This window comes from Gordionus sp. m RMFG-2023, chromosome 1, assembly GCF_954871325.1.
Source record: "Gordionus sp. m RMFG-2023 chromosome 1, tfGorSpeb1-WG-v2, whole genome shotgun sequence".
Classification (NCBI taxonomy): domain Eukaryota; kingdom Metazoa; phylum Nematomorpha; class Gordioida; order Chordodea; family Parachordodidae; genus Gordionus; species Gordionus sp. m RMFG-2023.
The window spans coordinates 58480889-58769246 of record NC_088775.1 but is presented as its reverse complement, the minus strand read 5'-3'; the positions used below and the strand labels follow the sequence as shown (position 1 = coordinate 58769246).

General features: G+C 27.1%; 4 protein-coding genes and 3 long non-coding RNA genes across 13 annotated transcripts; 3 read left to right on the top strand and 4 right to left on the bottom strand.

The window, feature by feature from the left end:
• Positions 1-6913: 6913 nt before the first annotated feature.
• On the bottom strand, positions 6914-7645 carry LOC135927961 (uncharacterized). Its single transcript, XM_065464251.1, has one exon. It carries the CDS (start codon positions 7643-7645, stop codon positions 6914-6916), a length of 732 nt encoding a protein of 243 aa, XP_065320323.1.
• Positions 7646-12647: 5002 nt separating this feature from the next.
• Positions 12648-38732, top strand: LOC135922480 (uncharacterized). The gene is made up of 3 exons (XR_010570923.1): positions 12648-12690; positions 33780-33941; positions 38654-38732. It is a non-coding gene; the product is annotated as an uncharacterized LOC135922480 (long non-coding RNA).
• Positions 14106-14589, bottom strand: LOC135923252 (uncharacterized). Its single transcript, XR_010571170.1, has 3 exons — positions 14461-14589; positions 14210-14416; positions 14106-14174 (listed from the first exon to the last, which is right to left on the bottom strand). It is a non-coding gene; the product is annotated as an uncharacterized LOC135923252 (long non-coding RNA).
• Positions 38733-58447: 19715 nt separating the features above from the next.
• LOC135927951 (CCHC-type zinc finger nucleic acid binding protein-like) lies at positions 58448-58780 on the top strand. Its single transcript, XM_065464241.1, has one exon. It carries the CDS (start codon positions 58448-58450, stop codon positions 58778-58780), a length of 333 nt encoding a protein of 110 aa, XP_065320313.1.
• A 10335-nt stretch (positions 58781-69115) lies between these two features.
• LOC135922153 (ADP-ribosylation factor-like protein 3) lies at positions 69116-153072 on the top strand. 3 transcript variants are annotated; one of them, XM_065456581.1, is made up of 7 exons: positions 69116-69145; positions 69188-69331; positions 69375-69491; positions 69530-69580; positions 100206-100391; positions 114341-114468; positions 120763-121023. In XM_065456581.1, exons 1-7 carry the CDS (start codon positions 69143-69145, stop codon positions 120791-120793), a joined length of 660 nt encoding a protein of 219 aa, XP_065312653.1. In that variant the 5' UTR covers positions 69116-69142; the 3' UTR covers positions 120794-121023. The 3 variants fall into 3 exon arrangements, with proteins under 3 accessions (XP_065312653.1, XP_065312654.1, XP_065312655.1); XM_065456582.1 differs by lacking the exons at positions 114341-114468; positions 120763-121023 and adding an exon at positions 152829-153072; XM_065456583.1 differs by lacking the exon at positions 114341-114468 and having other exon boundaries at positions 120763-121000.
• Positions 85474-85784, bottom strand: LOC135922154 (uncharacterized). The gene is made up of 4 exons (XR_010570758.1): positions 85735-85784; positions 85646-85687; positions 85565-85591; positions 85474-85504 (listed from the first exon to the last, which is right to left on the bottom strand). It is a non-coding gene; the product is annotated as an uncharacterized LOC135922154 (long non-coding RNA).
• On the bottom strand, positions 147589-238340 carry LOC135922152 (synaptic vesicular amine transporter-like). Of its 5 annotated transcripts, XM_065456575.1 has the most exons (14): positions 238082-238340; positions 236989-237343; positions 204768-204826; positions 182267-182350; positions 171985-172167; positions 165191-165292; positions 161060-161155; positions 160917-160995; positions 160782-160833; positions 160653-160716; positions 160279-160398; positions 152304-152349; positions 150514-150604; positions 147589-147796 (listed from the first exon to the last, which is right to left on the bottom strand). In XM_065456575.1, exons 1-14 carry the CDS (start codon positions 238209-238211, stop codon positions 147731-147733), a joined length of 1527 nt encoding a protein of 508 aa, XP_065312647.1. In that variant the 5' UTR covers positions 238212-238340; the 3' UTR covers positions 147589-147730. The 5 variants fall into 5 exon arrangements, with proteins under 5 accessions (XP_065312647.1, XP_065312649.1, XP_065312651.1 ...); XM_065456577.1 differs by lacking the exon at positions 204768-204826 and having other exon boundaries at positions 236987-237343; XM_065456579.1 differs by lacking the exon at positions 165191-165292.
• Positions 238341-288358: the final 50018 nt, after the last annotated feature.

Sequence of the window (288358 nt, the reverse complement as noted above, 5' to 3'; positions counted from 1 at the left end):
AGTTCAAAAATAACGATTATGACAATTGTCACCTACCTATGATACATGCTCACTGAATTTTTAATTTAACATGTTTAGAATATATATTTTTAGCTATTTCCTTTAAAAAAATTTGAAAAAGTTCAAAAATAGCGATTATGACAATTGTCACCTATCTATGATACATCCTCACTGAATTTTTAATTTAACATGTTTAGAATATATATTTTTAGCTATTTCCTTTAAAAAAATTGAAAAAAGTTCAAAAATAACGATTATGACAATTGTCACCTATCTATGATACATCCTCATTGAATTTTTAATTTAACATGTTTTGAATATATAATTTTAGCTATTTCCTTCAAAAAAATTGAAAAAGTTCAAAAATAACGATTATGACAATTGTCACCTATCTATGATACATCCTCACTGAATTTTTAATTTAACATGTTTAGAATATATATTTTTAGCTATTTCCTTTAAAAAAACTCAAAAAGGCTCAAAAATGGCGATTATGACAATTGTCACTTATCTATGGTACATCTTCACTGAAATTTTGATTTAACATGTCTACAATATATATTTTTATCTATTTCATTTAAAAAAGTTCAAAAATAACCATCATAACAAATGGCTCTTTTCTATGGTGCATTTTCACTTAAAAATTTAAAAAAATAACTATGATGAATAGTTAATCCAGAGTATTATAATTTAAAGAAGCTTTAAGTAACTTTCCCGCCTATAATATTAATATATACTAAATGTTATTTGACTTTTGGTCAAAAAAAATGATCTAGATATTAGGTTAAGGGTGAAAAAAAGCAACCCTAACTTTAAGTCGACTTTAAAAAAAAAGATCCATATTTTGGGTCGGATTGAATAAAACGACCCGATGTTTGAGTCTGAGTCAGAAAAACGACCCAAACTTTGAGTTGGAGTCGAAAAATACGACCCAAACTTCAAGTTTGAGTCGAAAAATACGACCCAAACTTCAAGTTTGAGTCGAAAAATATGACCCAAACTTCAAGTTTGAGTCGTAAAAAACGACCCATATTTTAGGTCGAAGTCGAAAAAAACGACCCAAATTTTTAGTCGGAGTCGTAAAAAACGACCCATATTTTGGGTCGAAGTCGAAAAAAACGACCCAAATTTTTAGTCGGAGTCGTAAAAAACGACCCATATTTTAGGTCGAGGTCGTTTTTTTCGGCTTGGACTTGGGTCGGAGTCGAAAAAACGACCCATATTTTGGGTCGAAGTCGTTTTTTTCGGCTTGAACTCGGGTCGAAGTCGTAAAAAACGACCAAAACTTTGAGTTAGAGTCGAAAAAAACGACCCAAAATTTGGGTGAGCTCTGTTCGAGCCGACTCGGCTAAGCCGATTAACAGCACTAATAATGATATGTATAGAATAATTTTATTGTTCAAAATATTATAATACTTATAAATTGAAGGTAATTATATATAAAAATTGAAACTTAATTTTGGCTAATTTAATAAACATTTTGGACATAAAAAAAATATGATTTTAAGAAGAGATTAAAATTTCTTAGCATAAATCCTAAATACCAATGTTAAACAGCCATCAAATTGCCTTTTCAAGATTTTGAAATTTTATTATTAATTGCCATAATTGACATGTATGATTTAGCAAACCCCGCTAGAATTGATAAATCATGATTGAAATAATATCTAGATTTGATAAATATTCATAAAACTTACCCAAATTATAGAAGAATGTTTAAACTTTGTAATAAAATTTAATTTAAATATAAATGATTATATATGTCGTATTGGGATATGGAATCTCGTGGGATTCGGAATCGCAACGTGGGGATTCGAGATCTTGAATCCCCACGTTTTTTTTGGAATCTTTTTTTTAAATTAAAAAAAATATTTTGGGGATTCGGAATATTTTTATTATATTTTTTATTAAATATTTTAGCTTTATATAAAAATTTTAATATTTGGAGAATTTCTTAAGAATTTAATAAAATCTTTCTTTTCTTTCTTTCTTATTACTTTAAGTGATCTTTCTTTTCTTTCTTTCATTACTTTCCTAAAAATTTTTATTTTAATATTTGGAGAATTTCTTATGAATTTAATAATCATCTGTATACATTTTAATACAATATTTCAATTTAATGAATAAAATTGACTCGTTTATTACTATATTTCGATATTTTTATTTTGTATAAATTTATATATTTCAATTTATTTCGAATTAACCCTTCCCAACAAAGGTTAAAAAATCACTTAAACTTTAAAGATGGGGTCTATTTTACCCCTAATAAATACAAAATTTAAGATTTTATGCTAATTTTCCTAAAATTGCTTAGATTTTAAGACTATATTTCAATTTAATGAATAAAATTGACTCATTTAATACTATATTTCGATATAATAAAAATATGCTACATTATTTTAAAAAATTATCACCAAATAATACTATATTAATTTAAAATAACATTAAAAAAAACATAAAAAAAATAACAAAATAAATAATATACCCGACTTAAGTAATAACCCATATTTTAATTTTTCTTTCTTTCTTATTACTTTCCTAAAATTTTTTAAAAAAATATTCACGAAAACAACAAAAAAAAATTGAAAAAACGAAAAAAACAACACCAATTTTTTTTTAAATCTAGCTATTTTTTTTATATAATAAAAATAAACTTAAACTCTATTCATTTTTTTTCATCGTTTTTAAAAATTATTAAATTATATTTTTTTTAAATATTCCGAATCTCCCTAATGGGCTAAGCAAATCTAATTAAAAATAAACTTAGTACTCTATTCATAAACTAAATAATATAATTTTCAAAAAGGATATAATTAAAAGGCTAAAATAAGGGATTCAAATTAAAGCAATAATGAATTAAAAGGGATAAGATTGACATTTTTGTTTTTGTAAGTTTATATAAAATCAATCACTTGACAAACCATGATATTTTTTAAAATTCTATATTTTGAAAAATTCGCTAAGTCTATTTTTATAACACTTATTTTTTATGGATAAAAATAACCCGGTCTTCCGTATTAGATTGAAACAATCTAAGTTTTATATGATCAGATTAGCTTCTGCTTACAGTTATTCCACACATAGCCCTTACAAAAACAAATTTCCAAACTTTTTAAATCGTCTAAAATTTATTAAAAACAAATAGGATGTACATCATAAACTAGGTTTTGAAGATGATTTTTGAATACTTTTTATCAGGGTTGGCAATTCGGTCAATTGACCGGTCAAATTCAGTCAATTGACCGGAGGAGTATTTGACCTGGTCAAATACGGTCAAATACTCTAAAATATTTTAAGTGATAAAATTAATTTCAAAAGTATAAACGGCATGTTTAATAGTTAATTATGTGGAAAGCAGTAATTTCTATAAGAAACAATCAATTCCCACCTAAAGTTAGTGGAATAAACTTTGCCCACCTTGCCCATTAAGACTAATAATTACTAGTTATACTTTTTCTTTAGAAAGAAATATGTCGATTTGGGATATTCTTAGGAAAACAGAAATCGATTGAAGATTTCGACATCGGGAAAGATGGAGAGGATTTAATACCTTTGTCTAGATATTTTTTTGGGAAAATGTTTACACCCACCCTCTCATGATTTAAACCACCAGAAGACATAGATTATAGTTAAAATTGAAGGAAAATGAAAGAAAAATGTTAACAACTCTACCTATTATTGATTATTTTCGCTTTAAAATGTTAACTCTAAAGTTTGACTAAAAAAAGGCCGTTTAAATCTGTACTTTCTCACTCTTAAACATTTTTAAAAGATTAATTAGTGCTGTTAAATAGTCGAGTTCTCCTGACTTCGACTCAGAGTCGAAGTCGCAATAATCGTCTCAAAACTTGAGTCGAGTTTTGGGTCGATTAGTCGACTCATTTTTACAACTCAAGTTCTGAACTTGAGTCATGAACTCAAGTCGCCTCGAGTTATGAACTTGAGTCGTGAAAATAATTTTATTAAGTTAAATTTTAGTTTAAAAGTTTTGGATAATAATTCTTAGCTGCTTCAAAGCTATGCTTAACTTGAGTCGTGAACTCAAGTCGCGACTCGAGTTTTGAACTTGAGTCGTGAACTAAAATTTAAGTTATTTAGTTTATGAATAGAGTACTAAGTTTATTTTTAATTAGATTTGCTTAGCCCATTAGGGAGATTCGGAATATTTAAAAAAATATAATTTAATAATTTTTAAAAACGATAAAAAAAAATGAATAGAGTTTAAGTTTATTTTTATTATATAAAAAAAATAGCTAGATTTAAAAAAAAATTGGTGTTGTTTTTTTCGTTTTTTCAATTTTTTTTTGTTGTTTTTGTGAATATTTTTTTTAAAAAATTTTAGGAAAGTAATAAGAAAGAAAGAAAAATTAAAATATGGGTTATTGCTTAAGTCGGGTATATTATTTTTTTTGTTATTTTTTTTATGTTTTTTTTAATGTTATTTTAAATTAATATAGTATTATTTGGTGATAATTTTTTAAAATAATGTAGCATATTTTTATTATATCGAAATATAGTATTAAATGAGTCAATTTTATTCATTAAATTGAAATATAGTCTTAAAATCTAAGCAATTTTAGGAAAATTAGCATAAAATCTTAAATTTTGTATTTATTAGGGGTAAAATAGACCCCATCTTTAAAGTTTAAGTGATATTTTAACCTTTGTTGGGAAGGGTTAATTCGAAATAAATTGAAATATATAAATTTATACAAAATAAAAATATCGAAATATAGTAATAAACGAGTCAATTTTATTCATTAAATTGAAATATTGTATTAAAATGTATACAGATGATTATTAAATTCATAAGAAATTCTCCAAATATTAAAATAAAATTTTTTAGGAAAGTAATGAAAGAAAGAAAAGAAAGATCACTTAAAGTAATAAGAACGAAAGAAAAGAAAGATTTTATTAAATTCTTAAGAAATTCTCCCAATATTAAAATTTTTATATAAAGCTTAATATTTAATAAAAAATATAATAAAAATATTCCGAATCCCCATGAAAGATTCCAAAAAAAAACGTGGGGATTCAAGATCTCGAATCCCCACGTTGGGATTACGAATCCCACGAGATTCCATATCCCAATACGACATATATTTTAATAAAAATTAAAATTCTGTCATGTAAAAATCTTTTGAAAATTTCATCAAAATTTTATTTCTTAAATAAAATTTTTAGTAATTAATTATATCAAAATATATTTTGTCCATAGATAAAACTATATTAGGATAAAATTTTAACCTACTGGTGTATTTAATTATAAAATGAGATTAAGTGGTTTGCCAAGCCCCGGGGTATACCTAACCCCAGTCTCCCCTACTCTAATTTTAATGAAAAATTAAAGAATTGTGAAAATTTGACAAGAAAAAAATATGAAATTCTTAAAACTTTTGAGTAATGAAACTTTGAATTATTATTACATCAAAAAATTTCCACCCATATCCACATGATCGCATATTTATTATATTTAAATAAAAAAAATAAATAAAAAATAATATTAAAAATTTCCCCGAGTTTCTTTAATATATTTTTTATAAATGCTTAAAATTAGTGCTATAAACGTTACTACAAAAAAAGAAACGCGTTATACTCGCTACGTCTGAAAAAGAAACGCGTTAGCGTTACTCGTTACCTTTTTTAAAAAGGAACGCGCGTTACTCACTATTCAAAAAAGTAACGGGGTTATACGTTACTTAAAAAATAAAATATTATATACAAAAAAAATATTTATTTTTTTCCTACAATTAAATTATACAAAAATAATATATTATTCATAAGAAAACATCTTTTTAAACAATTTTATATTTATTTTTAGCAACAATTGATTTTTAAAATCTTGATTAGATAAACAAGTGCGCTAAGTGCTCAACACGCTTTCTCCATGCTAAACACACGTTCAATTGGCGCAGAGGATGAGAGAGTTAAAAATTTTAATTTGGGGAATTTATTAAAAATATTTAAAGAATTCTCTTTATTTTGAAAAGAGTTTAATAGATCATTACAAAGATCTTCATTCATTTCCTCATCAAAAAAATCTTTATCAGAAAATATTTTGTGTGTGTTGGATAAAGGAATTAAGTCTTCTTTCTTTGTTAAGATCTTTTCTCAAACTGGAAATAAGTTCTAACATTCTTTTTTTGTTGACCTCTAATTATAGCCATGGCCAATCCAGTTTAATAGCGGTTGAATTATTGCTAATCTTATCTTATCTTATCTAGCACGTATGGACCTGCCCAAAATGAGCGAACGTGAATTACTATAGAGGCCCTATCCTCCATAATAATTATGCCGATTTTTTTCCTCAAGGATACCAACAAACCTTGTAACCCAGATATAATTATTAAGAGGAGTGGAACTCACCCAATCCAATAATAATAATAATAGCATAGTGAATAAGATTATGAGCATATTTAAAAGGAAAAAAATAGTAGTACTGTATCATCCAATACAAATTATTAGTCATTAGTTAATTATCTAACATTATTTTTTTATAGTTAGTCTTAATTTTTATTATTATTATGATTATTAAATTTATTTAGTTTATTTACAATTTGTTCCCAATTATTTAGTTAGAAAATATAATTATATTTAATTTTTATAATTATTTAGTTTAAAATATCTATCTATTTAATCTATTTGACCTTAAATCTCATAATGTAATGTAATCTATTAGAAATTATCTTACAATGTGCACTAATTTAATCTGCCTTCATTTACTATAGCCCTATTCAATTACTTCAACTCTTAGATATATATCAAAGCAATATAAGAAATTGTATTTTTTAGTAATAACATAACTTTACTTACTCAACTTTCATTGTTATATCAAAGTAATATATGGAATTATATATTTAAATAATAAACCAAATTTAATTTAATTTAATCATCATCTTTACTTGTTACATTCTCAGCAGTTATTCGTCAAGTGTTCGTAAATAAGTCTTAAAACGATTTTGTAAGTTTTCCTATCTAACGAAGCACGTTTTATGAATTCCCAAGATAGATCTATGTCCGATAATGATCGAATTATTCTACCAAACCAACTATTTTTGTAGGATAGGAAAGGTTTGAGAGATAATTCTTCTAAAGGGGTAATAAAAAGGGCTTGATATACTAGGTTGTTTGGGGCTTGTCTGAGAATGTGCCCTAATATTTCGATTTTCCTATATTCACATAGTCTATATATAGGGAGAATGTCACATCTGGACCAAAGATTATGATTTGAAGTATTATACGGGTAGAAAGTTTTGGTAATATATCGAAGACATTTGTTAATGAACGCTTGCATCTTTTTACTTTCTTGTTTGGTATCTTTCCAAGTTTCTATACCATAGATTAGGGAGGGGAATATTAAGGTTTTAAATAATCGAATCTTTAACGGAATTGATAATTGATTCGAACTCCATATTTTCATAAAGGATCTATATTTCTGTCTGCCTTTATTTATTTTAGCTATTAGGTCTAGCTTTGTATTTCCTTTTCTATCTAGTATCACTCCTAGATATTTTAATTGTTGAACTTCTGCTATTTTTTCCCCTTGTATCGTTAGATTTATGTTTGTAGGGGAGAATATTGATGTCATCAACTTTGTTTTATCAATATTTATTTTTAAACCAAAAAGGTCAGCAACTTGGGTCATCATGTCCACTAGTAATTAGAGGTGTGATATAGAATCTCCTATAATACAAATATCATCGGCAAAAGCAAGAATATTAAATTTCACGATGGGAATCTGAGCTAAACATTGTTTAGTCACTCTTTTTATGATATAGTTTGTAATAAAATTAAAAAGAAGAGGAGAAAGGACACATCCCTGTTTCAAACCTATCTTAACTGGTATTTTTGTTGATTTATGACCCGCATGGATAATTTGTATCGAGTAATCGTTATAGATATTTTTTAATATTTTTACCAATGAAGTTGGAGTATTAACTTCTTCTAATGCTATCCATAACCTATCATGATTAATCGTATCAAAAGCTTTCTTAAAATCAAGAGCAATAATTATTAATTGCCTTTTCCGTATTATAGATTTCTCCATTTGTATCTTTAAGTTGAGAATAGCTTCAAGAGCATTATGTCCCTTTCTAAATGAAACTATTGAATCCACATAATCTCGTTCTATAAAAGATTTGAGTCGATTTAGGATTAAGTTAGTGAAAATCTTATAAACTATAGAATTTAGTGAGATTCCTCTCCAATCCTCTAGAGTTTTAGGGTACTTAGTTTTTGGAAAATTAATTAGTATAGCTGATAGCCAATCACTAGGGCATATCCCTTCCTTCCATACTCTCGATATGATAGGGAATAGTATATCGGCGGATAATATAGGGTCCGTTTTTAAATATTCACTACGAATATTATCTTGACCACACGCCTTGTGATTTTTTAGTTTCTTTATTATATTTATTATTTCACTCTTAACAGGATCTATGATTCTATCTGTATTTTGGAATAAGGTAGAGGGGGAAGAATGTGTAGATAAAGATGTAGTATTATGGGTATTATCTTGAGGGAGAAATAATTGTGGGGACCAGAGGTACGAAGTGGATGGACCATGATGAATGGAAGACTCACTTTGGTTTGGTAAATGTAATAATTTAGATGGCAAGAGATCATAAGAAGAGGAGTTTTGAGGGCATAGATCCGAAGGCCATTTAGTAGGGTTCTGCTGAGGAGGCCAGGAGTTTGAGGAAGATGCATTTTGGACAATGGGAGATTCTAAATTTGAGTTGTATGTAGAATTAGATAAAAGATTTGAGATATAAGAATTTTGAGCGGGAAGGAATTGGGGAAGTCCACGGTTTAGCGGATTTGGAGGCCAGAAACTTGAGGTAGATGGACATTGATCAATGGGAGATATTACTATTTGGTTATTTGATGTAGAGGAGGGTTCGTTGCAATTATGCAATTTTATCATTTTCAACTGGAGGCAATGCAGGTGGTGGAAAGTTCATATTTACAATTAAGGAACGATTGAATACTAGACGCGTTCCCATAAAAAGATCCATGCATATGATCAAAAGAGCAATTGTATGAAAAGTTTCTCAACTTTCATTGAATTTCTTCCTCATTAAGCATATTTTTTTAAAATTCAAATTTAATGAATGGGTTCGTTGTTATTAAATATTTTAGAGTAATGTGAAACCCATATTTCCATTTGTATCTCTGGATCTGTGATTTCTTTTGCGTTGTGACTAAGTTTAAAAAATTGCTCTTTTTTGAAGGAAGTGAAGGATTTCAATAATTTAAAAGCTTTATATGAATCATTTGCACTGAACGAATTACTTATCTCAGTGGCACGATCCTCAAGGAATTTCCTCTTATCTCTTCTGAGTTTATGACTAATATCGTTTAGGATATACATGGCTCTGTTTCTCCTATAATGACCACTCCCCACTAGATTTGAAATAAGATTTTTTGATTCTATTGAGATCCAGTCCGGATAATTCATCTTGGCTGGTAAGGAATTTGATGCCGCATTGTTGAAAATGTCACGGGTATTTTCCCATAGTGTGTCCGAGGATAAGTTGTTAGTATGATTGATAAATTTATGAGAATTATTTCTGATTTGTTCTATATATTCAGTTTTGATATTGTGATCATTTAAAGCCTCGATATCTAATTTGGGACGTTTCGAAAGTGACTTTCCGTTTCTTTTCTTCCTCATATGCCATATCTTCGGGTCTATTACCATAGAGCAATCTATAATTTTATGGTCAGAGTTAAATAAAACCTGATAATGAACTTTAATATTTTTTATCCAGCTCATAGTCGACCTATTACAAATAAAATAGTCTATTTGAGACCAAGTATTGTATGTTGGGCTAAAATATGTGTATATCTCTCTTTTATCCGAATGTTCGAAGAAAGTATTAGCTATACGAAGATCTAACTTATGACAGAGTTTTAATAGTAGTTTTCCTCCAATATCGGATTTAATATTTAGTGTTCCTGAACCAAGGGAAATATGATTCTTTATATCGATTTTTCCTACTTTCGCATTAAAATCCTCAGCAATTAGTAAGTTTTCGCGTTTCGGAAATTTATTTAGATATTCGTCAAGAAAAATGAAGAATAGTTGTTTTTCAGTATAGTTCACTGGTATATAGATATTTACAATATTTAAGGTTTTACATCTCGTATTTACTTTTATGCTACATACCCTACTATTTACGCCGTCGAATTTTGAGATGTAGCCCGATAGATTCTTTTTGATCAATATACATACTCCACACCAGTTTTTTTCAGTTTCGCCCGAATTAAAGAGTAGGTAACCTTTGCAATTAATTTTACAAGTATCAATCCAATGTGTTTCTTGTATACAAGCAATGTCGACCGCTAGGGTGTCTAATATTATTCTTAGTTGGCAAATTTATTATTATTTAGGGATCTAGCATTTAGGGATATAATTCTTAGAGAACCAGAAAAATTGTTCATTGTAATGTTAGTAATTAAAAAATTAGAGCAATGATTTATATTACTAGATTAAAAATTTATTTAACGATTTATAAAACAAGATATCGGACAATATATGTTATCAAAATTACACTATATAAAATAAAGTTTTTCTGACAATTTATTTAACGATTTATAAAACTCGATTTCGACAAAAAAAATTTTTTTTTTAGACAACTTATCACTATTTATCAAGGCAATTTTTTTTTTGATAGCTTATTACTACAATTATATAGATTTTTTATCAAGATTTCTCTATAAAAAAATGGAATTTGAATTATCATAACAATTTCCGACAGCTACAACGATATAATATTTCCAAGAATTTTCCCTATTTCGTCTATTAATATCAGTTTTAGATATTAGTATTACAACGATATAATATCAAATTTGAGACAGGTTTCAACAGCACTAAAAGTGAGTAATAATAGAATTAAAATCATAAATCATACGAGAGAAAAAACTTGTAAATATAATAGATTTTTTATCAAGATTTCACTATAGAGAAAAAAAAAATTTTAATTATCAAATAATTTCCGACAGCTACAACAATGTAATATTTCCAAGATTTTTCCCTATTTCTTCTATTAATGTCAGTTTTAGATATTAATATTTCACGATATAATATCAAATTTGAGACAAGTTTCAACAGCACTAAAAGAGAGTAATAATAGAAGAAAATCATAAATCATACGAGAGAAAAAAACTTGTAAATCTGTTGTATATATAAGAATTGATAAAAGTAATTAATCTTTTGAGAAAAGTTTCGAGAATTTTAACGAAATACTAGGAATATTAAATTTAAAAGTTATAATAGTATATAAATTAACAGAAGGTAAAATTAAAGAAAATAATAATATATATAAAATAAATAAAATAAAAAAATAAATAAAGAATAAAATATAAAAATCTAGGAATAATTGTAATTTAAAAGTTTGACGTTACTTAATAATATATAAATTAATAGTATTTAAATTAATCGAAGATAAAATTAAAGAAAATAATAATATATATAAAATAAATAGAATAAGAATAAAATTATTTCCGATTTATTTTGTTAAAATATAAAATATACATAAAATAAAACTAACATTTGATTTATTTTGTTAAAAGAAAAGAAAAAAACAAATGTTGTTTAAAAAGTTTGAGATTATCAAAGCGTTTAATAAATCATCTTATTATTCAAAGAGATAACATAGTGATTACCTTATCATCGTATTATCCAAAGATTTAACATAGTGATTACCTTAAATAGTGATTACCTAAAAAATTACTTAGTGTGAATTTTTGTAAAAAACAATGTTATTTAAAAAATTTAAATAAAGATTATCAAAGTGTTTTTTGTTAAAAGAAAACAAATGTTATTTAATAAGTTTAAAATAGAGATTATCAAAGTGTTTAATATGATCATCGTATTATCTAAAGAGTTAACATAGTGATTACCTTAAACAGTTATTACCCAAAAATTATTTAGTATGAATTTATTACCAGTATACAATGAAAAAGCAATAAAGTTATATATTACTTCAATTTATGTTTAATTTATTTCTCGCTTTATAATATCTAGATTACTCTCTTATTATATGTTTAATTTGTTTCTCACTTTATAATATCTAGTTTACTCTCTTATTATGTTTATTATTATTTAATAAATCTTGTTCTTATCGGTTATTTACCAGATAACAAAATAGAATGCAATTTATTACTTTATTTATATGTAAGAAATAAATAAAATATTACTAAATTAGTATAAATTATCTACTATTATATATCTATTTAATTAGCATAAGAGTTTAACTTATATCTTTTTTGTTAGAATTTTTATCCTTCAATATGCTAGGTTTGAATTTTAAAATCTTCAATAAGCCAAGTATCTAACACGTAACATCATATAATATAATATAATGTGAAATTCCCAGTATAAATTTGTAAAATATATTAATATTTTATTTATATATAAGAAATAAATAAAAAATTGTTTGTACTAATTTATTGTTCAAACTCTACCTAGTATAATTTATCTACTGTTTAGCTAGTTATATATCTATTTAATTAACACAAGGAATTAATTTATATCTTGATTTTTATGAATTTTAATTCATCAATAAGCCAAGTTTGAATTATATCAATTCTAAGCCAAGTACCTAACACTTAATTCTCTTATAATGTAATAATTTCCAGTATAAATTTTAAAATACAGTACCTAACACTTAATTCTCTTATAATGTAATAATTTCCAGTATAAATTTTAAAAATACACTAATTATTCCACCTACATATTATGATATAAATAGTAGCGTAATAATTTCCAGTATAAATTTTAAAATATACTAATTATTTCACCTACTATGTAATTAGAATTATTTTAATTTATTTTAAAAATTAATATGTTTGAGCTATTAGAATTAATTAGTGCAATTTTTGAAATCAAATTACTTAAGCTCTTAAAATAATTATAAGAAAGTATTTATGTTAAGTATTTATGTTATGTTTAGCTATTAGAATTATTTAGTTAATTTTTGAAATCCAATTAGTTAGGTTCTTAAAAAATTATAAGAGAGTATTTATGTTTAAGCTACTTGAGTTATTAGTGTAATTGGGGAGTTATCAAATTGCTAGACTCTTAAAATAATTTTATGAAAGTATTATTTAATAGTTAAACCAAATTGTATGTGGATAATACAGCAAATAGGAATAATGTCATAGAAGTAGAGTATATATAATAATATTAATGTAATAATAAGACTTATCTTTTTCCTTATCTTGAAATGGAATTTATTGAAAGATATATCATGAATCATAATCAGGTATTAATATCTGTAGTGGAATTCCCATAAAATAGTCTGAATCCAATATGTATGAAAAATTCCATATTATATATTCTTCAATCAGATTTTTGTTGGATTGATCTGATGCTGTTGTGGCCATAATTGGATATGTGAAATCAAAATCAAGATCTCTTTTAATGCAATTTTATCATTATTATTGCTAATAGTATATATTCATTATAGATGTGTTTGAATCTATTGAAAATAAAAGATAATCAAAATATAAATTGTAAGCAATATTTGAACTATAAACATATCTATGCCTTCCAGGATTGAATCAATAAGCGGCTTACAAAACTTGAAATTATTAAAGCCATTTTTTTAAGTTTTAATATTATAATAGTTATGGTGGGAGTGAGATATTCCAAATACATTTTTTTCCCTCTCTAAAATTAAAAGAGCCGTAGCAATCGGATCCATAACCTATAAAAACATATATATACATATCATATTTCTTAATTAGCACTAACCATACAATATTCATACATGAACAACTTGTCGTTATCTGAAAATCCCTATAATTCAGATTTATCACATGATTCGTCAAATTTTCAATTCTCCTTAATAAGACTATCTATTAATTACACGGAGTTATAAAAAGTGTTCCATCTTGTTATAACCTGTTTAATCAGATATATTTCGCTGCACAGTTCGAAGATTTCCCATGTTTATTCCACAATAGCTTACACTTTGAAAATGCAATTTTCGAAGTAGTTTTAAAATGGAATCGTTACTGTCAACACTTGTAATGAGATTTAAAGTGAGTGCTGAACACGAATGATTCTTAGTACAATACTATCATTAGTATTTTGATTTTCAAATAGATCAAATAATTTTAGAGGTACTATTTCATCATCCGATTCTTCTCCTTGTTTATATACTCTAATAAATTTTTAATAAATTATAATTTTTTTTACTTGAAATCTTTTATATAATTTCTAGCATTGTCGGTAATACATTTGATCACTTTATTTTGTATCTTATATGTGGTAAAAATTTCAAAGATTATTTTTGTTAGATAATCAAATGTGTTTTTGGTTTAACTATTACAAGCTAATCAGGCTGAAACCCCTCAAGAGTATCTGGGTGTAACCAGTGTACCGTCATTCCTAAATAAGAACCTTCTTAAAGGACAATATTATCAATCTAAAAAATATATTTTATATACCGATGATAAGCTGACCAAGAATCCACAGTTGTACAGACAATTTTTGGGATACACAATAAATCCACTAATTACTTTGCCATGTTGTCATATGCTTTGTTAATTTTTAATACTAGAGTAGGCCTAGACGTCGCATTTTTAGTTGGCTGCAATTTTTTGATAATATTAATAAATGCAGTGCTTTCTACAATTGAAAATGGTTGTAATTCTTCAATTACAAAATTAAAAATAATTCATCAACAGCTGATTGTGCTATTTTTATCTTTGCTGTAGATGGATTCTACATCTCAATGAGTGAGTTGATTGGCTTCAATTTTATTTATTACTATTCAAATGTTCAATATTTTCTTTTATTTGTAAGGAACGTACAGTCAATAATTTTTAATTAAAATATTATTAATTCCTCAATTTTTTTTTTAAAATAACTTAACTTTTTCAATAATTGAAGATAAATCTTTTAAAAATTTAATTGCATTTTTTAATCCTTCACTAAGCTTATTGTCAAGGAAAACATTAAAAATTGAAATTATGATTGCCAAAGATAATTTTTCAATATATTATCTTTTTCAGAATTATCATAAAAAGGAATCAGGAAAAATATCTAGTTCATTTCTCTAAAACAATATTGCTTCATAGTTTTATTCCATACTCAATCTAATATTTTGTTAATCTTGGGTTTTAATGTTGGTTCCCAACCCTATACTATAGTATAATTTTATTGCATATTTAAATTCATGATTAATCTTTTCAAAATATTTTGAGAGAATACTTCTTTTAATGGTTATTTTATCATACCCATGATTTAATATTCTATTATTAAAGTAATGTTTAAAATAATAATATATTAGTTCATCTTTTTACCTACATATGCTTTTTTAAGTTTGATGGATAGAGATCACAAATATCCGGGATCATCACAGGGTTTAAAGGGATCCCTTAAAGAATTTAATTTTTTAAACGTTTGAACCATCATAAAGAAAAATCTTAATTTAAAACGCGTTTTATCGCGTTTTGCTTTATTTTTTTTTAAATTTTATTGTTATTTATTTATTTTCAAAGTTTTTTAGGGGGCTTATGAAAGTAGATATCTAAAACAAAATATCGATATGGGTATCAAATAAAAGCTAATTTAAATATCTTTTGACGGAAAGCGTTCAATATATTGGTCTTGTTGGGTAGGAGGGTGGGTGATAAAAAATAAAAGATATTGATATGGGTATCAAATAAAAGATAATTAAAAATTTTTTTTATTGTAATAATAATAATCATTCAAAGTGGGCGGGTCTAGGACTTGGAGGGGTCAGAAATATTTTTCATCATAAAATATCGATATGGGTATCAAATAATAGCTAATTTAACTATCTTTTTTTTTGAAAGTATTCATTCTTGGTTTTGGGCATGACTTGGTCTAAGGGGTGGATAGAGGGGGAGGGTAAATTATTTATTTTGATATGGGCATCAAATAAAAGGTAATTAAAATATTTTTTATTGTAATAATAATAATCACTTATAGCGGGAGGGTATAGGTCATGGGGGGTCAGGTATTGTTATCAACAAAAATATTGATATGGGTATCAAATAAAAGCTAATTTAAATATCTTTTGATGGAAAGTATTTATTCTTGGTCTTGAGTGGTAGGACTTGGTCTAGATGGCAAATAGAAGAGGGGAGGAAGTAAAAATATTTTTTTGATATAGATATCAAATAAAAGGTAATTAAAATATTTTTTTATTGTAGTAATAATAATCACACAAATTGGGTGGATCTAGGCCCTGGAGGGATCAGGAATATTTTTCAACATAAAATATCGATATTAGTACCAAATAAAAGTTAATTTAAATATCTTTTGACTGAAAGTATTCATTCTTGGTTTTGATGTGTAGGACATGGCCGGGGAGGGGGGGGGGTGGGGGGGGGTTTAAAATATTTTTTTCTTGATATGGGTATCAAATAAAAGGTAATTAAATTATTTTTTATTGTAATAATAATTATCACTCTAAGTGGGTAGATCTACGTCATGAGAGGTCAGGAATATTTTTTAAACACAAAATAACGATATGGGTATCAAATAAAAGGTAATTGAAATCTTTTGAGTAATAATAACTATCACTCTAAGTGGGCGGGTTTAGATCATGGGGGGGGCAGTATTTTTATAAACACAAAATAACGATATGGGCATCAAATAAGAGGTTTAAAATATCTTTTGATTGTAATAATAATTATCACTCAAAGTGGGCGGGTCTAGGCCCTTGGGGTCAGGAATATTTTTATCAACATAAAATATAGATATGGGTATCAAATAAAATTGAATTTAAATATCTTTTGATTGTAATAATTATACTATAAGTAAGCATTTTATACCAAGCTCATCATATAATGTCAATGAATTGATAATTTATTTTTATTCTGATGAAAGTAATTAAATTAATGAATACTTTACTAACTCTAGCTTACTAATTTAACTCTTCATTTTTATATATTTTTTAAACCAGATTTCACCATAGTTTCTAATCCGGCATGCACAAATACCTTATAACGCTTTATAACCATAATAGTTCTTAATGAACCTGAGGGTATAATGATTGCTCAAAAAATAAAAATGGGAAATTCCTATGAATCATTTTACAATATTAAATATATTCTTTCGGAGAGAAAGAAATATAAAATAGGCAACACAATGCAATGGCAAGATAAAAATACCACAAACTCAATAGGCATTAGAATAGAAAATATTTTAGCTAGATTGCCTTCGTTTATTGTCTATTTAATTGATAGGAATAAGAGAGACAATACAAAAATAAAATTAAAAAAATAAAATTATTCATTGGGGATCACTTATTGATCCTAATAAATAAAAATGTAGATCAAATCTATGCCTCTAAATATTGAAGCCAACATTATCCAAATGGGAGTCGAGAAACTATGGGTTGGAACTAATTTGGGAAAAATTGATTCCCCATTTTTAAAAATGAACGTTCACAAATCAATAAAGTTAAACAATTTAACCATTCCTAATAAGACCATCTCCATAATGGCAGCATCAAGAAGTGCATCTTCTATTGTAAATCAATTTACAATTGCCAAAAAAAGTTGCAACAATAAGAGATGCCAATGTTTTAAAAATGGCATGATTATATGGCTTGAAAAAATATATAATAGGGATGATTTGATTGTAAAGAAGTGTAATAATTTAAACTGGGATAATTATAAAATTTGTGAATCGATTGTTTCAAATATAGCCTCCAGAAATTTTGAGATTTTACATATTAGATTAAGTTGAAAGAAAATAATTTTAACATAAGGTTACAATAAATTTTTAAAAGGCATTTACTATATTGAAGCCTAAATATGTTTTATTTAACTTTTATTTGATACCCGTATTGATGTTTTTTGATAATAATAAATTCATGACATCTTAACACGCCCACTTAACGTGATAAAATTGATATATTCAAAAGATTTTTTAATTCTTTTTAGTTGATACCCATATCAATTTTCATAAACTCCCCCACCCCCATTCCCCGTTAAGTCCAACCTTTTAAGATAAGAGTAAATACTTTAAGTCATACGATATTTAAATATTTTGTGTTCATAAAAATATTCCTGAACACATAAGACCTAGATCCACCCACTTAGAGTGATAATTATCATTACAGTCAAAAGATATTCAAATTAGCTTTTATTTGATACCCATATCTATATTTTGTGTTGATAAAAATATTCCTGACTGCCGAGACCTAGATGAGCCCATTAATGGTGAAATGTTGACCTCTAGTTAAAAAGATCTTTTGATTAACTATCGATTGATACCCTATATTCAACATATATACTTTCATAAGCCCCCATAGAATTTTTAAAAAATAAAGCTAAACGCGCGTAAAACGTGTTTTAAATTAAGATTCTTCTTTATCATGGTTCAAACGTGATAATACCGTATAGTTCTTTATCCTTTAAAAAATTAAATTCTTAAAGGGATCACTTTGAAACCCGTGATGATCCCGGATAGTTCTGATCCCTTTAAAAATTACGACACATATATTAAAATAATCATAATAATTTAATAAGTCAAATACAAAAATCTAAAATAAATTATCATGATACTTATAATTATATTATATAAAATATCTATTTAAATAGGAATTTGGAGATTTTGAAGGTATTATACTTTTTGGACACATTTTACATTTGGTCAAGATAAAATTAGTTTATTGAATATTGTATTATGTAATGTTTATTATATTTGAGCCATGGAAATGTTAATTCATCTGATTCTTTTAGAATTAGATGATGATAATGTAATAAGAAGATCGATGCTTACGCTAACTATAAAATATAAATAATAATCAAATTAATAAACTATACTATAGGACAGAAATAGTGGGTGATTAAAAAAAAATCAAATAAAAAAATAACTCTTTTTCTTAAAAATTTTAGAAATATTAAATTCTTATTTTTTAAAATAAAAGGAACGTCTTCATCATTTTTTACAAAAAAAAAGCAATGTTCACGGACGCGTTCAATTTGGACGCGTTCGTTTACAACATTAGTTATTTTCATACCTATATTTTAATGTCTAAAATCAAATTTATAAGATAAATTGTTTAAATTAAAAATGTAATAGGTTGAAATTTAAAAATATAATTATTTAAATCTAAATATTATAGGATATATCTCAAAGGGGGGGAAACAGAGAAACCTCCTTAGGGAATTTGGCTGATCTCGTAATTTAAGCCAAAAACTCCCCCCCCCCCCTCCCACCATCTTTCCTTAAAAATGAATACAATGTATCACTATAAACAAGAATCTGAAAGAAAAATTAGTAAAAGTTAATAGTTTTTTAAAATAACGACGATCCAATCCAAATTTTTAGAAAAAAAAGAAGTGAAAAACTAAAATTATTTATAAAAATATAACATAGCTAAAGGTAAACAATAAGTAGACTGACTTAAAGACTACTAATAAATTTATAATGGAAAAACCCATCTAGAGTACCACCCACCCCTCTCAACAAAAACTATTAAATATTAAATAAAATAAAATAATTATTAAATATTATTTTATGAAAAACACAGTTAAAAAAATTAAGGAGAGGATATGATGGGAAAGAACATCTATGGGAGCTCAGGAAAGAGACTACCGTTGAAGCTTACATAGTCGTAATAGCGTCACTGGAAAAGGCGGGGGCTCGAGCCTCCTGAAAAATTTAAAGGGCCCCCTCAAAATTTGGAATTTTTTTTATACTACTAAAAAAAGAGGCAAGTTAGCTTAAAAAAGGTCATTATAGATATTGTTAGCTAAAAAAATAGGTAATTTTTAAAATAATTTTAATTTTTTTTTGAGTTCTCTAAATCTGTAAAAGCTAGTAACTCCCCTGCAGGAGCTTGGCCAGGAATATTTTCAGGGAGAGGGGAGGGGGCGAATATTTTTTATATTGAAAATAAAATTTTTTGGAGCATCAAATTTTTTTTATTAAAACTAATTACCATATGAATATTATAACCAATCCTATTTTAAATAATAACAATTTCGGACACATAAAAACATATTAGAAAAAAAACAAAATAGTGTTTAAAAAATTTATAGCTAAATTTAGGTAATATGTAAATAACAATAAATACTGGATTAAAATATGATTATTTAAAATGTTAAATAAAATATAGTTCATAAGTAAAAATTTAATAGTCTTTGTGATTGCTCCAATTTTTGAATAATTTGTTTTGTGCTTGGCGTTAAATTTTGATAAATAAGGCTAAACCATTTAACCTATTTTCTGATATGGTACTCCTAATTTAGGTTTTTACTCTCCGTAAAGGATCTTTCATTTGTACTTATCCTTAGTTTCAAAATATATAGTATTTTAATATAATTTAAAAAAAACTCCAAAATATATTTTAAACTTGAAATGCTTTGCGTTTCTCGGAATATTATCTAGTTGACTCTTGTATCAAAAAGATTTATAGGCAATAAAATTTGTAAATTAGATAGGATCATTTGATGAACCACAAATCTTTCATGAATTTGAGTCAAGAATGTGTCCAAAAATAAACTAAAATGTTATTTTATAATAGTCATTAATTGATTCCACATTCATATTGGATAGATTCGCTTGTCTTGGTGCAAGCCGATGCTTGCGGATCTCAAAATCATATAGTTTGGCTTCCTCCTTAACAATCACAATTATTTCATGAAATTCATGATCAATATTATTTCTTAATTTAAGAAGTTACAATATAATTATATTGGCGATTCTAATTATCTTCATCCAAATCTACATTATTCTTTTGAAAGATATTGCACAAAATTTTGTGCAATTAAATAATTGATTTATACTTTTCAATGCAAAAAAGAAAATTGGTCATCTTATTGAATCGGATAAAGTCTCTGCTTCAGATAAAATATTTGGTTCAAACCATTCCGATATTTCTCCAAGAGCACTCAAAATAGGCTTTTCTAGATCAAAAAATGAGATATGCTTGATGTCGAAAACTTCATATGGTTGGGCATGTTTGCAGTTTCTTTCTTCTTGTAGCACAAGAGGTCTCAAAAATAATTATATTAAGCAAATTTTTTCTTTTTTTTCAACATCTCGCGCACTCTAAAAATTTTGCCTAATCATAATTATTAGTAGAAATAAACTAAATAGAATTATACTTAAGCTATTTCTTATACACGGCAGAAAACAGGAATAAGATATGGCTAAGTTAAGTGAATCTTGGGGGGGGGGGATTTTTCCTCTCCCTGCTGGTTATGCGCCAGCGCCTTTGCATAATTGGCTTTGAGGATGGTATGGAGAGACTCGATCTTATCATCGATTTGCTGTAATAGGGAAAATCCCTATGGGAAAAAAACTAGACTGAAAAAACAGAAAAAACTTAACGGGAAAATACTGAAGGAAATAAAACCGCAAAAAAATAAACTTCAGGAAAATATTTTTAGGAAAAAAATCTTTAATTAAAAAACTGTGGGGGAAAAAATATGATATTATTAAAAAGAAATAATTGAATAGTATCTTTTAAATAATATAACATTTTTGAGAATTTCTTGAAAAATTTAAATTAAAATTTTTACATCTGATTAAATATATGCAAAAAAGTCAGAGACCAGGAAACGTTTTGAGTACAAAACTTTGAATATTTTATGAATCGAAACGGAATCGGAACCTTTCTGGAGGTCCAGAACGTTACTAAAATATATTAAAATTTTAATAAGGAAATGGATAAATTTCAATTTGATTATTATTATACTTAGTTTTATAAATAATTATTTAAAAATTTATATTAATTTATTTGTTGATTAATAGATTTATCATATTAATAACGGTTAAACTAAGAGAAATTTTTTTTAGAAAGTTATGAATTACCTATTGCTTTGTAATAATATTAAAAGTTTTCTATGGATTCTAAAAAATGTCCTGAACCCTGGTTTGGCTTAGAATTCTGAAAATTAAAAAATATTAAGGTAAATTTATCAAATTAAATGTTGAATTATAAATAAAATAAAAAAAGCTATTAATAAAAAAAAATTTATTGTCAACTTATTTTTAAAAAGTTATCTCATTAGATATAATAAAATAACGGCTTAACTAAACTATAAATGTCTAGGTAAACTATGAATGTCTAGGTAAACTGCAAATGCCAGGGTAAACTGCAGAGGCTTAGGTAATATTTTTTGATATATTCTCTATTAATTGGAATAAGATCCATTTTCTTATGATATAAATAACTTAAAAATTAAATTATTAGATATATTTAATTATAAATGAATATACATTAATAGTTGTATTTCCTTTTTATCTCATAATAAATAGTCTAAGTCCTTTAATATAATTATATTAAAATATATCATAATTACATTTTAAATTTAAATAATATTAAATCCGCGTGTTGGCATATTATTTAAAAATTTTTTTATAAAATAATAATCCAACTTGCGGAAATAATATTATTGAAATATAAAATGATTGTAATTATTTTTAATATAATTATATTGAAGGATTCAAACTATTTCGATATAAAAGGAAATACAACTATTAATGTATATTCCTTTATAATTGAATTTATCAAATAATTTAATTTTTATAAGTTATTTATATCATAAGAAAATGAATATCACTCTAATTAATAGAGTATATATCAAAAATTTTTACCTGAGTATTTGCAGTTTACCTAGGCCAGAGTTGTCGGCGCTCCTGGAACACCGCTATATTTTTTCAAAAACACCTGTAGAGCCCTCCTTTTTAAAAATGAGGAGCGGGAGCTAGCTCCTTTTAGGGCTGGAGTGGAGGAGCGCCGCTCCACCGCTCCTTTAAATTTAAGGTATAAATTAAATTATTTTTTAAATATTAATAATGTTTGTAAATTAAAATTCAATAAAAATGAAATTTTATTTTATTTAAATTTATCCATTAATAAATGTTGAGCCAAGTTTCATATTGGTTTTTCATCTAATCATTTTAAATATTAAAAATCAAGTTTTTCATTGTTATATTGAAAATTTTTTGGAAAATCTTGTAAGTCATATTAATATTCATTTTATAGATATATAATAAAAAATAGTTTTAGATATTATGGAGAGATCATATAAGAAGAAATTAAAAAAATATTTTAAACTTCTAAAAAATGTTGATCCATGTGATCCAACAAATTTAAGGGCAAAATGCCTTTTGTGGTTAAGTAAAAGTGCTTCATTTTCAAAGCGAGCAGCTTCAATCTAAAAAAGCATTTAAAAGTATAAAATCTTTCTTTTAAATACAAAATGATAACTAGATTTTTTTATTTTGGAATAATTTTTTTTAAAATGGTTATAATTATATTTTGGCAATTCATTATAGTTGAGCCTGGGTTGTTAGATATGATGCTTTTTAAAATATATTTTAATATTTATTTTAATTTTCTCATTACTTGTTCAACCTCCTTTTTTATACCTGAATTAAAAAATATCTTTATAAAATACAATACCCTGCTTCCCTCTAGTGCTCCTGTAGAGCGCTTATTAGTCTGGTCATAGGGGAGAAGCATGGATTTTTTTTAGATTCTAATTTAGAAAATTTATTACTTTTATAGGCTAATAAAAGATTATAAATATTTTGATAGATCATTTAATATAAATAAAATCTTTTGATAAAAAATATGATTTTGTTTCTCGTACCTTCTAAAAAAATGAAAATCAAAGGAGTGGTTATGGAGTGGCGCTCCATTACTTGGAGCGGGAGCTAGCTCCTTTTAAAAATGTAGTAGCGGGAGCGGGAGCTAGCTCCTTTTGAGAAGGTAGGAGTGGGAGCTAGCTACTTTTAAAAAGGAGCGTTAACAACTCTGACCTAGGCATTTGCAGTTTTGTCAAACAAACCCCTTGCAATTATTTTTTTTAATAATACAGATTTTTCTTCCACAGTTTTTTATTTTAAACTTTTTTTCCCTAAAGACTTTTTCTGCAATTTATTTTTGTATAGTTTTTATTTTCTTCATTTTTTCCCTTGTTTTTCTGCGTTTTTTCGGCCATGTTTTTTCCCCACAAGCTTTCTTTCCAGGATTCTCAATTTGTATACAGTTAAAATAATATTATCTCCCCTCTAATAAAGTGAATCGGTTTCCTTTATAGATTCGTGGTTCCCTGGTTCGAAGAAGATTTTGCCCCGAGATGTTAAAATGTAACTTCACAACTCCGTCGTGAATTTGGTTATCCGTGAAACAGGGCTTAACCACGTTATCGATCTCAGATTGCTAATGGGTTTTGATTGAAATTTCAAAACTAATTTGTCAAAAAAATATTTTTATGCTTTGCTTGGTATTTCTCTAGGATTAATTTTCACATCGACCTACAGTGATTGCTAATGGAGTATGCTGTTGAATTTGACTTGAGAATAAATATTTTAAAATTTCTTTTAAATCTTTCAGATTCTTCATTCTACTTATGGTGATAGCTTAATATTTAGTATTCCAAAGTAGAAAGTTACATGTGACTTTACCTTTTTTAGAACTTTAAGTGTAACTAATTACATTTTGAAATTGGTAAATTTTATTTAAAAAAGAGCAATAAGTTTTTATTTGATTTAAAAAATATATATTTTCAATATTTATGTATAAAAGACGTGATATTTTAAGCTTCTTTAAACTAAGCAAACATTATATAGGAGCGCTTGATGCAAGTGAGACATTATATTTAATGCAGTAAATTTAAATTTAATCATATAATACATAATACTGAATGAGATATATATAAATATTTAACATATTTTAAACGTAATTAGATATTTTTGTCATTCCATTCAAAAAATGTATTAGTTAGTTACTAGTTACATTTTTTCAAAGTATAAATAGTTACAGTTATTTTACAAAAATTTAACCTAATTAGAACTACCTAAACTTTGATATTTATTTTGAAATTAAATAATTTCTGTAATGCAAATTAGAGGCCATGCAAAATGACTTAGGACCGTGTAACTTGTACAGAATATTTGCACATTTCTCAAATTTTTTAAGCCGAATCTGGCAAATTTATTTATATTTTATACTCAAAAATCTTTTCGGGCCGGGCCGTGACGACCTATAATTCGTATGCCTTCAGGATAAATTAGACGAGCCTTGCAAGTTGCTTCGAGCTTAGAATACATTTTTTTTTTAATTTTTACAGGCAGGAGAGTTTATAAAATAGAAGGGACAGGCCTGGACTAAAATTTTAAAAAAAATTAGACCGGGTTTAAAAAATATTTATAAATTCTAAAAATTAAAATGAATTCTCATGTTTTATTAAATTAAATGCTGAATAAAAATTCTCTGGGATTCGGATAGTGTACTAAGTGATTTTTTTATTTTAATTAACTTTATAAAAAATATTTTTAATTTTTTTATTAATAATTTCAAGCAGAGCCTAAACATAAAATTTCGTTGTGGCTAGGCTCAGTGAAAAATTGTATATATAGGGACCTCTCCAACTTAAAACTCGATCAAACATTTTTTCTTATTTGGTCAGAGCTGGACTCGCTCCTAGGCCATAAATTATTTTGTTTTCCTAATGATTTTATAAATATTCTTTACAAGAAAAACACCATTTTTATTATTTTTACTTTAGTGCTTATAACTTTTCAGCTTTCATTGAATCGTACCCTCAATCCATAAATTTTCTTAAATTTTAAAGTCGAATAAGATTTATTCATAAAATAATAGTTGGGGTCTGACTTAGATATTAGACCAAAATAGTCAAATCGGTCATCGAACCGCACTTAATATATAAATCTGATACAGGGCTTTAACTCTTATCCAAGTCATCAGAAAATATCTTTATTTTTGATAAACATTGGGGCAAAAATTGCTACAAAACTTGAGGATCTAGGTGCTCACATAGAATATGAATTTAAGTCTACAGATATCGGGGTTTAAAAAAATAGAGGCACCACATATAGAATTAATATTAGTAGTGTTGTTAATTAGTTGGTTGTGTAAAACCCAGACCAGGGGTTTGGATTCAAAAATCAATTAAACAGCTCTGTCGAACCCCAAGCATAGACCCGGGGTTTAAACCCAGGGTCCAGACCTATGGTTCAGACCCATGGTTTAGGCCATAGCTTCAGATAAGCGAAAACTAAGAAAAAATAAATCTCATTTATTAATCTTAAATCTTATATTATTTTATTCTACATTAATTTCATTTTCTAACCATTTAAATATTTGTTTAAATTGTGGTGCTTTTGATTGGAGTCAATTTGATCTAGCCATTTTCTCTTCCAGACTATGTTAAATTCACATATATAATTATTAATTTAATATAGTTAACCCTCTTCAAAACTTTTGTGGGATTTATAGGATATCTACTACAACTTTACAAAATTTCTTAGTTATATTATTGACAATTATCTCTTGAACACGTTATTTTATAAACTTTGCCATAATTATCCTCAACAATCAGCACGCTTTTTTAATATTTTTAAAGTTGTTTATTAATTATTATTTTTTTAGGTACTCATATAGAAATTTAAAAAAAAAATTCTTTTTAAATTAAATTTGACTTTCAACTATAATTAAGATAAAATTTCCTTTTTTTATATATTTTTTGAAGTTAAGTTTATTAATGATTATTTTTCAGTGTTGTGATGATTTAATGAAACATGTTGACGATTAAATTAAAAATAAAACCCATTCAGATAAAAATATTTTGTTTACAAAAATAATTAAAATAACACATTTACTTTTAAAAATTTTAAGTAAATGTTGAGAAAAACATTATTATTTTTTAAAAAATTATAATTATTTTTTAAAAAATTATAATTATTTTTTAATTTTATGTCAATTTTAATTTTAAACTTCTTCAAACCAAGCCGGCAAAAAATCGGCTAGACCAAGTTTTCTAGCTAAAAACTAATACTGGCTTTTCGGGGTTATTCTTAAAAAGATAGAGGCTCAAATTTGGAAGAAATTAATATAAATTAAAAGGTCTTAATGTTAAAGTATTCTTCAGCAAGCGCTTGATGATTGAGCCGAGTTAGTCTCTATGTAGCCATTACCCAATTATAGCAATTACACAAACTATATAAAAAGTGTAAATTAAGTTGTAGAAGGCAGGACACGTATCTAGAACTAGGATGGTATAGCTGGAAATAATCGCTCTGCTAACCACATAATAACTCATTTTAATTCTATTTTTTAGGTATCCTAAGCCCTAGGTAGCCCCGTTTAAAATATTTTTTAACCCTAAGCTGTTTCTTGCAGGGTTTTACTATCTAACCCCAGAAAATTCCATTGCATTTTACTGTTTCTATACTATTAGTAAATAATTTTTATTTGAACTATTTGGAATAACATTAATCATCTGAACCCCGAGTATAAATCCCAGGTCTGAACCCCGGGTTTGAACCACGAGTTTGAACCCCAAATCTAAACCACGGGTCTGAACTGCGGGGCTGGATCCCGGGTCTGTGCTCCGGGTTCGTGCTCAGAGCAGGCCAGAGTACCAAATTGGGTCGTAAATTTCACACCAAGCAAATTAACAACTCTAAACATTAGATTTTGTACCTTAACCAAATCATTTGGCTCTACATTTTCAAGAAAAAGACTTTAACTTCAGGATAGATTTGAGGAAAATCTAGCAGGCACCCATTTGAAATTTAGCTACCCGCAGTAGAAATTTCATTTTCAAAAATGTAATCGAATTGCTGCTAATAAGTGCTATATTTATACAATCTCGTTTAGATCTTAGATATACCTAAATGGAAATAACAACGTGGTAGACACTTTAATTTTATTACATATTAAAATTTGATTCGTTTCATACACGACCTTTTAAATGCAATTGATAAGGCTGTGTTCTAGGTCGGCTTAATTTGGATACTTAATTGCTACTTAATATAGGCTAAAAAGTATTTGATCAAGGACACCCTATTTTAGTTTACTTAAGTATTTGGTGGCATTGCTATTTTTCTTATTTGATTCTTGTTTTTTTTTGGATATGTCTTTTTTATTTTTTGTTTTTTCTTTCATTTTTTTGTTTGTTTTTTTTAAATTTTTTTTAAATTACTTGTTTGGCTATTTAGCCTACTTAAAAGACATAAATAGCCCGTTATTAAGTATTAGCTGACCTAGAGCCTATGCACTTTATTTTTTTTTAAATATTTGAAATTGATAAATAATTTTTAAATATAGATTAAATTTATCAGAAAAAATATATTGATACAATTCGGTATTATAAATATTTCAAAGCAAAATATTTATAATAAGCAGTAACCTGTCTTAAAATTGAGTTGTATCTTCTTATTGATAACTGAAGCTATTTCATTACGGCATAGAAGATAAAACCTTTCATTTGACCATGTATAGATAAGTTTATTTTTATTTTGAGAGAATCCTTGGTTCTTGGTCGATGTTTTCTGGGTACTCTTTTAAGGATTCCTCCATATATACCTTATAAAATGCCTATTCTTGTATTATATCACATATTTCATCAAACTTCCTACTATTAAGATGCTCTCTTTGGTATTAAGGGCCCAATAAATAAGCAGCATTGTAAGCACAACTTTAGATTTTTTCTTTTTTAAATATATTTTTAATTTATTGTTTCCAGATGGAATATAGGATAATGGTATGATATATATGTTCTTCCAAATTAAGCATCTCGTTTTTTATGTAGGTCAAAATAATGCAAAATAGAAATATTTTTATCTTCTGATTAAAAACAATTTTTCGATTTTTTAAACAGATTCTAATGTGTCATGAACCTGTTGGAACACGAAGTTTTTAGATTGAATTAAACTTTGGCAAAATATATAGACTAATGATTTGTGGCATTTATAGTTCAATATAATTTAAAGTGTTTTCTGAGCATTCACATTGGGATGGTCTTGTTTAAGACAATCTGGATGATTGGTGACGGTAAATCCCCAAATGAACTTTGAATTATCTTTATCTTTATATATGGGATCGGTTATAAAATTTGATGTGTATTAAATTGTTGTTTTTGTTATTTTTTGTAAAAATTTTATTATTATTATATAATTTGAGATTAATTTGAATAATAAATGATGATGATGATTTTGTATACGAAATAAAAGAATAAAAAGAATTCGATAATTTACTACAATATTACAATACAAAAATAGCGCAGTCGATAAGTCTAACGGATTCAAACCTGTGTTACAAAGATTGGTACAACTTATTTCAAGAATTTAAAAACACACAACCAAGTTTAACATCATCACAAGAAAAATCTCTGTTATTAACAACAATAGGGTGTAATACTTACAAAATACTGGTAAATTTATGTGCACCTGGTAGTCCGGGAAAAGAGGTATTAGAAATACATAATATTTTAATCAAACATTTTCATCCCAAAACTAATATAATAGTAGAGAGATATATATTTTATCAATATAATCAACAAAATGATGAAAAACTAATAGACTATATACAAAATCTACGAAAATTAGCAACGACTTGTGATTTTGGGGAACATTTAAATACTGCATTAAGAGATAAATTTATATTCGAAATAAAAAATCCAAAAATTTTACAAAGATTACTATCCGAAGACTACATAGACATAAATAAAGCTATTCAGCAGAAAGCTACTGCAGTAGAAACAGCAATAAAAAATACAAAATTAATACAAAATGTTGAAACTAAAATCGATCATTAAGAAGAGGAACATAATGATAATATAAATAAATTAAAAAAGATAATAATGATAATGATAAACAATCAAAATCATATAATAATTTTAATGCGAGCTAAAAAAAACCAAATCCATGTCACTCCTGTGGCGGAAATCACAGAAGGGAATTGTCTTTTTAAGAATGCCACTTGTTATAAATGCAACAAAATTGGGCACATGCTCGAGTCTGTAGAAAAGAAATAGTAAATTTTATTAATAATAAAACAAACGAATATAATTCAGAATTTTGGGTGGATGTCAAAATAAACAACAGCGATATAAGAATGGAATTGGATACTGGAGCTGGAGTCAGTATAATTAATGAAATAGATTGGAAAAATAAACTTAATCATCCTGAATTAACAAATTGCATGCTAAAACTTAAAAGCTATAGAGGAACCAATATACCACTATTAGGTCAAATTGTAGTAAAAGTACAATATAAAGGGCGAACATTAGAACTACCTCTCATAATTACAAAAGGATATACCAAAAATCTAATTGGAAGAAATTGGATAACTAATATTCCCAAGATGACTGAATTACCTGAAAGGACCATACAAATAAATAATATTAATATTCTAAATGAATTTCCTCAATTATTTACCAAAGAATTAGGCTGCTTGAAAGATTTTAAGGCACAAATATATATGAAAAACGAGAAACCAATTTTCTGTAAATCACGTCCCGTACCATAAGCATTAAAAGATAAAGTTGAAGAAGATTTAGATAGATTGCAAAAAATAGGAGTAACAGAGAAAATTAATTATTCACTTTATGCATCACCCATAGTAATTGTACAAAAGAAAGATAAAACATTAAGAATTAGCGGGGATTTTAAAAGAACTATAAATCAAAATATTAATATTGATTCATATCCAATACCTTGAATCCAAGATTTATTAGCCTATTTGGGAAAAGGAGAGGAATTTTCAATATTGGATCTCTCAGATGCCTATTTTCAAATTAAAGTGGGGGAAGAGTCTCAAAAATATCTTGTAATCAATACGCATAGAGGATTATTTAAATATACAAATTTACCTTTTGGTATATCGTCTTCTTCAGCAAAATATTTCAACGAGCCATCGAGAATTTATTAAAAGGTTTTGAAGGAGTAGCTTGTTATTTAGATGATATTATAATAACCAGGAAAAATAGAGAGAAACACGAAACAAATTTAAAAAAGGTACTAAAATGTCTAGATGAAAATGGAATCAAACTAAAAATAGAAAAATGTAAATTCTTCAAACAAAATGTCGAATACTTAGGATACAATATTTCAAAAAACGGAATTACAACTACCGTAAAAAATACTGAGACAGTAAAAAATGCACCAGAACCAACAAATTTGAAACAATTACAGTCCAGCAACATACTATTCAAAATTTATTTCAAATTTTGCAGCCAAAGCCAAACCATTATTTAGAAAAAGTAGTTGTTTAAGATGGACTAATGAATGCAAAGACGCGTATAAAAAATAAAGCAAGAAATAAGTATTACAACATTATCATCCAAAATTACCAATTATATTAGCAACAGATGCATCAGCCATAGGAATTAGGGCAGTAATATCCCATATAGAAGGGGATAAGGAGAGACCAATTGCATTCGCCTCAAGAACGCTAAATGCAGCTGAAAAAATTATAGCCAAATAGAAAGAGAAGCTCTGGCCATCATATTTAGGGTTACAAAATTCGAATTTATATATGGGAAAAAGTTCACATTACAAACAAACCACAAGCCATTAATGAGTTTATTTCATCTAAGAAAAGATATACCAACATCTACTGCCAGAATACAAAGATGGACATTATTATTAGCAGGTTACCAATATGAAATAGAAGTCAAAAGTATAGCAAATGCTGACATGCTATCTAGATTACCCATAAAGGGAACTCCAATATCAAAAGAAGAAACGCTAGATCAAATACAGGTGGGAGAAACACCTTTAAATGCAAGCGAAATTGAAAGAGAAACAATATAGATGGATGGCCAATAAACTATGATGCATGTTTTAGGGAGTATAGCCAAAGGAGAGAGGAAATTACAACAGAGAGAGGTTTATTATGGAGGACTAGAATGATAATGCCACAACAATACCGAAACACCGTGTTGTTGGACATGATACATCAAGGACATATCGGAATGGTAAAAATAAAGATGAGAGCACGACAATATGCGTGGTAGCTTAATATAAACCAAGATATAGAAACATGGGTCGAAAAATGTAGTGAATGCCAGGAACAACACGATATGCCTCAAAAGACAGCAGTTCAAAATTGGCCAAAACCACCAAAAGCATGCATCGAGTACATATTGATTATGCTGGACCATTTCAAAATCATTATTGGTTGGTAGTGATAGATGCTAGCAGTCGCTGGCCAGAAATAGTTCCCATTAGCACTACACCGAAATCACGATAAAAATATTAAGAAATATTTTTGCAAGATTCGGATTTCCCAAGATAATCGTTTCTGATAACGGGCACCAATTCAGCAGCAAAGATTTCAATAATTTTTGTGAAAAAAACGGGATTCAATTAATGCCCGGAAGTCTTTAATCCTCAGACAAACGGCATGGCCGAACGTTTAATTCGAACTTTTAAACAGAGTATGAATAAAAGAAACGAGAGGGATTTAGAAACCAGTCTAGCTATTTTTCTCTACAATTACAGAAATACACCAGGGACAGAAACTGAACAAAGTCCCGCTGAAATACTACTAAAATTTAAACCTAGAGGATTGTTAGATCAAATATTCGAACGGGGGTACAAAAAGGAGAAGTTAGAATACCACAATAAAAAATTCCAGATAAATGAAAAATTTTGGTCGCGCCTTTACTATAATAAAGAAAAAAAATGGGAAGAAGCCATTATTAAAGGCATACTCGGATCACAACGTTATGAAGTAAGTATAGCGGGTAATACGATTATAAGTCATACGGACCAATTAAGGAAAAGAACCGAAAATATATTAATTGAAGAATACGAATTAGAAGAGGGTACTGAAGTAGAAGAGAAAACCGAAGAGATAGTAAACAAAGAGGATGTAATAAAAAATAACGATGAAATGAATTCAAAGGAAAGGGAGGAAGAAACAAGTCAAGATCGATATCCCAAAAGGATATGATCGAAACCAGATCGACTGGGGATAAATGATGTGTATTAAATTGTTGTTTTTGTTATTTTTTGTAAAATGTTTATTTTATTATTATTATATAATTTAAGATTAATTTGAATAATAAAAGATGATGATGATTTTGTATACGAAATAAGAGATTAAAAGAATTCGATAATTTACTACAATATTACATTACAAATTAATATTACTATTTGTTCAATGCCTGATAAAATTTTGAACGTCTTCTTTTTAGCCTGATAAAATTTTAAAAGATAAAGATTTAAAATCATAATTATTTTATGGAACATTCTGTGGTTCCCTTCTAAAAATAATAAAATTTTTAAATTTCCTTGAAACAAATAAAAATATAAGACTTACTCTCAACAAGCCCAAAATGAAAATCTGTTCCTCGAAAACAATTCCATCTATGAAAAAGTTTATTTATTCCATCTACACAATAAACTATAAAATCGATAAGGTCAAAATTAAAAACCCATGCTTAATAAAAATTAATAACATCGCTTTTCCACCCAACAGCTAAAAAATAATTTGTGTGACCCAACAGTAAATAGGGTATGGAAAAATGTATAAATTAACTAACAAAAGTACATAAAGAAATATATTTATTTTGATTTATTTCAGCCAGCTGAAAGATAAATTCTAATTAAATCTTCAAATTATCTGATTTACTGCTCCTTAGGAACTATCCAAATACCATATCGTTTATAATTTTTTTAGAAAAAGATACAAGATTCTTTAGAAAATAAGGTAACTTAGATACAGATAATCCTATTAAAAATGTCAATATACAAGATACATCTTGTATCATTGATCTAGTGTTCGCAATACTGCCCAACTCTGGTAATAATAATTTATTAGTTCGTCTAAAACTTTTTAAAATTTTAATTTAAAATTTAATGCATAGGAAAAAAGGGTGGCTCAGTGTTAACTATAATATAATATATAGTATACCTTTTACGAATAAATAAGTCTTTTAAATTACAGTTGCAAATATTACAAAATTGATGATAATTTTTTACTTTATTATATTTTGACTTTGGCTCACAGAAAATTTGGAAATTCGATTGGAAAGGGGAATGAACAAAGGTAGGCTAATGTTGGCTAATGGAGGAAGGATAGATGCCAAAAAGATTATGATCGTTTTAACAAATGGTCTTTCTCGACCCATCAAACCTAATAAAATAGCGGAAGTTATTCGAACTCAACAGCGTAAGTTATATAGATAATTGTTTAAAACTCATCTCTTCTTTCCAGCTTTAAACTGAAATTAAATTTAATTGTAATAGTAATTGAATTAAAACAGTATTTGAAATTAGTTTATTTTTATTGTAATTTAAAGCTTCTTATATAGCCAAAATTCATGATGTTGATTTTTAATATAAATAATAAAAATAGTAACGATAATGTTCATATTTAATTCAAACATAATAATTAAATACGTTAGGTTAAATGACTAGTCAAATTCTGTCAATTGACCGGCCTGACCGAAGAGGTATTTGATCTGGACAAATAAGGTCAAATACTCTAAAATGTTATTGGTAAATGAATATAGTGATTTAATTAACTAATATGTATTTAAAGCATTATCAATCTAATTAGTTTACAATTTATTTAAAAAATATATTTGTATCATCATGGATAATTTAAATTATAATATAAGATTTTACTATTAAAATATTAGAATTTAATTTTTAAATATAAAAAGGAAATTTTCTCATTATTAATTTGATGAGGATCTCAATATATAAATAAATGTAAAAAATTTTGCTAAAGCATGGTTTGAGAAAATTACTAATTGCCAATTTATATTAAATTATGTACAATTACCCAAACAAGACGGGCTTCGTCAATAAAATGCAAGGAGCAAATATAAATCTGCAGAAAGCTCTGAAAGTAGCTTCTGAAGTAATATTCGTCCTGAAGAAATTACCCAAAATATATTAAATTATAAGAAATATATAGGAAAAATTTATAATCTTAAACTACTCTTTAACATTTAGCTATCTTGTTGTAAATGCAAAGGGATAAATGTGCCTTGGCTCATGTAAAAAACGAGATGCTTTATTTGGAAAACATATAATACAATCATGCCATGATTTTATCCACCTTAAGAAAAAAATTAAGATACGTTTGAAAAAGAAAAAAACAATTCAAATTCATGTGCTAACGCTGATTATTGGATCCCCATTATAAGGGAAGCATCTTACTAGTACTGAGTTTGAGAAAAATGTGATATAGTACAAGAATTATCCATTTTACAAAGTGATAATATAAATATTTTAGTGATATATAAATTTAAGAAGTAAAAAGTGGGGGTATATTTAATAACAAAAATATGTGGAAAGCACTAACTTGCATAAAAAACAATCAGATTTGGGTTTAAGTTGTTTGAACGGGCTTTACAAACTTTGAACATTGATACAAGTGTCTAATATCTTACTAACAATTCCTAGTTATACATACTTCTATTTAGAAAGAAATTTGTCTGTTTGGGGTAATATTCATATGAAGAAAAGAAATCCATTGAAGATCTCGACAACCAGAATATTGGTAAGAATATATCCTAGCCTAAAATTGTTTAATAATATTAAAGAAAGTGATAATATTGAATATAAATTAGAACAAGACTCTGCCATAGAGAGCCAACTATTAATTATAGAATTTTAAAAAATATAATTTAATATTACATAGATTCATTTTTACTATTATATATAAAATAGTTAATGTCTTAAAAAAATTTTATTTAATTTGACAATATTTGCCACATTTTACCATCGGTCAATTGCACAACCCTGATTTTGGTAAATAAATACAAATTTCGAAATTACCCTGCCATAGAGGTGATCGATGAATTTTTTTATATATATTATAAATCCAGTATAAAGATTATGGATTTTTTTATTTATTCACACCAAATATGCATGAATTATGCATTGTGCACTGAATTGACCATCCCAAATTTTCCCCGTTTATTTGACGTGACATCGGACCGTGCCAATTATAGCGGAGTACACCCATTTAGGTTATATTTTATCATTCTTATTTTACCAAATTGTCGCTGCACTGAATTATCTCGACGCATATTTGACCTCGCCAAGTATATTATCGAATATATGAAAACTAAATATTATGTTTGTGCATATATTTAATGATTGATTATACTCAGCTTTGCCAATCACAAAAAAGAAACCACTGATAAACAAAGTAAAAACTATGATGCCATGGTTTAAGCGTGAAGTGGGTCAAGCTGGATATTAATTCTGAAACTTGTGTCAAGCCATTAATTAGAACATTTTAATGCTTTAATCCGTTTGATAAATGAGATAAAAGGAAAAAAAAGTTATTTATTTGATCAGTTTCGTCCACAAAAAATCCATCATATTATTTGTTCTTTGTTTTTAGAATTATAATAGTTAAAATCTCATTATATTTTTAATAGAGTTATATTTGCAAAATTTTAATATAAATTTGAATCACTTATTAAGACGTTAGCATAACCGAGGGAATCAAATTTGTCAATTTCGTAAATATCATTTTAATCGAACAAGAAAATTCTCTTCAAAAAAAGAATATATGTCATTTCTCATGGTTCTAATGTATATAAAAAAAATTGTTTTCATACCAGTTAGCTCCATCAGAAAAATAAAAAATATTTAAAAAATATAAATATAAGTTGATAATTCTTTTAAGAATGACTATTAAATTTTAGAGAAAAATATTTTTTGAAAAAATGCAAAACCAAAATTATATTGAGAAATGTAATCCGGTCAAAAGTATTCAAAGAGGGGGCCTAGAAATATCTCCCAAAATATATACTGAAAAACCCCCTAAAAATTTTCCTTTTTTTACGAAAATCTATTAAACATTTTAGCACATTATCTTTGAGTGTATTTAAATACCACCGTGTATTAAGCAGAACTTAGCATCTGCTCAAAATTAAAGAATCCAATGATTCTTGCTCTTTTAAAGATCAAAAATTGTGATCATGCTATTTTATTTTAAAAAAAATTTGAGGAATTTTTTTTTATTCTTTTTTAAAAAAACATCAAAGGGAAAATCAAATAAGATTTTTTTACCAAAAAACATTTTTTATTTTGCTCAAATATCTTTTTTGAGAATTCTCAAAATTTCAAAGGATTTTTTGCTCAAAATTTTGGGTTATAAAAAATCAAGCTCATTTAATTTTTTAAACCCTGGTGTTATGCAGCTTAATACATAAAGTTTGCCAAACTTGTGAAAGCACTAATTCTATTCATCCCAACTAAAGTTGGGTAATAGTTTGATATGCTAACCTTAACCCGAATTTGAATGGTTAAAGCTAAGCTTAAATCAATTTTGATTGACTAAAGCTAAACTTAGACCTCAATTGCCATATTTGTCATTTAACCTTTTCAATGTTTTTAATTAAATTAGGTATAAATGGATATTTTAAATCTGTTTAACTGGAAATTCAATAATAATGTAATTCAGAAGGGTGACAATTTTCAAAATCGTTAATATAAAACTTTTCCAGTTTTTATTAATAAAAATATATTACAATAAATATTTTAAATATTTTTTAGTTATAATTCAATAATAATGTAATTCAGAAAAGTGTCAATTGTCATATACAAGATTTTAAAACTTTTCTACTGTTTTTTAATGAAAAAATGAATATTTTATTGTGCAAATTCAATAATAAAATAAGTATTGGTGACAATTGTCATATTTGTCATTTGAAAAACTTTCAAATCTTTAAAATAGGTTTAAAACAATTTTTTTTTACATATATTTTCATAATTAAATGGTGGCCTTAAAGAAGTTGTACTATCATTTTCATCTTGGATGGAATGAAGAGTTTGAGATATTGCCAAACAAAATATAATAAATCTTTCATTAATACTATAAAATGGCCAATTTTTGCAATAGTATAAATGAATTTTTTCACAAGATATAATCTATGACCTGCACAATGAACATAGATTGCTCTAGATTTTTCATTATGAAGACGCGTTTGTAAACCATTTATCTTTTTACTAACGGTAAAAACTCCATCATAATATTGAACTCTGTTTTTTTAATGTCTAGACTCTAGAGATATTTAAGTAAATATATATGTGATTAAGTTAAAAATATGTTCAGAATTTGTTTTCGATACTTCATAAAATCCTACATATATTTTATTTAGATTTAAACTAACTTCTGAATCACGTAAACATATCGAAAATTACTCCTATCCATGGTTTAATCTACGATATCGATTAAAATACAGCAGATTTTATAAGTTTCACAAGTCTCCTTTGTAACTGGTGAGACATTATGGTGAGAATTTCATTAGTTATATCATGTGATATCCACTTGCATTTACTGCAGCAATCAATCATTCTTTTAATTCGAATTTATCTTCAGCTCTATGGCACAATAATTTCATAAAATATGAGTCTTCTTCTTTTTGCTATCTTAATGCCAACCCTTGTATTGCGATAAATAGATGATATTGTTTTAATCAATGCGATGCTTTATTGTATTGGATTGCAATTTAGTTTTTAAAATTATTCTATGAGTATTAGTTCCTTTATAGTTTTCCATGCAAAGATATACAGATAAGCGATGTGATGAATCTTCATAAGTTTTTAATAATAATTTATCTATTTTTTAATGGTGGCCAAGCGAGAAAGGATAAAGAGCATAGCAATATAGAAATATTATATTAATTAATATGTTTTTATTCTTTGTTTTATTTTTAGATGAGACATAATAGTTTATCTATTTGGGGGGGGGCACAGTCCCATAAAAATTTGTCAAGGCGAAAGCCCTGCTACTCCAATGTAGGCTGTGGCTATGTTTTATTTAAATTAAGAATCTGTCTTGCGATTTGATACTAAAAATATTAATTACAAATTATTTAAGTTTTCTTTATTAAAAAATAATTTTGAAATAAGATGCTGAGATATATGCTCTTTCAACAAGCAAAAATAATTTGGACATCAAACAATTACTAGAAATCACCGAAAAACCCGCTAATCATCTTAATATATCAAGATATTGTAAAAGTTTAATTAGCTTACATAAATAAGACATATTGTAAAAGCGATATCATTTTGTGTAATACATTATTTATTTTTTTTAGGTTAAAAATTGTCATTGTATAATATTAATAATTAATTTTATATATATTATTTGAGTAAGAAAAAATAAGGCAAATGATATTATATTTGTCATATATGTGAATATATGAGAGGGGCGAATAATAATAAAAAGAAAAAACGAAAAACCTTCGAACAATTTAATCACATTCATTCGTTATTAATTTTTTCACTTTGTTGGATTTGAATATTTTAGTTTTGTTGGTTAATAAAGAAAATGTTTAAATATTGGAATCAAATATATGTTAAAGAAAATGTAATAAATAGTGGAAAATAATCATATATTATTATTAGAAATTATTAATATTTAATAAAATTTCCTAGTGGAATAATTAAGAAATATTTATATTTCTCAAATTGTTGTTAACGACTTTTTTATTCAAATAACTTCGTAATACAAAATTAACTTCCGAAAATTGTTTTATAATGGGCGAAGAAAGTATTTATTTTTGTATGCTATTTATAACACATATACACTTATAAAAAACTAGTAGCTATCCCGTCAAGAATGACAGACGAACAAGGTATTTCTCCTTCTTTTGATGATAGAGAAATCATAAAGATGACTTTTTGCCTAAAATTTTTACCACTTTATTTGTAAAATATTTCTTGATGTGAGTTTTGCATACCTTATTTTAGAATTTGGAAACATTTATATCTGCTATATTAGATCTCAGACTTAAATTGGATTTTTTTGAGTGCCTACCTCTGTCTTATAATATCAGCGTTACAATTATATTAAATAATTTTTAGAAAATGTTCGATGATTATAAAATAAAAGATGATGTATCAATCAGTCAACAATTTATAGAATCAAATACGGACGTATATTTAAACAGAATGTCTTTCCAATTTCTGAAGCTTAAACATATTTAAATGAAGTGAGAATCATGTAAAATAAAAACCCACTAGAATGGTGGAAACTAGACTGAGATCGTTTTTCCGTTTTATCTTAAATGGCGAGAGACAAATGATCATTACAAGGATCTTCAACCCCATATGAGCGACTCTTTTCTGTTGAAGCACATATGGTTACCAAATATAGAATGTCTAGAAAAGAAGATACAATCCGGAAAAATTTATTTTTAAAAAATAGGTTGTTGTCAGATATGTCTTCTACATGATATGAATATTATATTGATTTTCATATAAATATACTATATATGTAGGCTTCTATTTTATCTTACTAATAAAATATGTTTGTCATTTACCTTAGTTAAATTTTACAAAATAAATTTAATATTCGATCTCTTTTAATAAATGGTTAAATAAAATTTTTCTAATTGAATCGAATAATCATTTTATTATTCGTACGAATAAGAAAAATGAATTATTAGATTCGTAATTTTGCTGGTATAAACATGAATAGGAGAGAAGTAAGGAATGAATAGGATATAAATATGATTTTAATAAAATTTGGGAAAAAGAAGTTTAATTCTATAAGGAGAAAAAATATTAAAGCATTTGAAAAAAATAAATAATTAGAAGTTATATGAAAGAGGAATTAATTTGATTATAAATATTGAACTTTATAAAGAGAAAATATAGGAAAGGAAATCTTTGGAGTTAATTGAGGTTCAAATATATTTTAAGTTCAAAAATATAGTAAATTATGGAAAAAGAGAAACAAAGGAGAATAATATGAGAAGTATATATCCAGAGTAATAAATTATACTAGAAATGGTGGATTAATCCACAAATTATTATAATATATTGAAATAAATTGGATAACATGTGGTAAATAAAATATAGTAAAATTAGAACATAAAATTAAAAAAATTTGGATAAAAGGGAATTGAGAGGTTTATAATGATCGGCTGGCGGCGGCGAATCGATTTAGACGCCGCCACAAAAATCGGCGGCGGCGCGGCGGCGACAAATATTTTTCTAACTTAAATTTTTTTAATTAAATTTATAAATTCATTGGAAACACTTTTAAAATAAAATTTATACTTTATTATGTTTATAACTATAATTTAATGATTTTATTAAGTTATAATTATCATGAATAAATATTATTTTATTAAGATTTAAAGGACATAATAATGATCTTTTAGAGTTCAGAGTGAGCCCAGCAAATACACGCTCGCTGGGTGTGCTCGTAGCTGGAACGCACATGACCTTTCTACCTAATATTGAGTTTAAGAAGATCCCATGCTCTTATCTTCCAAAAATCTAAGACATCTTTTATCTCCAAATTATCAGGCGAAAATAATGAATAACACTCTTTTTCTAAATTAGTTAAATAGTGTTGTTGTTCCAGGCTATTGTTTTGAATAGATGAATGTTTCGTAGCCAATGACTTAAGATCATCGAGTTTTGAAGCAACTTCCGTCGTTTCACATTCGTTTAATTCGTCCGTGTAAGGCCGTAGAGAGGTAGCGTGTTGACATAAAAATTCAACCGGAGTAATATTTTTTCCTTTAAATATTCATTTACTATGTTTATTGATTGAAAACGAGGATCCAAAAGTGCTCCTAACACCTAAGTAAATTAATAAAAGAAAGAGAAATAATATATAAAAATAATTTATGTATTTTAAAATAGTACCTGAAGATCGGTTATTGGAAATCTATGATCAAATTTAGTAAGCTATTTTGTTTAAGGGATGCTATGGGAGGACTATCATATTAATTTCACTACGAAATAATAAGGCTAAATTTATAGTTATTCCTTTTTGGCCAGATAAAAATTCAACAGTTTTTTTTGGAGGTTTTAAGAAAATTTAAAAGTTCATGCACCAACTATACCAACGGGCACATTTAATTTTAAGGTTTTTTGTTTTTTCTCATATGATTTTTGATTTACACTATCATCACAAAATGCAAACGATCTTCATAAAAAGAATCATTATCATCCAAATCTAAAATATCCGATATATATGATATCGATTCAAAACATTTTCTTTCTATATCGTTTATATTTTCAAAATCCATTTTTTGAATCTTAAGGCAACTATAATTTCTCTCACTTTTTAATGAGATTTTCTATTTTTATTAACTTTTTTTTATTCCATCGACTGTCACTAGATTATGTAATCCATGCCCCAAACATAAATGGTCATATTCTCCTAGACGAACACTTTTCTTTATATTGGGTCCTGCATCCGTAACCATTTGAATTTTCTTGGACCCTAAATTAAATTCATTTTCAACTTTTTATATCTCGGAAAAAATAGTTTCAGCGGTATGTTTTTGAGTGACATGATGTGTCGCCAATGTATAAAATATAATATTAAAATTATTATCTATTTCGTGAAATGTAAAGGTGATATAATTTCGCCGTCTATATTTGTCGGTCCAAGTATCAAAAGCTATAGCACAAAATTTAGGACCTATATTATGTTGGCATATGTATGCTTTCATTGATAAATACACATCATCTAATCCACTCCGGCTAAGTGTAGTTCTATATGGTAATTTGGTATCTGAAATAATGCTATATTTCCATATAATAAAAAGTTAATAATAAAAATATTATGTCGTAAAAAATTCTAAATGAGGGATGTTATAAAATAATTTAATATATTAATAGTTATAATAAAAATTAAGATTGCCCTTGCCCTATAAAAAATTATAGTGATTTTACAAATAACCTTTAGAAAATCTTGCATTCCAATATTATTTATAAAAGAGAATGGCATTAAATCCTTGCAACACGAACATAATTCTTTACCAGAATCCATTTTAGGGTCAGTTGTATCTTATGGGTTTGAAAAATAACTTTAAATTTTGTTTAGGTATTTCTTCTTTACATGATAAATCATGTTTGTCAAGTAAATGTTTTATTATATTTGATGTGCTGATATTTTTTGAAAAAGATTTGATTGGATAACTAATTAAAAAAACAAATATTTTTAAAATAATCAAAAAATTTACTCTGAAAATGAATAATTATTTTCATCCTCACCATCTTTATCAAGTGCTATTTGCAAGCATATATTACAAAAGACTTTATCTGTAGTAACACTGGTACTCTTATTATTTGGTCAGTTTTTAATATTAAGGATCCAAAATGTTTCCATGCAAAAGAAGGCTTTGCTTGCAAGGATATACTATATTTTGTTACAGGGTATTGCAATGCTGCATCCATTATAATTGTTTAAGTCCTGGTTTTTTATATATATGTTATAATGGCAACAAAATAAAAATCATTAATTAAAATTTCCTATTATGATAAAAAATAAATTTTATATAACGAGTTGTAAATTATTTGAAGCATCAAAAATTAAAAGAATAAAATATAGAATTACCTTTTCAAATTTAATGTCCTAATCTTATTTTATCTATCAAGTTGGTCACAAACCTGCCCAAAGTGAGCGATATGGAAATCTATAGCAAATAATATTTATTAATTAAAATCGCATTTTTTAATAATTCAAAAAATATTTAATATTTTTCTTCTAATTACAATTCATAAATAACATATAAAATAAATTAATAATAAAAAATATGTATCACGCCGCCGAATTTTTACATCGGCGGTGGCGTGTTGAGCGCCGACAAAATACAAAGGATTTATTTTGTAAATACAAAGGATTTATTTTGTAAATACAAAGGATTTATTTTGTAAATATAAAGGATTTATTTTTTAGATAAATTCAATTAAAACCTCGATTATTTACAATGAATTCATTATTATAGCATTATGAGCTTGCTAAAATATCAATTTAAAAGGATAGTAGAATTTGGAAAACAATGTATTGCAATATATAGATTTGGTCGATGAATTGTATTATAATAGTTCTATAATAAAAGTATTAATTTCCTATTTCATCTCAAATTTAATAGATAACCCTCCAAAAAATTTATCCTACCCCCATTAAAGCCGCCTACCCCCTACTCTCCTCAAAAAAATAGGATGCAAACTGTTCCTACTCCTCCCGCTCATGTAGACGCTGGTCTCTCCCAAAATCCTACCGTCAGTCTCATCGTGGCGGGGGAGTGGCAACGTCTTTAGGCGGCTAATGGAAGTCTAAAAGGTTCCCTGTGATCTGGGTATGAATAGGATCACCGTCTCCTCGATGGGGTGTAAAAACCATAGGGGTTGATGTCAGGAAGGGTATCCGATTGTATAAACTTTGCTATAAAAACTCCTAATGATTACAACAAAGCAAGAGCGAGTTACAACAGTACTCCGTGGGCCTCCTAATTCGCCTAAGACAAAATGAAGGATGGGAAACCTGATGGAACTATGATTCGTGAAAATTAAACTTATGACGGCCATATATAACCTGATAATAAGTGGAGAAACCAGTTTACGGGGTATGGACTATGGAGTAAGGGTCGTGATATGGAATGTTGGTATGACGGGAAGAGCCGGAGAAGTGGCCGATGTATTGCATTACAGGAGACCAGATGGAAAGGTAAGCAAGAACGAGTGGCAAGACTAGTGAAAAATATATATTCTTCTGGCAAGGAAGTAATGATGGTAAGGCTGGAGTTGGGGCATTGGTTACGGAGAAAATGGTGCACAAAGTAGTCGAAGTGAGAAGTCTAGATAACCAGATAATGGTTATCAAGATGATTTTTGGAAAGCTATATAATACTATCTCGGTATATATTCCTCATGTTGGAAAGAGTGAAGAAGAGAAAGATATATTTTGGTAGTGTTGTTAATGGTTGGTTATGTAAACCGCAGACCCAGGGTTTGGTCTAAATTGACCAACCAGTTCTGAGCAGTAATCCCGAGCACAGACCTGGGGTTCAGACCCGGGGTCCAGACCCGTAGTCAAATAAAAAATATTTACCAAAAATATAGAAACAGCAATTCAGCTTAGGGTTAAAAATTTTTAATCGGAACCATTTAGGGCTGAGAAATACCAAAAAAATAGGATTAAATGAGTTATTATGTTGGTTAGCCGAGCAATTATTTCCAGCTATACTATCCTAATTCAGAATTAGATGCGAACTTGGCCGGTTGTTAAATTTTATCGCTATATTTTAAACACGTATTGATTTTTTCCCCTAATTTTAGAAATGTATGTTTGACAAATACATTTGATAACATTAGTTTCTAAATTCGGCAAGATTGAGTTTGAATGTGATATTTTAAATACTTTTGGATCGTTTTTATATAGGGGAGGGGGGGGGGGTGGTTATAAACAATCGTCTTTTTGTCCTGCCTATTCTGAAGTCAAAATATATAAAATCTTCAATTTACAATTTTTATAAAGTTTGTGTAATTGATATAATTGGGTAATGGCTAAATACAAGCTAACTCGGCTCAATCTTCAGGCGTTTGTCAAAGAAAATCCGTTAACATTGAGGCTTTTTAATTTATATTAATTTCTTCCAAATTTGAGTCTTTAAGATTAACCCCGAAAAGCCAGAGTTTTTACTAAAATTGGTCTAGCAGATTTTTTTGCTGGCTTAAAATATATTTGGTTTGAATAAGTTTAAAATTAAAATTGCCTTAAAATTAAAATAAATTTTTTTGAAAAATATCCTCTTTCAAGTTTTTAAAAGTAAATGTGTTTTAATTATTTTTGTAAACAAAATATTTTTATTTTTAATTTAATCGTCAACATGATGTTATATTAAATCATCACACTCACAACGAAAAATAATAAATTAATAAAACTTCAAAAATATGAAACTTAATTTATTATTAATAATTCAATTTTAAAATTATAGTGAAAGTTAAATTTATTTTTAAAAAAAATTTCTAAATAAATAACTAATAAAATAATAATTAATAAACAACTTCAAAAAAATTTAAAAAAACGCATATTGTTTGTTGAGGATAATTATGGCGAAGTCACATGCGTTTTTTTATATTTTTGAAGTTGTTTATTAATTATTATTTTGTTGGTCATTTATATTTTTGAAGTTAAGTTTATTATTTATTATTTTCATTGTTGTTGTGAATGTGATGACTGATGATTTAATATAACATCATGTTGAGGTTTAAATTAAAAATAAAAATATTTTGTTTACAAAAATAATTAAAACACATTTACTTTTAAAAACTTGAAAGAAAATGTTAGATAAAAAATTTTATTTTAATTTTAAACTTCTATAAACCAAATATATTTTAAGCCGGCAAAATATTCTGCTAGACCAAATGTTTTAGTTTAAAACTATCACTCTGGCTTTTCGGGGTTAATCTTAAAAAGGTAGAGACTCAAATTTGGAAGAAATTGATATAAATTAATACGCCTCAATGTTAACGGATTTTCTTCGGCAAACGTCTTAAGATTGAGCCGAGTTAGCTTGTGTTTAGCCATTACACAATTATATCAATTACACAAACTTTATAACAAGTGTAAATTGAAAATTTATATATTTTGATTTCAGAAAAGGTAGGACAAAAAGTGGCTTGTTATAACCCCCCCCCCCCCCCCCCCCATTTTAAATAAAAACAATCCAAAAGTATTCTAAATATCCCATTCAAGCTCAATCTTGCCGAATTTAGAAACTAATATTATCAAATATATTTGTTCTAACATACATTTCTAAAATTAGAAAAAATCAATATGTGTTTAAAAAATAGCGATGAAATTAAACAAATCCGGTCAGAAACTTCGTATCTAATTCTGAACTAGGATGGTATAGCTGGAAATAATTGCTGGCTAACCAACATCATAACTCATTTTAATCCTATTTTATTGGTATTTCTAAACCCTAAGTGGTCCCGATAAGAATTTTTTTTAACCCTAAGCTGAATTGCTGTTTCTATATTTTTGATAAATATTTTTTATTTGACCCCGAGTTCGTGCTCAGAACCGGCCTGAGCACAAAATTGGGTCATAAATTTTACGTCCAAGCAAATTAACAACACAGGCATCAAGACTAGCAAATGAAGAGGGAATTAACCTGGCTGGTGATTTGAATGTGTGAGAGCGAGTAGTGAGGGTTATGAAGGTGTGCATGGAGGATTTTACGGCATGAGAAATCTGGAAGGGGAGAGGATTTTAGATTTAAGTGAAGCTATGGATAGGATTGTCTGTAATACAATGTTTAAAAAAGAACCAGAGTAGCTTATGACTTATAGATCAGGTAGTACCAAAAGTGCAGTGCATTACTTGGTATTAAGGAGATGTGATAGAAGTAAAGTAAAAAATGTGAAAGTGATATCGGGAGTCTCACTTTTAAAGGCGCCAGGATAACTAAAAGAATGTTTGTGCCAAGGCTGAAGGTTTAGAAATTGAAGGAGGAACGTTAATTCAATATGACTTTGGCGATAAGGGAGGCGAAGGTGGCACAAGCATCTGCGATAGATGACAAGTGGGAGGCCATGAAGAAAGCCTGGGTAATAATAATTGATGAGATATGTGGATGGAAAAAGGACCGCCTAGACTCAAGAAGACATGGTGATGGAATCTGGAGGTAGCGAAGCGGTGAATGAGAAACGGAGGTGCTCAAAAAATGGTATAATAAAAATAATGGTAATGATATATGGCGAAAAGAAATGCTGAGAAATTAATAGCGAAGGGGCACAAGAAGAAAAAAGGCAGGAGTTTGCTAAAGAAATGGAATGCGCTAAAGGAATGGGAAATGTGGTTCGATGGCAAAGCGGATTGACTTAGGGATTGAATGTTAAATGAATTTAGACAATCAAATTGCCACAGAAGGTACTATCCCGGAAGACTGGCGAAGAAGACAATTGTCCCAGTATACAAGGGTAGGTGATCCTTTAGAATGCTACAGAGCTATTAAACTCTTGGAAAAAGTATGAAGGTATTTGATAGCGTGTTAGAGCAGCGGATAAGGGAACAATTGATTAAATGCAGTTTGGTTTTACATCGGGTAAAGGCACGACAGATTCAATTTTTTGGTAAGACAAATACAAGAAAAGTTTCTTGCGAAGGAAAAGAAACTGTATTATACGTTTGTTGATTTGGATAAGGCATTTGACAGGGTGCCGCGTGAGGTTACTTGGCCTTAAAATTAGGTGAGGAGGAATGGTTGGTTACAGTGATGGTAATGTATGTGGGAGCACAAACTGCAGTACGGATGGATGATGGAGATAGTGAAAGCTTTGAAGTGAAGGTAGGACTTCATGGAGGATCCATGCTAAGTCTATTATTATTTATCTTAGTAATGGAATGGCTAGAGAAATGCGTGAAGGATTTCTCAGGGAGCTATTATATGCAGATTACCTAGTATTAATGGCAAACAGTGAAAGAATTGCGGAATAAAATTAGTAAATGAAAGATGGCTATAGAAGCAAAGAGCCTAAAAATGAATGCAGCAAAAATAAAGGTGATGATTGGTAGAGAAAATCTAAAGATGGAGGAATTCTGTAATTTGCCTTGTGGTGTATATGGTAAAGGAGTTGCTAAAAATTCAATCTAATGCACCAGATGCCAGAAATGGGTGCATAAGCGGGGGAAAAAAAAAGTTTGATGTTAGCAAGGATAACCTTTATTTGTAGAACGTGCATAAAAGGGGTACATAATAATGATAACGTAGAAATTGGTGGTCTGGATATTAATGGGTTATCCCTAGGAAAAGTGGATAAGTTTTGTTATTTGGGTTATATGCTAAACGCAGATGGTGTTGTACATAGGAGTAGCCAAGGGAAGGGGGCAAGGGGAAATCCCCCCCCCTCAATTTATCACTTTTTGTGACTATCATTTTAAGCTAATAAAAAATATCCCCCTTAGTCCTCCCCCCACTCCCTGACCCCCAAAAATGTGCATATATCATAAACAATAATTTGAAAGAAAAAATGTAAAAGTTGATATTTATTTATAAAACTATTCATCATAATTTATACATTTTGGAAAAAAAGTATTTATATATAAAAAAAGTGAACCAAAAATGTTTTTTAAGAAATGGAATATAAGACAAAGATAAGTCTTGAGACAGAGTGAAATGTATTATAATTATTATTGATAGATCAAAATAGCTAAATAATATAATATAGAAATATAATACATCATATAATTTTTTATAAAGTGAGTAATTTTAATTTATTTATTTAATAAAAGTAAAATATAATTATAAACTATTGATAAAATTAAATCATAAATTAAATAAAAACATTAAGTATAATAATGTCGTAGATTTACAGTATATCTAATTTTATCTAGTGTTGTTAAACGACTGAGTCGAGTCGACTTAGTCGAAAACTGAGTCTAAGTTTTGGGTCGAAAAAATCGACCCAAACTGACTTGAGTTATGAACTAGAGTCGTGAACTCAAGTCGACTCAAGTCGTGAACTCAAGTCGACTCAAGTCGTGAACTCAAGTCGACTCAAGTCGTGAACTCAAGTCGACTCAAGTCGTGAACTCAAGTCGACTCAAGTCGTGAACTCAAGTCAACTCAAGTCGTGAACTCAAGTCGACTAAAGTCGTGAACTCAAGTCATAAACTCGAGTCGTGATTTCAAATTAGTTTTTTTTATTATTAATTAACAATACAATTATTTTTTTTTAATTTAGACTTCCAACTTGAGTCGGTCGTGAATAGAAATTACACAAGCATTAATTATTATTTATTTATTTTTAGTAAAATAATTTATTTTATTTATATTTAAAAAGAAATGATATAATTAAATATTTTTTATTTTATATTATATTATGAAAATAATGATGAGTATTTATTTGATATATTTCTTTTAATAAAAAAATAGGCTCAATGTAAGTTAAGTAATATCATTTTTGTTACAATTAATTATTGATTTTCACGCCCAAATTTTAAGCAAAATTTGATTTGATTTGTTAATTAACTTTTTTTATTAATTCTTTTGTAAATTTTATCATAAATAAACAATTTTTAAGTTGAAATATTTTATTTATAGGTTTATTTTTATCATTTTTGTAAAATTATCTATTTTTTTAGTATATAAGAACTGAACTAGTTTAAATAATTTATTTTTAAATATTTATATTAAACTTTTATAAGTTATTTTACATGAACGTCTTTGTGATAATTGTCATGTTATTTTTTAACATTTATGAAATCTTTGACAGAAAATGATAAAATATATTTATATTATAAAGATGTTAAATTATAAATTCAATTCAATGGTGATGTTCCTTTCTAAAAATGACAATTATCATAATCTGTATTTTTAAACATATTAGTTTATTTTTGACGCTTATTGGTAAAAATATAAATTGTAAATATGTTAAATTAAAATTTCAGTGAAGATGTACCCTAGATAAGTGACAATTGTCATAATCGTTATTTCTAAAGTTTTTTGAAATTTTTTGACGCATATAGGTAAAAATATAGATTGTAAATACGTTTAAGTAAAAATTCAGTGATAGATAAGTGACAATTGTCAAAATCGTTATTTCTACAGATTTTTGAAATTTTTTGAAGCACATAGATAAAAATATAAATTGTAACTACGTTTAATTAAAAATTCTGTGAAGATGTAAAATAGATATGTGACAATTGTCATAATCGTTATTTCTAAAGTTTTTTGAATTTTTTTGACGGAAATAGGTAAAACTATATAGTGTAAATATGTAAATTTAAATTTCAGTGAAGATGTACCCTTGATAAGTGACAATTGTCATAATCGTTATTTCTAAAGTTTTTTGAATTTTTTTGACGCAAATAGGTAAAAATATAGATTGTAAATTATAAATTAAAATTTCAGTGATGGATAAGTGACCAAAATCGTTATTTCCACAGTTTTTTGAAGCACATAGGTAAAAATATATATTGTAAATAAGTTTTATTAAAAATTCTGTGAAGATGTAAAATAGATATGAGACAATTGTAATTAATAATCGTCATTTCTTAAGTTTTTTGAATTTTTTTGCAGCACATAGGCAAAAATATAGATTATAAATACATTTAATTAAAAATTCAGTGAAGATGTACCATAGATAAGTGACAATTGTCATAATTGTAATAAATAACCAATCCCTCCTTCGTCTCTCTCTCTAATCTTATAAAATTTATTACATTAAAAAAATATATAATAAGCTTATTTTTTTATATCAAAGTAAAGTACCACTAAATTTAGCAAAAAGGCTTATAAAACAGATAGGATGTACACACCATAAACTAGATTTAGAAGATGATTTTAGAATACTTTTTATCAGAGTTGGCAAGTCGGTCAATTGACCGTTCAATTTAAGTCAATTGATGGGAGGAGTATTTGATCTGGTTAAATACGGTCAAATACTGCAAAATAATTTAAGTGACAAAATTAATTTCAAAAGTATAAACGTCATGTTTAATAGTTAATTAAGGCAGTAATTTCTATAAGAAACAATCAATTCCCACCTAAAGTTAATGGAATAAACTATGCCCACCATGCCCATTAAGGGACTAATAATTCCTAGTTATACTTTAAAGAAATAACTGTCATTATTTTGAGTCATAAATTCTATATTATTCACTGTAAGTTTCCTCATTATTTTCAATTTCAATATTTAAGCTAGCATTTTAATTATTTCAGCAGATATAATCTTGATCTATAAATATATTTGGGTTTAAAAGATATATGCCACAAGCTAAGAATCCGTTTAATATATTATTTGGTGTTACTGGGAATATATATTTTAACCGTTTTACCCATAACAGCTTTACCCCAAGGTGACATATATTATAAACATCGATATTGCGTGACTTCTAGTATAGCTATAGATGTCAGATAAATTTTATTTTATAACAAATACATTAAGGAACATGTGTGCCAAATTTTGAATCCTGAGGATATGTATATTTTAGTAAAAGCAAAATACACTAGAGAATGATTTTTATATTTTTTGGGTAAAAAACAGTTTTTTGATAAAATAGATAAAACCAGGTAAGTTTTTAAAAAGATGAACATAGGTAAGAAATTAGATATAAAAATACATCTTCACACCAAATTTAAAATCTTTGTGCTCAAGGGTTAAAAAGTTATTCGCGTTAACATTTTTACCCCATCAATCGCTTTACCCCGGTCTCCCCTAAATAGAAAAAGTTTTTTAAGAGATATATAATATCTCATGATATTTATTGCATCAAACTTTAAAATTTATTTATTAAATTCCTAGAATAAAATATAATAAAAAAATATATATAATATTAAAAGTATGTATTATAATTTTGTTCTTAAAAATACCCCCCCCCCCCCCCCCCTCCTTCCTTGATTTAATATTTTCTTTAAAAAAAATTTTTTCTCTATCAATGAAAAAAATAACAATTCTATTTCTATTCTACTTTTGAATCCTTTTGCCGAAAAAAATTTCTTTATTTTTTTTAATATTAATAACTTCCATTTTTTACTTATTTTTTGTTTTTCCCATACTAACTTCCAATTCTAATTCCCCTCCCTCCCCCCCCCCCCCAAAAAAAAAATTAATTCCATAATAAAAATATTTATTTTTTGTTAAAATAATTTCATCCCAAGTCAAAATTAAATATAAACCCTCTCCCTCCCTCCCTCTTTTCTTTTCTTTTCTTTTCTTTTCTTTACTTTATTATTTATATCCTTGTTTTATAGTAAAATTAAAAAAATAATAAATAAAAAAAAAAATATAATTTTTTAGCTAACTCTATGAATATGGATTTTTTTTTATAAAAAATAGGGGGTAATTATTAATTCTTTCAAAACTATCAAAAGTCGTAACAATTTCATTAAAATTATATTATTTATTCCATGACAAATATAAAATTATTCACAAATATTAATAAAATGAATATCAAAAAAGATAAACAAATTTATATTTAGTTTTATGATTAAAATATCGTCTAAAGTATATTTGTCAAATTTATTTCGTAATATGGTTACTTCGTAGTGCACTGAAGGATCTTTCCATCGATATATGTGAGCAAAGATCAGCTAGAACTACTCGCTAGAGGGATATTTTGGATAAATGTAAAAATATTTTGATGGGAAGGCAATTTTAGGCTATACATTAATTTGTAATATCCATTATCAAATTAGAGTTAAACAACAAATAAAAGCATTTCAGCTTAAAATTAGAGTCAACTCCTGAGGTGGATTTGGTCGATCAGGTCAACCAATTTGGTTGCTTTGGTTTTGGTTCATTTTTTCGACCAAAAACCCAACCAAAAATCATGCTAATTCGACCCAATCAAGCAATTTAACAACACTAGCTATATTTAATACGTTATGAAGAAATAAATATAAAAATAAGGTATATAAATATTGTATTAGCAGAAATTATCTAGGTTGTATAATGTTTAGCCGCAATTTAAACAAGATTGTCTGAAGAAAATAGACAAAAATAATTTCTATATTAGGATTAGATATTATCATAGTAATTTTATATATTTATTTCTTTCCCGATGACGGGGTAATAAAATGCCAATTTGCCCCGGTTTTGGGGGATAAATCTGTTTATAGAATTCGAAATCTTAAAATAAAATTTATAGGATGTCTAGTAATTTTTACTGATATTTTAATTTAACATATTTAAGGTATATATTTTTACCTATTTGCGTCAAAAAATTTCAAACAACTTTAGAAATAACGATTATGATATGACAATTGTCACTTTTCTATGGTACATCTTTACTTAAATTTTAATTTAACATATTTACAATATATATTTTTACCTATTTACTATAAAATTCAAAAAAGTTCATAAATAACGATTATGACAATTGTCACTTTCTATGGTACATCTTCACTGATATTTTAATTTAATATGTTTACAATATATATTTTTACATATTTACTTTAAAAAAATTCAAAAAAGTTCAAAAATAACGATTATGACAATTGTCAGTATGGTATATATATATATATCTTCGCTGAAATTTTAATTTAACATATTTACAATCTATATTTTTACCTATTTGCGTCAAAAAAATTCAAAAAACTTTAGAAATAACGATTATGACAATTGTCTCTTTTCTATGGTATATCTTCACTGAAATTTTAATTTAACATGTTTACAATATATATTTTACCCATTTGCTTTAAAAAATTTCAAAAAACTTTAAAAATAACGATTATGACAATTGTCACTTATCTAGGGGAAATCTTAACTGAAATTTTAATTTAACATATTTACAATCTATATTTTTACCCATTATAGCGTCAAAAATAAACTAATATGTTTTAAAATACAGATTATGATATTTGTCATTTTTACAAAGGAACATCATCATTGAATTTATAGTTTAACATATTTATAATATAAATTATATTTTTACCCTTAGTACCAAAAATTTCAAAAATGTTAATAAATAACATGACAATTGTCACATTAAAATATTATAAATAACATAAAAATTTAATACAAATATTATAAATTATTTATAAATTATTTAAACTAGTTCTTTTAATATACTAAAAAAAATAGATAATTTTACAAAAATGATAAAAATAAACCTATAAAAGATTTCAACTAAAAGATTAATAATTCACAAAAAAATTAATTAAAAAAGAAGATTTTAAATTCTTGTCAATTCAAATTTTGCTTAAAATTTTTGCATGAAAACCACAAATTAATTGTAACAAAAATAATATTATACACCTATTCGAAATATTCGTCCTCTAGTCGACTTAAGTTCACGACTCAAATGGAAAACTCATGTTCTCGACTCAAATCGACTTGAGTGCATGACTCGAGTTGACTGGAGTTCACGACTTGAGTCGACTTGAGTTCACGACTTGAGTCGACTTGAGTTCACGACTTGAGTCGACTTGAGTTCACGACTTGAGTTCACGACTTGAGTTCACGACTTGAATCGACTTGAGTTCACGACTTGAGTTCACGACTTGAGTCGACTTGAGTTCTCGACTCGAGTTCACGACTTCAGTGAGTCGACTAATTCGACTAACGACTCAGACTCTGAGTCAAAGTCGGGTGAACTCGACTTTTTAACAACACTAATTTTATCAATTATCATATGACATTCAAATAATTTTTGCCAATATAGCGAATTATATATTTTACAGAAATCTATAAAATATTGATAAGGACATCAGAAAATATCTTTTAAAGACATTGTGGGATAAATAATACGAAGATTATTTTAGAGCATTGATTAGTAAATTTTGTTAAAATATTAACTGTAATATATTCTCTAACTGTCAAATATGTCTGTAAAATTGGAATTTTATCTAGTATGTAAAAGTGGAATTTTATCTAGTATTTTGTAATCAATTATATATAATATAAGAATATCAACTATATATCTACTTACTTTTTATAAAGAAATTTCTTATACTTGTTTGGAATAAATTATTACCATGCTTTCATATTAATGTATATACGTAATTTATTATATTTTATATAAACTAATAAAAATATATTATATTTGTTTCAGGCTTATTTTTTTTATTAAATAGAACCTCCTCTCAAAAATGTTTTATGACTATATATAGACTAAGGTAACCCAGCCGAAGACCCGCCCAATATGGAATCTGGGGGCGAAGCCCCAGAAATTTTAATTCTCCCCCCTCCCCTTAGGAAAATCCTGGCTACTCCTATGTAACACCCATAAATGGTAAAATAGATCTCAATTTGCCAAATCTGGGTTTACATAATATTATTTGTTAAGATTATAATCGGATCCTAATGAACCCTTCGGGATGTACCAAACGTGTCAAAGAAGTTACATTGACATGTATAAAATATGCATCAATTATTGATAAAATGGATAATTTGTAACTTTTAGTGTTTTACGTAGACTGAATATGTCCATAGAATATAATGTTTCGGCCAACAATTAGGGTGGTTGAAAGAATTTAGAGAATAAAATAAATAGTATAAATAAATTAACTACTCTTTATTAATTAATATAAATACTAATTACATAAATATAAATAAGAAATTAAAATAATATAAAAAAATTAAAATTAAAAATTAAGTTCGTAAAATCATAATCTAATCATCATTTTTCGCATTATAATTTCTCCTTATATATCCTTTTTCTTTAATCAACATTTGCATAGTCTCAATTTGTACCGAGATTTAATTCTTGTAGATTTGAATATCTTTGGGCTTCGTAATTTTGTTTAAAAGTAATTTGCCTGTCTGGCGTTTTTCTTAATCTAGTAAATTTGCATGTTACCACAATTACAACACCTTTCCACTTAGATTAGTCCCACCATTCTGCGAATGATCTCCTTTCTTCCGATTTTGACTTTACTGATCTTGTTTCTCCACCAAATCTATTCGTCTTAATCTTTAATGTCTTCTAGTTTCTAACGACGGCGGTCTAATGTCTAATATTCTTCACTTCTAAGGACTGTTTGTACCTGATTACACTCTGAAATTCTTGATTCCTTCTGTTTCTTGTTAACCCCTTGTAAACGATTATCTCTTGATCTCTATAGGCCATTGACGAATCTGTTATCATGATTCCCGATACATAGCTCTTTTAATTATATTTCGTTTTAATCCCAAATTATCCTAGTCTTTGCTTGTTTCTAACGGTTTCTAGTAACTAATGACGGTAAACGACTGCCGATAATTTGTCTGCGAGTAACGATGGTTTCCACGACTTCTTGTTTCTAATAAATTTGTTACAAATCCGAACTTAACTCAGGGTGTTAATGTTGTATTAGGAGAGCTAATTAGGAATCAAAGGTGTATTAAATCTATATGAATAAAATAAAGGATTAATTTTAATAATTACGATTGCTAACCACTTACTTTTGAGCACACCTAAAATAATATAATGTAAACTCTTTTAAATAATTCCAATTTATTAAATTATCGTATTACCTTTCTTTATTTAGAAATATTTAGAATCTCTCTGTCTATAATTAATGTAAAACAAATTTTTCTTTTTTATATAATTCCACTCTAACTAACTTTATTGAAAATTGAATCATTTATATATACATAATTATTTGCATATTAAATATAATAATTTTTCGAAGAATAAAAATATAAAATTAAAATATTATCATTTAAATATAAAAATGTAAAATCTAGTACAACTATTACTAATTTTTCGAAGAATAAACTTATAAAATTAAACTATTATTATTCAAATATAAAAATGTTAAATTTCGTACAATATTAAATTTACATAATACCACAATTGGCACGTGATGTGATTGGCAAAGATTTGTGTAATAGTTTTTACGAAATAATTTAGTTATAGTGTAATTGTTTATACGAAATAAAATTTATCGATTTTTGTATGTTTATCATATTTTTTACGAAATAATTAAGACATACTGTAATTGTTTATACGAAATAAAATTTATCGATTTTTGTATGTTTATCATTGTTGAAAAAAAAGAAAGAAAGATAATATTATTTTATTGTTTTTTTAGATTATTTTTTTTATTTATTTTTTTTCGCGATGTTATATATAAAGTGAAAAAAAAGAAAAATAAATTATTATTATTCCTGTTGTTCAATGAAAATTTGAAAAAGAAATTTTAGCCATTTTTAGTTGAAAGAAAAAAATAAGAAAAAGGAAAAGAAAGGAAAAAGAAAATAAAAAAATATCAAGTAAAAAAAAGTATACATATATTCTAAAAAAAAAATTATTAAAAAATAAATTAAAATTAAAAAATTCGTTCGTAAGTTAGCAAGGTTTAAGTTAGAAATTTAAGTTAGAAAGTGGTGGCCATGAACTCGCGACCTTCTAAGTGAACAAGCGATATTTAAGAGTTTAGTACCCATTTGTTGGGCGGTTATAGTCAGCAAGAGTTAGTTAAGAGTTTAGTACCAATTTGTTGGGCGGTTATAGTCAGTGATTTAGTTAAGAGTTTAGTACCCATTTGTTGGGTGTTTATATTGAGTAAGCGATAGTTAAGAGTTTAGTTACCCATTTGTTGGGTGGTTTCATGAGAAAGATATAGTTAAGAGTTAGCTAACCATTTGTTGGGTTAGTTAAGATTTTGGTTACCCATTTGTTGGGTTTAAGTTAAAGACAAATTATACGGAAGTGCTGCCCAAATTTTGGCCAGTAAAAACCTGTTACACGGAAGTACTGTTCAAATTTTTATATATAAGCCTGTTAGAAATTCGCTCAAATTTTTACTAAATAAGCCTAGTACACGGAAGTGCTGCTCAAATTTTTGCATATATAAATCTATTAGACAAATTTACCTAAAATTTACTAATTAAGCCAGTTCCACGGAAGTGCTGCCCAGATTTTTTTAAACGTAAATCTGTTACAAGAAATTTCAAGAATTTTGTCATACATTAACCTATTAGGCGTGCATGTATATGTGCATCATTGGCTTATTTACGCTACTTATAATATCATACTTGTTGACATTACAAATAACCAATATTTTTATTTTGAAATTAATCATAATTTTTTTATAACGCCAGGATGAAAAGTTTAAAATTTGGTAAATACTGGGAGGTTCAGTATAATATTTTTGGAGCGCTGGTTATACTATTAATATGGATATGTAGTTTAGTTTGGGACAGGAGAATGAGAAGGAGTCGCAGCGTAAGAATTAAAGGACAAACTTTGACCATTGAGTGACATATTGGAGAGGAGGATATGATGGGTAAAGTTACTTGGTTACCGGTTCAGGAGTTAATTAAAGGGTGGACGGATAGCGATATAAACAATAATGTATATGGTTCTGATAAACAAAGTTTCGGAAATAATCAAGTGTTGCGACCGTATAAAGAGCCCAGAGAAAATTCTCGGGGAAGGAGAGTAGAAATAAGACAAAATTTTGAATCTCGGTAGAGAGCGGTAATGAGTTGTTATATTGTGATAAACCAGGTCATATGCTCAGAGATTGGAGTGGTACGAAATGTTTTGATTGTGGAAAGTTAGAACATATAGCCCCTTATTGTCCGGGTAAACAAGAGAGATTAAGATGTGCGGGTTGTGGTACGTTTGGGCATAATAAGGAGGAATGTAATGCGAACAATTACAATAACAAAAGTGGTTTTCCACAGAGAGGGATGAGTCCGAATGCTTTAAATGTGAGGATAATTGAGCGGGAGAGAGTGAAAGAGGTGTGGGCATTCAATGTCAAAGAATTGGAGGAGAAAAATATGGAATGTTTTCGATGCCGAAAGGGTGGGCATATGGCGCGGGATTGTGAGAATTTGTGACTATATGATAGTTAAAAAACTGCAGTACGGGTCGGGACGAGATGGTTAAGAGGGACAAGGGAGGGGTTTAATCAGCGAAATACAAATAAGGAGGGATGCGTAAATATGCTACAAGAGGGGATAGTACATGATCCTTGTTGATAAATTTAGGGGGAAGAATGGTTCTATTTGATAAAGGAGCAGCCATTTCGGTAATTGGATATAATGGATATCAGAGTATTTGGCCTGGGGAAAGGATAGAGAATAAGGGGTTGAGAATAAGACAGTTTGATGAAACCTTGTTGACATCAATGGGTAGGGTAGAGATAGTGGCTGCATCGGAGGAAAGGGTTAAAATATTAGATTTATGGGTTATTAATCGGAATATAGAAGCGGTGTTAGGTTGAAATTGGACCACTGGAATTGGTCCATGGTATAGTTTTTGGGGAGTAATTTCATGGTGGGGCATATTTGTACCAATAACGAATGAGGAATATGCGGTTATTACTTTGAGAGAGAATTGTTTAATGAGGGAACCAGCGAGAATAATTCTAGAAGCGAAACAAGGAGCAATAATATAAGTAGCGAAACTAGGAAAAACAATTCTAGGGGCGAAACAAGGAGCGATAATTCGAGGAGTGATAATTCAAGGAGCGAAACAAGTCAAAATAATTAAAGGAGCGATAATTTAAGGAGTGAACCAAGGAAAAACAATTACAGGAGCGTAACAAGGAGCGATAATTTAAGTTACAAAACAAGAGAAAATAATTCAAAGAGCTAAATAAAGGGAGGTAATTATAGAACGGAAATAAAAGAGAATAACTCTAAGGGTGAAATAGGGGTAAAATAGGGGAAAGGAATTCCAGGAGAGAAACAACAGAAAATGATTCAAGAGAAGAAGTAGGTAGAAATTACCCGGGGCACGTTGGAGCTGTTGAAAGGGGTCGTGATATTTAGAGGAGGGAGAAGGAAGGAAAGGCGGGGAAAAGGAAGGAAGGGCCACAGCAAGAAAATTACCACGACGCAAGAATATCGAGGAGTTATTAATACAAAGACTCTAGAAAATCCGGAAGTAATGAAGGAAAGGACACTGCCCAGTGAAGAAGAATTGATGACTAATGAAGAAGAGGGAAGATAATAGGCTATGACCCAAGTGCAAGAAGGAGTTCGGAAATTAGGACGAAGTTATCAAGAAATTTTCAACGAAGACTTAGGATGCCTCAGAGATTATGAAGTAGACATTAAATTAAAGGATAGTTGTGTTCCAAAGTTTTGTGCGTTATGGAGGATACCATTTGAATGGAGAAAGGAATTGGAATTGGATCAATGGGTACGGAAAGGTATTGTATGTCCTGTGGAATACAGTGAATTGGCGACCCCGTTAATGCCTGTGAAGAAAGCCATCGAAAAACTTCGTTTATGAGCAGATTTTCGAGTCACGTTAATCCATGGGTTGTGGAGGTCAAATATCCGTTGCCCAGAATTGAAGAAATACTGGCCAATTTAAAGGGAAGCGTTTATTTTTCAAAAGTGGATTTTTCTAATGCCTATCTGCAATTGCGTGTCAAACCGAAGATAAGGAAAATATTGACTATTACTACGCCGAAAGGATTGTTCTCGTTTTGTAGATTACCATTCGGACTTAGTGTTTCAGCTCCTATTTTTCTGCGTACAATGGCTGTGGTTTTCCAGGGAATGGAGGGAGTTTTCTACTATATGGATGATGTCTTGGTGACGGGAAGAAATCCCGAACAACATGAACGGAGATTGGAAGAAGTGTTTCGAAGAATCAAGGAGAAAGGATTGAGAGCAGAAAAGTGGATGTTGTGGGTTACATAGTGACTTATCTGGGGCATAAGATCAAGGGGAAGAAGGTACGGCCTGTGGACAGAAATATGACAGAAATTAATAATATGACCCGCCCTAATATTAAAACTGAGGTAAAGGCATTTTTGGGGATGGTAAATTATTATCATAGGTTCGTGGAGGGATTTGCTCAGATAGCAGCGCCTTTATATCAATTGTTAAAGAAAGGAAGAAAATTTGATTGGACAAATGACAAGAGGAGTTCTTCAAAGAATTAAAATGTCGAATAGGAAAAGAACTTGTTTTAGTGTGTTTTAACAATAAATTGGAGTTAATATTAGCGGTGGATGCATCTAATAAAGGTGTAGGAGGAGCGCTGTTGCATTATATTGATGGGGTAGAGAGGCCGGTGTTATTTTTCCAAGAATATTTAGAACGGCGGAGCGGCAGAGACCAGGTACTTAGTGATTGAGCAAGATGCATTGGCCGTTATTTTTGGGTTAACAAAATGCTGTGAATATCTAATTGGACGCCGGTTTGTTATTTACACGGATCATAGCCGTTGGTGCATCTATTCAAGAAGGACAACAATGAATTAATGCTGTTGCCGGCTGCAGAGATGGATAATGCTGGTGGGCAGTTTGGATGCCCAAGTGAAGTATCAAAGAGGGAGAGAAAATTATTTACCAGACATTTTATCCAGATGCGGAGCGGGTGAAGATTTTGGGGAGAAAGAGCAAAAGGAACGGGAATAAGAAAATGAGCACAGGTTGATTAGGACTATGGTTGGAATATCTAGATTCGGGCCTGTGACATGGGAAGAGATTAAAAGGGTGACTTTGAAAGATAAGGAACTGAGACGGATTAAAGTGTGCCTCAAGGGACGGAAAACGTGGCAAGAGGGAGACAAGACCTATAAATATATACAAAAAGAGTTGGCTATAATATGTTTGGTGCAATGAAATTGGAATGTTATAACGGTTAAGTTAAGGGATCGATGGCTGGCGATGATGCATGCTAGACACCAAGGAATGGAAAGAATGAAACAGTGGGGACGGGAATATGTTTGGTGGCCAGGAATAAACATAGACATTCGAAATATCAGTCGAGCTTGTGTTAGATGTAATTCTTGGGCTCCGATGTCTCGAAAAGATAGGGAAAATGTGTGGCGAAAGCAACGCAGTCTTGGGTGCGCATCCACTTGAATTTCTTTGACTTTGAGAATAAAATATATATATTGGTGGTAGATGCTTTTTCAAAATGGGTAGAGTATAAGGAAGTGAAAGGATTAACCACTCAAGTCGTGATAAAAGTATTAAAAGATTTATGGGCTAAATTTGGGGTCGCTATGACCAGGGTTGCTGGGTCAAAATTTTCTAATTGCGGGAGAAATTTGGTATTCTGTGGGAGAAATATGAATTGCGGTAGAAATATTAAAATTGCTAAAAAATTGACTTAATTATCCGCCTATTATTTTTTATAATTAGTTTATATAAATACAATGTCGGTAGCTATTTTTCAAAATAAAATAACATCTTGATTTATTAAAATATATTGATTTATAAAAAAACTAACCATCCTTTTTAAATATAAAAGAATGTAAACAAGATAAAATTTTATAAAAAAATAAACGATTTTAATTTTACAATGTAAAAAATATATTTTATGCGAATGTCCCTGAAAAATCCGCAATTGGAAATCTACTTTGTGTGTGTGCATAACATTTTAGGTATAGAGGCTTAATTATCACGTATCACGTTTAAATACATAATAAGGTAATATTGTATTTATTTCATTGATAATTATTTTATTAATTATTGTTCAATCACATTATTATAATCAGTGCAGAAAACAAAAATATTCTCCAAAAATAAGAAATAATACAGATGCAACTACAGTTGTGGCAATTGTAATCACTTATCTTGTAGTACAATATTCACAGAGATACTTATCATTACAATGTGCGTAGAATCTTTCCCCATAATATTTAACGACTCCAAGATAAATGAAAACTTTACTTGTAGATTAAAAATGAGCAAGGATATCATCAATGTTTTAGAACCTGAATTCAGGAGGTCAATTCTTGACGATTTGAAAGATGTGCATACATATGCGATTCTAACAGATGCATCCAATAAGGGAAATACCACTATTTCAACAAAATTAAGGACGTTTCAAGAAAACGATTAAATTTTTTCCCCTTAAATAATGAAAAATCCAAAGACATAGGCAACCATCAATATATCATTGGTAATCATATAATGGTAAATATAGCAGATTCGGGATTATCAATAAATTGCATGTCAGGTTTCAGATCTGATAATGCCTCAGAGAATTTGGAAACCAGAGTGTATTTACAGAATTGAGTAGGCACAATGTTGGTTGTGATATGTTCCCAATACCCGCCATCGATAGAATCTTAAAATTTTATAAACCTTTAAAAACATATTTCTTAAATAAAAATTATAAAAGCTGTCTTAACATTTTGAAAATTTTTCTCAATAATGAATGACAGAGGTATATTTAGGATTGATTTTACATGTAGCAAATCTACTGCATGCTGTTAATGTGCAGTTTCAATCAGAAGTAACAAAGATTCACAAAATTATGCTGCAGATGTGTTCATCTTAGTTAAAAATTGACAATAAATTTTATGGCGCCATTGATAAAACTATAATAAAATGTTCAAATATTTTAAAAGTAACGACAGACATTGATGTTTTGTTTGAGGAAATTATAATGCTCTCTATTTTTGATTTACAATGTAAAAAATATATTTTATGCGAATGTATAAATAAGATTTTATAAAATATAAAAAAAAATATGGAAAATTAAATAGTTATAATGTTAATTATATTTTATTTGGGATTTAAATAATGTAACTAAACGTTTACCGTCGTTTTTGATATATTTTAAAAATTCCTAGCATGACATATTATAAATTTATTTAACCTTTAGCTCAGCCTCTAATGTTGTTAAAGCAATCCAATTTCTCTCCTTTCTCCAGGCAGTACTCATCAGGCTAAAAATGCGCTCGGATGAGGCATAGAATGAGGTAAGGAGAAAACATACTCGCATATCTTTTCCAAGCATGGTGATTTATTGTTATTACGAAAAAATTCAACCCATTTCTCCTCTACTTTTAGACGATATAACTTTAAGTATTCTGGCTAATCATAAAAAATAGCGAGAATTACAATCTCCTCAAACAAGCCATCAATGTTTTTCAGTATTTTTAATATATTTATTAAATTACAAAAACCATCAATAAGGTCATATTTATACATTTGTAAATAGAGTTCGTAAAATCAAATTTTGATTGTAAATATTCTAAATTGTCTTAATAAAAATATCTGCTTCATTTAAAAATGTATTTAGAGTATTATTATTTTTAGCAACAGCGCCATATAATTTATTATCAATTTTTAACTGTAGAGATGAACAGAGCTGTAGCATGATTTTGTGAATCTTTAATAATAAAGAATATTCTGATTACAACTGAATCTGCCATTTTATACTCCCAAAAATTTTTCAAAATTTTAGAACAGCTTTTAAAATCTTTATTTTAAAAGTATTTTTTTAAGGGTTTGTAAAATTTTAAAATTCTATCGATGGCAAATATTAATGATAACTACCTGATAGGTACATATTGCAACAACTCACACCATTCCAAGTCAGACTACTCCAGTAACTCTTTTAATTCATTAACTCTTTTAGTTGATGAACTAAATTCGTTAAAACATTTCATCAATTATTTTTTCGACATCCCCAGATAGTACATTCATTGCCTTCTTGCAAGAATCATGTTATTAATTCATTATTGTACTGCCTCAATTAGGTAAATACACTTTGGTTTTTGCCGGAATTTACAGAGGCATTATCAGCTCAGATAGCTGATAGCTGACATGCAATTCATTGATAACCCTGAATCAGTTATATATACATTATGTGGTTAGCTACATCGATGGATTTTTCACTATCCGAGGAAAAAATTTTTAACAGTTTTATTGAAATGTTCTTATTCAGTTGAAATAAAAAGGATCAAGGGAAATGGTTTAATATTTCCCTTATTAGATGCAACTGTTAGAATTGCATATGGATGCCCATCTTTCAAATCGTTTAGAATTGATCTCTAAAATTCAGGTACTAAAATCAAGTAGGTTTGCACTTATATTGGAGTCATTAAATATCATGGAAAAAAAATTCAACAAACATTGTGATGTTATAGCTCTGTGAATGTTGAACTACATGATATACGATTTCCGCAGATGTAGTTGCATCTGTATTATTTATTATTTTAGAAGAATATTTTTGTATTAAAATCGATGTTGATATACGATATACTCCCCTGTACTGACTTTGATGTTGATTTATTATTGGATAAAAATAACAGGATAAAAAGAAATTTACAAATTAGACATGTTTTATGAAATATTTAAAATTTATTTTAAAAATATAAAAAATAATCAATTACTATCTCTCAAAATTATTATTTATATATTAAAAACGTTAAAATACTAAAAAAAAAAATTGCGGAAAAATTTAAAAATTGCGGTAGATTTTTGCGGGAGATTTCCAATTGCGGTAGTTTTGCGGGAGAGAGATGTCTGCGTGTAAACTAAAAAATTCCTGGCTATGACAGTAGTGTCGGATGCGGGTCCTGCTTTTATTAGTAGACAATTCAAAGTCTTTTGTGCAGAAACTGGAGCGAAACACATTTTAACGCCGCCGTATCATCCGAGTTAAAATGGACAAGCGGGGAGGATAGTAACAGTGGTCAAGAACTGGTTGAGAAAGTCAGAGGATGGTGGCGGAGAGATGTGGGTGGCGGTGGCGTATTATAACAATAGTAGAAAAGAGGAGGAACCGTCGCTGGCGGAGAAGTTTTTAGGAGGAAGAATTCGAATTTGTTTGGATTCATTAAAACCGGCAAGTCAGGAAGAGAAACGGTTCGAAGTATAGCATGAAGCGGAATTCATGGTAGGGCAAGCAATATGGGCAAGAATATTTGACAAAAAATAGGAGCTCTGGGTGATTTTGGAAAATATTGGAAACAGGGTAAGTAGGGTGGAATTTGCCGACGGGAGACAGATAGTGAGACACAGCAATCATCTTCGCAGGCGGATTGAACCAGAAAAATTGAGAGGGTTCGCAAGAGGAGATCAAGGGGTCAATACGTAAAGTATATGAGTTGGGGTTAAATAAAAAAAAGAAATAATAAAAAAAAAGAATCATCATTTTGCCTATCTTAATGAGGTTATCTTAAATGACAGCAAAGAAAAATAGATTATATCTTTGCCCGGGGAGCTTCGTAATTAAAAAAATAATTATTGCAATTAATGCATGTATCTCTTAGTAAAATGGTTTAGCATAATTGAAGACCCGCATGAGTTGCTAAATATGGTTGGCGGGGAAAATAGTAATAGTTAACAATTTTTCGGTGAAGTACAAGGATACTTTAAGTTATATAAGTTGTGAGATGTTCGCGACAGGTGGAAGGAAATTTAATTTAAAAGGTTTGAAAGAAAGAAATAACAAGATAAAATGTATGAATAAGTTAGAAAGTGACAAGATAAAAGTTACAAGGGAAAGAAATAAGGGAGTAATAAATCAAAAGATTAAAAAAAAATTTTTGGGAGGTTAAGTTAGAGTAAAGTCGAAAGTAAAATTGAAATTGTAAAAAAAGAAAAAAAAGGGAATGATATGCCGAAAATTTGGGTTGTGAAAAAAAAAGAAGAGTTAAAAAGAGTCATAAATCAATTTGAAAAAGCAAATTGGTGAGAAAAGAAGAAAGTAAAATTAAAATTAGATTTGAATTAAATAAAGATGACTAGAGAGTTTGGGTAAGGAAAAGTATAAAAGGGGAGGAGGGAGAAGTTGGAATTACAAAAGTTATTTTGTTTTAAAGAATCCAAGTAAGGTATTAAATTCATAAAAAGGAAAAAAGGTAAAAAAAAATGTTGTGTTATTTTATAATCAGATAAATATTTGAATTTATTGTTTTTTGTGTATATTAGTTTAATAATTAGGTAAATATGGAAGTTAGAATTTTTGTGGAAGTATTTGACTTTATGTTAAAATAAGGGAATTTTGTTGAAATAATTGCGTCTATGTTTTTTTTTGTTGAAGTATTTGTGTGTGTGTTGAAATAAGGAAATTATGTTGAAGTAATTGAATTTATTTTTTTAGTATATTAGTTTAATAATTAGGTAAATATGGAAGTTAGAATTTTTATTGTAGTATTTGAGTATATGTTGGTCATAAGTGTTAATTAGTTATTAAAGGAGTAGGTGAGTTTAGGATTAGTTTTTGCAGAGTATGGGATAGGAAAGAAAATAATGGCATTTTTTTTGGTAGGGGTGGTAAATTGAAGGGGTTCGCTTTTAATAAAGTATTAGAGGAATTATTTTTCGTGGGGGACTTTATTGCAGGGCAGTGGGAATATAGGGACCGGGGCAGATATACTATATATATATCAGTTTACCTATAATTATGAATAAGAATGTAGCACTGTTGGATTTTCAGGGATTTGCAGGTATCCGTGCGAAAGCAATGGACTGACTGCTGGGCAAGAATGGGCAGCTTTGAACAAGTAGCATCAACATGAGTTGAGCACCGGAGGTGTTATTGTTGCCGAAGACGGGGACATTTAGCCAGTCAATGTCCAAAGCGGGAGCGGTCTATGGAGGAGGAGAAAAGATCAGGGGACAACAGGACTGGGACCGACGAGGTGGAGATTACTTGGGGAGGAATGGCTTGGCCGAGGGATGAGCAAGGCGTTGGCGGCTGGGATGGAGAAGGATCGGAGACGCTGAAAAATGAAGAGGTCGAGGAATGGACACAGGAGAACAACGGTGGATGCAGTGGGAAGAATAACGAGGCAGAGGGTACGAATGCGGAAGAACTAGAGGTGCTGGAGGCGTATTTGACGCCGGAGTTCCTGGATTGCCTGCAATGCGCAGTCAGTGATTAGGAGATGGAGTCGATATTGGGGCCAGATCTGGATGGGCCGGCGTGATGAGAACTTGAGGGTGTAAGCGTGATGTGATCGGCAAAGATTAGTGTAATAGTTTATACTAAATAATTTAGTTATAGTGTAATTGTTTATGCGAAATAAAATTTATCGATTTTTGTATGTTTATCATAGTTTGTTTTTATGAAATAAGTTAGTTATAGTGTAATTGTTTATACGATATATAATTTATCGATTTTTATATGTTTATCATTGTTGAAAAAAATAAAGAAAAAAAATATTATTTTATTGTTTTTGTGTATATTATTTTTTTCATCTATTTTTTTCGGGATATTATATATAAAGTGAAAAAAAAGAAAAATAAATGATGATTATTCCTAATGTTCAAAGAAAATTTGAAAAAGAAATTTTAGCCATTTTTAGTTGAAAGAAAAAAATAAGAAAAAGGAAAATAAAGCAAAAAGAAAATACAAATAAAAATATATCAAGTAAAAAAAGAAAGGTATACATATATTCTAAAAAAAATTCTAAAAAAAAAATTAAAATTAAAAAATTCGTTCGTAAGTTAGCAAGGTTTAAATTAGAAAGTTAAGTTAGAAAGCACGTTTAAGGAATGATATAATAATAATTATTTAGGTTAGAATTCGGTTACTCTTTTTGGTTGCAATATTGATCGAAAAATTGATAAATTAGATACTATTTATTAATACAAAAGATATATTTAAAACTTCTATATCCCTTCTGGCATGATGCCATTTTTGATATTTATTTTTTAAATATTTTATATAAAATTTTCATTTAGTACCACCCACCAAACAAATTGCAATTTAATGTACTAATTAGGGTTTTATGTTAAGAATTAGTGTTTCCAAAATTTTGTTCACTTCTTGTCTAAAGTGGGACGCCATATATTTCGTTTAATATTCAGTTTCTTTATTGGGGTTTATAATAAGAAATTTAAATACTAGTTAAGCAATAAATAATAGTGTTAACCATATATTGGTTCTTCTATATTTTTTTAACCTGGAATGATACTAATTATGAAATTTTTTTCTTATTATGCTAATAAACTTTTTTATACTGTCTACCAAATAAATTAAAATAATATAGAATTAAGAATTTTCATAAAATTTTAAAAATAAAAACTTTCGATGGATTTTTAATCGTAAGGCTGATCAAATGGTCAACGTTTTATTCCTAATAATTTATACTGGCTACTAAAAGTCCTCATTACGTATGATAAAGGCGAAACATTGGCAAACACATAGATTGTGCTTCCATATTTTAGCTAATGCTAATAGAGATGATGTAGAAATATTGCATATTAAAAAAACAAAATAAAATAGCCATGGGAACATTAATATAATTGGACATAATTTTTCATAGGCTGATCCTAGCCGACACAGGGAAAGGCCCCCAAAAAATGTTTCATATCCCTTCCCTTGAATCCTGACTAACTAATGCAGTAAAGTATTGTAATTTTATGAAAATATAAATAAAAACAACTGATTTATTACACTATATATTATGACACATGTCAAATATATGATATCTTTTTTATGTCATTCTAGGTAAGCTTAGGCACAGTATATTCGTTAACAGTAATGGTATGTAAAAGATTACTTACCTTGATTTACTTTTAAATAAAGGGTTTTTTAGCTTTTTTAAAAAAACTAAAGTTAACAAACAATAGAGAAATAAGAATATTATTACTAGGATTGGACAATGCTGGTAAAACTACATTAGTTAAACAGTTAGCTAATGAAGAAATATCATATACAACACCAACTCAAGTAATATATAATATAATCAAATCAAATTAATATCTTATTAAAGGGATTTAATATTAAATCAATTCATATGAATGGATTGAAATTAAATATATGGGATTTAGGAGGACAAAGGAGAATTAGATCTTATTGGGATCATTATTATGATAATACCCATATATTAGTAATAACTCAAAATCCTCAAATTTTATATTTTATTAGGTATATGTTATTGATAGTGCTGATAAAATACGGTTTGGGGAAACTGATCAAGTATGTATCTAATTTATTTAAATATATTTTCATGTATATATCATATTTTTTGTCAAAATATTTGGTTAAAATAAAACTGCCATATGCAGGAATTCTGTATGAGGGTTGGGGGTGGGTTACTTTTGTTTAACAATTATTCTAGTAGTAATTTTATCTTAAGTTTCAGAAATTTATTAGGACTAGTGACTATAAAATACAGACAATTTATAATACACAAAGTCAAATATAAATTAATGATAAATTAAATGTCTTATGGCCTATGAATCACTATAAAATAAATCTCTCAAAAAAGAACTTTGTAAAAATTTTTAACATTTAAAATTCGATAAATTAAATTTTACTTAAAAAATAATAAATGTTGGAAATATAGATTAATGCACAAAAATATTCTTCAGAATTATTGCATGTATAAAAGTTACAATACTTTGAAAAAAATATATGGTGTATTAAAAATTGAGGAAAATATTAAGCATATTATGAATTTATAATGTGAAATTCAATTTTCTTTGGGATTGAGCTAATTTTTCAATGATGGCATCAGTGCCTGGTGTCAACTTCCTATGTATATTAAGAAGGGCTAACCCATTCAATCTATTTTCAGAGGTAGTAGTTCACAATTTATAAAAATTCGAAAAATATTACTTAAGCCTGAACATTTTAGATGGCACAAAGGTTTTAACCTCTATGGCATTTTAAAATTGCTCAAACCTAGCCTTTTAGCAACACTATTTCCATGGGAAAATTTTTAGAAAATTAAAATTATATTTAAATATTTGAGATACTAGGTATTTAGAAAAAATTTACAAGTTATATATAATTTTTTTAAAAAGTATTTAAGATAAAAGATACCTTTTTTTAAATTTATAATCAAAATCAAAATGTATTAAGGTTCATAGATAAAGAATGCATTCCTTTAACAACAAATGAAATGAATAGATTATTTAATTTTTCCTGAGACATTGTTTTTCTTTTTATTGAAATCTATGTTTTTTGAGTTAATCTTTTTGCAGTTTTCACAATTTCTTTTTGTTTTTTTCGATTTGTGTAATACTTTGTGATGATTTATGTAATTTTTATATAATTATAAATTGTTACTATCAGTGAAACAAAAAAAAGAAAATATTTTGTATTAGAGATTTTTTTTACTTCTTTTATTTTTAATATATCTTATCAATGTTTTTTTTCTCATCCTTTTCAATTTTAGATGATTTTTTTTGTATCATTTTCATTTCATTATCATCATTAATATAAAAGTTTATTTTATAAAACTTCTGAGTTAAACAAATAAATTATATGATATTGAATAATACCATTATATATGTGATTTTTAATAAAATTAGATAATATACTTTTAAATACTTGACATTGACAATTAGATAACGAGTCTACAGAGCCACTTGTAAATTGGTGGCATTCTTTACACTCTGCAGTAGTGTTGTTAATTGACTGAGTTGAGGCGACTTAGTCGAAAACTGAGCCATGTTTTGGGTCAAAGAGATCGACTCAAACTGACTTGAGTTATGAACTCGGGTCATGAACTCAAGACGGTGAGGATTTTTTTGATCCTATAGGTGGGGGGGAGACTAAGAATTATATAATTGAGTCGATTAGAGGACGAATAGTTCTATGAACTTGAGTCGTTAATTGGAGTTGACTAGAGAACAGACATTTCAGATTTATTATTATTTATTAAGATGAGTTCTGTTTTTTACATTTTTTACTTTATATTCTAACTTGAGACTTCTAACTTGAGTCAAATAGAGGACAAATATTACAGATTTATTATTTATTAAGATATTTGATCTGTTTTTTAAGACTTCCAACTTGAGTCGTGAATACTAACTATATACTTCATTCTTATTCCTCATCTTATTTGATCAAATAAATTCTTTACATTTTTTGATTGAATACTAATAAAATATTTTGCAGATATCTGAATATTTTGAAATTATACCTCTATCATTATTTGAATTTTATATAGGTAAGGCTGACGTTTTATAATAATCAAAACTATGCTATGGCGGGTGAATTGCATTCCTCCTCATCTGCATTTAATATATATTTAGTATTTTTATAGTCCCTCTTTAGTCATTCTTTTACATAATTATTTGTCATTAATAGTCAATAAATATTAAAATATTTAAAAAATTCTCTCTTTAGTAAATAACTATTCTTATCTTGAGTAATTGTGATGTAATATTGGTTTATTTGTGGATAAGAACTATGACGACTATAATCTAATAATATTATTTAGCATTAATAATTTATTTCTTTCAAAAAATCAACAATTACACAGTTTACTGAATTTTTTAATAATATAGATAAATAATATCAAGTATTTCAACACATTTCTTTTCAACGATTAATCTTCTTAATTAATTGATTGTCCATATTTAATTTCAATATGTATTAAATTAAAATAAAATCTTATTATGTTTACCCCCCTTTTATTCTTAAGTATATTATTAACACTCGTTTCATTCACTATAACAATTATTTTTAATTATTACATTTTTTTTAAAAAAATTTAAAATATAAAAATAAACAAAAATACATAAGTTAATTAATTGTGTTGTGAAGTGATACATGTATTGAGGTTGATAAAAAAAAAATTTGTTTGTATTTATTTTTCTATCTAGTAATAGTAACAATTTAAAATTTTCTTTAATACATATTAAAAATTATTTTCTTTTTTTTGAAATTTTTAAATCAAAATATAAATCATTTTTTTGGCGTTTTAAAATAATTTCCGGTATTAAAAAAAGAGATTCAAAACAATAGACCGGTCAGGAAACTTTCTAAAATGTGTGTCAGCATGCCCAGATTTAATAAATTAGTATATCTAAGAATTTGGTAAGAACTTTCTGGCTTATTTGTTTAATTTCATCGTAATTTTTTAATTTTAGAAATCTATCTTGGACAAGTACATTTGATATTTTTTAAATATTTTAATAGTTATTAACAGGGACCCGAACCGTTATTTATAAAGGTTCAAGTCGGTTACGGTTCAGTATGTAAAAAATTATAATGGTTACTGTTCGGTTCTTAAAAATAAATTTATAAAAGTTCGGTTCGGTTTACTAATTATAAAGGTTTATTCCGGTTTGAAATTTTTTTTTATTGAAGCAACACCATCATATAATGATTCTAATTATGAATTTATTAAAATTTTGCCATCACTAATTTATTTTTATTATAAGTATCTATATAAAAAATATATATAAGATTCAAAATAACTCATTTTTAAATATATTATTTGAACGTATATGTAATATATTTTCTAGAATAAATGGAGTCATATTTGTTCGTTGTGACGATAACACAAATTTCAGCCACGAAAAGGCCCTTTCTACAGAAACTTGTGTTGCGGGAACCACCAATGCTATAAGAGCAAGTTTATACAGTTCTGGATATTCAAATTTTTTCGATTCCCAAAATATAAAAATTGATGATTTTTTGTCGATTCTTTCAACATCTTCAAACGAATCAATAATATTTCTAATATCATGTTCTTTGTGTGCATTTGAAGTAGCTCTTTTAAATTCAGACTCACGGGTTATCAGAAGCTTTTCTAATTCATCATCTGCTCCATGATCTTTGGAAGAGCTAGAGGTAGATTGAAATATATCCATCTTTAAACTATCATCACTTTCCAAGGCCTATATATTTTAAATGAAAAATAACTATTAAAATAAATCCGGACAATAATCATAATAAGGCTAAATAAAATATGTGAACCTGAATTGCTTTCCATGTTTTATTTAAATGATCTTTAGCGGTCATTTTTTCATCTTCGGTGAGCAATACCGGATAACGTGGGTCCAAATATAAAGCTGCACAAAAGGCATCATTTTTTATATTAGCCTCTCTTGCCTTGATACATTTTAAAGATGCTGAGAAAAAGGTGTTTGTACCAAGCAGCATAAAAATCGCCCAATGTTTTGGTTCAGTTTGAAGAATTTTTGTCAATATGAAAGATGGTTTCATAGCTTTCAAAATATCTTTAATAATATCCCATTCATCTTCGCATAGATGAATGCTTTCATCCATTTCCATTTCATCACAATATCCTTTCAATTCCATCAATCTTTCTAGCATGAGGTAGATAGAATTCCACCTGGTACAGCAATCAATCAAAGGTTTTTTAAGATTTAGGCGTGTTAAGATATTTAATGAAGTATGAGTTCGAATTTTTTTGCATAATGATATAGATTTATTAATTAACAATAGTTCATTAGGTGATGTTTTGATACAATCATTGATGGCTAAATGAAATGTGTGGGGGGCGCATCGAACTCCAACTAACAAGGATCCAGTCATCCTAAATATAATATTATCAGTTTCATCAATGTGGATATTACTAATATTTGATAAACTATTCTCATGTGATAGCATCATATCTTTGTCGTCAATATCTTCATGCTCCATTAGAAGCTTGATCAACTTAACCATATTGGATGCATTATCACTAGTTATGCTATATATCTGGTTAATATCTATGTTTTGTGTTTTAAATATTTCCAAAATAACTTTTTTGATATTTTCCGAGATATGTTTTTCTGTGAGTTCTCTCATGCATATTGATCGCAATTGTATTTTCCCATCAGCTATAAATTGAATATTGACGCTTAAAATAGCTCTGTCATACCTTGATGCAATATCTAATTTTATAGAAATCATTTTATTGAAGATTTCTTTTTTTATATTGCTCTTAGCAAGGCATTTGCTAGCCATTTTATTAATATTATTTCTCATATTTTCTGAATTTATAGAAAAATTATCTCCCCAAGTCCTGTTATAATTGGGTTCATAATTTTTTTAAAAGCTAAATCATCTAATAAGCTTAATGGCCGATGTACAGTAATAAGTTCTGTGCAAGCATTAAATGCCTGCTCAATAGATTTATTATGGCTAGGCTTTGATATTGATTGCAAAGGCTTGGAAAGCTTTAATTTTTTTGTAGTTAGGGATTCATATTCTTTAGAATGATGCCTTTCTAAATTAGCTGCATGGTCACCTTTAATTATTATTGTACAATCATCTATTTTACAGGTTGATTCATTTAAGAGAATATTATAATTAAAAAATGAACGGACTGGGTTAACTTTGTGGCGGACCATTTTTCTAAAAACAAATTTTTATATATGATTAACGTAAATACAATAAAAAATATGAGATGATCACTGTCAACGTTAAGTTGCAAAACCAAATCATATGGATATTATTATTTAAAAATTTCTAGGAAAACCAATTTTTTAAAATATACTCAAATTTCAAAATTTTATAAATAATATATAAAAATAAAACCTTATAAATTTGGTAATTTTGAAATTTAAATAATGGCCCACTATCATATTCAATGGTGGGTGGTGATATTATACTTAGATTAATTAAATAGTAAAAAAAAATTGGCTATTTTGATATTTTGCATACTAAAATATAAAAAATAGGAATATGGTTCTAATACTAATAAATACAAAAAAATGAGGTAAGAGCAAATAAATATTTTAAAATTATTTGATAAACTAATTAGAATTTATAATCCAACACAAATTCTATTATTTATAATAAAGGCTACAACTACTTAACTGCTTATTTAATCATGTCACATGCCAAAATTCTATAAATATTATATAAAATTAAGTATAAGTTTTGAAATTCATATGGGAACAATGACCCTTCCATCAAACTATTAATTGGTAGTGGTGATATTATACTTATATTAATTTAATAAATGTAACAAAATAAAAATTTGGTTATTTTGATATTTTAAGGAATGCTCAAATACTATATGATATATTTAAATGGTTGTGGATAAATTTAAGTTAAAAATATTCTATTATTTATAATAAGGGCTATAACTGCTAATGCTTTAAAATATACTCATACACATGCTAAAATTCGATAAATATAATATATAAAATTAAAACCTTATAAGTTTTGAAATTCATATGGGAACAATCCCTTCTATCAAATTACTCATGGGTGGTGGTGATATTATACTTAAATTAATTTAATAAATGTAACTAAATAAAAATTTGGTTATCTTGATATTTTGCATACTAAAATAAAGAAAAAAGGAATGCTTAAATAGTATATGATATAGTTAAAAGATTGTGGATAAATTTAAATCATAGTTAAAAAATTAATACATACTTTATTAAGGATATCAGATCACACAAATATTTTAATTATAAATAAGAATGTAGTTGGAGATATGGTTCAATATATAATTACACCACAAGGAAAAAATATGTAAAAATTCAAGTAAAAATTAGAAATAATAATTTTATTTTGCTTTAAACCGGTTTAGCCATTTTTCATAAAGGTTCATTATACTCCTTCAAAGAATATTAATTTCGGTTATGGTTACGGTTCAGATATTTATAATGGTTTCACGGTTCATTACGGTTTGCTCCGGGTCCCTGGTTATTAACCATTAATGACCAAATAAAATAATTACCTAAAAGAAAAACTATAAAAATGCTAAATATATATATAGATAAGGAGGAGTGCTAAAGAAAATTAACTAGGGATGTGAACTCTTCGACAAAAAAAAAGGTCCGGGTTCGGGTACAGGAATAAAATTTGAAAAGACCCGGTCAAGGGTTCGGGTTCAGGGAACATAAGAATAATGACTCAAAATAAGATTTATTTTTCACTTCAATATATATTAACCAGATATATAGCATAACTAGTGATAATGCATCCAATATGGTTAAGTTGATCAAGCTTCTAATGGAGCATGAAGATATTGACAACAAAGATATGATGTTATCACATGAGAATAATTTATCCAATATTAGTAATATCGACATTGATGAAACTGATAATATTATATTTAGGACTGGATCCTTGTTAGTTGGAGTTCGATGCGCCTCCCACACATTTCATTTAGCCATCAATGATTGTATCAAAACATCACCTAATGAACTATTGTTAATTAATAAAGCTAGATCATTATGCAAAAAAAATTCGAACTCATACTTCATTAAATCTCTTAACACGCCTAAATCTTAAAAAACCTTTGATTGATTGCTGTACCAGGTGGAATTCTATCTACCTCATGCTAGAAAGATTGATGGAATTGAAAGGATATTGTGATGAAATGGAAATGGATGAAAGCATTCATCTATGCGAAGATGAATGGGATATTATTAAAGATATTTTGAAAGCTATGAAACCATCTTTCATATTGACAAAAATTCTTCAAACTGAACCAAAACATTGGGCGATTTTTATGATGCTTGGCTAAATTGTTTGATAGAAACACAAAAGGTACAAACATCTTCTCAGCATCTTTCCAACTGTATCAAGGCAAGAGAGGCTAATATAAAAAATGATGCCTTTTGTGCAGCTTTATATTTGGACCCACGTTATCAGGTATTGCTCACCGAAGATGAAAAAATGACCGCTAAAGATCATTTAAATAAAACATGGAAAGCAATTCAGGTTCACATATTTTATTTAGCCTTATTATGATTATTGTCCGGATTTATTTTAATAGTTATTTTTCATTTAAAATATATAGGCCTTGGAAAGTGATGATAGTTTAAAGATGGATATATTACAATCTACCTCTAGCTCTTCCAAAGATCATGGAGCAGATGATGAATTAGAAAAGCTTCTGATAACCCGTGAGTCGGAATTTAAAAGAGCTACTTCAAATGCACACAAAGAACATAATATTATAAATATTATTGATTCGTTTAAAGATGTTGAAAGAATCGACAAAAAATCATCAATTTTTATATTTTGGGAATCGAAAAAATTTGAATATCCAGAACTGTATAAACTTGCTCTTATAGCATTGGTGGTTCCCGCAACACAAGTTTCTGTAGAAAGGGCCTTTTCGGGGCTGAAATTTGTGTAATCGTCACAACGAACAAATATGAATCCATTTATATTAGAAAATATATTACATATACGTTCAAATAATATATTTAAAAATGAGTTATTTTGAATCTTATATATATTTTTTATATAGATACTTATAATAAAAATAAATTAGTGATGGCAAAATTTTAATAAATTCATAATTAGAATCATTATATGATGGTGTTGCTTTAATAAAAAAAAATTTCAAACCGGAATAAACCTTTATAATTAGTAAACCGAACCGAACCTTTATAAATTTATTTTTAAGAACCGAACAGTAACCATTATAATTTTTTACATACTGAACCGTAACCGAATTGACCTTTATAAATAACGGTTCGGGTCCCTGCAATATATACATATTCACAATTTACAAATGAAAAATCTAAAAATGAAATCATTTATATTTTAATTGTTTTATTCAATCTCACAATCATAATATTCTAAAATATCATTCTTGAGATTTCCTTGTAAATTAGACAATATATATTTCACAGATGAAAATTCACGTACCTCACATAAAATAGATAGTTATCGTTATAAAATTATTGTACTTGCAATGCCGGTACAGCCATGAAGATTCTAGATAAGATATATAATTCTGGATATATTGAAGAATTTTTTTCCCAGAATTTTAAAATATTTATATTATTTATTTTCTTAACTTCTGAGAACTTTACTATTAAAGTTGCAATAGGCATTTTTTGATCCTCCTTTCTATCTGATGATAATTTGATTTTGTTTCTCTATCTAAAAGTAAAATTTAAAGATCATCAATGTTGCATTATTATTATCACTACTACCAGTAGGTATTGTCGTAACCTTTAATATATTGCAAATAATAAAGTTTTGAATATACCATAAATCCTTAAGATGGTCTTTAGTCATTTGTGTTTGCTCAATATTCAATAAAACTTGATCGAGGGTCTAAATATATAGAAGCATATACAACACTTCCTTTATTTGGCAACAATCATCTTCCTACAAAATGACTTCATATGCTCCATCATTACAGAAATCTTTCAAACTTAATCGTTTTAGCATCTACAAATTGAGGACGAACTTGTTGTGCATTATCATTTAAATTAAAATATTATTACACAATTCACTTTAAAAATAATCAACATATTTCTATAACATAGCATATTAAAAAATTTACATAATAAAATATTATTACCTACACTAATGATATCAATCTCTAAATAAAATGGAAATCCAGGAAGAAAATTGAAAAAAATTTATATTATTTTTTTAAAAAAATATTATTTTTATAAATTTTTATGACACCTAGAAGCCTTGGACTCTCCGCTTTTTAAAAGGGTTCAGGTTCAGCCAAAATACAAGGGTTCAGGGTTCGGGTTCACATCCCGGAAATTAACCCGCCATCTTAAAGTCTTGATTATTATCACAAGTCTGCCTTTCCTATATAAAATTCAAATAATGGTTGAGATATAATTTTAAAATATTCAGGACCTGCAAAATATTTTATTATTTGAGAATATAGTATTCTATCAAAAAATGTAAATAAGAATTTATTTGATCAAATAAAATGATTGGGGAATAAGATAATGAAGTATATAATTGGTATTCACGACTCAAGTTGAGTCTAAGGCAAAAAAATGTAAAAAATAGAACAAATATCTTAATTAATTAATTAATAACTAATTTGAAATATTCGTCCCCAAGTTCATAGAATTATTCGTCCTCTAGTCGACTCAAGTATATAATTCGTATTCATGACTCAAGTTGGAAGTCTAAAGTAAAAGAATGTAAAAAATAGAACAAATATCTTAATTAATTAATAACTAATTTGAAATATACATCCTCTAGTCGACTTAAGTTGACGGCTCAAGTTCATAGAAGTTCTATATATGTATCTAGACACAAGATCTTTCCGAAAAGTTTAACAAGATACAAAAGTAGCTTGTATCTTTGATACAAATATCAGTGATACTGCCCAACTCTGAACTTCTCAGGTAGCTTTTATATTTTGCTAAAGTTGAAAATGTTCTTATATTGGTAGAAATACTAGGATAGTTGCCAAAATATATAATCATGATATTTTAAGAAAATAGTATAAAATATGTTTGAAATTATTTTTTGGACCATTATCAACCATAGTTAACCTTTTATACAATAGTTTGCATTCATCTAGTAATATATAAAAATCTGTAAAATATTTTTTTTTTCTCTATCAAGATTTGTAATAGATCAAGATTGTTCTATGGTAATAATATTTGCAAATTTGTAAGTGTTGCTTGATTAATCAGAGGAACCCTTCACTCATATGAATTATAAAAGTATACAAGAGGGGAATAAATAGGTTTTTTTTAAAATATATTTCTGATCAATCCAATATTAATATTGGAACTATTGGCTTGTGCTGCTAGGACAAATATTAAATTCATAGAGCCCTGCTTTTGACTTAACTATGACATAGAATTTATGAAATTCATCATCTATTTGCCCTAGTTTCCTTATGTTCCAAAATAATTTCAGCAGTTCTCATATTAATGCTATTTTGAAATATTTTACTTCAGTTTTGCTGTGAAAAGTTTCAAATGATTTGATAAGAAATTTTAAAAGATAGATAGATATAACACCAAGAAAATTTAAAATCGATACTAATACATAGAATATTATTAGCATATTTATTTCTGCTGTGAATGTGATAAATAAATGTAATTGGACTATATATGCGATAAGAGGTAGAAATAATTGTTATAGAATATAAATTAATAATTATAAACAGTAATATTTTTGAAAAATATTTTATCCAGGATCTAAATTTTTTGGCACGAGTGAATTCCCCCCACCCCCACCCCTGGTGTGTACACGCTTTTAATGGTTATTTATTAAATTATAAAAATATGAATATATACATGCTGAAATGCAATGATACTCATTGTTAGAGGCTGGAACTATGGAACATATAACATTTAATTCAAGTTGTCTAGCCCAGCTTGTAATAATTTTATAAGAAGAATAACAACCTTAATCTGCTTAATTATTAGCTTAATAAAATTTTCAAACTGGTCAGGCCCTTAAAAATATTTTTTTCATAGGCGTGTCAACTTCTACTCACAATATTGATTAGTATATGCATGCCAACTTCTACTCACAGTACTTACATACAGCGGATACTTACGATTTCCTAAACCAGTGGCTAATTAAAATTTTTTTAGTTTACACATTATACGCTGTTGTTTAAAACCTCAATTTAGTTGACTATTAAAAAATCACTAAATAGATTTTAGCCAAACAAATATTTTCTAGGACTTGAAATTCTGCTAAACAGGGCCAAGTCTCTCCCTTATCATTTGCCTAATATCGAGACTTAGGTTATATTTGTTTGGCTAAAATATTTATTTAGCCATTTTTTTTATAGCCAAATCAAGATCTTCAACAACATTACTCTATGAATTTATAAAAAAAATAAAAAATTTTAAATCAATTAATAAGAAAGAAAGAAGGTGCTGTTAATTTTTATTTCCTAGTTTTCTTAATTTATAATAATTATATTAAAGTAACTTGTATTATAACTAGTTGTATCTCCAAGATAACTAATTACTTTGAAATAATCCAAACTAAACCGAACCTGGGAACCTATCGAACCTGAATCGTTAAATCATTTTCTACCCGAATCTAAACCACACCGTTAAAACTATGAACCAGGTTGAACCCCATGATTTTATGCTTATAAAATAAGAAATTTAGTACTGGTATATTACGAAAATTCTAATTTATATCCGAATTGTTTTAAGAATTATTATCATTCTAATTTGATTGATAAGCATCAGTCACAAAAATCTTTATGTAATGTTATTTGGTTACAGTCCGCAATTACTATTATTAAATAATGTTAAAAAAGCAAATAAGCTAAAATGGCCCCTATAAGTTTGAAGCGAGAGATTTAAAAATATTAAAAAATTATAACTTTACAGATTAGACACATTTTACTATTTAAAATAAAATAATTTAATATTTATTTAATTTGATATAAAGAAAAGTTTATTAATATAAATATTAGAAAATATATAATTTTAGTATTAAATATTTATATAAATTAATAATATAATATAATATTGAAAATACATATTTATTTAATTTAGATATAAAGAAAAATATGTAAATTATGATGTAAATATATTAAATTGTAAGATTATAAGATTTTATTAAAATATAATAATTAATATAATTTATTATTTATAATATAAATTGCATATTTTAATATTATTAACATATTTTAATATTATTAACATATTTAATAAATAGAATTTATTCAATATTATATATATTTTTTATAATAATATAATAACAAATTTTTCTTCTGCATTAGATTACTTATCTGTTTAATAATAAAAATATATTTATTCTAAAAAAATAACCTAGAATGGTAAACTAGGAGTCATTTATTTACCTCGTTTTCTGTATATAATTTCATGAGACTTGTAGCTGGGTAGAAAATAAATTTGAGGGTAAATGGAAAATGTGATATTAATATAATTTCATGAGACTTGTAGCTGGGTAGAAAATAAATTTGAATGTAAATGGAAAATAGATATTTATTATTTCTATAAATATCACATTTACTCATATATTTTAATATTTTTTGTTATTTCTAATGATTAATGAAATCGTAATTTTTTTTTACTAGGAACTATATAAATAAAATTTTTACAGTAGGTATATATACTTATTATTCCTTTAAATATCTGATTAACTCATTTTTTTTTGTTATTTCTAATGATTAATGGGATCGTTGATTATTTTTTCTTACTAAGAACTCCTTTGATAAAATTTTTACAGTAGGTTATTACTATTATTCCTTTAAATATCTGATTAACTAATTTTTTTATGTTATTTCTAAAGATTAATGGGATCGTTGATTATTTTTTCTTACTAAGAACTCCTTTGATAAAATTTTTATAGTAGGTATTTATACTTATTATTCCTTTAAATATCTGATTAACTAATTTTTTTTTGTTATTTCTAAAGATTAATGGGATCGTTGATTATTTTTCTTACTAAGAACTCCTTTGATAAAATTTTTACAGTAGGTTATTACTATTATTCCTTTAAATATCTGATTAACTTATGGATACATATTAATTTCTTTTTATTTCAAGTGTATAATTTGACAATACAAAACATTAAATTATTATTCATTATAAAATTTTTCTAAAAATTCGCGTAGACAATATTAAAAATTTATTTTATAAGAATTTAATTACATATATCAGGTTAAATAAAAAAAAATTTATAAAAGTGCGCGAAACATTAATAAAAATGATAATTTTGAATTGAAATAATTTATAAAAAAAATATAACGACAATAAATATAAGTTATACAAACTGATAAAAAAATATACAAAGGAAGGGATTAGTGTACCATTCAGGCATTCCAATCTCAAGAACATTATGATTAGTATTATGAACTTTTACCATATAAAACTCTCCACAAATGATGATATAACAATAGTTGAGGAACATAAATAGATTATGGCATATACCATTTCAGCCAAACCCAACTACAATAAAATAACTTGGATCAACAGTAATGATATTTTTTTAATGATTTCAAAAAATATATAATACAAATTGATTAGATGATGGGCAAAAAGTCACCAGTATAAAAAAATGAGCTAAACACCAATAAATTTTTTAGAATATAAATATCTGGATATTTTATCCAAATATTCAATGGGACTATATAAATTTCCACAATAAAGTATCATTATCTCTCTTATTTTATAATCTAATAAGATATATTTTTTTCTTCTTTCGGTAACTTTTCGCCCATCATCTAATTGCATCAACATAAGATCCATATCTTGTTCTATATTTTTAATGATATCAATAAATAAATAAATATTGGGGTGAGGATAAGGAACGTATTCCTTTAAAGCACGATTAAATCCTTAACGTGGTTATTCGTCCTCACCCCCTCTAAAATCATATGTGTTCCACATTTTATATTTGAACTTGGCATTACTGTTAATCCAAATATTTTCAAAATAATTTAAAAAATCTAAAATAGAACTTAATTGAAAAGATCGAGCTTGGTTAGTTAACTCAATCATTATAGATGGCACATCCCTTTCTAATAAAAATGGGATGGCCATTATAATACGAAAAAATTTATGAATATAAGGATTTCGCCTGTGTAGTTGGGTCAGTCGATATTCCTGAATGCGTCTTACGATGCATTGACAGAAATGGAAATAGCAACCCTTTACAATAATTCTTGGAAAAATTTCCTTTAGGGCTAAAAATACGCCATTTTCAAAATCTATTGTTGCACTTGGTGGCGAAAAAATTAAACCTAATGATAAGCAATAATTTTTTAATAAATAAAACATTCGAATATATGTATTTTTATATTTATCTGGTAAAAGAATATACGCACAGATTAATAATGTATTATTTATAATAATATTTGTAGTGTAAAATTGTTTAAATAGTTTAGGGGCGGCATTAAACGTCCCATCTAGATATATTTTATCTGCCAAACAAAGGCGAGATAAAAGTATACGAGTAGAAAAATAAATAATTTATTATTATCATTACAAATTAAAAAATTATTATTAGTTATTGTGACTTTATGTTCCTCAGGCAATGCTATATCATCATTTGTGCGAGGTAAGAATGGCCGCGTCGATTGATTAACGCGTGCCATAATTGTTTTTACCGACAAAAATGTTGGTAAGGTTTTAGGATGTCGCATCGCAAAGGAATCTAATTTCCTTTCGCGCATAACCTTTTTATATATTTTATGTAAGCTTAAATTTTTATTTAATTTTTTAATTCATTTATCATGATTATGTTGCTTAATCATCATAAATTGAGTACCTAATATACCCCTTCCCTTACAACTTTGTAAATAACATTTATAAAAAAATCCTCTATTGCGATGATATAAATATTATTTGAATAGATTAAATTATTATTAAATGTAGATTTTATAAATTTATACGAATAATCTTCAAGGCCTATAAAAGATAATTTCTAGATAAAATTAGTAGCATATTTTAAATTTACTTTGGTTAGTTGGAGGGATCATATTATTTGATGCTAAGAATAAAATTTCCAAGTTAACAAGATGGCATATTTTAAATTTACTTTGGTTGGTTGGAGGGATCATATTATTTGAAGCTAAGAATAAAATTTCCAAGTTAACAAGATGGCATATTTTAAATTTACTTTGGTTAGTTGGAGAGATCATATTATTTGATGCTAAGAATAAAATTTCCAAGTTAATAAGATGGCATATTTTAAATTTACTTTGGTTAGTTGGAGAGATCATATTATTTGATGCTAAGAATAAAATTTTCAAGTTAATAAGATGGCATATTTTAAATTTACTTTGGTTGGTTGGAGGGATCATATTATTTGATGCTAAGAATAAAATTTCCAAGTTAATAAGATGGCATATTTTAAATTTACTTTGGTTGGTTTGAGGGATCATATTATTTGATGCTAAGAATAAAATTTCCAAGTTAATAAGATGGCATATTTTAAATTTACTTTGGTTGGTTGGAGGGATCATATTATTTGATGCTAAGAATAAAATTTCCAGGTTAACAAGATGACATATTTTAAATTTACTTTGGTTAGTTGGAGGGATCATATTATTTGATGCTAAGAATAAAATTTCCAGGTTAACAAGATCACATATTTTAAATTTACTTTGGTTAGTTGGAGGGATCATATTATTTGATGCTAAGAATAAAATTTCCAGGTTAACAAGATGACATATTTTAAATTTACTTTGGTTAGTTGGAGGGATCATATTATTTGATGCTAAGAATAAAATTTCCAGGTTAACAAGATCACATATTTTAAATTTACTTTGGTTAGTTGGAGGGATCATATTATTTGATGCTAAGAATAAAATTTCCAAGTTAATAAGATGGCATATTTTAAATTTACTTTGGTTGGTTAGAGGGATCATATTATTTGATGCTAAGAATAAAATTTCCAAGTTAACAAGATGACATATTTTAAATTAACTTTGGTTAGTTGGAGGGATCATATTATTTGATGCTAAGATTACAATTTCCAGGTTAACAAGATAGCATATTAGTAATATATTATATAATTTACCTTGGTTGGTTATGGTTTCAAATGTTGCTGGAGAAAATATTTCAGATAAAATTTTAAAATAAAGTTAGAATTATATTTTACTTTGAGTGGCTGCTGGAATACTATCTACATTTATGGGATCAGCTATAAAATAAATTTTTATAAATTATAAAATTAGAATTATATTTTACTTTGTGTGGCTATAGATTTAACTTGTGTTATTTCTAAGCAGGCAGGAGCTATAATATAATTATTTTATATAAGATTAACAAAAAATATACCTGTACACTGTTTAGATTTTTGGAAGGTATTATTTTTAAATATCCCTTTCCCTGCACATTATGGTTTGGTGCATTTGTAATACATAGTAGTAATATAACTATCATATTTTCTAAAATGTGCGGAATCATAAGGTTAGTGTTGTTAAAAAGTTGAGTTCTTACGACTTGCGACTCGAGTCGTAGTCGTAAAAAACGGCTCCGACTCAAGCCGATCAAGGAGCCGCATGAGTCGGCTCGCTTAGTCGGCTCAGAGGGTAGCTTGAGTTTATTTTAAATTTAGAGCCAAAAATTATTTTTATGTAAATGAGAAATTTTAAATAATAATGTAGAATTTTATTTATTTATTTTTAGTGAAATAATTTATTTTATTTAATGCAAATAATATGTTTTGATTATAATAAAAATGGATTTAAAAAATAAAAAATTAATATTTTTTTAAATAATAAAAATTAATATTTTTGAGCTAAAAATTTTAAGCAAAAAATATTTTTTGAAGTACAAAATATTTTTGAAACATATTTTGCTGATTTTTTGATAAAATTTTATTCTTTTGTTTTATCATAAAATTTTATTCATTTCTTAATTATATCATAAATAAATAATCTTTTAGGTCAAATCTTCTATAGTTTTTTTTATATTGTTTTATAAATATATCTATATTTTAAGTTTATTATTAGAGGTAGTTTTTTTTATATTGTTTTATAAATATATCTATATTTTAAGTTTATTATTAGAGGTGGCTTTTTCTAAATAATTTTTTTATAAATATATCTATATTTTAAGAATATTAAAAGAGGTTGTTTTTCTTTTTCTAAATAATTTTTTTTTTAAATATATCTATATTTTAAGTATATTAAAAGAGGAAATTTTTCTAAATAATTTTTTTATAAATATTTATGTCAATAATGCGACAATTGTCATATGCGTTATTTTTTAAGATTTTTGAAATTTTTGGACAAAAAAGGGTTATAATATAATTTATATTGTAAAGATATTATATTATAAATTCAATGAAGATGTTCCCTGGAAAAATGATAATTATCATAATAGGTAGGTATTTTTAAACATATTAGATTTTTTTGTGACGCTAATGGGAAAAGATGTTTCTTTTAGCTAAATAGGCTAAAGTAAGTATTGCAAACATTTAAATAAAACTTCAGTGAAGATGTTCCCTGAAAAAGTGACAATTGTCATAATCGTTATTTTTAAAGTTTTTACGCAAATGGGCATAAATATAGATTGCTAACATGTTAAATTAAAAATTATGAAGATATACCCTAGATAAATTCTAATGACAATTGTTATAATCGTTATTTTTATTTTGAATATTTTTAATTTTTTTAGCCTAAATAGGCTAAAATAGGTAATGCAAACATTTAAATAAAACTTCAGTGAAGATGTACCCTAAAAAAGTGACAATTTTCAATATTTTTAATTTTTTGGCCTAAAAATAGGTATTGCAAACATTTAAATAAAACTTCAGTGAAGATGTACCCTAAAAAAGTGACAATTGTCATAATCGTTATTTTTAAAGTTTTTTGACGCAAATGTGCATAAATATAGATTGCTATTATGTTAAATTAAAAATTTAATGAAGATGTACCCTAGATAAATGACAATTGACATAATAGTTATTTTTAAAGTTTTTTGACGTAAATAGGCAAAATAAGTATTGCTAACAACATGGCTAAATAAAATTTCAGTGAAGATGTACCCTAGAAAAGTGACAATTGTCATAATCATTATTTTTAAAGTTTTTTAAATTGTTTTGACACAAATAGGTAAAAATATAGATTGCTAAGATGATAAATTAAAAATTTAATGAAAATGTACCCTAGATAAATGACAATTGTCATAATAGTTAATTTTAAAGTTTTTTAAATTTTTTTGACGTAAATAGGCTAAGCTAACATGTTTAAATAAAACTTCACTGTAGATGAACCTAAAAAAAGAGACAATTATCATAATTGTTATTTTTATAGGTATTTAGATTTTTAAATTGTTAAAATTTATTAGATAGTGAATGATAAAAGTTATAAATTTAAAATATAATTGTACCTACATATTATCATCACCTTATGCTTATAGCCCAGCCTACTTTTACATGTATTTTATCACTTGTTTATTTATATTTACAGGTAAATATATTAAAAAACTCTACTATACCCTCTACCCTAGCCCTATATTTTAAAAAAAATTTGGCATAAAATTTTTGTTTTAGATGTCTTTACATATTGTCAAATAATTTCTATTTTTAATTCTTATAAAAAACAAGACGCTAATATTCTTCTGTATAATATAAGTTTCTAATTCATGATAAAGAAACTTAGAAAACAGTCGGAATTTACTAGTCTATAGACTCAAATCAATTGAATAAGATTTTACTTTTATAAAATTAAAATTCTTTTTTTAGATTTTTTTATTTATTTATATTATTTAATTTATTTATTTTTTTAATTATTATTTTTATATAAATCCGCCTTCGCTTATGCCATTATAAATGGAAATAATTAATAAACATAAAGAGAAAGTTAATAAATAAGAAAATTATTATTAAAAAAATAGGAGAGGAACGACAGACTAAATAAAAATAATTTTTTTTAAATATAAAAATGGATTTTTCTCTTTCTAATTCTAAAGATGAAGATTTCCAATCGACCTCACAGTCGCAGCAGGAAATTGAGGTATAATTATGTATTTTATTTTTTTGTTAATTATAAAATATAATTTTATTTTGGTATGCTTGAAAATGAACTTATTCTTATTTGAGCAAAACTATAAATACTAATATCAGAGAATCTCTGACTTGCAGAGATATCATATGCACGGCCCGGCCCGCATCTTTTTTAAAATTATATTCGCGGCCCTACTTTTTTAAAAATAGATTATAAATATTATTGATTTTTATAACTAATGGCGATTTCAAATATTTGGTTTTAAAATATACGGCCCGGCGATTTTTTTATAAAAATTTTTCAGAACCCTCACGGTCCGGGTATATTTATAAAAATTAAAATACGGCCCGACCCTAAACTAATAAGGGGCATATTAAATGATATAATTATATATATAAATTCTGTGGCAAAATAGGAAATTTGCAATTTAATCAGGTTTCTATTTTTTAAATTATTTTGCTTATGATTTTTTTTTTCAAAATTTACAGAAAAGAAATAATTAAGATTATGTAATGTAATAACATTTACTGAGTTAGAAATTTTTAAAATAAAATACGTTTCTATTTTAAGATTATAGTTCCTGTTGTGTTTTCTTAATGAATTATATATATTTAAAATTATAATAATTACAAAGAAAATTTCCTGCTAATTATTTTGATAGGATTTTTTATCCGGCTAATTATATACTAGAATTTATTTTTCCTGGGATATTTTTTTTTTTTTCTCTTTAGCTTTCACCTTTTCTGGTGGTAAGCTCCTACAACATCTCTCTCCACTTTATGTTATTCATACAATCTCTTTTATCTATTTTATACTTCTTTATATTGGCTCTAACTTTATGGCCCCATTGAAGTTTTGGCCTTCCTCTTTTACGTTTGCCCATCACTTCCAAACTTTCAACTTTATTTCCTATGTAGTTCATAGGCCTTCTCATTGTGTGCCCATACCACCTAAGTCTGTTTACCATTAACTTAGTCTTAATGGGCACTACCTTTAAACTATTTAGTATTCTTGTACTGCGCACCTTATCCTTTCTTGTTACCCCAGCAATCATCCTCAGCATTCTCATCTCCATAGTTTGTAGACTTCTCTCGTCTGATTCTTTGGTTGGCCATGTTTCCGAACTATATAGAATAGTTGGTTGTACTATGGAACTGTAGATTTTTCCCTTTAATTTGTGTGGGATTCTTTTGTCAAATAGCACTCCAGATAAAGATCTCCACTTTAACCACCCTTGATTAATCTTATTCTTTATCTCTTTTTCTATTGTGCCGTTTGTTTGTATAGTGGAGCCCAAATATTTGCAGCTTTTAATTGCGGATATCTGCCAATCATTTATATCAATACTCTCCGTTTCATCTCCTCCTATCACCATATACTCCGTCTTTTCTCTATTTACTTTTAATCCGTGCGTTTCTAGGATATTTATCCACTTCACTAACCTTTCTTTCATTTCATCCTTGGATTCGGCAAGTATCACAATATCATCTGCAAATATCATATTCCACGGGACTGTTTGAGGTATAGACTGTGCTAATACATCTATTACTGTAATGAAGAGAAGTGGGCTGAGAGCCAACCCTTGATGAACTCCTTCGGCTATTGTGAAGCCTGCTGAAGTACCTGTTGTGCTACGGACCATTGTTGTATGTCCCATATACATATCCTGTATTATTCTTATATATTTTTCGGGAACTTTTTTGTGGCGTAGCGCCCACCAGATAAGTTTTCTTGGGATTCTATCGAAGGCCTTTTCTAGATCGAGAAAGACCATGTGTAGCTTTTTGTTCTTTTCTCTGTATTTTTCACTCATTTGCCTAATTGCATGGATAGTATCGGTTGTTGATCTTCCAGGCATAAAGCCAAACTGTGTCTATTTCGATTATATCTCTTAATCTTTTTTCTATTATTTTTTCGTATAGTTTTAGACAGTGTGACATTAGTTTTATGCCCCTGTAATTTTGACAATTGTGTGGATCCCCTTTATTTTTGAAGATAGGAACTAGATAGCTCTTCCTCCATTTTTGGGGAACCTCTTCATTTCCAAGTATTTTATTGTACAGATTTGTGAGGAGATGTATTCCATCATCTCCTAGTGCTTTAAGGCTTTCTATTGGAATATCGTCTGGACCCCTAGCTTTGTTGTTTTTCATATGCTTGAGGCATGTGATTATTTCTTGTTCCGTTATAGGTTGTACAAGGTTTTGATAAGGGGAGTGTTCATCGAGATGCAATATGTGGGAATTAAAGTTGAGAAGCTCCTGAAAATATTCTTTCCATCTATTCATTATTTCTTTTTCCTTTATTATCAATTTCCCATCTTTATTTTTGATTACTTTCGGAGCTCCGTTTATATCCCTAGAGTTCTTTTCTCGCTGTTTGGCTAATCTGTATATTTTATTTTGCCCTTCTTTGGTATGTAGATCTTCGTACAGTATGCCATAGATTTGGCCCTAGCCACCGCCTTTGTAGCTAATCTCTTGGATTTTTTGTATCTTGACTTGTCATCTGCATTTTTGGATTTGTACCATATTTTATAAAGGGCTTTTTTCTCCTGTATAGTGGTTTGTACCTCTTGATTCCACCACCATAGTTCTTTGTGTGATTTGTTGCCTCCTCTTGTCAAGCCTAGCGTCGATTTTGCAGTGTCTATTAATCTGGATGAAAGGTCTGTCCAGATTTTTTCACTGACTTGTGAGCAATTTATTGTTTCAATGTTTGCATTGATTGCAAAGGCATCTGTCATTGTTTTTAATTTGCCCCATTTGATGCATGGTTCCAGTTTTATCTTATTTTGAGTGGATTTATTTGAGATTTGTAAATCCATGATTAGTAGCTTGTGTTGTGCGGCGATATCTTCTCCTGGGATGACTTTGCAGTCTATTACATCTTTTAATCTTCTGCGAGAGATTAGCATGTAATCTATCTGTGTTTTCCTAGTACCACTTTCATATGTTATTAAATGACTGTCTTTTTTCCTATAGTAGGTGTTGGTTAAGGCAAGGTCGAAGGCTTGCGCAAATTTCAGTACGTGCTCTCCTTCATCATTTCTTTCTCCGTATCCAAAACCACCATGATGCCTTTTGTAGCTATCTCTTGCTTTCCCCACATGCGCATTTAAGTCACCACCAATTATGACTAGGTCATCCTTAGGGATTTCCATTACAGCTTCATCAAGGATAGCTCTAAAGTCATCTCTCTCTTCTTCCTTGCAACCCGTTTGAGGAGCATATACTGATAGGATGTGTAGTATTGATTGACCAATGCAGAGTTTTATCTTCATTAGTCTATCAGAGATCCTGTTGACTTCTACTACTGAAGAGGTTAGGTCTTGGCTGAGGATGATGCCGACACCGTTCCTATTGCTAACAAGTCCATTTAAAATAATTATTAATTTTATATAGACTTCTACTGAGTCATTTAGGTGTAGTTCAATGTTGGAAATGAATGGGGATGATTACGTGAATAGTTCTGATATTTTTAATATTATGAATTATTTCTACCATACTCCAAAAAAGACACATAGGAAATGTTCTATATGCCAGAAGATGTATTGAGTTAGTACGGCGACAAGTATATATTTTTTAAATAATCATTCATAATTTTTACAAATATTTTATGTGTGTTAATTCAATAAAAATACCAAATTATCAGAGCTGTTAAACCATATTTTTATAAGTAGCGCGCTACCGCTATCGCTGCATCAAAAAAATATAGCACGCTATTAGCTAGTATTTTTTTTAAAATATCTTTGGTTACCTATTAATATTTTTATAAAAAATAATTATAAATAAATTTGTTTTATTTTTTGTTTATAATGCAAATGCATAACATAATATATAATACATAAAAAGGGAAGTTTTTATGGTTCTAATTATGGCCTTTTTGTCTGCTATCTAGCGCGCTATTACCTATCAATCAATAACAAAAAAGATCCAGCTACTTAACAACTCTGATTAAAATAAATAATTTTAATTTAATTAGATTCTCGACATTATGTAAGCCTTCATTAGATGAATCTATTAATAATATAAAATCTAGACCTGTGCGCCGATCCGATGTCTCAATTTATGGCGGCGGTATTTTATGTTTATCACCGCGAGTAATCAATTATCTTATATATCCTAGACATTTTATTTTTAATAATCATTTTATTTAAATTAAACTTTAGAAAATCAATTATTCCTTTCTTTATTGTTTATCACGGCGGGGCACAGGTCTAATAATATCTAATGGCTTATTAATCAGAATAGGTTTTTATATCATCTATATCCTTAATATTTCGAAACTTTCAATAAGTTTTAATCCCCATTCACATTTTATAAATATTTTTAGCAAATTTACGAAGGCATATGAAGTCTATGCATCCGGGAGAATTATCTACCAAATGCATCGAAGTCCCTGATTCATTGTTCGGAGCCAGAAAATTATCTGATACCGAAAATCTATATATGAATAAATTAGTCATAAGATGCCTAATAAAAAATAATTTATCGTTTAATGTATTGGAAAGTAAAAGTTTCAAGGATATGTTCAAATATGTTAATAAAAATATAAAGATTGTCTGTCGACAGACTGGCAAAAAGTATTTGTCTACTATATACCAAAGCGCTAAAGACAACATTATAAAAATTTTAAAAAATGTAAAAGGCCTTATTTCTTTAACCACAGATCTATGGACCCAGAATTCTATATCATATTGTGCTATCACCGTACATTTTATTGATGAATTCTGGGTGTTAAATTTTTTTATTGGACATTATAAAGTTTCCATACCCTCACAAAGGGGAGGACATATGTGAATTAATTATATACCATCACCCATGATAATGGGTCGAATATTATAGCAGCACTGGATTTAATTAACCAAAATTTCCAATTTAAATACAAAAAAGGCATTAACAGTCAGAGATGCCTGCCACATATAATAAATATGATTGTGAAGGAAGGCATCGATTCGTTTTCTAACGAGTTATCTACTGTAGAAAAATTTGTTAGAAAATTGCATAGAAGTTCTAAATGTATGCAACAGTTCATCAAGATTAGTGGTGTGCGAATACCGATGGATGTGGTAACTCGATGGAATAGTTAATACATAATGTTATCGAGTATTAATAAAGTATTGCCAAATAATCCTCAATCTCGTCTAAAGCCGGATTTTGCTTAACACAGGCATCTCTAAATATTAAATATGAATGATTATATATAAATAATTAGAATTATATTTACCTTCTCAACTCATTCAATATATTTACCGACATCATTGTAGAGTCCTTGACTGGATGAAGCTTGATAATTATTAAATAAGTCTTTAAATCTTTCATAATATCCGGATGAATTTATAAAACTAGGGATAAAGATTTTTGATCCTTGGGTCAAGAAAACTACCTACGTAGTTTTCAAATTTTGTCATGAGGGATGTATATATGGCGCATTTTTTTAACATTATCATGGAAGCTATTTTAATAGAGTCATTAGAGTGATAGGCATCATGCCTATCTAACTCCCTATAAATTTTGTCGATGTAGAGAATTGTCATCCCTATTGTAGGGGATTTTTCAGATGATATTTCACATGTTATTTTATAAAATGGGTATAAAAATAATTCTAGTTGCCTTAAAAAATCGCATTCGTCACTATTTAATCAAAAATTCTCTTCCCCAAAAATATTCTTTCCCAACTCTATCACAGCCTGGATATTCTATAAAAAATAAATAATTATTGAACATTAAATATTTTTATAATACTTTATTAATACTCGATAACATTATGTATTAACTATTCCATCGAGTTACCACATCCATCGGTATTCGCACACCACTAATCTTGATGAACTTTTGCATACATTTAGAACTTCTATGCAATTTTCTAACAAATTTTTCTACAGTAGATAACTCGTTAGAAAACGAATCGATGCCTTCCTTCACAATCATATTTATTATATGTGGCAGGCATCTCTGACTGTTAATGCCTTTTTTGTATTTAAATTGGAAATTTTGGTTAATTAAATCCAGTGCTGCTATAATATTCGACCCATTATCATGGGTGATGGTATATAATTAATTCACATATGTCCTCCCCTTTGTGAGGGTATGGAAACTTTATAATGTCCAATAAAAAAATTTAACACCCAGAATTCATCAATAAAATGTACGGTGATAGCACAATATGATATAGAATTCTGGGTCCATAGATCTGTGGTTAAAGAAATAAGGCCTTTTACATTTTTTAAAATTTTTATAATGTTGTCTTTAGCGCTTTGGTATATAGTAGACAAATACTTTTTGCCAGTCTGTCGACAGACAATCTTTATATTTTTATTAACATATTTGAACATATCCTTGAAACTTTTACTTTCCAATACATTAAACGATAAATTATTTTTTATTAGGCATCTTATGACTAATTTATTCATATATAGATTTTCGGTATCAGATAATTTTCTGGCTCCGAACAATGAATCAGGGACTTCGATGCATTTGGTAGATAATTCTCCCGGATGCATAGACTTCATATGCCTTCGTAAATTTGCTAAAAATATTTATAAAATGTGAATGGGGATTAAAACTTATTGAAAGTTTCGAAATATTAAGGATATAGATGATATAAAAACCTATTCTGATTAATAAGCCATTAGATATTATTAGACCTGTGCCCCGCCGTGATAAACAATAAAGAAAGGAATAATTGATTTTCTAAAGTTTAATTTAAATAAAATGATTATTAAAAATAAAATGTCTAGGATATATAAGATAATTGATTACTCGCGGTGATAAACATAAAATACCGCCGCCATAAATTGAGACATCGGATCGGCGCACAGGTCTAGATTTTATATTATTAATAGATTCATCTAATGAAGGCTTACATAATGTCGAGAATCTAATTAAATTAAAATTATTTATTTTAATCAGAGTTGTTAAGTAGCTGGATCTTTTTTGTTATTGATTGATAGGTAATAGCGCGCTAGATAGCAGACAAAAAGGCCATAATTAGAACCATAAAAACTTCCCTTTTTATGTATTATATATTATGTTATGCATTTGCATTATAAACAAAAAATAAAACAAATTTATTTATAATTATTTTTTATAAAAATATTAATAGGTAACCAAAGATATTTTAAAAAAAATACTAGCTAATAGCGTGCTATATTTTTTTGATGCAGCGATAGCGGTAGCGCGCTACTTATAAAAATATGGTTTAACAGCTCTGATAATTTGGTATTTTTATTGAATTAACACACATAAAATATTTGTAAAAATTATGAATGATTATTTAAAAAATATATACTTGTCGCCGTACTAACTCAATACATCTTCTGGCATATAGAACATTTCCTATGTGTCTTTTTTGGAGTATGGTAGAAATAATTCATAATATTAAAAATATCAGAACTATTCACGGAATCATCCCCATTCATTTCCAACATTGAACTACACCTAAATGACTCAGTAGAAGTCTATATAAAATTAATAATTATTTTAAAAAATAATTCGGGCCGGGTCTATTTTGAAAAATTTGGCTCGTCGAAGGGTATTCGGAAATAAAAAAAATAATTATCGGGAAAAAATTACCATATAAAATTATTCCCCGGAAATAAATTCCCCATTTTTTAGATTTTAAAATAGAAGGACACAAATGAAAATATGAATATGAAAGCTAGGGCGTTCCCTCCATGCGACGCGCAGGGTGTAGACCTCCATCCTGTGAAAAATAAAGTAAAGGTCAAAGCAAAGAAGACAAGACTGGCAAGTTTGAATATTGGGACGCTTAAAGGTAAGACGAGAGAATTGGCATCAATGTTGAACAAGAGAAAAGTTGATATAGCGTGTATACAAGAGACGAAATGGAAAGGACAGAAAACTTTGATGATTGGAGATGGGTATAAATTGTACTATAATGGACTTGTTAGCAATAGGAACGGTGTCGGCATCATCCTCAGCCAAGACCTAACCTCTTCAGTAGTAGAAGTCAACAGGATCTCTGATAGACTAATGAAGATAAAACTCTGCATTGGTCAATCAATACTACACATCCTATCAGTATATGCTCCTCAAACGGGTTGCAAGGAAGAAGAGAAAGATGACTTTAGAGCTATCCTTGATGAAGCTGTAATGGAAATCCCTAAGGATGACCTAGTCATAATTGGTGGTGACTTAAATGCGCATGTGGGGAAAGCAAGAGATAGCTACAAAAGGCATCATGGTGGTTTTGGATACGGAGAAAGAAATGATGAAGGAGAGCACGTACTGAAATTTGAAATAAACTCAAGCTACCCTCTGAGCCGACTAAGCGAGCCGACTCATGCGGCTCCTTGATCGGCTTGAGAGCCGTTTTTTACGACTACGACTCGAGTCTCAAGTCGTAAGAACTCAACTTTTTAACAACACTATAAGGTAATATTTATAAAGTAAAAGTATATATTGAGCAATCAGCTTGTTAAATTGAGCATACAAATTTTAAGCTTAAGCAAAATTTAGCAAAAAGTCATGCGAAAAAATCCCTAATTATGGCTGAAAAATAGTAAAGGCGGTACAATACGATGTTATTTATTACATTTTTTTTTATATTTAAATTTTTAAAAAACTTAATAATGTGAATTTCAATGATGTGTATATGCTATTAGATTGCATTTCATCCAATGACATATATAACACCTAGACTGACGATTCATTCATTAAAAGTGTACATCAATGCAAATCAGCCGGGGACGCCATCTTGCTTACAGAAATCATTATTAAAATTTTAAACGAGAGCCTAATTTATTCCTATATCTGATGCAAACTTTATTAAAGAATTACCTGATCATCGAGATAATAAGGAAGCAAGTTATCAATTTAATAGTTTTTAACATGAGAATAATTATCATATGGGTTACTAAAATGGCGGGTCCAGCTGATTTGCATTCAACGACGCTTAAAAATGCATTTTAATGAATGAATCGTCAGTCTAGGTATTATATATGTCATTGGTTTCATGCATTAAATATATAATTTTACATAATAGTAGGGCTGTGCCGATCCACATATTTTTCTCCGATATTTTTTCAAACCCTATCCGATATTTATACTGATTTTTCACCCACCCCCCTTTGAACCAAATGTAATTTAGAAATCAATATTTTTATACAAAAAATCCAATTATGCATTTAATTTAATTTTTTTATTTCTACAATTAAAACTATAATTAAAAAAATATATATTTAATAATATATCCATTTTATGTTGTTATGAATTATAAAATTGTAATATTTAATATATAAAATTATAATATATTTGATTTTTAAAAATAAATATGAGAGCCTCTAGATTTTCTTTTCTGGCAATAAGCTTCTACGATATGGACTATCTATATCTCCTGCCGTAATGAAGGCAGACTCAGATGATTCAGCAGATAACGCATTTTGCAAAATTATCTGTCTTTTGTAAAATATTTCATAATTCAGATACCATATTTAAAAAAATTCTTTTATTTAAAGTATAAATAATAAAATTGATTATTTAAAAAGATTTAAAATAATTAAAACTGGGTGTTCCTTTCTATTTTTATAAAAAAAACTTTTAAAATACTATAAATCTATTTTTTTTAAAAAAATATACATAAAAATGGATTTCGATTTTATTAAAAAAATAAATGATTTTAAATATAACTTAAAAAATTTTTGAACATTTTATTTTTGTTAAAGACGCCATTTTATATCGGATCGGAAAATTTTATATATTGGTTGATAACCGATATTTTAAAATGGATGAAATATCGGCCCGATCCGATATAAAATATCGGTACATCCCTAATTATAATTAGTTTAAATCAAGATCATTATTTAATGCCTTCAATATGTCCACCATTAATCATATGTAGAGGCTGTTTTATGGTAAATTCAGTTAATCATGTGCTAAGGCAAGAATGTGAAAGACTCAACACAATAACAATGTAATCTGATGCCTCTTCCTAGAGGCTTGAAATAGGTTGGTTTTTCTCTGTTATAAACAATTGGGGGCATAAATCAGTCGAATATCTTGGCCTTTATGGTTTCGAATATTCATTGCTTTATATTAAAACAAGTAAGTCAAAAATTCGAGAGTAATATGTATAAAAAAAAATTTTGAGATAAGGTAATTACGATAATATATCGAGTATATAATATTTAAGTATAATGCAATTAAATATTGTTGGATGTTTCATTTTGTTTAGATTCCGTCGCGTTTTCTCTGAATTTTTGACATGGCGTTATTGTTTGCTGGGATTCATTACTTGCTGAGGTTTGTTTTTAGCTTCTCTAAAGCTCTTCTGTTTGTATGGACAACTCTTCTGGTCTCCAGGTTTCAGTAGAGGTTCCGATAGTCCAGAGATCAGGGATGGTGTGTTGACAGTTTCGATCTCGAATAGAGAGTGTTGGGCATCCAAATCGTGGTCATTTGTTCGATTTGTGGTTGACTGGTTGGTCAAACAGAGTATAGGCTGCCATGTCTCCTATCCAGTTCTTGATGGCTTGTCTGCCGGGTTTTCTTCAGTGGGGACCCATTGGATATTTTGGCTGACCGCTATGATTGGTAAGCCTAGCTTTCTGAGAATCTGAGTGATCACAATCTCTATAGACGGTGACTGAGCCTTGTAAACATAGTAAGTCATGGTTGAGTGTGAAAATGACCAGAGGAACTCCATGTTTGCTGATGGCGAGGAGTGCTCCCATTCCTACTGCTTGATAGATTATCGATGCCCCAGGAGACGCCGATGTGACTATCTAACGCTTCGGTATAAACAGCATGTTGGCGTTATAGCAGATTATGATCGGTTCTTGGAGCTCGTCAATGATTATCTGGGTTTTTTGGAACTAATTATATATACATTAAAATAAATAAATAAAGAGCCAATCCAGCCATTAAAATAATTTTTAAACATTAGGCGAGCGGGTTAAACAAAATTTATAGATAAATGACCCTGTGGGTGGGTAAATTTTTTAGGAAATACGTGAGCGGGCGAATTAAAAAATTTCAAAGCAAGTGGGCTGGCTTTCGCTAAAACCCTCCCATTGCAGACCGTTACCATCATTTTGGAACTGCTCTTTTATCATTTTAACATAGGCAAAAAACGAATAATAGCTTACATGTTAATACTTATAAATGCTGAAGAGAATTTACCACATATTAGATAAAATTAAAGGTATAATACAAAAAATATTTCTTCATTAAATACAACATCATTAATCACAATTTCACTTCCCGTAGAACGCAATTTCGCTTAGGGAATTCCGTTTTAACTACGAAACGCTTTTGCATATCAGACGAAAATGTTGAAAAACAATTAACAAATTTAATATAAATTTTTTTAATTGACAAAATATTTAAATAATTTATATCTTATTTTAACTCATAGTTATTTCTCATCTATAAATTAGCTAATCATTATAATATAATATTTATTTTAAATTATATTGTTTAATATTTTTATACGCGTTATTAGGCTTTATTTATTATTAAATGAATTTAAAAAATATATTTAAAGATTTTTCGATCGCGCTCACAAATTTGAACGCCTTCCTTTTTTTATATGAACGCTAGCATTTTTAAAAATATGTTTGCAACACTACCTAAAATGCGAGTAATTTTTACAAAATGTATTTCGCTACCTCTAACTCTGACTGACACAATATTAAATTGTTATTTTTCAACCTATGTCCTTATGTTTTATATTCATGCATAGCAATTCGAAGAATTATTATCGGTAGAAAAATTACAACATGTGCCCTTGTTGGTTTATGCCAATAAACAAGATATAAATGGGTCCTCACCAGCTTCAGAAATAGCGCAATTGTTAAAACTGAATCTCATCAGGGACAGGGACTGGCAAATCCAAGCATGTTCGGCCCAAACTGGAGAAGGAATTCAAGTTTTATCCGATATTAGTTTTTTTTTTCCCATAAACCTTTTTTAATACTAAAATTACCAAGAAAATATTTGAAATTCCAAGATTTTAAAAATAAATTACAAATGATTATCTTTTAAAAATCAAACAACCAATCTTGAAATAATCTTCCAAATCAGAGTTTTAAAATATACTTTCCAATTGTATTTAGACACAGATACCTTGTCTAAATGGATCTAGGATATTTCTTCTAGTATTTAGATACAGATGCAATTTTTATTATACTTAAAGGTGTTTATAATGCTTAATTTAGGATTCTATTGTTAAAATTCAAATTTCGAAGTGAGCTAAAAAAATTTATTGAGCTGTTATAACATCTTTGTACAAATATATAATTAAAATAATTATTGTTAAATTTTAAATAATAAAACATTCTCAAAATTTTTATCATTAGTACATCCTCGTTTATCTGTAAAGAAAATTTTTAGTCACTCTATCATTTTTTACTGGGTTATAACAACTTAGTAGTATTGGTAGGTGAATTCCATGACAAATCAACATGAATTCCAAGTCGAGCCCCCTCCCCCCCCCCCCCACCGAGAATTTTTTAAAATATTTACTAGTTTGCATTAGGGTTGGCCAATAAAATTAGTTCCATTTAAATTACTTTTTAAAACATTAAATCACCCCAATTTTTAAAAAAAATCAGTGACTTAAATCAATATTTATATAAAATTTTATTTACTAAATTTGATCAAAATACTTAATATAGGAATGACAAAGACTTAGATTATTTTTAGTGTTGTTATTAATTACTTTTGAAACTTAAATAGTCACAGTTACTAGTTACATTCATAAAAAGGTAACTAGTTATATATTTTTCGATGTAACTAGTTACAGTTATATTTCAAAAGTAACTAATTACATTATAAGTTACTTTATAAATAATTACAATTTACAAATCTTAATCAATGGTAAGAAAATATACAATTTATTTGTATAATAATATAATTACACTGAAAAAAATCCATAGAATAGAATATATTTACACCGAAATTAAATATCAGAATATTATATATATATAGACCTTTGCGCCGACGAAACTATCGGCGGTCGGCGTTAATATGTAATCGGTGGCTGGGCCGATTTTTAGCCGCTGCATCATAGGCAGCTTAAATCGGCGTACCGTTATAAATTTTTATAACATGTTTTTTAATTGCTAATTAATTTTTTAAGAAAAATTAAAATAAAATAATACTACATTATAGATATCTCGGCATTTTTTTTGATCCATATAAAGAAAACTCATAAATTCAAAATCGATTTTTAATTTTATAATCATTATTTAAATTTTCCAGAAATAATGATGATCCTTGAATACATCAACCCAGCGGTAGAGAAAACTCTTTGACTAAGTGTGCTGGTTGCCGGAGCACAGAATATTTTTTTTAGCTAGTATAGAAAAATTAGGAAGTTTGATCCTCTTTTCTCTCCAGAAATTTAGAACATCCATATCTTGTGCGGAAAAGGACATTCTTGTTCTAAATCACTTAAAGTGAAATCATAATTTAAACTTGTTGGATGTTTAGCTAATTTTGTCTAATAATTTAAATTTAATACCTCGTAATTCTCAACCGCTATTTACTATACCCTGATATCATCATTTATACTTTTAAAATGTTTTTTAATAAATTCCGACGCTGAGTAATTTTGTTCTATTATATACTTTGATATAATTTTCAATTTTTGTAATATTGAGTCTAAAAGAGAAGCCAACACCTAGAATTCCTGAAATTAAAAATAAATTAAATAAATGAACATACTATATTATTATATGAAAATCACAAACCGTAAATTGTAACGTCAGTTTTTTTTAGCAAATTTTTCTTTAGGGAAATGATTTTTGAGCTATTTTGGATTTTTGATTGAATTTCTAAAATGATGTCAAAATAATTAGGATGTTAAATTAGGTATAAAACAAGAATTCATCAAAATCCTGATTGACTTAAAAAATTTACAATAGTGATATTGACTAATTATTAAAATAAAAATGCATAAAATATAGAAAATATTTTTAAAAAAAATTTTTTCGCCGGCCGTGCGCCACCCATATGAAAATTGGCTACCCGCTGGCGATATTTTCATCAACGGCGGCATTTTAGGCTTGGCCAAAAATTGGTTAAATATGCACCGATTATTTTTATAAAAATTCGGGCTTGGTAAATTTTTATTTACTTTTAATAATGAACTATTTTAATAATTTCTGTCTAGAAGGCGCGCTAGTTTCTCTTTAAAAATAGGCCTCCCTAAAGTGAGAAGGATAACATTATATTTATAATATGGCCCAGTTTATTTTGTATATTCTACAAAGGTTGGCATTTTCATATGGCAATATTATATGTTTTCTTATGTTGCTACTAAATATAATGTATGACATGAAATTCCCTGTGAAAGTAGTTAAAATAATTTTAATTAATTTAGTTCAATTTATTAATAATTTTATATAATATTTAGTTTGAATCTAGGAAAATAATTCCCAGGAAAAAAAATCCCCGGAAAATAAATTCCTTGGAAAAAAAATCCCCGGGAAAAAAATTCCCCGGAAGATTACTCCCCGGAAAAAATATTTCCAGGAAAATAATTCCCTGGAAAAAAATTCCCTTAAAAAATAATTCCCCGGAAAAAAAAATTCATAGAAAATAATTACCCGGAAAAAAATTCCCCATTTTTTAAATTCTATAAAATATTAAATTATTTTTATAAAATTAACAATATAGGAAAAAATATCCCCGGAAAAAAAATCCCTATAAAATATTTTTTGAAAAAATCGTCAAAAATTCCTGTAAAATTTTTCCAAATAAAAATTTTCAAAATAAAATAGTTCTTGTGATTAATATTAAACCTAACAAAACTTAAATTATTAAATAATACTAATAAATATAATGTATAATGTTATGGACTTATCCCGAGCCCAGGTTTAGTGAAAACTAAACAAAGCAATATTTATAAAATAAACAAATTGGATACCTAGTCTCTCTGATATTATGCAAAATATTATGGCCAGCTTAGATTTTTTATTTTGGTCCGGATTTATAAATTCAAAAATTACCTAGTCTCTGTAATATTAAGCTAAATATTATTATAAGTAAGTAATGATAATGGCCAGCTCTGATTTTTTATTTTGGCCCGGCATCAATTCATATCATTTTTTGACCCGGATCTGCTCTGCACTATTTATTTAAATAGAAATGTTTTTTAAAGTCAAATTCCTTCGAGGATTTGAGGTTTTAAATAATGAAACGAAAGTTAAATAAATCTAGTTCACCTTTACACATTTTCATCAACTTTTAGATATTTATTGAAAATCAAATTTTTACTTTAAAAAAAAAGATTATTTTTACACAAATTTTAAACATTTTTTTAGAAATATATTAAAAATTTAAATATCAGTTGGAGATAAGAGGCTTTTCACAATTTACTAACTCTTAAATAGCGCCCTTTTTTGTTTTTATAAAGATAAGCTATTAAATAATATAATTATAAATTCTGTGGCGAAATAGGAAATTTGCAATTCAATCTGATCCCCTCTATTTGATATAAATTATTTTACTGAAGTATTTACCTACTTTAAGAACTTAACTGACTAAATACAAAATCAATATAAAACTTGCAAAATTATATTTTTTAATGCCCAATTTTAATTAAATACCGCCAAAAGTAATGAAAAATGCTGACCATTTTAATCATACATCCAGAGGTGATTATCAGCAGTGAGTATTATAATTTTCGAATCTAACAATTATTATTTTGCTTATGAATTTTTTTTAAAATTTACAGAAAAGAAATAATTATAATTTATTAAATGATATATGGAATAATAAATTATATTATTCAAATGAAACAATTCAAGAACGTATATGTTCTCCAATTGAAGAGAGAAAATTAGGCAAGTCCCTTCTCTTCTAAAAAATCAATACATAAATTTTTTTAAATATTTTGTTTCGTTTCATAACTACGATTTTTTTGGGAGTGTATGTCCCAATACTCCATTGGCCGATTTTGCCATGTCAACGGCTATTTCCATCCTCATTTTTTCGATTTTCGATATCTTAGGTTGTTTGTGCCCTATAATATGCTGAAATCGATTATTCCATCCTTCACACATTATTTGTTCGATTTTCCCCAGCAATCGTAACGTTGAACACATTCCATGTTTTAAGTGGGAGCAATGGCTCTACTTGCTTTTGAGTGTTTCTCCCATATCTCAATTCTCCATTCACATAATTTTTATCAAAATAAATCAATAATTCTTTGTTTTCATCCGATACAATGGTTTTTAAATACTCCATACTTCGTTTGACATCATGTATAGGTAAGAATGCTAATCCATCGATCATAGCTGCAAATAAACATAACGTTGGATCATTCCGATTTGATGATTCTAACCCCAATTCTTGAATCTTCCTATGAGTCGATTGAATAGTCATTTTCATTGTAATATTTCAAAATAACCCGGCATTTTTCAGCATTATATAATGTACATTTATATCTTAAAATTTTTCGTAGTTTTATGATAATTTTAGGAATAGCCCTCATGAAAAATTTTAGCCTGCTTATTTACCGGAAGAATAAACATAAAAAATTTATTAAAATTATCAAAAATGTTTAAAATAGTAAAGAAAATTTTATAAAAAGTAATAAAAAAACTAAAGAAAATCGTTTGTTTCAAAGAATATACCACCTAAATATATAAATTTATTTATTCTTGAGCATAACTTTCCTTTCAACGTTATAAATAATAATAATATCAGGGAACTAATTGGGATTATGTAATAACATTTCCGGAGTTGGAAACTTTCAAATAAAAAAAATTTCTATTTTAAGATTATAGTCCCTTTGTGTTTTCTTTGATGAATTAAATATATTAAAAATTATAATATTTTTAAAAATAAACAAATATTATTTAGAATAAATAGTATATTTTTTGGTAACGTTTAATTACTTGAGATAATCTTTGAATTAAATAAGCTTTTGTAATTAGTGAGATTAATACTTTTTTTGAAAATTTATAATCAGATACAATTTTTAAAATCAATAGTATTAATCATAAAAAATTTCCATTATTTTATTTTTCTCCGGGATTCAAACTGATATAAACGAATGGAACAGAATAGTGTCATAATATTCATTTTAATGTTATATATGTTGTATTCCATATTAAATCAACCAAAAAAAGTCGATTCTCAACCCGACCCCCTTCGATTTTTTAAAAATTTGCATGTTGGTAGTATATACACTAACTAATAAAAATGTAAAATTTTACTTTTCAAATCGCCTTACTTCATGAGATATGGCCATCTTTAGAAAGGTGGAAATTCCAAAATACACTATATTTAATTTTAAATATCTCAAAATGTAATTAAGCTAAAGACATGATTTTAATTTTTATTAAATAGCTCTTTATTATGATATAAAATTTATTTTATTGAAAAAAAGTATAATAGCAAAAACCGGAAATAGAAAACCGGAAATTGCTATAAAATAAAAATTGCTCTTTTTTTTAAATTTTTTTTACAGATAGACATTATACTTCTTAATATTTTTACAAAATCCTAGATTGGGACGAGTACTGGGCCAAAAGTTATTACACTTTAAATATAAGTAAATCCTATATTATACCAAATTATGTAATTTACGAAACAAATAAAAAGAAAATTCGTTTGGGATCGGGCCGGATATATTTTTTTATAAATCTTTCTGGCGTGTTAGAAAAATTAGGCCCTATGCAGATCACTAGTAGACATTGTGTCATATTTAGCACATAAGTTTAGCTATTTTATTTTAGAAGGAAAATAATTGTAAAATATTTATAACTTTATTTAGCTAATTAATGGGAAATTAATATTCTAATAAACATATTAATTAAATAATATCGTACATTAAATAATCTAATGAATTAGAATAAAATTTTTTCATTTTTCCTTCCATTGAATGACATTTTTGCGTCTCGAGAATTTGTTTGGCCATTAAAAATCTATTTTCAAGATTGATTTTCATTCTTAAATATTCTACGTTGCTAACAAATATATATAATTAAATCCCGGGATATTGATTCTCGCATAATTATATAAATCAATAGGAGTTATTATGATTTTCTTGAGGACTTAGGCTTGCTCTAGCCGCCAACCTCTTAGTAATTCCCCCTAAACTATAGCAAGGAGTTTTGCCATGTGCAGTTGCAAAAAAATGCCATTCTGGCCTTGATTCCAAAATCATTATAATGGTTGTAGAGGTTTACAAATTTTTTTTTATTTTTATACTGGGTAACAGCTCCATCAGAAAAATAAAATCTTATTGAAATCTTATCAAATCTTTCTTTCAAGAATAGAATTTATTTGAAATAAATGAAAGGAACAAGTATTGTGTTTGAGACAATCTGATATAATCAAGTAACTGAAATGTTTGATGATATCGCCTTCACGGTAATAAATCATAAATGGATGAAATGTTGCCTGATTATTAGTCCAATGGAAACCTTGAGCGTGATCTTGAACAACAAAAGCGTAGTTCTCTGCAAAATCGGATATTATTAGATATTCCCCCTCAAATTCGATTTTAATAACTTAAAAAAGGAAGATTGTTTGGAAGAAATAAATGCATGAGGAATTAAAATATTTAATTTTTCAATCAAATACTCAACAAATTCGTGCGGACTTTAAAGTTTCGAATGTAGTACGGTAAGTTGTTAACCATTGTTTAAATTTTATATAATCTATGGCATTATTATCAAATAATAAGTGTAATCTCTCTTTAAGTTCCAAAGTGCCTGGACACATTTGACATTTCCTTAAGTAACATCAAGGCTGGGCTGGATTGCATAGACTTTGTGCAATGTAGTGTTTATAATCTTTTAAGGGAGGAAATGGAAAGTTATGCTGGTTTGCAGTTAACTTATCTAATTTACCACCAATTATAATTAACTTAAAATTTTGATGAAATGTGCAGATGCACATTGTATGCGCTCCAGACCCGCCTGCTAAAATTCAGTTTTTTGGTCTCATGATAGCAAACTTGCTAAAACCTATCTTTATATTACTGTTTATTTCTTTAAAATTGGTAAATAATTGTTTTATATTACATAAAACTAATCTCTTTTGCACTTGACTTGGTTCTTTTTTCGACTAACTTTCATTGATATAAAATTATTCATACCTGACATAAAAGTCTGTTGTTTTCATCAGAATTATAAAATTATAATACTTTATTTGCAACGTCATTCGGAATTATTCTACTTGGTTTTATGCGTTATATTTAAAATAATACAATACAATTTGGTAAATGTTGTTTTGAGTTTTTTAACATTTAATAAATGCAAAATAATCAGATTTTTTAGGATTTTAGTTTTAATGCTATTATTCACATATATTGCCCACTTTTAAAAAATAATTACTCTATATTTGGTATAATATAGAATTTAAGCCATACTACTTATATTTAAGGTCTAATAACTTTTGGTCCTGTACTCGTCCCAATCTAGGATTTTGTACAAATATTAAGAAGTATAATGTCTATCTGTAGAAAAAATTTAAAAGAAAAAAAGTGCAAATTTTATTTTATAGCCATTTTCGGTTTTCTATTTCTGGTTTTTTGGTAATAGACTTTTTTTCAATAAAATAAATTTTATGTCATATTAAAAAGCTATTCTAGAGCTATTTACTAAAATTTAAATCATGACTTTAGCTTAATTATTTTTTGAGACATTTAAAATTAAATATAGTGTATTTTGGAATTTCCGCGTTTCTAAAGATGGCCATATCTCATGAAGTAAGCTGAGTTTAGAATTAAAATTTTATATTTTTCCTAGTTAGTGTATGTACTATCATCATACAAATTTTAAAAAAAATCAAAGGGGGTCGGGTTGAATCTTCAGTTGATTTGATATGGAATAAAACATATATAAAGTGGATTATGGAAATAACCTTTCTCTTTAATTTTAAATTGTAAAACCTCTTTCATAATTTTCATTTATTTCTATAAAAATCTATCGTCACAAATCTATACTTTTTATGCTATCTACTAAATTATAAAATATAAAAGCTACCAACCGATTTACCAATTCTCATTTAAAGATTGCCCTTTTGGAATTAAAAAAGAAATACTCTCAACGTTCAGAAAATACTAATATAATTTTTTAGAAATATTTTCGTTTTTTATCGGCGGGAATATTTTTTGATAATTTTAAAAAAAAATTATTCGGGGAATTTTTTCCGGTTTTTTTTCCAGGGATTAATTTTCCTCCATATTTATTTTAAAATCTAAAAAAATGGGGAATTTATTTCCGGGGAATTATTTTCTATTTTTCCAGGGGATTATTTTTCCGGGTAATTATTTTCCAAGGATTTTTTTCCGGGGAATTATCTTCCAGGGGATATTTTTTCCTGGGATTTTTTTTCTGGGGAATTATTATCCAGGGGATTTTTTTCCGGGGGATTATTTTCCTGGGGACCGGGGAATTATTTTCGTATATTTTTTCCCCAGTTTTTTTTTCGGGGAATTATTTTCCGCTTATCATTTATTTTAGGTAATGTTACATAAAATATTTAATTAAAATTTAGTACAATTATTTAAGATTTAGGTGAAAATAATCTTATAGAAATGTGTTACATAACCTGGCTATGTATGATTTAGATGCTAAAATATATCATTTTTTGGAAAGCACAGGAGTAGTGTTGTTAAAAGGCACGATCGGTTGACTTTTAAAAACTGTCTAATTTAGATTTTAGCCAAGATATATCATGTAAGTCTCGAGATTCACCAAATAAAGGTCTAAACCTTTATGCCATCTATGTGCCAAATCTTTAGGCTATTATTATGGCTAAATTTTTAATCGGGCTCTTTTTAAAAATCATCCTAAATTCAGCCGTTTTACAATACAACATGGAAAATACTTAACGCTAATATTGCCTGAACTTCCAGTCTTCTCTATCCAAAATCCAAAATACTTTTCAAGCTTGGCTAAAGTTTTTAAACATATATGTTTGTTTTTTTGGTAATACTTTTAGAAAGGAGGGTACAATTTCTATTTCATCATTCTGATTCATTTGAATGTAATTCACAGTATGATGAGTCAGATTTGTATTCATATAAAATTCTGTACATAGGCGTAGCCAAGGAGTGACAAGAAGACCCCCCCCCCCCCGGATTGTCTGTTCTCTTAAATATCATTTAATAAATATTCCCTCCTACACCACCACTACCCTCTCTCTTCAAATTATATTTAATATATAACATTATAAACAAGAAAGCGAAAGAAAAATAATAAAAGTTTAATTTTTTTGAATAACGACTATTATTCAAAATTTTTTTAAAAAAAAGAAAAATTATTTTTATAAAAATATAACCTAGCCAGAGTCCTATAAAGATGGACCTACCAATAAAATTTATAGGGCCAAAACCCACATAATAGTGCTTTCCCCCTAGCAAAATCCAGGCTTCGGCTATGTTTCTGAATCTGTCTGATTCAGTTGTCAATATTAACTATATAAAAAAGGCTCGCATACAGAATTAGATATTTAATCAAAATTTTAAATTAATATGTTTAATTTATTATAATATAACTTATTAATAATAAAATTAATTATTTGAATATTTTTTAATAATATATATGAATATTTAAAAAGTAACTAGTTACATTTAGCAGTTATAGTTATAATTTTTCAAATATAACTAGTTACACTTATTTTTTTGTAAAATTATAACTAGTTAGTAACTACTTTAACAACACTAATTATTTTAGAATTAACTAATTTTTATATGAAAAATATTAAATTGTATACTAGTAATCATTTATTATTAGATAATAAAAACTAGATTTATTTTGTATTTCATTGTTTCAATTTGACATAATTAATTGTTAATAACTGAAGCTGTTGATTGTTTTACTATGAATTAAATGGTCTTGCTAACCATAATTTATTTTTTATTATTTTATTGGAAAACATAATTTTATTAAACTGGTCAGATATAGCTTGGAATTTAACCATGATTGATAGATAAGAAATTAGTTGAAGATATAAAATTAGCCACGTTCCATTGCTACTTCGGTTTCATTGTACGTTAAATTTGAAACATATTTAGGGAAGATAGGATAAGAAATGTGTCAGGAAATTATTATAATAATGTTAATTTTCAGGATGGTAGGTTATAAAAATAACCATATAATAATTAAATAATCATATCTAATTTAGATATAATTAATCTTTTTTTTTAATTTTGTAACAACCAAACATTTAAAAATGATTAGATAGCTTATTTGATTGCAATATTTTGTTATAAACAATTGATTTATCTTCAGAAAAAGGCTTAATTAAACACTATTTATCATATTATAATTAAAAAACTAGCCACTATCAAAAAAAGAGAGAGGGGGAGTTTTAAAAATGTTAATTTTTAGGTCATACTAAACCACAAACCTAATAATCACGATTATTTTAAATTAAGGGTATTAACGAATATTTTAATTTGGCTAATGCATCAGGGTATCCAATTGAGAAATAACGGTATTTGTTTTTGAAAATGAATGATTTTTTTCGACTCATTGTTATCGACTAGGCAAATTATTTTTAAACAGCTTACACATATCATCGAATTCCCTATTGACAGACGGCATTTTATTTGACATGGTATAAAATTAGCTAATTACTTATCAATATATATTTTTTCAATAATTTCCTTACCTGATCTCCTTAAACATTAACTTTTTTACTTACAAATATTATACTAAGGTAAAAAAAATTATTATGTATATTTCCAATTTAAATCTGTAACTTCTCTAATTGAAATATTAGTATCTGGTTTAAAGCGTGATTTAAATCAAAAAAATTGCGAATTAAAATAAAAAAATCACAAATTTTGCCAACTCTACTATAAATATTAGAGACCTGCAGAGGCACCATTTGCACGGCCAGGCCCAGTTTTAAATTTTTTAGGCCCGGCCCGGCCCGGATATTTTTTTAAAAAAAATTTCAGGCCCGGCTCAGAATTTTTTAAAATTATATTCGACCTGGTATATACAAAAATTCACCTATGAGGTATTTTACCATATTTTTCAGCGAGTATTATCGCTTATTATTTAAAATATACATGTAAAAAGCTAATATTTTGTGAATATTATATTGAATTTATAAAAATTATAAAATTGTTATTTATAAAAATGGATATTTTGAGCATATACTATATTTATATTGCATTTATAAAAATAAAACTAATATTCATAAAAATGGTAATAATATTTTGAGCATATACTATATTTTATATTGCATTTAAAAAAAATAAAACTAATATTTAATTTATAAAAATGGAAAATATTTTGAGAATATAATATATTGTATTTAATTTACTATTTAATTTATAAAATAAAAATAAATCGCTATTTAAAAAAATGCATGTATAATAAATAGTATTTTGAAAATATAATCTAATTGCACAATATTAATATAATTTATTTTATAATATAAATTTTTAACAAAAGAAGATAATTGTATTATATAATATTCTAAAAAAAATAATGAAAAATGTTGGATTAAAAACTTTCATGACTCAAGGTAAAATGTAATAAATGCAATAAATATTTGACAGCTTGCAAAGTAAAAAACCAGCATGATTGACGAAACCCTATACTCAAGAAAGATATTAAAAATTCACAAATTATCATGAAGATAGAGAATCATATCTACCTTTTTAGGTTGAAGATTACTTCTTCTTTCTTCAAGAATTCTCCCAGTAGTGAAAAAATTCCGCTCACAGCTTGCACTTGAAGCAGGAATTGCCAATACCCGTTTTGCCAATTTTTCTTAAATTGGCCCACTCTAACAAATTATCCACCTTAAATATTTCATCTATTTTTTTATTTATGTAATTATAATATTCATCATCGGGTATTGACATATTACCAGAATTACCATCGCTCCATTTGTCATAAAACAATTCAGTTTGTTTAACAACAGTCGTAATTTGACTGATCGATGGTATTTCATTTACTTCCTGAGCCTCTTGTAATTTAATATAATCTTTTGTATAGTTTTCCATCATCTTGCGATCTGTCCCTGACAACATTAATTGCTTGAATTTGGGACAGAGAAAAAGAGTGATACTTGTGTAAAACAAATTTTTCAATTAAAAAATGCTTTATATTAAGTAAAATCAATTTTATTTCTCCTTTTTCGCTTTGTAAGGTATTACAAACTACAAGAAGTTTATAATACCAAATTACCACTTTAAAAAGAGTACAAGAGTCCGACTGTAACTCAATAATAGCTCTGTTAAAATTCTCAAGAATTTTGACTAGTAATGAAGGATCGGAAAGTCTATAATATAATACTTTTCCGATCCCCCATGATCTTGAAGAACTTTTATAATTTCTTCATTTTGAGAATAAACAGAATTCAGAATATTGTATTTAGAGTTCCAGCGGACTTCTATATCTTGATAAAGGGCTTTATTTATTACTTTGTTTTAAATGCCCCACGAATATTTTAGTATTATCTATTGTTGATTTTATTAATGGGGCATTACTTTCCAAATATTTGAAGTTAAATGAATTTCTTAAAATTGTATTTAATATATGACAAGAACAATTTAATCGTTCATTTAACTCCAATGCTTATATAATATTTTTACCTTGGTCTGTAACAAATATTATATTAATAAAATCATTAGTATTAAAATTGTAAAAATTTTTTAATAGTTCATCCTTAACTACTTTGCTGGTCTTTGACACTTCTTTAAATTTAGCAGTAAATAGGTTTCTCTTCACTAACTTCCAGTCATCTGATATATAGTGCACGTTAACCGTTATAAACGAGTTCTTTTTAGGTCATCGCACCATATATCAGTGGAAGCAGCCATAAATCGATTCTTGATTACTGGGGCAATAGTATCAACCAAAATGTTTCTTATTTTATTACATTTTTCTTTAAGGGCGTGATAGAATGGTGTGATGTGAAATCAATGAGTTGATATCTATTTTACCATACTATGCCCCAACATCGACTAGAGCCTGGCTGAATTCAAGAAACCCATTCCCAGCTATCATTTCCAAAGGTCTAATATCTTTTGCACAAAGTGTTAAGGAATGATCTATAAATTTTTCTTTTAAATATTTTATATTACATTTATAGGTTGTTTTTCAGGTGTAAAAATAATTATTAATTTTCATGGATTTACCATCACATTTATCTCTTTTTAAATGTGATGTACCATGTTTATAATTATAAGATAATATAATTGAACAATTCTTACAACGTAGCCAATGTTTTTTTTATTTTCATCTATGATGATGTTAAATTTAGCCCATATTTCAGATTTTAAATTATTATTTGTATTTCTAAAAGAATAAATATTATTTATAATTTTATTAATTATATCATTAGTATTTTGTGCCATGATATTCCTTTATTTGATTGTTTTGGTAACTATTCTAAAAATTTAGATATGAATTATAAAAAAATATATTAATAATACTTGAATATTGGGGCTTATTTAAGATATTCCTTTATTTGATTGTTTTGGTAAAATATGTTGTAAAAATTTAGATATTAATTATAAAAAAATATATTAATACTTTGAATAAATTTGCAGGAAATTAATAATTAGATCGATCTGTGGGTGGTAGTGTTAACCATCACCCAATATTATATTAATCATAACTATAATATAATATAATCTTATAACCATTAACTCATAATGTAAAAATTTTTATAAAAAATATTAAGGCCCGGCCCGGATATATTTTTAAAAAAAATTTTAGGCCCGGGTTGGCCCGGATATGTTTAAAAAATTTTTTTTAGGCCCGGCCCGGGTATATTTAAAAGGGCCGGGCCAGGCTTAGTGCCGGACCTGCAGGTCTCTGATAAATATAAACACATTTCTATCTAACCAAATTTTGTAATCTTATTCAATTTCATTATAACTAGTGCTGTAAACGTTACTACAAAAAAGAAGCGCGTTACCGTTACTCGTTACATCTGAATAATGGAATGCGTTACCGTTACTCGTTACCATTTTACAAAAGGAACGCGCTTTACCGACTACTCAAAAAAACGTCTTTTTTTGCTTTTTACTGATGAAATAACTAGTTTTTAATTTAAAACTAAATATGATCAAATATTGAATCTAATATCAATAGCTAAGTTAATAATTGATGATTATGGCGAAAACATCAAAATTAATTTTTGATAAAATATGGGTCATCTTATGGTCAGTTTAAAACTTGAAATGAATATTTCGAAATGTATATGATCTCCGATTTTTAATTTTTTTAAGAAATATTATCCGTTTACTATTTTTTTAATAATTTCTTCAACAATTAGCATGGCTGGATATTTATTTAAAAAAATATTGCTATTTTTATACTTTAAAAAATAGATGGCACTATATATAATAGTTTTTATATGTTAAAATTCATTTTTTTTATTGATTAAAAATATTTTAATGTATATATATTAGAGAACTGCACGGGCTGTCCGTAGCCCGACCCGACCCGAAAATAAATAATAATATTAATATCTTAAATAAATAATAAACTAAATTACCATTTGATTTCAATCTCTTTGACTTAAAATTTTTCCATTTTATTAATATTTTTGAATAATGTTAATGTACTCACAAGGAAAGGAAATTTTAATAAAATTTATTTATAAAAAATAAGTTTTTTGTTGGAAAATTGATATTCAAATATTTGTAAAATTTTGATTGGAAGGGGGGAAGGGGGGGGGTAAAAATTTTATTAGCTTAAAATGATATTTATGAAAACAGTAAAATTTGCGAAGGGGGGGGGAAATTCCCCTCCAATTGGTTACGCGCCTGAGCCAACTAATCTTTTGACAGTTCCTCCGATACCGCACATGCATTTTTATTTTTAAGTTCAAAAGTTGGGGGGCTGTCGTGAAGTTGGCCCCTCATTTTGTTCTTTGAATATCTCAAAAAGGTGATGATACAAATCGAACTGAAAACGGTACAAATCGGGTACTAATCACACCAACTGATAAACCATTGAAAATCAAAAATTGTGGGGCCAACTTCACGGACCTATGGGCGGGGTTTCGGCCCGCCCGATGGGCGGGAGGATGGGCGGGTGAAAAATTTTTGAAAATGGGCAGGCGGGCGGGTTAAAAAATATTATTTTATTAAATTCAAAATTATTAGTAAGTTAGAATTAATAAGTATTTTTAATATTAATTATTAATAAATATCTATAATTTTTTAAATATTTTATTTTTACTTGGATTTTGTGGAACAGAAGAAATAGAAATACAAAAGTTAAATAAGGCTAAGCATGAAAAAAAGGATTGTGTTGTCAGAAGCGATATCATTATTGAATTCAATTGATCAATCAGAGTTTATCATTGCTGCTAATTGCATCAGTAAATTATTTTCCTATAGCTCACAACTTTGTAGAAATTTACAAAAATCAAATTTAGATTTGGTTCAGGTTATTGATTTGGCGGAAAATATATATGAACAGGTAGATACAATAAGAATGAATGTAGATGAATATTTTCATAATATTTATATAGACGTTGAATCGAAGGCTAAATTTTATGATATAACACTAATTAAACCTCGTCTAGCACCTGGGCAATTATTGAGATGTAAAATAAATATTGGCTCAACTGAAGAATATTATAAAATATCCACTTTCATCCCATTCTTAGATACTTTTTTATCGCAAATAAAAGTACGGTTTTTATATAAAAACAAGTCTTTAGCAATCTTCAAGTTTTAATACCCAAAGATCCATCTTCGTTTTCTAATGACAGATAAAATTAAATATTTAGCAAAATTTTATTCCTATGATATTGATACTGAAATAAATTTAATCAGTGAATTCGAATTGTGGTATAAATATTTACTACGTTTAGATATTTTACCTGAGCATGCTATTGAAGCGCTCAATCGGTGTAAAGAAATCTTGGCTCAAATTCCTAATATTTTGAAGTTGTTTTATATTCTACCATGTTTGCCTATTATAACATGTACGAATGAAAGGACTTTCCAACTTAAGAAGGTTGAAAACATATTTATGAAGTACTACTTCCGAATCTCGATTAAATGGGTTAGCTCTGTTAAATATCCATAGAGATTTGGTTCCAACGACAACAAAATTCTTGATGAATTGGCAACATTCCCACGAAAATTAAAAATCACATAATAATTATAGTATTTGATAAAAAAATTTGTATAATACTGTATTTGATAAGAAGTTTAAAAAACTTGTTTTTTAAAATATTTTCTAGTCAATATTTTATAGTTTTATTAAAGCCTCGTTTTGAGCCGAATTTTAAAAACGGCTAACTCAGTTATTTATCCAGAAAAATATTATGCAAGCCTGAAAATTTTGCTCATAGAAGGAGCAAAGGTCTAGACATATAGTATCGAAATTTCGAGGCTTAGTTAATATTTTTCTGGCGAAAATATTGAGTTAGCCGTTTAACAACATTAATATTTTATACACACTACTATTAGTATTTTCAATAAAAAAATTATATTATACTTATATTGTATGAGAATTTATGCTGAGGCTAGTTTTTAAAGCAAATTTTATTTAAAAAAAATGACATTAAACTTTATTTCAACTTAACATTTAAAAATTTTTATTAAATATAATATGTCTAACTAAAAATATTAAAAAATAGACTTGTAATATCCATTAGCACGAATTAGTAAATAATAGTTACAAATATAAATATAATAATTATTAAATTATTAATAATTTAATGATATAGCTAAAACATAAGACCCGGCCGAAGGCCAGATAAGGAGGTTTGGGCCCCCCCATAAGAAAATCCTGGATACGCCACTGCCAGAGCTAGTCTTCAAAGGCCAAATGAAATCAAATCCTAACCCCATTAGAATTATATAATTATGCTAAAGAAAATATTAATGGAATTCAATTTGAATATGTATCCAATCAAGAATATATCGAAGAGGAATTAGCCCTTCGTAAAAGATTTAATTCTGCACTGCCCATACATGGGGCCCAAAAAATTCACGGGGTTATTCCCATTGATCAAAATAGACTAAAAACCAAAATATATTATAATTCCCAAAAATATAATATAAAACAAGTTTCGTTTTAAAATGAGAAAATTATATTTAAAATATTAATTGATATATAACATGTGTATATGATGACAAATGGTGGTTAGGATATATAATCGATAAAAATGATATAAATGAAGAAGTAAAAATCCGATTTTTACACACTTGTGGACCTTCAGCCTCATTTAAATTTCCTCTGAAAGATGATATTTTAGTGTTGCCTAAATCTCATATTCTCTCGCTGGTCAATCCTTCTACTCCCACCAGTCAAACATATATATTATCTCCTGAAGAAATCTCACAAGCTAGCCAGGCTTTGTATTCCTTTAGATGAAGTAAGATTTAATTAATTTATAAACTATCTTAATTAGGCTAAATTTGTGAAGATTTTAAAAATTTATGATCTGAATTACAAATATTTAAAAATTTGAACAATGGGCGGGCGGGTTAAGGAAATTTAAAAAATTTGTTCAAAAACAAACTAAAAAAAAATATTTAATGAACTATAATAACAATATTTCTTTTTTTATTGTACCAATCGTTTTTTTTAGGTGGAGAATATTTACCTAACTATATTATGTAATAAACACAAAAATAAAATATTTTTCTTAGAATAAATAAACATTTGTCTATTAAAAATTTCCTTTTATGGGAATGTAATAAAACTTTTCTCTTAAAATTTCCTTTTTTTGGGTTTGCAATCTGCATTGTATTATTTTATTTTAGTAATAATTGTTTATCTTTATAATTGCCCTTTTCATTTTTATTTTATTATTTATAACATAATTTTTTAATTTAATTTTTATTTTAAAATTTTATTATGAATAAAGAAAATATATCTAAAAAAATAAAAAATAATTTATATAAATTAAGAGAAAATTCAGATAATAATAAACTAAAATCTTCAATGTGGAAACAATTTAAAATTATTTTCGATGAAAATGACAAAAAATTTTCTAAATTCAAACATGTTCTTCTTTGTTCTAAAAATCTTTCAGCAATGCTAAATCCGCGTTCCAAGAAACACTAGCTGCAGGAATTGCCAATATTTTTCTTGCTAATCTTGATAGCTTTGGCAAATCTCTTTCTTTTCGTTTCCACCAAAGTAGGATATCCGTTTGAATTATATCCTCTTCCTCAATTGAGATCTTCAAATAAAAGTGAAACCAATAATAATAAATTTAATAAAGTAATTTAAAATTTAAATTAATGATAAAATGCAACTTAAAATTTTGCTAAATTATACATATCAAAACTGGTCACTTTAAGAGTTAAATATTTTGTTATGTCATTAGGTACAATACTCTCCTCTGTAACAACCTCATCCTCCCATATGTTGGGGTTTAATTTTGAAGCGGATGCCATTTATTTCAAACATTGCATTTAATAGAGCTAAGCAATTTTATAATTTATTAATACCCTTTAATTTGATTCTCTTTGCATCTGGGGAAAGGGGTAAAATCAGATTTTCATCACGTCGATGTTATATTCTTCGATGCAAATCAAATCCAACATGTTTTCAATATGTTTTTTTACTTCATTATTTTCTTCCGACGTCAACATCCTCATTTGTCGGAACTTTGGTATTAAAAATGTTGAAATTTTAATTTAGACATAATTTTTAAATTAACATTATTTCATAACTATTCATTAAATTAAAATATGATATTAATGTTCAATTTTAGCCATATAAAGAGTGATAACTCCTAAACCCATGTTCATCCCTGTCTAAGATTTTGTACAAATATAAAGCAGTGTGATATCTATCTACAGAAAAGAAATTTTGAAAAAATACCTTTTTTTCTATGGCCATTTCCGGTTTTACACATCCGGTTATCGATATTAATAAAATGTCCATCATATTTATTTTTATGTCATTTTAAAGAACTTTTATTAAGCTAAAAAATTAAATTAAAATTATTTTTATAATATAATTATTTCTCGAGATATTTGAAAATAAATGAGGTGCATTTTGTCAAAAATGACCATTTTTCCGCGCTTTAAACGGCCATATCTTAGCGGGTAAACAGTGTTGGAAAGTAAAATTTCATTTTTTTTCTTAGTTAAGTATATACTACCAGTATACAAAATTTAAGAAAATTGAAGGGGGTCGGGTTGAAACCTTAGTTAATTTGATATGAAATTCACCATATTTTTTGGTAGCGTTCTATTACTTGAGATAGTCTTTGAATTAAATAAGCTTTTGTAATCAGTGATTATAGGATCAATACTTTTTTTGAAAATTTATAGTCTTTGAATTAAATAAGCTTTTGTAATCAGTGATTATAGGATCAATACTTTTTTTGAAAATTTATAATCAGATACAATTTTTAAAATCAATAGTATTAAACATAAAAAATTCCCATTATGTTATTTTGTCCGGGATTCAAACTGATATAAACGAACGGAACAGAATAGTGTCATAATATTCATTTTAATGTTATATATATTTTAACCTTAGTGGCGTATTAGAAATAACCCCCCCCCCTCTTCATGGTATTCAAGTCTAGATGAAAAGTGGATTATGAAAATAACCTTTCTCTTTCTAGGGAAAATTTGCTTTCATTTTTCTTTTCAAATTTAAATTGTAAAACCTCTTTCATAATTTTCATATATTTCTATAAAAATCTATCGTCACAAATCTATTCTTTTTATGCTATCTACTAAATTATAAAATATAAAAGCTACCAACCGATTTATCAATTCTCATTTAAAGATTGCCGTTTTGGAATTAAAAAAGAAATACTCTCAACGTTCAGAAAATACTAACATAATTTTTTAGAAATATTTTCGTTATTTTAGCGGCGGGATTATTTTTTGATGATTTTTAAAAAATTATTCTGGGAATTTTTTCCGGTTTTTTTTCCGGGGATTAATTTTCCCCCATATTTAATTTTAATCTAAAAAATGGGGAATTTATTTCCGGGGAATTATTTTCTATGGGAATTTTTTTCCTGGGAAATTTTTTCCACGGGAATATTTTTCCGGGTATTCCAAAGATTTTTTTCCTGGGATTTTTTTTCTGGGGAATTATTTTCCAGGGAATTATTTTCCCGGGGAATTTTTTTCCGGGGAATTATTTTCGGTGATTTTTTTTCCGGGAAATTATTTTCCGCTTACCAATATAAAAGTGTATCTTGATACTGATGCAACATTTTTAACTTTGTTCCAAATATATTGTTAGCCAAAAATTATGATTATTTAATTAAATTAATATTATTATGTAGTAAGGATACGTTTAACCTAATAGCCAATAATAATATATTATATTATTTTTTTTAAATTTTATAACTAGGAAGGATTTGAATGGATCTCAAGTCAACTGAAAGCCAAAAAATAAATATATTAACCATCCTCTAGTTAAGCTGTTACTAAAAAAAATGAATCGTTTACAAGGGTTAAGTGCAATACAACAATGTTATAAAAATTATTTATATTTATTTCTCATTTTTATAATAATCTAATTGCTATTTCAATAAACTAAATAACGACTTAATAGTCAATATATCCCGATATAAATAATATTTAAATACTTATACGCGTATATTATTTAAATAAAAAATGAGTTATAGATTTTCTAATTTTCTTTTTTTACTTTTACATAATAAGTACTTAAATATATTATATTGGTTGACTTAAATCAAGATTTCTTTAATAGAAAAAGTTTCATTTACTAAGTAACAATCCAACAACTTATTTAAACTTCGGATAAATACGTCTAGCAGTTTAATTGGGTGACCCCGGAGCAAGCTTTTCCGAAAATAAGGATGATGTAACTGATTTTTGTAGTGACCTCAGGGGGAAATCCCCTGGAAAACCTTATAACCCCCCCCCCCTTCCCACTAGATCACAAATTTTTTTATTTGTAGAAAAAGTATATCTTATCACGACTATGAACCTAATTCTTGATTTTATATAACCCAAATTTCAAATTTTCATGAAGGGTTGAGCTTTTCTTTTTACTATCTAATGAATTTGATTATTTTTCAATTTCCTCAATATAAATTTAAAGAGGCTTATCTAAGGTATCTGTACTATAGGTCAGCCCGTCGGATTTTCTAAAATATTTTTAACACTGGGCGGGTGGCGGTCGGGTTAAATTTTTTTTAAAGTAATGGGCGGGTGAATTTTTTATATTTTTCAGTCGAAATGAGCAGAACATTAATTTATTAAGAATAAATAAAGAGCCAAACCAGCCATTAAAATAAATAGAGCGAAACCAGTCATTAAAATAATCTTTAAACATTAGGCAAGTGTGTTAAACAAAATTTATAGATAAATGAGCCGGCGGGGGGTGGGGGGGGGGGTTAAAAATTTAAACTACGAGTGGGCCGGCTTTTTAGCTAAAAACTTCTTAAAAAATTTCCTCTTATCCTTAAGAGAAGGGGGGGGGGTGGCAATTTTAGGCGCAATGTTTTAGATCCTTAGCTATTATCTTATCATATATGGCAATCGCTAGAGATGCACCTGATATTAATTCCTCTTCAGATTCAGTGCATTATTATTTATAAAAAAATTTATTTTAGATAAAGCCTTGTCTTATCTTATTGATTTTGCAATTAATGATTATCCATCATTAACAATGTGCAAAGAAAAGATGGCGAGTAAATCAACAAACATCTGTTTATATCATCCTATTGATTGTCATGCCATTTACTAATTCATGATTTAATATATATTTACTTATAATCTAGAATTAAACTTATATTTTTCTTGATAGTTGTATATTCTAAGAATAATTAATATTTTTTTTGTTAATTGTTTTCTTGGGAATATTTATTGGAAGTTTTTTACAAATTTTTTTATTTATTTTCTATCTACCCAAAGGATCAGATATCTTCTATTATTGACACTACAATGCCCGTGCTACTCCAATCTATATTTCGAGATATATTTGATTGCCAATTTCCACTGCAAATTAGAAGCAGCATTGACTACCTTGGCTATCTGTGTGATTTCTCACAAAATCACCAGTCAATGAAAAGATCTTCATTTATTTAGTCACGGAAATATTATACTTTAGGGGAATCTTTTCCCATATTCTGACGGAAGATGGTTTGTAATAAGCGCACACCACTATAAAAAAAATACAAAAATAAATAAGAAAACTAAATCTATAGTCAATTATTGCGATAAGTTAGATTTTCCCAAATTTTCTTGAGATATACAAGCTTTGATAAATAGAGTTGAGTTTATATTTAAAGAGCTGAAAAAGTGCTCCTTTACACACCTCTTATCGGACGATGAATACACCTCATCGTCTTCATGCTAGGATATCTACTGGAAGCAACCCCTCCTCACCCTCAAAAATCAATATCTAACATGATTAATTGTACTTTTTAATTGCAATGGTACTCCATTCATATATTAAAAAAATATAAATTAAATTATTACTACCATATCAAAAATGAATATAAAAGAGTCAATATTTAGAACATGAATAATTAAAAATTATTTACAATGATTGAATTATTATAGTAAATTGTTTGCATGAATATCTTTTAAATTACAATTAAAAAGATAGCAAAGAATTATCCGGAAATAAGTTTTATTTGAAAAATAATTCATTGTATGCAATACATAAATTTGGTCGATATTAAGCAATATCATTGTTTTATAAATGATCTATATTAAAAGTATTAGATAATTTCTTACAACAATATATTTTGAATTTCATCTAAAAATTTAATAGATAATCTCCCAATAAATTTATCACACCTCTAGGCTACTCCCTGTTAAATGCCTACCCCTAACCCCCTAAAAAAAATTGGAAGCAAACTGCACCTACCTCCTTCCCCCGCTCATGTAGACGCAGAGTACACCAAACTACAAGCAGTATATATACCATCACAATCAGAGTTGGGCAGTACCGCGAATACTTGTATCTAAGATACAATATCCTTTTGTATCTTGTACTCAGTATCTTATTGACATTTTTAATAAGATACTAGTATCTGTATCTAAGATCCTTTATTTTGAAAAGAATCTTGTATCTATTTTATTTTCTTTAAAAAGATACAGATACAGATTCTTTTTAATATTCATGTTTAAAACATTTACATATCACACAATGTAACTAAATCTTGTAATATTTTCTTTATTTCTTCCCGCTATTATATTTTAAATATATTAATAACCAAAATTAGTTGGAAATTTTACAGGTCACAAAGATAGATAGATTAAAAATAACAACATCAAAACTAAATAAGAGAAGGATATATTTTATATGTAATATTTTTTAATTTGTAGAATGTACAATCATAGTAGTGAAGATAAAATTTGAAGATAGGTTCTCCTCAATCAAATCCGAATCTTAAAATTCTAGATGGGAAATTTTATAAATTCATGAGAAAAAGAACAAGGGACAAGCTGAATGTCAAAATTGCACAAGTAAAAAAGTTATTAAAGGTTCAACAAACTCCTTTACGAACTTTGTTAAACATATTAAAGTATATTATACATATTTTATAATTATTAACAAAATAATACCTATACTTAAGTCCCTTTTAGATGATAGTTATTAAATTTTTTTATAGAAGATGACTGATTATCAAATTAATATCATTTTGGATATATATTTTTTAGGGGTGTATTGATACCACTTTTTGGAGGCCGATCAGATATTCCCGATATTAAATTATATCGGCCGATTACCTATCCGATATATATAATTTTGTATTCTGTAAAGATACCAATGATTTTAATTTTTAATATACTTTTTATTAGTATAACATCTATAATTTAACTATACCATTCAGTTATAGTTTATATTCAATTCAATTGCAATTTTAATAGTATAAAATATTTTTATAAATGACTTTTAATAAACAATAATATTATGAAATTTGAAATAAATATTTAAAATAATATTTAACATTAATATATCGAAGATTTCTTTTTAGAAATACCAATATTTCCAATTTATCAGAGGTCAGCTTGCAGCGATAGCAACTGTCAAAATCACCAGCTTCACTAAAAACAAATTCTGAAGAGAATCTCGCGCACATTTATAAACAGAATGCGCAAAAAAATAACAATATGGCGAATGTTTATTAATTAATTATTATTGTTAAAAAATATAAATAAAAATGGATTTCGATTTTATTTATAAAAATATATAATTTTATATACAACCTTTTTTAAAAAATTTTATAACATTTTATTTTTGTTAAAGAAGCCATTTTATACCGGATCAAATTTTATAATATTGGATAATAACCGATGATTTAAAATAGGTGAAATCGGCTCGATCCGATCCAATAAAAAATATCGGAACATCCCTAATATATTTTATATATAATTATTTTAGCAAGTTCTTATTTGAGGAAATATTGAAGCTACAATTGATATATATCATTAGATAATTTTAAAAGGCTCTTAATAAAATAATTATAATAAGGTAGAATTTAACTTTATTAGTTACTTTTATTTATTTATGATATTAGTAAAATTACATTACAGTATTTATTTACAAAATTAAATCAATTTAAAATCCATTAAAGAAAATTGTTATGTATTTAATAATTATAATATAGAGTTATACATTATTTTCATATTTTTTATATATGTTAGCGGCAATGTAATTTCGGCAATGTGAGGTAGTGGTAGGCAGAGTAATTTTGTTATTTCGGCAAAGTATACATTGCCGAAATAACCAGGCAATGTATTATATTTTACAAATTAATAATATTATTTATTTGAGATTAATTTATTATTATTTAATATTTTAAATTTTTTTAAAATATATTTTAATTTGTTACAATATATTTTTTTGATTGATATTTTTTTTAATATATATTTTCTTTTAGTATATATATTTTTTTAATATATTTTGATCGCTAATTTTTTTTATTCTTTGTGTTATATGATTTTTTTAATAAATTTTTTAAATATATTTTTTTGATTGATATTTTTTAATATATATTTTTAAAATGATTTTTATATATTTATATTTTACGTAATTTTATCTATTATATATCTTTTGATAGATAATTTTTTAGGTAATAATGATTAATGTCATAATCGTTATTTTTGTACTTTTTTGTTTTTTTAAAGTAAATAGGTAAAAATATGTTTTGTAATCATGTTAAATAAATATTTCAGTGAAAGTGTAGAAAAGTGACAATTGTCATAATCGTTATAGTAAATATGTAAAAATATTTTTTTTAAACATGTTAAATTAATATTTCAGTGAAAGTGTACTATAAAGAAGTGACAATTGTCATAATCGTATTTTTGAACATTTTTGAGCTTTTTTAAAGTATATAGGTAAAAATATGTTTTGTAAACATGTTAAATTAATATTTCAGTGAAAGTGTACTATAAAAAAGTGACAATTGTCATAATCATCATTTTTGAACTTTTTTTAAAGTAAATAGGTAAAAATATGTTTTGTAAACTTTTAAATTAATATTTCAGTGAAAGTGTAATGTAGAGACAATTGTCATAATCGTTATTTTTGAACTTTTTTTAAAGTATATAGGTAAAAATATGTTTTGTAAACATTTTAAATTAATATTTCAGTTAAAATGTAGTATAGAAAAGTGACAATTGTCATAATCGTTATTTTTAAACTTTTTTTAAAGTAAATAGGTAAAAATATGTTTTGTAAACTTTTAAATTAATATTTCAGTTAAAGTGTACTGTAGTGACAATTGTCATAATCGTTATTTTTGAACTTTTTTAATTTTTTTTAAAGTAAATAGGTAAAAATATGTTTTGTAAACATGTTAAATTAATATTTCAGTGAAAGTTTATTATAGAGAAGTGACAATCGTCATAATCGTTATTTTTGAACTTTTTTTAAAGTGTATAGGTAAAAATATGTTTTGTTAAACATGTTAAATTAATATTTCAGTGAAAGTATACTGTAGAAAAGTAACAATTGTCATAATCGTTATTTTTAAACTTTTTGAGTTTTTTTAAAGTAAATGGGTAAAAATATGTTTTGTAAACATGTTAAATTAATATTTCATTGAAAGTGTACTATCGAAAAGTGACAATTGTCATAATCGTTATTTTTGAGTTTTTTTAAAGTAAATAAGAAATATGTTTTATAAACATGTTAAATTAATATTTCAGTGAAAGTGACAATTGTCATAATCGTTATTTTTGAACTTTTTTGAGTTTTTTTAAAGTATAATAAATATGTTGTAAATTTTAAGCATCTATAATTTTAAACATTTAACACTAACACATACTCTAAAATATAGAAACAAATAAATGTATCATAAAAATAAACTTTATTCCTATTAATTATATTCATTCATAATCATAATATAAACATATATTTATATATAAACTCTTGAACAAAAGACCATCTGATCTTAATTACAACCCAACTCCTTTCAAAGATCACTTTTGATTGGCATTTCACACATATCATAATATTGACATTTCATACATAGCATAATATTGACATTTCATATATATCATAATATATATATAAATATATAACAAAACTACAACAAGCCTACCCTTCAGAAGCCACGTGTTACATTCTAAAAAAAACAATATATCATAGATATTCTTCATTTTTCATATGATCCTCCCAAATTCTCTTCATTTCTCATCAGTTATTTGATATCATCTTTTCATAATCTCTTCAGACTTTTTCATTGAATACTAGCTCTTGGTCATCAATACTCCCATATTTACACCATTTTTCATCTCACATCAGGGGTTAAATAGAACATATAAGGGGTTAAATGAAACATATATTTCTTTAAATATTAACAATCAAAATTACATCGAACTGTAATTTCTGTACATAACATAATCAATGTGATATTTTGTCTCAAAGAAAATTTTGATTTAAAATATATAAATCATCAGATGTAATATTTTAACATAATCATTGAACATTGGTAAACATAAAAAATTTTACTGACATAATCATGATGAAAACCACATAATCATTATGAAAACTACATATATTACGTATAACTACAATTTTGTTTTGTATTCACAATTAATGACATAATCACTATTAAAACTATATAGATTACATGTAAATAAATAGAATATTTTGATTTTCACAAAAAAAAAAACAAATCTTAATTGTTAAAAAAAATAAAGACAGAAATATTATTACAATTGTTGAACAGGAAATATTGTACAATCTAATAAAAATGAAAAAAAATTTCAATTTATATGATTTATAAGTTATCATTTCAAACGCATCATAATGATAACTTTACATTTAAAAATATATCACATATATAACACATCTTAATGATAACATAAACTATACATTTATATATATCACACAAATATATATATACACTTATCACTTACATAACATATCACCCTAATTAAAATTGCATTATATTCACCATTAATCAATATTATTAAAAATAGATTAAAAATAAACCAACACACATGTCCATCTTTTTAAAAGCTCCAATTGCATATATAAAAATTAATAATTTCAGCACAAAAATCTATTATATATTTTTAATATCACTCATAAAAATTTTGATCATCACCATAATTATTCACCAATTTTTATTCACACTTTTATTTTGTATATATTTTTATAATAAATTTCCAGTTTTATCACTAAATTCTCTACTTCCGTACCCTTATAATTCCAATAAATACCCCTTTTCTTAATTTTATATTTTATTTTAATAAATTAATTAATAGCCCTTTAAAAAAAAACTAAATTTAATAAAATAACCTGTCACATAATTAAAATAACTCTCTCTATATACATATGAAATCTGTCTTAATTTTCAATAAATTTAATTTTTATTTCATCAACATGACAATAAAATTATCCACTGAATTAAATTTAAACAAATTTTATTTTTATTTCATCAAAATGACAATAAAAATATCTAGTTTTTCAACTCTTTTTATTCAAGTTAAAAAAATCAAAAATCCTTACCCTTTTGATTACATTATTTCACATATATTTACAAAAATTTTACATATATTTACAGAATCATTTTAAATCTATACATTTAATAATATTTAATCTTGTCATCTATTTTTCTCAATATCTAATTATATTTTATCCCTTATAAAAATTCCCATTTAATTTTATAAATTAAAAATTTCATTTGTTTAAAAAAAATGTAATAACTTGAGTTGTGAAAAATTTATTTAACATAGTCAATTCTTTTTATTCATTTCATTGTATCACTCACAAATCCCATTCTTATCCTCTACATTGCATTCTCATCAATCCCTAGATGGATCCTAAAGTCAACGGCAACAATTTTAAACATCTATAATTTTAAACATTTAACACTAACACATACTCTATATAGAAACAAATATATGTATCATAAAAATAAACTTTATTCCCATTAATTATATTCATTCATAATCATAATATAAACATATATTTACATATAAACTCTTGAGCAAAAGACCATCTGATCTTAACTACATCCCCACTCCTTCCAAAGATCACTTTTGATTGACATTTCATACATATCATAATATTGACATTTCATATATATCATAATATATATATATAAATATATAAATTAATATTTCAGTGAAAGTGCACTGTAGAAAAGTGACAATTGTCATAATCGTTATTTTTAAACTTTTTTGAGTTTTTTTTAAAGTAAATGGGTAAAAATATGTTATGTAAACATGTTAAATTAATATTTCAGTGAAAGTGTACTATAAAAAGTGACTATTGTCATAATCATTATTTTTGAACTTTTTTGAGTTTTTTTAAAGTAAATAGGTAAAAATAGGTTTTGTAAACATGTTAAATTAATATTTCAGTGAAAGTGTACTGTAGAAAAGTGACAATTGTCATAATGTTTATTTTTGAACTTTTTTAGTTTATTTAAAGTATATAGGTAAAAATATGTTTTGTAAACATGTTAAATTAATATTTCAGTGAAAGTGTAGTATAGAAAAGTGATAATTGTTTTCTATTGAGAAGATACAAAATCTTACAAGATCTTATAGGGAAGGCTTGCTACCAGATTTCCGTTAATAATATAGCTTAAATATATTTTTTAATAATATTAAGAAGCATATAAATATGAGGGGGGGGGGGAGAAGAAAAAATTCCCACCCATTTAACCATATGTGCCTGATTTGGTAAATTTAATTTTAAATAATGAAGAATTTACCACTATCAAATAACTAAAAGTGCGTATATGATGTCACAAAAATATAAATATATGAATAAAAATAATTACCTTATAAAATTTGTGAGAAATATTTTTAAAAAAAATTATAAACCCGAAGAAAATTTAAAACATAAATTGGCCAAAGGCCTTCAAAGAGAGAGCCTAGCATTATTCAATAAAATATAGTAAAAAAAAATTATCCACTTCATTTCTCGAAAAAAACTTAGATAAACTTATAATGTTTGATGTAGAATCTTAGTAATTGTTTAAAATAAATATAAATATAAGGTCTATTGAAAATGCTAAAATTTATTTCGTAAATATATTCATTTTCGAAAAGCTATTTAATACTTTGATAGATTTAAATTTCAATATTAGCTCTACCTTGTAATTTCAGATCGTTCACTAAAGTGAATAAATATTTAGAATGTATTTACTCACAGAATTGAAATAAATGAGCCAAAAATATTATAGTTAGTTGATATACAAATAACTGATTCAGGATTCTTTATTAAAATATATTTCGTAGTTAACATTTTAGAAAAAAAATTAATTAATCCTACAATTATTTTAATCTTATATCGGCCTAAAAAAACATTTCCGGATGCTATGAAGATTAAAGTTTAATCATAATAGTAGAATTTATTATCATTTGAAGTGATTAATGTATTATTAATAAAATCTCGAGTTTAATCAAATCAAGGAATTGACGATTTGCAGGAAAATAACTCATCATTAATTTTGAATATATAAATAAAAGCGAATTTAGGAATTTTATTGTTGATATTACTGTTCGTGACTTAAAAATCTAAAACATATCTAAGCTGAAATTTTATGTTTACAAAACATATTTTTTCCTATTTACTTTAAAAAAATGAAAAAAGTTTAAAAATAACGATTATGACAATTGTCACTTTTCCATAGTACAGTTTCACTGAAATATTAATTTAACATGTTTACAAAACATATTTTTACCTATAAACTTTAAAAAAACACAAATTAAAAATAACGATTATGACAATTGTCACTTTTCTACAGTACTATTTAACTGAAATATTAATTTAACATGTTTACAAAACCTATTTCTACCTATTTACCTTAAAAAAAGTTAAAAAATAACGATTATGACAATTGTCACTTTTCTATAGTACACCTATATTGAAATTTTAATTTAATATGTTTACAAAACATATTTTTATCTATTTACTTTAAAAAAAGTTTAAAAAAAACGATTATGACAATTGTCACTTTTCTATAGTAGACTTTCACTAAAATATTAATTTAGCATGTTTATCAAACATATTTTTACCTATTTGCTTGTAAAAAACTCAAAAATGTTTAAAAATAACGATTATGACAATTGTCACTTTTCTATAGTACACTTTCACTGAAATTTTAATTTAACATATTTACAAAACATATTTTTATCTAATTGTATTAAAAAAAACTCTAAAAAGTTTAAAAATAACGATTATTACATTTGTCACTTTTACCTAAAAAATTAACTATCAAAAGATATATAATAGATTAAATTACGTAAAATATAAATATATAATAATCATTTTAAAATTATATATTAAAAAAAATCAATCAAAAAAATATATAATTATATAACACAAAAAATAAAAAAAAATTAGCGATCAAGATATATCAGGAAAAAAAATATATATTTTAAAAAAAGTATCAATCTAAGAAAATCATATAACACAAAAAATAAAAAAAATTATACAAATAAAATATATATTAAAAAAATGCGAAACTTTTACCGCGAAATGTATTATCGCGAATGCATTATCGCGAATGTCGATTACCGCGAAAAGATATTATAGCGAATGCATTACCGCTAATGCATTATAGCGAATGTATCATAGCGAATATATTAGCGCAAATGCATTATAGCGAATGCATTACCGCGAAAATATTATAGCGAATGCATTACAGCGAATGTAATACCGCGAATGCATTATCGCGAATGCATCATAGCGAATGTATTATAGCGAATATATTAGCATTACCGCGAAAACATTATAGCGAATGCATTACAGCGAATGTAATACCGCGAATGTATTATCGCGAATGCATCATAGCGAATGTATTATAGCGAATATATTAGCGCGAATGCATTATAGCGAATGCATTACCGCGAAAACATTATAGCGAATGCATTACAGCGAATGTAATACCGCGAATGCATTATCGCGAATGCATCATAGCGAATGTATTATAGCGAATATATCAGCGCAAATGCATTATAGCGAATGCATTACCGCGAAAACATTATAGCGAATGCATTACAGCGAATGTATTATCGCGAATATATCATAGCGAATGTATTAGAGCGAATACATTACAGCGAATGCATTAGCGAATGCAATATCGCGAATGCATTACAACTAACATTATCACAATGCAATAGTGATATTTAACAAAATTATATTTAACCCATTTATTAAGTTCCAAAAAACCAGAGAACCAGCTTAATTGTCTATATTTATTTAAAGTAGCGTTTTAAAATTATTTACCTCTAAAACATGTCACTTGTTATTTATGAAATTCGTATTTTATTAAAAAATATGTGGAATTTGGTATATTCAATTTTTTTAACGATTAGATTAAGTCGTTTTTTACAAAAGACCCTATTAATAAATATTTTAATATTTTAAGATTGATTCTAGTAAAAGTTAATTTTTGCCCCAACAAGCCCCAAACCCCAGGCTTGTAGATTATATTGGTTTATTAAGTCTCCTATAGGATAATTGTTATTATCAATAATACACCATTTGTATATAAATAATTCATAAAAAATTTCAAAATGTGATATTTTATTTTAAAAAATGTTTAAGTTTTAATTAATTTTTTAATTTTTTTTCTAATTCTTTTGATTATCAACCACCAGAAAAGGTGAAAGTTAAAGGGGAAAAAATAGAATTTAAAGCTATAATAGCCAATGAATACTTATTATATCATATTTTTAAGCATAATATAATTAATTCGACCAAATTCTACTAGCCCCTAGTTACTGATATGATTAACCCTTTCCAGCGCTAAAAAAAATATGTTGATAATTTTTAAAATTTTTTAAATAAGATTAGATGAAGGGGAACATTGGATTGAGACCTCTATCTTATTAAATCTTTTGTAATCGTCAAAATTATTAATTTTATAGCTTTAAAACATAAAATCTTATCTTTTTTAAATTTAAACATTGTTAAATTTAAAAATAATAAATGTCAACTCCTGTTTCAAATATAAATCTTAAAATGATAAAAAATATATTTAATTATATATTTTGGTGGTTTCAATAGAGATGATATATGAATTTAGTTCAAATTTAATATTTTGTAAGTTATTTTCAAATCATATTATTCTGCCTGAAAGGGAATGCCTACAATAAATATTTTTAAACATAATGATTATGAGACTTTCTGAAATGGGAAAAGAAGATTTTTTAATTTCATATGTCTATATAATTATTTTTAAATCTCACTGTGGAAATTGGTTTATTATTCATGATACGGTTTAAAACAATTTCAACTTTAAGAGAGACAGAGGTCACAAATCCATATTTTTATGCCGTTTAATATTATAGTGAAAAACATTTTAATTATGCTTTAATATTATTTACTTATCTTAAATTCCGTATAAAACAATTTATAAAATACAGAGAAAATATTCAAAATAACGAAATTTGAAAATTTAGGGCAGGGCTTTAAATAATCAGAGCGAAAAAATGCAGACCGAAGAACACAGGTATATTAATTTACGACATTTATATTATTTATTTTATTACTAATTATGACATTGAAATGTGTTAAATTCAATTTTGTCTGTACTGTAAAAAATAGCTAAATATTAATAAAAGTATAATTTTTTTTGGCGTTGATAAAGCTATCCTTTCAACAATAACCCAGCGGCTGAAATAATATTTTTCTATTAAAATCTTTAGACATTTTTGGAATTGGATAAAAATAAAGTTATTACGTGATACGTGATACGTGATATTAAGCGCACTAGCCCTAAACGTCGTACATATAGCAAAAGTTATATATACAACAGAGCAACGCTTGGTTCTCTTACGAAAAAACCCATCAAACTGGGATAAAAAATGGGAAAATAATTAAAAGGATCATCCACGATTTTTGGGCAGGCCGCAGTTACCTGTACGCGTAAGTGGCAAAGCCACTCACTTAAACGCCCATGGGAAGTAAAAGGGACAGAAGCCCATGCCCGATTAAGTAAGTTTTGATTATGGAAGGGTCATATTGGCAATGTTACAATTTACAATTTAAGTCTTAGGAATAACTATAATGTTCATATAATCTGTAAATAAATATGATTAAAATAAAATAATATTTACCGTTCTCACTTCAAATTTTCCACCGGAATAATTCACTGATCGAAGCATTTTAATTTAAAATAAAATCAATTATCATTTCAAATTTTATTTTTTTCAGCGGGTAAAAATGAAGGCTTCAAAATAAAGTTATTACCAAACTATAATTTACTTCTGGCACCTTACTTTAAAAAGATGAAAGGTGCAATAATTCTTTTTCAATTTTTTTAAAGATTTATATAAGTTAATTGATGATACTACGAAATAAGATTTATAAATAGATTACATGACTTGTTTATTAACTCATATTTTGTTATATTTTATTACTCTAAAATAATTATTTAATTTTTTTTAAATTCTGGAACCCTAACTGAACTTGGGATCTAGACTAGTGCCTGAAATCTAACTCGTTATATTAAAATTTATTAATGTTTACAACCCTTAATATTTTTGATTAGTAATTTTTTTAAATCTCACTTTCGCGTTTCAATTTATATATAGAATTTAATTTTATTTATAAAACTCTTCATATATTATTAAAGATCAATTCACTATATTGCCACAATATACAAATGGTGTATTATTGATAATAACAATTATCCTATAGGAGACTTAATAAACCAATATAATCTACAAGCCTGGGGTTTGGGGCTTGTTGGGGCAAAAATTAACTTTTACTAGAATCAATCTTAAAATATAAAATATTAAAAATATTTATTAACGTATAACTTAAGTTAAGTGTTTGTTGGGCTATCTCATGGTATTTAATAAATTCAATTATAAATTCTCAAGCTTATGATGATATTGACAAAAACGACTACTAGCCCTATTCCTAATATTGCAAGAAAGTTGATAATGAGATCAAAAATTTTGATTATTTACCGGGCGGCTAAAAAACGTCGCGTTTTGAAATCTTATTAACTCCGAAACGTGTCATTCGTTTTTTATGAAATCTCCTGTCTTAATATTCTCAAAATATATAATTTAAAGTGGTTTTTAGAAAATTAAGATAAAAAAAATGTAGTCGTACATAAATATTTTTAAAGATTTCCTTTAATTCATAAACTATAACATAAAAACAAAATATTTTAAATTTTATAAAGTGGCTTTTAGAAAATTAAGATATAAAAATGTAGTCGGACATATATATTTTTAAAGATTTCTTCAAATTCATAAACTATAACATAAAATATTTTGGCATTATTAAACAAATCTCATTATTAAATACCACTAACAATATAAACATCGATAATTTTCTAAATTATGTATTTTATCAAAGATCTGATAATGATAAAATTTTGACATATTCTCTAGGAAAAAGTGGAATATTAATCCAGTTCACCAAGCTAACCCCATGGTTATCATATAACTCATCAATCTCCTTTTGATTTTCAACTAAGATTTTATCAAGCAAAACCATAGATTCGTAATACGAATTTCACTAGAATTTATCAGATACCTACCCAATTTCTTGATGTTACCTGCCATATTGGTAGACATTTTTTGTTTATTCCACAAAGTAAGACACTTTTGGAAAGAACTTTGTGATATTATTTTATGTTATCAGCTAAAGCTAAAAAAATTCTGATGCCCATAATTAGGGGAGACCGGTGTTATAATGAACCCAGGGTTATAGTGAGAGTGGCTTTATTTTCTAGAGTATTAAACTCTAAGAGATAATTTTTTACCAAAACTATATACTTATATATTGCATATGCGGCTATAATTTTTATTTCTATCGAACCGCTTGAAGAATTTTTATAATGCTTTATATCATTCGTACCTTCAAAAGTAACTTTTTACACTTTTACTATTTTTCAAAAATAAAGAATAATATACAATTTTACCACACAAAAATCATCTTATATAAAAAAAAAATCCTATTTTATAGAATAACAATTTACCCGAACAAAATTGATAATATAAATACTTCAAAATATGATCTTAATCAAAGTGGTGCTACTGGGGATATTTTTATGAGGCTAGGTAGAACCTTTTTTTTGCTATTTTTTAAAAATTTGACATGCAAAAAAAGTCAAGGAGAGACCAACTAAAAGAAAAAAAATCGAAAAATGTTATTGTATGATAAATAATTGTTTGGTATACAAATAAATTATATCAAGCATAACAATCAAGACTGCTTTCAATGTCAGTTATTAGTTACATGGCTTTGCAATTTTATTGTTTTTTTATTTGCAAAGATTGTGAATGTTTTAAATGATTTTATATAACACTTTTATTTTAAATCATTAAATATATCCTAATAAAAAAATATATAACTTTTATATATGGAAAATTAAGCAGAGTTTATAATAGCCTCGACCAAGGGCTTGTTCGTTCCCGGGTAGGATTCACTCGGTTACCAAAAAAAATTCCAGGAAAAATGATATTTTGAAAAAATTATTAGAGATGTATTTTTGAAATTTTAACATATCATAAAACTAATAGAGCTGAATAAAATGAGATATTTTTTATTAAAAATGATAAAGTACTTATAATTTTCTTAAGGTTTGCCTTTAGGGTTCGCCATTACCTCGTTCTCCCCCCTACAAGTTTTCAATAAATTAAAAAGAAAAAACTTGATGTTTAATATTTAAAATGATTTGATGAAAAAGAGAAATCTATTTTATTACTTAGAATCTTTTTTATATATTTTGAGTCAAAAAAAAGAAAAGCCTTAGCCTTAATTTCAATAAAAAAATGTTTTTAGAGCCAATCCCCATTTTAACTTAATTTTCAGATTCAACTAAGTCAGTCGAAAGTCGATAAATATAAAATAGTAACTTTCATGAAACTCCATTCGCGATATGATAATGCATTCGCTATAATGCATTCGCGATAATACATTCGCTATGATGCATTCGCGGTAATATATTCGCGATAATTCATTCGCTATAATGTATTCGCCATTCGCGATTACATTTTCGCGGTATTACATTCGCGCTAATACATTCGCTATAATATTTTCGCTGTATTATATTCGCTATAATGCATTCGCGGTAATGCAATCGCTATATTATATTCGCGATAATGCATTCGCTGTAATGCATTCGCTATAATATCTTTTCGCGGTAATCGAAATTCGCGATAATGCATTCGCGATAATACATTTCGCGCTATTTTCGCGGTATTGACATGTAACCATTAAAAAAATATATATATTTTAAAAAAAATATCAATCAAAAAAATATATTGAAAAAATTTATGTAAAAAATAAATATATTATCTTTTTAAAAATATATATTTAAAAAAATACTTTGCCGAAATAACAAAATTACCCTGGCACATTGCCGAATATTTCACATTGCTGCTAACATATATAAAAACGGAAAACTTTTATTTTTTTATAAATTAAAAACAAATAATAATGAATATTTTTCTACAAAACAAAACAAAAAATAATATTAAAAAAAAGAAGTTATTTTAAAATTAATTATCATTATTTACAACATTTATAATTTTATTATTCAAAAATCATTAATATAAAAGTTATTATATAAAAATTGATATATAAAAATTATATAAACCATTTACGATGGACTACTAATAAAATATGTAAAAATTGAAGTATAAAAGAAATTAAAATATTTTTTATTGTAACCATGTTTAATCGTAAAAATATAAAGACGTTTAAATATGTAGAATAGAATGCAGTAATAATTATTTTTATGTAGTTTTCATTGTACTTATTATTGGATATTGGATTAATTTATGTATGGAGAAAATTAAAGAGTACAGTAATAATATGATTTGTTGTAACACATTTTCATAATGCGAAAAAACATTCTTATATAGTTAAATAACTTTCCATAATTATTGTAAAAAACATTTTGATATAAATTAAATTTAAAAAAAAAAAATTTTTTTTTTAAAGTTTTTAAACTTTAATGAAGACTAACATCAAAGTTATGAATCAATTATTTTTTTTGGACACAAGTTTAAGTAGAAAAATGAGAATTCAAAAAAAAAATTTAATAATAAAGTTCTTAAACTTTAATGAAGACTAACGTCAAAGTTATGAATCGAATATAGTTTTTTTATGTTTTGGACATAAGTTTAAGTGGAAAAATAAGAATTTTAAAAGATATTATAAAAAAAAAAATTTCTAAGATTTTTACAATACCTTTTTTTAAATTTAAAGAATTATTCCAATATTTTAATTTTACTTTTAGCTATTTAAAGAATTGAAATCAGGATAAGAAATTTGAATAATTTCTTAAATAAACATGAGTGAAAACTCGAAATTAGGGTTTTCAGATAATTCTTATTTGTTTAGAATTTTTTATGATCAATTCGAAACACCAAAATAAAAAAAACCATTTATTATTTATCTATTCTTTGTAAATAAAATATTGCACAATATAAATCAATTACAAATTCAATCATTTAAAGGAATGCATCGAATTTCCTTTTCAATAAACTTTATGGTGTGAGAATAAAAATTTGAAAAATTATATGTAAAATAATTGCCTAAAATACTCGTAACAATTGAAATAACTTCATTTCGGTTATTGGGTTTAGGAGAATTTGATCTATATTGATTTTTAATTACTCCGAAAAAATTTTCTATCGGATTTAATTGCAGCGAATAGGGTGGCAAAAATATGATATTTGGATAATTCTCACTAATTATCCTCGCTCGATGTATAGGAAAATTGTGAATTTTTTCAATCCACTTATTCCTATTGTGCATAGGTTACCGGAAGTTTTTTACAATGTTTTTCTCAAAATTTTCTTTCAAGTTTTTAAAAGTTTTTTTAAAAAAGGATCTATTCTCAACAAGTTTTTACAATAATTACGGAAAGTTAAATTGAAGTGTCGGGGCTTCCATTATGGGTAGAATGGTTGGTGGCACATCTCGATGATTTTTGGTGTGCGTCATTTTAGGTTAATAAAAGCAACTACAACAATTAAATTTTATTTAATTTTAAAATCAAAAAAAAATATAAGAATTATCTGAAAACCCTAAATTCGAATTTTCTTTCACTTATGTTTATTAAGAAATTATCAAATATCTTATCTTGATTTCCATTCTTTAGATAACTAAAAGTAACATTAATATATTGTAATAATACTTTAAATTTTAAAAAAATTTACAATGCATTTAAAAAAAAAATTATTCTAAAAATCTTAGAAAATTTTTATTCTCATTTTCCCACTTAAACTTGTATCCAAAACATAAAAAAATTATATTCGATTCATAACTTTGACGTTAATCTTCATTAATAAAAACTCTTATTATTTAAAAAATTTAAAAAAAATTATATCAAAAATTTTTAAAAATATGGAAAGTTATTTAACTATATAAGAATGGTTTTACACATTGTGAAAATGTTTACAACAAATCATATTATTACTGTATATTAAATAAAAAAGTTATAATGAATGAAAAAATTGATGAAAGGGAAAAAATTATTGATGATATATCTAAATTTAAAGATGAAATAATGGAAATATGGAAAGGAAATATCATTAGCGATATTAAAAAATAAATTAATATCGTTAGAGATACTGTAGAAGAAAATAAATTTGAAAAATTTATGTTGGAAATAGATAAAATTAAAAGAAAAATAGAAGAAGAAAAAAATAAAGGGATCGGAAAAACTAAAATAAAAAATAATGAAATAGAAAAATTTTAAATAGAAGAAAGGGGAATTAAAGAAGTAATAATAAATGAATTAGAAAAATTAAAATTAGAAATAGTAAGAAATGAAAAAGAAAAGGAAGAAATAAAAAAAAAGGAAATTGAGGGAATAAAGAAGATATTAAGAGAAAATATTGAACGTGAAAAAAGGGAAGAAGAAGAAATAGAAAATAAAAAGAAAGAAGAAATGGAAAAAGTTAAGGCAAAAAAAATGTAGAAGGAAATTTTTAAATTGGAAGTAGAGAAAATGAAAATAAAAATAAAAGAAATGGAGGAGCAAATAAAAAAAAAGAAAAATGAATCTGAACATATTTATGAAGATAATAAAAGAGGAAATATTTATCAAAAAGAAGATGGTAGGAATCGACAGATCATAAGGGGGCCAAATGGACCTGCGGAAAATATGGACATATAAGCTGAGATTGTAATGAAAGAATTATGCAGAAAACTATACCAATTATTTGTGGAATGCCGAAAAATGTTATGTGTCAACTTTTAAAATACAGGAAAACGAACGAAAGGTAATGTCATGTTCAAATAGTGGAAGAACATGTCATACTTTGGATAAATGTTTCAGAAGGGAACAAACAGGTATCAATGCGTTTCCATCGGTTGCGTTTCCACTTGTTAAAAACAAATTACCAGGAACGAATATTAAAAATGAATATAATAATGTAATACCTAAAGAAACAAAAAATGAAGGAAATAATGCTCAAGTTATAACTTGTTTTCGGTGTAGAAATATCGGACATTATGCGAGGGATTATCCTATAGTATGACTTTATGATAGTGAAAAAACAACATTTGGGGTTATTACATCGGAAAACCCATTAAATCAAAAGAGCGAATTAATACCGAAAAATACATTAAGTTTTAAAAATAAATTGGGAATCAAAATAAAAGAAGAAATAAGTAATAATGATTTGGTTATCAAAAATAAGGAAATGAGCAGCCCAAGTCAAACGTTCAAATTTGTAATATGCCAATTTTAGTGGGAAAAAATAATAATTATTATGATGATTGTCCGTGTGTGAAAATTAATGTGTGCTATAAAGAAATTACAATTTTATTGGTTACAGGAGCTACTATATCGGTCATGGAATGTAAAGAATTTTATAAATTATGGCCTAATAAGCAAATAATAAATGATAAAATAATAGTAAAACAATTAAATGGAACTGAAATTGTAGTTTTGGGAAGGGTAAATTTACCAGTATTAATTAAAGAGACAATGTATTTTTTGGATCTTTGGATACTTAAGGAAGAAATTGGTGCGATTATGGGTTGGGCTTGGATATCAAAATTTGGGTTAAAGAATAATTTTTGGAATATGTTTCAAGTAAAAAATAGAATTAATGAAAATATTAAAATACCAAAAATGACCGTAGAGGAGTTGAATATTAAAAACGTAGAAAATAAATTGGTTAAAAATATGATGTCAGAAAATAATAAAATTAAAAATTTGATGAATAATAATAAGGAAATTAAAAAAATTCATAATTTGGAATTAGATATTGTTTCAAAAACTGATGATGATTTTAAAAATTTGGAAATTAAAAATGAAATAATGAAAGAAGAAATTAAATTAGAATGTAGTGAGCGAAATGTAAGGAATGGAGAAATTGTTTGTGTAGAAAATAAAGTTAAAAGTATTGATAAAATTGAAAATTTAGTAGATAATATTTTGGAAATTACGGAAAATGTAAAATTAATACAGGGTTTCCCATCCAAAAAAGGAAAAGTCCCAATCAAAAAAGGAAAAGGTTCAATCAAAAAAGGAAAAGTGTCAAACAAAAATGGAAAAAGTTCAATCAAAAAAGGAAAATTGTCAATCAAAAAAGGAAAAGTTCCAAAGGTTAAGGAAAAAGTCCAATCAAAAAAGGAAAAGTGTCAAACAAAAAACAAAAAAGGAAAAGGTTCAATCTAAAAAAGAAAAGTGTCAAACAAAAAAGGAAAAGGTCCAATCGAAAAAGGAAAAGTGTCAATCGAAAAAGGAAAATTCCCAAAAGAAAAGGAAAAGGGTCAATCAAAAAAGGAAAATCGTAATTTTTTTAAAAAATTATATAAACTTTTCAATTTTTCTTAAATTTATTTATTTTTGTCATTCCTTCTTATTTTATTTCTAACTTTTTGCGATTTCTTTAGTTTATTTGTATCTTTTCTCACTATATCTTTTCTCAATTTTTTTTCTTCTCATTTTTGATAATTCTTTTAAGTATATTTAATTTTCACTAAATTTTTGGCCGACAACTTTTTTATTATAATTTTTTACATATGAAATTATTTAATTACAATTACGATATATATTTAATATAGTACGAAGCAAAAATTTATATTAATCATTAATAATTTCTCCCCTTCTACATTTTGGGATATATGTCTCCATATTTCTAAAATAATTTTTTGCATTTTCTTCAGATATTCCTCTTTCTCCATGTTCTATATAACGAATTAATTCTTCCTCGTTACTAGGATTTTTATTTCTGACAAAATCCTTCCATTGAAAAAACATATTCTCAATAGGATTAAGATACGGACTGTAGGGTGGTAAATATTTCAATGTATGTCCTTTTCTTTCGATCGATTCCCTAATTGAATGATTGTGATGAAATGGAACATTATCAATCACAAAAATCATATTTATCATGTTAGATTCTTCAAAATGATTTAATATTTCATTTATAAAGTTGCTAAAATATATAGCATTGCAAGGGCCATCAAGAACTTCGAATCGAAATATTCCAGCAATTATGAGAGCCGCAATGATAGTGTAATTTATTGTCTTTATTCCTTGAACATTTTTAATTGCCTTTTTATTTATTTGGGAATATCCATATAATCGCCTCATTGATATAGAAAACCTGCTCTCATCGATAAATATAAATTTTTCCTTCATATATGCTACATCCACAAACCAATTCGCGTATTCTTTGCGAATCTCTATATTTGCTCCCCTCCCCCACCCTCAGACCAAGTCATACTCATCCAGATTAAGAATGAAGACTTTCAGTCAAACCACAAAAATGAGAACAAAAAAAATTGAGAAAAGATACAAATAAAATAAAGAAATCGCAAAAAGTTAGAAATAAAATAAGAAGGAATGACAAAAATAAATAAATTTAAGAAAAATTGAAAAGTTTATATATTTTTTTAAAAGAATTACGATTTTCATTTTTTGAATGGGAATTTTCCTTTTTTGATTGACCCTTTTCCTTTTCTTTTGGGAATTTTCCTTTTTCGATTGACACTTTTCCTTTTTCGATTGGACCTTTTCCTTTTTTGATTGAACCTTTTTTTTTTGGATGGGAAACCCTGTAAGTGGGGAAACTGATCAGGGTTTTCCTGAAATTGTAAATATTAATTGTGACGAAAATTATATTAATGAAATGGATAAAATTTTGGATTTGAAAATCGATAATGTTTAGGAATCTTATGTTGAGGATTTTAAGTTGGAAATTAACAGAAAGGTATTTGAAGAAGAATCCGAGTTAGAAAATAGTTATATAAAATGTGATAAAATGTATAAAGAATCAAATTTAGAGCAGGAAAAATTGCCTGTATCACTAAAATTCCCGGCGAAATTTGTAAGAAAAAAGGGAAAAAGAAGATTTGTTAAAGGAAAAAGGTTCACATGAAAATTTGGAAAAATTAAGAAATACGGTGATAAATTTAGGGGTTAAATATGAAGAAATTTTTGAGGAAAAATTGGGATGTTTGGTGGATTATGAAGTAGATATACGTTAAAAAGAGGGATATATATACCACAGTATTGTGCAGTTCGCAGGGTACCTTTCGAATGGAGGGCCGAAATGGAAAGTGAATTAAATATTTGGTTACGCGATGTAATTATTTGTCCTATTGGATATAGTGAATGGGCAACACTATTAGTTCCGGTGCGGAAGGCCAATGGAAAGTTGAGAATTTGTGCGGATTTTCGTGTTACTCTTAATCCATGGATAGTTGAAGTAAAATACCCGTTACCAAGAATTGAGGAAATTTTAGCAAAATATTTTTCTAAAATAGATTTTTCATGTGCATATTTGCAATTACCTATGAAAGAATGTACAAGGAAATTATTGACAATAACAACGTTTAAAGGATTATTTACTTTTTCGGTTACCCTTTGGGTTAAGTATTTCAGCCCCAATTTTACAGCACACTATGGCGGCAGTTTTTCAGGGTTTGGAAGGAATTTTTTATTATATGGATGATGTTTTAGTGACGGGAGTAACGGTTGAGCAACACGATCAGAGATTAGAGGAAGTTTTCATAAGAATCAGAGATAAGGGTTTAAAAGCGAGTCGTGAAAAGAGTGTTATGGGAGTAACTGAAGTTACATATTTGGGACATAAAATATATAGGACTGAAATAAGGCCCTTAGATAAAAATTTAATGAGTATTGCAAATATGAATAAACCTACTACGAAAACGGAGGTACAATCATTTTTGGGTATTGTGAATTATTATCATCGTTTTATAGAAGATTTTGCTAAATTGGCTACACCATTATATGAATTATTAAAAAAAAATGTACATTTTGAATGGAAAAGTGAACAAGAATTGGCGTTTATGGCATTGAAATTGAAAGTGGAAAGGAACCCATTTTGGTATGTTTTAATAATGAATTGGAAGTGATTTTAGCGGTTGACACATCAATAAAGGTGTGGGTGGAGCATTGTTACATTTAATGTACGGAATTGAGAGACCTGTATTATTTTTTCGAGAGTATTTCGGGATGTAGAAACACGGTATTCGGTGATCGAACAAGAAGCATTAGCTGTTATTTTCGGTCTTAAAAAATGTCGGGAATATTTAATTGGTAGGAAATTTGTAGTATACATGGATCGTAAGCCGTTGATTTATTTATTTAAGAAGGACAATAGAGAATTGATGATTTCACCTAGACTTCAACGGTGGTTATTATTGGTGGGTAGTTTTGATTTGGCATTAAGGTATAGGCAAGGAAAAGAAAATCTTTTACCAGTTATTTTATCGAGATTGGCAGTTGGTGAAGAGACCGATGAGAAACTGTCAGGTCAAGATAAGAAAGGTGAAGCGGCCCTAATTTGTACTTTAACTTGTGGTTTAAGGGGCGGTCCCACCACATGGGAGGATATTAGAAAGTATACGTTAAAAGATAAGAAAATGAAATTATTGAAATCGCAAATAACGGGAAAAAAACCATGGGAAGCCGGTGAGAATAAATTAAAATGTATTGAAACTGAGTTAACCGTGGTAGACGGTTGCATTATGAGAGGGCATAGGGCTGTTATACCGAGTCAACTGAGAGACAAAGCTCTAAAAATATTACACGCGGGACATCAAGGGATTTCGCGAATGAAACAGTGGGGAAGGGAATATGTTTGGTGGCTTGGAATAAATGGGGAAATTGAAAAAATTGTGAAGTCTGTAACGCATGGGCAAATATGCCGTGTCGGGATAAGAAAAGTGTTTGGCCGAAAGTAAATAGGGCTTGGGAAAGGGTGCATATGGATTTTTTTGAGTGTAATATAAAAAATTATTTTAAGTGTAGATGCTTTTTCAAAGTGGATTGAATTTGAAGAGGTACATGGTTTAACTAGGGGAATTGCTATTAAACATTTAAAGAAATTTATGGTCTAGATTCGGCATTCCGAAATGGGTGATTTTAAATGGTGGTCCGGGGTTAGTGTGAAATGTTCGGGAGTTTTTGTTTAAGAAATAATGTGCAAATGTTGGCACCACCGTATAAACCGTATAACCCTAGTTCTAACGGACAGGCAGAAAGATTGATGGCAGTTGTTAAGAGTTGGTTGAGAAAGACCAAAGAAGGCAAAGGAGAAATTTGGATTGTTCATTTATAATAATAGGGTAGTAAGGGATGGTAAATCTCCTTCAGAAAAAATGTTGGGAAGGAAAACTAATACTTTTTTAGATATGTTGAAATTTCGAAAATTTTAGAAATTGAAAATAGTAGGGAATATGAATATTAGTTAATCAAATGGTCTGGGTTAGAATGTATGGGAGTGGTAAAAAATGGGAAAAGGGAATAATTATAGAAAATTGAGGTAATAAATTATGTAAAATAAGATTAGAAGATATGACGGAAGTGCGTCGCCATAGAGATCAGTTAAAGGGTCGCGAATAAACTTGGTAAATAAATACGCCAAGTCAATTTTTTTTTGGTGTTGGGGTGGGTCAATAATTTAAAAAAAAATAATCTGAACTGAACATATTTATGAAGATTATTGAATTTGAATTAATATGTATTTTTCGAGGTTAAGTTTGATTTAAAAGAAAATATAGTAAAAATAAATTAAGATTTAAATAAATGAGTTCACACATAAATCAAAGAAAATTCAAATAGAAAAATTGGAAATATTTTTGAGATCAGGCATGAATCAAAGAAAATTCAAATAGAAAAATAGGAAATATTTTTGGGATCAAAAAAGATAAGTTTGGTTTAAAAAAAAAATATAGTAATAATAAAAACAAGAAATATGGTATATATTAATTGGGGTATAGTAGTAAATTTATTTAATGCGAAGGAATTGAAAAGAGGTTAGAAAGTTAACAAAATCATTTATTAAAAAATTTTTTTATTTCTAAATAAAATAATTTAATTATAAAGAAAGTTTGTGTTTTTTTCCTAAATTAATTTAAAGAAAGTTTAAAAGCTCAAAAAATTCAAATTTCAATTTTGGGTCATTTAAGTGATTCATATCGTGGGTTATAATCACTTTATATTTTACAGAGTTGTTAAAAGATACTTTTTAAATGGATCTAGATACAGATACAACGTCTAAAATAATATCTAGATACAGATTATTTAATCAAAAATCTATCTAGATACAGATACAGATACCACATTTTTATATCTAGATACAGGATACCTAAACAACTCTGATATTTTATAATTCACATTTATTTTATAGTTTTATATAATTTTTTTAATTCACATTAGTTTAAAATTGTGTATTAGAAAAGTTATTAGTCCTAATAAATTTATGCTTTGTATTTTTAATTAACAATAATATTTCTTAAAAAAATTTATTATTCCCCCCCCCCCCCCCCAGACCAAATTCCTGCGTATGCGCCTGAGTAAATGCCCCTGCACCTATTAAAATTTAATTATAATATAATATATTTTTTTTACCAGATTTTTTTTGGGTGAGAGAATATAATTTATTAAATTTAGCCTTTAAAAAATTTCTTCTTCACTTGATCATAATTCAGATTATATGTTTTTCCAATTTACTCTCAAATTTTCTACCGAATCTCTGAATTTTAAATCATTTTTACATCAGATGTTCTTGTGCACTTATGCTTTCCTTAAAATTATATTCTGACACTAAAAAATATAGTAATATAAAAGGCTATAATCGTTTGCGTTAGTAAATTTATAAAAATTAACAGCATTAAAAATTGTATTTACTATTTTTATATAAAAATTTTAAAAATAAATAAATTTTGAATAAATTTTTATTCGAATTTATTTTTTAAAATTATTTTTTTAAATAAATTTTTATAAATACCGAAAAATGAAATTGGACACCATTTTATTTTTACATTAAAAAAAGCTTATGTTATTTTTTTCTTCAAAATTTATTTATTTATATTTTTATGATTTTGGACGCAGCCTTATATAAAGAGAGAATTGGTGTAGTTGGGGAATGATGTAGTTAACACATCCTTTATTAAATCTTATTCCATATATATCACTTTTTTTATAAATAACACATGACTATCTTTAAATATCTTTTTTTGTCAACAATTTAAATATATTTTAATAAATAAGTAAGTAAATGATTAATTATTTTAATTACACAAAACGAAAATAAAATGTAATTTAAACGATGATATAAACTGAATTTTTGTTAAGCAAAAACAAAAAATATAAATAAATATAATCGTATCAAAGATATTTTTGTTATTATCGTAAGACACTAAAACTTTAAAACTAAAATAAATATCATTAAAATTAAATTAAAACCTAAAATAAATATATATATAAATTAATTTATTTGTTGTATAATTTTATTTTATATAATAGTAATTTAATTTTGTATTTGTAAAATATTATTTTATATTGCCATAAATGGGTAAATATTATTTTTTTTAAATTAAATATATTGTTGTCGGACTACATAGTTTTATCACAATAAATGTAAAAATATAATATGCATTTGTAAATATATAATATTTAAAAATTGTGTTCTTCTGTGAGTTGGTCAAATCTAATGTTTGTTTCAACGCCATCTACCATAGACTAGAAAGTAAAAACATTAAATAAAATTATTATAGAAAAATGTGTATTTGACCTTTGAACAATCCTAAGCAAATCAATAGCTGAATCTTCTCGCCATTTTTATTTTACTTATTAAAATATATATGAATATGCCAGAGGTGCTCATTTTGGATTGTCTCGTCTTCTTACATGGTTTCCCAGTCAAAAAGTCCCAATCAAATATGGAAAGTGTCAATCATAAAAGGAAAAACTTCGATCAAAAAAAATAGGGTCAATCACTAAAGGAAGCGTCCCGAAGGCTTAAGAAAAAGTTGAATTAAAAAAGGAAAATTGTGAAATAAAAAAGGAAAAGGTCCAATCAAAAAAGGAAAAAATCAAATCAAAAAAAGAAAAGTGCCAATCAAAAGGAAAAGCCCCAAAAGAAAAAGAAACCATATTCCCATTCAATAAATGAAAATCGTTATTATTTTCAATATATTTGTCAATTTTCTTAAATTTTTATTTTTTTTACCAACTTTTTGCGATCTCTTTAAGTTATTTATAATCTTTACTTTTCTTAAATTTTCTCAATTTATTTCTCCCAGCGACCTGCAGCGTCGGCTCTAAGCCCAACCCGGGTACATGGGCTGGGCCGCATTTCAATTTTTTAATATACCCGTTCCGGGCCTAAAAAATTTAAAAAAAAAATCAGGCCAGGTTCTATATTTCAAAACCAAATATTTTAATCGCCATTATTAGCTATAAAAATAAAAAATAAATAAAATATATTTTTAATAAATTTGGGCCGGCAAATGTTACCTCTGCAGGTCTCTGATTCTTCTCATTTTAGATTTTTATTTTGTCTTTTTAAAAATAATTTCTGAATTTTCCCTGTTTTTTATCTTCACTTCTCTATTTTTATTCATTTTTAACAATTATTATTTTTTTATGATTTTTTACTCCTTATATTTTTATTTTTTAAATTTCATTTAATTTTTATTTCTCAATGGCAAATTTTTTTTATTAATATTTTTTGAATATCAAATTATTTCATTACAATTACGATGTATATATAGTAAGAAGCAAAAATTTATATTAATCATTAATAATTTTCTTTCTTCTACATTTTTGGAATATAGATCTCCATATTTCTAAAATAATTCTTAGTATTCTACTCAGATATTTCCCCATGCTCTATAAAACGAATTAATGACTCTTCGTTATTAGGATTTGGTTTCTGACAAAATTTTCCATTGAAGAAAATATTTTGAATGAGATTATGATATGGGTTACATTGTAGTAAATATTTTATTGTATGCCATCTTCTTTCTATCGATTCTCTAATTGCATGGTTATAATGAAATGGAATATTATCCAGCACAAAGATCATATTCATCATATTATTTCCTTCAAAATGGTTTGGTGTTTCATTTACAAAGTGGCTAAAGTGTATAGCGTTGAAGGGCCATCAAGAACCTCGAATTTGAATATTCCTGCAATCAGAACAGCAATGATAGTATAATTTATTGTCTTTATCCCTTGACCTTTTTAATAGCTTTTTATTTTATTTAAAAAATATCCATAAAACCGTCTCATTGACATTGTAACACTGCTCTCATCGATAAAAATAAATTTTTCTTTGATATAAGCTACATCTACAAACCAATTTGTGTATTCTTTGATAATCTAGATATTTAATTCGGTATTTTCCCTAACTGAACATATTGATACCCTTTTAAAACTACATACCTAAATCCATACCATATTTTTTTGTTATTTTATCCTTTATTCATTTTACATCACTTTTTTAAAGATAAAGTGCAATCCAAATTTATACAATTTAATATAAATTCTTCCTGTTCCTGATTTTGATTCTTTCGTGCACGTGAGCCCCCTTTGGGTAAACTATATTTTATTCCATTTTTGAGATGGAAATATTTTATATTTGTCACAGTTTTATAGCTTATTTCGAAACATGATGCTGTAATTATGCCTCAATTATTAGAGCTAATAATATTAATAAAAAAAAAATTGTTTGCCAAAGAGAAATAAAAATTAAATGAAATTTAAAAAATAAAAAAATCAAGGAAAAAAAATCATATAAAGTCAAATGTTATCTAGAATGAAACAAAGGAAAAAGAATTGTTTAAATTGATATAAAAATAGAGAAGTGAAGAAAAAGGACAGGGAAAATAAATAAATTATTTTAAAAAGACAAAAAAGAATGAAAAAAAACATAACAAGAATATAAAAAGAGATTGTAAAAAGTTAAAAATAAAATAAGAAGGAAAAGTAAAAAAAATTAAAAATTTAAGAAAAATTGACAAGAAAAATTGACAAGAAATTTTTTTATAATTTTTAAAATATTTGAAAAATAACTTCTATTATTAATTGACTTTTCCTAAGCAATTAGAACTTTTCCTATTTTGATTGAAACGTTTCCTTATTTGATTGAACTTATTCTTTTTTTGATTGACACTTTTCCGTTTTTGATTTACCCTTTTTTTTATTGGGCCTTTTCTGTTTTTGGTCAACATTTCCCTAAGTATTTGGGACTTTTCCTTTTTTGATCAGACTTTTTCCTTTGATTGACACTTTTCCGTTTTTGAATGGGAAACCTTGTATTATCTAGTTTTATGATATTCCATTTCTTTCCTTCCTACTCCTTTATTTGCTCTTCAATCAAAAAATACTTTATCGAATGACTTTTTATACATGACTTAAGGTAGAAGGAATTAAATATATAATATTTATGTTACCTCTCTCTGGTTATGTTGAGTTTCGAATTTACGCAAGAAAATTAATATCGGCGCGAACAAGAACGTAATTATTGCTATCGAGTACAGCATACTGATCAGAGTATTAACACGATTAAATTATGAATCAATTAATATATGAATAAGAGAATTGTGTATTTATATCATATATATACTTTTTCTGATGGAATAGTGTTTTTTTAGATGTTATCCAAGAGATTTTTTAAAGAGTAGGGATCAATCAATTTTTTTCAAAAATCGAAGTCTGATCTGAACTTTTATTTTTTAAATAGATCCTAATCCGATTCGAAAAAAATAAAAATATTGGATAGATAAAATATTTGAGTTTTCAAGGAAGAAAAATAATTTTCTTTTCATAAAAACAATTTTTGTAAAGGCATTAGAAAAACAAAATTTAAGTTTTGCAAACTTCTGATCTAGCCAACTAATCAAAAAAATATATACCTAACTTGACCAATCTGAGTATTTTATGATCGGAATCGGACAGGCCCCTCTAGAGCCTTAGAGGAAATCAAAAAATAAAATTATATCTAATTATTATAAAAAAACTTTTGATATATAGCATACTATTTAATTCCTATGAAGAAATTTAACCCGTTTGTACCTGGTTCAAATATTGAAACATTAAACCCCTTTTGTTAAAAATAATGACCAAGAATGGATAAATGTTTTAATTAACTATATAATTTATGAAAATATTTACAAATTTAATTTTTTATATTGTTTAGACAACATTTAATTAACGTATATAGCAGTTGTTTTAATATTCTTTTGTGTTAAATAATTATTTTATTATTCAGGTTCCAATATTGAAACATCGAAAGCTCAAATGAGATATAAAATATTTTTAAAATTTCTTAGAATATTGCCTAATTTTTATAATATATTTTATTTCATATTATGAACCCGGTCCAAACGGATTTCGGGCTGTACAGGGCTTATTTTTAAAAATAAATTTGGTTCGAGGGCTGAGAAGAGCTTAATAATTTCTAAAAAAAATTGGGCCAGGACGGTCGGATCTAAATTTTTTATGATATCATTCGATTTTGGGAAATAAATCGATATATTTCAAAATTCTTGCAAGAAACAAAGCGATAATATTTATTATTTGTAGAATATTTTTAAATTTGGGCAGGGCCGGGTGGACAAATTATTTTTATTTTTGGTTGGGCTCTTCAGGGCAAATAAAAAGACTTTGACCGCACAAATTTTTTAAAAATTTTTTTTTATCCGGGCTTGAAAAATTAAGCTCAATGCACATCACTAATTTATATAACACATTTTTAGCCATTACAGCATTTAATAATATTGGAGTATAACGATTATCAAATAGCATAAATTAATTTTGATAATTGTAATCTCAAACAGGAACTCGAATCACTTAAAGAAAGAGTTTATATTGACAAAAACACTCTAAACCATAAGTAAGACTAGAATACAAAGATTTAATTTCTCTAAATCCTCTCTTTCTTCAGAAATAATTATAAATTTTAATCCTGTGGAATATTTTATAATTAGATCTGATCTTCTTGAAATACGGAAGGAAGTCTAGTCAGTAGGGCTTTTCTCATTTATATATTAATAAAAATTTTAAAAATTTAAAATTAATTAACTTATGCAAAAACAGGTTAAAGAACATTAATTAGGGTTAAATGTATATATTTTTTATTTTTATAAGATATTAAAGGAGCTTACCACCAGAAAAGGTGATGCTAAAGAGAAAAAAAAATTATGTTAAGAGTTGTATATTATATTAAAAATTGAATATATACCCTGAAAAATGAATCGCTTTAACGAGGGAACCACTCATGGAAGGACCTTTTTTTAAATAAAAATTTTTTTAAAAACCAAACAACTTTAAAAAATATAAACAACTTTAAAAAAAGGAAAAATGAATAAAGACGAATTGTCTAAGAAAAGTCAACCTTTCTTGTTCTTGCTCACTTATATTTTTTTGATCAGGCAAATTTTATATTTGATATTTTGCTGAAACTTTTTTATTTGTTGACTGATTGTTTATACGCATTCATCAAATTTAGTATAATCCAGAATATTCGTAATGGGGGCCTTAAAGTGGCTTTTTTGTCATAAATTTTTTTGGATAGCCGTAGACTCTCGTTTGAAGGCCGTTGGACCGATAACATCTGTATTTTAAAGCTATTTTGGGCTTAAACCCTTTTTAACAAAACTTATTTTTTCAAAAATTCTATATAGTCATCGTCCTAAAAATTTATTAACCTTTACTTTATATTTATTTTGAAAATATTGTTTATAATAGCGTTAATTTTAAAAAATAGGTTGATTATATTGTGAGTGTAGTAATTGGAGATTACATTTCTACCTAGCGAACACTGACGACCCGAGAAGAACGAATAGGATTATGGAATTGTTTCGAGAATTGTTCACACGTTGAATTGTAATAGTGATGTTTTACTTATTACATGAATGGTTCTGTTTTATATATTTATATTTGAATGCTAATGATGATGTTAATCATGGATATTAATAAATGTGGAAATTATTATAATCGCGAAGAATGAAATAATGGAAAAACATTTGAATAAAAATATATTGTTCTGATAAATATTATGGAATGGTTTGGATAAATGTATGATCTTAAAGGAATGATGATCTAATTAACTAATAAATGGTACCTACAACTAAAATAATAAACATGAGAATGATTGATAAAACAATGTTAATGTTGAAATATAAAAATTAATTTTGAAATATGAAACAAATATTTTGATATTAGCAACGAATTGCACAATTTTAAAGTGAATCAGTTAATTATAAATGAAAATTTTAATGACAACACAAGTATACTGGAACAAGTGAATTTTATGCATAATGAATATATATGTTGTTAATAATTATGAAATTGGAATAAATTTATTATAATGGTGATGATTTATGAAATTTTTAAAGGTATAATTTTGAGAAAATAATATTAAAGCTTAAAATGAACTTGAATTATTTGATTAATGAAATTGTTCAAAATTTGATGATTTGCATTTTATGAGTATGCCTATTTTGGGGTAATTGATTGAATTTTATAATATTAATCATATGGTTGATGATATAAATTTTAAAATACAGGTATTATTTTGAATGGATGAACAAATTGGAATTATTATATGATGCTTATTAATTTATTGATCTGCAATATATAATGTGATAGGTACAACAATGATTTTGACATTTATAGAGAATATGTTATGTGTGCAGTGGCGTAGACATGACGTTAGGGTGTTCAACCCCCCCCCCCCCTTTATGGAAAAATGAGAATGAAAAAAATATATTAAATTTATTTTACTTAAATAATTAAAATTTAAAAAAACAACTATTTTTATTTTTTTAATTTATAAATAATAATTTTGATCTACAGTATTTGATTATTTTTATTTTTTTAAATAAATTTTAAATTATCTTGCGAAAACCTATCTAGTTTGTCATATTCCTTTTTTAAAATATCGACTTTATCAATTTCATTATTAAGAAACAATTATTAACTTATTCCTATTTCAAAAAATGTTCAGATATATCACAATATTTGACTGTCTTTTTATACCGCTATAAATATAAAAGTATCAAAGTCACAACCACATCATGTCTCATATTTTAAATTTTTTATGATGATAGGATTTTTTATGATGATAGGATTTTTTATGATAATAATAATAGTAAAACTTATTTTAGATATTTCATTTATTTAATTTTTTAAATTGTTGTGTTTCTAAAATCTTCGTTCTATCTTGTTTAATGATTTAAATTTAAACAAACTGAAAAGAAAAAATAACATCTATGTTGATCATAGAATCATAAGATATAAAAATATCTTGAATCGAATAAGAGAAACCTTAATAATGTATTAAGACCTTGATTTTTGATAATTTAAATTTCAATATTTAAGATTCAGCCTAAGCCTTGCAGTAATTTTATTTCGCCCCCATTATAAACTTCTCGCTACGCTACTTGTATGTGTAAATTAAATATTGTGAAACAATAAACTAATTAATAAGCTTATGGTAAGAAGCAAATAAAAATTGAATATTATGGACTAAGATTATTGAATGATAAAAATGAACTTATGATATAAAACAAATAACAAAATCCTTATGATATTTTGAGATATTATTATTGGAAAAATAGGGAGTATTACTTAAGAGAATATTTTGCAATTGATGATAAAAGTTAATAATTAAACTATTTGAAATTGTGTGATTTAGGTGAACAATACTCATCTTTCTACTTCTACTATTTTCACATTCTCAATATCAAATTCTACTTCTTTCTTTCATTATTTTAATCTAAATAAGTATAAATTAAAAAATTTACTACAATTTAAATGCCTTTGTTGTTTATTATTGTTAAATGGTTGAAGTAACAGATCAAATTACAATAATTTTGTATGAATGTATTGTGAAGGAACATAGTGAAGCTAAATAATGTTATATATTAAATTTTATTCATTTAGGATAAATCTGACAAAGGATATGATATAGTAAATCTTTAATAATGCATCTGATATCTCTATTTTAAACAAAACACATCTCACCACTAATCTAACATGAACTTAGCCATAAACCAATTAAGCTTTAATTTATCACACTTTGGATATTGTATATTAGTACGAAGTGAATTACTTTGATTTTAGTTAAATATACTTCCACTAACCCAAAGATATGACTCTTCAAATCCATAATTCTACCCATCTTAACATACGGATTAGAGACATGGCAGGACACTACAAGCAATATCAACACATCCCAGACCTTTATAAACAAATGTCTAAGAAGAATTACTAAAACATACCACCCATAAAACACTTCAAACTCAACTCTCTGGAATAGGTACGACATCCTACCAATCAATCGACTCATTCCTTTGAGGAGATTAGAATTACTTGGTCATTGCTTAAGACATTCTCAAGATAATATGATATTTTCATCCATGAAATGGACCCCAGATTATGGGAGGCAGAGAACTCCCAAATGTTATTGGCTGACAAAATGTCTGAAGGACATGGACGTGATCAATCTTTCGTTTACAGATTTTTTGGCACTCAGCAAAAACAAAAACATCTAAAGAAACACCTAAAATACATGCTTAAACGCGGGCTGAATTAGAGCAGGAATAATCAGGAGGAATGAGACTGCTCTCTCACCTGCTTTTTCTTTCTCCTCTTCTCAGTTGAATGACAATTTATGCTTTCGGCACGGGTTATTTTGGAAACTATGGATTGAATGAAATATGATAAGGTTAATGGTAATTTTTCTCTTTTTTTTTCTTTTTGATAACCCTTTTCTTTTTCTTTTCTCTACTGGACGAACGATATTGATAACGACAATGATAATCTTGGAAGCATGAATTAGTATTGTTAAACGGCTAGATTTGAGCAGATTTTTAAAAACGACTTACTCAATATTTTATCTAGAAAAATATTACTCAACCTGAAGATTTTTTCTCATAGATGGCACAAAGGTCTTCTTTTAGCAAAATCTGGAGATTTGAGCAATATTTCTTTGGCTAAAATAATGAGTTAGCCGTTTTTAAAAATCGGCTCAAAATCCGTTTAACAACATTAGTGTGAATAATAATAATGATAACGATTCCCGTTCATAATAATAATAATGATAATGTTATAAATATAATGAGAAATCCGAGTATCGTTTGCATAGTACAGACAAGGATTTATGGGGACACCCGTTATTGACTTCAATGAATGACAAAAAATAATGAAGGAAATAATAAACATAAGAAATAGAAAAAAGGAAAACGTAAAAAACAAATAAAATGATAATAAGCTTCTTAGGATAATGGTTTTCAGGGATCAACTTTACAATTATAGGGAACTTAGATGCCTCTGGAACAGGACACGCTATATAGGCATAACATTATCTTCCAAGGATATATTTACCGGACATAAGACATATTTTTCTTCTCTTAAATAATCTAACCAAGCGTCAGGTTCATTATTATAAATATTGTTATAGTTGTATACTATAATAAAACGGGTATATATCATGTATAGCATCTATATATTAGTGAATATACAAGGTGCATGCTACAACTCCTGGTGGGTGATGAAATTACACTTCGTGCATGGTAATAAATGAATGAATACTTAATTTTTGCATTACTTACACTAGAAAAACTAGCATACTAACTTAGTATGACTTTAAAGTATTTATTTTCATGATGCATTTTCATCATATAATTTCTATTAGCTTATTTACATTCCTTCTGTGGTAGCTATTGCAGAATAACTGTTTCCTGCATTTTATATATATCTTAAAATGTATATCTACTAAAATATTATTTTAAATATGATATGTAAATAAATAAATTTCTGCATCACTAAGGGAAAACTATCCTATGAACTACCTAATTTTATAATAATTATTAAACTACAGTAATTAAATTTTTTTTACCCTTTCAAAATCTCATCATTAATTACTTATTATTTAATAGAAGAATGGACAATGGTTTAGTACCTGTAACATTCATATTTTACTCTAACAATAGTTAAAATACTCGTAACACTAATATTTACTATCTCATCTGAAATTTTTTAGATGGGTTTAATGTAAATCCATTTCAATTGATCCTATTCATGGATTTTTTATATATTTTATTCTTAAATGATTTTCCTTAAATATTATTACAGCACTTTTATTTCACATTAACTTTAGCACACACTAACACTAAGTCAATGAATGAATTCTAATTTATGCTAATCAGCCCTTGCCCTACCCCAGCATATTTAAATATATGTGCTATTCTCGGGTATAGGCTTTTATTTTGTCGACTCTTTTTATCTCAGCCTATAGAGCTTTAAACACAGTTTTTGAATTATTGTACATATAAGTATGTGTGGCTTTACCACAAACGTGTAAAGGGCTCCATGAATTTTCCCACAAACCTTTTTAATATCCAGTTTGGAAAAATGAGAAAAGCCCATCCTAACTCTCTTGCAGCGTCTACATGACAGGATATTCACTGGATACACACACCCATCAAAAATCTATGCCTAACCCCTTAAAAAATTCTTGCTGCCTTCGGCGACGATATTCCCACATTATTGAAAACACCTTCTTAATGATATTTGTACTCCCTTCATAACTTAAAAACGAACTTAAATTATTACTGTTCTACTGCCAACTATAAAAAAAAATTATTTTTTATAACATGAAATCAATTAAAAATTCCCTTATTTACAATGAATACATTATTATGTGTTGTGCCGATTTAATTTATAACATCTCCATATTTTTTAATTCGTTTGTAAATAAAATGATCTAACTTGTAAAAATTGATAAGAATATATAAATATGCTATTTAAACAATTTTTTGCAAGTCATATAATTTTATTCTCAAATAAATTAAAATATGGAAATGTTTTTCATTAAATCTGGTCAACAATATTGTATGACACGAATATGAGTTTACTGTTAGAATTTTTAACGCATTTAAATTACGTAAAGGATAGCACAAATTGATCCAGAAATAGTTTTATTTGGAAAATAATGTCTATGATTGTGTGCCATATATAGATTTGGTTAATGTTTAGCAATATTTATTGTATTCTATAGGTCTATAATAAAAGTATAAATTTTTAGAGCAATACATTTTGCTCTATTTTATCTAAAAATTTTATAGATAACCCCCCATTATATTATCCTATATACCGTCTACCCCCCTTAAATCCTATCCCCTACCCCCCTCAAATAATTTGGATACAAACTGTTCCTACCCCTCCCGCTCATGTAGACGCTGCTCTCTTGTATCTACAACTAGAGGGTGAAATGTTTCTTTTTTATCAGGAATCACGAATTTAAGCGATAAATTTGTTGATGACGCTTAGTTATTTGAAAAATGGTAATATTCTGCTGATAAATTACAATATTAAATTAAATTTTCCTTTTATTTTTATATTTAGGATTTATAATTTAAAATTTCTAAAAAAAATATATTGGAGCTGGAGCCCCTTTGCCCTCCCCCCTAGGGAAACTACTGAGAGACGCTATTTCTATAGTGGAACAAGTGCATGAATGATAACAAGAGAAAGGAAAGTAGCTTTACTATATAATTATAGATCTGGAAAAGGCATTACACGAAGTGCAACGAGAGGTCACAAAGTGGACATGAGGAAATCAGGCGTGAATGAATAGCTAATAACCACCGTGATTATGATTTATGAGGAGACACAAACGGATAGTGATAGGTTTTGGATAAAGGTAATACTACATCAGGGTTCCGTTTTGAGTTATTTATTATTATTATAATAATGAATGTAATAACTAGAGGGAGGTAAAGAACTCCCATGTGAAATGTGATGTCTAGTAGTGATAGCGAAGATTAGAAGGGAATTGGAGGATTACATGAATGGAGGTTGGCTAAAGAAGCGATAAGTTTTAAAATGAATATAGAAAAGACGATGATGTTTGGAGTCAAGGGCAGATAGAAGAAACAGGCAATTAGCAATATAGTGTATATGAAAAAGGTATAGCTAGTTAATAATTGTCGCAATTTGATTTAAAATGGGCATGTAATGTAAAGTGAAGTTTGAAGAAGGCAAGTGTGACTTTTGCTTGTAATGAGTGTACGAGGAGGTGCAAGATGATTGCAAAAAGATTGGTTTTATATCGGAAAAAATTTTTAAAAAGTTTTGCTACCTAGGATAAACTTAGGCAAATGAAGACATTAAGCAGTTGTGGCAAGATACGATCGATTATAAAAAATTAATAGAGATGTCTTCAATTTTTAAAAATTAAAATGTGTTCTTGCTTTGAAGAGAAAAGTGTATGCAAGATGTGTGAAATTGTATGATGTATCTACAGCGAGATATGCGCAATCAATGCGACTCACTCAGCCAAGTTAAAAAGAACGGTGTCGATAGATAAATTTGTGGGGTATTTACGAAAAAGAAAAACAAACAAAGAACTGAGAGAAAAGATTGGAGAAAATGCAAGTGATGATGTCGTGAGAAGAAATAAAATGAGATTATTTGGATACGCGAATAGATAAATAGATACTATTGGTAGTAAATGAAACAAAACTCAGAGTATGATTAAAGATAAGCTGGGCGAAAATGTTAGGTTTAACCGCGGTGCCTGGAGGAAATGGAGAAAGGAGATTTTGGGGAAATGGACTATCCGGACAAACTAGGATAAAGCTAAACGAAAAAGAAGAATTGTCCACGACGTAGCTATGGTTCCGGTGCTTTGATTCCAATTCTGATTGTTCGGGTTCCAATTATTTAAAAACGAACATTTTCATCAATTTACATGTAAATTATTTATACTTTTGTTAGAAACCTATTTCGGTATAGGTTTCTGCAAATTTTAAAAGGGGATCTCGTTCCAATTCCTATAAATTTTATGATGAATTACTGGTTTATGTTGCTTAATTTATCACGACTATAAGGCTTCCTGTTCTGGTATCAAATTATTGGTTATACAAGTATATTGGTATTTATGATGTCATAATTATGAATATCTAGAGGTAATGATCTCTATAATTGTAAAATAGGTCTGGTTTATTAATATATGTTTAGATATTTAATACCACTTTATATATCATATCTAAAGTTTAATAAACCTAATAGAATAATTCCAATTTTAAATTTTAGCTCCAACTATAAAATATTCTGAATAAAATTGTTTTATTAATAAATTTTATTAAGTTTTTTTTCCATGATTTCTTAAATTTGATTTCGCTCAATAAGTTAGTCTTTTTTTTTACCTAACGAGTATCCTAAACAAAACGCGACATCTGCTATAGCATATATATTTCCATAAACAGCTACATGCCTTACATCAACTAAATTTCCCATAGTTGGCATCATTGAAGAATCTACCATGCCTGAAATTTTTCATTTATTTAGTTTTAAATAAAAAATAACATTACGCATTGAGCTACATGGAACGCTAGGTAAAGTTTTAGTAATAAAGTTGTAACTTTCCTATGAAAAAAAGTCATTATTAGGCCTTAATGCCAATTTTGTTAAATTATTTTAATCTTATAAAATAAAAAAAATATTTTAATTAAATTTTTTTGGAGGGGGGGGGGTTACTTGAACTGATTTTATAAAAGCAGAAACATAAGATTTTGAGAACCTATTGAAAAGCCTAATCCTGCGTTCGGTAATATCAATCCTTTCAAATCGCGAGCCCTGGGGATCTAGATTAAAATATTAAAAAGATTTAAGGCGCATAAATGTATAATCATATAATACAAAAATATACCAACGTGAGACATATCCCTATAAGAATCATTCCTGCCATAGCACAAAACCACCTAAAATATAAAATAAATAGTGCAAAATAATAAAAGAAAATCAACAATATATTTTTTTAATTCTAAATGTTCCAAATTTTTACCTTCCAAATTTATTGCCCAATGCTCCGAAACTACTAGTCCCAATTAAGTAAGATATGCTGGCTGGCAAGAAGGCTATGCCTTAAATAAAAAGGATATAAATAATTTACAATCCAATATTAACGAAAAATTATCACTATAATACCTAATTCCCATTTAGCTGAATTCATAGTATCCATCATCCATATCGGCATGGAAGGTTCTAGCATAGCAATGCCCATATTACTTAAGGTAATGGAACCTAATAAATAGAGAAGCTGTAAGGCAAATTAACTTATAATTAAAAGAAAATTCTCTTTGATCAAATATATATACATTATCTATATTAGATATTTGCTGGGATGTGGTAGGGAGGGAGGCATCTAAAAAAATTTAGTCTTCCCCTACCAGAAATTTACAAAGTAGAGGGCATGGTAAGCACCTTCCAAAAAATTAATTTTTTTTAATGATATTTGAGCAAATTATTGATATTTTTTATCATGAATTAAACAAGAAATATTTTATAAACTACATTTTTAATTAAAAATCTAACCCCTCCCTATTTTAACTGGTTTTTAAAATAAAATATCAAATAGAAATAGAAAATTTTATTTTATTCCTTTTGACCAACAACTCTCCCCACAAAGACTGCACATATCAAGTGAATGGTGGAATTATACAATTGATAACAGCCATTTACAAGGCAGAACACATAAACTACGACGTTTGCTTTAAGAAAGTAGAAATCTCCCAATTTAGATGAATACAAAGCTGCCAAAAAGGATTATAAAACCAACCAAAGAAAAATATTGGTTGAGATTGCATTAAAAATGCAAAAATATTTTGTAATATAAATGGTTAATCACATTAATAAATTAACCAAGATAATATTTAAAATTTCATATTATCTTGCAAAGGTAATCGGTCTTTTGTAGATTTTGAAAATAGATTTACAAAAGCACAATGGTTTAGATATGAGGCATCTTTTGCATTCTAAGTATTCTGCTTTGTTAATAATTGAAGGCATTTCCAAAGAAATGCAGATGAATATTGTAAACAGTTATATAAATTTCCTTTAAAATCGCTATCCTGGCAGATAAATCTATGTCAAATAAATATCTTGGTTATTTATGTAAAATCGGTGTTGGAGTCCTCTTTTTATGAAACTATTTTTATATTTCTAGATCTGATTAAAACTGAATCAAATATGTAAGGGATATTTTATACTAGACTAGATCATCTCAAATCACCTGTTTTCATAAATTTTTTGCAAAAAACAGAATTTATATTATAAACGATTGCGCTTGTCAAGTATGGGAAGATTTTGGCGTTTCAACGCGCCTTTGCGCACTATATCCAATGATCATCTGACATTGTTAAATAAACGCGTAGAATTAACTATGTCCAATGCAATAAAAAGTGTTACAAGCGTTAATCACTTTAAAAACTTTATTGACACAATATATAGATTAAATAGCCAATCTAACAAAAATCAAGGAGCGTTGGATCAAATAGTGTTTGAATTCTACTTTCAGTTGCGAAGATTGGATGGGTACTTGATGTACGATGGGTGGTGTCTAGCAGTTTTTACACAGTTAAGAAAGTTTGGAATAACAATGAGGCCCTGTAAACGCAAAAATTTAGCAAATTCTAGCAACAGTAAAACATTTAACCGGCTGTCCACCCGATTAGAAAGTGATGAATTCTTATCAGATCTCGCCTTGATGTATGATGTTGTATATGATTTATATAATCTGTCTTAGAGGCTTCAGACAAGAACAATAATTTTACCGAAAGCTGAAAAATTAATAAAATAAGTATTTGTGTTCTAAAATCGTTTAAGGATATGCCTGGTAGGTTCTAATCTTTTAGAATGTATAAATGAATGTTTATATAATATTATTAAAAGAGAATATAAAAATATCTAAAGAAGTTAGAAAAATAAATAAATTTAGATTAGTAATATTGAAAAAAAATTGAATGCACTCTGGTATCAACGAAAATTAATTCCTTATACTGCCTTAAAAGACAATATGCAAATTAGGATAATGGATGTTAGTTACAATCTAGTTAATTAAAAATTCTATATAAAATTTTACAGTTATATCATTTTAGCTATCTTATCGAATAAATATTTATAAAAAGATAACTGGCCAGCTGACCTTCACATTCTTTATATGGAAGAGCAAATTAAATTACTTTGTTTCCAATTGAAACTCCATATAGATTTTGTAATAAATGAGATGAGGGAATATATTGAGAATGATGAAAGTAATGAATGCGGATTTGAAAGAGTTTCAAAAATTGATTAACACAATTCCTTATAGTAGGGGAGACTGAGGTTAGGTAACCCGGGTCTTGGCAAACCACTTAATCTCGTTATAAAATTAAATAGACTAGTAGGTTTTAATTTTATCCTAATATAGCTTTTATTAGTATGTATCTATAGACAAAAAATCTGAAATAATTAATAATTAAAAATTTTATTTAAAATAAAATTTTAATGTCAAATTCAACAGATTTTTACATGACAGAATTTTAATTTTTATTAAGTTATATAATCATTTATATATAAAATTTTATAGCAAAGTTTTACCCTCTCATTATTTGAGAAAGTTTTATGAGCATTTATTTTTTCTAGATATTATTCCAATCATGATTAGTCAATATAAAGCTAGCGGGGCTTGCCAAACCATAAACGCCAATCCATTTGAATAATTTTTTTTGTAATTATTACATTATTCGATATGGTAAACGTCGCTAACTAACTAACGGGTAATTTTCTATACACTATCTTTTTTATGTAATTTTTATACAATTAAATTAAATTTTGGCAATATTAAATTATAAAGATTAATGTAGTAGTTTATATAATATAATCAATTTTAACAATATTAAATAATAAAGATTATGTAATAAAAAATCGAAATGGCAATGTTAAAAAATTAAAATATTATTTTTGAATAATTAAGATAATTAATATAATCTAAGGTTTTATTTGGCATTTTTGGTATTCTTATATCAAATTTCATGAGGTAATATAAGAGATATAAAGAGACTGGGTCATTTATTAGTGTAGGCCATAATAATTAAAAGAGAGCATTCACAGTTGAAGAAGAAGGAACATAGCTAACTATCTCACCCAAACTAGTAAAATAATTTATGGTCTTTCAATTAAAGAGGTATAAATTTATCTTTCATTTTATATATTGTTTTTAGATAAAAATATTATCCTACCATATGGCAGTTAATGTGAAAAAAAATATTTCAAAATCTTGGAAAGAAATTTCATGGCTGTGTATAATTGGTATTTAAGATTATGCCAAGAAATTATAATCTCTCCTTTTTTTCATGTCCAAAATGTTTATTAAATTAACCAAAATTAAGTTTCAATTTTGATAATAATTAGCTTCAATTTAAAAGTATTATGATATTTTGAATAATAAAATTATTCTATACGTATCATTATTAATAAATAAAATTGCATTTCATTTCATTAAGTCTAAAACGAATGATCTAGGAAAGGAAACCCGTTACAGTGGTTTGCCTAACCCCACTACTGAAGCTTGTTAGGCAAAATTTGTCAAAAATTTGATTATTGTCGTAGTTTTATTATATTAATTTTTGTATAATGCCAATCAACCAAAATAAATAAGGTTGATTGGATTATAATTATCATAATAGCACACGTGATATATTTTTTTATTGTGTTGGAAAATAATTGTAAAAAAATGATGAGATTTTTAACATTTTATTTTTTATTTATAAAATATATGATTTGTGCTTTACTAATAAAGAATATATTCTAGCTCCTAAAGGAACAGTTATAAATTATCAGTTAAGTTTTGGAAGGGTAGAGAGGATTTTTGTTAGTTATTATACCTTTTTTTCAATTATATTCTTAAAAATATTTATAAGGCACCTTTATAAAGTATAGTTATAAATAACGATTCATATATTGTTCCTTATAATATCTAAAAAAAACAGAGGATTTGCTGACTTTGCAAAAATCGGTTTGACTAGCCCCAGTCTCTCCTGCTACAAAATGTAAGAGCAGCTTTCACCTAGAGCTCACTAATAACGTCTGAATTTTTTTTATTTAGGCCAGGCCGGGGAAATTTTTTTTTCCATATATATATTTGCTAATATATTTTTTAATTTAACCACTCTCCAATATTATAAATAGATTTTAAAAAACAGGGCCTAGCCGGAGAATCTTAGTAAAAAAATTGAAACCGGACTGGAAACTAATTTCCACTGAGAATTTTGCTATTTGTAGATCATTAATTCATATTACCTGCGGCTATTAAAATGAGTGGATCCTTTATTAGATCTATAATTGAAACCCCTTGTATGTCCGATTTCGTGATCCTTGGTTGTAAAACGAATAACTGTAAGACTTCAAATTTAAAAAAAAATTTTTAATCGCATAATATTTATGAAATTATAAATATTTAAATATTTTCTACATATTCTTCTTAGATATAAAATAAAGTTAGCCTAGAAACAAATTTTTAAAAAAAAACAATCAATCTTATAAAGGATGATTAATAACTGGTAAAAAATATTAAAAAAGTAAAAGTTGATCTCTATTCTTCAAATGTTTATTTAGGAAATAATGTTTCACAAGATATGGACACTAATTAAATATCAGGGGCGTAGACAAGAAGAAGAGCCTCCCCCTTACTCTAACCCCCCCCCCCCCCCCCCCCCATAAAATTTATTTAAAAAAAATGAATTAATATAATTACGAAAATTTAGATATTTCTAATCTATATTTTTTTGTTTATAATTTTTAAAAGTATCCGTCTTTAATTTAATTTTTTAAAAAAAATAAAAAATCACTTAATTTTTTTATTTATTACAATTTATGATAAGGAACAAGGGGCTTAGTTATGAATTTTCCTTAGGAGGGGGTCCATACTTATAAAGCCTGGGGATTTGCCTCCACCTCCAGACCACTCATTAATAGGCTTTCGGCCTTTTGTCTGGTCTTTGCCCTTTTGCCTAGTTTCGGTCTGGTTTATCTTAAAAGTCATGTTTCTTTCTATTTTTTCTTTATAAAATTTTTAGCAATAATATTGGTCATTTTAATTAAAATAACACAAAATTTGACATTTCAGTTTTTATTATAGATTAATATTTCACATTATTATGTTTTTTAACTATTTTATAAGATAATATAATTTAACTAGTAAAAAAAGAGGTAAAAGGTGATTCCCTCTAGGAAGCTAGGAATATGGAATATGTGGTTGCAATTGTTAAATTGCATTTTATTTTAAATATCGTTTTATTTACTATCAAATTTATCATATTATAATCTCTTTAAATAAAATATATTCATTTTAAATTAATTTTATTGTATATTCTTATAGAAACGCAATGTTATTATTATTATATGTTATAACCATATGTTATAGTTAAAATGGATATGTAGTTTAATAAAGGTATATTATTTATACTAAGGTATTATAGAAATAAAAAAAATCTACGATTGTAGTTCTCTATAAAACTTTTTTATGCGAAATTTTTAATTATATTTATATTTAATATAATACAGAAAGTATAAGCAACTAAGGGTTTACAAAAAATGAGTTTAGAGAGCGTAATCCTTCAAAATTTTGTTTATAACTCCTTCCTCCCTTGAAAAATCGAGGCGTCACTGTTAAATACTATCTAATAATTTTAGGTAATGATGTCTGGCATTGTGACGTTATCTAATATTTCTATAATCTTATAAAAAATGTTAGATATCATCGTAAATTGTCATTATATACAAAAAAAAATTTTTTTTCAAGAAGCGCATGTGGCTTAGAAGCTGAGACCTTGATTTGTAAATCACTATTAACTTCAGAAAATTACCTAGTATTTCTGATAGAGTAATGCATAGAGTTGATATAAAGCTTGGGCATGATTTGGACTAAATATCAACTCCTTAATATATTATGCAGGGTTGCTTATTTGACCGGCCAAATACTATTCTAATATCGGTCAAAATCAAATAAATCCTTTTTTTAAGACAATACTATACTTTTCTTATATACAATGAGAGTTGAGCAGGTCCTCCGAAAAAAGAATCTAGACAGATACAGATTCATTGTGAAAAAATAAATTTTAGATACAGATACTAGTATCTTTTTCATAATATTAATTAGAATATCTTATATACAAGATTTAAATTATCATTATCAATTTAATTAGAATAGTTTATAAAATACAGTTTTTATTATTTACTTGTGAAGAACTTAACATACACATATAATGATAATGAATATTTAAATAATTAATAAAATATTTAATGATGAGTTAATTATAATAATCAGGCATTTTAATATTAGAAATAGCCCATTCTTAGCATAGATAGGGAAGGAAGACTAATATTTTTTTATAAGATAATCAAATTTTTCAAATAATTTGTTATTAGACCTTAGCCGTTTTGGCCTACATAACATTGTGCCATGAATTTCCTTTCAATTGAAGCTGATGAAGGTATTGAAGTATTATATTTATAAAAAATTTCCTTAATAAAAGGATAATAATTAAGCATTTATAATGTATTTAGACTTTCTTTAATATAATTTAAAACCACCAGTTCAATGTTATTTGTTATTGAACTCAGCAACATTTGTTTCACCAAAAAAAAATCATCATTTTCTTTATTAGATGATAAATCTATCGGTGTTATAGTTTGGGCTTGATTATACACTCTGGTACTATATTTAACTTATTTTATTAATATATTTTGAAAGTTTTTTTATCATCTGACTCAATCCATAAGTTCTTAAAATATGGATGAGATATTGATGTCAAAAAAGCCTTATTATTCAAATCATAGAAAAATATTTTTTTTAAATCTATTTCCCACACCACCTTAGGCAGCTTTTAATAAAGGTAGCAATATTGCAAACTTGAATATTTAAGATAACCTATGCTCCTTTTAACCACACATAAATAATATACTTAAAAATTTTTAATAAAATATAATAAATTTTATAATATTTCTTAAATTAATTGTCATACAATATCAATGTTTCGCTCTCCGTGAGTCTTTTCATATTTAATATTATCATTTTCTTCAACATTTCTTAATCAATTTTTCTGTTGCCGATATCTAAAATTGATTTTTGTTTTAGTAAAAATATTAACCCAAATCGACCAATTTCTTTCTGAAAAAGAAGTAGAATTAGGCATTGCAATTAAAATGCCACTTATATTAATGGGCATTGTGCGAAAAGCTCATTCCATTAACTGAGGCCGGAATCTTATTGTTTCTTATAGAAGTTATTGCTTTCCACATAATGCATGTCGCTTTTACCTCTGAAATTTATTATTAAATAAAATATTTTGATCATCACCACCTTGTAAAACGCCTAATTCCTGTATTATATCACATAAATAAATAGTAATATGTTCCCTTGATATTGGCGACCCAATAAATAAGCAGCATTGTGATCACTTTTCTTTTTCAAACATATATTTTATCTTCAGATTTTTCAGATAAGTCGAATACTCCTCCGGTCAATTGACTAAATTTGACCGATCAAACCTTAATATTATACATTAAAAAGGGGGTTCATTACATTTTAATAAAATTTGGGCCTTGATATCAAATTAATATATGTTGACTGACCTCACATTATTATCTTAATACCATGATTAAACTTATAGCACTCTAAATTTGTGTTAGAAAGAGATGGGTTTCTATTAGATTTTAGCTCAAATTTTAAACAGCATTTAAGCAGGACGAATTTATATAAAGCTCAGTTAGCAATTGTGCATTAAGTTGTAGTAAAATTTAGAAAAATTGGGTTGTAAATGGACGGGAAATGTTCAAATCAAACTGGGGAAATAAATATGTTTAAATCGAGTGCTTCTTCAAAAAAATCAGATTAAAAAAATTTTAGAATTTATTTTTATTTTAACTAGTAAGTAGAAACCAAAATTTGGTAACGCTTATATCAACAATTCTTTTGCTCATTATAACATTGTAATAAGAAAATTTTTTTTAATATCAATTCATTTTATCTTTTATTTTTTTATTAGTTTTATCAGAGGTCTGGACTCCATACAGATTTTACCGATGGGTCCAGGGTTGGAATATTTTTTAAAAAGATGGTTTGTTATAGGTCCAGATTTAAAATTTTTAAAAAATTGGTTTGGGCTCAGGCGGGGTTCAACTAGGTCTACCCTCCATTCACATTCGCGGTTAATTAGAGCTAGCTGTGAATGCGGGTAATCCACTCCCGGGTTCGGCTACGTTTTTCCCAGGTCCGATATTGTTAGATCAATTTAAAATTTTATTTTATTTTATATCTTTCGGCGAGATTTTATTTTTAGTTTCTATTAACGTTTTATTTTATCGTTGCAATTTATATTTGTTTCTTAACTTAAAAAAATCAATATTTATAGTTTTATATTTTCGCTAAAATTGACAATTTATATTTTTTGTTATTTTAACTTAAGTAAAATTCAATTTTAAATCAAGAACATTTTATTTTTTATTTTGCGATTGATTTTTTTATTAATTTTTTTATGGATATATAAAGAACATGTTTTTTGTTAAATGAATAAAAGACACAAATATTTTGTGGAACTTTGATTGATGAATAAAATATAAATAAAATATTTAAAACTTAGAATTTACACTAAATCATCATGGACCTTATTGACCTCAAAAGAAAACTAAATATAAATTCAGAATCAGAAATCTATATAAAAATTCAGCATAAAAAAAAATTACGATTATAAGAAAATTATCAATCGAATAAAAATGAGGTGTATTATTTATTTTATAAAAATAAGTATGAACTTTCAATTGCTACTATTTTTATTACAGCTATAAGTTTTATTGGTAAACAGAATGAAAAATGTGGTAGTCAAGTTAGGACATACATTTATATATAAATGTATTAGGAGTTAAAACTAAAAAATCGAAATATCAAATTTTTTTTGATGATGCATTATTGTTACATTTTTTATATGATATGGTAATTCATCAATCATAAATGTATAAAAAATCAACTTAAAATATTAAAAGCGTGAGTTAAGTATATTAGGTTTTCTGGGCGGATCTTTAAAAAAGTAAAATTTCGGTCATAACGGGTCCAATATTTCATCTGAACGAGTGGGTACTAAGTAATTAAAATACTTATAAAAAGTACACCTATAATCTAGTTCTTGTAAATTATGAAAACAAAGAAATAATATTTTCACACCTATAGATTTTTAATATGTTTGAAAAATGACACTATATGACAAAAAAAATGAGAAGTTAAAGGTTGATTTAAATATAAGCCAAAAAAGTGAACTCTGTTTCGATTCGGTTCTATCCGTTTTGAAAAAAATCCACAACCTATACATTATTATGTCCTCAATAGATCAACAATATAGTTAGGGAATTAAATGATACTTTTCAAGTAAATCTTGATACAGGTATTAACTCTAAAAATTGATCTAAACATAGATACATCGTCTAAATATGTATCTGTACTGCATAATACACATTTTTACAAATGATTCTAAGGAATACAATTTTCTGCAAGATACATTTTTATTATAATTATATACGTGTGCATAATTCCTAATTAAGATTCTATTGTTAAAATAAAAAATTTTAAGCGAGCTTAAAAATTTTTATTGATATAAAATATATATAATTTAATAATAAATAGTATAATTGCTAAAAATTAATAATACCATACAAAATATAATTAAATTATAAATCTGTTGGATTATATAAATGTGATTCCAATAGTTTTAGTCACTAGGAATATATCTGATCCTTGGTGAATTACAGATATTACCCTTATTTCTCTTCTTCTTAAATTATTAAAGCTAATAAAAAAATAGCAAATTATTATTTTATAATCACATTGATCCTTGGTGAATTACAGATATTACCCTTATTTCTCTTCTTCTTCCATTATTAAAGCTAATAAAAAAATAGCAAATTATTATTTTATAATCACATTGATCCTTGGTGAATTACAGGTATTACTCTTTGTTTCTCTTCTTCTTCCGTTATTACTAAAGCTTATAAAAAATAGCAAAATATTATTTTATAATCACATTGATCCATGGTGAATTACAGATATTATCCTTTGTTTCCCTTCCTCTTCCATTATTACTAAAGCTAATAAAAAATAGCAAATTATTATTTAATGATGACATTTACTTTTTTTATTTTTCTATTAAGTTTTCTTTAATGGGTTGCTTTACATTTAAGATTATATTTTTTTACCTGGACTATTTTTAATAGTTCGGGATAATTTCCTATTGCTAAGTATTTTTTGTATTGATTGATACTTATCTGTTATTGCATGAAATCAATTTATAATTATGAAATTAAATCCACCAATTTGATTAATTGAGAAAGTTTTGTGATGTATTAAGCAAAAATTATGACTCTGAATGTATTAATCTATAAATGTATAAATGTATCAATTTATAGTTATGAATTTAAATGTACTAATCTATAAATAGAATAAATGTACCCTATTGATTGACTGAGAAATCAATAAAATTTATGAAGTACAAATCTATAAATGAATTTAATTTATAATTATGAATTTATATGCATCAATCTTTAAATGAAATATTGTCGATTCAAAAAAAAATTATAAATAATGGCGTTTTATTTATTATATTTTAAATTTTGTTTGTAAAAGTTGGTTCGGTCATAAAATCATCTCTATGGTAGTTTAAAATATTGTTTGAATACCATAGTGATTTTAGATGGTAATGAGTTTACAATTCTACACCGGAACCAAATATAAGTTCCAAATGGCAAAAAAATATATACATTTATTTTAAAAATTTATATTGAGATAAGATCTGATACGGAAACTATGATATGGGCTAGGTTTTGTTCTAAAAATATTTATCTTATCTGCATGATTTCACCTGGGACCAAGGTTATATTTTTTAAAAAATATGCATATATTATATATCGCCTAAAATATTTTTTCGGTATAGTTTCTAGTAACATGAGTTTTAATTTTTAATTAATAGAATCTTCATATCATAATCTATATTTAATATCTTAAAAAACTATAGTTATATTTTACAGAATAATTTAAATTTTTCATATACCTCCGTTTCCTAAAGCGAAAAGCGCCAAGATCAAGAAAGGTATTTCTTTTCCAAAAAATTGATACATAAATCCTCCAAATGGTGGGCCAATCAAAACACCCAAAGCTAATCCACTTAATGCTATTCCCATAGCACTTCCCCTTTCTTTGTTATCAGGATAGTAGTCCGCTATCATAGACATTCCTTAAAATAAAATATTTTTTCGTAACTCACTAAAATATTTAAATCTTTTAATTAGGAAAATTAATTCACATTTGAAAAGAATCATACTTAACATACCATCGGCTGAGTGTTATAGTAGTCCATATCCACTTTTGGACAAAATGTATTTTTTTGATCAATCAATACTTCAGTATTGTATTCTCCATGTTACCAAATTAAAATATAATTTTATCTAGTCGACGATATGAATTCTATGATCTAAAAAACTACTATTGAATAATTTCTTTTTAAATTATAGAAAGTTTAATATAATAAATTGTTTAAAATCAAATTGTTATAAGTCTTAACTCATTTTTAACACATTGACAAGCTTAGAATTATTCAATCTTCAATAATATATGGCCTGGTAATTTGTATTTCACTAGATATAAATTGGTGCAATTAAATGGTGAAGAAAATTTCTTGACTCGTGAATTAATCATAGTAAAGAATTTTCCAAACTTAACAATTTTTCAGAGTTGATAAAAAGTAGCGCCCTACCGCGATCGATATTTGTCAAAAAATGTGACGCGCTACCGCTATCATTACCCATAAAAAAAACGTAGCTTTAGCTCTTATTTTTTAAAAGTAGCTTTGCTTTTTGTAAAAAAAATTTAGAAATAAATTTGTTTTATTTTTGCTTATAACGTAATTGTATATAATACATTAAATTCAACTATTATAAATATTTAAATATAGTTATTGATTATAAAAAATTTATGTAAAAAGACTATAATTTATGTAATAAAAATAACTATTTATGTTAATATTCATTTTTTATTTATTTTGTGCATTTTAATAATAGTCTAGAGCGACGATCATTTCTATACTATCATTCCCAAGTCTAGAGCGACGATCAGAAAGTATAAGTTTCGCCTAACTAAATAGTCTCTCAAATCTTCTTTTCTCTCTTCTTAATCTATTATAGATTTTCCATGTTCTATGTGGCTTTTTCCAAAGAACATTCACTAATAGAAACTAGTAGTTTCTATTTTAATAATTGTTTTCTTATATGGGGTCTAATTTTGCCGTCTGTATTTTTAACAGTTAGATACTCTTTTCTTATTTTAAAGTCTATAAATTTTGAGAAGAGTAGACCCCTTTCAAAATTTATAAATACCCATTATAGATGAGCTCTATCTATCCCTTTATTAAATTTTATATACATATTTTTAATACAAGAAAAATTATCAAAAATACTCATTTGAGTATTTTTAAATTTAAAAAAAGCATCTAGAGGATTTTCTATTATTATATAAGTATCCTTTATTTCAAAAAAAAATATCAGTCAAAGTCATTTTTTTGGTTGGGTGTGATACTATTAAGCTTTACCATGAGCCTATCACGTTGATCCTTAACATCATCGGAATTGATACATGGCCAGTTTAGTTTAAAAGTGGGATGAATCATAAATTTTATTTGCAAGTACATCATATGTCTGGCATCTTATTATCCTTTTGATGGCGAATGCTACAGATATTCTTTATGAAGCCTTAGGGACTAGCCAATGGCCTGTGATTCCCAAATAAGCGCTAAAAATATTAATATCAGATCAATTTATAAATATAATTAAGCTTTTACCTTCTGTTATGTTTCAAAATATCTGCCGTGGTCAGGCGCGTACGCAGCGTTGGAGGGCAGGACAAATCCCCCCCCCCCCCCCCCCCCCCCACCCCCAAGCAAAGATTCAGATGCCGGATATATTTTTCAAAAATATTATTGTTTATATTAATTTATATTTTATAATATTTATTCCTTTCTCTTTCTTTTTAAAAATATATTTAATTACATTAATTTTATCACATTCATTTTCTAAGTTATTTTATCAATTAATTTCGATTTCAAGTTTTTCTTGGCGTAATATTTATCTATTATTTTCAAATTTGTAGTGGCTCAATATTTATCTATCATTTTCAAATTTATAGTCAAATAATAATTATGTACATAAGAAATTTTTAACATATTGATGATGATGAAAATTCTAGTCATCCTACAAAAAAGCAAAAAAGTACAAAGAAAGACATATATTTCTTAAGAAGGTATTAAAGATACCTATGATAAATGTTTTATTTAATTATAGATACTCCACCCCTCAATTTTTATATCCACAAACTTTGTGCTAATCTAAAGTTAAAATTTCAAAACATCTATTTTACTAAATGGTTATGGCTAGCTTACTCTATCCGAGACAATGGAGCGTATTGCAAGATATGTGTCATGTTTGGTTCAAGATATGCTAGAAGAAATTTAGTTAAGCTTAACAGTCTTGTTAGGACTCCATTCAACAAGTACAAAGATGCTGGAGAAATCTTTGACAATCATCCAAAAACAAATTATCACATAAGCTGTGAACTGATGATTTAAATTAATTCAAGGTGGAGATATGATTCCCATTTCATCACATATCGACAAAAATAAGATTAAAATAACACAAGAAAATAGATGTAAGATCAATCTATATTGAGGCCATTCCATATTGTGGATTACAAGGCTTAGACGTGGCTATTTGGGTTCAGGAAGCTTGAATTTCAATAATAATGATAATGCATGTAATTTTCGTGGTCTTGCAACATTTAATCTGCATTAATGGAATACCCCAAGCGACAAAATATTTTAAACATAATTATTTTTGCCTTGTCCAACAAGGAGAAAGAAATTGCAAAAAGCTTGTCCAACGAGATAGAGTCTTCGCCATCAAGCAGTAACAGCTTTTATGGAGATAAAAGAGTCGATTATTAATGCTCTTACTGAAATATCAAAATGGCCTGCAAGAGATATTTCCTAAGGAGCAAGCAAATTATTGGATTCAATACTTAAACCAATTTTTTTTCTCATTAGAATGTATTCATAAATTATTTAATTGTACAACTATTTTATGTAATACTTTGATTGAGACGATGAGAATAGCAGAGAGCATTTTGTTAGAACTCAAGGAAATTAGGGCTAATGTAGATGATGAATTTCATATTTAATAGTTTATATTTGAGTCAAAAGCAAAGCTATACGAGTTTAACATTTGTCTCCCTCGACTTGCAGCAAGGCAAGCTCATCGTTCAAACATTTATATATGGTTAGTAGAAGAGTATTATAAAATAAATGTCTTTATCCCTCTCTAGATACATTTATTCAGGCAGCACTTTACCAATCTGCAGATATTACTTCCACAAAAGCCTTCCCAACATTTTTCAGATGGTGATAGAAAAAAATAAATAAAATATTTAGCAGATTTTTATCATGAAGATGTTAAAATATCTTATGATGCCTCCTTATTAGCTGAATTCCAACTATAGTATAAAAGATTAACTATGGCTGATATAGTCCCAAAAAATGCTATGGAAGCTTTGTACCATTTCAAATATCTTTTAGATTATTTTCCCAATGTATTAAAATTATTATATATATTATCACTCTTCCCATTACTCAACTAATGAGAGAACATTCTCTTCAATAAGAAGAATAAAAACATACCTATTAAATACAACTTCTGAAAGAAGATTGAATGGTTTGGCCCTTTTGTATATATTCATATGCACTTTACGCCAAGTACAAGTGAGATAATTGAAAAATTAGCTTAATCCCAATGAAGATTGGATTTTGCATTATATAATATGCTTCTTAATAATATTTTTTATGCTATTTTATTTAAATAATGTGTTATATATTTTTTCATGAATACTTTATAAGTTATTACATACAAAATACAATTTTTCCTAAGAAATTTGTGTATAATTTCCAACATTTAAATTTTTTATACTTTATATATAAATTTTAAAGGCTCAAAAATTTAAATTTCTATATGGTGCCATTTATTATAGTTTAATATTTTCAATTCACATTTATTTTATAGTTTTATAATTCACATTAATTTAAAATTGTGTATTGAAATAATTATTTGCCCTAATAAATTTATGCCCCCCCCTCCCTCTCCCCTCTATAGAAAATTCCTCGTGTGCGCCTGGCCGTGGTACATATATAGGATATCTCTGACAACTTTGCTATAAGAGCATCTTTCACCACTTCAAAGTTATCTGCTATCTTAATCATTAGTGTCTGGTGACATAAAATTGTTATACCGGGGATAAAGCTCAAATCATCATGATAAATGATGGATTATCAACCAAGGACATTGGCTGAGCTTTATCAATATAAAATCCACAATGACTTTATCATCCAGTATCTGAGAAATATTAGCATGTGCAATATTATTAATCAATTTAGCTTGAATTGAATTGAATTGGTCTTCTTGGATATAGTCTCTATACTAAAATTATTATGTTTTTCAATCTCTTTAAAACTGTTGGCATGAACATTCTTGTAAAATAAATACTATTAGAATTTATAAATGACAATTACCTTTAGATGTTTTTGGAAGATATAGCTACTAGATTTATATGAGGATATATATTTTTTTACATTTTAAACTAATAAATTTGTAGCCACCATTTTTCAAATTTTTGAAATGGAAAATGTGTATAATTTTTATCAAGAACATTTTCTTCCAGGGTACTTTCAATTTTATTAATATCATCATTTATATCGATTTAGATATAAATTTGCGATGACATTTTAAATAATCACCAGATGATTTTAGGTTTATAATACAAATTGAAAATATAAATTTCAATATTAAAAAATAAATCGTTATATTTAAATTTTCATGTTTATAGTAATATTCATTATATTTTTAAAAATGAGCTAAGTAGCGGGCTCTTAGCTACCTTCAAAAATAGGAGCGCGCTAAAAAAATTAATAATTAGAAAGAAAGTAGCATACTATTAGCTATCGCTACCAAAAAATAAGCGTGCTACAGTAGCGCGCTACTTTAACAACTCTGCAATTTTTGTTTGAGCAAAACTTATTATATTTACTAATTCACTCATCAACCTACCACCCTTATTAAAGTGCTTTCCTATGTTCGCAAATATTTTTCCTACAAAAGAACTTCTTCAACATCTCTCAAATTCAAAATGCGAAGAGATACTTATCTATTTTCGAAAATGAGAATTCTGGCCTAACATGAATTTAAAATTAAAGACCTATCGGAATTGTTATCAAACTTAAGTTCTAGACTTTCACCTGGCTACAAGCCAACTAGCCATATAAAAGCGACAGGATTCACATCCGCTCACCTTTGTTCCTATTTATATCGGCCTTCCTTTTATCTAAGAAGAGAAGAGAAGTGAATCTCTCAATCTTCAAAATAATTAACAACATTTTATTCCATATTTGTCTAAATTGAGCTAATTGGGAGTCGAAGAATTCAAATTTATCGAGATAAAGAAAGAATAGAGATTGATGAATGACTCAAAGACTATTCTTATTAAAAATTTACAAAAAATATCAAAAGGAATTGAAAGTTGTCTCTTTATTGGAGATTTTTATTTCACAAATTAGCATTTTCAAGGATTAAAAAAATAGAAGACTCTTCTTATAGAAAACTATAATTAAAAATGTAATTCCCGTTCTGATTTTTTGCTGGTAGAGATAATTTAATGTTAGACTGGGATGGGGAGGGGGGAGGTTAATATTTTAATTAATGAGATCAAAGTGTGACATAATAACTATTTTTGTTGACGATATTTAAATTAGTTAGTTAAATTTTCATTGGTAAAAAAAATAGATTGACTTATTTATAAGGGATATTAGAATAAAAACATTTATAAGTTTCTGTTTTCAGCAATGGTTTTATCTATTATAATACAATTGCAGAGTTGCTAAGATATCACGATTCGACCATATTGTATCCGATAGATTATTCTAGTAACAAATATCGAGCATTATGGGCAATAATTTTGACATATTCTTCTATAGTTGTCATATAAGACTATTATAATTGATATGTTTGTTTATTTATATTAATTCATAATAACAAATTTTATTCTTTAATAATCAATATAATTATTATAATAATTTAAAATATATATAAATTGAATAACAATAATTTTTCCTGTAAATTAAAAAATATGAATACATTAAATATGTTCTTGGAATGCTATTTTTTAAGCTTTTCCAATGCCTTTCAATAGTTTTAGTCACTCATGGTATCCTCCTTATATGATTTTCAATTTAAAGATAATATTATATCTATTATTCATGATAACGACCCGAACGTGGTAAAAGCCGTAGAATTAATTAAAAGTATTATGATTTGAATTGTGAGACAGTTTTATATGGTCATTGTTGTATGGCCCATATCCTAAACCTAATCGTTAAAGAGGGACTCATATTTTTGGAAGATAAATTAATAAATATAGAAGCGTTAGTTTTAAAATTACATATCTCGCCAAAATTATTGCAGTCATATCAATCTTTTAGGGGTTATTTAAAACAAGATGAAACAGTGTATAAATTATAATAAAAGCCATTAATAATGTATAAAATAAAAATATTTTTGTATATTTATTATATTCCTTTTCAAATTTTTTATATCTATTTACATAGAATATCAACGCAATACTACACCTCATCAAACTTGGGTTAAATGAACAATTTAAAATTCTTCGCAAATTTGGAAGAATTTCTAACACCATTTTATCAAATCACTGTAGAAATAAGCAGAAAATCTCTAACAATAAGGATGGCAATATTATTCTATAATAATTTTATAGATAATTTGAAAAATCAGGAGATAGGAATTCAGATGCTTCAATAAGAGAAGCGCAGCAACATTGATGAAAAAAAATACGACGAATATAGCCAATATATAATATCACCTAACAACTATGCTGCATCAATACTAGATCCTAGGATTAAAAATACAGTAATAGCTAATTTAATGCAGCAGTTAAAAATATGGCTATATTCAAAGATATTTATGCAAAATATATCACGGAGACATTACTTATTTAATAATAACAAGAATACCTCAACCTTAAAACTATTTCATTATTGGAGGGATTGAAAATAAGGTATATTTGTAATATAATTTGATTGAATTATTCTATGATTTTAAATTATTTTAAATTTATCTCTTTAGAAAGGTATCATCAAATGGTGATAGTGACATTCAGATAATGACCTATCATCTTGAGCAGGTGGTTCCCGAGACAATAAACGTGCTAAATTGATGAAGAGGGAATGCAAATGGATTTCCTCATTTAGCGAGCGAGAGACTTTCTATGTCAACAAACAACTTCCGTGGAGCGGAAGGAACTTTTTTTCCTGCCAGAAATACTATTACTAAATTGAGGAACAAGATGGCTACCTCCACCCTGAAACATTGCATATCGTTATTATCCTGTGATATAAATATAATGGGTCATCATGACGATATATGACAATAATTTGTTAAGCATAGTAATTATTTATTTTTTAATAAATAATTATATTTTTCGTAATATATTTAATAATAATTTTATATTTAAAATATTTTTTTAAACTGGTACTGTATATCCACAAGCAAGATACATTCCTGTTACTGATATTGCGATAAATGAAAAAATTCTATAATTATTTGATATTGTATTTTCTATTCTATTATATATATATTTATTTATTTAATTCAAATTTTAAAAATAAATATATTTCTACTCGTATTTCACCCCAATGTTAATATTCCTTGGTCATTAATTATAAATCTATAATGGTTGAATTTTAAGCTATAAACGGTCAATTACTAAAATAATATTAAGTTAAGATTAGTATATATATACATACATATGCGAAATCAAAATAAAGTAACTTTTTAAAATTTTATGCCAACAATGAGTTGCTATTAAAATTAATAAAAAAAACTATTAAATATATAGAGGAGGTATTTCTAAGAACGATTTTATTCTACGCTCGGCTTTCCCCTCTGAAAAAATAATTTTGTCGCTAAGATTTAGTTAAAGCATGCTGATTGTTGAGGATCAAAGTTTTAAAAAATAATGTGTTCAAGAGATAATTGTCGGTATTATAACTTAAAAATTTTGTAAAGTTGTAGTAGGTATCCTATAAACCCCACAAAATTTGAAGAGGGTTAACTATATATAAACTCTAATAATTATATATGTGAATTTAACATAGTCTGGAAGAGAAAAAATGGCTAGGTCAGAGTCCGATCAAAAGCGCCCCAATTTAAATAAATATTTCAAAGACCTGCACATGTACCATTTGTACGGCCCGGATTTTTTTTCAAAATTTATTTTCAGCCCTGCCCAGGTTTACTTTTTAAAAAACTTTTCAGGCCCGGCCCGGATTTTTTTAAATTATATTTTATTTATTTTTGATTTTTATAGCTAATAATGGTGATTTCAAAAATTTGATTTAAAAATATACGGCCCGGCCCGGATATTTTTTAAAAAAAATTTAGGTCCGGCCCTGCCCGGATATTTTTTTATAAAAAAATTTCAGATCCGGCCCTGGTATATTTAAAAAAATTAGGTCTCTGAAATATTTAAATGATTAGAAAATGGGATTAATGTAGATTAAAATAATAAACAAAGCTTTAAATTATAATTAGAATGTATAATAAGATTTAAGATTAGTAGATGAGATTTATTTTTTCTTAGTTTTCATTTAGTGGAGTTAATAAAATGATCATATATGGCAGCAGAGCAGATGAATGAATTTACATTGAATCACATTACTCTACCCGAGGTAGAGCTCTACAAATTCAATTTTTTCTAGCCTGAGCCCATTTCAATTTATTTTAAAATCCTATCTCAGTCATATCTATGAATTTTTAGGCACTAACACCTTCCTTTTAGTCCTGAGTCTGAAAATATTTTAATTTAATTTAAATAAAAAGCATTTTAATTTTTATATAATAAATTTAATACGAATTGTCCTTGTCTTAATCCCAGAAAACTTTAATTTATCCTTTATTTAAAAAAAAAGTGATTTTTTGAATCGTTGCAAAAGTCGTATTCGTATGGCTGAATAATCGCTCGGTTAACCAATATAATAACTTATTGTAACTATTATTGGTATTTTTAAACCCTAGCTCAACCCGATTAAGATTTTTTTAACCTAAAGCTGAGTTGCTTGCAGGTCTTAACCATCTAACTCCAGAAAACACCATTGCGCTTTGCTGCTTCCTTACCTTTGGTAAGTAATTTTTATTTAAACTATTTAGAATAACATTATTCATCTGAACCCTGGGCCAAAAACACGAGTCTATACATAGGTCTAAATCACGAGTCTGGGGTCTAAACCACTGGTCTGGACCCCGGGTCTAAGCCACGGGTCTGAATCCCAAGTCTAAACCATGGGTCTGAACCTCGGGTCTGTGTTCCGGGTTCGTTCTCAGAGTGCTCAGAGCAGGCCTGAGCATCAAATTGGGTTTAAATTTTACGAACAAGCATAACAACACTATCAGGCTATATATGCATTCTACTCTTGTTTGTCTATTTATGTATTGTATAAATAGTTTAATTAATTGATGGATTTTATTTTAATGTTTTCAAATATTGTTCCTAAATATAATTTTACAAGTCTAAATTATATTTATGAGAACCAAATTTCCGAAGGGGGGGTTGAATCCACTCGATCCTGACTACGCCTATGATGTCTAAGTTGTTTATTTTATTCTCAGCCAACTTAGCTCTAAATTTTATATTATCTTACTTTTTATTATGAGTGTGAGGTAGAGGTCTGCATGGGCGGGGTTTACCCTAAACGCCCGCCCATTGCTTTAAAAAATTTAACCACTAGTCCGCCCGCCTATGAGTTATTTTAATTCACTCATCCGTGACCGTCTATTATCAGAATATTTTATTTAACCAGCACCCACAGTGCTTTCTCCTCCTTTTATCAAAATCCTGGCTACGCCAATATTTAAAATTATTACAGATATTTATTTTCCCATGCTATGAATTATGATATGAGGCCAAACTATATGTTAAAATATATAAATTTAATTACATAACCTTGACATGGATCTTCAACTCTTAAATGGAAATTTATTAAAAATAGACAGATATTTTTAAAATATACTATTATTGTTTATTTAAATTCGACTTAATCTCACGAGAAAATTTATGGCTATTAATAAATTAATATTTGCTTCGATCATGATAGTGTTTAACTATTTAAAAATATCATTTTTTCCAAAAGAGTTTTAAGATAATGAAAAAAAAAGGATTCTTTAAATTCACACCTGAAACACTAGACAAAGAGGATCCTATCCCTTGAACGGCGCGAGCGACTAACAATAAATAAAACGATTTCCCATAGGCAAAGGCTGTTTTTTCACATTAGTAGTACATTTTTTAATATAGATTAATAAAAATATATAATCCATTGTGTAAAAAAATTACTTCAACATTTATAAAATAAAAGTTGAGAACACAAGCATATTATTGAGGTATAATATGTAGAGTTGTTATAAGTGTCATTACTAAACGACGTAAAATGACGCGAAAATGTAATATCAAAATTCGTATTTTTTTAAACTTATCAATACAAATTGCACTCTAAATGACACAAATTACACAAAAGCATATAAAATTTCGCAAAAAGAAAAAAAATATATAATATTTACGTAAAAATATGCCAAAAGCAAGCAAAAAGCATGTAAAATAACAAAACGATATGATAAATTTCCATTGCAAAATATGTAAAGAGCCCTCAAAACTGACATAACGCACCTAAATAACAAAAAAGCACGCAAAATTAAAATGAGAGACAAGCGTGCAAAATAAGGCATAACGATATAATAAAGTTTAATTTAAAACTGTTAAAATATATTTTGATATAAAATGAATAATTGTATAATTAAAAAGGTAACAATTGTCATTTAAAAAAAATTTTTTGTCGACATTTAAAAATTCTTAAAATATTTTAGCAAAATTTCGGTGATAATGTAATTTACAAATGTGGTGATTAATTGTCTTAATCGTCATTTATTTAATTTTCTCTAGCTGTAGTTAAAAATGATATTTAAATATATTTTGGTATAAATTAAATTCAGAGTTATATAATTCATAAAGGTGACGATTTTATAATCGACATTTTGAATTTTTTTTAATGAGAATTGATATTTTAAAATATATTTGGCATGATAATGATAATATAATTCACAAAGGTGGCAATTGTCAGAATTGTTAAAGTAGAACGTTATTATTTTAAATAAAAAAAATAGCAATAACGATAGCGCTCTCCTTTTTAGAGTGGCTACTTCGCTACTTTAAAATTTTATATAATAAATATAAGCTATAAAAAACAAAAATTTATTTCTAATTTGAAGAAGCTTTATAAATCTAATTTATCAAGTAATTTAAAATATAAAATACTAAGATAATTTTGAGAAAAATGATAACCACAAAATTTCACTAGTAAATGATATTTTGGAATTACCTTTCACCAGATTTGCAAAAAATTTTGAACTTAATAAAAAATTGATATAGGATTTAAATTTAGATGCATAAATAACAAGGACAATATTGTTCAATAAATCAAGGGCTACCGAAAAATGTATAAAGATGTTATTCATAAAATTGCTATATATAGAGATTTAAATGACGCTTCTAGCTCAATAATATTCAAAAATATCTAAAATTAAAGGGAGAGCCTTTTGCTCAAAACGCCCAATTTTTCCAACCTTTAGAAACCCGTATCTCAACCGCTGTTTAAGAGCTACAGGTTAAAATTTTATTTTTTTCTTAGTTAAAATATATGCAAACTCACTCTAGTACAAATATTAGAAAAATCTGAGAGGGTCGGGTTGAAGCTCATGTTGATTTGTCATGGAATTCATATATTTGATGGTGATTCTGAATATAATTAAAAAGAAAATTCTTCAAATTTTACAAAAACATTTTTAATTAATCTTAAAAAAAGTAAATATTATATATCTAATTTAATGAGGATTTTAAATATGTATATATATACTAGCTGATAACCCGTCAAGAATGACGGGGAATAACACATATCCCTTATTTGACGATGGGTAAATCAGAATTTTGCCCTTTATTTGATTATGGATGTTAGAAATCAACTTATTTTATATGAGTTGTGAATAAGAAATTTACTTTTATTTAAATGAAAGATTATTTTGAGATGTTCTATTATTTTTATATATGTTAGTGAAGAATATATTTAGTACCTTCATTATACATATAATTAGATCATATTTGTATATTTTCAATAAATCTATATTACATTATTTCTAATAAAATTGTCTTTAGATGCCAATTAAAAATATTTTCTACATTTATAAATTTAAGGCCTAAATAAATGTATCCTGATAGCTGAGGGGTTTGTATACTTTTTCAAAAATTGTATGTGCACTTTTCACTCATTTTTATTTACAATTTAAAACCTAAAAAATGTAATCTAGCTAGATGAGGGTTTTGTATATAATATTACTTTATATTTAAAGTTAAAAAAAATTGCGAGAAAAGCAAAATATAATATAAAATTTTATATGTAATCCCAGTGCGCATAGTAGCTCAAGCCTAAAACGTCTGCTTTTGAAACAGAGGTTCCGGGTTCGATACTGATAAAGCAAAAATTAACAATACATTATATAATCTTCTAAAATTTTAATACGTTAAGATGATATGGAAATTTTCATGTTTTGATTATGGACATCATATATATTAGATTTGTTTATTAATTAAATATGCTCAATTATCTAATTACAGTCTTTGCTCAAAAACTGTAAGTTTTTATTAAACAATATTATTTTTTTTACATTTTCGTGATTTTAAATATTTTCTATATTTTGTTTTTTACATTTCGTGATTTTTTTAATTTACATGATTTTAGCCTTATATTTTCTATATTTTTTTATATTTTCGGGCATGTTCCCCAAAATCTAGAATGGATACTATTTAGCCAAAATCACGAAAATTTAAAAATATAGAAAATATTTGGCCAAATCACGAAAACGAAAAAAATTATGAAGATGAAAAAAATCAGCAAAATTAAAAAAAATGTATAAAATATTTGGCCAAAATCACGGAAATTAAAAAAATTACGAAAAAGTAAATAGAATATATAAAATATTTCGCCAAAATCATAGAAATTAAAAAAATACGAAAATGTAAAAACAATATTACTTGGCCAAAATCAAGAATATAAAAAAAATTAATATTTTTGATAAAAACTTCCAGTTTCTGAGCAAAAATTGCAATTAGATTAATATTTAATTAATTAATAAATATAAATATATTTACATATTTAAAATCCTCATTAAATAATATTTACCTAAATACAAAATTTTTAAAATTAATAAAAAATATTTTGTAAATTTTTTAAAAAATATATCAATTTATTTATATATATTATATCCTATTTGCAGTTTTAATGATGGATATATCGATATATAATATTTTGCTTAAAAAAATGTTTTTTTGAAAATAATTATTTATAAAAGTTTTAAGAAAATATAGAAATTTATATATATTTAGAATTTCCGTAAAATTTTCAATTTAATGATGTTCATATCAATATATATTATTTAGGTATAAAAAAAATTAATTAAAAATATATTTGTACAATAAAATTTGCTGATAATTAATATATATATTTTTTATTTATTTAGGTTTTCACATAATTATATCAAAAAAAATTTTCTCTATAAATATTTCAGATATTTTAGCAATATTAATATAGAATATTAAAATTTATTGGTGAAGATATTTAATATTATTATATTTTAGATACAAATATTGTTTCAGTGACAAAGATTACATTGTTTTAGTTAGATATTTGTGTTTTTAAGGTTTGGGAATTAATGTTTGGTTAAATTACTGGATGAGTTATATTTTTTTTATATATCTAAATCAACTTTCTAGGATATATTTTTCATGGAAATAGGGGTACAATAACGAAAATATACAAGCTAAATGACACGTGGATAAAGAGATCGGTGATGGAGTCGGTAGGCGAAAACATGAACTACGGCGATGGCGATAATTTTTCCAAAACATATTTTGAAAATAGAAATTGCATTACACGTTAATTAATCAAATAAATATAATATATCCATCTAACCTCCACATTCCAGCTTTAATTTATATATATATACATATTTATACCATTTAAATGTATATTCCTTAATCTATACATATAACTGTATATTAATACACTTACTATGTAACCACAAATAACTTATTGTTTTAATGTTATATATTATATTTTTTATCTTTTACTAAAAATTCGTTGGTGTTTTATACATTTGTCAATAAAATTTGGATATTAATAAATAAACATGAGAATTACAATATATAATTTACACTTGCATTTTTATTAAAATATTCTTATTTAATCAGGTTAATATTCTTATATTGTTAATTAATCATCACCATAGAATATGATGGAACGATATATTTAATTTTTAAAAAACCCTTGTGTAAAATATTAAAAATTATATCTCAGTATATTTAGCAAAGATAGACCCCATAATTATCTTTAAATATAAATAAGAATACTACTTAATAATAGAAATTTTATAATATTTTATTAATTTTGTATACGATTTTTAAAGAAAAATCAATTGATATTGTTCTTCGCGGGACTTCTATTTGTGAATAATTCCATGTATATTTATACCAAAACGCCTATCAAAAGTTAACATTTTATGATTGGTTTCAATTTTATGAAAATTTCTCATTTTTTTTATAAAAACATCATTATTAAATTTCTTGAAATCATTATAAAAATTTATGGTTTTTATATAAATTTATTATTAAAGATTTTGAAATTATGTAAAATTTCTTAAAATTATTATTGAATATTTTGAAATTATTATAAAATTTCTCAAGATTATTATTGAATAATAAAATTTCTGGATTATGATTAGAGTATAGATATCGAAATTAAAGTTATTGAATAATTATCTAATTGAGTAAGTTCTAATTTCTCCTTATGTATTAGTTTTTTTTTTATCTAAGTTCAATTTTTTATGAATCTTCTTTATTGTGAATGTATTGAAGTTCAGTATTTTTTTTGCTATATTTTTTAATTTTATTAGATATTATAATAGGTATTTAAACTTAAACAAATAACCTCTCAAATGAATTAAAAAAATAAATAACGTATGAATTTACTTTTCTTTATTAATTATATTTGTGATTTTGATATACATATTTATTAAAAATAGTCTATTATAGCTAATGTTATCCAAAAAATCTTTCATCTATTCTATCGGCTTTATAGTAAAACTCTATAAAATTGTAATTATAGTGCTATAATTTATCGGCTACAAAATTAAAATAAAATACCGATCTTAAATTTCCCTCGTTTTAATATAATAAGCTTAGGATGTGTCCTAGGTCGGATTAACACTAGCCAGGTATTTAACTGGCAAAAGAAAAAATTTAAAAAAAAACAAAACGAAGAAAACAAAAATAACAAAAAAAAGAATGGAAAAAAAACAAAGAAAAAAAGATGAAAAAAATATAACCAAAAAAAAATGATAATAAAATAAAATGAAAATAAAATAAAAACCTATATAAAAATATAGAAATATATATTAATTATCAAATTGCAAATTTTATTGTACATATTTTTAATTAATTTATTTTATAACTAAATAATATATATATCGATATGTCGTGTTGGGATACGGAATCATGTGGGATTCGGAATCATAACTTGGGGATTCGAGCTCTTGAATCCCCACGTTTTATTCGAAATCTATTTTTTTAAACTAATAAATTATATTTTTATTTCTAATAATTAATATAAAACAAATTAATAATTAATAGTTGATTATTTGAAAAATGAAATAAAATAATATAATACTTTTTCTTCCTTTTTTTGCTAACTGGATGGCACCAGAAAATTTCATATTTTAGATATTTACGTGATACGTGATATATAGCGCTTTTGCCCTCTACGGTTGAAAGTTCAAAAGAGCTACGCTAGGTTTTCCTCATTTCCATCAATTGGAACTAATTTAATTTGCGTATAAAAGTAAAAATATGAGGAGCCCTCCACACGTTTGTGGACAAGCCGCACGTACTTGTACACGCAACATTTCGAAAAATTAAACGTCTATAGGCTTAGTAAAATAGAGTGGGGCAAAAAAGGAGCCTAACCCGAGATACAGTATAAAATTACTTTAAGCGTGGAGGGTGAATAAATTTTAAGTTTAAGATATCTCTGTGTAAGTGCTAGTTAATTAAAAATCGGTTTAGAGAAGATTCCTCTATTTGATTTTAAATATTGAAGAATTTATTGATTTCCTTGAAAAAATTAAGAAATTAATATCATGAAAATTAAGAATTTAAATATATTACATCTTTTGATTTCTAAATCTTTATAGTAATTTGTCTTAGTTAGTAAAATCTTCTAGAGATGTATTTGATAATAATATTTTGTTCTTTGATTGAGCAAAATTTTGGATTGTGAGCTTTCATTTAAAATTCTCTCTTTGATGCGAAATAGTTTTTTGATAGATTTCTTACAGTTGTTTAGTTTTATTCATATTGTTATTTATTTCCATCACATCTTCTATAGTTATATAGTACCATAGTGATTTTATATTTCGTATCCTCTTTCCCTTTGTGTGCATAAAGCCATGTTATGGCATCTGTACTAGATTGTGATGAGAGTTTCTTATTATTTGGGCTAGGAACTGAATTAGGCGTTTTCGTTATGTTTTATGATTTGACTTTTCCCAAAGATTTGAGTTTGAGATAATTCTTGTCCGGAGGCAATTATTGATAAAAGATTGAAGTCGTCTATTTTCTGTTTTGTTTATTTCCCATATGTCCCCTCCATGTAATATCGGAATTTTTGTCAAGTTGAAGATCCGCAGTCTGATAAATACCAAAATCTCTTTTGTTTTCCATACTTTCATATACATATAAAACGCACCCCGCTTTTTGTTTTCTAATCTTTATTTCTTCTTTGCAACTGCCTTATTATCCAGTATGACCCCAAGTACTTTATTATATCTACTATTTTAACTGCATTATCTCCAACCATAAAATTTTCGAGCAGTGACGTTTGGGGAAGGGAGAATAAATGTTTTGTTAAATTTATCGTTAGTCCACCTCTATAACTCAAGGTCTCTAATAGGTAGAGTATAAATTTTTGGTTTCTTCCATATTTTTGGATATTACAACGATGTCATCTGCGTATGATATTTCGTTTTCAAAATTTTTAGATATTTTATTTTTCTTTATTGGTTATAATAAAATCACTGATATAAATTATCAATAAATTTATTTTTAATATGAATTAGTATAGTATTGGACGGGATTTTATTTCATAGAATTTCTAAATTATTACATTTAAAAATGAAAATTTATTTTTAATATGAAGAATCGTATTGGGCGAGATTTTTTTTCATGGAATTTCTAAATTATTACATTTTGAAAATTTATTTTTGTTTTTGTAAATTTATATTAATACAATTATTTTATTTTTAATTTTAGGTTAAAATTTTTTATAATGCCTCAAATTTTTCTACCCAATACAGATACAGAATATAATTTATTTAAAACCATATTAAAAAAAACCCAAATACAAATCTATTCAAATATACAGTGAAAATTAAAATTCCATATTTATATTTAGAAAACGAATCTTTATTTTGTTTAAAATAAAACCCATTATTATAATATCCAATATTCAATCAATATTAAGAGTTCATAATAACGACAATAATCATCCTGATGTTACAGTAGCGTACGCAGGAATTTGGTGTGGGGGGGGGGATAATTAAAATTTTTTAAAATAAAATTATTGTTATTTAAAAATATCAAGCATAAATTTATTAGGACTAATAACTATTTCTAATATACAAATTTAAATTAATATGAATTATAAAAAATTAAATATATAAACCGATATATAAAAATAAATTTGATTTAAAAAATATTAAGTTGATATAACCAGGATATGATGACTATAAAATAAATAATCCATAATAGAAATTTAAATTTTTTTGAGCTTTTAAAGTTTATATATAAAGTATAAAAAATCTAAATGTTGGAAATATGAATAATTATATTTTTTATGTAAAAGAAAAATATATAAGACATTAAAAAATGATAGCACAAAAAATATTATAGAAACATTATATTTTTATAATGTAAAATCCAATCTTCGTTAGGAGGGAGCTAATTTTTCAATTATCTAATCCGTGTTTGGCGTCAAATGCCTATGAATATTCAAAAGGGCCAGACCATTCGACCTACTTTCAGAAGTTGTACTTCTTAGGTACGTTTTTAATCTTCTTAAAGAAGAGAATGTTCTCTCATTAGTTGCAGTACTAATAGGAAGAGTTGCTAATATATATAATAATTTCAATATATTGAGAAAATAATCTAAAAGATGCTTGAAATGATGCAGAGCATCATAGCATTTTTTGGGACTATATCAACCATAGTTAATCTTTTATACCATAGTTGGCATTCAGCTAATAAAGCATCATGAGATACATTAATGTCTTCATGATAAAAATCTTCCAAATATTTTATTTTTTTTCTATCACCATCTGAAAAAGGTTCAGAGGGCTTTTGTGGAAGTAATATCTGCAGATTGATAAGTGTTTCTTGATTAATTAAAAACCTTTCATTTACTTGGGTTATAAATGCATCCAAAAGAGGTATAAAGACATTTATTTTATAATATTATTCTATTGACCCTACATTAATATTTGGACCAGTGGCGTAGCTACGGGGGTGGTTTTCGGGTTTGGACCCCTCCCAGAGCAAATTTCTTTTTTAGATTATGCGTTCAAAAGACTTAAAAGTGACTTTGTATCAAATAAATACCATTAATATTTATATTTTTCTGGTTTTGATGTTTGTGAAAGGGTATTATATTACTATTGAATTTATTCTGGGTAGTATTATTATAAAGTCATGGAGAATAATCTACTAAATTATAATAACATTACTCATGTATTTAAAAATATTTATATATATTTTCGAAGATGTGGTTATGATTTTTAAGATAAACCCGGCCGAAGGCCCGGCAAAGGGCCGAAGGCCCGTTAAAGGGGGTCTGGGGGCGAAACACCAGGATTTTATATGTATGGACCCCCTCTAAGGAAAATTCTTAGCTACGCCACTGATTTGGACGATAAGTTTGTCTTACTGTAAGTCGAGGGAGACAAATATTGAACTCGTATAGCTCTGCTTTTGATTCAACATTAACATATAAAATATGAAATTCCTCATCACCATTAGCTCTAATTTCTTTGAGTTCTAATAAAATTGTCTCTGCTATTCTAATCATCTCAATCAAATCAATATCAGGTTTTTGAAAAGTATTACATAATATAGTTGTATAAGTAAATAATTTATTAATACATTCTAAAGCGAAAAAAAAATTTGGTATAAGTATTGAATCCAGTAACTTGCTTGCTTCTGAAGAAATATCTTTTTCAGACATTGTGATATTTCTATAAGAGCATTAATAATCGGCTCTTCTAACTCGATAAAAGCTGTTACTGCTTGATGTCGAAGACTCCATCTTGTTGGACAAGCTTTTTGCAATTTTTTTCTCCTTGTTGGGCAAGGAGTTTCAGATATATTTCTGTTCAAAATATTTTGACGCTTGGGGTATCTAAACATCTCATAGATGCTAGATATTTTACCTGATATAAATATAAAAAATTTAATTTAATAATTAAAAACCTAAGCAATTCGATATCAATAGTAAAGAACATGAATCCGATATTGCTAAGTTGAGTGAATGGGCAGCACAGTGGACATATATAGCTGTTGGGCATTTTTTTTAATAAATGCCTGAAGTCCATTGGATTGTCCACTCATTGCACGTGCTCCACCATACCCTTGCCCAGGTATCATATTTATATTTAGCTATATTTTTTAAAATAATTATATAATAAGATTAATTATTACTTTTAATTTTTTAAGATTCACAAATATTACATCAGCTAAAGCAGACCCAGTCATGCTTGAAACAGGAATAAATTGGAGAAACATTTCCTTGATAATGTTTTTGAGTATCTACATATCGCGCACACAACGACATATGCTCAATGCCAGCAATGTCCGTGGTCTCATCTGCCAAAATTGAGAAGCATGGGGCAGAATTGATTTCAACAATCAATTTTTCTAAAATGATATTGTTGCAAATATCAATTATCTCATTTTATATCCTAGGGCTGAGATAAGTAGCATTTTTGGTACTAATGAGGCTCTCCATTAATACAGGATCTCCTAATGCTTTAAATTTTAAAAGTCCACGGAAATTACCTTCGTTATCTTTATTAATTATTAAAATTTAAGCTTCCTGAATCCTTGTGGCCACGAAGTGCTAGGCCTTGCAAGCCACAATATAAAATAGCCTCAATAGTTAGTTTTATCTTGCCTCTATTTTCTTTTGCAATTTTAACCCCATTTTTATCAATTATTGATGAAATGGGAATCATATCCCCCTTTTGAATTGATTCTTTTGAGGAAATCATCAGTTCACAGCTTTTGTTTATTAAATTATCATACTATACTTTTTTGCTTTTTGGCATGATTTTCACCTTCAGCGTTTTTAAAAAAAAGTCTAATATCCATGACTAGAAATTTGAAAATTATAATACCGGGAAATTTAAAAATAATAGATAAATATTACGCCACAAGAAAAACTTGAAAACGAAATTAATTGATAAAGTAAATTAGTAAATGAAAAAGGTAATAATATAAAAATTTAAAAAGAAATAGATATGAATAATTATTATAAAATATAAAAATATAAAAAATAATATTTTTGAAAAATATGTCCGGCATCTGCATTTTGGCTTTCGGGGGGGGGGGGATTTGTCTTTCCCCCCCCCCCCCCCCGTTGCGTACGCCAATGTGATGTTAATATAACAATTAAAAATATTGAAACAATATATGCACCTATAAACATCCAAAATGTCCAATATGTTCGATAGAAAATCTTCTAAAAGCTCCTGTGGGAAAACCTTTAATAAGTCATTATACCTGGGGGGATGGTGGAAATGGATTTAATTTATATACATCCACCCCAAATGGGATCTATAAATACATATTCCACCTTAAGGCTTATTTGAGCAAATTTACCACCGCTAGTGCTCTAGGATTGTGAAGTGATAAAATATAAAATATTAGTAATTTTTATTTACCAATAAATTCCTTATAAACTATTCACAAAAATCCATATGCCATCAAATAATAAAAATTAACAAAAATCCATATGCCATCAAATAATAAAAATTAACAAATTTATACTGGGTCAGGCTGGAAAAATATTAATTCCATTTTAAAAGTAAGGTTTTCTAAAAATTAGGCTGAGTCGAGGGCGATCTTTTTTTATTTAAAAAATCATTAAAAGCTAAATAATTTTAATAAAATTAAATATCGATTTCTATATTATGTCCAATACGAATAGAAAAATAAATATATTTATCTTTTATATAAGTAAAAAAATACGTATCAGGTCAATTCAGCGAAACTTTTATTGCGAAACACTTTTTCGCGAAACTTTTATCGCGAATGTCGTTTATCGCGAAAAGTTTTATCGAAGGTAAAATCGCGAAACCAAATTTGCGAATTTATCTCCGGGAAACATTTATAGCGAAGACAATTTCGCGAAGCCATTGTCGCGAATTTATTTCCGCGAAACCTTAACAGCGAATTTATTAGAGCGAATACATTTTAGCGAAACATTTTAAGCGAACACTTTACAGCGAATTTTTTATCGCGAATATTTTGCGCGAAGTCATTATCACGTGAGCATTACCGCGAAACAATAAATATATCGTGAATGCATTTATTTCATATTATTTATTATTTGATGTTTTTAAATAAAAAATGATATGCTACTATTGTAATACTATTTTTGTTACAATTTATTAGTGATTTTCACGCCCAAGATTTTAAGTAAACACTATTTCTTGAAGTTCAAAAAGATTTTTAACATATTTTGATAAAAATTTTAAATCTTTGTAAATATATCTTTTTAGGAATTCTTTTGTGAAATTTATTATAAATATACAATTTTTAAGTGAAATCTTTTATAGTTTTTTTTATCATTTTTGTAAAATTATCTATTTCTTAAGTATATTAAAAGAAGTGGGTTTTCTAAATAATTTATTTTTAAATATTTATATTCAACTTATTTATGTTATTTTATATGATCTTTTTAAGGAAAATAATTTAATGTGACAATTGTCATTTCGTTATTTTTTAAGATTTTTGAAATTTTTTGACTCAAAAGGATAAAAGTATCATTTATATTGTAAAGATATTAATTATAAATTCAATGAAGATGTTCCTTCGAAATATGGCAATTATCATAATCGGTATTTTTAAACATATTAGATTTTTTTAACGCTAATGAGCTAAAATATGTATTTTTAACATGTTAAATTATAATTTCAACTAAGAATGTACCATATAAAAGGGTCAATTGTCAAAATCATTATTTTTAAAGTTTTTTTACAATTTTTTGATGTAAATGGGCAAAAATATAAATTGTTACATGTTAAAATAAAATTTCAGCGAAGATGTACCATAATAAGTTACAATTGTCATAATCGTTGTTTATAAAGTTAATAGAATTTTTTTGTTGTAAATGGGTAAAAATATAGATTGTAAACATGCTAAATTAAAATTTCATGAAGATCTACCATTGAAAAGTGACAATTGTCATAATCGTTATTTTTAAAGTTTTTTGAATTTTTTTGACCAAAATGCGTTAAAATAAGTATTGCTAGTATGTTTAAATAAAACTTCAGTGAAGATGTACCCTAGATAAGTGACAATTATCATAATCATTATTTTTAAATTTTTTAACGCAAATGGGTAAAAATATAGATTCTAACCATGTTAAATTAAAATTTCATGAAGATATACCATAGAAAAGTGACAATTGTCATAATCGTTATTTTATAACTTTTTTGATTTGACGTAAATGGGCTAAAATAAATATTGTTAACATGTTTAAATAAAATTTCAGTAAAGATGTATCATAGATAAGTTACAATTGTCATAATCGCTGTTTATTTTGAATTTTTTTGTTGCAAATGGGTAAAAATATAGATTGTAAACATTTTAAATTAAAATTTTATGATGATGTACCATTGAAAAGTGACAATTGTCATAATCGTTATTTTTAAGTTTTTTGAATTATTTTTGACCAAAATAGGTTAAAATAAGTATTTCTAGCATGTTTAAATAAAACTTCAGTGAAGATGTACCTTAGATAAGTGACAATTATCATAATCATTATTTTTAAACTTTTTTTGACGTAAATGGGCCAAAATAAGTAATGATAACTTATTTAAATAAAACTTCAGTGAAGATGTACCCTAAATAAGTGACAATTGTTAAAATCGTTATTTTTAAAGTTTTTGCATTTTTTAACGCAAATGGGTAAAAATATAGATTGTAAACATGTTAAATTAGAATTTCATGAAGATGTACCATAAAAAAGTGAATTGTCATAATCGTTATTTTATAAACTTTTTAAATTTTTTTGACTTAAATGGGCCAAAATAAGTATTGCTAAAATGTTAAAATAAAATTTCAGTGAAAATGTACCCTAGATAAGTGACAATTGTCATAATCGTTATTTTTAAAGTTTTTTGAATTTATTTGACGCAAATGGGTAAAAATATAGATTGTAAACATGTTAAATTAAAATTTCATGAGGATGCATCATAGAGGCAATTGTCAAAATCGTTATTTTTAAAATTATATTATAGACGCAAATGGGCAAAAATATAAATTGCTCATATGTTAAAATGAAATTTCAGTGAAGATGTACCATGGATAAGTTACAATTGTCATAATCGTTGTTAATAAAGTTTTTTTGAATTTTTTTGTTGCAAATGGGCAAAAATATAGATTGTAAACATGCTAAATATAAATTTCATGAAGATATACCATTGATGACAATTTTTATAATCGTTATTTTTATAGTTTTTTGATGTAAATGGGTTAAAATATAGATTGTAATCCATTTTAACCATATGCTTATAAAAATAAAATCTTAACATTAAATTTATAGGTAGTTATTGTATCATATTACTAAATAATATTCATATGGTTTTTAAGTTCTTTTAACAAAAATCCTACCCTGAATTCAGACTCAGCACTATTTTGCCACGAGTATAAAATATTTGCTAACTGTGAATGCAGGGTTTGTAGAATTAAAATTTATTAATTAAAAGAATAAGATTGTGAAACCATATCTTAAAAGTTTAGAATTTAACATATACAACGAAATTTAATAATCACTTTGCATATTTTTATCAAATTTTAAACAGCATAAAAGGAACAACGATTGCATGAAAATATCGATTTGTTTTTTTGTTTCGACTGAAATTTTATTTTAACATGTTAACAATTTATATTTTTGTCCAATTGCGTCAAACAATTCAAAAACTTTAAAAATAACGATTATGACTATTGTCTTATCTAGGGTACATCTTCCCTGAAATATTGTTATAACATGTTAGCAATAAAACTTTTTAAAATAACGATTATGACAATTGTCACTTTTATATAGTACATCTTCATAATTTTAAATTTTTATAATCTATATTTTTACCCATATCAAAAAATTTCAAAAAACTTTAAAAACAACGATTATGACAATTGTCATTTATCTATGGTACATCTTCATTGATATTTTATTTTAACATGTTAGCAATTTCTATTTTTGCCCATTTGCATCAAAAAAATTAAAAAAGCTTTATAAATAACGATTATGATAATTGTCACTTATCTAGGGTATATCTTCAGTGAAGTTTTATTTAAACATGTTAGCAATTTATTTTTTTGCCCATTTGCGTCAAAAAAAATAAAAAAACTTTGAAAATAATTATGACAATTGTCACTTATCTTGGGTACATCTTCACTGAAGTTTTATTTAAACTTGTTATCAATACTTATTTTGGCCCATTTACGTCAAAAAAAGTTTAAAAATAAAAATTATTACAATTGTCACTTTTCTGTGGTACATCTTCATGAAATTTTAATTTAACAAGTTTACAATCTAATTTTTATCCATTTGCATCAAAAAAATTCAAAAAACTTTAAAAATAAGGATTATGACTATTATCGCTTATCTAGGGTACATCTTCACTGAAGTTTTATTTAAACATGTTAACACTACATATTTTAGCCGATTTACGTCAAAAAAATTTAAAAAACTTAAAAAATAATGATAATGATAATTGTCACTTTTATATGGTGCATCTTAATTTAAATTTTAATTTAACATGTTATAAATACATATTTTACCGTAAAAAAATCTAATATGTTTAAAAATACCGATTTTGATAAAGGTCATTTTTTTAAGGAACATCTTCAATAACGAATATAAAAATTGTCAGATTAAATTATTTTCCTTAAAAAGATCATATAAATAACATAAATAAGTTAAATAAAAATATTTTTAAAAAATATTATTTAGAAAACCCACCTCTTTTAATATACTTAAAAAATAGATTTTACAAAATGTTTTATCTATTGTTTCTATTTGATGTTGTGTAAATGTACTATGGAATAACTTATTGTGTAAGTTTATACAGTGGCCCCTACAACGGGCGGAGGGGTCCGAAGCAACTGCTTCAGTAAATTTGAGTGGGGGTACTTTTCTTTTTTTTTAAAAAAAAATTTTAAATTTTTTATTTTAAAATTTTGAGTGGGGGTACTTTTTTTAAAAAAAATTTTATTTTAATATATGAAAATTTTTTTTTTATTGTTTTGCTACATCCATCCATAACCAATTGATTTCTGGTTTATGTATGTAATAATAAGACCCCCTCCCCCCACTTATTTATTAATTTAATATGTATTGACGGAAATTTTAGATCGTTGTTTAGTAAATTAGGTATCCGAGATTTCTTGTCATAAATTATTTTTCCAATTTCAAAATATGCCTAAAAATATCAACCAAAAATAATAAAATGTGTTAGAAAAAAATTTAATATCTGACTCTTTTAATAATCATGAAATTTAATAGTGATATTATTGTGCATGAACACAGACACATATGATGGCCGATTATGGAAAGCTTTCACATAACAAAAATTCCATATTACAATTTATAATACCCCAGAAAGAATGTGTGGATAATAACCGTTCTATCATAAGAATATTAATAAGATGTCTAGGTTATTTAATATCTCGTAACCAAGCCTTCTGGGGGACAGGCTACAAGAAGGCAATATGACGAGCCTTATTAAACTCATTGCAGATTCTGAACCTGTACTGGGAGAAAAACAATAAAGGATTAAAAACGAAATCATATGCAAATCTATTAACATATAATAACATAAATATTCTCATTAAACCATGAAAAATATGGTTATAAAAAAAATTCAAAATGAGATTGAATTGAACAGGTGCTTCTCAATCATAGTTGATGGCACATTTGATGTTTTAAAATCATAAGCAATAGCTTTGACTAAGATGTGTTGAAAATAGTGAGATGCCAAAGCCTGTTGAAAGACTGATTGACATTATTGTACGGGAAATATCACAGGTCTCGATATTAAGCATAATATAATGTCCAAACTTGGCTCGATGAATTTACCCCTTGAATTCCTAGTTGGGCAAAGTTATGATGGCGCCTCAAACATGAGTGGAAGAATCAATGGTGTGCAGGTCTTGATTAGAGCAGAGGCGCCAAAGGCAGCTTTTATTTGGTGTTATTGTCATTGATTAAATTTAATCATTGTTCAATTATGCCAATCAATTAAAGAACTTTAAATGTTCTAGGAATACTAGATGAGATTTATATCTATTTTATTGGTGTAAAAAGAAATGAGGTACTCAAAAAATTTCAGTGTAATGATCAGAGAAAATCGCAACGATTTCTACGCATCAAGAATACCACTCGTTAATAGTACCTTATTTATTTATATTTAAAATATTTTTTTATTTAGAAGCTGGCTATCGTCATATAAAGCTATTGTAAATTTTTTTCTACTTTATGATGCCTTGAGGGCAGCTTTAACAAATTTAAAGGATTCTGAAGATCGTGCCACTTCCACTAATAGTGCTATAGTCTTTAGAATAGAAAAATTTGATTTTATCTTATCACTTAGTGTTTTGGATAAAATATTGTTGATAACAAGTTTGGCTTGTACAAAATTGCAAACCATTTCGAAGGATATAGGGTTTGCAATAAATCAAATTCAATTGGCAAAAGATTGCTTGATTAATTTGAGAAGTATAATATAAATTATTGTCTTAATTATTTTTTAATCTAATAGATAATAACACTGAATTTTTGGATGTTTTTTCAAAGGCACAAGATTTTATGAAGAAGAGAAATCTACCTTTTGATTTTAAAAGTTCTAAACTTCAAACATTACATTCCAAAAAGGAGAGGAGGTATATATACTTTCATCATTAAATATAGAAAATTTTTTTAGCTTTAAAAAGGTGTTTTATGCTGCACTCGATTTAATTATTATGCAGTTTAACGAAAGATTTAATGATGATTCGATGAAATTTTTACATCAAACATCATTTTTTACGCCAAATAATGTGGCAAAAAAATCAATTATTAAAGAAGATATCGAGGATATCTGTGAATTTTACAATTTTAATTCAAGTCAAATTTTCGAAGAAATGTTGAAGTTTAGAAACATTTATAAGATGGCCAAAATAGGGAATGTAATTATTACTCATAACCTAGAGGTTCAAGAATCTAAAGATTTGTCAGATTCTGATAATTGCAAATTTATTTAATTAAAATATTTTTACCAATACATTATTTAGCTTCTTCTGATGATGATGATAAATCAGGGACTTACGATTCAGATTGGAAAAACTATTTATTTATTTTACATTGTCGTCTACTTTTAAATTTTTCTGCTTTCCCTAATTTAAGAATTTTATATAAATATTTATTAACCATTCCTACAACCTCACGTACTGCCGAAAAGTCATGAGTAAAATTAAATTAATTAAAACAAGACTTCGTAGTACCATGAAAGATTCATTTCTCAATAATTTAACCATATTATCAATGGAAAAAAATTTATTTAAACAATTAAATATTGATGAAATTATAAATTCTTTCGCTTTCTCTTTCCCTAATTTATCTAAATTACTAATTTAAAAATAATATTTATAAAGTATATATTTTTTGCATTTTATTTATATATATTAAAAATTGATACAAAAAAATTATTTTTGAAATTTATGGGTGTCATAAAATAATTATCATTTTTTTGAGGGGGGGGGTGTACTTTTCAGGGGGGTATTCTGCTTCATTCGCTCAGAAAGTGTAGGGGCCACTGTAAGTACCTACTGACTGTAGATACTTATATAGTGGATCTATTGTTATTAATATCTCATAAATTATAATGGCTAATATAGCGTAATTTATATTAACGTATTGAGATAAAAGACCAGAGGCTTCGACAAAATCAGGAAACCTCTGAATTAGTTCCATTAGAAAAGTAATACTTAACCAATAGCCTCAAAATTAACATAAATGATGCAAGATGTTTCTAAATGACCAGTCCACCTCTGGTCTAAAAGTCTCTTAAGAGATGGCCTGCATATTTACAGGATACGTTAAACCGCCTAAAAATGGCAATGCATTGAATAAATTAAAAAAATTAGAAATGATAACTATATTATTATACCCATTTTGAGCCACAAGATGCAACATATGGTTGTAGCAATGTATAAAAAGAACCTTTTTATTAATTTTTTTTTGAAGTAGGGTTTGCACTCCTCCATTTCGGACAGACATAACGTTTGCACCATCATATGCCTGGTTTATCATATTCGTTGAATTAATATTTAATTCATTAAGTTGCTTTAAAATGCTATTAGTAAAGCTTTCAGCAGAAAGACACTGTAAATTAATAATCCCTATTAAATTTTCTTGGACTTCTCCAAAAAAAGTATAAATAATTATGCTCAGGTTTTCACAACCTGATGCATCTTTTGTCACATCATCCATAGGCATCTCACTTTTGTTATATTTATTTGCAATATAATCAAGCACCATATCTACCATAATAGATATTACTTCGTTTTGAATCTGGGTGATGTATATTGCGTATTTTTGTACATAAATTTCGTAATTTTATTTAATTCAGGATCATTTTGGATGGTGTATGAAAACATTGCTATAAATAGTCCAGAAAGAATAAATTATGTTTTCTACATTTGCAGCATCCGTAATTTTTCTTGAACCAGTCCCACGGAAAGGTAGCTCCTTTATGTTAAGAAATATCATCAAATCTTGATTTAAGATCGTAAAGATTACGGTTAATTTGTTGGCTTACCAAAATTGATGTTATCTCACTATTTTCCTTATAATGCTAAAATATTCACCGCTGTTTTAAATAACTGGTTATATCGGGCTTAGATAATATTATTTTGTCTAAGATCTTAATCGGACCATTTTTAAAAATCGGGCCAAATCGAGCTGTTTAGCAATACTGCACAATAATTACCAAATTTTATAAAAATTTAATAAGAACCTTTTTTATTTTAATAAATATTTACGAATCGGTATCAATCTGTTTCCTTAGATTTGATATATATATATATCAATCCTTGAGTAATCACTTGATTAGCTGCAAAAAATCCCAGTTTTTTACGATTTGTACCCAGATCTATATCAGAGACCTTCAAAAGATAATAATATTGTGATTGAACCACAATAAATAAATAATTATCATTGAAATAAACACAATTTAAACGTTATAATTAAGCGCCTATATAATGTTATACACAAACACACATGAAAATGATAAAATATGAATGAATGATGATTTATTATTGGATAAAAATAAAACAGGATAGGAAGAAATTTACAAACAAGACACGTTTATTGAATAAATTTAAAATTTTTTAAAAAATATAAAAATAATCAATTACAAAATTTTTTTTAAAATTTGGAGGGCCGGAAAAATTTATGGGTGCCATTTTTTTCCCCGCCCCCGTGGCTACGGCTCTGGATGCAACGATACTATTGTCAGAGCCTAGAAATCTGCTGGCATCCCATCAACCTCAGAGCCCACTGGCCTTTACTATTCCGATGGTAAACGGCCTGATGGTTCTACCAAGAACCCTTGGAATAGGGGAGGATTCATAACTAGGGATTTCTCACACATTGATCCTCTTGCCCCTTCCAATATAAATAGGGATGTTGCACTGACGCTAAGGTAAATAAACTCGCTAAATATAAATTCCCACCATAAATCGCCATGACTTTAAAATCGTTTGTATCTCATGCTCTGGCCTTTTAAAGAGTTGGGACACGGATCTCTACTAGGACCGAGGATCTCAATTAGAGATACTACTTCAAAGATTGGCCCTAAGCATAATAAAGTGTAATCATCTCAGCTTTATACTTTCAATAATCGAAACCTCTGTGCATAGGATAGGCTTAGGCTATTTTGCTCCCAATTATAACGTTGGCGCTAAAAACGAACTTGGATCTCAAGCGATAAAAGACAGCAAGAATTAATGATAAAAACAAAAACGTGAATAAAGATGAGGGCACAAAAAGCTAACTTGTTATATGAAGAATTCACAAATTTTCGCTCTTAAATTATTATTATTATATTAATTTATAATTATAATCTTTATTTAAATTATGATTTTCCGTGTTAAAATTATTATTATTTAATAAAATTTAATAGCCCGAAGAGAATTATAAAATGAACATATGATAATAAAATTTTCGATTAAAATTTTAAGACAAGAAAAATATTGCGGAGCCAAAAGATCTTTGTAGAAATCTCCTAACAGAAACTGGTCTATCGCAGCCTTGAATCGATTGATTGATGCTACCGAATCAAGGGAAAACGGTATGGTGGTGGTAGACCACAGACAGCTCATACTATGGAAAATATGTTAATTCTGTTGGAACACTAGTATTGAGCCAAAAAGACCGACTTGACACCCATATATCATTCGTCTAGTATCCCAAGAAATTGGTATGTTGCATAGAATCTTTAAAAAAGAAACAATCCATGGATTAAACCGATGCGAATAAAATGCCTGTCTGGTCGTACCTAACAACTTCCACGAAAATACCCTCAGAGGTTAGTTCATTTCATATGTTCACGGATGAAAATAATTTACAGTAATTACACCAGTAAATCTGCAAACTGAGGGGTACGTTGCAGTTACAATAAGTAAAAAACAAGTTGCAGCTAATCGATAGCTAGTTTAAAATTTGACTCAAATTCATTTTAAATGTTGGTGTTATAATAATTTTGTCGAATTGTAAAGTTTAATAAAAAAATTAATTTTTAAATGTTAAAAAGTTCGATTTTTGTTAGCCAAGTTTGAATGTGGATAATTTTGAGTCATCCTGTTGATAGATTTTATGAGATTTGGAAAAAACATTTATAAGGTAACCTACTTTCAAGCTATAAAATTATAATAGAATCACTTTAGAATTGACATATATTTTGCTAAAACAAAAAAAGTATCAGTTCAAATGGAACATAATGTATATTTGAAATGTTCTATTTAACTATTTTAGTTAAAAAAACTTTTTAAAAATTATAAACTACATTATCTGAAATATACCAAAATATAATTAAAATATTATATTTAAATATTTATGAATAATATAAATGTTACCTATGTAAATTACATATTAAAAAAATCCATAAAAAGATTTAAATGATGATTATGTCAATTGTCATCTGTGTGAAATATATTATCTTGGTTAATGTTATTTACTACCAAGTCAGCATATCTAAAACAACCAAATTTGCTAAACATTGACCAAAATGCAATAAATCTCTACCGTTTTCAATCTACTATAAATCATACTCCGTAGGACGCACCCTCAATTTTTCTGTATACGAACTAGGACTCGCTTTTCAAAAACAACGAATTTTTAAAATATATTAAACCTGTTGCAGTCGACCCAATTCACGAAGAAAATAGGTTGTTGTAGTTAATATCAAAGTCAATGTTGGACAACTCGGTATTTTATATGTATCATCATTGTCACTGAATGAAATGCCAAATTTATTCAAAATATCCATTTTATAACTACTTAAAAAATATAGTTTTTAAATCTCTTAAAATGACATTTGTAACAATGGTAACTTAATCAAACCAAAATATATTTTATATACTCATTTTTAACTATTTTCGCCAAAAATATTTTAAATGACGATAATTATTAGTGAAATTTATCATTGAAATTATATCAAAAAATATATAAAATAAAATATCAATTGTTTTAGAATTCATTTTATTATAAAGTTTTGCATCATTTTGCCTGCCTATATGTGATCTTATGTCATTTAGCAGGATTTTATTTTACTTGCTTATCTGTGATTTTTTATCATTTGTGTTTTTACATATTTCGCGCCATTTTCCGTACTTTTCTGGGATTTTGCGTCAATTATGCGTGCCTTTCTGTGATTTGCATAACTTTACTGTTTTTTTACATATTATTTGTGTAGTCTAAAATTATGACTATTTTTGCATCGTCTGCTTAATACTGAGTGCTTCTATTATATTCGCTTTTTATTTGTTCAGAGTTAAGGGAAAAAACGGATTTAGTTCAAAAGACGATATTTTTGCCAATTCTCAAATCCATAATACTAGAAAATTCCTTATTATTCTTAAAAAATGAAATTTTTACCTCTTTACCAAAATTTATATAATAAAATACAAATTTTAATTATCCTTCCCACTACGTTATAAACAAAAAAATAAGTGATTATTTGATAAAGTTTAATTTTCATATACTTAGTGTCGATAGGAACATGATGAGGAAGCCGCAAAACATGGGAAACTCGTAGCCGATCCTTAGTATAAATTATATTTGATAAATTTATTAGAATTTATTAACATATAGAAAATGTTCCTTTCTATTTATTATATTTATTACCAATATTACATTAAAAACATTTTAAGCAAAATAATTATTAATGTGTTTTGTATCCTACTACATTAGCATATAACGACAGCGATTTCAAATTGTGATAATGAAGTTTTTAAAAAAAATCAATAAAAAAAAAATGTGATAAAGGCAAAATAATAATAACTCATTAATTTTAAATGCATTATTATAGTTTATATTTGATAGGAAAATCCTTAGGTGATTGAAATACTTGCCTTAACTAAGAAATAATCCATTTACGGTATATATATTATTTGAACCTAATTAGACATATAAATTATTTTGCTTAATTTGGTTATAATTATCAATATTACAAAAACTATAAAAAATAGCCATGAAATTTGGACTAACAATATATTTCTCACGAAATTTCATTTGCAACATAACTCCCGTGTAGTCATTTATTTTAATTTATATTACTGAGTTGGATTTCTATAAATTTAAAATATGAAATAAACCATTTATATAAAAATTACCTTATTGAGAGAAAATAAAATAATTGAATTTTCTCCCATAAGACATTAGAATATAAACGCTTTTTTCAATTTTCAAAATGTTTTTCCTTTCGTAAAGAAAAATGACATGATTAGCATATATTTTATTCTTGACTGTAAAATAAAAAAAATTAACGAATATATTTAAAATCAAAACTATACAATAGAGCCCTGCAAGTATGAGAAACTTAAATTTTTTTAAAAAATATCAAAACGACTCGGGTTTAATATTAAAACTTTTAACTATTTTAAAATGAACCTTCGATATATTGTTTATCAAGCAAAGATTCTAAACTATAAGCCCAGAATCCGTCTTGGAGTGAGTCTTAAAAGAGTATAAGAAAAACCCTGGCCTGGATTTTAAAAAATTACAAACCTAAAAATAATTTGGCTACATAACCCTGTCCAGCTGACTATAAATTTAAATTATATCCATTAAAGTTGTAAAATTATATAATGGATCATTTAATATTCCTTTAATAGTCATATTTTTATTTTCCATTTAAAACAATTTACAAAATACAGCCAATATTATTTAAAATCGAAATTTTGAAAATTAGTAAAAAAAAAGACTTATCTATAAATGAAATTAAATATGTTATCTGAACCATAAAACATCGAATCAAAAGTAAAAAAAAACATTGAGAAAGAAAAAAATAAATGCATTTAACAATAATTTTATTTTGTAATATCCTTTTTGCCCATAAAAATAACATTTATCAAATTCTTTGTCTCAAAATTATGAATATACTGGATGTTACTAATTTAACTCTTTTTGTAAAAAAATTGACTCCCTCCCAAAGTAAAATCCCAGATACGCCACTTCTTACACCAATAATTTTGCATATTGATATCGACCATTTATAACTAATATAAGTATTATAGTAAAGTAAAATATATTCTGGTATTATAATTTGTCCATTTTATTTAAATAAATTGTAAGCCTTCTTACATAGTTGAGCCCTGAGGGGAAGCCAATTTTGTCATGGGTAAAGTCGGGTTGAACGGAGTTACACCATATTTTTTTAAAATATGGCTCTATTTTATATCCAAGATAGTAAATGAGAAAATTAAAAGTGACAAAAGAAAAGGTGATACACCAAACTAAAAAAAATGGAAATGGGAATAAACAAAATAAATATAATATTATTTTATAACAAATCAAATTCACATAAAAACAAAGTATAAAAAAGAATGAATGAATCTCTAAAAATGGTTAATAATTGTATCTCCTAAGTAATAAGAATTTTATGGGTTTAATTATTTGTAATTTATTTTTTATGCTAATTTAAATAAAATTGAAGGTGATGAATACGAACTGTCCGTTAAGGCAGAAAATATATAAAGAATTTTTTAATACAATTAATGTTTTTTAAGGAACCCAATTATGTTTTTCTAATTTTTTTTTACTTCATTATATTTTAATTCGTTTTTTATAAGTATTGTAATAAAGAAATATGACATAGCGGATTTTTTGTTTGATCAAAAAACCCCTTTGAAATTGTTGTTTTAGGGCTCTTTTGAATGATTGGTTTGATTCGGGATTTCGCCTCATTTCCAATTGAACAGTTTGCCTATATTACGATGGATATGAATAAATTGTTGTCTGCTAGGTGTAAATATTTATCAGGAATCTATTCTCGAGGTTCGAGATTTGAAAGAATAGCTGCTTTGAACAATCAACTTTGGATGATATAATTTTATTTCTGTGCCATATATATTTATATCTGTTTTAGGCAATGAAGTGGATGTCTTCCTTTAGAATCAATAATTATTCAACATCTTTGACAGTTATAAGTTCGATTATAATGTTCCCTAGCAGGGTAGCTACTGCCTATCAAAATTTGTCAAAAGGAATTGGTTTAAATTACTAGATATACTTTTAACCCTTCATGACCAGTATTATTCAATACTAAAGAACGTAGGTTGGTGAGCTGCTAGAGTTAATAACAGTATAGCTTCATTCCTCTTTTATAAGTTGAAAATTGGATAATCGAATACTTTTGTAATATTTGTAATCCTTTGGATAACGAGCGCATAGACCTAGCTGGCCTGATTTAATCAAAAAAATAATTTTTAACCAGGTGTTCTAATAAAATTTGAGATTAATGACGTTCTCCTGTATAGATTTAATTTTAATTTCATAATTTAGAAGAATTGGGGAATAGTAAAAATATTTTAATTTAGTAAGACGCCTAGTGTGAAAGCATGTGTTTAAAAAATATTTTCCTTTGAGATTAGATTGGGAAAATTTTATCCAAGAAATTTTGTATCTTATATGCTGACTGGAACCTCTTCTTGGAGATCCTTGCAAATTTCTTTATAATCATGTTAGTAAATTTCTCTAAAATGGATGATGAAAATTGAGTTGTTAATAAATTTCGTATTTTAAAAATTTTTGATAAGTTAAAAACATGAAAATTTAAATGATAATCTTTAATGCTTTATTAATATCGTTAAAAGAGCCAAAAATAGTTGTATCATCTAAATACCAGACATTGAAGTTTAGGCCAGTATTATTATTAATATCTCGAATCACTTTATTTATAGCTAGACAGAATAGAGGTCCTAAAGAATACTACTGTGTAAGCCCCAGAGCGGGTATTATTGATCGTTTTTTGAAAAGTAGGATGGATAGTGAGCCATAGCTTGATTGTATGTAATTATAATAATCTGAGTATTTGTCTAAAAAGTTTTGCATTATTGTTTGATGATTCAATTTGTTAAACGCATTAGTTATATCTTACTTGATACATAAGTACTTGTATGGCAAGTTCTCTAAGGTGATTCTTGCAGAATGGCTTGTTGCTTCAAGCCATTCTGAAGCCTAATTTGGTGATAGGAGATTTAATAAAGAATCTTTCATAAGAGTGAATATGATTTTGGAGAAAATATTTCTTAGAATTCCCTATATTTTGATTAGACGGATGCCATGGTAGGGCTTTTGAAGGATGATTAGACTTGCTCCAAAGCAATTACTAAACAACGACAATTTTTTTAAAAATGTAATATGACGTATTTATTTTTTTAATATATTAATGGAATCACGTAGTCGGGTTCAATTTACTATATATCACCTTTCACCCCCCCCCCCCCCCCAGAACAGAACCACCAAGTTGGCTTAAGTAGTGGTAAACTCTAAACCCGTTCGCCTTCAATGTTTATTGACAAAAATTATACGCTTTCCCCTTCTACGAATTTTTATGCTGGTAACTATTTTATTTATGCATATTTAATATATCAGATAATTCCAAGTTAAACAATAATTTTGCCGTAAACCTTTAAGAATTTATAATTTAAATAAAAAATTATGGATAAACTAATATCAATTAAATTAAGTTCAAAATTTCATGGCAAATTATCTGAAATTCATAGGATATGTATTCCAATCATGATAGAACACATTTCTGGTAAAATTAGATTTTAAAATTTTAAAAGATAGCTTAAAAAATGGTTTAAAGTTGAAAAATTAACTAAATGTAGGTAGAAAATATTTTGGATAGGTGGGTTAACTTTAATAAAAACAATAATTATCATTATTTAAAATGAACGAAATTGGTTATCAATTTAATAAATTGTTATATTGATTCTTTCGTTTTATTCATAATACATAGCATAGTAAATATGTATTCACAGAATAATATATATACAAAAGGATAATGATAATATCTCCATAAATGGTTAGGTAGCTAAATTTAAACATTATTCAACCATCAATAATTATAATTTAAATTTTTATTCTCATGTTTAATGATTATATTGTGAATATACTTCATTCTTCTGTAATTTCATTCAAATTATATAGCTTTAATCAGTATGAACATATATATTTATTCAATATCAACAATTATTTATAATCACGGAAACAATTTAGATCACCATACCATTTGAAATATTCATATCCCATTTTCATTTGTATCAAATTAAATATATTTCAATGTTGACTGCACTAATAATACAAATATACACACAAGCATAATTTATTTATATATAGTCTGGTTATAAACTCAGTGGCTCCTACACTTTCTGAGCGAATGAAGCAGAATACCCCCCTGAAAAGTACCCCCCCCCTCTCGAAAAAATGATAATTATTTTTTGACACCCATAAATTTCAAAAATAATTTTTTTGCATCAATTTTTAATATATATAAATAAAATGCAAAAAATATATACTTTATAAATATTATTTTTAAATTAGTAATTTAGATAAATTAGGGAAAGAGAAAGCGAAAGAATTTATAATTTCATCAATATTTAATTGTTTAAATAAATTTTTTTCCATTGATAATATGGTTAAATTATTGAGAAATGAATCTTTCATGGTACTACGAAGTCTTGTTTTAATTAATTTAATTTTACTCATGACTTTTCGGCAGTACGTGACGTTGTAGGAATGGTTAATAAATATTTATATAAAATTCTTAAATTAGGGAAAGCAGAAAAATTTAAAAGTAGACGACAATGTAAAATAAATAAATAGTTTTTCCAATCTGAATCGTAAGTTTATGATTTATCATCATCATCAGAAGAAGCTAAATAATGTATTGGTAAAAATATTTTAATTAAATAAATTTACAATTATCAGAATCTGACAAATCTTTAGATTCTTGAACCTCTAGGTTATGAGTAATAATTACATTCCCTATTTTGGCCATCTTATAAATGTTTCTAAACTTCAACATTTCTTCGAAAATTTGACTTGAATTTAAATTGTAAAATTCACAGATATCCTCGATATCTTCTTTAATAATTGATTTTTTTGCCACATTATTTGGCGTAAAAAATGATGTTTGATGTAAAAATCTCATCGAATCATCATTAAATCTTTCGTTAAACTGCATAATAATTAAATCGAGTGCAGTATAAAACACCTATTTTAAAGCTAAAAAAAATTTCTATATTTAATGATGAAAGTATATATACCTCCTCTCCTTTTTGGAATGTAATGTTTGAAGTTTAGAACTTTTAAAATCAAAAGGTAGATTTCTCTTCTTCATAAAATCTTGTGCCTTTGAAAAAACATCCAAAAATTCAGTGTTATTATCTATTAGATTAAAAAATAATTAAGACAATAATTTATATTATACTTCTCAAATTAATCAAGCAATCTTTTGCCAATTGAATTTGATTTATTGCAAACCCTATATCCTTCGAAATGGTTTGCAATTTTGTACAAGCCAAACTTGTTATCAACAATATTTTATCCAAAACACTAAGTGATAAGATAAAATCAAATTTTTCTATTCTAAAGACTATAGCAATATTAGTGGAAGTGGCACGATCTTCAGAATCCTTTAAATTTGTTAAAGCTGCCCTCAAGGCATCATAAAGTAGAAAAAAATTTACAATAGCTTTATATGACGATAGCCAGCTTCTAAATAAAAAAATATTTTAAATATAAATAAATAAGGTACTATTACCGAGTGGTATTCTTGATGCGTAGAAATCGTTGCGATTTTCTCTGATCATTACACTGAAATTTTTTGAGTACCTCATTTCTTTTTACACCAATAAAATAGATATAAATCTCATCTAGTATTCCTAGAACATTTGAAGTTCTTTAATTGATTGGCATAATTGAACAATGATTAAATTTAATCAATGACAATAACACCAAATAAAAGCTGCCTTTGACGCCTTTGCTCTAATCAAGACCTGCACACCATTGATTCTTCCACTCATGTTTGAGGCGCCATCATAACTTTGCCCAACTAGGAATTCAAGGGGTAAATTCATCGAGCCAAGTTTGGACATTATATTATGCTTAATATCGAGACCTGTGATATTTCCCGTACAATAATGTCAATCAGTCTTTCAACAGGCTTCGGCATCTCACTATTTTCAACACATCTTAGTCAAAGCTATTGCTTATGATTTCAAAACATCAAATGTGCCATCAACTATGATTGAGAAGCACCTGTTCAATTCAATCTCATTTTGAATTTTTTTTATAACCATATTTTTCATGGTTTAATGAGAATATTTATGTTATTATATGTTAATAGATTTGCATATGATTTCGTTTTTAATCCTTTATTGTTTTTCTCCCAGTACAGGTTCAGAATCTGCAATGAGTTTAATAAGGCTCGTCATATTGCCTTCTTGTAGCCTGTCCCCCAGAAGGCTTGGTTACGAGATATTAAATAACCTAGACATCTTATTAATATTCTTATGATAGAACGGTTATTATCCACACATTCTTTCTGGGGTATTATAAATTGTAATATGGAATTTTTGTTATGTGAAAGCTTTCCATAATCGGCCATCATATGTGTCTGTGTTCATGCACAATAATATTACTATTAAATTTCATGATTATTAAAAGAGTCAGATATTATATTTTTTTCTAACACATTTTATTATTTTTGGTGGATATTTTTAGGCATATTTTGAAATTGGAAAAATAATTTATGACAAGAAATCTCGGATACCTAATTTACTAAACAACGATCTAAAATTTCCGTCAATACATATTAAATTAATAAATAAGTGGGGGGAGGGGGTCTTATTATTACATACATAAACCAGAAATCAATTGGTTATGGATGGATGTAGCAAAACAATAAAAAAAAAATTTTCATATATTAAAATAAAATTTTTTTTAAAAAAAGTACCCCCACTCAAAATTTTTAAATAAAAAATTTAAAATTTTTTTTAAAAAAAAAAGAAAAGTACCCCCACTCAAATTTACTGAAGCAGTTGCTTCGGACCCCTCCGCCCGTTGTAGGGGCCACTGTGTTATTCCATAGTACATTTACACAACATCAAATAGAAACAATATATAAAACATCCGTACAAACAATTCGAAGGAAACAAATAATAATTTGGATGATGTTACAAATTCAATATCTCTTAGGTAGCTAAACATTCCCGATATTATCTTACATACATATAAAAAATATATAATTAACAAATAAAGTAATTCACAATACAATACATTATAAATATATGTATATATTAAAATATATATGTAAAATCATTCATTTATAAATATAATTTATAATTTATTGAAATATTCATTCTTTTAAATTTTTGTTTAAGGTATATGCATACATTTTTGGGGACAGGAGGTGGAAAGTGGGCTAAGGAGGATATTTTTTATCAGCTTAAAATGATATTCCCCAACGACAACATATTTCTGAAGGGGGGATTTCCCCTTCCCCCCCCCCCCGGCTACTCCTATGGTTATATTATAATAAATAATAAATATTACTATCAAGTGTCTCTTTAAAAACTTCAAGATTTTGAAACTACATTATACTTTTTGAACACATTTTACATTTGGTAAGAATAAAATTAGCTTATTGAATATATTATATAATTATAAAGTATTTATTATATTTGGTGGTAATAATTCATTTGATTCTGAATTTTCCGAATCAGATGATGATGTTGAAATAGCAAAATCCATGTTTAAGCTAATCTATAAATAATAATATTCTTATTAATAAACTATATACGACAGAATTAGTGACTGGTTAAAAAAAATTCAAATGTGAAAAAGGAAACATTAAAAATAACCTTTTTTTTCTCAAAAGATTTGTAGTAATATTAAATAATTATTTTTTATTTTCAAATGTATAAAAATAAGAAAATTTCTAAAATTGAATGAACATAAATACGAAGGCGTTCATTACAAAAAAGGACGTGTTATCTTTCAAAGTTCGTCAAAATAAATGGAACGGCGTTTATCATATTTTTCAAAAAAAACGAACTTCGTTCACGAACTCATTCAATTTGTAGGCGCTCGTTTATAACATTGTTTAATTTCTAATTAAAAATAATAAAATTTATTGATTTACCTCTTATGAATAAAATATATAGATAAAAAAAGACACGATTTTGTTTTGTGTACATAATATCATAAAAAATTATAACCAAAGAAATCCCAAGAATTGTTGATTCTAGTGTTGTTAAAAAGTCGAGTTCGCCCGACTCCGACTCAGAGTCTCTAGTCTTCTAATTAGTCCACTAATTCAAGTCGTGAACACGAGTCGTGACTCAAGTCTACATACTTGAGTCGACTAGAGGACAAATAGTTCTATGAACTTGAGTCGTCAACTTGAGTCTACTAGAGGACGAATATTTTAAATTAGTTATTATTAATTAAGATATTTGTTCTGTTTTTTACATTTTTTTACTTTATATTTCCAATTGAATCGTGAATACGAATTATATACTTGAGTCGACTACTGGACGAATAGTTCTATGAATTTAAGTCGTCAACTTGAGTCGATTAAAAGGATGAATATTTCAAAATAATTATTATTAATTAAGATATTTATTCTGTTTTTTACATATTTTTACTTTAGACTTCCAACTTGAGTCGTGAGTACATATTATATACTTGAGCCGACTAAAAGACGAAAAGTTCTATGAACTTGAGTCTATTAGAGGACAAATATTTCAATTTAGTAATTATTAATTAAGATATTTCAAACATTATAACAATTTAATATACAGATATACTTAAACAAGATGTTTATTATAGAAATTGCTGGGGAGGGGGGGGGGTGTTACTGTTTAAAACCTATTCATACTGTAATGTATATTGTTTTTTGGATGAACCAGACTAGTATGTTCAGACCAACATTGGCTTTATTTTTGACTTTTTTTTATTGGGATAATTTTTTTTTATCTCACATAATTATTTTAGCTAGATCACTATTTATAAAAAAAATTTATATTTCTTTATTTAAACTAACCCGGCAAAAGTTTTAGCCGGGTTCGGTTCGAAAAATAACTTAGTAGCAGCATATGCCTCTTTAAAATCTTTAAATAATATACTCCATTTATAATGTAAAATTAAAGAATTGTGAAAATTTTCAAAAAAAAAAATTTCCACCTTATCCAATCCAAATGATCGGGTATTTATTATTAAACATTATTATTATTAAATATACATTAAAAGGGGGTAAACAAAGTAAGATTTTATTTTAATTTTATACATATTGACAGAGTTGTTAAGGAACGGCGCTCCTGGAGCGTGGCTACATTTTCAAAAACACCTGGAGCGTCCCTCCTTTTTAAAATTGAGAAGCGGGAGCTAGCTCCTTTTAAATTGGAATGGAGGAGCGCCGCCTCACCGCTCCTTTAAATTTAATGTATAAATTAAATTATTTTATAAATATTAATAATATTTGTTAATTAAAATTCAATAAAAATGAAATTTTATTTTATTTAAATTTATCCATTATTAAATGTTTAGCCGAGTTTTATATTGGCTTTTCATCTAATCATTTTAAATATTAAACATCAAGTTTTTCCTTTTTATATTGAAAATTTTTTGGAAAATCTTGTAAGTCATATTAATATTCATTTTATAGATATATAACAAAAAATAGTTTTAGATATTATGGATTTAGAGATCATAGATGGAGAAATCGAATTTCCATTTCCATCATTCAAAATAGATTTTAAACTTCTAAAAGATGTTGATCCAAATGATCAAACAAATTTAAGGGAAAAATGCCTTACGTGATACGTGATATATAGCGCTTTTGCCCTCTAGTGTTTAAGGTTCAACAGAGCTACGCTAGTTGTGTTTAAATAAAACTATTTAAATTTCAAAAGTGAGCAGCTTCAATCTAAAAAAGCATCTAAAAGTAAAAAAATCTTTCTTTTAAATACAAAATGATTTGGAAGATTTTTTTGGATTCTATGAAATTGATCATCAGGAAGATAATAAATCAAAGGAGCGGTTATGAAGTGGCACTCCATTACTTGGAGCAGGAGCTAGCTCCTTTTAAAAATGTAGTAGCGGGAGCTGGAGCTAGCTCCTCTTGAGAAGGTAAGAGCGGGAGTTAGCTACTTTTAAAAAGGAGCGTTAACAACTCTGCATATTGGAATTAAATACGGACAAACAATTAATGGAAATTCATGTTTAAATAAAAAAAAAGAAATTATGTTGTAAATATATAATCTATAATGAAAAATGGAAATTTTTTTATTCATTAAAATATATCAATTTATATGTAATGATATTTTTAAAAAATAAAAAATAGACGGGGCCGTACTATGTTTTAAAGATCTCTAATAGGAATACAATTTTTTATGCTACCCTGTCCTTGCTGATTAGTAGAGTTGTTAAAGATACTTTTAAAAGGGTTCAAGATACATCATCTAAAAATGGATATAAATATAGATACATCTAGTGATACAAAATATCCCCATTTAAACTGATTATTAAAAATGGTTAACTAAATATTTTCGACAGAAAAAATATTACCTAAGCCTCGAGATTTCGCGAATAGATGTCAAAACTTTATTTGCGAGCAAAATCTTCAGGTTGCGTAATATTTTTATAGATAAAATACTGAGTTAGCCATATTTAAAATTATTGACCATATTTAAAATTATTGAATACATCGACTAAAAACTTTTTAGATACAGATAAACTTACAAATGTATCTCGACACAGAAACTGAGCTAAATATTTATTGAGCTGATATCACATCTATATTCAAATACATAAATAAAATAATGATTTAGATTTTAATAATTCATGTACAAATATAATTTAATTTTTATATCACATAAGAAACGGGGGATCTTATCCAAAAAATTAGCTAGAGATTCTTAATTTTATTTTTTTAAAACGAAAATAAAAATTATTTATTAATTAAGGTAATTATAAAATATTCGTCCTCTAGTTCGTATCTCGAGTTGACTCAAGTTGGAAGTCTAAAGCAAAAAATTGTTAAAATAAAAAAAATATCTCAATAATAACTACATAGAAATATTCGTCCTCTACTCGACTCATGTTGACGACTCAAGTTCATACAACTATTCGTCCTCTATTTGACTCAAGTATATAATTCGTATTCACGACTCAAATTGGAAGTCTAAAGTAAAAAAATAAGAAACAAAACAAATATCTTAATTAATAATAACTACTTTGAAATATTCGTCTTCTAGTCAACTCAAGTTCATATAACAATTCGTACTCTAGTCAACCCAAGAATATAATTCTTATTCATGGCTCAAGTTGGAAGACTAAGGTAAAAAACTGATTAAATTATAGACTTGAGTTTACTACTCGAGCTGAATCGAAATCACGACTCGAGTCGACTTGGTCTCACGACCCGAGTTCGTAACTCCAGTCGCGCACTACTTGCTCCCTTTTTTTAAATCTAAGTAGCAGGAGCGCTAGCTAGCTCACTTTCAAATAGCGGGAGCAAGGTCTTTTTAAAAAGGAGCGTTAACGACTCTAATATATTATTGATGTGACTGGAAAAATTAAGAGCTAACTCTAATAACAATAATGAAACTAAGAGTGTCCAAATAAATTGTATAAAAATACATTGATATATAAAATAATTTCATTTATCTTAAATGCACCGGTTCAATGTCAATTTATTAGGCTAATTTGGCTCGCCACAATCACCAATAAAAGAATAATAATGATGGCCATCGATTTAAGGGAGAACGGGGTACATTGAGGACAGGGGAATGTTAGGTCACTCCAAATATAATTTGGATTATTATTTAGTAAGATTGGAATTTGAGCCTAACATATATAATTACGTCATACATGATTGGCTAAAAAAGATTTGAAAAATATTTAGTATTTTAATATTTACAGAAGAAAATGTGTTTTAGCATACCAAAAGTAATAAAAATATTTGCAAACTTTATCGTTTATATTTAAAAATAGAGCTTTAAAATTTTTAATAAATAAATTTTAGGAAAGTTTAAACCCTATTTTTCAATCTGACAAACTTTCAGAATCAATAAACATCAATTAATATGATATTGGATGATATTTATAAAGTTATTGAGCAGTTCATAGTTGGTAATAGTAAAATTGGGACACGCCATTTTAGCTCATTTTATAGTAAGTGATGCGGAATTACAATGAATAGGATAGGAAAATCTTCTGTAAAGAAGATTATGAAAAATGCTTTAAATTTATATCCAACAACCTCAGTCAGAAAGTTATCATTACTTTTATATTATTATATATATTTATAAAAAAATTTTAGGAATTTCAAAATCAAATATAGCTAGATATTTATCCAAAAAGAAGAAAATTGAAACTAATTCAATACCTACAATGGGATATTTAAATAATAAATGTGTTTTTATAGTGGAGGAGGAAAATATAGCTAATTTCATATTAAAATCCTCTAAAAAATTTTTACCAAAAAAAAAGTAAATAAGATCAGCTAATTACATTTTAGTTTAATATTTTATATGCAATGATTAAGTTAAAATTATATTCCAGTCTTTTATAGGCTTAATGAAGTTTATTTATTCTTATCCTGGGATTTCTCACCATTTAAAATAATATCATATTAAAACTTGGATATGATATTCTTTTAAATGGTGAGAACATTATCACAATGATAATCTATAAACAAGTTAATAATTTTTAAGTATGAAATGAAAATTTTATTATTATTTAGTATTGTGAATAATTATATTATTTTTAATGATGAGAACATTATCACAATGTTAATCTATAAACAGCTTAATAATTCTTTAGTATGAAATGAACATTTATTATTAATTTAGTATTGTGAATAATTATATTATTTTAAATGATGAGAACATTATCAGACAATCTATAAACAAGTTAATAAATTTTAAGTATTAAATGAACATTTATTATTATTAGTATTGTGAATAATAATATTATTTTATGAGAACATTATCATAATGATCTCATTGCGATAATCCTATTTCTCACCATTTAAACTTTTGTTATAAATCATTTAATTTATATATTATTATGCATTTAATTAGGTTAAAGAATTGGCCTATCAAGTAGCAGTAAAATATAATAAGAAAATTCCACCCAATTGGGGTGAATTTAAAATGGCGGGCGATGAGTTCTCTGGTTTTATGAAAAGAAATTCACAATTATCTATACGATCTCTAGAAGCCACAAGCCTGGATAGGGCCTTTGGTTTTAATAAATCTAGTGTGGATTTATTTTTTAGCCTCTGCAAAGATATTCTTGATAAATATTAGCCGCCACCATCAGCAATATACAATATGGATGAAAGTGGATTAACAACTGATCAAAATCCCAGTAAAATAATAGATCAGAAAGGTCAAAAGCAAGTTCCAGCTATGATATCTACTAAAAGAGGAACCCTAGTAACCATAGTTCTCGCTATTAATGCTATAGGGTATGCCATCCCGCCTATGTTCTTTTTCCAAGGAAAACATTTTTTGATCATTTTATAAGAGATGGACCTAATGGTTGTATAGGCCGCTCAAATGGGTCAGATTGGATGCACGAAATGGAATTTATGGATTATTTAGAACATTTTGCAGATCATATGAGGCTACTACCTGAAAAACCTGTGTTATTGATTCTAGACAATCATAGTTCGCACCAATCTCTTGGTATTTATTTTTGCTTAAAATCTGGCATTATCTTGCTATCATTACCTCCACATACCACTCATAAAATTCAACCAATTGAGAGGTGCATTATTAAAAAAATATTATAATAACTCCGTAGGCTACTGGATGCGCAGCAATCCTTATAAATATTTATGACATTCGATAAGTAGTAAAAGATATATTTACCACAAGCCCTAACTATTAATTAAATCATTTGAGGTAGCGGGCATATATCCTTATACGGATATATATGAAGAAATGGATTATTTACCCATAATTTTTAAAGATAATAGTCAGACAACATTAGAAAAATCAACACCTTAACCATTAAATATTGAGAACCCTCTAAATTTAGAAAATAATACCTTACCAGCCTCAGAGACACAAGGCTACAACTTCTCAAAATTATAATGATATAAGTCAATATAAAGAAGATAATTTATTTGATATTTAGAAAATATATTCACCTCCTGAATTTGTGAGAAATATAGACAACAAAAGAAGGAAAAAATCTGAAATATTTACATACCCTATAAGAAGATCCTATTATCAAAAATAAATAAAAAAAAGTAGAGATAAAATCTCAAAAAAACGTGTATCTCCTTGGGTAATAACACAGGAAATGAAAAGGTTCAGATTAACTAAAAATATTAAATAAATAAAGATATTTGCATTATATGTCACAAAAAATATAAAAAAAATTATGAATAGGAGAATTGGTACCAATGCATGGGTAGCATTGGATGGGCACACTGAAGTTGTGCCAGATTTGATTTTTTATGTGCAATTAATATAATTAACTTATCTTTCACTATGTTTATGGTTAAAAAAAAATTTAAAATAAATTTCCTGCGAAAATTTTTTATATAGTTATTGGTTATAAATTACAATATAATCAATACTGATTTTAAATTTATTTAGGCCTCTATTTCATGAGTGTCCCAACTATCACATATGTGTGAGCAACATGCACAAAGTATTTCATGGTTCGGCCAAAAAAAGGTTTTTAATCCAATTTTTTAAACAAATGTAATCTTTATAAAATATGTATTAATTATTTCAAATAGCCTATACTTTTAGGATTCAGAAGATGTTTTACTTCAGATTAGTCTATTAATATTAAAATTATTAAGGTTTGAACGAAAACCATCCTCGGTCTCCCCTATTTATCGGTGCATAAGTTTTCCCATGATTGTTACTATATTTCAGTGTTCAAAAGGAGGCTCATGGATTAGGTTTTTTATTTGTCGATCATAATATCAACAATATATATGCGTGGAATCATTTAGAAGAAGTCCAGTACAGTATCCCTTTTTAGTTTAAATCTCTATATATCAGCATTTTTATAACTTCCTTAGTTTTATTTTGGGAAGAGTATTCTCAAAATTGACTAACTCGATCCCCTTACTATAAGATCACCTAAAAATTAAAATTTATTGTTATACATTTCCTTTTCCCTTTTATATTTTACATACTTTTCATCAATAAGTAATCTATTGTTAAAATCTTTTCTCAACCTCGATATTACTTAAGTCATAACCACTCAATTCCTATAAAGCCTTCAACACTGTTCAAGATGTATTACATGTTCACTCTCCAGCTAACTAACCTTACTTTAAGTCAGATACCTCCCTACTAACAATTTTCTCACAAGATAATGTTTCTTAGTTGTTTTTACTAATCAGTAGGGCTTAAGTTAAAATGCCATTTACTATACCATAACCTTTAATAATTCATAAAAATAATAAATACTCTTTCATCCACCTTCATAATTCATCTATTTCAATCACTTACCTCGATACCAGCATTTTCTTGCCAGAAAAGCATTTATATCTATCTCATCAATCATTTTTTTACCTTTTTATGATGTAATCTGTATTGCAGTGCACATCCACTCTTCATATATTTCTAGAATTCAATATCACACGTTCATCTCCTACAAACTTCGATCTGCATATTAGGGGAGACAGAGGTAGAGCGATTGACTGGGTAACAAAGCTAATACAAATAACTTTTTAACTCTTGAGGAAAAAGGCCTTAAATTCGATGTAATCTTTACAACTAATTTTTTTATTTTCCTGTTTAACATATGATGCCAAAACCCTTTTTACCTAAATTACTCACTAATTTATTTTACTTATAACAAATTATTACGGTTCATATTAGATATTTGTATATAGATTTCTTAAAGTCATAGCTATAAAGTAATATTTATCGGAAGTTCATAACATTAAAAGTCATACAACAATGATATGTAGAATATATATATCACCTTGGGATAAAGTTGTTATTAAACAGTTATAATGTTCTGTCTGATTAAAGCTGTAAAAATATCATTTTAAATATTACAGGGTTTCCCATTCAAAAAAAGGAAAAGTCCCAATCAAAAAGGAAAAGTTTCAATCATAAAAGGAAAAGGTTCAATCAAAAAAGGAAAAGTGTCAATTAAAAAAGGAAAATTCCCCAAAAGAAAGGAAAAAGTCCGATCAAAAAAGGTAAAGTATAAAACAAAAAAGGAAAAGGTACAATCAAAAAAGGAAAAATGTCAAACAAAAAAGGAAAAGGTCCAATTAAAAAAGGAAAAGTGTCAATCGAAAAAGTTAAATTCCCAAAAGGAAAGGAAAAGTGTCAATCAAAAAAGGAAAATTCCCATCAAAAAAGGAAAATCGTAATTTTTTTAAATTTTTCTTAAATTTTTATTTATTTTTGTTATTCCTTTTTAATTTATTTCTAAATTCTTGCGATTTCTTTACGTTTTTTCTTTTATCAATTTATTTCTAACCTTTTGCGATTTTCTTTACTTTTTATATCTTCTCTAAATTTATTTTTCTTCGCATTTTTGATAATTCTTTTGTATTTTTAAAAATATTATATAAATTTATGCCATCATTTTAACAATTCTTTACGTTTTTTTTTCATCATACATACAATATTCTTTTTATGATTTTTTCATTGTAATCTTCATACATTTCTAACCTTTTCAATCTCTTTAAGTCATTTTTAATCTTTATTTTTTTGAGCATTTCTCAATTTTTTTTCTTCTCATTTTTGATAATTTTAAAAATAAGAATTTAAAAATAATTATATTTTATTAATTTACATATCGTTTGGTATTACATTTCAAACTTATTTAATTTTAAAAAGGTACATTATAACCAAACGATTAATTTACAGGGTTTCCCATTCAAAAAAGGAAAAGTCCCAATCAAAAATGAAAAAGTTTCAATCATAAAAGGAAAAGGTTCACTCAAAAAAGGAAAAGGTCCAATCAAAAAAGGAAAAGTGTCAATCGAAAAAGGAAAATTCCTAAAAGGAAAGGAAAAGTGTCAATCAAAAAAGTAAAATCGTAATTTTTTTAAAAAAAATTATAAATTTTTCAATTTTTCTTAAATTTTTATTTATTTTTGTCATTCCTTCTTATTTTATTTCTAACTTTTTGCGATTTCTTTACTTTATTTGATCTTTTCTCAATTTATTTTTCTTACTATATCTTTTATCAATTTTTTTTCTTCACATTTTTGATTCTTTTGTATTTTTTAAAAATAATTTATAAATTTAGGTCCATTTTTTTTAACAATTCTTTACGTTTTTTTTTCATCATACATATGTCGTAATTTTTAAAAGGATTATAACTATCCGGGATCTATCTTTACAGGATTTAAAGGGATCCAGGGGCCGCTAGCCTTCACAATCTCAGGGTTCTCAACTAAAAACGCCCCCCCATACCTTCCAATTTGACCTTTTTAAAATTTGTTAACTCTGAACAATTATTCAGATTTTCATATTTTGTCGTTTATTATATTATGCATACAAAATAAATAGGCATATATAAAATCACATAATACAATAATATAATTCTTAGCAACTTACATTGACAAAAGGTTAACAAACTAGTATAATTCTCTGTAACCATTTTAGACAATGTTTTATAGAATGGACTAATAAGGAAAAATTTATAGGCCTAAACCAAATCAACAATTTTTAAAGGAGAGAGTATAAACGACCAATCCAAATCATAAAACTATATGGTGGTTAGAGCTTCCTCTTAGATGACATGATGGAAGTTAGATAAGTAATCGAGAAAATTATTGTGAGATATTAAATTTCTAAAAGATTATCTTCCATTTTAAATGATATATAAACGACTACACAGTTGACCATTATTATTTATCTAAAATATGCTATCATATGCTCTCGGTGGGGGAATTTTTTTTTAAATTTTCTTTATTATTTAATTCTTTTACTGTTTTGTTACTTTCATCATGATCAAATGATTTCTGGTTTATAAATGTAATAAGACCCCCCCCCCCCCCCAACTTAATATTTAATTTAAAATATATTAAGGAAAATTTTGGTCGATGTTTAGTAAATTAGGTTGTTATTCGATATTTCTTGTCATAAATCCAATTTTAAAATTTGCCTAAAAATATTAACCAAAAAAATACAAATGCCTAATTAAAAATTGCAAATCGCATAATATAAGAATGGATAGATCACATTAGAAAAAGATATGGTGGGCTTAATTTTAACGATATAAAGAAAATCTTTGTGCTACTTTATGATGCCTTGGCAGCTTTAACAAATTTAAAGGATTCTAAAGATACTGCCACTTCCACTATGGCTAGTGCTATAGTCTTTAGAATAGGAATATTTGATTTTATCTTATCACTTTGTGTTTTGGATAAAATATTGTTGATAACAAATTTGGCTTGTAAAAAATTGCAAACCATTTCGAAGGATATAGGGTTTGCAATAAATCAAATTCAATTGGCAAAAGATTGCTTGATTAATTTGAGAACTATAATATAAATTATTTTCTTAATTATTTTTTAATCTAATAGATAATAATACTGAATTTTTGGATATTTTTTCAAAGGCACAAGATTTTATGAAGGAGAGAAATCTACCTTTTGATTTTAAAAGTTCTAGTCTTCAAACATTACAATCCAAAATATATACTTTCATCATTAAATATAGAAATTTTTTTTAGCTTTAAAATAGGTGTATTTTATGCTGCACTCGATTTAATTATTATGAAGTTTAACGAAAGATTAAATGATGATTCGATGAAATTTTTACATCAAACATCATTTTTTACGCCAAAGGGAATGGCAGAAAAATCAATTATTAAAGAAGATATCGAGGATATCTGTGAATTTTACAATTTAAATTCAAGTCAAATTTCCGAAGAAATGTTGAAGTTTAGAAATATTTATAAGATGGCCAAAATAGGGAATGTAATTATTACTCATAACCTAGAGGTTCAAGAATCTAAAGATTTGTCAGATTCTGATAATTGTAAATTTATTTAATTAAAATATTTTTACCAATACATTATTTAGCTTCTTCTGATGATGATGATAATTCAGGAACTTACGATTCAGATTGGAAAAACTATTCATTTATTTTACCTTATCATTACTTTTAAATTTTTCTGCTTTCCTAATTTAAGAATTTTATATAAATATTTATTAACCATTCCTACAACTTCATGTACTGCCGAAAGAGTCATGAGTAAAATTAAATTAATTAAAACAAGACTTCGTAGTACCATGAATGATTCATTTCTCAATAATTTAACCATATTATCAATGGAAAAAAATTTATTTATACAATTAAATATTGATGAAATTATAAATTCTTTCGCTTTCTCTTCCACTAATTTATCTTAATTATTAATTTAAAAATAATATTTATAAAGTATATATTTTTTGCATTTTATTTATATTATATTGTAAAAATTGATGCAATAATAATTATTTTTGAAATTTATAGGTGTCATAAAATAATTATCTATTTTTTGAGGAGGGGGGGCGTCTTTTCAAGGGGGTACTTTTCAGGGGGGTATTCAGCTTCATTCGCTCAGAAAGTGTATCCACGGCTTTCAGCAGCTGTAGTAATAATCTTAAATTACATAGCAACACAAATAATAGATGCTGGTTAATTTGCAGTAATAGCCATGGCACTCACGATGTAAACTAGTATCAGAATTTATTATGTTGGCTAAATTTATAAAATAAAAACACTAAAAATCTTTGGAAGAAATAAATATGCAAATATATTGAAGCCTGGAGTTATTTACACGGCAATGCCATATTAGAAAACAAACATTTTCTAACTATAAAATAAGGACCAGAATGATATGATGAAACAATTAAGATTTCATATATTGTCGCAACACCTTGGTATATTATATTTTAAAATAATAGTAGTTTGTAATAGTATCAAAAATATACTTTATTAAAAATTTAACTCAAGACTGTTTTTCGAAAAAGAAAATAGCTTTCCTTAAAACACGTAATAAAAGAGAAGAAAAGATATCAAATTTATTACATCTATTGCAGGATGAATAATAAAATGTTTAATTTTTAAAATTATTTATAACTAATTAGATGGCGTTAAATGCCTGAATTCAATTTGTTATTATATTTATTATCAAAACCATTTATTAGTAAAATTTTTTATAATATTGACTGTAATATATAACATAACTGTCAAATACGTCTATAAAAGAGGCATTATATCTAATATTTTATAAAAAATTGTATATAGTAGAGGATTATAAACTATATGTCTACTTACTTTTTATAAAGAAATCTCTTATACTTATTTGGACCTTGAAAATATAATCAAGGTGTGATAATAAAATTTCAAAATAAATATACACTTGATTAATCATTATAAACTCAGCTAATTACAATATTAAATTTGTTAATTTTTAAATAATATATGATTATATTTATTTAATTAGGGTAAAATAATAATTTAAATAATAAAAGTCAATTAAACTTCAACTGTTAAAGCTAAATTAATATTTACTGAGTTATTGATATTATATTTTTAATACAGAGTTTGATTGCAAGCTACATAGTGAAAATATAATTTAAATGTATTAATCTAATCTAATAATTAAATAATATTCATTTAATAAAAATTTAAATAGTCTTATTAATTTCTAAATAATAAAATTATATCTATTACTTAATGGAATTTTAAAAGAAATCATCAGTGGGCAATCTAAAAAATTTATTTAGTTCAAGAGGATATTAAGGAGCCATTAAAAAAAAAATTTTTCTTCAGGGGGCTATTCAAATTTTTCAGGGGGCTCAAGCCACTGCGCCCCCCCCCGCCTAAAGGCGCCACTGAAGGGATCCCTTTAAAATTTCAATTTTTTAAAGGATAAAGAACTATACGGCATTATCACGTTTGAACCATATAGAAGAATCTTATTTTAAAAAGCGATTTCCGCGCGTTTAGTTTCGGTTTTAATTTTATTGTTATTCATTAATTTTCAATGTTATATTTTTTGGCCATATGAAATATAGGGTTTCCCATTCAAAAAAGGAAAAGTCCCAATCAAGAAAGGAAAAGTTTAAATCCTAAAAGGAAAAGGTCCGATCAAAAAAGGAAAAGAGTCAATCATAAAAAAATGGTTCGATCAAAAAAGGAAAAATCCAAAGAAAAAAGAAAAAGTGTGAATCAAAAAAGGAAAATTCCCAAAAAGAAAGGAAAATGTCCGATTAAAAAAGGAAAAGTGTCAAATAAAAAAGGAAAAGGTTCAATCAAAAAAGAAAAAGTGTCAAACAAATTAGGAAAAGGTTCAATCAAAAAAGGAAAAGTGTCAATCAAAAAAGGAAAATTCCCATTCAAAAAAGGAAGATATTAATTTTTTAATTTTTCTTAAATTTTTATTTATTTTTGTCATTCCTTCTTATTTTATTTCTAACTTTTTGCGATTTCTTTACTTTATTTGTATCTTTTCTTAATTTATTTTTCTTACTATATCTTTTCTCAATTTTTTCTTCTCATTTTTGATAATTCTTTTGTATTTTTAAAAATAATTTATAAATTTAAGGTCAATATTTTTAACAATTCTTTACGTTTTTTTTTCATCATACATACAATATTCTTTTTATGATTTTTTCATTGTAATCTTTTACATACATTTCTAACCTTTTCAATCTCTTCATTTTTAATCTTTATTTTTTTGACCTTTTTTCAATTTTTTTCTTCTCATTTTTGATAATTTAAAAAATAAAAATTTAAGAATGATTATTGTATTTAATTGCAATTGCTAAATTAAATTAATCGTTTGGTTATAATGTACCTTTTTATTATTAAATTAGTTTAAACTGTAATACCAAACGATATGTAAATTAATAAAATATAATCATTTTTAAATTCTTATTTTTAAAATTATCAAAAATGAGAAGAAAAAAATTGAGAAAAAAGCTCAAAAAAATAAAGAATAAAAATGAAGAGATTGAAAAGGTTAGAAATGTATGTAAAAGATTACAATGAAAAAATCATAAAAAGAATATTTGTATGTACGATGAATAAAAACGTAAAGAATTTGTTAAAAAAATGGACCAAAATTTATAAATTGTAACTAAAAATACAAATGAATTATCAAAAATGAGAAGAAAAATAAATTGAGAGAAGATATAGTAGGAAAAATAAAGTAAAGAAAATCGTAAAAAGTTAGAAATAAATATAGAAAAGATACAGTAAGAAAAATAACGTAAAGAAATTGTGAAAAGATACAGTAAATAAAATACGTAAAGAAATCATAAAAAGCTAGAATTAAAATAAAAAGGAATAACAAAAATAAATAAAAATTTAAGAAAAATTGACAAGAAATTTTAAAAAAATTACGATTTTCCTTTTTTGAATGGGAATTTTCCTTTTTCGATTGACACTTTTCCTTTTTTGTTTGACACTTTTCCTTTTTTGATCGGACTTTTTCTTTTCTTTTGGGGAATTTTCTTTTTTTGATTGACACTTTTTCTTTTTTGATTGAACCTTTTTCTTTTATGATTGGCCCATTTTTTGATCGGGTTTTCCTTTTATGATTGAAACTTTTCCTTTTTTGATTAGGACTTTTCCTTATTTGAATGGGAAACCCTGTAAATATTTTATTCTGTTAAATTTTTATTTCATATAAAAATGAATGCGAATCGTTTTATGAGCAAGTGACATAACTTGTCTGGTATTGGACTGTCATAAATTAGAGTTCCTTAGTGATTTGACGGGATTATTAACCATGATTTTTTCGGGGGTAAATTCAGAGCGTCTATATAGTATTTAAGAGACTGTACCGCGCCCATATAATGTATTTTTCTTAGAAGAATCTATGAAATGGCATCAATCTTTAAAAAAAGATGATTCTAGCAGCGCCGCCATCCTTTAGGTGATAATTTATTTTAAATATGGTGTCTATAATTTATTTATTCCATTTATAAATCTCCTCATAACTCCCTTTAATGCGCTTTTGTCGCGATTTGCCTGGCCTCACGGATATCCATATAATCAAACCTTCTATTATTTAACTATACATAAACCGAACCGTTAAATCGATATTCATTATTATCTACTGAGCCTAATTCAAATTTTAAACGCTAAAGTAAATTGCACTTGAACCTAACCTCTAAAAAGGGCTATAAACTGGTTTCGAACCTTGATATTTTAATTCTTTTAAAGATGATTAATTATCATTTGACAGATAAATATCAATAATTATTTTTAGATATTTTGTATATTATTTGACTGTGATAGCTAGCTGTCCAAGTTAGCATACTGAAGTGTTTACATTTATAAAATTAATTTTTCCTCCTTATAGATTCAATTTGACAAAAGAGAACTGGAAAATATTTTACTTCACTATGACTCAATATTATTTTTAGAGAATAGTAGAAAAATTTAAAAAAATGTTTATTCTTTATATAATAGAGGTTTAAATTTGTTTTTAAGGGTTCAAAACCATCGGATATTATTTTTTACTAACTGAACCTATATACGTAACCGTTATTTTTAACTGAAACGGAACTGAACCAATATTCTTTATGGGTTAGATCCCTGACTATAATAGACATGTATTCGTTACTCAAAATGATATAAATCTTTACCCTCATGACCAATAAAAAATCCTTAAATACCCCCAATCTAAAAGATTTCATAAAATTTTCTTACCATAAAAATTAGAATAATATTTTTGTCCTTTGATTTTGTATTTTTTTCAAATGAGTATTATTTAAAAATGAACATTAAATTAATTCAAAAATAAGCTTCAATTTTTTATCAGCGCAAAACAAATGTATACTGAATTTTATAATAAAATGTATTTAGATTTTTCACCATTTTGTTTAAGGTGAAGGAAAAGAAATTATTTAAATCTATAAAAAAAATTATATTCATTCAATATGACATCCATTAAGGGATAAATATTATCTCCAACAAATACATATGAAGATAATATTTCTGTTAAAAGTAAAAAATTTGGATTGGGTATCTTGATGTTTTATTGATCCTTCCTTTGTAAAATAGGCCCTTTAGATGCTCCAATTAACATAAATATGAGAAGAAAAAACTTATAAAATATATAATAACCTTGTTGTGATCTCTAACAGCTTGAATCACAATGAAATTATATTTTTTATAATGAAAAAATTAAGATCCACTTATTTAGGTTTTTTTATTTTCACATGTTTTCCATCATTATTACATAAAAACCTGATTTCCTGAAGTATTTGTTGATATTTCAAACATTTGTTCAACTGTTGGTAAACAGAAATGATTGGATTGGAGACTTACCCATAATAGCCTACATATTGATGTCATAATAGTATATACTGATGTTTAGCCAATCTTTGCAAATGCTAATTTTCTATAACTCATCCTTATTGTTAAATATCGAATAATATTTTAAGATTATTTATTAAAGAAATACTATTCACACAAAACGGTTATATAAAGCCGATTCTTCATGCTGATAGAGTTTTTATGGATGAGTCATTTTCCTTCATATTTGTAAGAATATAATTGGATTTTTCACATACATGTAGAACGTCGGATCAAAGAGATAAGAAGGAATATCAAATATTTTAAAAAGTCCTTGATCGCTAGAATGAATATATATAATATTCTAATAATCGTATATACCGGTCTTCCAAAAATCTAAGCCTTTTTCTACTTTGAGTCGCATCATCAAATAATATAAAATATAGAATAATAAATCATTTACATCAAACATTTTGAATTTTCTAAATGGAGAATTTAACAATACTTTTGAAAATTTAATGGAAGATTCGGAATATGTTTAGTATCTCAAAACTCACAAATGTTATGCAATTCTTGAAGTAGGTTAAGACATAGCCTAAATTAGGACCTAAAATTTCTTAAGAAAGCTATTAAAATTGAATACTAATCATATATAAATTTGGTTTTAATAATGCAAAGTGTAAAAATTATTATATGGGAGATTATAGAATTGAATATATTATACCTAAATTTAAAATATATTTGTAATATTCCCAAGTTTCAATCGCATTTTAAATATAATTATTTAAAAAACAAAATATCAATTTAAAAATAATCGTGCGCCTTGAATCGATGGTTAAAAAAAATCCCTGAATTATGTTTATCATATTTAAATTAGAGAGAGAGACATTTTCAATGATCTTGACATTTTATTAATTAAAGTTTCAATCATTCATAACCAATTTGCATTATATTTTATTATAAGAAATAAAATAAAATTGAAAATCCAAAAATCTTCTATTTTAATCATGTTAAGTTTTAACCCTAATTAGTGCCCATTTTCAACTAAATTAATATTTCCCTTTGTGAATATATCTATAACGTTTAAAGGGGTGTTGCACAATAAGTAATCCAGCGCTGTTGGTGACATATTCAAAAAATATAAGCCCTACCCGTGACCCAAAAGTATTGATGTTGTATTTCCTTCTTATTCTTTCTTTTCTGTTTTATTGTAGTTTACCGCCTCAGTATTTTTTACTGTAGTTGTAATACCCTTTTTTGATAAGTCCACTACATTTTGTTTGAAAAATATACATTTATTTTTGGTATAATATCATTGTTTAAATTTAGTATTTTTATAAAATTAATTTCGTGTTTCTCTCTATTTTTTTCTGTTATTTATAATATCATCTAAATAACAAGCTACTCCTTCGAAGCCTTTTGATAAATTATCGACGGCCCGTTGGAATATTGCAGGAGAGGACGATATATCAAATGGAGTCTTGTATTTTTAAATAATCCTCTAAGTGTAATGATTACAAGAGACTTTTGTGATTATTCCGTCATTTTAACTTGAAAATAGGCATCGGAGATGTCCAATATTAAATATTCCTTTCCTCTCCCAAACTGGTTAATAAATCTTTGATTCTTGATATTGGGTAAGAATCAATATTTCATTTATTGTTCTTTTAAGATTCCCCCTAATTCGTAATGTTTTATCTTTCTTTTAAACGATTGCTGTGTGTGATGCATAAAGTGAATGATTAATTTTTCCTATTACTCCTATTTTTAACAATCTGTCTAAATCGTTCTCAAACTTTTCTTTTAGTGCGTATGATACTGGACGTGATTCACAATTTGATTTCTCGTTTTTTATATATAATTATGCCTTAAAATCTTTCAAACATCCCAATTCTTATGTAAATAATTGAATCTATTCATTAACCAATTTCTTCCAATGGATTTTTTGTATATCCCTTTGTAATTATGAGAGGTAGAATAATGTTCATCCTTCATATTGTACTTTTACTAAAGTATGGCCTAATATTGATACATTGAGTCTTTAAATAATAGTAGTTTACAATAATATTAAAAATATGCTATTATTAAAAAGACAACTAAAAACAGTTTTTATTTGTTTCATTTTCCACTATATACATATCTCTAAAGATGAAATATTTGTAAGTATATTGCATTCCAGGTATTTCCTTCATCCAATAATAATCAGTCAGAAGGGATATGAACTTTGACATAATATAATTGTTAACTCTGGAAGATAAGAAGAAAATGAATTTTGAGGGCAATGAAGCCCAGACCTTAAGATTTTTATACCAGCTATGAGAATAATTAAAATATTGAATGTGTCATATTTTTTCTGAAGAATATATAAATAATTTCTTATTAGAAGTAAAGATCATGTTCAGGTAAATGAGATAAAATGTGCTACATTATGTAAAATATGGAAAATTTTATTAAGTAATTTTTTAGATACCATTTTATTATCTAAAAGAAAGCCTAGTAGTGTTAATATATTGGTCGGTATTATTTTGTATCCTCTTAATGTTGATTACACACTGTTTAAAAACAAATTACTATTTCATTTCTATTAAGTATGAGGCTACTGCAAAAGAGATCTCCAGATTGTTTATGGTTTTGAATATATTCATGATTAACCCAGGTGTTTCACCCCCCCCCCCCCCACTACACAAACTAATGACAATATTATCACCTATACCCTTATCTCCCTCTTACCAAATAAAATTAGGAAACCAAAGAAAAATTAGTAAAAATAAAAAACCCTCCAATTTTAATAATGATCGTTCACTATACTCCCCCCCCCCCCTCACCCTGGATGGACTACAACTGTTTGGATCATTTAGGTACCGTAGGATTATGAATACATATGATAAATCGATAAATTTAGCATAGGTAGGAAATACTTCATAAACTTTAGAAAGATATAAGAATGCAGGCTATTCGGATTTAGTCTGTGAGGTTTGGGGGGAGGGGAAACTTTCCTTAGCTAAAAATTGAAAATTTTTTTTTTGAAAAAGTATACAACATTTTCAAGAATTGCAAGTTACTTTATTTCAAACATGTTTTACTCTATTTTAAGTTATAGCAATAGTTACATAACTATTATATCCACTTCCTCAATTTTTAAAAACCTTTCTTATTTTTTGAATTTATATTGTGATATACAGTGAGGCAATAGAGGAAGAATAGAAAGTAAATAACACTAATAATTTGTGTCACTGGTCAAACTGAGATCATTTTTTCTACCCGTCCATATAAAAAAATATTTACTAGCCCATGGCTCTGCTTTTTACAGCTAGCTTCATACTTGTACTTATTATCTTCAATAGTGTTGTTAAGCTGCTAGATTTGAGCCAATTTTTAAAAAAGGCTAACTCAATATTTTAACCAGAAAAATATTGCCGCTTCGAGATTTCGATAATAGATGTCCAAACCCTTCTGCTGCTACCTATAACTAAAATCTATAGGCTTGCATATATTTTTCTGGATAAAATATTGAGATAGCCGTTTTTAATAATCGGCACAAATTGAGCCGTTTAATAACACTATTCTTTAAGATTTTTGCTTAAATGCCTTGGTTTAAATTTTTAATTTTTATTGTTTTCGTCATTTTAAAAATATATAATTGTGAATAGAAAATTAAAATAATTGGAATAAGTTGGGGGAGGGATTGGGATTAGTTGTAAATTTGTATTTTAAACATTCAAAAAAGACGTGAGGAGGTATTCCAAATGATAATAATACATTGATTCAAGAAACTTGACCACCATACGATTTTAATAACATTATTGCATCATACCTTCACAATAATAAAGGGCCCCGGTGAAATATAAATAAATATGTTTTATTAACCAAATAAAGTAAGATGAGTTTTTTAATACAATTATTAATATTTTAATTTTAAAATATAAAGATAGGAAAAAAACTTTATACAAAAATCTAAGAAAAAAATAATGTTAAAAGTGAATGTTAATTTTTTAAGCAAAAATAGAAAAAATCGAAATCGGATTAAATTATTTTTATTTCAACAAAGAAACCCAATTCTGGTTATGGACACCACTTGGACCAAATTATTTTAAAACCTAAAAACCAAATCAAAACTCATAACTTTTGGCAGGCTTGAATCTAGATCGGGTTCAGCTATAGTAATTTAGGATTATATTTGTATGAACTAATTTCCTGGAGCATGTAAAAAAAATTATTTTTACCTTATATTTTACCTAATACAAAGTGAACATGATAGCAATCAATAATAGAGATCTGCAAAGTTAGGCCCGGCTCGGGCCTAATTTTATTTAAAATAATCGGGTTCGGGTCGGGCCGGGCCTAATATTTTTAAAAAAATTTCGGGCCGGGTCGGGTCGGACCTTGGAAATTTTATTAAATATATCTAAATTTATCAATTTTATATTGAATTTTTTATGTAAAATAAAATTTTTTGATTTAATTTATTGAAGCTAAACGCTATATAACATATGTCTTTTATTTTAAGTAATTATAAAAATTAATTTCTATATTTAAATAAATTCGAGCCTGGCGGGCAGGTAAATTTTTTTAAAATAAATTTCGGGTTAGGGCTGGGCCGGCAAAACTTTTTAAAAAAAATTTCGGGCCAACTAATCAATAATACAATTTTCTTTTCATATCATTCATCTATTTTTTAATAAAACATTGATATAGTTAGTCACTTTTAAAATTCTTATTTAATTGTAACTTTTTTTACAGATTATAAAATACGTTTATTAGCCATTAGAAGTTTTGAAATGGTAATATCTCACGTTGTAAGAGTTGCATTTTTAATTTTATTTAATCCAATACTTTTTACTATCCTTATAACGATACTAGGTCCATTAAAACCTACAATTAAGAATGGTTCAAATTAAAACAATTAATCCCAACAGACTTTATAGTCATCGCTTAAATTCTAAAATATTGCTCTATTTAATTCTATTATCTTGTCTATACATAGAAATAAAAATTTAAAAGATATTTTCTACTCTGTCCTTCTACAAGACCTATGATTTTCGATAATCTTGACAGACAAAGAAAAACTCAAAACAAATATATCATATATGTATGAAATTGGGGAAACTGAAATTCTTTATTCTTGGTCTGGATGGGTATGACTTGGTCTGGGTGTGGAGAGGAGGTGTATGGAGGGGGGGTGTAAAAATAATTTTTTTTGATATGGGTATCAAATAAAAGGTAATAATAATATTTTTTTATTGTAATAATAATAATCACACATAGAGGGCGGGTCTAGGTCTTGGGGGGTCAGGAATATTTTTATCACCACAAAATATCGATATGAGTATCAAATAAAAGCTAATTTAAATATTTTTAGATTGAAATTATTCATTTTTTTCTTGATGGGTATTATGTCTGTCAGGCCCTCAACATATTAACAAAATGTCTAGTTGGATAGAATTTACAGAAATAAAAGAGAATGAAGATAAAACAATTTTTCAAATCTTTTTTCGGTTCCACAGTCATACCCATTGAATAATTTTAATCTAAAGATATTAAAATTAGCTTTTATTTGATACTCATATCGATATTTTGTGGTGACAAAAATATTTCTGACCCCCCAAGACCTAGACCAACCCATTATGGGGGAGAGATTGACTTCCAGTTGAATAGATCTTTTGATTAGATCGATTGATACCCTATGTTAGACATATCTTATTTCATAAGGCCAAAAAAAACAATATTGAAAATTAATGAATAACAATAAAATTAAAAAACGAAACGCGCGATTTTTAAAATAAGATTCTTCTATATCATGGTTCAAACGTGGTAATGCCTTATAGTTCTTTATCCTTTAAAAAATTGTAATTTTAAAGGGATCCCTTTAAATCCCGTGAAGATCCCGGATAGTTATGATCCCTTTAAAAATTACAACATATGTATGATGAAAAAAAACGTAAAGAATTGTTAAAAAAATGGACCTAAATTTATAAATTATTTTTAAAAATACAAAAGAATTATCAAAAATGAGAAGAAAAAAAATTGAGAAAAAATATAGTAAGAAAAATAAATTGAGAAAAGATACAAATAAAGTAAAGAAATCGCAAAAAGTTAGAAATAAAATAAGAAGGAATGATAAAAATAAATAAAATTTAAGAAAAATTTTAAAATTTATATATTTTTTTTAAAAAAATTTTAAAAATTACGATTTTCCTTTTTTGAATGGGAATTTTCCTTTTTTGATTGACACTTTTCCTTTTCTTTTGGGAATTTTCCTTTTTCGATTGACACTTTTCCTTTATTGTTTGACACTTTTCCTTTTTGATTGGGACCTTTTCCTTTTTTGTTTGACACTTTTCCTTTTTTGATCGGACTTTTGCCTTTCTTTTTGGGAATTTTCCTTTTTTGATTAACACTTTTCCTTTTTTGTTTGGACCTTTTCCTTTTTTGATTGAACCTTTTCCTTTTTTGTTTGGACCTTTTCCTTTTTTGATCGGACCTTTTCCTTTTATGATTGAAACTTTTCCTTTTTTGAATGGGAAACCCTGTAATAAATGTGCCTTTTTAAATTATTTTTTTGCCAAAATAAAATCTAAATGGTTTAAATATATTTTAAAATAATGGCCACCTCTCCTTATTATTTGATTCTTGCCGTCTTAATGACATTTGCTTTGCTATTTAAATTACCTATAAAGTATATTATATTGACTAAAAATGTAACCTCCAGCTTAACGTAGTCACTACTTACTGGCGACAGGGCTTGGGAAAAATGCAAAAAAATAAGGGAATGGTGCACTCTAAAAAAGACCAAAAGTAAATCTATATAGAATCAGTCTTTTTAATATTTAATTTTATCATAAAAATAGATTAAATTTTTTTAATAAAATAAACATAAATAGAAATTGAACAAAGAAAAATTGCAAAAAAATATGCACTTTCTGTATGTAAACCTATAGGAAGAAACATAAAGCAAAATTCGTAGGGACCTCTATCAAATAAAAACAAAAAATTATTAGTGCTGTTAAACAGCTCTATTTGAGCTGATTTTAAAAAACGGCTAGCTCAATATATTAGCCAGAAAAATTTAGCCTAAGCCTTGAGATTTCGCTAATAGATGTCCAAATCTGCCATCTATGAAATCTTCAGGCTTGCATAATATTTTTATGGATAAAAATTGAGTTCACAGCTTTTAAAAATCGTCTCTAATTGAGCCGTTCAACAACACTAATTATGGAGGATCTTCCCATAATTTGAACTCATTGAATCTGTAAAAATTTGGCTTAGGCCTCCACGCTCTTCGAGTGTTGCTACCAAGATCCAACTCAAATCTCCCGATCGTGAACTTGAGTTGGACACCCGAGTCGAACCCTATTTTTTAAATTTTCCATAACTCTACTAAATAAAATTTTGAAGGATCCATAGCCCTCCAAAAAATTATACATATATATTTTTAAATATATTACTCTAATTTTGATGTAATAATCTTCCTAAAAATTGACTATTCCTTATCAATTTATATTAAGCACCATGCTTATCCTTCAAAACCTTATTTAGTATTTGTTGGAATAAGCAGAACATTCTTTTTTATTATTTCTCTTTTCATTATATTAAATTTTCCCTTTATTAATAGAAAGCTCACAAAACAATTATATAAATTCATGATAAATAAATATTACACCTTTGTGTCAACGAACCAACGAACGGGTTCGTTATCAGTTGTACTACGGCTTTCGAGGCAAACATGATTCCCACCTTAACATTTTGTTCCACTAAAGTCACGTGCCTGTAAAGAGTCATATTCAATTTTGGCGAAATACTTGTTGCGGAATAATTTTTCCCCAATTCGCTCATTAAATCGTAATACTGCAATCTATCAAATAAATAATCTAAATCTTTATCACCGTTTTTTTTTAGAGTATAATCCTGTTTATTTGTATGAATAAGCATTGTTTCAGAAATATTCGAAGGGTCATTTTGTATTGCAAGATACTTGTTTAGTTTTTGTTGATATAAATAGTCTGGAATTATTGGAACTTTAAATATCAAAAATAAATTAATGAAAGTTTATAGTAATAATTGTATATATTTAGGATTTAGAATTGATTGGAATTTGTAATCTTTCAATGTAAAATCATTTACTGAGAGATTTTTAAATCAAAAAACCTGATTTGGACAAAAATATATTTCAACATATAGAGAGTACCCACACACATTGTAAATTACAGACAATTTTTCCTAGAACTGTGTTAACAAGCTAGTAATTTTTATCCGTTTTTACGTATTTTTTTTCATAAGAATTTAAAAATAAACAAAAGTTCATGGCAAATATTATTTATAATTATATATTAGCTAAATCTACTCAAATAAAGAAACAATTAAATCTAAAAAAATTTTTATAGGATAGATATTCTTTAAGTGCTGGAATGCATTTCCTGTACAGAGTTATAAAATTTAAAAAAGCGCTTGGTAAATGATATAAAATTGAGATTCCGAATCCCAGTGGAATTTATAACCCATTACGACATATACATATAAAGATAATTAATTTATGATGCTTGAACTAGCTTTATCATCGGGTAAAATATATTTGTTATAATTTTTTATTATAAAATTTATATATAAAGGATTAATTGAATCTTTATCGTACCCATTTTAAATCAATTATTTTTAGTTTGAAATGAATAAGTTGACTTACCGATATATTGTGACTTGTTGTTCAGTAATATATTTTTAAAGATTTTATATAAAAAAATATTAACACTTTATTCTACCTATGATTGTTAGCAAAATATTGTCCAAAAGAATAGCCATAAAAACAACGAACAATACCAATTTTCTAGACCCGCGATTCCTTTGGAACATATCCTCGAATTTGGATTTGATTTGTAATTTATTTAGCATAATCTTCTTTTTTTGGCAGTTTACCTTTAAATTTTTGTCCTGCCCTTAGGGGTCATTTATATATTTTGTGTTTTTCGATAATTTTACTTTTAGTAACAAAATATTACGATTTTATTTAGAAAAATTTATTTTTTTAACAAAGAAAAAAGAAAAATAGATATTGTAAAAAAAATATTCAAAAATTATAAATTATTATTTATTTTATAATAATATTGTTTTTTTTTGTTTATGTTTTCTGAATAATACTTAATAAAAACTAAAAAAGTTTATAAAAATTAAAAAGTTATATTTAATTAAATATCAAAAACGAGACAAATATTTTTTGTTACTCATTAATATATATAATTTTAATTTACATAATTCCCTCTACCCCAATTTTTGAAAAGTTAAATGAAGGTTATTTTGAGATGACATATTTATATAATATTTTTATATTACCCCTGGCGTGGTTAAAAAAATGAAATTAAAAATACTTTTATCATAAAGTATAAAAATTTTGATACCTAATCCATTTTATTAAAATCTAAAAGTTTAACCCTAGAGAGGTTAGGTTGGGGAAAAATAAATAGGTAAGGTATGGCTTAACTCCATTTTAATACTATTATATTAAATCTCATTTAAAATTTTATAACCTCTCCTACAAAACTTCTATGCAGCCTGCAGCTCCTATTAGCAAATAAGAGAAGTTTTTAATTACATTTATTTATTCATGATTGTTCCGTTTAGAATTATAGAAACACATTTATAGCTATAATCTACTCTGCCACATTTGATGGCCGTGCTTTAACCTTATTCATAGAACTGTGTAAAATCAGTAAAATTACCGATGAACCCAGGGAATGTTTTTATCTTAGTCAAAGCCTTTCCATCGTCATTCATAAATTCAATCACATCAGTTTCATTGGAAGTCTCCTTCCTTAGGAGTTAACCTAGCTTTTAAAAAAAATTTAATATTTTATTTTTTTATATATAATTATTATACTAACATAATATTGTATTTATATTATTATAACTGTTTTAATTTGATATTCTGGCGAATATAGAAATATTTTTCAGGTTCTTCAGATAGATTGTAACCTTTCTTCCTATCTCCTTCAAGAAGAAAGATGCCTCGTAGCCGAAGTTTCTGAGGGTTGATGTGACATCAGGAAAAAATTAATATTGTTCTGCTCTGAATATTTTTTTCTCCTCTGAAAGAGAGTTTTCATGCGTGTTTTGCGCATATGTCTACACATGTGTAATCAAGCGAGAGGGATATCTCTTTCCCATAGAGTTTAGGTTAAACCATATGGCCTTTCACCATCTAAAGTATAGAGACCTAAGGGCTCAAGGGTGTATCATATGTTGGCTCTTCTTAGAGCTTTGGATATTATATTGTTGACTGCTGAGCTATGCCTAGGATGGCGGTCTTTAAAGAACGGGCAATGCAATGGATGGTGTCCATTTTCTTCAACTCTTATGGTGCAGAGAGAGAGCAGTTGAAAGATTAAACGATATTGCAACCAGTAAGAAGATTAATTGATATTCTTAATTGTTCGGAAAATAGATGAACACTGAGATTTTGGCTGGGGTTAGCTTCAATAATCCATTGATAGCTATTGTCATAGAAAGTTAGTTAATCCTTCTGGTTTTAGGTTAGATAATAGTAATTAAACTAAACATTCAACTAAAGGAAAATCCCAATCTTACGCAAACAGGAAGAAGGGTAATGGGCGATTGAAGATTTATTTACTTTCCAAATCTAGAGTGTAGAATATAGGTGTTTATCTGGAAGTATGCATAGGTCGGATATTAAGCAGCCTGTTGATAGTCTTGAAGAGATGTAACGTTGAACGAATACCGAGGCCCTCACATTTTGATAATGATGTATAATCCATGATATAGGAGGGATAGGGAGGTTAAGGTTCTCAAATATTCTTTGATTTGATTTTTATGTTCAACGAGTTAGTTTAAATTAAAGAAAATGGGGGAAGAACTAAAAGTGTGTATACGTTTAGTATTTTAGAGAAAATCTTTGATTAAAAAAGGCGTGTTGAGATGATAATTTGCTGAGAATTGGTTAGAAGTTTAGGAATTACTTTAAGATAGTGAGAAATATATTCTCCGCGTCCGGACCACCAATGGGTGTCTTTAAAAGGGTTATTTATTTACGATCAAAAAAGGTCAGATGGCCATGGAACATCAGTGGATTAATTCAAAAATATATAAACACATCATCATTTAAATTTTTCACTCAATTAGCAAATGCAGTTACAAATGTTTAATAAATAACTATTTTATAATAAAGGTTTATAATATTAGCATAGAATAAAAACTGAAACAAACGCCCATAATTTTTTAAATTAATTTCTGAGAACTTAAGAATACTTAAAGCTGAAGATTTATACTGAATTTCACTGATATTTTACTTAAAATCAAAAATGATTTTGGAAAGTAAAAATTTTGATTTTCTGAGAATTTTTTTTATTGAATTTCAGAATCAATACTAAATCGCTCAGAATATCTTTCTACTAAAATATTTATTTTCAAATTAAAGTTCATCAAATAAATTAAGTTTTATTAATCTATTTGTTTAGTTTTATTATTCTATGCTCGAGGTCTAAGTCATGAGTGGGGGAGGGGGGGGGGGAGTATAATTTATTAACCTAATATTAAAATGGATATCAATTCAAAGCTAATAAAAAAGATAAATTGATTATATTAATATACAACAATATATGTCATCAGGGTAGGTAGGAACGAGAAGGGGGGAGGGGTGTATCATCACTTTATTTCTTTGAAGTAGATAAAGGGGATGGGAATGAGGGGGGGGTTTAATATTTTCTAGTATAATGTCTCAATATGGGTATCAAATAAAAGCTAATTTAAGATCAATTGATTATATTGATACTCAACTCTTCAGAGATTGATGAGTTGGGACATATTACGGAGATCAATTGATGCTAATATCTTCACGTCATCAAGGTGAGTGCTGTGGGATTAAAAAGTTTCTAGCATAATATTTCAAAAAAGAGTAATTTGTCATATTGTTAATTGTAACTATTATTCATTTTTAAAATAAGCCCTTGTATAAAGTAATTTTTATTTATAGGAACCTATGACAAAGGGGGTAGGGGAGTCACGTAATATAGTCATTGAAATTAGAGTGTGCAGAAGTTCACGGGAAACGGAAGAGTCCAATATTCTTTAAAATTCAAAATCATATACAATTTCTTAAAATTAAATATTAAGAAAATATTTTTTTGAGCAAATAAGTAACTAGTTCTAAGCGTTTCACATATAAATAGTATTTTTTTCTGCGCGATTAAGTTTTTTTATCTGAGCATAGGAAATAGTTCTTAGCATTCAGTATTTTTTTCGAGTATTAAGGTAGTGTCCTAGGTCAGCATAATTTATGTACTTAATTGCTTTTTAGGACAGGCTTAAAAGTATTTGAACAAGGACACCCTAATTTGGCTTGTTTAGTTAGTCATTTTTTTTAAAAAGTATACTTAAAAGCGATAGAACAATTTTTTTGTATGTATCTTAATTGTTCAAAATTTTTGTTTAAGATGTAAATAGAGAAAAATTGAATAGTAACATAATTATGGAATAAAGATGTTTTTCTGATTAGTAATATGTAGTATATGGAATATATAATATATATTTTTGTAATAAATTTAATTTATATCAAACCTAATTTTTTTCTTATTTTAATATAAGTGTATAAATTGCAACACCCTGATTGATATAATAATGGAATAATAAGTAGATTAGCAATTAATCTCATTTGATAAACTTATAATATATACAATTTAAAAACATAATACTGTAATAGCTCACCTAGTACAGTTCTGTTAATGTCTCTGCAAGGTAAAATTTCTACACTTTTTTAAAAAATGTATTTGATACAAAAATTTATAATAATACGGGAACTGTATAACTTTTTAAAATTTAATTAGTGCTGTTAATGCTAGTTAGATTTATTGGAGAGATAATTTTGTAAAAATCACTATTAGTTACTTTTGAATTTGATATAATGAGTGACATTTTAAAAAATAACGACCGAATTAACTAGTTACTTTCAAGTTACTCATAAAATATATTTCATTCATTATATTTATATGATATCACAAATTAAAAATTTATTTGTAATTTTATCGTCTGATGTAAATAATTTTATTTTTGTTTATATAACTAATACTTTTAATTTCTCTCTCAGAGACGCATTTATAAATTAAAATATAGAAAATAATTTTCATGGAACTTTGCCACTAATTTATGCTCTATCAGCTTATGCGGATTCACAAGAGTAAATTAAATATATTTGAATCGCCATGATAAAAGCAAAATTCATATGAATATTTTAATATTTAATTATATGATTGTATCATTTATGCAACATATATCCATAAGATATACAAAATGCAATCAAGAAAGATTAGCTATTACTCTACGGTATATTCGCATGTTTGCTCAAATATATATAATTTAAATTGATATGTACAATCGTTATTTAGAAATCTCAATGAGTGGCATACTTAAAATCTTAATTTCTTCTTACTTTTTTAAGATATTTAACCGATACTTAAAAGCCGGCTAAATAGCCGACTATAAGCCAAACTAAAACACAGCCGTAAGATTTTTTTTTTGAGCAATTCAGTTATAATTTTGTGCTATTTAATAGGAACCTGTAATAAATATAACATTTTGCAAACAAATTTTGTATCAGACTCATTTATAAAATTAGTGAATATAGATTAATATATTTTAACCAATTTTGAACTAAAAAGAAAAAAAATACAAAATATTTTCTAATAGATAATGCTCTGGTGTTTATCAAAATTCTTATTCAGTTATCATGAAAATGAAGCTAAACAAAAGGCAAGGTTGTTGAAATAATAAAATATTTATACTTAGATATATAGATTATATTTAATAGAATGTCAATCAAATATTATTATTTTTTTGATTCTAAAAAATATAAAGATATTGATTTTTATGATTATACTATTGGAATTTATTATATGAAAAATAAAGTGTACTTCTTGTAGTTTAAAATTTATCGTATCAGAGTTAAAAAAGTGAATTTTATACATCTAACACTAACACATACTCTAAAATATACAAACAAATATGATGCATCATAAAAATTTACTTTATTCACATTAATTATATTAATCTTACAATCATAATCATGTAAACATATTAAGTATAAACTCTCGAACAAAAGATCATCTGATTTTAACTACAACCCAACTCCTTCAAAAGATCACTTTTGATTGCCATTTCATACATATCATAATATTGACATTTCATACATATCATAATATATATATATAAATATATAACAAAACTACAAAACTACAACAACTTTTTTAACTCTGATTCGATAAATTTTAAACTACAAGAACTACACTTTATTTTTCATATAATAAATTCCAATAGTATAATAATAAAAATCAATATCTTTATATTTTTTACAATCAATAAAAATAATAATATTTGATTGACATTCTTTTAAATATAATACTATATATCTAAGTATAAATATTTTATTATTTACAACATGTCCACCCAAAAAAGGTCAAGGATATGTGCACTAAATAAATGAATATAAATTTACAAAATGAATATACTAAAAATTTACCAAAAATTCTTATTTCAGTTATCATGAAAATGAAACTAAACAAAAGGCAAGGTGATCGCGGATTGACCAAAATAAACTCTAAGGGAGTTATTTAATAACCATCTCAACTAAATATGTATAAGAAAGTACTTAAGATACTTAGTTAAGGCAATTTTTATGTATAATCATGTGAGTGGTTATTGTTATATTAAAAAATAATAAGGATTCACATCTTAAATTTTTTTTTTTTCAATAAGAATATATTTATTTGTATAATTTATATAAAGGGTAATATAAAATGTATTATAATAACGATCAATATAATAGTAAATTTCATTAATATGTCAATTTAAAAAATAATCACATTTGTTAGTATATTTTTTAAGGATAAATAATAATATATTTAAATAATATAAATAAATATATAGTGAATTAATATAATAAATTGAGCATATGATTTAAAAGAATTATGAGTTTTCATAGTTTGCCCTTCAGTTTTTCTTCTTCCATCTGAATATTCCTCTCTTGTTCTTAATTGCTTTTCTCATAGCCGATTCTGTGATTAGGGTTTGGTTCTTTTGTTGACTTCCATCTGAATATCCCTCTCTTGTTCTTAATTGCTCTTCTTATCGCCGATTCTGTGATTAGGGGGTATCAGTCATTGAGAATATGAAGCTGAGGTAATTGGATTTTATTATATTGAGGGCTAATCTTTGGCGTAGGTAGTAACCCTCGTTGGAATTTTCGGTCCTAGTAGAGATCCGTTTCCCCAGCTCTTTAAAGAAGGCCAGGGCATGAGAGCCGAACGACGTTAGAGTCGTGGCGATTAGTGGTAGGAATGTGTAATTGGCCGGAAGCGATGGTGAATACTTAGCGAGTTTATTCGTCTCGGCGTCTACTAGAGCATCTCTATTTATATTGGAAGGGGCAAGGAAATCGATGCATGAGAAATCCCAGGTTAGGAATTCCCCCCTCTTCCAAGGGATCATGGTAGAGCCATCGGGACGCTTACCATCAGAATTGTAGAGTCCTGTAGGTTCGAGGGTTGATGGGATACCGGCAGATTTTAGGGCCCTGGCAATAGTATTATTGCATTTTGAATGTCTAATGAATCTGCCTCTACAGCGCTTGCAGTGTAAAGAGTGACGGCCTTTGGAGTTGACCGGCGTTTGACAAAGGATGCATTGATAGGGTATTACCATATCACAATTAAGTCTTAGACCGATGGCGTTACGTAGCTCATCATTGCTTAGGAGCTGGTCAAGGTTTCGCGATGGAAAAGCTTCGAGAAATTCATACCCGCTGTCTGCGGAAATGGAGAAGAGTAGAGAATGGTCCTCGGGTTGGCTCCTCGATTTAAGGTATGCAACGGAGTTGCCAACTAGAGGCTTATCCCAGTCCTTCTGCAGTGCCGATGAGGGAGGATCGACTAATGAAAGAGATTTCCATAGATCAATTGCCTGGGGAAGTAAAGGGTCAGGATGTTTTGTGAGTGCGTGTATGATGGGCTCGCAGGACAGGCGAGAGGATATGAACGCACTAACAGAGAGTAGGGAAGGCGATCGTATGCCAATGCCGCCGGATTTGGTTGGCAAGGTAGCTTGTAGCCAAGATAGGTCTCCGAATTTGAGATTGAGTATATCCTCTGTGAGGTGTTTAATCTCTAGCTCGTGTGCAGCGAAGTTGACGTCGTATTGGAAGATACGTGACGATCGGAGTGTATATAGAATTTTTGGGATTAGGAGGTAGTTCTTTAATAGAAAGAACGCTTGGTGGGCTGGGAGGCGAGATAGTGTACCGCGCATAAGGGATATCTCTAGTAGAGTGTCGGCGAAGAACTTGACAAGGACTCGTCTTTACCCACTGGAGATCCAATATGTGTTAAGAAGTTCAATGGTGTATGATTGAACATAGGATCATAGTTAAGGTAGATGATTCCAAGAGGACAATATTCGCTCTTGTCTTGATTGATTCGCAGTCCCAAACTGCTCTCGCTGGATTTTATTATTTCGACCGCCTTCATAACTTCGCTGGGTGAGCCGCCTAGTATACCATCGTCGATATACCAGTTATGAAGGTTTAGTTTACATTGGTCATTTATGCCTTGTATTAGGCTATTAATGCCCAGACAGAATAAAAAGGAGCCTAGAGGGTCACCTTGTTGTATTCCACTACTAGAAGGAATCAATCTATCTCCAAATTGAAGATGCGATGGACTAGCATAACAATCGAAGATGAATTGCGAGTATTCTGGGTAAAGGGTAATGGGATTAAGAAACGCTGTACGTTTTAGAGAGTTAAAAGCGTTTGAAAAATCTATCTTAATTAGGATATCGTCACTGGGGTCTGTTTGTAGATACATTCTGGTCATGTGTAGGGATACCTCACATCCCCCTTTTACGTTGACTCCTAATTGATTAGGGCACAGGTGATTGGATACTGTGAACAATATTCTGCTCACTACTAGCTTTGCAGTTAATCGGCGCCAAGTGGTCCCAATAGCTATAGGGCGAATATCTTTATTAGGTTTATGGAGGGCTATGAGTTTAGCTCCATAAAGGAGTGGAATAATGGCGGGTGGTAAGCCTCCAGCAAGCATATGGTTTATGAGTTGAGTAATTTTTTCCAAAACGTCGCATTGTTGTGTGATGTTAGGTGCGGTTAGATCCTGTAGGAATATTGGGCGAAACCCATCAACCCCCGGTGAAGAATCGCGTTTGAAGGAGAGGATAGCCTTTCTAACCTCGCTTGAGGTAAAAGTGGTTGCAATTAGAGGAGCTTCGGGGTAAGACGGTATTTCGTCCTTAAGATCGTGTGGGTTAGGAGAAGAGCTTGATAAGTTGTTTGATCGTAGGGAGCTAGCTTATTGTCAGATGTTGCCAGTCGTATGGCAGATTTAACATTCAGGTTATCCAGCTTTAGATATAAGCTTGGCCTTGGTGAGTAGGTCATTTTTGTGATTTTTATTTTTATCAGTGTCATCACCTTTAAAAGATGTGGAAAAGTGATTGATTGGTAAGGGGTAGATAGTAGCATCCTTGATTTGCTGTGTCAGAGATTTTTTGCTAGCAGGATCAGGAACTTGCAAGGTAGTAAAGGCAAATGACAGGGTGTCTAGCCAGTGTTTTATGGAAGAATAATTATTTATCAAGGAAGTCAAGTTCTTTGAGAGGTGTTTGGCAACTTGAAGTCTTGCTCCCTTAGGTATTCGTGAAATCACAAATGGTTTTGGTGTGACTAAAAATATTTCTACATCTGTGGAGTCGGTTGAATTGAAAGTGAGAGCATTTTCGGCGGTTGAGGTGGGGACTATTGGGCTAGTAGCCACATCAGTCAACGTGGGTAGGTAACTATAGGTTGTGTGAGGGCAAGGGCAGAAAAGGCATTAAGGGTTCGAGAGATAGCTGGTGTTAAGATGGGAAGCCCAGATTGAGGACATTTTATCTTCTGGTTTCGATGAGATGGCAATAGCCCCAATTTGGTTACTTTAACGAGTCTATTACATAAAGGGCAGTTAGATTTGGTAGAAGCTGTGCTGAGGTCTGGTAAACTCATGAATTAAAATTTTTTTATTAGTTTAAGAATGAAAATGTTGGATATTATTTTTATCTTCTATTTCAAAAAAACAGCAGCGTAGCCGATTTATCCAAGAGAGGGGATGGGGTGGGGGGTTTATAATTTTTTAAGGGAATTAGCTCCCATGGCTTTAAGCCGGGTACCACACCTGTAAAAATACTGATTAGGTATTTTTGTATTTATATAGGATTATATTTGCTTTGCATATATAATATCTTTAGGGGAGACCTGGGTAAATAGATTAGTATTTTGCATTTTTACCATAAAATTTTGGAACAATATCAATATCCATAAACTCATCTAAATAAACAAGGTGTATCTCTCTACTTATAATACTTTAATAGCTATGACTAATTAAGTAAAGTATGACATTTTCGTCATTTTACCCCATACCCAAGGTATAAAATAGCTATGCACCAGGGGAAAGTGGTTGAAATAGAATTGAACATAACTTTATTCATTTATTAAACAAAATATTACAATTTTGACATCTATTCATCACCTTTAAGTATAAACTATTTTATTCCAAGTAACAAATATAGAACTTTTATATTCCCCGTTCTGCCATGTTACTAATTTTTAATTTTGTTATATTTTATCAGAGTTGTTAAAGGATCGAATCAAAAGATCGCCGATCCTGGATTCGATCATAAATTTGTCAATTTTCTCGGATTTAAGATCCTGGCCTTAAAATGTGGATCGTGATCGCTATCATTTTTTTAAATATTCGATCCCGATCCTTTTAAAAATTATTTTTTTACTTAAAAAGCAATAAATAAAATCAAAATTTTGAAAATTAAATTTAAATATTATTTAAAAATGTATATATCTCTACATCATATTTTATCAACCACCATTGCACCAAATTTTATATTTCAACTATTTCCCAAATTTTTTGTAAGAACACCTTATATTTATTTATTAATTATATTATAATATAAATTCTAGGTTTTAATAATGTCCTCCTTTATAGATTTAGAAGATGATACATCTACTTTTATTGATATGACAGCAGATAAAAGTGAGAATGAGAATCTTTTACCATTTCATAATTTACGTAAGTATTTTACTTTATGTAAAACGGATGGAAGTAACCATACAATGATCTATGCAAAATGCTTTTTATGCAAAAACAAAATATCTTCTTCAAAGATTTGCAGTTCAAACCTAAAGAGGCATTTAGAAGTAATTAATTCTTTTAAAAATACAATTTTTATTATTTGTGAAGATCATAACCAAATGCATATAATAAAAATTATAGATTTCCTTCACTATATGATGACAGTAATATATTGGCATCAATAATTCACCCAACATTTAAGCTTAATTGGCCTTTTATTAACTGCCACAAATTGTTGCTAAAAGAAAGGTTAATTGCCCATTTAGAAAATATACAGGGTCAACCATATGCAGATCCTTCAAAAGAATGCATGGATCGATACCTTTTATGGGAAAAACTCGTCAAAATGCTCTTTCCATTAATAATTTTTTTTATTCTAATGATGATTCAGTGAATATTTTTAATAATTATGTTAATTTAAAAAAAACATTTATTAAATATAACACCATCAAGCGCATCAAGCGCTCCTGTAGAGCGCTTGTTTTGTAAAGCTAAACATGTACTTAATGAAAAACGTGGTTGTTTAAATGATAATAATTTAGAAAAAATTTTATTATTAAAGGCTAATTTAATTATAAATATATTCTAATTGTTATACTTATATTATATTATTCAATTACAATAAATTAATTAAAGATTTTATCTGTTTTTATTGATTGAGATTCAAGTACCCTTTTAACGTTAACATTATAATAGACAGCAAAATGGCCAAAGTCTATCCTATTCATAGTGTTCAATTAGAGGGTTTCGGATATTGAAGAAATAAAGCTGAGATAATTGTATTTTACTATGTTAATGGCTAATCTTTGGCGTAGGTAGAATCCCTCTTTGGGATCCTCGGTCCTAGCAGAGATCCGTTTTCCCAGCTCTTTAAAGAAGGCCAGGGTATGAGAGCCGAACGACGTTAGAGTCGTGGCGATTAATGGTAGGAATGTAATTGGCGGGAAGAGATGGCGAATATTTAGCTAGTTTATTCGCCTCGGCATCTAGTATGACATCTCTATTTATATTGGAAGGGGCAAGAGGATCGATGTATGAGAAATCCCAGGTTAGGAATTCCCCTTTTTCCAGGGAATCATAGTCGAACCATCGGGCCCTTACCATCGGAATTGTAAAGGCAGGTAGGTTCGAGGGTTGATGGGATGCCGACGGATTTTAAGGCCCTGGCAATGGTATCATTGCATTTTGAATGCTTAATAAATCTGCCTCTACAGCGCTTGCAGTGTAGAGAGTGACGGTCTTTGGAGTTGACAGATGTTTGACAGAGGATACAGTGATAAGGCATTACCATATCGCAATTATGTCTAAGACCTATCCACTACCTGTGGAAATGGAGAAGAGTAGAGAATGGTCCTCTGGCGCTGGCTCCCATTTAAGGAAAGCAACGGCCAACTAGAGGTTTATCCCAATCCTTCTGTAGTGCCGACGATGGAGGATCGACTAATGAGAGGGACTTCCATAGATCAATTGCCTGTAGGAGTAAGGGGTCAGGATGTTTGAGTGTTTGTATGATGGACACGCAGGACAGGCGAGAGGATATGAATGCACTAACGGAAAGTAGGGAAGATGATCTTATGTCAATGCCGCCGGATTTGGTTGGTAAGGTAGCCTGTAATCATGTTAATTCCCCAAATTTAAGATTGAGTATATCTTCTGTAAGGCGTTTAATCTCCAGTTCGTGAGCAGCGAGGTTGACGTCATATTGAAATATCCGTGACGATCGGAGTATATATAAATTTTTTGGAATTAGAAGATAGTTCTTTAATAAGAAGAAAGCTTGGTGAGCTGGGAGGCGAGATAGTGTATCGCGCATAAAGAATATCTCTCGTGAAATATAGGCAAAGAACTTGATAAAGGACTCGTCTTTACCTACTGGAGATCTGAGATGTGATAAAGCGTTCAATGGTGTATGATTGAACATATATCGCGGTTAAGGTCAATGATCCCAAGAGGACAATATTCGCTTTTGTCTTGATTAACTCGAAGTCCAAAACTTTTCTCGCTGGATTTTATTATTTGGATTGCCTACATAACTTCAGTCCGTGCCTAGTATACCATCGTCGATATACCAGTTATGAAGATTTAGCTTGCATTGGTCATTAATGTCTCGTATTAGACTATTAAAGCCCAGACAGAACAAAAAGGAACCTAGAGGGTCACTTTGTTGTATCCCATCGTTTATTTATTTTTTATATTAGTTAATTTTGCATCGATCAGAAATTTAAATAAGAAAAGGATCGTGATCGCGATCCTTTTTTAAAAAAAGGTCGATCCTGGATTTTGATCCTCTTTTTTTCAAAAGATCGTGATCGGGATTCGATCTTTTTAAAAGGATCGATTAACAAACCTGTATTTTACCAATAATTTATTCCCTTTTAAACCATCTATCTAATGGATTAAAGCAATAAAATATACACATTAAACATTAGTTTACATTTTGTTTATAACAGTTTAGTTTTTATGGATCTCAAATAAGATGCAGGAATTAATAAGTACTAGTCATCGTCACTCACTAAATATTGCGGGAGCCAGATATTTAGTCCTTCTATTTTCCCATTCTAACTGTTTCAATTGGACAATTTTTTCTTATTTTGCTAGTAAATATTTTTCTTTATACTGTCTACCAAACGGATAAAATAATATACAATTAAAAATTAAACATTGATATAATTTTCAGAATAATTTTTTCTTAAAGTTGGACAATATTTTATTACTTATAATTTTTTCCTTTATACAGACTATTATATTAGTTAAATCACTCATTGACACTAATAAAGCAGTAAAAATTGGCATAGATTTTAGAATTAGAGGGTTTCAATTGTTCAGTCAACTTTATTGGAAATGATGTAATAGATATTACATAATAGAGCCATTCGTCAATAAATAAAGTCCTCAGACTTTTTCTAAAAATGCCCCGAATCCCCAATATTAGAACCTCATAACATTTTTTCAGATGATGGTCTCATAACTATCCCATTAATTATAGACAAATCTCTAATCTGGGATTATACTGTTACCACTTCCTTATAAATATCAATAGCAACACACTTACTCAAACCAAAACAAAAAGGAAAAATAAATATAAAACATTGGATAATTATTTTTTTTTTACTCCATAAAATACAAATACACACATGAGTCAAAAGAATTTCTTTTCTTATAACAAAAATTGCATATAATTTATATATAATTACTGCGCCTTTTTAAGGACTCAATTACGTTATAATTGTGCCCTTCCCCCCCCCCCCCTTCCCCTTCCCACATTTTTATAACAATCTTGTATTTTATAGCAAAATAAAAATTGGAAAATCAATAATATATAGTCATAATTTTAGTAGGAAGAAAAGGCCGGGTGAATGGAGGCTTAAGGGCGAAATCCCTAAAAATGAATCCTGGCTACCCTACTGACTGCATTGATATTTTACTCTGTAGTAGGCCCAATGTAAATAAAAATTTTACCTCATAAATAATATGGCTAATTTAATGTTCATAAACCATATGAAGAAAAAAATAATTGAGGAAAGTATGAAATATTTTGAAAAAAATGCATCCTAAAGAAAACAATGAAAAAAGATTTATAGATTTTTTTAAAATAATTTTTGTAATAATTTTGGTAATATATTTTGTAATAATTATGTTAATTAATATTAAACTCTTTATATATTTATTTATTTTAATTTTAAAGCATAGACCCCTCCCTTTTTTGATAAATTTTTAAAAATACTTCACTGACAGACAATATGTGTTAATAAATACTTTAAGTAAACGAATGATGTTTCAAAATATATTATATATATAAGTTTTAAAGCTAATAGGGTCCTTTTAAAAAATAAATACATAGGAATAAAACATTTAATCCATAGGATTACTTTTTTAAAATTATAAGTGAAATGTATTTGTCAAAAAAGAAAGTTTATTGTGCTATTATCATAAACTTCTAACAATAATATTAGTGCAGTAAAATGTAATATTTAAATGTCAAATAAAGAATCTTTTACTTACATCATAAAATTATATTTCGTAAATTAAACGTATTCCTATATCCTTAGCACATATTTAGCTTCGTCAATAATCATAAAAAATTTACATTATAATTAGACATAAAATATAATAATAATATTGGCGTTTGAAAATGATAGTAAATTTAAACGAAATTCAAAATTAACTTGTATTTTTATAAAAAAATTAAAAAAATTAAATTTTACAATTAGCCTTAAAAAATATTATTTAAAAGAATCAGCGAATAGATAGCATCCTATGAGTTGTTATCTTTTTCGTCGGATTCTGTAATTTCTTCTTGCGAAGAGTTTTCCTCGTCCCCTTCATCAATGTCTGAACTACTGCTCGAAGATGTTTCGTAAGAATCAGAATAATTGTTCCTAAATTCCTCCATCAATTCCCATGACCAAAATAATAGCACGTGCAGCATATGGCAATAATCTTCTCTGTTTTCTCTCTCGTATACGTTTTCAAGCTTAAACCACTAAAATTAAGTTTCATTTTAATAAGCGTGTATATTATATATTTATATATATCCTATTATAATATTCTCATATCTGATTTTTAAAACTTTCATATTAAAAAAATGAAGGAATGATAATAAAAGGAATTGTACATTACCACAATTTGGGCTTGCTATATTTTGCAGTGAGGATTTTAAAAATATTTGATGGCAGAATAATAACCAAATAATTATATACAATTTTTTTTTTTAAATATACTTTGGTAAAAGTTGCAACGTCAATCAGTTCAGTTACCGCCAAAATCCTCATGATCGAACCCATCAAATTAGGCGGATTATTGAGTAAATCGCCAAAAACTTTTACACCATTTAACACTGTTCTTAAAAAAATGCAAATAAACAATTATATATTTTTTTTAATATATGATAACAAAATCATAATTTAATTTTATATAGTAGAATACCTAAACTTCATTGTATGATAACTATCTCAATAACATAATCATCTTTAGTCTCCTTACCCTCATTCTCAATTACAAATTAATTATTTCTTTTTCTTTCTTATTTTAATACACACCCATTATTTTATGCCCACAAGTAGTGACAAATTTTTGAATAACGTTCACGTATTTGAGGGAAAAATATTGAGCTGAAAAGCAATGTTCTTTGCCGCTGGCCAATAAAAGTGCCACTGTCAATATGGTCATGAACCATTGGCTTTCGATCACGTTTGCAGGAATATTGTTTACAATGTGAGAGGCAAACAAAGATGGATTAACATTTTGATCAACCAAAAGACTCATCATTTCTTCAAATACAGATATTATTTGCGGGTTGGTGTCAAAAATCTTTTTCAAGCCAGTGCTATTCTTGCCCAAAATTTTGTATTTAGCAAACAATTTTTGCGTAGAACTAGAATTATCCTCTTCAGAATTATTGTTGCTAAAGTCGGTACTTTCATCGGAGACATTATTTTCTAGGATTAAGGTACGTTTATTAATATACCAACATATAGACTGTTCAAATGGCTCATTCTCTATTTGAAGCACTTCATTAGAAGCTATTGAGGTTAGCGAAATAGGTAGATTAGGAGCTGATTTTTCTGTACAAGCTATTTAACAAAATTTTATTAAATTTTTAAAAAAAATTATTTTTATAAACCTGATAACTCATTTTCGCACTCTTTGTCGACATCACCCATGCAATTACAATTATTCCGCAAATGCTTAAAAAACTTAGCCACACTTGGCTTATCTTTAGTAGTAACTTGAGGTTTTATTTTATTAGAACCTCTTCTGTGCTTGTTATTGCTTGCATTATAGAGGTTCTCACTTTGAGATTTTTTGAGAAATCTTCCTTTAATAAATTTCAATCCGTTAAGCTTTTTGAGATGATTTTTATGAAATGGTTTCAAGTCATTATTGATAACATTTTCACGAGGGATCTCTTTGAATTGATTCTTATGAAAGAGTTTTAATTTATTATTAACAATATTTTTATGAGGGGCCTCTTTGCTTTGGAATTTTTTTTGCCCTTTGCTATCAAACTTTTTGTGTACTTCACTCAATGCTTGGCCCAATTTAACGGCCTCTTTAACTTTGTTGTAATTAGTTTCGACAAACGTTTCAAAAAATTCCTTATCCTCTACTTCAAACTCATCATCGTTTAGCAAGTCTTTCACAGCCTGTAATTATGTTAGATGAAATGTTTTTTAAAATAAAATTCTAAGTTATAAAATTATATTTAGATTATTTATCTCCTACCTATTGAAATTATATTATTTAATTTATAAGTGTCATATATGACATTTTATCTAATACCTAATATACATAGTATAATTTAAATAACTTGAATAAAATCTTCATAAATGGTTAAAAGGGAAGAATATTTGCAGAGCCATTTGACGCTAAAATTTATCATAGCGCAATAATCCTCCAATTCTTCTTCATCAACGGAACGTTCTCTACATTTTTTAGCACATTTTTTAAACATATTTTCGATCATATTCTTATGGCTCAAACTTTCTCCCATATTGTATATATCATGCGTTAGTAAAAGTGTTTCATCAATTTTGGTGGCACCTTTATATACTATAAATATTCATTTAATTAATAAAAATTATATTTGATATTTATTTGGGCATTTAAAAATATAAAATTGGTGTAATATTTGTCATGCCAGATATTTTTATATTATATATGATTTATGATTAATTACTTGCATGAATGGAAAGTTAAAAATCGATACATTGTCAATATAAATATAAAAACCTACATTTAGTTAATATATATACCAGCTTTAGAAGGAATCAATGCTATTCTATCAAATGTATCAAGTAATTGATCAAGGATATAGTCATTGTTATATGTTATGGGTGGAATGCTGTATAATGCATATGAAGGATTATACAACGAAAAATGGAGATTCTCGTTAAGGCGTGTTATGATATTGTTTTTCAATGCGTTAAGTTCGACTCTTTATTATAATAAGAATAATATAATTTATCTAGCCTGAAAGACTATTATAATTTTTACTAAATTTAACATGAAAATTATCAAGAGTAATAATATTTGAAATTTAATCACCTGTAATTATTAATGTGTAAATCATAGAATGTTTTCCAGCTTTTGAACTGTCCGCAAAAATGGCGCATGCATCCGATCGTATTGATATCGTTAGTTAACAAAGATTGACCTTCATTTATCAATTTTAATCCTTGAAACTTTACTTCGTTCATCATAAAAGAATATTTGCTATTTATTAATTCTAGCTTTAAAAAATTATTGCTACATATAATATAAATAAAATAGGATTTTAAACCGATTCGGAACTTTTTCCACTAATCGTGGATTGCATTTTTAAACCTTGAACAATACAAAAAAATTGAAATATCATTTTTCCCATATTCTGATAAATTATCATATCAAGCTCATTTTTTAGTGTATTACTAGTTTGATTTATGAGATCCAAATAAATATAGTGATCTTTGTTAATAGTATTTTTAATATTATTGATACTTATAAAAAATGCTTCTTTCGTCAATCTTTCAATTGAATCAACTTCTTCCATAAAATTAGATAACGGGGTATCCGACTCTAAAGCGATATTAGATTTATTTTCCTGTAATACAACAAAGGGAGGGGCAAACTCCCATGATTCATAATGCGGATTTTGTTTTAGTTTATCTTCATTGATATCTTTCGAGTTATTATTATCATTAGTGCTGATATTATTCAGACATAAAGTGTCCAATAAAATTTGATAATCAAAATTGGATTGGCACTTTGGGCAATGAAATATTGTTTTAACGATAGGATTAGTCTCTGAACCAGTGTTTTGAGAGTAAATGCTGTGTCGCAAACAGTCCGCGCATACGGTATGTTTACATGGTAAAATAGCCAAAGCATTCATTAAAGTATGACAACCTGAACAGACTGATAAAATATTTTCATTCATTATAAAAAAAATTAAATTTTACAAATTTTTTAATTTTAGAATATTCTTTATGTTAATATATTTACTATTTAGAAAAGTTATAAAACATAGAGAAAATTAATATAAGTAGATGTTTCATTTAAGATATAGACAATTGTCACAAAATGGTTATGTGAGATCTAAAGGCAATTTATTCATGGCATTAGAGAACTGAAAAGTAATTTTTTCGCAACCCGAGCCCGACCCGAGCCCGAATTTAAAATTTTTTTTGTCCGAGCCCGACCCGAATAAAATTTTGCAATTTAAGTTTTAATATTATAATAACCAAAAAAAAATTTATAGTTACTTGTAAAACTAGTTACATTTTGGCTAAAAAATAACTGTAACTAGTTATATTTTTAAAATTGTAACTAGTAACTGTAACTAGTTAAAATTTTTGAAATGTAACTGCCAAAAGTAACTAGTTACTTTTAAAGATATATTCAAATAATTAATTTTATTTTTAATATGTTGTGATAAATTAATTTTAAATTAAATTTATTTTTTAAATTAAATTTATTAATTTAAAATTTTGTGAAAATGTCTGATTGTTCCCAACAATAACACAAATACTTATATGTATGGCAGATGTGCAGGGATTAAAATATTGTCAACATCTAAAGGGTATATATTAGCTAGTATTGATAAAAGGGAACTAAAATCAAATAATTATTTATAAATTAATAATAACATGTTATAGGTTAACATTATTGCTGCAATTCTTCACCCTTTATTTAAAACTGACTGGCCTTGGATTAGGCAAGAAAGGAATAAAGCAAAAAAGGAGGAAATTTTAAATTTAATAAATACCTTAATACCTCAAAGTGAATCCCAGACGAATGAATCATGCTCAAAACCAACATCACTTGATGTAGTTGGATTTTTTTGACCTAAAGCGCCAAAATATTCTGGATAATGAATTTATATAAAACTTTATCAAATCTAATAACAACACTTTTTCTTTTATATAACGATTTTCCAAAGTTAAAATTACTCTTTATTAAATATAATGTTGTTCAAACATCAAGTGCTCGTAGAGCGCTTATTCAGTCTAGGTAAGCTGGTTTTTGGAGATAAACGAGCACGTCTCCTAGATAATACTTTGAAATTAATTTGTTGTTAAAAGCAAATAAACATTTATTAGATTCTAATTTTTATGAAAAATAATTGTTTTTTTTCAATGCAAATATATATTTTTATATTGGATGTAAATATTCAATTTTGCGATATTTTTTTATATAAATAAATTGTATATTATTTTAAATAACTGATTATACTTTGTTTATCCTAATTTTTTTTATATTAAATAAATGCATTCAATAAATAATTAATGCGCATATGATGGATGTATAAAGTAAGTAACTAGTTACTTTTGAAAATAACTGTAACTAATAGCTAGTTACTTTTGTAAAAATGTAACTAGTAACTGTAACTAGTTATGTTTTTGCCAATGTAACTAGTAACTGTAACTAGTTATGTTTCAAAAGTAACTTTTAACATCACTAGTATTTATTCAGTTCAGCCACCTTAAATAAAAGTTTATTTGACGGCCATAATCTATTCAAGATATATATTAAGTTGCATTTTATTAAATTTGTAAAAAATATTATAAAACGATTAATATACAAGCGAATTTAAAAATTATAACGATTATATAATACAATAAGCATCATTTATGCGAATATAGATATGATATAAAAGTTAATAAATATATAAAAAATATAATGAACATATTATATTATATTGACCTCATCAATATCATTTTCAAAATTATCACAAAGTGAATAATTATGATATATAAATAAAGAGGCGTCCAGTTTATCTGGCTTTAAACGAGTCCTTCTCTCCTCAAAGGCCCTACCAGCAGCTGAAAACGCCCTTTCACTGCTAGCCGACGAAGCAGGGATAGCCAGGAATTTAAGAGCTAAAATACTTAAATTTGGAAACTCATAATGGTTTGTTTTCCACCATTTTAAAGTATTATCGTCATCAATACGATCTAGGTATTTTTTTAGCTCGTCACGGCGCTAGCATCGCCTCCCATAGAGAGAAGTCCAAAAACGTATCTACCACCTCTGTAGTTTCTTAAGAAAAAAATATTCATTAATAATATTAAGATATATATTTACTTTATTATTTTTTAATAATTAATTTTATTATTAATTTAATAAACCTTTATTTACTACTCTATCGGTTGAGCACGAGTTAGATGGTGAGTTGTTTAAAGACTTTTGCTCAATCACATCTCTGTTGATTTTCTCTGCATTAATCAACGTGTTGATATGTTGACACAAATCTTTATAATGTTCCCGGGATAACATTTTCATATCCTGAAATTTTGGGCACAAAAACGTCGAAATTTGGTGGAATAAATCTATTTTAAATTTATCCACCAATATTTCCCGGCATCTTAATGAAAGCTGGTTTAGCTGATAGTTTAAGCTAGGATTAGCTAAAAAACTCAATATTTTATGATAACATAAAATAACTTTGTGAATAGTAGGTTTTAAATCACTCTCAAGTTTATCACTAGCATTTTTAAAAGGCGTCAGAAACTTGATCAGATCCCTCATCATTTCAAAATCAATATTTTCAAGTCTAATCGACTCTCCTCTGGAATTGAGGATTTACAATATGTCATTAAATTGATTAAAGATCGATTCAATCATATTCAACCTATTATTCCACCTAGTCTCAACACATATGTGGAGAGTTCTATCGAGGCGATTAACTAATCTAATATGTAATTATATATTTTAATAAAAAGTTAATTTAACATACCCACTCTGTTTCATATACCTTACTAAACTTTTACAGTCATTAAAACATTGATTTATCTCCGAACAAGATTCAATATTTTTGTTATCAAAAGTATTTCTCAATACTGTATTTAATAGATGAGAAGCACAATTTAAACGCTTATGATTTTCAAAAGCTTTAATCATATTAGCTCCTTGGTCGGTAATAATTGGAATTTCCGATAAATAGGCCCTGCTGTATCCTGATACAAAGAATACATGGATTTTTATAAATATTTTTAATGACAATACCTAACAAGGTGAAATTTCTAATAAATTCCTTTTTGATATTTTCCCCTGTCTTTTTTTCCTCTTCAAATTTGCATGTAAACAATACAATTTTATTTAGTTTCCAGGAATCATTTATAAAATGAATTGTTAGAGTTACATATGATATTTTTTTATAATCATCAGTCCAAAGGTCTGTGGTGGCTATATAAAATTATTAATAATTTAACCATATTTTCATAAATTTGTTATCAGCACATCGACCCTTTTTCATATATGAGTTTAATATAGGAAATAATTTATTGCGGATACCATCAGCAGTATCTACTAAATTTCTAGAAATTGTCGTAGGATTTGGAATGATGCTTTTAACATCAATATTTCCATATATTGAACCAATTTTGGCAAAATATTGGCAACAATCAACAAAGCCTTCCCCATGAATTGTATCAAATGATCGCAAATCACGTCCACAAAACATAGTAAGCACCTTTGTGCACTCTTTTTTCAATTTTGTACAACTTTTGAGTTTTTTCGGATCAGTACCAAAAAGACTATCAATTGTTAATTGTGTCTTTTTACTCTCTGCTGTTGTACTTGTATTTGTATATACACATTTATGTCTTTTAAGTTGATTTGTGCCTAAAATAATTTAATAAGATCATATTTTATGTATAAATATCTAACCTTTTGTTATTGAATACATAAATAAATTTGCATATAATACAAATGACATAATTAAGCTTTTCTTTATTTTCATCATATAAAAATGAAAATTTCTTCCATACATCGGATTTTCCATTAAGATTCTCCCTTACTTCATACTCTTTTGTCTTAATCTTTTCACCAATTCTTTTTAATTTTGCATCCATTGAGATAATTTTTTTAATATGGCTGTGTCTAAAATCTAAAAAAAATATTTAAAATGACTTTAATCAATTAGATTGAAATAAACAGAGTTGGGCAGTACGGCGAATACTTGTATCTAAGATACATGATACAAGATCCCTTTATATCATGTACTCAGTATATTTTGACATTTTTAATAAGATACTAATATCTGTATCTAAGATCCTTAATTCTGAAAAGAATCTTGTATCTTTTTCATTTTCTTGACAAAAGATACAGATACAGATTCTTATTAATATTCATGTTTTAAATTTTACATATTACAGTATACATCTTATTTTCTTTGAGAATCTTGTATTAATTTCCTAATTTTTTTCTGACATATTTTAAAATATTGACAACCAAAATTAGCTGGAAAATTTACAACTCATATTAAGGTAGATAGATAAAAAAATAATAATACCAAAACGAAATAAGTAAAGATTATATTTTATATATAAATGTAACTTAGAATATCATTACCAATTATATAATATTTTTTAATTTCTAGGATGATTAACATTTATGGTAGTGAAATTTAAATTATAGAAATAAGTTCCCCTGAAGCAAATCCCAATCTTAAATTTTATATGGAAATTTTTTAAAACAAATGTTAAAAAAGACAATGTATAGGCTAGATAAATAATAAATAATGAATAAAACTTATCTTTAGTACATAAAATATGTCTTATCTTGTAATTCACGGGAAACACACAATTTAATGATAAAATAGTTTGGTATCCGGTTGTTAGGTTTATAAAATAATAATTAATAATGACATGACATGTTAATATGATTGACATTTTAATCCTAAAATGTGATAAATATTAAATAATATGATTTTATAATTAATATTATAAATTATACTGACTATTTAAGATATTAATATTATTATTTATTTTAGGGTCGGGTCGGGTTTTCGGGTCGGAAAGCTTTTACAACCCGACCCGAGCCCGAACCCGAGAAATTTTTTTTTGATGTCCTAACCCTACCCGATCCCGAGGCTCGGGCCGGGTCGGGTCGGGCTACGGACAGCCCGTGCTGTTCTCTACATGGCATGGAGATAAAATGGGAAATATCGATTATTTCAATGCAAATTAATCTTAATTTTGGATAAGAAAGACTAGTCAAAAATGAGTGTAAGAATGATATATTGTATCGTTTTCGAATGCTTAAAGTCAATAATTATATAGTTTTAAATTCTCATTTTAAATATAATGGAATGTGTTAAAGAAGAAGAAACTATATATATAACATATAAATATATCATCCTATCTAAACTAATAATATCATGGCTAAACAAATTATTTCTTTTGGAGATTGTAATTTTTTATATTTCAAACAATGTTGATTAATAAATGAAGGGGTTGCTTTGATGCTATTTAATCCACCAATATCATTTAATTTTAATCTTAATCCTGTATAGAATAGAGTTTCACTAATAGTTTATCATGGGTATTGCCAATGATTCCTTTTATATAAGTATAAAATTTGCTTAAACTTAGCAAAATTAAATGATGAAAAGAATTTTATACAGTGCTTCTCATATATAAACTATATTCAGAGTAAATAATGAAAGGATAGTAATCCATTTTTAAAAATTCTATAAGAATATTTTAATATACAATAAAACAATAGTGATCTAACCTAGAACTGCTTTTATTATTCATAGAAAGAATATTCATAATATAGTTAGAGTGAACTTAATTCACATCGGGTATATAGTAATTTTAATGTACCATATCGAAATTGTTTGAAAATTATAATTATTGAATTAAAATATACAATATGCAATTCAATGTTTTAATTATTGATTACATATAGATAAGTATTTAACATAATCAAAATAGTAAAAGTTAAAAATACATAATAAATATTAGTTATTTGATTATCTTTTACCATATAATTATGTTAGAATTTAAATTTATGTGATTATAACAATGAGGTCATGGCAGGGTCTCCTAAATTTTTTCAAATATAAAATTTAACTTCTAGTTTTTATTTTCAATTAAATTTCTTTCATTAATCATGATTCATGAGTAGAGGAAAAGTTTGGAAAGCAAAATTTAATTGCAACATATCTATTTAGTTTTGCTATTAAATTAGCTAAAGTATCTAATTAATTTTTGGAAGATGATATCTTATTCTTAATCGTAAAATAATAAATATATATAGATTTAATTTAGATATTTTTTTTTGGCAATGTGTTATAGCGGTAGGCAGGGTGAATTGGTTATTTTGACCATGTACCGGTTAAATCAGGCAATATGTGTTATTTTGTAATATTATAATATTAATAATTTTTTAAAATTTATAACATATTTTTGATATAATATATAATATTAAGTATAATATTTTTTTAAGATTTATATATTTATTTTTATGTACTTTTTTGTGATATATCTTTTGATTGCTAATTTTTAAATATATTTTTTAAATATATTTTTTATGATTTTATTTTTGATATTGTTGGTATTAAATTTATTATACAAAAATATATTTGTATCATGAAGGAATATAGTATTAGTAATAATATTATTTTTATATATTTATTTTTTATGTACTTCTCTGATATATCTTTTAATCTTATTATTTTTAAATATATTATTTTAAGATGATTTAATGTATTTTTTTGCATACTTTTCGAAAATAAAATTTGATTTTCAATATATTTTTTTAATATGGTTTTATACATTTACTTTTTACGTACTTTTCTATTTGATCTTCTCATAATAAGTATTATTAACAACAAAATTTCCAAATTCGCCTTTAATTATCTATTCAAAATTAATGATGAGTTATCTTCTTGCTAATCATCAATGCCTTAATTTGATAAAAACTCGAGATATAAAAATTTAGGAGAAATTTATTATTATTACATTAATGACCTAAAATAAAAAAAATTCCACTATTATTAAACTTTACATTTTATAGTTGCGGGTATTGCTATTGAACGGCTCGTTTTGAGCGGGTTTTTAAAAACGGCTAACTCAATTATTTATCCAGAAATATATTGCACAATTATGGGCACAAAGGTTTGGACATCTATTAGCGAAATCTTGAGGCTAATTCAACTTACTCAATATTTTATCCAGATAAAAAATACGTAATCATGAAGATTTTTCCCATATATGGCACATAGGTTTGACGTACGTGGATCAATGCTTTCAAAAATATTTTAAATAAATTTATAGCAAATGTTGACACTAATTACGAAGAAGAAATAAAAAAATTGATTAAAGAGTGTGAATCCAAATTGACTAGTGGTCCAATCAACAAAGCAAGTGTCAAGTTACATTTAAGAAGAGATGCCCAACCTAAAATTATACCACCTAGACGTATTCCTTATTCAAAAATTGATCTTGTTAACAACGAACTTAAAAAATGGATACATGATAAAATTATTGAGCCGGTGAATGATGTCCGATGGGCAAGTCCTGTTACCGCTGTCTACAAAGATGATGGGAGCATTAGGCTTTGTGCTGATTTTAAGGACACTGTAAACCCAGCTCTAGAAGATTTCAGATACCCTCTACCACGAATCAATGATCTAATAGCTAAACTTTCAGAAGGAAAGAAATTTACGAAGATTGACTGTAAAAATGCCTTCTTACAGATCCCGATTGATAAAAGTTGTAGAAATATTTTAACCATATCTACGCACAAGGAATATTACCAATTTACTAGACTTCCTTTTGGGCTTAAGACCTCATCTGCAATTTTTCAACAGATCATGGATCAAATCTTCGGTGACATGGATGACATTATATTTTATATTGATGATTTACTTATAACTGGAAAAAACGATGAAGTCCACCTTAACAACATAAAAAAAGTGTTTGATAGAATATCATCGTTTGGGCTAATACCTAACTTCAATAAAAGTGTGTTCTTTAAAAACAAAGTGAGGTTCCTGGGTCATGATATTGAAGCTAAGGGGATTCATGCTAATCATGACAAAATTGAAGCAATAATTAATATGCCAGAACCAAAATCAGCTGCTGAATTATCAACATTTCTGGGAATGGCTGGCTACTATAGAAAATTTTTGAACAATTTTGCAGAAATTGCCGATCCTCTTTATAAGATTGTCAACAAAGAAAAATGGGCTTGGAACCTTGAACACTCTAAAAGTTTTAATGACATTAAGAAGTTAATTAGTCTTCCACCTGCTTTGACATATTTTAATCCTGAATTACTTATAGGGATAGCCACTGACGCTTCAAAATGTGGTTTAGGAGCTGTACTATTTCATATTGAAAAAGATGGTAAAGAAAAACCTATAGCTTTCGCGTCGAGAACTTTATTAAAATCTGAAATGAACTATACCAATATTGAGCGTGAGGCTCTCGCTATAATGTTCGCTATAAAGAAATTCCAGGAATATTTAATAGGCACAAAATTTACTATTATTACTGACCATAAGCCTCTAGTTCACATCTTTACCAAGGGTCTTAAGGATAATAGCACCATGTCGTCAAGACTCCAAAAGTGGAATATTACATTAGGAGGATATGATTTTAATATAAAGTATAAAGCCGGTAAATATAATGTTGTTTCTGATTGTCTCTCGAGATTACCACAAGAATGTCGTGATGAAACTATTGAAAATGTAACCATAATAAATGAATATGAGGATTTACCTATTAACTTTGATCAAATTCGTGATGAAACTTTGAAAGATATAGAATTAAAAAAAGTCATAGGTGATATTAATAACAACAGACCTATTGTGACTAATATTTATAAAAACATTGAATTGGAATTAAGTATAATTAAGGATTGTCTTTACAAAAGCAATAAAATCATAATTCCGTCTTCTATGAGAAAAAATTTACTACAGTCATTACATGAAGGTCACTTGGGGGCAGGAAAAATCAAATCCTTAGCCAAAGAGTACATGTGGTGGCCTGGTATAAATAATGATATAGTTATGGAAGTGAAAAGTTGTGACGATTGTAACATATATCATGATAATCCTATAAAGATACAAAAACCATGGGTTTCGGCAACTAAACCGTTTGAAAGGATACACATAGATTATGCGGGTCCGTTTTTCACAAAAAATTGGTAGATAATAGTCGATGCCTACAGCAAATTTCTAATTATTATTCTTGTTAAAAATATTACGACTGATGTTACTTTAAAAGAAATCTTTAAAACTATTTCGCTATATGGAATACCTGAAACCATAGTAACTGATAAAGGCACTAACTTTACGAGTAATGATTTTGAAAAATTTTGCAACAATTTTGGTATTAAACATGTGCTTACATCTGCTTATCACCAGCAATCCAATGGCCAGGTAGAACGCATGGTTAGAACGTTCAAAACACATATGAAAAGGAATATTAAAATTGACCCAGATATCGCACTTGGCAAATTTTTATTTAATTACAGAAATACGCATAATGATACTACAGGAGTTATACCATCTCAGAGAATGTTTAATCGAGATATTTTAAATGGGACTTATTAAAACTGATGGAGGAGAAGGAGAATAAAATAAACATTACTTTACCACGAAATAGAACTTTTAACGTAGGAGAAGATGATGATAAATGGTGCAAAGGTATAATCACACATAAAGAAAGTGATATGATGTTCCAAATTAAGACTGAGAAAGGTATTTTGAGGAGACATTTAGATCAAATAATAATTAGAAACTGTTTTAACACAATTATTAACTATGACTCTAAGGATTATTTTAAGGAGGGAAGAGTGGACAAAAATATAAAAATTATTGATAGTAACGAAATAACACCTATTTCTAGACCTGTGCGAATAAAAAAAAAACCTGTTTATTTAAAAGACTATGTAACTTAAAATATAAAATAAATATTAAATTGCATAAAATTAAATATTAAAACGCTTATATTAAAACGCAAAGAATTAAAACGCTGAAAATATTATATAACAATCTTATTGATTTATCAATCTTCATTTATTTTTATATCCAATATGATGAACTATTATTTCTCATTATTCGCAACTTATTTATGAAAATAATAACAACTGAGTACTATCAAACAAGCTATGATTAATGGAGACAAATTACGATAAGGATATCAAGCTTGCGATTTAAACAAACCAACGTGCGAAATCGATTTATACAAACCAACGATTGGGACAAGCCAACGTTATGATGATTTGTGATACAACTTGATTACCAAAACGATAAACCACTTGGACAATAAACTCTCTATTACTTCTCCGATGAAATTATCAGAAGAGGGAGAATGTTGAGTTATTCTAATTATTATTTTTTTGTAATCTAATTTTTTATTATTTTTTGTAATAACTTTATTATATGTACGGCGTAACCTTACTTTTTATATTTTATAATATTTTTACTTTTTTGTTCCTTTGTATTCTAATTTAGATTTATAAAAATGTATATAAACGATGTATGAAATGGAATAGATAGTAATAATAAAGTTAAATATAAATAAACACGTTTTTTCTTTTATGCGCATTATCATGTTATTTTGCACATGCAAATAATATTTTTTTTACTTGGTTTCTTTATTTATTAATTTCCCCTTTATCTCCAACACCAACTATATATTCAATATTATCTTGAAAATTGTTTTGTTAATCAAAATTATCAAATTTTACTTGTGATATATTTCTTGATTAAGTTGTTATTTACTTGATTATCATTATTCATTTCACTACTCTTATTAATTAAAATGTTTGATTCATCACTTTTACCAATTACAGTAGTTGGGTTTTCTTCTTTATTCATAATAAGAATATTACTCGTTGCCAATCTACTAGATTATACAATATATGACTTTATTGTTGCATTCGCTAGAAAATATATAATGGCAATCATCATGATAATATAATCCAAATAGAATATATGGTAATCATCATGATAATATAATCCAAATAGAATATAATATAAAATGTATGAATTATAATAATATCTTATAAGCATTTATCACAAGGATCACTATAAAATTACCTTTTTATTCCACTTTTAATTTTGACTCATATCAATGAACGATTTGTGATTTATCATAGGCTCTATTTAATTTACAAATACTATATCTAGTAACTCTCTATGATATGAGGATATGCATTCGAACAAAAATTGAGCACTTGCTGAGCTTATTTTTGTATGATTTTTTATAGAGATTTTTTTAACTTTTACGATACAAAATAATTTTGCTAGATATTTATTTTATGCATATATACTAAACACAAAGGTAATATTATATATTTATAATGCAATTAAGAGAGTTGACACAAAATAAAGAAATTTATTTTTGTTTTTGTCTAAGTTGTTTGTCGTTATAGCTATTCTTGTACGTAGGTTTGTCCAAATTGTTTTTGAGCTTGTACGTTGGTTTGTCCAGATCTTTAGCTTGTTTCCTTATCTTAAATTGTTTTCATCAATTGTTAATTAGTCTAGTTAGCTTGCTTGTTGTACTCCAATGTTATTATTATCAATTTTTAAACTTGTTATCATCATCAATCAGTTATGAATTTTAGGTAGGAATAATTGAAATAAGAATTGATCGAATTGGATATTAGAATAAATGCATTATCGGAATAATATATGGAATATTTAATTGAATCGAATAAATTAAATAATCGAATATATTTGGAATGATAAATCAATAAGATTATTATATCATATTTTTAATGTTTAAATTAAATTCGCGTTTTAGTTTTAAACGTTTTATTTCATATTTTATGTTACATAATCTTTTAATTAAGCAGGTTTTTGTTTTAATCTTAAGGGTCTAGAAATTGGTGTTAAAATATTATTATTTAAAATATTTGTGTTAACCCTTCCCTCCTTAAAATAATTCTTAGAAATAATACCATGTTTCATAGTCATATTATAACATATTCTTTTTCTTAACTGATCTAATATCTCCTTACTATATCTTTATCTGTCTTAACTTGGAAAATCTTATTACTTTCTTTATGCGTGATCATACCTTTACCTCCATTAATCATCTCCATTTCATACCTAATAAAATCTCCTACATTCTTAGTTCTATTTTGTAATAATACGAAGTTATCTTTATCTTCCTTGTCCTTTAAAGATTTTAATAAGTCCCATCGAATTCTAATATCGCGATTAAACATTCTTTTGGTAACTCCTGTTGTAGCGTTTGGTGCAAGAGCAGTATCTAAATCAATCTATGAGTTTTTCTTCATATGTATCTTGAACGTTTTCACCATATGTTCCACCTGATCATTAAACTGCTGGATTCGGACTTCAGTAAATGTTTATGCCATAATCGTTTCAAAATTTCTCAAAAAAATGACTTATAAAGTTATTACAATTATCAGTGACTATATTTACTATAGGTAACGACTATTATCAACCAATTTTTGTTAAAAACACCCGCATAATCTAAACGAATCTAAAATGGTTTACTTGCCGCAACGGTTTTTAGGATTGTCAGAATAAGTATTACAATCGTCACAACCATTTACTTCCATCTCTATGTCGTTATTCATACCGGACCACCACATATAATCTCTGGCTAAGGATTTTTTAATTTTTCCTACTCCCAAATGATCTTTATGTAATGTTTGCAGCAAGTTTTTTCTCATACTTGAATTATGATTTTGTTGTTTTGTATATACAATCTTTAATAATACTTAGTTCCAATTCAATATTTTTATATATTATGTTTTTTATAGGTTCGTTGTTCTTTATATCATTTATGACTTGCGATATTTCTATATCTTTAAAATTTTCGTCAGGTATATTGTTCAAGTTAATAGGTATATCACCTAAATCATCTGTAATTATAATATATTCAACAACTTTATCATTTTATTTTTGTGGTAATCTTGAGAGTCAGTCAGGAACAACATTATTTACCAGCTTTATACTTTATGTTGAAATTATAACCTTCTAAAGTTATGTTCTATTTTGTAACCGCAAAGACTTTGTGCTATTATCTTCTTGACATTTTGTGAAAATATGAACTTTTATCAGTAATTATTGTAAATTTATTCCCAATTAAGTACTCCTATGACCTCTCGATAGCAAACATTATGGCAAGAGCCTCATGCTCAATGTTAGTGCAGTCTATTTCAGATTTTAGTAAAGTTACTGACTCAAAAGCTATTGGGTTTTCTTTATCATCTTTTCAGTGTGAAATAGTACAGCTCCCAAACCACATTTAGATGCATCAGTAGCAATTCCGATTGGCAATTCTGGGTTAAAATAAGTCAATGTTGGAGGAAGACTAATGAACACCTTTAAACCATTATAAATTCTAGAGTATTCTAAGTTCCATGCCCATTTTTCTTTGTTGACAAACTTGTATAAAGGATCGGCAATATCCGCCAAGTTGTTAAAATCCTTCTGTAGTAGCCAGTAATTTCCAGAAATGTTGATTTGGTTTTGGCATTTTATTATCGCTTTATTTTTTTCGTGATTTGTGTATAAACCATTTGCATCAATATCATGACCCAAAAAACGAATTTTACTTTTGAAAAATAAACATTTGACAAAATTAGGTATTAAACCATACTTTGTATTTTCTGGAAATTTTTTTTATTGTTATTTATGAGCTTCATCATTAACTAAAGTTATAAATAAATCATTGATATAAAATATAACATCTTTCATGTAACCAAACATTTGATCCATCGTTTGTTGAAAAATTGCTGATGAAGTCTTTAGCCCAAAAGGAACTCTGGTAAATTGGTAGTAGCCCTTGTGTGTGGATATTGTCAAAAGATTTCTGCAGCTTTTATCAATAGGAATCTGCAAGAAGGCCTTTTTAAAATCGATCTTGGTAAATTTCTTTCTTCCCGAAAACTTAGCTATTAAATATTTATTCGTGGAAGTGGATATTAAAAATCTTCCAGAGCAGGATTGATTGTGTCTTGGCGCAGAGCCTTATATTCCCATCTTTCTTGTAAACTGCGGTTATAGGGCTTGCCCATCGAACATCTTTTACAGGCTCGATGATTTTTTTTTGCATCCATCTATTAAATTCTTTACCCATAACATTTTTGCATAAGGTCTTGAGTTGGGCGTCTTAAATATAGCTTGATATTTGCTTTGTTGATTGGTCTGTTATTCATTTTGGATTCACAGTTTTTAATAAGTTCTTTAATTTATCATAGTTTAAATCTACTTTCCCCATAAATTTATTTATTATATTTTTGAAAGCGTTTATCCATGAACGTCCTAATAATAGTAAGTTTTTTTATTCAACAATCAAGGCCTGTAATATTTTTGTAGTGCTGACATAATTTACGTTAATCAGAGTTGAACCAATTACTTTGATTTGATTACCAACATAAGCTGTTAATTGAGTTTAGATTTTTTAATTTCGATATGTCTATTTTCTTAGTTATGTAACGAGGTATAATTGTAAATCTTGATCCCGTATCAATTTTCATTGTCGTAGTAATGTTGTTTAATTTCAGAGTTATCATAAAAGCACTGTCATCATCATTGTAATTGTTCTCAGTCAAGTTGTTAACATTAAAATAAAAATCACTATTGTCTTAAGAGGTATCGTCTTTGTCTTCCACAATTTCTTTGATGTTCCTATTACAATTATTATAGTCCTGTCGGTTTTGATCGTATTGAATCTGTTTTCAAGAATTATCAAATTATTTTTGATTATGTGAAAATCTAAACGTATTACTATTATTAGAATTACAAGATCTATTTTGGTTTCCATAATCTAAATTCTTATGATTATTATCAATAGTATTTCTAGTAACAATACCTCTATTGTTATTGTTCCTTTTATCATTGCTCACATAATTTATAATATCATTATCTAATTTAATATTTATGTTATCAAATTTTCTTCCTAATAGAAACATCTCATCGAAAGTTAGGTTATCATCCTTATTCAATTTGTATTTAATGTTATCGTTTAAGTTAGATACCCTAAGCTTCTCTTTTATGCTGCCACTGTTGCCGAACCCGCATTGTTAACTAAGTTTACATAATCGTAAAGATCATTCAAAAAAGGTCTCATCCTTTTTGTGTGGCATTGTTGAAAAGAATTATATAATTATTTTTATTAATAATTGGTACCAAGTGTTGCAGTTGTTCAAAATGACGATTAAATACTTTAAATAACAATATATTATAAAAAATGTCAATCATTTTTTTAAAAAAGAAATATATTGTTTATAAAAATACTTTTTACTTTTAATTTTTAAATTCTTGGGATTTAAAAATAAAAAAATAAAGTGAATTTGAATGAGATTATTTTTGTTTGTTTTAAAAAAAATAAATTTTAACTTATTTTGTTAATGGTGCACATGACCACAGGATTTTCTTGATCTGGGTTAAAGAAGATATTATAAGAAAATTTTTTTTATTATGTGACAAGTTTCATTGTAGAAGAATTATAGGACAGGGTTCCTAATAAATTATTCTCATTAGGATTTAGATAAAAGTTTTTTTTTATATATACACAACGCAATTTTCTGAAGATTGTTTTTAAAATAATTAAAAATTTTGGTAGAATTTGTTGCAAGTACATAAATGAAAATATAGTTTATTATTTCATTAGTTCTCAGTCTACTTATAATAAAATGCAAATTTATAAGAATAATATTTTTAAAGTTTTTAATTCTAATTTTGATAAATTGGATGTGACTACTAGTGTGTTTATAGCTTTAATGTTTTTCATATTATATATCATTAATTTTTATTCAACAATTAGTTAAGAGAATTAGGAAGAAATATTTTACAAATAAATGGAGTAAGTTAGATGATTCAAATTTTGTGAATGTAATTTCTATGGTATCTGTTAAGTCTTTAGATATATCTGAGATATAAAAAATAGTTTGAATTTAATTTTACTTGAACTTAAAAATTCAAATTTATAAAAAATAAATAATTCCAGTGGGAATGAGAAGTCAAGTACTAATGAAATACCTCCTGTTTGTAAAAATATGATAATATTTAAAGATATAAAAATGATAATTTAAATTCACTTGTGAGTGAAATTGGAAAGCAAATATCTGAGATTATGATTGCTAAATCGTGGAAGTAATAGTGTTACTAATAATGATAAGCAAAGTGAAAGTGAGTATTTGATTCTATGTGAGATAAAGAAATTAAAGAAAGTTTAAAGAATCTTTCTTAAGACATATATACACTTAGAAATAAAAATAACAATTTTCGTGATCAAAAAATAAATGAAAATTCTAAATGCAAAAATAAGTGATGAAAATGATATAGTTTGTCATCGATGCGGCTTCTTAGGTTATATAAAAATAATATGCAGTGAAAGAAGTAAATTTTAAAGATGGTCTTCCAAAGAGACCACCAGTATTGATAAATTCGGTGGTTTGTAATATAAAAAATCCTATTATTTCAAATCCATGTGAAAAAGATTTGTATAACTGTTATATTATATGAATTAATAAAGAATAGTAATATATTTTAATTTATGTAACGCACATTCATTTTCTGTTTATTCAAATCGCACATTCATTTAATTCTGTTTATTCAAATTATATTTTTATTTTAGTTATAATTTTATTTTATAACTTAACCTTTTTAATATTATATTCTAATTTTAATTTGTAAAAATGTTATATATACCAAAAAAAAATATTTTTTATACTCTCCTAAAAATCGTTTTTCTCTTCATGGTGCCTCAGTATGAGGTTGGCAAAAAAGACTCGCCACCACGTAAATTTTTTTTCTCTTGGAAATATAAATATGAATAATAAAAAAATTATAAAACGAAACAAATAAATTCTATATAAAGAAGGAAAAAATAGGTAAAAAACATTTTAAAGTTTCCTATTATGTTTTCATTCAAACTTATTAATATTCCCTGGAAATTATCTATTTATGATATATTTTTGAGTTAACTTACAATTGCGATGTACATTATTCAAGAATACTTGGCAGTGATGACGTCATTTTTGAATTTGTGAGTCTTAAAGAAATGGTTAACTATTTTGAACAATTAAATGGGAAGTTTTACGTGTATAATGACTCGGAGTTTATTCAACTGTTGGACCACTTACTGAGATTTACTTAGACAGAATATTAAGTTATTTTTCGACAAGCACATTACCGGACTCTATTAAAATAAATACTTTGCTTAATAATTTATCAGATGAGACAATATTAAATCAATTAGCTCCGATACCGACATATTAGATCTTAAAATAGTGACTAAAAAGTTAACTTGTCTTTTACCTGTACAAGATAAAAACATTAAAATAAACAAATTTAACTTATTAAAGCAGAACTCGAGTGAAAATTTCATGCAATGGTACATAAGAGTATCGAAACTGCATAAAAAATGTAATTTTTCGGACGACAGTAGATTAAAAGAAAAATTACGTACATCTACCTTAAATGACAAAATAAAATATAAATTTTGTAAAAATATTAATTTAACCTTAAATGAAATGGTAGAGCTAGGAATTAGATTAGTTAGTATCAATGATAAATCAGATGTTGATAATATAAATTATATGAATAACGATAAAAAGTCTGATAAAGATAAATACTTTAACAATAGAAATAGAAATGACAATAATAATTATTTTAGACCTGATAATAATTTTAGAAATAATTTTAGAAATAATTATGATAATAGAGATAGAAATAGGAATTACAACAATAATTTTAGATACTATGATAGGAATTACGGTAATAATTATTCAAATATATCAAGATAATTATAACAACTCTACAATAACTATCGCTAGAACAATAATAATCAATCTAATTATGGTAGAAATAATACATGGCATGATAATAATCAAAGAAAACAGATCCAAAACGGTGACGGAAATCGTAACATTTACCAATTTTATAATAACAATTCAAATAATTATAGAGGTAGCGACAATAATCAGAGAAAGCAAATACAATATAACAACAACTCAAATAATTATAGAGAACAATAATAGAAAGCAAATACAATACAACAACAGTGATTACAATATGAATATTGAAGAAATTATTGAAGAGAAAGTCGACTCTACAAAGAACAAATATGATAACGATTTCTATGTTAACAACTTATCTGGGGACATGCTCAATGACAAAGATAATGTATGACTACTTTAAAAGTGAACGATATTGTTACCAAGTTGACACAGGCTCAAAATATACTATTATACCTCATGGTCTGGCTAAAAAACTTGGTATTAGAGATGTTAAGAAATCCGAGTTACAACTTACCACTTATGACGGAAATTTAATCAAGATCATCGGCATCACTCAAGTTAAAGTGACTTATGAAGGTATCTCAAAATATATACAGCGGTAGTCGTTGAATCAAGAAAAAATGCCTTGTTGGGACGTACATGGATCAACGCTTTCAAAAATATTTTAAATAAATTTATAGCAAATGTTGACACTAATTACGAAGATGAAATAAAATTGATTAAAGAGTGTGAATCCAAATTGACTAATGGGCCAATCAACAAAACTAGTGTTAAGTTAATTTAAGAAGAGATGCCCAACCTAAAATTATACCGCCTAGACGTATTCCTTATTCAAAAATTGATCTTGTAAGCAATGAACTTAAAAAATGTATCCATGATAAAATTATTGAGCCGGTGAATGATGTCCGATGGGCAAGTCCTGTTACCGCTGTCTACAAAGATGATGGGAGCATTAAGCTTTGTGCTGATTTTAAGGACACTGTAAACCCAGCTCTAGAAGATTTCAGATACCCTCTACCACGAATCAATGATCTAATAGCTAAACTTTCAGAAGGAAAGAAATTTACGAAGATTGACTGTAAAAATGCCTTCTTACAGATCCCGATTGATAAAAGTTGTAGAAATATTTTAACCATATCTACGCACAAGGAATATTACCAATTTACTAGACTTCCTTTTGGGCTTAAGACCTCATCTGCAATTTTTCAACAGATCATGGATCAAATCTTCGGTGACATGGATGACATTATATTTTATATTGATGATTTACTTATAACTGGAAAAAACGATGAAGCCCACCTTAACAACATAAAAAACTGTTTGATAGAATATTATCGTTTGGGCTAATACCTAACTTTAATAAAAGTGTGTTCTTTAAAAACAAAGTGAGCTTCCTGGGTCATGATATTGACGCCAAGGGGATTCATGCTAATCACGACAAAATTGAAGCAATAATTAATATGCCAGAACCATAATCAGCTGCTGAATTATCAACATTTCTGGGAATGGCTGGCTATTATAGAATATTTTTTAACAATTTTGCAGAAATAGCCGATCCTCTGTATAAGATTGTCAACAAAGAAAAATGGGCTTGGAACCTAGAACACTCTAAAAGTATCTTAAGAAGTTGATTAATCTTCCACCTGCTTTGACATATTTTAACCCTGAATTACCTATAGTGATAGCCACTGACGCATCGAAATATGGTTTAGGAGCTGTATTATTTCATACTGTAAAAGAAGGTAAAGAAAAACCTATAGCTTCGCATCAAGAACTTTATTAAAATCCGAAATGAACTATACCAATATTGAGCGTGAGGTTCTCGCTATTATGTTCGTGGAATACTTAATCGGCACAAAATTTACAATTATTACTGACCATAAACCTCTAGTTCACATCTTTACCAAGGGTCTTAAGGATAATAGCACTATGTCCTTAAGACTCGAGAAGTGGAATATAACATTATGAGGATATGATTTTAATATAAAGTATAAAGCCGGTAAATATAATGTTGTTCCTGATTGTCTCTCGAGATTACCACAGAATGTCATGATGAAGCTGTAGAAAATATCACTGTAATAAATGAATATGGGGATTTACCTATTAATTTTAATCAAATTCGTGATGAAACTTTGAAAGATATTGAATTAAAACAAGTTATAAATGATATTAAGAACAACAGGCCTATAATGAATAATATTTATGAAAACATTGATCTGGAATTGAGTATAATTAAGGATTGTCCTCTTTACAAAAGCAACAGAATCATAATTCCGTCTTCTATGAGAAAAAATGTACTACAGTCATTACATGAAGGTCACTTAGGAGCAGGAAAAATCAAATCCTTAGCCAAAGATTACACATGGTGGTCTGGTATAAATAATGACATAGAAATGGAAGTGAAAAGTTGTGGCGATTGAAACATATATCATGTTAATCCTAAAATGATACAAAAACCATGGATTTCGGCAACCAAACCGTTTGAAAGGATACACATAGATTATGCGGGTCCGTTTTTCACAAAAAATGGTTGATAATAGTCGATGCCTACAGCAAATTTCCAATACTTATTCCTGTTAAAGATATTACTACTGTTGTTACTTTAAAAGAAATTTTTAAAACTATTTCGCTATATGGAATACCTGAAACTATAGTTACTGATAACGGCACTAACTTTACGAGTAACGATTTTGAAAGATTTTGCAACAATTATGGTATCAAACATGTGCTCACATCTGCTTATCACCAGCAATCCAATGGCCAGGTAGAACGCATGGTGAGAATGTTCAAAACACATATGAAAAGGATTATTGACTTAGACATCGCACTTAACAAGTTTTTATTTAATTACAGAAATACACGTAATGATACTACAGGAGTTACACCATCTCAGAGAATGTTTAATCGAGATATTAGAATTAAATGGGACTTATTAAAACTGTTGGAGAAGAAGGAGAATAAAATAAACGTTACTTTACCACGAAATAGAACCTTTAACGTAGGAGATTTTGTTTGGTACAAAGTACTAGGTGATGATAAATGGTGCAAAGGCATGGTCACACATAAAGAAAGTGACATGATATTCCAAATTAAGGCAGAGAAAGGTATTTTGAGGAGAGATTTAGATCAAATAAGAATTAGAAACTGTTTTAACACACTTATTAATTATGACTCTAAGGATTCTTTTAAGGAGGGAAGTGTGGACAAAAATATAAAAATTACTGATAATAACGATATAACACCTATTTCTAGACTTGTGCGAATTAAACAAAAACCTATATATTTAAAAGACTACATAACTTAAAATTAAAAATAAATATTAAAAATATTAAAACGCTTACACTAAAACGCAAAAAATGAAAACGCTGAAAATATTATATAACAATCTTATTGATTTATCATTCTTCATTTATTCTTATATCCAATTTGATGAACTATTATTTCTCATTAATCACAACTTACTGATGATAATAACAATTTTGAAAAATGATAATAATAACAACTGAGTACTACCAAGCAAGCTTTATGACAAAATCATGATTTATGGAGACAACTTACGATAAGGATATCAAACTTACGATTTAAACAAACCAACGATTTGGACAAGCCAACGATTAAGATGTGACTGATGCAACATTGACAACCAAAACGATAAACCATTCTTCTTAGATGAAATTATGGGAAGGCTATTTAGAAGAGGGAGAATGTTATATTATAGGAATTAGTAATATGTTTTAATTTATGTAACGCACATTCATTTTCTGTTTGTTCAAATCGCACATTCATTTAATTCATTCTGTTTATTCAAATTATATTTTTATTTTAGTTATAATTTTATTTTATAACTTAACCTTTTTAATATTATATTCTAATTTTAATTTGTAAAAATGTTATATATACCTTATGAAAAAGAGAAAGAAAAAAGATAATAAAATATATTTTTTATACTCTCCTAAAAATCGTTTTTCTCTTCAATAACATGGATAGTGCTCGAATGTGCTTCCGATGTGAAGAAATGGGTCATATATGAATTGTGCTCAGTCCATAAGTTGATTTCAGTGACTATATGATTTAAAAAAAAGTCATATAAAAATTGAACAACCATATATTTATAATAGCAAAATTTTTAGTATATATAATGTCGTTAAAAATTCTTCGGATATATGTAATAAAAAAGACAATGATTATTGTAAATCGAATTTTAACTTGAATAAAAAGAGTTGCAGTGTTATTTTTATTGTCATTTTGATGAAATAAAAAATTTAAATTTGAATTTTAATCTGAATAAAAAGGATAGGCACCATATGCACGGCCCAGCCTGGATTTTTTTAAAAAAAATTTAGGCTCGGCCCGGTTTTAAAAAAATTATCAGTACCGGCCCGGTTTAAAAAAAATATATTTTATTTATTTTTAAATTTTATATGTTGAACGGTTTCATCTAAAAATTTAATTGATAACCCCTTAATAAATTTACCCTACCCCATTAAATGTCTACCCTTATACCCTTTTAAAAAATTTGAAGAAAGTTTCACTACCCCCTGATCATATAGAAGCTTGATTTATTTGAAGCTAAAAATCAATAAATCATAATCAATCAAAATTTGATTATATAATCTTTTTTTGAAAATAATTGTCAGAAATATATTTTTTAATGTACGTAAAATCGATTTTTTATATCAAATAATTTATAATTCTATTAAAAAAATATATATTTACTAGTTTATTACAACTCAAATTTTATTTTTAGATTTTAAAATTTAACAAATATATTACAATAAGAGGGCGTTAAATGCATAAATATGTAAGTATCATACTAGGAAACCAGAATGATTATTGGTTAGCGCTTTTTTATTTAGGTGTAAATATATGTGGAAAACATAAAAATTAAAAAAAAAGATAGGTTTCTTTGATATTTAATTTATGAGTAGGTTTAGAATTGTAAAATAATAGAAAATTTGTAAGGCACATATTACTAGCGTAATTGATCAAAATCTCTTCATTTTTGGTTTATACCCTTACATTTACGTTTTAAGCATTATTCCAAAAATTATTTTGTGACCGATTGTCAAGTTCAAAATCGACCACTTACTAAATATTTGATAGCTAGTAATATCAAATTAAAAAAAAATCATTTTTATATTAAATATATATAAACGTGTAAACATTATCCCAAAAATATTTTTAAAATATCGTGATTTGACCGATAATCGATTTGAAACTGACCCAATGACTAAATACTGCATTGCTGGCGTTATCGATGAAAAATTCTTTATTTTTGATTTATACAGAATTATCCTGTCGAGCACGTTAATGAAATAACTACATTAGAGAGATTCAATCAACAATATTATTGAAGTAAATATAAATAATATATATTACAAAATCAAAATACAACTTTATATAAATCAGAGACCTGCAATCCAGGGCCCGGGTATATGGACGGAATAATATTTTAATTTTTTAAAATAGATCAAATCCGTGGCGAAAATATTTTGTAAAATAAAAATTCTAGCTGGGCTGGGGCCGAAATTTTTTATCTGCTTTTCTTTTATAAGAATATTGATTAGATAATAAGGATTATATTATATTTTTATTCGAGATGGCAGTGAAAGAATTTACATCATTTTTAATCGCAAGCAATACAGCATTTAGTCATTGGGTCGATATCAAATCGATTATCGGTCAAATCACGATATTTTTAAAATATTTTTTGGGATGTTTTACACATATTTATAGATATATAAAACAAAAATGAACATTTTCATTTGATATTACCAATAAATTTGGTCAACCGAATATTTAGTAAGTGATCGATTTTAAGCTCGACATTCGGTCTAACATAATATTTTCAAAATATCTTTTAGAATAATGCTTATCACGTAAATGTGCACGTATGAACCAAAAAATAAAGAATTTTTTATGGATAACACCGGCATTGCAGTATTTAGTCATTGGGTCGGTTTCAAATTGGTTATCGTTCAAATCACGATGTTTTTAAAATATTTTTTGGGATAATGTTTTACACGTGTACTTATATATATTAAAAATAAAAATAAACCATTTTAATTTGATATTACTAGCTAATTTAATCAATCGAATATTTAGTAAGTGATGGATTTTGAGCTCGGCAATCGGATCACAATATTTTTAAAATAATTTTTGGAATAATGCTTAAAACGTAAATGCACGCGTATAAACTAAAAATGAAGAGATTTTGATCAATAATGCTAGCAATATGTGCCATACAAGTTTTCTATTATTTTGCGATTCTAAACTACTCATAAATTAAATATCAGAAAGAAACCTATCATTTTTTTTTAATTTGTAGATTTTCCACATGTATTTACACCCAAATATAAAAAAAGAGCTAAATAATCATCCTGGTTTTCTAAGATATTTTCATATTTATGCATTTAACGCCCTCTTATGGATATTATTTGTTAAATTTTAAAATCTAAAAATAAAATTTGAGTTGTAATAAGCTAGTAAATATATTTATTTTCCATTAATATTAAGTAAAAATAGAATTATAAACTATATGATATTAAATCTCAATTTTTTATTTAATAATAAATTGATTTATGTATATTAAAAAAAAATTTTGAAAATTATTTTAAAATAAAAGATTATATAACTAAATTTTGATTGATTATGATTAATTGCTTTTTAGCTATGTATTTTAACAATGCAATTTAGCAATGCAGTATTTAGTCATACCACAATGATAACAATATCGATGAATAATCATAATGTTTAAACAAAACTACGAGCTAGATACGATAAGAGTAATCCGATAGGGACTTTAATAGACAATAATGACAACTCTGCAAAATGATAAACTTACAAAGATAACAAACAAGATCAAGTTAGCAAAATAAAAGATGACAATCATAGATGACATACAATAAATTTATTAAATAAGATAAAAAAAAATACTACCATGACGAAAGACCACGATGATAGGGATCGAATAAAAAGACTGATCGATACGACAAACGTCAACAACTCAATGCTCAATGAAAACTAATGTCGAAAAAGAATTTTTATTGGGAGGAACATTTTTTGAGAGAGGAATGTTGATAATAGCATTATTAAAATTAATACTAATATCTAATTAAATTTATATATATAAAATGTCTTTTTATTATTTATATTTATTATAATTCAGGGTTCCAAACTGAACCTGAATTGAACCATTAACCCTCTAAAAAATGATATTTTATATCGACCTAAATTGAACCTAAACCATTAAAAATTTATAGACCTGAACCGAACCCTGCCTCTGAACCTGATCGAGCCTCATGATTTTATGCTTATAAAAGAATGTGTAAGTTATTAGTATATTGCAAAAATTTTAATTGTCATTTTTATGAAAAATTGCAAAGTCATTTTTGTTTGTGTAGAATTTTTTTTTGATTTTTTTTGCGCAGTCATTCTTTTAATATATTATTATTAAAAAGGATTTATATAAAAATTGCTATTTTTAGATTAATTATATTATTAATCAATTTATATTTATTTTGCAGTAGATATATATATAGGTAAAAAACTAAATAAATGACAGTTGTCATTTTTCCAGATTTTCTTCTTCATTTGATTATGGTTGTCTATTTTTTTTGAAATTTATTTTTTTTGGTTTCGTCAAAAGAGAAAAAAATTATATTTTAGTTCAACAGGAAAAAAGAAAGTAAAAATTATTACAAGTAAAAAAAATTAAATATTTAATTTGAAAAATAAGAAAGTATTGTAAATGGCGTTAAGCTTAAAAGTGCAGTAAGAGAAAAAGAAAAAAAAAGAATAGATAATAAGTTAGAAAGTGGTGGCCAAAGACAGTCGACCTTTTAAGTTGAGAAAGCGATAGTTAAGAGTTTAGATACCCATTTGTTGGGCGGTTACATTGAGAAAGCGATAGTTAAGAGTTTAGTTGCTCATTTGTTGGGCGGTTACATTGAGAAAACAATAGTTGAGAGTTTAGTTACCCATTTTTTGGGCGTTAAGTTAAAAGGACATATTATACGGAAGTGCTGCCCAAATTTTAGCCAGTAAAAACCTGTTATACGGAAGTGCTGCCCAAATTTTTGCATATATAAATCTGTTAGACGAAATTTACCTAAAATTTTAGTAAATAGCAAGTTACACGGAAGTGCTGCCCAATGCATATATAAATCTGTTAGACAAATTTACCAAAATTTTTAGTAAATAAGCCAGTTACACGGAAGTGCTGCCCAAATTTTTACGAATATAAACCTAAAATTGGCTCAAATTTTTATTAAATAAGCCAGTTACACGGAGTGCTGCCCAAATTTTTGCGTATATAAATCTATTAGACGAAATTTACCCAGAATTTTAGTAAATAAGCCAGTTACACGGAAGTGCTGCCCAAATTTTGTTAAGCATAAATCTGTTACAAGAACAAGGATTTTGTCATATATTAAGCTATTAAGTGTGCATGTATATGTGCGCCTAGCGACATTTTATCACACGACACTTTATCATGCGACACTTTATCATGCGACACTTTATCACGACGACACTTTATCACGACGACACTTTATCACGACGACACTTTATCACGACGACACTTTATCACGACGACACTTTATCACGACGACACTTTATCATGACGACACTTTATCATGACGACACTTTATCGTGACGACACTTTATCACGACGACACTTTATCACTCAGTCATTTGATAACGCGACACTTTATCACGCGACATTTTATCATGATATACTTAAAACTTAATTTATTATAATTGAAAAGTTAAATTTTGATAATATCTCATTTTTTGACTCTCATCATGATATACTTAAAACTTAATCTTATATATTTGAAAAGTTAAATTTTGATAATATCTCATTTTTTGACTTTCATCATGATATACTCCTGTTGGTATATATTGCTTATTACCAAATAAAACGGCGCATACATATGCAAGGATGATAAAAGTAATCATATTATATATTTTAAGAGATGTAATTTAAATTTTATTATAGGAGCTGAAACAATTACTACCAGGGGCGCATCCGAGGAAAATATTGGTGGATTTCGAACAGGCAGCGATAAATGCGTTTAGAGCTGGGTATCCACTCGCAGATATCCTTGGATGTTACTTTCATCTAAAACAGAGCGTTAATAGAAAAATAAACGATTTGGGATTAAAAGAGATGAATGAGTCGAATGACGATTTTCGATTGTATAGTAGGTGTTTATCGGCTCTTGCATATGTCCCAGAGGATGATGTTGGAAACTCATTTGATACTTTGGCAGAAATATTTGGTGAATTGAATGGCTCATCTGAGCTAATTTTCTACTTTGAGAAGACCTATATCCGAGGACGTAAAAATCCCAGTAAAAAAATATTTTTTTTATTATAAATTTATATATTTATAGGGCAACGAAATAACTTTGCAGCGCCTTTATATAATGTAAGACTATGGAATAAACACAATTCCACGTTAGAAGGTGTCGCCCGAACAACAAATTGTGTTGAAGGGTGGCACTATGGAATTCAATCCCTATACCAATGTTCTCATCCAACACTATGGAAATTTTTAGATGGGATACAAAAAGATATGCAGAAACATAAAGCTCTATATCTTCAAGTCGTGATGGGAACAACACCGTACTTATCAAAGAAATATGAAGATATAAAAAGACGAATTCAGATTTGTGTTTCAAATTACGGATTGTCGGATTCTTTAATATTTTTAAAAGCTATTGCCCATATTTGGTGCAATTAAATATATTATAAATAATTTATATTTTTTACTCGTGATATATTGATTTATAGTTACTTATTAATAAAAAGTATAAATAGAAAATTATTGCTTGTCTCCTGTTTCCCTATATAAGATGATAATTAAGTTAAAAAAAATTATATTTATGTAAATTAAAATATGAGTTTTTCTCAATAAAAAAAATTAATTTAAATTTTTTAAATATTGGAATTTAGACGGAAAAGTCAAAAAATGAGATATTATCAAAATTTAATTATTTTTTCAAATATATTAAATTAAGTTTTAAGTATATCATGATAAAGTGTCGCGTTAACATAAAAAATTAATTAAAATTTTTTAAATATTGGAATTTAGACGGAAAAGTAAAAAAATGAGATATTATCAAAATTTAATTTTTTCAAATATATAAAATTAAGTTTAAAGTATATCATGATAAAAAGTCGCGTGATAAAGTGTCGCGTTATCAAATGACTGAGTGATAAAGTGTCGTCGTGATAAAGTGTCGTCGTGATAAAGTGTCGTCGTGATAAAGTGTCGTCGTGATAAAGTGTCGTCGTGATAAAGTGTCGTCGTGATAAAGTGTCGTCGTGATAAAGTGTCGTCGTGATAAAGTGTCGTCGTGATAAAGTGTCGTCGTGATAAAGTGTCGTCGTGATAAAGTGTCGTCGTGATAAAGTGTCGTCGTGATAAAGTGTCGTCGTGATAAAGTGTCGTCGTGATAAAGTGTCGTCGTGATAAAGTGTCGTCGTGATAAAGTGTCGTCGTGATAAAGTGTCGTCGTGATAAAGTGTCGTCGTGATAAAGTGTCGTCGTGATAAAGTGTCGTCGATAATGAGTGTCGTCGTGATAAAGTGTCGTCGTGATAAAGTGTCGTCGTGATAAAGTGTCGTCGTGATAAAGTGTCGTCGTGATAAAGTGTCGTCGTGATAAATTGTCGCATGATAAAGTGTCGCATGATAAAGTGTCGTGTGATAAAGTGTCGCGTGATAAAGTGTCGCGTGATAAAGTGTCGCGTGATAAAGTGACTCCAAATCGTATATGTGCATCATTGGCTTATTTACGCTACTTATATATCTTACTTATTGACATTCATTACAAATAACCAAGATTTTTATTTTGAAATTAATCATAAGTTTTTTATAACGCCAGGATGAAAAGTTTAAAATAAATACTGTGAGATATAGTATAATTATTTGGAGAGCTGGTTATACTATTAATATGGATATGTAGTTTAGTTTGGGGCAGGAGAATGAGAAGGAGTCACAGCGTAGGAATAAAAGGGCAAACATTGACCATTGAGGGACATAATGGAGAGGAGGATATGATGGGTAAAGTAACTTGGTTACCGGTTTAAGAGTTAATTAAGGGGTGGACGGACAGCGATATAAGCAGGAATGCATATGGTTCTGGGAAACAAAATTTCGATATTAATCAAGTGTTGAGGTGGTATAGAGAGCCCAGAGAGAATTCTCGGGGAAGGAGATAGGAAATAAGACAAATTTTAAGTCTCGAGGGAGAGAAGTAATGAATTGTTATAATTATGGTAAACTAGGTCATATGTTCAGGAATTGCCGTGAGGCGAAATGTTTTGGTTGTGGAAAGTTAGAACATATAGCCCCTTATTGTCCGGGTAAATAAGAGAGATTAAGATGTGCGGTTTGTGGTAGGTTTGGGCATAATAAGGAGGAATGTAATGCGAACAATTACAATAACAAAAGTGGTTTTCCACAGAGAGGGATGAGTTCGAATGCTTTAAATGTGAGGACGATTGAGCGGGAGAGAATGAAAGGGGTGCGGGCAGTTAATGTCAAGGAATTGGAGGAGAAAAATATAGATTGTTTTTGATGCCAAAAGGGTGGGCATGTGGCGAGGGACTGTGAGAATTTGTGACTATATGATAGTGAAAAAACTGCAGTACGGGTCGGGGCGAAACGGTTAAGAAGGACAAGGAAGGGGTTTTATCAGCTAAAAACAAATAAGGAGGGGTGCGTAAATTTGCTACAAGAGAGGGTAGTACATGGCGCTTGTCCTAGAGTGATGATAAATTTAGGGGGAAGGGTTCCCATGTTGTTTGATACAAGAGCAGCCATTTCGGTAATTGGATATAATGGATTTCATAGTATTTGGCCCGGAAAAAGAATAGAGAATGAGGGGTTGAGTTCGCAGCAATAATTAGGGTTGAGATGGTAGCAACATTGGAGGAACGGGTTGAAATATTAGATTTATGGGTTATTAATCGGAATATAGAAGTGGTGTTGGGATGAGATTGGATCACTAGAATTGGTCCATGGTATAGTTTTTAGGGAGTATTTTTATGGTGGGGTATATTTGTACCAATAACTAGTGAGGAATATGCCGTTATGACCTTGAGAGAGAATGTGTTAACGGGAATTGAGACCATGTTTAATGAGGAAACAAGAGAAAATAGTACTAGGAACGAAATTAGGGGGGATAATTCAAGGAGCGATAATTTAAGGAGCGAACCAAAGAAAAACAAAGCTAAGTGCGAAACAAGGAGTGAACCAAAGAAAAACAAAGCTAAGTGCGAAACAAGGAGCGAACCAAGGAAAAACAATTCTAGGGGCGAAACAAGGAGCGATAATCTAAGGAGCGAACCAAGGAAAAACAATTCTAGGGGCGAAACAAGGAGCGATAATTTAAGGAGCGAAATAATGAAAAACAATCCTAGGAGCAAAACAAGGAGCTATAATTTAAGGAGCGAAACAAGAGAAAATAATTCAAGGAGCTAAATAAAGGGAAGTAATTATAGAATGGAAATAAGAGAGAATATCTCTAGGGGCGAAATATGGAAAAAAAATTCTAAGGGTAAAATAGGGGAAAGGAATTCCAGTAGAGAAACAACAGAAAAGATTCAAGAGAGGATGTAGGTAGAAATTACCCGTGGCACGTTGGAGCTGTTGAAAAATATCGTGATATTAAGAGGAGGGAAGAGGAAAGAAAGGCTGAGAAAAGGAAGGTAGGGCCACATCAAGAAAATCGAGAAGTGATGAATACCAAGACGCAAGCAAATCGAGAAGTGATGAATACCAAGACGCAAGAAGATCGGGAGGTAATGAATGCCAAGTGCCCAATGAAGAGGAGCTGATAACTAAGGAAGAAGATGGAGTGAAATGGGAAATGATCAGAGTGCAGGATAGTTCGGAGATTAGTACAAGAGTACCAGGAAATTTTCAACGATGATTTGGGATGCTTCCTAGATTATGAAGTAGACATTAAAAGATGGTTGTGTTCCAAAGTTTTGTGCGTTACGGAGGATACCGTTTGAATAGAGAAAGGAAGTGGAATTGGAGTTAGATTAATGGGTAGGGAAAGATATTGTATGTCCTGTGGAATACAGTGAATGGGCGACCCCGTTAGTGCCTGTGAAAAAAGCCAATGGAAAACTCCGTTTAGGCGCAGATTTTCAACTTACGTTAAATATGTGGGTGGTGGAGGTTAAATATCCATTGCCAAGAATTGAAGAAATACTGGCTAGTTTAAAAGGAAGCGTTTATTTTTCAAAAGTGAATTTCTCTAATGCATATCTGCAACTACAGGTAAAACCGGAGGTAAAGAAGTTATTAACTATTACTACGCATAAGGGATTGTTTGCGTTTTGTGATTATCGTTCGGACTTAGTGTCTCGGCTCCTATTTTTTAACGGACAATGGCTGCTGTTTTCCAGGGGATGGAGGAAGTTTTCTACTATATGGATGATGTGTTGGTAACGGGAAGAACTCCCGAACAACATGAACGGAAGTTGGAAGAAGTGTTTCGAAAAATCAAAGAAAAAGGATTGAGAGTCACACAAGAGAAAAGTGTGTTGGGGGTTACGGAAGTGACATATCTGTGGCATAGAATTACGGGAAAGGAGGTGTGACCCTTGGACAGGAATATGACAGGAATTAATAATATGATAAGGCCTAATAATAAAGTAGAAGTGCAGGCCTTTTTGGGGATAGTAAATTATTATCATAGGTTCGTGCATAGGCGTAGCCAAAATTTTCCTAAGGAGGGGGGGGGGGGAATTAAAATATTACCTTCGGCCGGGTTACCTTATAGTCATAAAATATTTTTACAAGATAGGATTATTAGTTTATATAAAATATAATAAATTTCTTGTATATATTAATATAAAAGCATAATAATATTTTCCAAACAAGTATAAGAAATTTATTTAGAAAAAGTAAGTAGGCATATAGTTGATATTCCTCTATTATATAGAATTAGTTACAAAATACTAGGTAAAATTCCACTTTTACAGACATATTTGACAGTTAGAGAATATATTACAGTTAATATTTTAACAAATTTTACTAATCAATGCTCTTGATAATAAATATAACAACAATTTGCATTCAATTATTTAACGCCATTTATTTATTTTAAATAAAATATTAAAAATTAATCTTCATATTATTTATCTCACAATGTCTTTAAAAGATATTTTCTGATGTCCTTATCAATATTTTATATTCTGTAAAATAAATAATTCGCTATATTGGTAAAAATTAATTGATTGTCATATGGTAATTGATAAAATTAGATATACTGTAAATCTACGACATATAATATTCCACTGTATGTAT

Excerpts from the sequence above, each read along its gene's own strand:
- LOC135927951 (XM_065464241.1), top strand. The coding sequence starts at position 58,448 with ATGCTCAGAGATTGGAGTGGTACGAAATGTTTTGATTGTGGAAAGTTA.
- LOC135927961 (XM_065464251.1), bottom strand. The coding sequence starts at position 7,645 with ATGACCCAAGTTGCTGACCTTTTTGGTTTAAAAATAAATATTGATAAA.
- LOC135922152 (XM_065456575.1), bottom strand. The coding sequence starts at position 238,211 with ATGCTAAATAAATTACAAATCAAATCCAAATTCGAGGATATGTTCCAA. Across the intron at positions 165,293-171,984 it reads TTTCGCTTTAGGAAACGGAG|TCTTACAGTTATTCGTTTTA; the intron begins GTATATGAAAAA and ends TTAAATTTGAAG. Across the intron at positions 161,156-165,190 it reads ACTCATTTTAATAGCCGCAG|GTTCCATTACCTTAAGTAAT; the intron begins GTAATATGAATT and ends TCTATTTATTAG.
- LOC135922153 (XM_065456581.1), top strand. Across the intron at positions 69,581-100,205 it reads GGTTTGGGGAAACTGATCAA|CAATTCGAAGAATTATTATC; the intron begins GTATGTATCTAA and ends ATTCATGCATAG. Across the intron at positions 114,469-120,762 it reads TACCGACTACTCAAAAAAAC|GAAGGATTTGAATGGATCTC; the intron begins GTCTTTTTTTGC and ends TTTTATAACTAG.